At 44.2% G+C, this 288,358-nt stretch overlaps 3 protein-coding genes across 3 annotated transcripts in view; all 3 read right to left on the bottom strand.

Annotated features, from left to right (window-relative positions):
• Positions 1 to 43,106: 43,106 nt before the first annotated feature.
• Positions 43,107 to 44,348, bottom strand: LOC147613902 (protein transport protein SEC13 homolog A-like). Its single transcript, XM_086781907.1, has one exon. It carries the CDS (start codon positions 44,220 to 44,222, stop codon positions 43,305 to 43,307), a length of 918 nt encoding a protein of 305 aa, XP_086638033.1. The 5' UTR covers positions 44,223 to 44,348; the 3' UTR covers positions 43,107 to 43,304.
• Positions 44,349 to 74,497: 30,149 nt separating this feature from the next.
• Positions 74,498 to 203,262, bottom strand: LOC147613901 (sterol 3-beta-glucosyltransferase UGT80A2-like). Its single transcript, XM_086781906.1, has 15 exons — positions 202,987 to 203,262; positions 201,162 to 202,461; positions 186,849 to 187,024; positions 185,732 to 185,962; positions 185,458 to 185,569; positions 185,191 to 185,358; positions 185,043 to 185,106; positions 152,233 to 152,290; positions 151,922 to 152,099; positions 151,600 to 151,730; positions 151,152 to 151,254; positions 150,639 to 150,715; positions 139,373 to 139,420; positions 78,613 to 78,762; positions 74,498 to 75,122 (listed from the first exon to the last, which is right to left on the bottom strand). The coding sequence occupies exons 2-15, from the start codon at positions 202,336 to 202,338 to the stop codon at positions 74,943 to 74,945; spliced, it is 2,853 nt and encodes a 950-aa protein (XP_086638032.1). The 5' UTR covers positions 202,339 to 202,461; positions 202,987 to 203,262; the 3' UTR covers positions 74,498 to 74,942.
• A 74,184-nt stretch (positions 203,263 to 277,446) lies between these two features.
• The window catches only part of LOC147613900 (uncharacterized), a 25,935-nt gene continuing 15,023 nt past the window's right edge, over positions 277,447 to 288,358 (bottom strand). The window contains exons 3-11 of the mRNA XM_086781905.1: positions 281,808 to 281,899; positions 281,558 to 281,676; positions 281,310 to 281,425; positions 279,551 to 279,675; positions 279,370 to 279,456; positions 278,929 to 278,989; positions 278,777 to 278,817; positions 278,450 to 278,570; positions 277,447 to 277,835 (exon numbers count right to left, since the gene is read on the bottom strand). Of these exons, the coding sequence (XP_086638031.1) occupies positions 277,776 to 277,835; positions 278,450 to 278,570; positions 278,777 to 278,817; positions 278,929 to 278,989; positions 279,370 to 279,456; positions 279,551 to 279,675; positions 281,310 to 281,425; positions 281,558 to 281,676; positions 281,808 to 281,899 (822 nt within the window). The 3' untranslated portion in view covers positions 277,447 to 277,775. The remainder of the gene's footprint in view (positions 277,836 to 278,449; positions 278,571 to 278,776; positions 278,818 to 278,928; positions 278,990 to 279,369; positions 279,457 to 279,550; positions 279,676 to 281,309; positions 281,426 to 281,557; positions 281,677 to 281,807; positions 281,900 to 288,358) is intronic.

Here is a 288,358-nt window from a genome sequence, read left to right as displayed (position 1 = left end):
GGAAAAAAAGTGAATTTAGATTTGAAAAGAAGAGAGAGAAACCCAATATAATAGTATTATTTTGGCACTTTTTCGGGATTCCAAGAGGAGAGAGAAAGCCCTTAAAGGGCCCATTTGGAGCCCGAATTTCCCCTAATGATTGAGTTGGAGATAGAAGCACATTTCTTTGATGGTGGAATAAATAGTAGATTTTTTAGAGTCTGAGGGCTATTAGAGAAAGCTTGTCTCTAAGCAAAGGAGCTTCCTAGGAAGCTAGTAACCTTTTGTGTTGAGCATCATAGAGATCATTCATTGTTTGATCTTCGTTATCACAAAATGATACCACCAACTCTGTGTTGTCGACCTTTGAGATGAATGTATTGCTTGTGAAGCATAGCTTGGGTGGCAACAATCCATTCACATCCCTGAATTTATTCAACTTCCAACACATACTCAAGAACAAAGAACTTGCAATCCTTAGGGGGTTAGTTTGTATATAGATTATTTGTTCAAAGCACCCCAAATATGGCATGTTCATGTCTGTTGTGAAGAGAATCCACTCACGATGAGCTTGTAGTGGCCTAACAATTCCCATGAATCAAAGTCATGAGATTACGTTCATGCCATGGGTAAAGTTAAGCTTGTATCATTTTGATTGACATTAACACTTCAATCCCAACCTCTACTTCAAGAAGATTTAGATCAAGGACAAGTTCAAGCAGTGGAGATTACTCCATGGGTTCAAGTTATGAATGTCACATTTCTATCAATAGTTCCTCTTTGGTAAGAGCAATGCCAAGATGGTTTTCTTAAAGTCATCAAGAACTTGGAATTCACATTCCATTGTTCATCTCCTCAATGAGAATAATGAAATTGCCCCAAATTTTAATGTATTTTCCACTAGCATCTATCACACTAATGTTTATAGAGTTGATTATACGACGTTATCCCAAAGGTATCCAAGTTTCATTGGGTACAATGTTGTGACCAACTTTAGGATTAATTACTCCTTTTTTTCATTCAACATTTTTTTCCTAGCAGGAAATCTAGCCAAACTTTGATAGACTCATCAAATGGTATCATAGATGTTAGCTTCGACTTAAATTTCAGTTGTAATTTTAGTTTCCCATTCGCTTTCAGACATAAGCATTGAATCTTCATTTCCTACTCATAAAGCGTTGGTCTAAAGCATAATTATCCTCACTTTGGCTCTTAATAATGTCAAGAGAGTGCTTAATGTGGAGGTTCACATATAGCCCTCAATGTAGCCTTTTTGGGTCGAGGGACAAGACACGATTAGATTTTAGGTGTACAAAGATGGAAGCTCCATCATCATCTTTAGGATAAGAGTGTATCTCCCAATATGTATTTGTAATAAGGTGTTTTAGCTTTTCTCTTGGTTGAATACTATATTACAACATCCTCCATATATTCTTCCTTTGACCTTGATCATACTTTAAATGGTTACTTTTGGTAAATAGTACCTCTTCCTCTTGAAAGGGAAATCGATAGTGCTCTTCTTTTTGTATTTAGGTTGCTTTAATAGATTGAAATTATGTGGTTCAATTACATAGGTGATCTAGTAAGATATTCATCAATCTTAATCATGCTCTCTTGAGCTTGCTTATTATGTTCAATCCTAATCATAATCTCCTAAGATTGCTTATTGTGTTACTCATGTGTTGTAAGAATGTGGTTCTCAACTTGGGGTGATGGGTTGGGTTTTAGTGCTTGGATTAGACTGTTAGGGGCTTTAAGTGAGGTTCCTTACTACAAGCACACACACACGAGAGAGAGACACGAGAGACATGGATGGATAAATTTTCTTCTATCTTCTTCTCTTCAGTACGAACATTAATATAAAGAGATAAGAGTATATATACTAGAAGGAAAAGTGCTCTTCTATTATAATATACAGTGGTCGGTCCATAGTGTGAACCCAACTATATGAGCTAGCACTATAACTATGCCATACTCTAGTAATATAAATATGTCTATCACATAGCTTGTCATCCACACTAGCAGCATATCAACCATAATCTCACCAACCATGCCAGTGACATAAGTGTGGAGGCTATCACCTAGGCAACCCATAGCAATGCCAGCTCTCACGGTTGTTTTGCCATTCTCACAACCGAGATAAATATCTACTCATGGTCAATGCCGTATATCTATGCATAGCCATTGGCAACCAACCTTGCCTTATACCTGCTCACTAATCCATTTGAGTTATGCTTGATCTTATACACCAACTTACATCCAATTGTCTCCTTTTCCTTAAGCAAAGGTACTAACTCCCATGTTACATTTGCATCCAATGCTGCCATCTCCTCATCCATGGCATCTTCCCATTTTTAAATTTCTAATTACATGCTGCTCACAAGTGGGCTCTCCAATTGATTTAACCATGTAAGCATAATGATAAGTTATATATCCATCTTATCTCAACCTGTCGACATGGTATCTAACCCTTGTAGACTTGCATACACGTGGATCACTGCCAAGTGTCCTCAAAACAGCCCTAGTTCTCTATACACTAGGAGTAACCACCACTGACAAGATGCCAAGCTTCTCATAAGGCTCTACTCAAAGCCCCAAGAATCACCTTCCTTATATGAGTGACCTACTGACAGATCAGGTCCAAAAAGTTGATCTACCTTTTCCTTCCCTTTACATGATATGCGTGTACCTACATTTATCCTCAACCTGCTTGACCATGGACTAACATTGGATCCACTACTAAAGGACTCTTTAGGTCCATTAAGAACTCGTTGATTGCTCTACATGTGAGACAACATCATTACTTCTTACATCTACATCTTATGTTGCCTTCAGTGGTGCATACCAACTAATCTTATCAAAGACAACATCTCTACTTACTCGCATCTCACAAGTGGTAGAATTATAACGTCTATAACCTTTCTACTCCAAAGCATGCATTTCTCTGTCTTTGGATCCACCTTTATTCTCACTTCATTGAGAATATGCACATATGCAATATATCCAAACACTTTCAAGTGAGACACATTTGGTTTTATACCCATAAACTTCTGTTCAGGTATCATATTATGAACAGCTACAGTGGGCATCCTGTTCATAATGTAAACTACAGTTGCTACTACTTTAGTCCACAAATAATCTGGCATATACTTTTCAGACATCAAGGCATGTGCCACATCTACAATGTGCCTATTTTTCCTTTCTGCAATACCATTTTGTTACGGAGTGTACATGTAAATTTGTCTCTTGATTCCCTCCTTTCTCAAGAAATCACTAAACTCATTGGAAAAATACTCTCCCCCACCATATCCGATCTTAGACATTTGATCTACATACCTTTTTCCTTCTCAACCAAGGCTTTAAATCTTTGAAAGTGAGAAAACACCTCACTTTTCTCCTTCATATGAAGTAAACCTACACTTTCCTAATGTGATCATGAACGAATGTAACATAATACCTGCAACCTGCAATTGTTGTAGTCTTAGTCGGTTCCCATACATTTGAATGTATAATATCCAATGGCCTTGCACTGACATGCTTTTCATTTGAGAAAGTTCCTGCTTTACCAAGCTAGCATACTTGAAGTTCACATACTTTATGCATATCATCAACCACCTTAAAGTTTTGCAAACATACAACAATATTTTGGGTCTACATAGACTTCAACCCACTGTATATTCACATGACCAATACACTTGTGCATATGTCAATATCTACAATGACACTTGTCTTATGCACAAATATGGTTGCCTTCACCTCAAGCATGTTGACATCTAAAGTAAAATTCGTGTCATTTCTGTTACCCTTTGTAAATAAGAGACATTGATTTTTGAAGTCTTTCACAAAACACCTTTGTTGAGGATTAAACCTCACTTGCAAACCCTATTCAACCATCTGTCCCCACAATAGAAACTAGATTATTTGTAATATTTGGAACATAAAGAGCATCTGCCAAGTACTTCACTTTTTCATCCTACATAGACCATGGCACTTTACCAACATGCATAATGGGGTGTGCAATATCATCACCTACACAACCTGGTTTTTCCATTTTCTACATATCTCTAAACCACTCACCATGACTAGTCATGTGGATAGAGGCACCAAAATCCACATACCAAATATCTCTTAATCCTAACACATCTCTTGTTGTGGAATTGAGCATGCGCTACATCACAAACAGCTACTTAATTAGATGATGAACATGTGCCTTGTTGCAACTTTCCACTTTTGGTATCATTCTACTTTTTATATCACGGTTCTGTGCCATGTGCCTTAGTTTTCCACAGTATTAGTAATCTATGCTATTTGCTACAATATCAGCACTCTATGCTATTTGTATTTTGATTTGTTTGCTAACCACCTCGACCTCATTAGCTCCCCCTGCCTCTAGAGTGGCCTTTTCCACCTATATGAGATTGATTTTTTTCTTGTTATTCCTCTAAACCAACTGCCACCTCATTCCCTAGCTCCCCCAAGATTCATCTCTTCATGGATGAGGAGAGCAATCAATTCCTAAAAATCAAGAAAGTTCTCTCCAACGCCAATGGAGATCTAAAACTAATTGTATTCTTTTCTAAGACCATTTTAAAGTCATGGGAGACACCATATCATCATCATTTATTGGTGATCCAAAAGAAGAAAGGGCATCTGCAAGCTCTTTACCCTCATTAAGTAATCATTTATCCTCAGTTTTTCTCTTCTAACATTGTGCATCTCTTGCTTTGGCTACATCTTTGGTGTTTATACTGTACATCTTCACCAAGGTGTCCCAAGCCTCCTTAGGCATTTGTGCATCTTGTATATACATAATCATAGAGTCTATCACACTAACAGACATACCTACACTTGTTGAGGGGTGGGATGTTCTTCACCAATCTCTGGCTCCTTTTCATCACCTATTTAATGAACTCCTAATATCCTTTTCTCATAAGGAAATTAGTTATCCTAAACAAACACGCTTGGAAGTTATTCTTGTCCAGCTTCTTGCTCACAATCTATGGCAAGTTATTAGATATCTTTACTTGCAATAACTTACCAAACAATGCTTAAAGCAAATTTATAATCTCCACTAGTAGTATTGTAAAGCTATTATAATGCCACTATAATCGATCACATTAACGTACATCCACCCACACTTGTAAACCTTAGATTCTCTACAAAGCTATAACTAAATTTTTTGCTACAACTTTGTATCGAGCATAAATTGGGTATGCAGTGATACAACTGACTTTTTCCACTAAGCATAGATTCAATGCATGTACCTTAACAAGGTAATTCAAATTTCTAAAGCTTCACATCATTGCTCAAATGATTGTATGAATTGAGCATGATTGGTAGAGATACATCATATTTTCCAATAAACTTGGAGATCTCTATGGCTAGGATTCTCAATGAGTTGCTTGGGACATGTGTAGCTCCTCTTGAGTTTACAGCATTGTGTTAGTGGTGGTCGATAATATACCCTTATAATTTTAGGAAGATTCACATTAATGAACCACACAGATATGTAATAAGGCATACTTGCCATTCAGATCTTCAATTTAGACACTACATACATGCACAAGGTGCTTATTATTGCAAGAGAGGATATGAATACAGTTCTAAAGTAATATAAATTATCAACCAACTATGTCTTGGTGTTATTCTATATATTGTGATTTATATTTGTTTTATGTGCAAGGTCAGTAAGTGTTGGCTCACAACCAACACTTTTAACAATCTTGACGTTACTTTTATTCTTTGTTGAGCAATGGCATGGTAGGCCTCTTTATAATACGATTTGTTTCTTTTCAACTAATGGTGATTGTTGTGTTGGGGCATCTACATGATGCCCTTAACATTGCATGAACAATGTGCTCTGATGATGAGGGAGGTGATCCAATGCCAATGAGGGATGGTGAAGGACCAGTATGACAAGGCATATCAATTCTTCGAATTCATCGGCATTACAGACACCCTAGGTATGACTAGTTCATAACTAATGCGAGCAAAATCTTTTGGGAATCTTTCACTGATGGAAGTCATGATCTACAGGATGATGTCATTCCAGCCATCTTAGGTTGTCACTCTACCAACTTGTTGATAACTAGAGTTCTTTTATCAGAATCGAGCTTTGGGGTTATCGGGTGATCTATTGCCACCTCTCTGAATGACACAACATCATGAGAAAATGATCACAAGAGCATGCTTTAAAACTTGGAAGGTGACAAGGTTACACCTATAGTTCCTCAAATCTAATGTGAATCGTAACTTATAGGAATCTAAGGGAAAAGTATAATTACAAGCCACTTGAAATTTGTTTTCATCTAAGTATCTTGTCACATCACATGTTACTTCATTAAGGTAACAAGTGGAATCTGTGGATTTTCAAGGATTAAAATAAGGTGTGATTTCTTTAAGGTATTCCTAGTCCCTTATGCCTCCTTCTACACTTGCACCATTGAGAAGTTCCTACCAAATTAGAAAAGCAATGTTTTTTACCTTAAAGCTTGCACTTGCCTCTTTCACGTGCCACCATGCACTACATGGCTATCCATTGTAGCCAATAATTGCTTCCTTTACTCAAGTCTCAGTGGAGTGCATTTGAGTCTTTTAATCTTTGTATTCAAGAAATCAATGCTTCTTTCTTTCTTGTTATTCACAATAAGAGTTGGCTTACCAATATGTCATCAATACTCCTAGATAGCACTTGCTCCTTCCTAGTAAGATGCTTCACTTTGTTTGACAAATCCAAACACTTTTGTTGCTCCACTTGTAGCGTTAATGAGTTGTTATTATCCTTCCTTGCATGAGATGCATATATAATGTTGTGCACAAAAAATTGTGTATGCATATTTTACATCCTACAGCACCCAAATCGCAAGTGCATAATCTTTTAAGTGGTAGCCCATCTTTTAAGTGGTAGCCCATGTTCACCATCACCAATATACCATGCAAAGATTTAAGAAAATTTAAAAATATAAATTCACATAATATAAGAAATTTTGAGGACATATTGAATCACATAACAAAGATCAACATTTCCCTTTGTAAGGTAACAATTATTAATGCATTAATATCCTTCTTGTTGTATGCACTTCTGCATACACATACTCTTCAACTCAGGTATGTAACAATTATTAATGCATTAATATCCTTCTTGTTGTATGCACTTCTACATACACATACTCTTCAACTCAGGTATGTAGATGAGCCTTTTGCTTTTGATAGGTGCAAGCCCCTTATGCACCTAGGTGCAAGATCGTAGGCCATCACCATGATCCCAATAGCTATCATTTGATCCCAATAGCTATCATTTGATCATATAGATTCTTCATCCTTTTGATGATGAATTGCTCTAATGTTTCTCCATCAAAAAGATTCTTCAAAGGCAAGCCAAATCTCAAGGTTCTTAAAACTTGTCTAATTAGTGTACTTATGGTGATTCCTTTACTAGCAAGGTAGACATGCATTGAATCAATCTCATAAGAGAATCATTACTGCTCCTAACATAGAGTGTCTCATCCTTTCTTCTCCATGCTAGAACAAGAGGATGATCTCATGGAAACATTTGGACTAAATTAACCATCTTTGATGTTGTCAGTGGCATCCTATCAATCCCATTAGTTGTCTCCTCTGCAAGTCACACAAAGACAAGATTACCTTTATTGTGAACTTCCAAAGGGTATCGGTGATTTGGTTCTAGCTTTCCTTCATTACTAAACAATGGTTTTCAAGACCTTGGACTTGCATTAACTATACATTGAGCCACTAACACAAAGTAACTTACCAAAGATCATTATCTAAAGCTTCAGCCTTGATAACATGTCATGAATTATAACTCATGCATTAAAAACACAAGCAATAGGTTATTCACAGAGAGAAAGAGGCAGAATAAAGGGAATTGATGTTGGAAATCAAAATTAGAACTGATGACAATCACTTTCTACTTGGGTGGAAGCATGGAAGGGTGTCTCAAATAGTATTGCTTTTGGCAATACTTCCAATAGTGCTAAGAGTAGTTTTTTGACCTTAATAAGCGCTTGTATTTAGGAGGGAAGATAAGAAAATTTATATTTTTATTCAAAAATTTCAAGAACCCACCTTGAGGAAGTTTCGGCACCTTTCCTCCCTCACCTATCTTTCTCCCTCCAATCTCTCTCTCTCTCTCTCTCTCTCTCTCTCTCTCTCTCTCTCTCTCTCTCTCTCTCTCTCTCTCTCTCATTGCACCACTTACTCCTTGGGAAGCAGGTTCTATGGCGGCCTTCTAGTTTACCTTCCACACTAGCAAAAACCTAGCTGAATTAAGGTACCATGCATATCTATTTTCTTCTTGCTTTTTTCTTTTTTTTAAACTTTGCAGCTCTTCTTCCAAATGTGGCTCCCTCTGCATATATGATTCATGTATTCAAGTCTTTTTGCTTTAGGTGACAAACAAGCTTGGGCAAGTAGTGCCCAAGAGTATGCCATGGCTTCCTCCTTCTAAGAGGATAATTTGAATTCCTACCATATTGCAATTGTTGCATGCACCATCAAGGTTGTTGTGGTCTCCATCGTTGTTGCCCACTTCTCTCTCTCTCTCTCTCTCTCTCTCTCTCTCTCTCTCTCTCTCTCTCTCTCTCTCATCATGTGGCTCTAGAGATTTTAATTTTAGCCATGAAAATTACCTATGTTGTTCAATAAATCAGCCACATTAATCATTTATTTATTCACATATTTTTAGCATAGGTAAATTAATTATGTGATTTTATTTTGCAATAAAAAGATTTTTTAATTGTGTACATTGCACATTCAATGCAAGTTTGAATTTGGTTGGTATCACCTTCTTCGTCTGCCTATAGCACAGCTATGAAAGCCAATAGTATGTTCTTTATTAACTTTCAATTTTTTGAGGTTTGGCTCTTTATTCCATTTAGTAATTATTTTTATGTATGTCCATGCTTTCATTTTTTGAGGTTTGGCTCTTTATTCCATTGAGTAATTGTTTTATGTATGCCCATGCTGTGTAGCACAATTGTTAAGCACAAAGGATATCGAATACCAAACATGTTCAAGCTTAGATGAATTGGTAGACGGCATGCTCGAAGAGAAATCAAAGATATTTATCTTTGTCAATTGTACAATGTTTCAACCAGATGACATGCAACCTTGACTTACCCTAAAGAGGGTTGTTTTGGGTAAATTTTGGCTCATCTCGTGACATGAAACTTGTTTTGGAAGTCACTACAATTCCCAAGAAAAGATATCCTCATCAAGAGTTGAGAATCTAGACACGTCTCTTAATGCAGTAAAAGGAGTGCACACTACCGAGGTCTATGACACATTATTTGTGCATCACTATTTTCTACTTCATGTTAAATGGACAGGGGGAAAATATGGAAGTGAAAAGACATTGGGTTTGGTCCGATGGTGCCACTTCCCAATTCAAAGCATCTTGACCTTTCTACTTTGTTGCCAAGTAAATCTTTCTATCCTTTCATTCTTCAATGATTCCTCTCATGCATTTAAGGGATCTCTTTTACATTGCTGCCATGTATATTTTACTACAAAACATGTGTATAGTTCATAGTATAATATAATATAAAATAGTATAGTGTATTATTATACAAATTAGTGCCGTCAGTGTACTGAAAGTGCATATGCTATGACACATACCAACAAAGGATGAGGTTTTCAAGTTAGTGTACTGAAAGTGCATATGCTATGACACAAATTAGTGCCGTCAGTGTACTGAAAGTGCATATGCTATGACACATATGACCAACAAAGGATGAGGTTTTCAAGTCTTACTTCCCTTTCTTTCTTCACTGATATCTCTCATGAATTTAAATGCTAGCACTCTCTCATACACTGCTGCCATGGATAGTATAGTATAGTACATGTATTCAGTTCCTAGTACAGTATAGTACTGTCAATACAGATAGCACATTTGCTATGGCACACTACAACACTGGTCTACTATTATGGCATGCTCTAATATGTTAATCCATCAGTAATAATAAGTGTAGTATAATGATTATTATTGTTAGTGTATACAGTACATTTCACAAAGTAGTTAGTAAAATGGAGTGTGCCATTTTACGGTATCTATTTCTCACAAGGATATTTGTGGGGTTTTTTTAATTGTCTATTGAACATGTATTTCTCATTGACTAACACATGTATGACATGACACTTCTTTGGGGTCGGCCACAGAAAGGGTGAGCACGATGGTGTAAGGGCCTTGGTGAAGTGTATGCTCACTGCGAAGCAGCTTAAACCTAATGAAGCGAAGCTTCAAAATGCGAATGACATGGTTGAATACAGAAATGGGAGATGATGATGCCATCCTCCATTCATTTGTGGAGGTTAAGGTTAGCGATGTGGATCGAAACACAAAATGGGGTTACAACATAGTGATTGGAACACACGACACACTGCATTCTTGGTTTTAGTAAGAAAGACAACACACAACTCCTCTTTTGAAGATTGTGCTTTTGCTCCTATATGGATGAAACTTGGGACAAGTGCACCAACTTACAACACAGTGGGCCATGGTCCTTTAAAAATCTAGAGCCAATCAATGCGAGCGATGAAGCTCGCATTGTAGATGAAGACACTACATACTTTGAAGACAATGATAGTTTGGCTGATATGTTAGAGGTCGGAGATAATTTTTTCGGGTCTACACAACGTCGGATGATGAACAAGGGGAGGAGTACTACATTGTCTTGTGTTTAGAACCAAAATCTGTCTTAACAAAACATATAAGATGGAGTCTTCAATGTTGGTGAGAAGACGAGGTAAAATGTGGCACATATTATGAGAAGGTGCAATCCACTCGAAGTAGTTACGTTCTTCTCAAGAAGGCCCCAACCGTATGCAGTCATAGCAATAAAGGTTTGTATGCTAAGAGTATAACATAAGGTGAAAGGGTACAAGGTGCTCTATAGTGTAACACATGAGGTGCATTCTAGAATACTACAAAACATCAATTTGTATTGATTTTCAAGGCACTTTTTACTCTCAATAGGAGTATTTTTTTCCTTTTGGCTTCCATCATGTTGATTTTTCACTAATGAGCTCTTGTCTCTCTATTATTGCAGCATGGCCTCCATTGTATTGTCAGTGTGTTTTTGTCTCGCTTTTATATCATACAAGTTATATTGTAGTGGATTTCTCCTACTTAGAACATCGAATGTCATTGCCTTGTTTCTTACGACTTGGGTTTGACTATCATGGTCGTGGACACCTTTTTGCAGGACAAATTCACCTTCTTATGATTGTTGCTACTTTGTCGATTATGCTTCTATTATGTTCTTATGACATGGCTGTTATGAAGCTCCCCTACCTATATGCATGGTTTCTCCTTTTGTCTCTACCCTGCTTGCATGTTGTCTCTCTCTTTAGATAGGTAAGTCACACACTTCTAGATCTTCTAGGTGAGTCCAAATAGAGCTTGTGGGAGAAATAAAGAAATCCTTTTCAAAATTTTGACATCATTAAGTACATTAATTAGTGATATTCTCTTTAGTCCAGGTATCGCTCTATGCAGCCATTTACAATAAAACATGTCTCATAAAGTTCAACCCTCATCTATATATGCAATTATGTTATGCATGGAGTATGTTAGGCTTCCCAACCAACAATCAATGAATTATCAATTTCATCATCATTGCACATTATGTTTCACCATGCTTGACCATATGGAAACGTGGAACTTTGGAAGAAACATTGTTGCGGAACTCTTTTAGGCCAGGCCACAACTACACAAATTGTTTTCCCACACTGTGCACTCTTTCGAAAGTGGAAGGGGGTTTCTTTTTGAACCACCTCTTTAACAGAATTCCATTAGGATCAAAGATTATCAGTTTCTTTCCATAATTAGCCAAGTCACCTGTGGCAATACACACGCGCATTAGCACAAAAACAGAAAGAATGTGATCAAAAGAATAACATAATATTATTAGAGGATTTGATGGATTACAAAAATCAATTACCTACTATGACAATTGGAAAAAAAACAAGGATACAATGGTGATAAAAAGATGTGAAAAAAGTGGATGCAATACTATGACTTAGACTATGGCTTCCATTTGCTTCTAGTGCATACAAGAAGAGTTTTCTTCTTGGAGAACCTACAGTGTAGCCAATTGTCTAGGGCGATATTGTCATTAGTCCCACTGATGGACCCTCTACCAACAACCAGAACATCTTTTGCATTTTGCTGAGTTTTGTGAGTACTATCCACAGTTTGGTCTAACACTTGCTTGGCTTTAACCCCCTCATTTGTAGCTCTCTCCAACTCTTTATGCACTTCACCAAATCTTGCATCTTTCTCAATACCCACAATGGAGTCTGAAACATCCCTAGCAATGGTAATTGCCAGCAGGCTGCAGCTCTCTCCAACTCTTTCTGCACTTCACTAAACCCTATATCTTTCTCAATACCCACAATGGAGTCTGCAACATCCCTAGCAATGGCAATTGCAGCATCTTCTTTCTTGACCATAGCGCCTTCTTGAGTGGACCCATCCACACATCCTACAATTGTTGAAATACAAAGTAGAAATATTTTCTTTTCAACATATAGAAAGCACAGTAATTGTAGATGGCAAAAAAAAACACCTGTGCAAGGTTTCATAGCAAACTTGACTCCTTTGACGTAATCCCATCTCCTTTGTTCTATCCATTTTGAGTGCCTGATTCTTTGTCACCACTAATTATGGCATTCTTGTTTTACAAATCATCTCTATTTCAGCCTGCAACACACTAGCATCCAAACACTCACCTTCCAAACCACAAAATTTTCATGAGACCTTTAAGGTACCTTTTATATAAAAGATGGTTTAGAATAGGGTGTCAAACATATGCTACTCACTATTAGGAGGATCTATTGTCAAGGTGTCTAATGAACCCATCTCTACATCTACCTTCGGAGAGGAACCCATATCTGCATCAGAATTTTATAATTTGACACATCAAAACTCCACTAAAAATATTAGTTAAGTATATTCAGTTTAAGAGGATAAGGATTTGTTATTTTAATTCCAGACCGCCTTTATGCTTCAAGTCAAAGGAGCACCAGCTCCTAGGAGTTCAAATCGCTATATCGGCAGAGATCCAAACACATGAGCATACTACCAGATTTGTTTACGGGACCAAGGTACATGGAGAATATTAATCCACAAATTAATAAATAACAAAAATAAACCATAAATACCATAGCACAACTCAAAAGAATAAAATCAAAGAACATAAGATTGGGTGCAATCTCCCCCCTCACGCATGTAGCTCCACTTCCATGACATGAGTATTTTAAGAAATTGTATTCAATAAATAGCCCAAGGAGCTATTAATAGTTATGCATACAAAATTGGGCATGCTTTTTCATTTTTTCAAAAATAGGGAAAGCACTAGATCTTGTTCACACACTAAGTATAAATAATCAAAACTCTTATAACATATGTGCTAGGAATATAGTAATGCCATGCACAAGTGTGCATAAGTAGTTTGTACAAACATTTGGCACGTGGCCAACAAAAATAACTCATAAATTAACCTTGTGCACATTTGCACATATAATAAACTTGTGCACAACAAACATTTGGCACGTGGCCAACAAAATAACTCATAAATTAACCTTGTGCACATTCGCATATAATAAACTTATGCACATTCACACATTCCATTAAGCTGATTTGTGTACACATTAAATCAAACGTATTTTTCTACGATCATTATGCGTCAAAATAATGATAAAATATATATCTGTAAACAATCCTCCCATTTAAGGAAGTAATTGTCCTCAGTTGTTGTGTAGAATAAAATGCTACAACAATAAAACTCGTGCGACACCTAAATTGGTGACCCCCTCGCACTCATCAAATAAAAATACAAAATAATATGATATAGACAAGATCCCTTAAGCATCCTCCAAGAATTGCTGAATGTTGATATTTCTTTGATGCTCTTGGATATTCGAAAACTTTATTACAAGAGGTTCTCAAATTTCTTTCTCTTTTTTTTTGCAAGAAAAGGTGAAATCTTTTTGTAAAATTTTTCTGCAGATCTGAGAGTCTGAATTTTTACTTTGTTGAGTTGCCTTTCAACTCTTAGAATCGAACTCCTTTGGAACTCTTTTAAAGATAAGCTTTATAATATAAAGTTTACTATAAAGCTCATAACTATAAGCTTTTCTTAGGAAAGCTTATTAAGCTTTTGAAAAAGGCTTTTCACGATTTCCACCCGTCACCCTTAATTGGAAAAGGAGCAGCCTAAGGCTTTATTATTAAGCCTTGAGTAAAGCTTTATTAAGAGCTTATTAAGCTTTTATTTAAAAAAAAGAAACTCTTCTTTTTGGTAAGCAGCCGGCCGCGTGCAAAAGAAGAAGAAAAAGAAGAATTCTGCAATTTTCTGCGCTACCCGCCCCACTGCCGATTAAAGAGAAGAGAAAATCAAAATATAATTGCTCCAATAAACTTGATTTCTTTTCTCTCCTTTTATTAATCTTGTTAATCAAAACAAATTCAGCTATAATCGGCAATTAAAGCTTCTCTCTCCAAAATTGATTTATGGGAGATTATGCACCATCCATTATAGATTTTCTTTTGCAAAACAACAATGGTTTAGCAATGTGATTGTGGGACTCAGACCTCCTTCAGAAGCTCATTCAATCCATATGGTTGGATCATTGAGAGTTTATGAATTGGGGAAGGTGGTTTTCCGAGAAGAAGGGTGGTTTTTGGGAATCCATTGATGGTTTTCTTCAAAAGGTAGCTTTCTTCCTAGCTCTTGATCTTAAGTCACATCCAATGGTGCACAAAATTCACATAACCTTACCTTCTTTTGCCGAAAGGTCTTCTCCCTTTTGCCTTCTCAAACCAAAGCGTAATAGATCCCTCAAGTACATGTACTCCTTATGCTACAGGCTTCTTTTTTCTCGTGCAGAAATTTAATAATAGAAGAAAAGCCTTTAAAAATTTACTCCGAGCCAATAACCTTTGATAAAAAAAATCAATTTCTTGATTTTTCTTCTTCAAACCTCCATGACCCAAATTCACTACATGAATTTGCCGTGCCCTGATACCACAGCTACAGGACCAAAAAGTACATGGAGAATTAATTAATCCATAAATTAATAAATAACAAAAATAAACCATAGATACCATAGCATAACTCAAAAGCTTAAAATCAAAGAACACAAGATTGGGTGCAATCTCCCCCCTCATGCGTGTAACTCCACTTCCACACATGAGTATTTTAAGAAATTGTATTCAATAAATAGCCCAAGGAGCTATTAATAGTTGTGCATACAAAATTGGGCTTGCTTTTTCACTCTTACAAAAATAGGTCAAGCACTAGAGCTTATTCACACACTAAGTGTAAATAATCAAAACTCTTCTAGCATATGTGCTAGGAATATAGCAACGCCATGCACAAGCATGCATAAATAATTTGTACAAATATTTGGCACGTGTTCAACAAAAATAACTCATAAAATAACATTGTGCACATTCACACATTTCATTAAGCTGATTTCTGCACACATTAAATGAAGCATATTTTTCCACGATCATTATGAATCAAAAATATGATAAAATATATACCTGTAACAAGATTCTAATATAAGAACTTCCCACTAGTAATAATAAGGTGATTGATTAGTATCAAACTTTTCACTAGTAACCATGTGATTAATTAGTGTCAAACTAATCCTCAAGCAATAATAATAAGCTAGAGAATCAACAAAACAACCACATATAAGGAATGAGATATGTAGACATGAGCACTTCAACATGATTGTCTTATATTGCTTTAAAATGTGTCAAAGAAGATACAAAATGCGACATCACATATATGAACCTTGCAAACTGTCTGTCAACTCTGTTGTGTTGGATGTGCACTCTTCTGTTATCGCTCAACTAAACCTTGTTGGATGTGCACTCTTCTATTATCGCTCAACTAAACCTTGTTGGATGTGTACTCTTCTCTTTTCCCTTAAGTAGACCTTTCTTGTCTACTTTCTTCTCTCATTTCTTCTTGTAAAGTGATCATATAGCCAACTTCTTCATAGGTTTACCACTCAATGGGGAATTCGTATATGCACCATCTTCGATGCTACCACCATAATAAACATAGTCACATAAATTTTACACTTGATGCATATGGTGACAAGGAAAAATCTTACTAGTGTAATTCCATACCATCATCAATTCTGAACTCAGGTTGTTTTCCATCCAATCTCGGCAACTTGTGCATTGGAGGGACCTTCTCCAATTTAGTTATACTTGCCTTTTGTTGCTTATCCACAACCACAAGACAAGCATCCTCATCATAAACTATTCATCTCGTTGTCTATTGCATCGGTTCTTTTCTTCAGTTGTCCCTCATTAGGTTCTTCTTCCCAACCAATAATCTACTTTTTCTTTGGAGTCTCCATATCAGCACTTGAAATGGAGACATCTCTGGTAGTGTAGCAACACTTTAAAAAAATGTTAAACAACTCAAACATGCTCTTATATGATGAGGATATGGGATAACCTAGTTCAACAACATATACTATATAGCTAGCTCACAATCTATACTATAGGTAATCTAGCTCCACATGAAAAATATGTTGAGCACCTAAAAATTATGGTCATGTATTATGAGGAGATATAAGTATCCAGTTCAAGAACACATACTATGGCTAGTTCATTTGGTGCTTAGGTAATGTCAATAGTATTGTACAATACTATACTAAGTGTTTAGGTAATGTCAATAGTATTGTACAAAACTATACTAAGTGTTTAGGCAATGACAATATTATTGGACAATACTATACTAAGTTCTCCTTGTTTGGTGTAGAACTATAAGGAGTACTTCATCAACTTGTACTATACTAAAAAATACTACAACATATACTATAGCTAGTTCAGTTGTTGGTGCTTAGGCAATGAATATAGTACTATACTATGCTTCCTTTGGTAGGTTTATGAGCAATACTGTACTATACTAACATTACTATTCCTAGTAAGTACTATAGTAATTCATGTGCAGTACTATACTATATTAACAGTACTTTACCTTGTACTCTAGTAATTCGTGTGTAGTTTTGTCCTATACTACTAACAGTACTTTGGCTTGCACAGTAGCAATTCATGTGTAGTCCTATACTATTCTAATAGTACTTTTCCTTCACACAATAATACTTATTTATAAAACTATTTAGTGCTAGTAGTGAATAATTTCTTGAGATTTCTGAAAGGTGTACCTAAATTATGTCATGTTTATAGCCAATATTATACTATTTATGTGAAAAGTAAAAGCCAGTACTATACTAATTATTTGGACAGTGCATGGGACCTCAATTTCAGGACTAGGGCACTCTACTATACAATAGCTTGTACCTACAAAAGTACTGGTGATGGGTATTAGTACAACTATGATAGGTATTAGTACAACTATGATATTAGTGCATCCCTATGACACCAATGTACTTTGCAATTACAATAAAAGTAAAAACCATGCTAAAAGAGTATGGTACCTTTTAGTAGTTGTGGTACAATCCTTTGTCGAGTGAAGCCCGAGCTATTTTCCCATGCCTCGAGCACTTCCTTTGCAACACAACTAGCACCTTTACATTCCAAGCCATTTGTGAATACAATGGACACACAAAATATGTGGTACACATGTAAGTAGGGTGTCACAATGACATCCAACATGGATGGGTAAAAACCCATATGTGGTACACATGTAAGTAGGGTGTCACAATGACATCCAACATGGATGGGTAAAAACCCATACCACAAAAAGCATACCTGTCATTGAAATCAATCGATAAATGCATTGATCAATGTTTTTAGACAATGAATATAGGAAGAAAATACTGAGGATCGAGATTAACTTTCAATAGTGACCCTAATCTCCTCATCAGTTTTAGTCGGGTGTGCAATTGGAATTGGCTACCTACTAGCAGAGGTCGTTCTTTGTAACATGATCAATCATGGTTGAGGGGGCAAAAGACCCCTCATTTGCAAACTCATCCTTAACCAACTGACAGACCAATGCAGATAATTGCAGCTTTGCCATAGCCTTTTTTAAGGCCTGTTCTTGCCTGATTAGCTGCTTTTTATAGTCTTCTAGCAAAAAGGAGAACTTTTGCAAAGCCGAATTGCCACCTTCATGATCTCCCAAATCTTCCATTTGTGCAGACAACTCCTTCACTCTATCCACCACACTCTGTCCACCATAAGGAATATCACCTTTCCATTTGCCACATCAACAACACTTTGCAATGATTTCTCTTTACTTATGGCTTTGAGTGATGTAATGAGTCATGCTTTCCTACCCTCCTGGTCAGTCTGATAACATGTGCAAGTGGTTTGTCTTCATAGGCATTCTTGGCACTAATCGTTGTGTCTTCTACATGCTAAAAGAATGGGACATGATTGGTTTCACATCCCCATCTTTGTCACTATCAACCGAAATATGAGACCTTGACTTCCTGTGTTCTCTGAAAGAAGGCCAATCCACATCTACCCCATGCATGAAGGCAACAAAACCTCGTGCTAGAACCGTAGGAACTTCATTGTCGATGACCTTGTGTAGTCCTCTGACTTCACTATAGACCGGCATATGAAGTCTTTTGCCCATGTACTATTCAATTTGTTGATGTGGTAGCCTCTCCGAGTGTCCTTCTCGTGCTTACCCCATGTTGATTTCATCCATTACTTGAGATCCCAATAATTAGTAGGCTTCACATTATAGAAGAAGTTCCAATCCTTTGCCTTTTACATCTTAGAAATGCTCTTCTTCCCTTTAGCAGCTTTCCGCTTATGTGAATCCACTGAAGCCAAGTGTAGATGCTACTTATGTACAAATACTACACCCATCAAAACCCAACATAAGCATACCATAGCCATTTTATGTATAAGCTAAATTTTGAATTATGAAGAAAATGTTCAATCTTGAAAGATCTGATGCAATTTGTTGAATATTACCACAGTTTATATGAAATTACAAAAAATGCTAGAACTAATTGATATGCACGCAACCTCTCTCTCCCTTCCTCTCTTACACACACTCTCTTCCTCTCTTGCACACATACTCTTTAACAGACACTCTCACTCTCTCTCTCTCTCTCTCTCTCTCTCTCTCTCTCTCTCTCTCTCTCTCTCTCTCTTTCATACACACACACACCTCCTTTTTCACACACATGCAACATTAGTTATTTCTACAATTTGAATGTCAAGTGTCTTGGCATGAGGAAGGAGAGCATACTTTCATGGATACTCTCAAATTCCATGATTCTTCCTCTGTCAATCTTACTCTCTCAACTTGTGTGTGTGTGTGTGTGTGTGTGTGTGTGTGTGTGTGTGTGGCTAACAAAAAGTGTATATAATGAAATCAAACAAAAACAAAGACATGATGCAAAATTATTATGAAATTAAGTTGCTTCTGTGAACTTAAAATTGTAATTAATACATTAATTAATAACAATAATTTATTAGTTAGTTTAAGTTCACAAAAACCAACATTAAGTTGCTTTTGTGTTTGGACTGCTGTGAAATGTGTGTAAGACTGCTATGAAATGTGTACAAGAAGATAGTGTGTGTGTGTGTGTGTGTGTGTGTGTGTGTGTGTGTGTGTGTGTGTGTGTGTGTGTGTGTGTGTGTGGACTGCTGTGAAAACATTAAAATTATAATTAATACATTTTTTAGAGATGCATTTAACAATAATGTTGTGTGTGTGTGTGTGTGTGTGTGTGTGTGTGTGTGTGTGTGTGTGTGTGAGAGAGAGAGAGTGGACTGCTGTGAAATGTGTGTAAGAAGATAGTGTGTGTGTGTGTGTGTGTGTGTGTGTGTGTGTGTGTGGACTGAGCAATATGAAAACATACATTTAACCATACTTTAACAAGAAAAAAATCAAGAACTTAAATGTAATTCTAGAGTTTAAGAAGAATACCAGGGTAGTTAAGGAAATAGTCGCAGAAGTTGAAGTCGATGCAAAGGAGTAAAGAGTTCTACAACAGGTGCTCTCTCTCTCTCTCTCTCTCTCTCTCTCTCTCTCTCTCTCTCTCTCTCTCTCTCTCTCTCTCTCTCTCTCTCTCTCTCTCTCTCTCTCTCAAAATGAGTAGGGAGCAGCTTGCATGAGGGAGAGTAGTACTTGGCGATAGATTCGAGCATCATGAAGAAGTCAAGTTAACTTCACTCACACAGTTACGTGTACATATTGGAATTTGCATATTGGGGGCAACTCACCTAACCATTACCCAAATTGGACCAACCTTTTTATTCACCTAAACTTTACCCCAACACCAAAAATAAACATTGATTTATAAAAATCACATTACTCCTGTAGTTTTTCCTATAGCATTCAACTGTTTGATTGTAGTAAATGGTGTTCACACCACCCAAATTTATCCCAATTCAACCCAAATAGCACAGTACTCTTTTTTTGCCCAAAAGTATGTACACCCTTCCATGCACCCATATTCTTTAATTAGGGAGCCTTGATGTGGCGATCTAGAAAGACACTTGGATGGAGGTCAGTAAGTAAACTGTGAAAATAAGATTGCACATGCATTGAAGGTAGATCTCAATTTAATGATCTAATTATAATTTAAAGCCATTGTACATCTATATAGATCTAGTGCCTAGAGAGGGTTGTAAGATAGGTTTTTTGGGGTTAAGTAGACCCAATAAATCGTATCATTCAATTGGAAAAATATTTAATTAAAGACAAGATTGTAGTTCTTAGTGTAGCTTTTAGACCCATTTGAAATTGTCTTCCACCCATTTGGGCCCCAAAACCCAAGAACAATCTATCCCTTCAATGTCTCCCTCTACTTGACTAATTTGGGCCCCACAAGGTGAGAAAAATCTATCCCAAGAAGGTTTCCCTCTACTCGGTGTAGTCCAATATGGGAGCATCTACTTGCATGTAGCCTATTTGGTGTGATGCCAAACAAATGTAAGCAATCTGTTAACCATCTAGTTGCATATGCTTCATCAATCTAGTCTAAAATCTAGTTGCATATGCTTCATCAATCTAGTCTAAAATGGTCTCTCTCTCTCTCTCTCTCTCTCTCTCTCTCTCTCTCTCTCTCTCAACCTCTGTCGACCTCTATTCTCTGTTGGCTGTGAAATTCAATGCAAGCTAGCTACGGATTTTTTCACAAGAAAGTTGTGGATTAAACCCTCACATGCCATAAATATCCTACTTTCTTGCATAATCCCCCTTGTTCATCGCCATGGCTCTACAGACAAACTTCATCCTTAATCAAGACTACTCCCATTTGATGTGCTTTTAGCTTCGTTCTTTCCTTCCAAGCATAGGAGCTCCAATCCATCATAACGACATCACATAGTATTTTTTTGCCCACATGGATCTTCTTCTTCTTGCCTCACTAATCTGCCCCCTCTCTTTTAAGGGCAATATATATAGGAGTGTTATTGCAAACAAGCCCCTCCCTCATCCTTTTCCATCTGGCCAACCAAACATTGAGCACGAAATAGGAGAGGCCTCTAAAGTTGTATACATGCACCTACACATTACGGTTTTGAGAAAAACTAGGCTCTCATTCGTCCACAAGTTACAACCTAAGGGGGTGATAATGGCCTACCTCATGAACAAGCTTGATTTTCAACAAGTGTCATGCACTAATTTTTTTTGTACTTTGAACATAAAATAACTTGCAAAAATAATTCTAAGCCATCAAAAAATACATGTAAAGTGTGAAAAACTTCTTGTTTCCCATCCTTCCTGCCCGTTAAATTTGATGGACAAGGGTGCCCATCACAAAAGGTTGTGTAGTCCCCTTAAACTTTGATAGTGAACCTACAAAGCACAACCCTGCTCATGTGTAGTCCCCTTACTTTGACAGTGAACTTACAAGCACAACCTTGCTCATGTGTAGTCCCATTACTTTGACAGTGAACTTACAAGCATGGCTGAAATTTGAAGGCCTATCCTAACCTTCAATTTGAAGACCATAACCCTACCTTCAGAAATAACTACATATATATGTTTGTCTAAAATTTAGGAAAAAATAGTGGCCTTCTTTTGCAACCCCATTTTCTAAGAGGCCTTTTCTAGAAGATTTGAAGGGCTTTGATGCCCTCTTAAGGCTTCAAATTTCAATACTACCTACAAGGCAAAGTGTTCTTTGGCATATTAATGACATTGATTTTGGTGGTTTAAAAGCGAAACATGGAAGACAAGTTTGATTTATGATCAATAAATCAAACTGGTCAATATGGATTTTCACGAATAAATAAAATAGCAACTTTAACCCTCTATTTATTGTTTCTCTTTGCCACTCCAAAGTGAGAAAGCTCAAATGTGCCAAGGACACTGAAGCAAAAATATATGACACAAAAACTATGTGAAAAGGACTAGTTCACCTAGATGAACTTTATGGCTATGACCAACTTCAAGTTCAACATATACAACTTGTCATAGTGTTTGTCAATAGTCAAATTGTAAGAATCAAGGATGCTATGCAAGTCAAACCTTTCAAACCACATTATGCAACACAGAAGCCAAGAAATATCTTGACACAATGAATGAATTGGGAGGACCCATGCTTTACTAATGCCAACCTCTTTATTCAAGCCAATGTATACTTGCTATCTACATGATGTAAACTTTTAAATTGGCTACTTTCCTCACAGTATGTTGAATAGTTTGAGTTTTCAAAAGTTCTTATATTAGAAATGCTTGTTCTTGTAGCTTCAATTTTTGTTTCCATGGTTTGACTAAGTAATTAATGCAATTGCAAAGATGTAATATGTTATTCCATTTTAATATATTTTCTTTTTAAGTCCGAAATCTTTCCTTATATACCAATTATATTAACTTCACAAAAAAACAAAAAAAAAACAAAATTAATTCTTATTTCTCAGTTTGCGAGCGACGGATGACACCAACGCGCTGCTCATCAATGACCAGAACTCTCTCTTGACTTTCTGGAAGGTGTTGGACACCTTTTGTTTAGCATCTGGCTCCAGGGTTAATCACACAAAAATGGGAATATTCTCTGCTGAAGGTAATCTCCCCATCTGGCTGGTACAGCAGCAGGGTTGTCAGAGTATTCGGGCTGGTGAAATATTTCGGCAGCTAGGCATACCTATGGGATTCGGTGCCACCCTGAAACAAAGGTGGAACTGGGTAGTTGATAAGTTCAGGGGCAAGCTGAATAGGTGGCTGGTATCGCTAGCTGGCAGAGTGTTGGTAATCAATCACTTTCTAGTTGCTTACGTCCTCTTCTTCCTCACCTGTTGGAGACCCCCAGACACTCATTTAAAGGAAATTGAAAAATTATGTAGAAACTTCCTGTGGATAGGAGACCCTTTCAGGAGAGGAGCTGCCAAAGTTAGATGGGAATTCTGCTGCCTTCCCAGGAACAAAGGGGGGTTGGGGGTTGTAGATATACACGCTTGGGCTGACCGTCTTGCTGTTAAAACCATTATTAGAGCTGTTTCTCACCCTGAGGAATTTTCTTCCCTGCTGCTATTCAGAAACTTTGACCAATTCTCCCTTGAGAAATTTTTAGGTTGGAAGGATCTGCCTTGGATTACTATTTTGATAGGTCATGAAGCTGTCAAGCCTAAAGGGTCGGAGCTTCTTCGCTCGTTATGGAAAGCTTGGAACAAATTTCGTGACAAGGTAGGGGTTATGTGGGAAAGCAAACACAGCTACTCTATCGGAGCTTCTGACTCTCTCTGGTTTCCTCTTAGTCCATTACCTTCAGTGTCCAGCAATACAATGCGTACGGCTCTACGTATTCACAAGAAGGGCATCAGATTGTGGGCAGATGTGTGGCAATCTCCCTCCCATAGGTGGATGACCAATGATGAACTGATGATAAGATTCTCGCTTCTTCCTTGGGAAGTTCAGATGGTGCGGGATCGTCCTGAGTGTGAGGCATGGCAGCTAACAGTCTCTGAGCCCTTATCCCTCAAAGCTCTATGCTGGAGAGGAGGTACAGCTTTCGATCACCCCCTCGTGTGCACTCAGTGCCGTCGTCCCCTGTGCATGTGGTTCTCAACAAGAGATGGTCAGGTCATTTGTTCAGAAACTGTCAGAGATCTGTTGATATCTTGTCACTGGTTTGGTCTGTTTTGGGTTGCCTGCCCTCTGCAAAACAACTACTACTAGGGGATACTGTTGGGGTGCTCCCCCGGTGTTGGGCCAGAGTCAGAGCTGAATTCCTTTGGATGATTTGGAAAGATAGATGTGCGACTGCATTTGAGGTTGCTTACCAGATTCCAAATCTGAAAAGTCTTTTTGCTGATTTTCATGTGCAGATTTATGACTTCCACATGGTGCAGACGAGACTGTACACCACGCAAGCTGGATTACTTCGAGAACCTCCAATTCAACCAAGTAATCTGGCCCTCCACACCCAAAAACAGCAGTATGAGTTTCAAAGGAAGGCTGATGAGTCCAACCGTTTTGTGGCTTTGCTGCAAACCAGAATTGAAGCTCTACGCTAATGAATTTTGAGATATGTAATTGCTATATTTGTGATCTTTGGATCCCGATGCTGTATCCCAACCAGATATTGTAATTTTTGTCTCTCTTAATTAATTCTTGCGCTTGTTGGTAAAAATAATAATAATAATTCCTATGCACGAATTATAAAAGTGCTCCTGTAGTAAGCATGAGTAGAATAGCCATAAAGCTTTAGCCAAACTAGTAACACCTTGGTTTTTCATGACATGTGACTGCTTTCCTTAAAAGCTCACCACCCACAAATCATCGCATTGAAACTCCCACAATAGCATAATTTAAATGCAATTCTAAGCAATGAAATCTTGATGAAGCAATGAGATTGAAAGAAAAATAAATAAATATCCATTTGCAAATTAAAACATTAGATTCAATGCCATGGAAAGTGTTGGTCAATACGCATGGGTATAGTCAAAGTACAAAATTAGATACAATGCAAACTGTTGATTGATATGTATGGGCATGAAACTAGACATCAACTTATGTAATCATGGTACTCTTATTCACAAATAAATTTGAATAAATGAATAAGTATTGATCCAATCATAGTGCTCTCTGGATAAATTAATTAGTATCGGTCCAATCACATGGTTTGTGAATAGCTTGTTCACACATTTTTGAAGAATGTAAAAGAAGAATGCAATAATAATCCAATAAACATTATCCTTGGGAATTAAAGGGGTTGAACAATATAGTAACAATAATAAATAAACACATGTACATGATTTGTTTTGTATGTTTTGCTAGTATGAATGCTTTGCACTATCATGAAACATAATGGATCTCTTCATAAAAACCAATACTTCTTTTTACATAAACTACTAAATATATTTTGTTCGGAGATCCCTGGGTGGATCCTCCTCTTATTTTTGCTCTTCCATTATAGTTTTCCATGTCATCTGGTACACGTGTGCACATAACATAACAGAAAGCAAAAGCAACATTTGCTAAATTACATGGAATAAGATAGGTGCCAAGATCACATCAAGTGTTTTTTTTTTGTATTTCAGAATATGTAGTGGTATAGAGTTTGAACATTTCCTCTCTAACCTTGAATAGGCCCTTCCATCTAAAGCCCAAGCATTGATTTTTCCATCTAAAGCCCAAGCATTGATTTTTTTAAGTAACATGATTTTTAACCAACAATTTGTGATACAGCCATGGTTTTCAACACGTTAAATACTCGAGCATTGACCTAATGAGAATAAAATGCAAGCAGGCTATCCATTTTGAGCTGATAAATTTTGTTTACTTATTTTGTATTCAAGTACAAAGTACTACAATACATTACTTCTCTTTCTTCTTTTGCTATTTTGACTTGAACTTCTTCGTAGAGAAATTTCACAAGAAGTACCTTGCAGTTTGCTAGTGAGTGTAAATGCTTAAGCCTTCCATCCTACTCATTAACTACATAGCACCCAAATCCCATTTTCACAAAAGAAGAGGGGTATAGAGACAAAAACATTCTGCAAAAAATAATGGCATGCAAAATCTTAGGACAATCTCAACCAGGTCAATATAGTTATTAGAGCTCAAGGAAGATAAAGGTATTCCCACTACCTAGAAAGGTACAACTCAGAAAACGCCCAACAATTTCTCAATCCTCGGACTTAGCATATACTTCCCATCGACAGGTCGGGACCTCGGTGTTGTGACAACCAAGCTGAGAGCTCCAATATTAATGAAAGAACCACCCAATCGAAAGAGTGGCATCACTTCTCACTTACAAAACCTGTCAATCAAGGAAGAGCTGCTCGGGGAGGGACCTCATAAGAGCAAGAAGTAATCTCAACCCTCAACGTGAAGTGGAAGGGATACTGGCATGTCAAATTGTAAACAGTATTGTAACACTCATCAAGGAATGGGATCTGAATGGGGAGGTGACAGTGATGGCAAAAGAAATCAAGATCATGTACCACCGAAATACTTAGGCAATGAGGTGACAGTGATGGCAAAAGTGATCAAGATCATGTGCCACCTATTAAGCCAGGTAACTGAGCTTCACAAGGGATAATCCAGAATGTGCACATCACAGTTGATGGCTCAAAATTCAGAGTATCATTCACAAGCCATCAAAGTGAATGTCAAGACCTTGGCTAGAGTCCTACATTACTAGTCTAGAAGCATGAACAGTAGACAACTTCTGCATAAGAGCAGCAGGTCAACATCTAAAAAAGGAATGAACCTTGACAAAGCATCAAGCCTGTTTCAGCCACAGCAATAGTATCCGCCATCACCCAAAAATCTAAAGCACTAGTATCCGCCATCACCCAAAAATCTTAAGCACTAGTATTCGTCATCGAGGAAGGAGGCATCTACAATGTTCTGGGTGTTTTTCTTTACTCCAAATTCTCACGTGAACATGACCTGTCAGATCCAAACATTTGTTGAGGTGTAAAGTTACCAATTATGTTCTCCTTGGCTCAGTGTGTTGGACCAAAAACCTTGGAGTAATACATTCTTGCTCTTGCTCATATTGCCTACTTGCTATATGACCATATGTGCATATAACCATCTTGTGTGCTCCCCTACTCCCTTTTCCTTGACTCAATGTTGCATAGCTTCAAAGCAACTAGGATCAAAACATTGATGATATCAGGAAAGACAATGCACAGCGTTCCTAAAGTGAACCCATTCAAATTCCTATAAATCATCAGTCCAATTAGACTGGCCCTCATAACATTATGATTTTCTCCTTTGTCAGGAATTATATCAGTCTACCCATTGCATCTCCTTCCAAATGAACACATTTAACACACATATTTGCTAAAGCATTCCTTTTGCTGGGTCGAATGACATTGTAATTGACTGATTCTTCATCTCCTCAGTAAAAAGCATGGTAGCTTTTCCTCGTATATGATACTACAATGTGAGAAAATGCTGAGGCATGTGGTAGTCAAGCACACATCCTTATTGGCTATGATGAAACGAACTTTCCATATACTTGATACCCCTAAAAGCTAAACACCTCAAACGCGTGTTTTAACGAACTAAAAAAAACTTGCAAACCCTAATACAAGGATGGTGAGGTTAATCCTAAGGCAGTGCAGTATAAACTAAATACCCATCAAACACATCGGCACAGACATGCCCACTGTAATACTCCACGGGCACCTAAGCATCCACCAAGATCACAAAACAAGAAACCTAAGCATCGGCACAGACATGCCATGCCCACTGTAATACTCCACGGCCACCTAAGCATCCACCAAGATCCCAAAACAAGAAACCTGAATCCAGTAGTCCCGCATGTACTGCTAACCTAGCATGGTCAAACAGAGCAAACTTGTAAGCCTAAGAAAGGAGGTAGATAGAGCGCTCATACAATGAATGGTATGCTCACTGTTTTAGGCAAGACGCAAACATGAAGACACATGGTGATCGATGGAAAAGCCATATATAGGAAGGTTTCTTTCGCCATATAGGAAGGTTTCTTTCGCCTGCACACAAAACACAGCATGGAGAAGTTTCCATGCGGAAGAGAACTCCAGATTACTGCAGAGCAGCCCACTTTCACAACCAAGGCATCAAAGCTGATCAGCTTGCTTGCCCTGTACAATATATACTCAGATCTAACTACAAAATTATGTCCACGTATGTTCTTGATGAGATTCTAAACTTCCAAGCAACCAGATCTAACCTCCAAGCATCGCGCAGCATTGCATGCATAATATTCTAGAGTTTTTACTGCAGTAGATTTCAGCGATTGGCAAAGGGCTACACAAGGTTTCCCTAAGTTCGCAGAGATTTTACAAGCCTGCAATTGTATCTCCTGTTGAAGCACCTCCTGAGACCTGCAACTGTTCCTCCCAACAAAGCACCTTATTCCATGATGGACTGTTTGCAAATAATGGAATCCTCCTGTGCCAGCGAGTTATGAAACCTCTTGCTTGAGAGCTCCTCCAATAGACTCCATCACTGATCTGCTAGTACACACCCTTTCTGACTGTCCCACACCCCCGCCCACCCCACCCAAAATAAAAAAGAAGATATCCTTCTAGCTCCATTACTCATCTACTAATACACTCAGTCGCATTGTGCCCCCCACTTTCCCCCATATCCTTCTATTAGTCAAAAAAAGTTGTGTGCTCAATGCACATTACAATCCTCAATAAAGGCGCAACAAGATACAAGTGGCCCCTCATGCAAGTTCTGAACTAACGAAAAGTGAAGAGAGCGAGCCCCCCCCGCGCGGGGCGCACGGGCCGGGGGGGCGGGGGGGGGGGGGGGGGGGGGGGGGCCTGCTCCATCCAATCCAAGTTGCTTGTGAGGCGCTCCCATCGCCCCCCAAGGAGTGGATGATTGTTATGTACTCGAGGCTAACCAAGGGACCCAAAAGGTTAGTAAAAGCAAGCTGATGAAAAGGGCTGAGGCTTATTAAGTCAATAAAGTGACTTATAAACATGTGTGGATTCTTTGATCGTATTTACAAGATGAAGAAATTAGGGAATTGTAGCATGAATGTGGATGGATCCACTTTGCTAAAATCTTGCCTGAGACTATTACTTGAATGATTGTCTCGAAGATCTCCCTCCAAACACCACAACCCAAGAATAAATCTCAGTTTAATCCTGAAACAAGGTGGTTGCATACTTTATGTATAATGTATGGTACGGTTCGGCACACGTACAGTACGAGTACACAAAGTACCCAATGGAATAAGTACTTTAGGTATGTTCTCCTTTTTTAAAAGAGATTTAAAAAAATTAAAACATGATTAAATAACACAATAAAATTGTCATCATCCATGTACATGATACAACACTAAAATAATGCTCACAAAATAATACAAAAGCCAAGTCATCAATAAATGTGACAAAGTACATGTGTCCTCCCAAAGATGGTAGGATCACAAACATCAAAATGTATGAGCTGTAATTTCCAAACAGCCCAGACAGCCCTGACTGAACCATCTTTGGGGAATGGTTTCCATGTATTTTGTTTAAAATGCACCCTCCACATACATGTTTAGGCGGTGTCTCTAATGGTGACATCTCTGAAACCATCTGTTGCCTCTGTGAAAGCATCAAATTCCCAAAGTTGACATGCCCAAAACGTGCATGCCAAAGCTCTGCATCAGCCATAGCACATGTGGTGGAAGTCATTGCATGTGCAGCATTAGCAACTCTATCATATTTGTCTATCCTGTATAACCCATGGTGAAACCGGCCTTCAATAAAACCGACAGGCAGTAGACAAAAACTTCACCACACACAAGGGCTTAAAGATAGTTTAAATCACTTAAACTTGAAGAGAGAGAAAACAGGGCTTCAATAAAACTGACGGGCGGTAAACAAAAACTTCACCACACACAAGCGCTTAAAGACATTTTAAATCACTTAAACCTGAAGAGAGAAAATCGAGAGAGAATTTAGACAGGGGGAGATAGATTGCTCCTACACGAGAAGTGGTGGCCCAAACCACTCAAGCAAACCACGCAAGTATTTCTTTACTCTTCACGAAGTTGGTTACAACTTCACCGGTCTCACTTTCACCGGTCTCACTCCAAGTATCCTCGGCTAGGAGCGCTCCCGCACACACACTAGCATCCAAGGCCCACGAGTGAAGGCTTCTTTGGCCGCCTCCTCTCAAACCCACACTGTGGTTATGACTAGGGTCCTCTCCCATGCCTCACTTATATAGAGCCGGCTTAGTCTTGCTTTAAAGAAAGTTTTGCTTTTAAAAAGTAACTTGCTTTTAGAAAGCAACCAAAAAGCAGCTTTATTGACTTTTTATGCAAAAAGTCATCCTCTTAAAAGTCTCTCGAAGTCATCCTCTTAAAAGTCTCTCGAACCACTTTGAATTTGAAGATGCTGTAAGAGACAAAGTTGCTCCTCTCAATGTGTCACGTGCACACCCTATGGGTTGTACAAGTGACATGGCATCTGTAACTTGGTAGAACACAATGCTAATCAATACACTTAAATACACTAAGATTTGCTGGACACATGCTCATTACAAGAAGTAATTTGTTGAATTGACAAGAGACACACAATGAGCTGGAACGGCCGGTCTCTCCCTCAAATAAAGTATATTGATCTTGGGAGAATCATCAAGTACATAGTGTCATGGGAATTTTCGACCAGATTTTCATACCAATGCATATGAATACAATATTGCAAACAAGTGGTTGTCGGTGTAGACTTGCAACTCACACTACTCTCTCAAGTGCCCATGTTCCCTACCATCTGCTCTCTATTGTTCCACTAACACATGGTAGCAACAATCTGCAAGAGAGCAGATAAGACAAGAGAACACTACACACGGTATGTGATCTTGTAATCCGGTTCCTCCCTCCTGCTACTTGCTTTCATATTTAAGCACAAAAGCTTACCAATTGTAAGTAGAGTCGATGACAATGGAGGTCTTCGCGATGAAAGTGCTTGGAGTGACGAAATCTTCGATTTGTCGCAATTCTTCGCGACAAAAGTCTTCAGCAAAAAGACCAAAAATTACAGCAAGAAAGAGAGCTGTTTTGCTAAATTTCAGTCATTGGGAGAGAGATTAGCATCTGGAAACACTCTTGGAAGCTTGGGAAGCACCTTAGCAAGCTTGGATATGGAGTTGGGAAATTTCAGTGTGTAGGAGAGAGATTAGCACCTGGAAACACTCTTGGAAGCTTGGGAAGCACCTTAGCAAGCTTGGATATGGAGTTGGGAAAGAGAAAGTGCAAAAACTACAGCCCAAAAGTCCTCATGAAGAAGGCGCCTTCTTCTAGAGAGAGAGGGAAGAGTGAGGTGGTGAGTTGTCCACACTCCAGGTGGCAGGCAGGCGCTTTATGGAGCAAGCTAGAAAGGACACATGGCTGATTACTCTCTTTGTACAAAGGGAATAAGGTATGGGTGATGGACATCGGGTTTTGTCCACCTCGGGACATCAGTGTGCGTGAACACCGAGCTAGTCATAATTTATAAGTGAGTTTTGATCGCCCAAGACTTAATGAAGTGTGTACACACTCACTTATAAATCAGTGTCAACTCCTAAGACTAGGTTTATGACCACTTGTCACATGCCACATAACCATGTTAGCAGACAGTTTCAGATGCACGGTTCGCGGCCGGGCATCCCCTTACCCGAAACTACACATCGGTCAAGCAAGCATGAAAATAGCATGCAATTTCAATTGCAAGCAAGCACATAAAGATGCTATGCAATGCAGCATTGGTATGGACAATCCCCGTTCATGAGACTATACCAAAATAGACGTGCTCCAGGCAAGTACATGAGGTACCAAACCCAATGGAACACCAATCCACCACGCATTTCCGGGCATGTACACAGAGGCACAAGTCCGAACGGAAAGCCAAGTCCACAGTATCACATGAGTGGCATCAATCCTCAGCATATCATGGTCACCATGAAACTCGTTTCGATGGCTTTGAAACTCGTTTCACGTTTCAATGTTGAAACGTTTCAAGTGCACATTGAAACCATATCATTTCATGTGGGCAAAAAAGGTTGCGATTTCGTGCGCTTTTTAGCTTTTGTAATTCTTTCTCTTTTCTTCTTTCATCCTATTTGCTCTTTTCTCTTCTCTTTTGTATGTCTTCTTTGTTTACTGATGATAAATATGCTAATATCATCTTATAACTATTGGCCAGCACCTTCACATTTTATGTATATGATCGTTTCAGTCCAATGTTTCATTGTCCACCTACCTGGTGTTGAAACGTTTTGTTCCAAAATAAATCGTTTCAGCATCGTTTCGTTTCGATAGTGAAACGTTTCGTGGTGTCCTTGCAGCATATACAACTGCCATGGACACGAGTCCAATGTATATACATGATGAGAAAGTATGGGCGGACCAATTGGGTGGCCAAATGGTGACAGCATCCATAAGCATTAATCCATTTATCCAAGCATTTACAGCATATAATACGACATGAGCATGTGTTTGGGACTTCTACAACAGCACCAACAGGAGGTACATAGCATTTAGAGCATTTATCACTTCAGTTTGTGCACTGTGGAGCTAGCCGATAGGACCTGGTCAACAGGCGACTGCAGTAGTTGAGCATTTATGGCAACCGACGGTAGTATTTTAGGCATTTAATGTAGTTGTGGAGTCCCTGACATCTGGAGCCACCAACAGAGACTGTTCGGGGGATTTGGCAGGAGTTGATCCACACCCTGCGAGGACAGTATGACCGCATCCGGGGCGACTCGGATGAGGCGATCTTGCGGCGCCAGGCTTTTCACACCACTTGGTGCAGCTGCCCCTTCTATACCCTACACGCGGGATCCCCCCATTGGCACTACAGGCCACCTGTTTGGCTTTTCCCCCCTCCTATTGTATGATATAGCCCCTCGGCTTCTTTGTACTGATACTTGTACCTTTCAGCACCTCGGGAGAGTCTCCCTGGCTGCCTTGTTTTGTTCTCTGCTCTGTTTTCTTGTGAGCAGGAGAGGATCTTTTGTAGCCCTACGGGTGTTTTTATCCCTCAAAGGCCCTGAAACACCGGGCCCTCCAGGTGAACCAGATGGTGACGCTACTGAGGAGCTCCCATCGTAGATCCCTCTCCTGTGTCCAGCTGGCGGACGAGAAATCCGGTGAAGGAACAAGGCGAGGCTAGCCCCTAATGAATCTGATGGCCTGGCTGTCCTGCTCCGTCTCATAGCCCATAGCAGGCCCTGACGAAGTCGACCAAGCAGCGGCACCCCACGTATACATACCCTCTGGAGAGAGGGGGGCCAGAATACGCAGCATCCGCAGCCAAATCTGCTGCGCCTGAGGGCAGTCCCATAGGCAATGTCTTTGCGTCTCCATAGGGTGGCCGCATCGGACGTAGGCCGCCGGAAGACCACTGTAGACAAGCCAGGTGCCAACTGCTGAGCCCCTGTGGGCGACCAGCCACTGGAAAGTCGAGATCCTGCGGGCCTGTCGACTAGCCCAAAGTCGGGTCCAAAAATCCTCCAGGAACTCCTGTGAGAGTCCCTGTAGCCGCCAGTGCCCCGATGCAGTTGGAGAGACCATCCTCCTCGCCGTCAAAATATGTCGCCCCAACCGAACAGTATACTGGAAAAAGGTGATCTCTATGGGGCCTCAAGGGATGCATAAGGATCATGCCACTCGTACTCACCAGGGTCCCACTGGAGCCGGGCCAAGGGGCGCGCTGCATATGCCCATATGCGCCAATCAGGGAGCACATCTGCAGGGTCTGGGTCAATATGCCACTTCCGAGAAGCGGCGGCCACTATCCGAATCCTCTGAAAGATGCACTCTGCAACCAAAGGCGACTCCACCTCCACTCTTTGAAGCAAACAACTCAAGGAGGAGAAGTTGCTTTGCTAGTCAAAGACAAGAAGGCCCTTGCTATCATAGCCTTAGGGTTAATCTAGTCCAATCTGGCATCCCAAATATCGCATTGCTGCGCCAGGAGGAATCCATCTAAACCCCGGGTCTGGGCTCCATGCCGGAGTGGGAGCGCTACTGATCCAAAAGGCCACTGTCTTGCGCCGATTGATCAATGCTCCCGAAGCTGCACTAAAAACCTGGAGCGACTGCTCTGCCCGAAGAAGATTGGCCTCCTGGCCATGCAAAAATAAGCCAGTGTCATCAGCAAACTCAGCATCGAGCAGGTCCTCCCCCCGAACTGGGAGCTGGAGTCCTCGCAAACCAACCTCCTCTGCCGTCAGATACATGCTCATAGCCTCAGCAAAGAAGAGAAAAAGAAACGGGGCCAGAGGACACGCCCGACAGACTGATCTGATTAACTCAAAACTCGACCCCCTGCCTCCTGCAATCAGCACCTGGCTACGAGCTGTGGAATATAGAGCCGCCACCCCTCGAATCCACCCTGGCTCAAAGCCCAGGGGAAGCATAGTGCCCTCTAAGAAGCCCCAATCGACTCTATCATATGCCTTCTCAAAATCGAGAAGCATCACGACCAAGTCCTCACCAAGAAATCTAGCTCGGGCCGTCGCCTCCCAGAAGGTGAAAATGTTGTCAAGGATACTACGCTCCTTGACGAATCCTGTCTGGGTAGCATGAATCAACTCCCCCAGGAAGGGCTGGATCCTCAAACTCAAGGCCTTTGCCAAGACCTTGTAGATAGTATTGAGGATCGTAAGAGGCCTCCAATGCCGAATATCATCTGATACTCCCTCCCCCTTGGGGATAAGAAAGATCAAGCCCTCTGCAAAGCTCTGTGGCATCACCCTAGTGTCCAAAACATACTGAAAGCCCCTGCGGAGGCCTGGCCCCAAAAGGTCCCAATAGCGCATAAAAAAGGCAGGCGTCAATCCATCCTCCCCTGGGCAACTATGACGCGGGAGGACCCTCAAGGCCTCAACAAGCTCAACCTCTGAGAGAGGCTCACCCAGAACTGTACGCATACGATCTGTGACCCTCCTCTGCACATGGGCCCACACAGTCTGTCTGCAAGCATCCCGAGCCTCAGTGGCGGGCTCCGCTGAAAGCAGGTCTCTATAGAACCCAGTGGCTATGGCTCTAATCTCCTCGGGCTCAGTAGCTACCGATCCGTCCGACCTCCCAAGCTGGCGGACTCCAGCTCGAGCATCGCGGGGCCCAGTAATCTCAAAAAACTCCCCAGTCACTGTATCACCAAGCTGCGTCCACTGAGAGGCTTGTCAGCGATAGTAAAACTCATGTCTCTGCTCCTCTGCCTCTCTAACCTCCTGGCGTGCCTGGCTCAGCTGGGACGCCACCCACTCACATGTAGGCTGCTGCTCCTGAAGGCGCTGAAGCGAAGCAAGGCTACGTCTCAGTCGGCGCTCCCTCTCGCGGGCCTCTCCCAGCCGTGTCAAGGCTGTAGCGTGCAAAAAGGAGCAAAGCTCGATGAGTCCCTGGGCACACTGGCCTGCTGCATCCTGGTCAGAGCTCTGACTATCATGCCATATCCTCTCAATGTCCTCAGCGAGACTAGGATCTGTAAGTACCCTCTCTGGGATCCTCAACTGCATGCTGGTCTCCCGTGTCCTCTCCTCAAGAGTCAAAATAACTGGCGCATGGTCTGAAAAAGAGGTGCCAACAAGAATGCCAACGGAGCCCCCTCGCTCCCCTAACCTGTCGCCCACATAAAAGCGATCAATCCGTGATAGATTAGTCCCTCCCTGCCGACGATCCGACCGAGACAAACTAAGACTGTCCTGAGAGCGGGAGAAGGCCTCATGCTGCCATGCATCAGTGATCCTCAATGTCATGCAAAATCGCTCCCAAGCTGCAAGCTCCGTACCGTGCACTGTAACATGACTGCCTCCCACCCTATCAGCCGGGTCCTCAAGCATGTTGAAGTCTCTCCCGACACACCAATGTGCGGCCTCTGGCAATGCATCCGTAACCTGGGTCCAGAACTCTGCTCTGACACTAGCATGGTTGGGCGCATAGACATTGAGCACGCCAAAGAGCTCATCATGCGTCCTCAGAATGACATACTGTGCTCTACCAGGCACAATGATCCCGCGATCCACAATGGCATGCCGCCATACATCCGCAATGACCATACATACGCCTCCCTGCCCACCCAAAGGGCCAAATCCTGCAGACCAAAAGGTGTCCTATCTACCAGGCATCACCGAACCATATCTCCGGATCCTGCTCTCACCCAAATGGTGCTCCTGCATCAACAGAATATCAATACTGCCCCCGACCAGGCATCTCTGAAGCTCCTGCCTCAAGCAACCACGATATCGTATATAATGTGCACCGCCAAGGCCTGTACATTCCATGAGATGATCCTCATGGTGACCTGCTGAGGTGGATGCTGTCTCAGCCGTACGGCGGGCCTTCGCAAGCGGCTTGGATGGAGAATAGTCCCCATCCGAGCGGCTGCGAATCTGCCCACCCGGTGTACTGCAAGAATCCCGGATCAGGCGCCAATGGCTGTGTCCCATGGCGACTGCCTCTCGCTCAGACAGAGCACCCTCGTGTATACATACATATCCAGGGTCGCGTGCTAAGTCTACCACAATACGAACGACCAAATGACGAATCCCTGAGGCGTCCACACTCCCGGGATCAATGAAAAAATGAGCCAACTCCCATAGTCGGCCTATCACATATGTCGCCTCCAGATCGCTCACATGATGAGAAAACTCAACTGCCTGAGTCTTCAAGGTGCTAAGAGCGAGCTTCAGGGTCCACTCCCGGTCGCAAGGGCCACAGAGAGGGAATGAGAAGGCCACCGCTGAATCAAGTGCCTCCTCCCCGCGAGCCGGAGGTATCACTACATGAACTCGGATGGGTGCTGGCTCATGGGGACCCTCTGCTCCAAAAAGCCGTGTGAAGGAGTAATCAAAAGCCTCCGAACGCTGTCTAGTGTCGAGACGGCTCAGCCGACTGCGGATAGAGGATATCCGTGAAGCCCGAATCGGCATGGTAAGTCTCCTCTGCGGTGCTCGAGCAAGGTCGGTGCTCAGAGCCCTCCGGACTGCAGGTGAACGCCAGGGGACTCCCAGGGCCTCCTGAGGAGCTGAGGCGAGCGGGGGGGGGGGGGGGAGAGAGGGGGGTGGGGAAGGAGCCGCTGCCGAAACCGGAGTGGGGACGGGAGGAGGCGAAGGAGGAAGCGAGGCGGGAGGGGGGGAGGGGGGAGGGGGGGTGGGGGTGGGGGTGGGGGCGAAGGAGGGGGTGCTGGCATCTCCTGGTCCTCAGTCGGCGCTGGGGTCTCCTCCTGGAGGGGAGCAAAGCTGTTCCTCACGGGAACCCAGTGATGCTGAGTCTGTGGCCGCTGCTACATCGGTCTCTGGGCGTGCTGCTGGGGCTGTCTCCCTCGCCAGCGCCCCTGTCCAGGCTGCCACTCCGAGGTCTCTATGGGCTGAGCAGGTGTCCCGGAGGCTGCCTGCCGAGCCGCATCTGTGGGCGGGCCCTCAGGGGCCTGCTGCTGCAGTGCTGGTCGGGGTCTCCTGCGAGGGCAGGCCTTGGCCAGGTGGCCGACCTGTCTGCAAATAAAGCACTGGTTCGGGAGCCCCGAGAACTCCACTCTCTGATCAATCCATCCCCCCCCTATCCTAGGTAGCTGAATGTCTCGAGCACCGAGCCCACCAGTGCTCCTAGCCTCGACAGGAGCGGAAGGTACTCGCGACGGAGTCCACGGAAGCAAACAGTAACATGGAAAAGACGCTCTCCCTGCTCGGCCGCTGCGGGGTCAAAGCCGTGCTGCCACGGTCTGAAGAATGCCCGAGCTCCCCTGATGTCAAGGGGACTCATGGCAAGGACCTGGGCCACGCTCTGGGCAGTCTCGAACTCGATCTGGTAGTGTCCACGGCCCAGAAGCTGTACGTCCAGGATCTTGCCCACGTCTACAAGAAGGCGGGCCTGAAGAAGATCCCGGATCTCCCCTCTGCTGGGGCGAGTGCCGACTATACGGCAGATGGTGGAATGTGCTTGAAGGCGTTCCACCTCTGCGAGGAGGCTTCTGGCGAAAGAGAAAGCCTGATGGGGGTATCCTCAGGGGCAGACGAGGGGGCTGCAGAAGAGTCCCTCTAAGGTGGGGCGGGAGGAGCCTCCATCAGAGTCTGAAGCTGTGGCGAAGGCGGAGCGAATGCGATACCTGCAAGAACCGAGCTGCAAGCGAGGGGCGAAGAGGGAAGGCGAAGGGATAAAAAAGGAAAAAACACCCAGGGGGCGGAAAAACCAGCAAGAAGGGGAGGGGGGGAGGGGGGTTTAAGGCGGCGAAGAGAAAAAAAAACCGGGGGGGGGGGGGGGGGGGCGGGGGCAGCGCGAAAGGAAGAGGCGGGGGGCGAGAGAGAGGGCTGGCGGAGGAGGGGGGACGGGGTGCTGACGAGGGGAGGGGGCGCGATGACGAGCTAAAGGGGGGCGGGCGCTTCAGCGCGAGAGAGGGCAAGAAGGCGAGGCGAAGGGGGGGGGTGGGCGCCTACGCGGGGGGGGGGGGGGGGGGACAGGGCGTGAAGGAGGGAAGGCAAGGGGCAAGCAAGCAGGGCGAGCACGGTGAAGGCGGGAGCTTCAGCGAGCGTCCAGCTTTTATGTTTTTGCTACTGCTTGAAGCGCATCATTTTAGTCATGGAGCATCTGAGCATGTTGCATTCTTCTCAGCGTTTCCCTCCTAAGGAGCAAGGGAGTCAACAGATCAACAGTTCAGCATCATCATCAAAAGTTCAGTATATTCAGCATTCAGTCATCGTCTCCTACCTCCTACATAGAGGAAAGCCACCATTCCAAGGGTGGACCTCCGCATTGGAGACGGGAACAGTCATTCATCATCAGCATTCAGCTTATCTCTCTCTTCCCGAGATAGATATTCATCTAGGGACAGCATAGATCTATTTGCAGATCTTCATTGTAACTCATCCATTTAATATAGCTGCATTGCATTGCATTGACACTGTCATGACCCTGTGAAAATGGAACAGCACAAGTGTGGGCATGGTGGTTGCTGAGCAAAAATATTAAAAGATTCACATTTGGGGTGCTCGGACAAATGAGAATGATGTGTGGACACTTCAGATGTGAAGGGGGACCAAAACATTAATGTTTTTAATGTTTTATTTATGGTTGCCCCTAGGCCTTAGTGGCCCCTAGGGAACTTTAATGTTTATTAAAGTTGGGGCCCTAGGACATTTTTGGAGAGAGGCCACTCCACTTTTGGAGTTGCATGCCTCTCTCATCTCTCTCTCTCTAGCTTTTTGGGAGGCGTGTAACCTACGTGCAAGTTCTCAAGCGTGGAGAAGAGAGGAAGCAAGGTCGACTGCTGGCTGCTGTGTTTGTTGGAGTTTTCTGTGCAAAACAGGCCGTACAGCGCTGTACGGACAGCAGGTACTGTGTACGGCTGCTGCAGGTCAGGCGGCTGTTTTCTCTGTTGCTGGCTATTGCAGGCGACTGCAGTTGCAATTTCAGCCAGTGCAGGCAGGTACAGCTACCACGTGGACTGCTGGTACAGTCGTACAGACAGGATAAGTGCAGGCGGCGCTGGACAGGACAGGTGCAGGCTGCGTTGACAGATACAGTCAGCAGGCGGCTGCTGTTGGGTACTGACCAGTACAGTACAGGCACCTCTGGAGGCTGTACGGACAGGTACAATGCTGAATTGCTGACCTGTACGGACAGGTACAGCATCTCCAGTTGCAAGCAGAGCTTTTCCAGAGCTTGGTTGGTGCAATAGTCAAGTGGTTGCAGGGGAAAGAGTACAGACAGTCGTTGTCAAGTGCAGACTGGTACGAACTGTTCCACGGGTGCAGAATCACGCACTGACTTGGTAAGCTCTGAACAAGTCCATTTATCTTTCTTTCCATTGGCTTATGTCTGCTGCAGAGTTGTGCTATCTGGCCCCTTGTGAGAGGAGAGGTATGGCAGATTGAAAGGGTGGAAACAGAGATTGGGCAGTGGATGTATGTTTGTGCTGAGTTGTGGAACCATGTACATGAGATATGCCGATGTGTGCTCAAGGTTGTCCTGCTGAATGGTCTTGGCTGCTCAGAGGGAAGCACAGAACCTTGCGACTAGTACACATATCATAGAAGTCCCACAAGCAGATGTACTAGAACAATAAAGAGATCGCCAAGCCACTCCTAGATCCCATCTGAGTGTGTCTGTGACAAAGGAGTGGAGGAACCCCCCTCTTGAGCATCAGGTAATGCTCCACACGCACACTTTGTTGCTGAACTTGTGTGAGTACTTTCCATGGTAGGCTCCAAACAAAAAGCATCAAGATAAAGTTGTAAAACCATAGGTAAATCTGCTAAGTCACCCTCCTCCATCCACTTCGAATCCATAGGTGAATAGTTCCTGAACTTCACTAAATATCGACATGAAACTTTACCTCCTACTTTTCTTTTAAAAGCTTTATAGAACCCAATCACCAGTGTCACAAACACCCCTGCTTGACCATGTTGGTGTATTGTCCACTTAGCTTTTTCACGAGTTTTTGCAATAAAAGCTAAGACCCCCACTAAAGATGAAACCTACCAAACCTTTGAAGCCTCCCTGAAGTTGCCTTCATACATGGCTTCTTCACCAGCATCAAAGTCCCTTTTGGCCTTGATCACCCCATAAAGTTCCCTCTAGAAACGCTAATAAGCACACTTATTTGGCACCTCTTGTTGTCCCTCCATCTTGCTTTTTGGCGAGTGATTTGCCCCTCCAAGAGGTCCTGACCTTGCCCTCCAACAGGCCGCCAAAAGCACTTCTCATCAAGCCCTCACAAAAAGCGACTTTTCAAACCAAGAAAGCACAGAAAGCAACTTTTGCAGACTTTCTGCTTTTCAAAACCAAGCCAAAATCAGCCCACAACATTGGTCCACCCTTGGACACCCATGTCCATCGAGTCAAATGCTGGTCAACCCCGGTCAAAGCACAATCAAACTTGGTCAACCTTGGTCAAACTTGGTCAAACATGCTTACCTTTGCATGTTCTCATGCCCCAAGTTGCTCCAAACCACATGCGCCCCATTACCTTGACATAGTCAACCTTTCCATACACTTTGATCCGCTTTTTGACTCTGTCAAACTTAGCTTTTTGGTCAAAACAACCCTGCTTTTTGACTTTTACCCACTTGAATGCTCATGGTTGTCTACACATGTCAACACAAGCCTTCACTGTGCATCTTCATGTGTCTTTGGTCCATGTGAATCCTCTTTGCTTTTTCCCAAGAGAAACCGATTCTCTTCTTTGGCTTCTTTCTCGTCTCTTCCCGTCATGCTTGCGTGCAAACAACCACGAGGTTGCCAGTCGTGGGCAAAATTAAAGACAGCCGCCTCGTTTAGAGCTGGCCGACTGCCTTTATGGAGTAATATAAATACCAAAGCCCACAATCCATTGTGTTATCTCATAATTCACCAAGAGCTTAAGCAACCAAAGGGCCAAGACAGCCCAGGGCTTGCTAACGCAAAGGGGTGAAGGATTGCAAGTCAAGGGCAGAGTTATCTCAACCAAGAAAGGTCAAGTTTCCTGTATTTTCTTTTCAGATTTACATCATTCTAATAAAGCAAATACACCATTCGTGGTGAGGGCCTTATAGAGGGTATTCGGGATGCAATACTGTGTCCTCTCTCTCTCTCTCTCTCTCTCTCTCTCTCTCTCTCTCTCTCTCTATTTTCTGCACATCTTCATTCAGTTTTGTGTGCTAATTCCGTCACGAAAAGTGTGCTGATTTCTGAGCATTGAAGTTACCGATCTTCCCCGAAGCTTCTGCATGTTACAATGGTGTCAAAGCCTACTTCAAGTGCAAAGATTCAGCAAAGAAACCAGAAATTTTTTCTCGCTCGTGTGGTTGGTTTTCAGACGCCGGTGGACTATCCCTTTCGGAGTGACTCCTGTCCCTCGAAGGACAGTTGGTTTTTCAGCCTTCGGACGTTTCCCACACACATAGTGGATGGTCAAATTGCGCTCTGGAAAGGAAGTGCGTTTTCCTGCTATGGCGAGCTTCGACGACGAGAGAGACCAAGAACCTTGGGACCAGTGTGCACTGGGCAGCCCAACTAGGGCACCAGGCTTGAGTGTTACAGATATGTTCCAGCAGATGATGTGAGCAATCGCAGACCAAACAACCAAGTTGGAAGAGCAGAAGGCGTAGATCTTGGCTTTGGAAGAGCGTACTCGTTCTCCAACGTCGCGTTTTCCATCTCCTCCTCCCTCTCCTTCTGTATCCCAAATTCCAGATCCTCGACACAAGGACCCTCTCGCAGGGTCACGACCGCAACCGAGCTCTTTGCTTGAGTTGCAAATGCATGCATTGGAGATCCAACAACGTGAAGACGAAGCCATGCGACGCGTGGAAAACGAGTGTTACCTGGCTGCGTTGGACGCTAGATTGACACCGGCAGCACCCTCAGATCATTTTCCCGAGAAAATGAACTTCAGTAAGTATAATGGTAAACTCGACCCCACAACCCTTTATTCATGGTTGCATTAGATTGAAGCTTACTTTGCCGCAGTTAGAAAGACAGATAGTGACATAAGTAAATAGTTGTTTCATTGATCTAGTTACCTCATGGAACTACTGTAAGTTGTAACTCATTTTGGTCTCACAGACCAAAATGAGTTAGGGTCTAAAGTAGACGTTTAAAATAACTCACTCTCTCTCTCTCTCTCTCTCATCCGAACGTCCATGCCCCTCGATCGCACCCTTCTTCTCATTCACTCTAGAATAGGGCATTTTGTCACATGTATCCAGAGATGCCTACTGTCATCAATGTAACTAGTTGTTAATGTTTTTCTTTGCCATGATCGGGTTATCTCATGGAACTATCGTAACTCTTCTCCCCCACCCCCCCTCCACACACACACACACAGTGCAATGTTCACTGTACCCTATTTATTTAAATCCATAAATTTGAGAAACTCCTTGAAATTTTGACACTCACTCTCCTTGTTAGGTAGGCATTTGAGTCCTTCACCATTCCCAAAAGTAATTGAACGATTGTGTCTCCTTCCTTGAACCACAAACACATTTGTCATCCACCACATGCGGGCAAGAGGACACCATGCAAACTGCGGAATTAACATGATGCAGGAAACAGAAAGGGGAATAAAGGGATCTGGATCACCAAATCGAGGGTACCATTTGGAGGCAAACACCACACATAGAAGACCCTCAGCTTGGGAGGGTATTTGTGTGTGGGTTTAATCTTCACATGAAAAGATGTCAGGTAATTCCAACTGAGTTAAATGAATGGATACATACGCCACTGACAAAAGCCATATCCGCGCTTTGAACACAAACAATATTTATGACTTCAACAAAAACAGCCACTGATAAACCAATGCCTAAAGCACAACTACTTTCAAACCATCTCTGAAAACAAAAGTTAGGCTGTCAGAAGCCTTCCTAATACAACTTGATATCTGAGGCCAGAAATTAATTAAGTCATTAAAGGTCATTATAAGCAGACCATTGGGAAAAATAAGTTCAACTGCACTAATGATCTGTTTGAAAAGAGAATACCATGTTGCATTACACTGTCGTAACAGAGGTCCATTCCCCATCCACAGCTTCCTTCCATAGAGTAACATTATTGTTTCCATCAGCCACAGCCAAGATGTTGCCTGTGAGGGACCAACTGACTCTCCAAACCGCAGTTTTGAAATCATTCAAAACTTGACCTTCCCAGTTCTCCCCTTCTTTACCCTGGGTCCAGATGATGACAGTGCCATCCTGGGAAGCACTGGCTATGGTGCTTTTAGGTAACCCTAGGTTAGGAGCCCATGCCACGTCTCTGACCCAATCTGTATGCTTGGAGAGGGGGGGGAAACAGTCCATTTTCCACTGCCCATCTGCAAATTTCCACACTTTTACAGTATTGTCGCACCCCCCGGAGACGAGCTTCTGCACAGGGCTATAGTAGGGGCCGATGAGGGATCCAGGAGCGGCAGCGGGCGCCCAGGACACGGAAGTCACTCCGACGCTGTGGGCTTGAGGGATTTTGGTCTTGTCCCAAGATCCGTCCTCACGCTGAGAGAACACAGAAATGGTGCCATCAGACGATCCACAGGCGAGGATAAACCCTAATTCGAAAGGGCCAAAACACAGGGAATTCACAGAGGCCTCATGCTCGGCGAAGACGAAGGCCTGGGACCAAACATTGTCTGGGCCCTCTTTCCAGAGGATGACCTTCCGATCGTAGGAGCAGGAGGCAAGGATGGATCCGAACTTGGGGTGCGCCCAAACAACCTGCCAAACGGGGCCTTCGTGGCCAGACAGAGTGGCCAGGAGAGTTGGTGCCGTGGCGTCGCCGCCTGCGCCTAGCCCGAACACCTTGATGGTCCTGTCTGAGGAGCAGGTAGCCATCCGCTTGCCATAATAGTCCATGGCCACATCATGCACCATGTCCTGGTGCCCTGATTCCACAGCCTGCGAAGAGATCTGCTTCATCTTCAGTTTCCTTCGTCTACTTTACGGATTTTCAATGCGGAGAAGGGCTGGACTGTGTAGCTCTAAGCTTGCGTAGAGAAGGTGTGCCTCAAGGGCCAGCTCTCCGTAAAAAAATACACAATATAGTTGCTAGGATTAAAAAATAACCGGTAGGGTTGAAAGATAACTTTAAGTAAGTTGGAAATTAGGGGTTTATTACCTTTTGTTGAGGCTAATCTCAAGTACTAGAGTGAGTGAAGTGTATATAATGTGGAACCAATCTAGACTTGATTGGAGCTCACAAGAATTTGAAAACATGAATCTCACATATGATTCATCTTGATTCTTCATGTGACTGTGTTGTGAGTAGTGCTATGTCATGCCATGTCTACTTGGGCAGCATAACAACATTTTTGGAATGCTCCATGTTGTAACTATTTACAAAAACAAGCAAAAAGTGTCAAATGCTTCCAATCACAACTGGATGTCGGCTCTGTATTCAACTTGCAATTGGTTACAAAACAGTTCGATTGCACTCCTCCTTTAGTTGGGCAAACACCTAATTTGAATGGGTGCCTTAGATGGTCTCGCAAGGTCGGCCAATGTGGACTGAACAAGACTAGACATAACACCTCCCCTTGGACACCTCACAAGGGGCTCAATCTTGTAACCTAACTGAAGTTGAGTCTAAAGCTTAATTAGTTCATTTTCTCATCATTATGAGTGCACTTAGGCATCATTCACCTTAGCTTAGGATTTTGCATCATCATCACTTTAGCTCATAGCTTGGGTACTCATGTTTTCCAACATAGTATCAGAGCCACTCCTCTCCTCATTAGCTTCTCCATGGCCCTCACATCGCCTCACTCATTACCCTATTACCTTTAATCACTTAGCATTAATACTAATTGCATCTATCCCCTTCACTCCCATTGAAGCTCAAGCTCTCCATAGCCATATCCCTCATACTTGAGCATTTTCATAGCATCATTTTTCTAGTTTGGATCACACTCTCAGCTCTCAACACACTAAGCCTTGCATTTCAACTCTACTCTCACTTATTATCACTAATTAAGTGAATATTATCTAGCCTTATCCACTACTCTTCTTTTGTGGCTGAATTTGTAGGAGCTTGTTCTCCTAAATCCTTAATGCATTGCCCATAACAGTTTGGGGGCTTGTTATACATACATAAGTGACTAGCCACACCAGAGCAATTGTTATGAATCATTAAAAATCAGATGTAGATCTATGAAATTTCACCACTGGTCTACAGTTGTATTCTCTGCGTGTAGTTACAATTAGCTAAAACCCCCTTTAGGGGTGCCTCTTACATGCTACAAGGAGGCTATAAACTAAATTTCGAGATATCACTCATTGGCCATATAACAAACAGAGCAAAAAACCAATCGACAACAAAGAACTACAAACCTTTGAGATTTCTTAGCATTTCTGGCTAGATCTTCCAATTGGGGAAGTCAATCCCATCAAGGGCTGGAAAGCTGATACAAAATCCTCTTCAAATCTCATCTTGTTAAGGCCAATTTTACCCTCCAATCGATGCCCTTGCTAATCTTTGTTTACAATCCTTATCTCTGTCATTAAGGCCTAATTAGTCAAAATCGGGGTAATTGAGTTTCAAAATTGGGAAATTTGGGTTAAGTTTTGGTTTGGGGCACCCTTGTTTGCACCTCAATCTTTCTCTAATCTCATCATTTGCATCATTTCATTGCTTGAGTATATCACTAAGATTTGTAAAGGACTGCCATTGAGATTCAAAAGAACTCATGGGTGGTAAGACACTCTCATATTGCAAACACACAGGGGGAAGCTAACTAGGAAGGGTTTAATCCTCAAGAAAGCACAAATGGATACACACATGTGCATACACATCCCAAGCAAAGAAAAGGTGCATACACATCTAGTATGAGAATGCCAAAAGCACAAGTGCATGAGATGGCCACATTGCAAACCACATAATGCATCAAAGTCACTTCAGTAAAACTCAATCACCAAGCATCAGCATCCACACATAATGTATCAAAGGCACTTAAGGAAGTAAAAATCAATCACCAAGAATCAAGCATAAGAGACAAAGAACATCAAGTCCACATCAACAAAGTGCCAGGAGTCAAGGGTTGAGCTTGGTCATGTCACTACATTTCTTACGATGTGAATGTTGCTACACTACTTATAATGTGAATGTCTTGGCATTTGCTATTGGAACTCCCACTTCATTAAAGCCCTTGCTCTATGATGCTTTGCTCTTCTTTCCAAATTAGCATCTTTGACTAACAATTGTAAACCATGTAAGTTTCCTTGGTCTTTTGTTGTGGATGCTTTTGTTTGATTGAGTTATATTACATGGCTTTATCCTATTGACATGAGTTATGGCCTTAATTCTATTTGAATCTCTCTGTAAAGCATAAGTGTTAACTTAAATTCTATGTTTTATTATGTATGGTCGTAGCCATTTATGCATCAAAAACGATTTTGAGGATTTTTAAACCTTGCTTGTATTCTTGCATGCTCTACCCAAATCATATGCCTTCTTTTACCTAGTTTGTGCTACTTCAAGATTATGCAATAAAGTGGATCTCATTATTGGATGCACTCTTTACATGTGGAAATACTAATTAGTGGCGTCCTTGTATTTTCCATCTATTTGAATACATGGCACTTCTATTTGAATACATGGCACTTCTAATCAGAGAACCAAACCAATTCGTGATCGTACAATGCCCCAAATGGGCGTACCTATGTTAATGCTTGAAGTGCACATCTATAAGGATGTAGCACATAAGGAAGATAGTGTTAAACCACTCCATCAGTTAACATGGTTTCGCTTGCTCATTTTACCATAAGGCGCTTTGCCATCTGATCCGCCATGTGGAAGTCACAGACTTTGTGTATATACTTGCTTGAAGTCTAGAAATAGTTGCCATGGGCCATTTTTAGGTTTTGTTCAACCAAAGTCTAAACAACCATTTATATATAAGTCAATTTTGACATTAAGGAAGATACATTCATTCCCTTGCAATACAATTGTTGTGAGCTTTTTTTCCTCTTCTCCCTACTCTCTTGCATGAATTCTATTGAATATGCATAGCTTGATGGATGCGCTTAGATAGGATTATTGTAGGCTATCTCTTTCATAAGCTTTCCCTCTCCTTCCACCGCTTGTGCAGGTGTGGGCCATCTTCTCCTTACCTCCATCAAGGTGATTGAAGCTCTACCTTCACTCCCATGGCCATGGAAGCTCTCCAGTTTGACAAGGGGGAGAGGATGTGGAAGATGAGCTAGTGCACTCACACAGGGGAAGTTGCTTCATGTGGCTCTACGACAAAGTACCCTAACAACATATGTTTTGGTAAAGGCAAGATAGCCTCTAGAAACATATACGAGAGTGAAGAATAAGTGTCATGCAAAGGTACTATAAAAGTTGTGACATTTATGAGAGATCTAGTCGCACCCAAACTCATTTAGTTACATTAGGAGTTTTGGGCACCCAAGTACGAATAAGGGACAGTTGTACATAATGCATTATCTTATAATGAATGGATACAATCCCCCTTTGTATATAATACGTTATCTTATAATGAATGGATATAATCCCCCTTTGTGCTAAACGTGTTCTCTATTGCTCTTTTATTTTTATTATGTGTGTGTGAGAGGGAGAGAGAGTTGAGACTGGATATTAGATTATTGAGAGGGAGAGATAGTTAAGAGTAGATATTAGATTGTTGCTTAGCACATGTTCCTATCCATTCTTTGTGTGAGAAAGTGTAGATAGTGAGAGATGTGTGAGTCCTTACAGGTGAAGCAGCTTCCACTATGTGACAGAGACCCAAGCTTAGAAGCAAGATAAGTACCCCATGACTATTAGATGGCTTTAAGAGACCCAAGCTTAGAAGCAAGATAAGTACCACATGACTATTAGATGGCTTTAAGAGACCTAAGCTTGGAAGCAAGGGAAGTACCCCATGACCATTGTTGCTTGTTTGTGTGTTTCTATGTGAATAGAGAGGGCAAAAATGGGCCATAACGTTTTTTACATTGCTAACTACTAGGAAGACATTCTTACTTCCTTCACTCTTTTTAGAGCCTCTACTCTTTTTTTGCAAGTATCTTTTGTTTTTGAGTAGTGTTATAAGTGTATGAGTACTTGGGTAACCTACAGGAAAGAAAACCAAACATTTCAACGTATTTTTACTTATTTAGATCCTTGCTTTTTTACATCTTGACATTTTTAAGTTTTATGCTTTTTGTGTCTAATTAAAATATAAAAAAAGTGTTTATTTGCAATTGATTGGTAGCAAAATTACAAAATTTATGGTAAAAAGGACTCAAATTGGAAACATTGGGGACAAGAAAAACACTCATTAACATCATCAAATTCTCTCATTACCATTAATTGTTTTCTCACACCCGTAAAATCATTTTTCACAACCATAAAAAAAACTCCCTAAAATTATGTAATTTCAAGGTTGCCTTGCTAAAATTAGAAAACCTTATTTGAAGGAATCTTGAAAGAATTTGAGATCATGTCTACGAAAACGTAAGGAAAGTGGTTTTTCACACCTATGAAAGCCTCGATATCTTGTGATTAATGAAGATTTGAGATCCAAATTATCAAAGGATATTAGTGTGCGCCATTGTAAGCATCCAAAGCGAAATTTTCACTCCATGAAAGTCTCTTTCATGCCCTTGAAAAACCATGCCATCTTTTATGTCATGAAAAACTAAAGTTTAGAACCATATTTGAATTATGGGAGTATAGTGTATACTTCTTACACTGAGAAAACACAAATTACAAGGTTGAGTTTTCATCATGAAAAACGTATAAGTTTTTCACACCCTCTGAAAAACTAGGCCATTTTTTCATGCCCGTGAAAAACTTATCGTATTGAAAACCATAGAATTAATAAAATATTAAAATAGTTTAGTGATAGAATTTCGCCTGTATAGACTAATTATCATGCACTTGAAATATGGGAGAGTGATTGGTGAAGATCTCACTCTAGGAGGATCATCTTGTTAGTTAAGTGTCAGATCTAGTCACTTGAAATATGGGAGAGTGATTGGTGAAGATCTCACTCTAGGAGGATCATCTTGTTAGTGGAGAGGAGTGAAAGCTAACTAGTAGCGAGGAGGAATCCATGGAAAACACACCAATACAAGGAGCAAGTGGATGAGAGTATTATATCTTCTCCCACAAAGTCCAATAGTCTTTTGGGCTATGGTAAAGGGCTATTTGTGTTACAACCACAAGCTGAACAAGAGGCTCAATCATCTGACTAGGGTCAAGAAAAGAGTAGGAGATTAATGGGTGTTGAGGGAAGAATGGTTACTCAAACTATTCCTCCCCCAACAGTATTGGTACAAGGATGGACACTTACGACAAGTATCTTTGAACAAACCCATGAACAAAAGCAAACAAATGCATTTCACTCATCAGATTAGGAGGGATGATGCCAGTGCTCTTAGGTATGGAGAATCATTCTTCCCTACTGCATGGACAAAATAGAATTAGAAGATGAAGTTTGAGAGGCACAACTATGAATGTGAATGTAAATGCTTATGCACAGAAAGCAAGGCTTAGATGTATGATGGTCCAATGCTAAAGGAGAAACAATGAGACCACGATCTCTATAGCCAACAAAGTTCTAGCTAAAGCTTTGAGAAGATGCAACTAGACAAGCCCAGGGATTTGCTCAAGCCTTAGAAGAGGGATTGTCGCCCTTAGAGCCAATTTTAGAAGTAAGGAGGTTTGGGAGATAGTTATGCAACCTGACATTATGGAGCATAACCCGAACGTAATGAGAGGACCTACCAGTCTATTGGCCCCAAGCCTTTTGAGGAGTAGCAAGAGAAATTGTGCTAGGTTGGGGCTTGTCACCATTCGCAAGACCCCATAAGCCCTATGTAACAAGGACATTTCTAACTATAAAACTCCATAGAGAGTAATTCAACCCATCTAATTTATCATCTTTATAAAGAATACCAAAAAAATCATTTACAGAGTTATTGGTCATACCTGGCAGTTGGTGAATTTGAGATGGTAAGATACAAAAAGAAAGCTTGAATTGAAGGCAAGAGATACTGTTAAACAATCAAAATTGCCATTGCAGTCTCGAATCATTGATGGATTAGGCAATTGAACTTGGAAATCAGATGATCAAAGAACTAGGATCGATGAACAAGTGGAATCGGTTGATCAAAGAAGTGGAATTGGCTGATAGAAGAAAGTGAAATCGGACGATCAGAGAAAGTGGAATCGGACGATCCAAAAAGTGAAATCAGCTAATATGAGAAAGTGGAATTGGTCGGTTTGAAAAAGTGGGATCGAACGGTGACATAAAGTAGAACCGCTAAAGTAGGATTGCTGAGAAAAATGATCCAACTTTTGGAATCATTGATGATTGTAAATGTTTATAAAACAAGAGTCATTGTTGTGAAAACAATTGTTGAATCGGGTGATTACACATGAAAATGATTGCATGTGAAAATGATTGGACATGAAATCATCGGGTGATTGCACACCTGAAAATGATTGCAAAATTAAGCGATTCTATTTGCCACCCATCACACCTCTCCATGAAAACGATTGCACAATCGGGCAATTCTATTTGCCACCCATCACACCTCTCCATCTCCATTGCTGGTGAAGCCATGGAGAAGTCGGATTAGATCATTTGGATAACTGTGGTGTAAAATGATATGTCTGTTGTAGATTGGGCCATCTACAACAATACCACTATTAGGCTAAATCATTTGTGAGCTACCACAGTTACACATCGATTGCAGTAGAGACCACTATTAATTGAAGAAGAAGAAGAAGCCTCCTTAGCTATTGAGATAGAAGCTACCTAGGAAGCTGTGAAACTTTTACTGGAAGATTTGAATAGGAAATCTTCAAGAAGCACCACAATGAAGAGCTACAGATTGAGGTATAGCCGTTTGCTAAAAACCAAAAAGCTAAGCTATGCAAAGCTTGAACACAGTGAAGACTAAACCAACAAACAAGCTATGGAAAGCTTTTCTCTAATACCATTTTTAGCTCACAAAATGGAGCTAGACTCGCACACACTCAATGCTCAAAGATAAGAACAAAGAGGTGTAGAGTGTAAGGGAGATTGGAAAGCTCTAGGAGAGAGACGAAGGTCTCTACAAGTACAAAGGAGAAAATACAAAATGAGCAGCAATTCGAAACTAAGGATGAGGTTTGTTTCACACCTAGATGGCCATGGGAAAAAACCAAAAGTACCCATGAAATAGGTACATGTCCTCATAGTGTAGTAGTACCATATATCTAATAGTTTGTGAGGACATGTACTACCATAAGTACATGTCCTCATAGTGTAGTACTACCATATATCTAACAGTCATATAGATGGAACAAGTGGGCAACAAGTTACATTCAGCCGCCATGTCATGTCCTTAATTGTTGCATTGTGAGAACAGACTCCCTTCCAATCTTCAAACTCGTCACATCAGAGGCTTTGGGGGTCTTGGTGCTTCCACTGGCACAGCTTGGACATTATAGAGCTGTTAGGTCCTCCATCTTCTTGAGTAAGGCCTTTTCACCCTATCTCTTTCCTACCTTTGTGCTTTTACTTTAACTCTGTGTCTAACTCCTCATCATAATCTTCTTGCTTTGAATTGTTCTCTTCATCAAATTCACTATCTCACTCTTTTATCACCTTTTTTCTCTTCTTCTTTTTATTCTTTAACATCCGGTTTCTTTTTTGCTCTTTTTGCTACATCGACCAGGGTCATTAAAGCCATCATTTTGCAGTCGAAGCAACGACTAATCAACTTTAGTATGCTATCTAGCACTTTTATGAACCATTCTCCTATCAGCTCATCTTGATGGTCTATTTGGCAGTATCTAATCTATTCATGAGAGATCAAAACTTGATAGCATAGGCATCAACACCCATGCTTTTTTGTGTCATGGAGCTCATCAAATTAATCAGTTGAACTTATGGTCTTCACTTAATCTTTTTAAAAATGTAGTCTTTTTATATCAACACCCATCAGCTCATTTGATGGTCTGTTGGACAACATCAAATTTATTATTGAGAGACCTTATCTTGATTGTATAGGCATCAATATCCATGTCTTTGTGTATCATGGAGCTCATAAGACTAGTCAGCTGGACATGTGGTCTTCACTTTTATGAATCCTTTAGAAATGTAGTCTTCATCAGCTCTCCCAATTTACAACGTTAACATCCCCAAAGTGTGAGTACCACTATGTCAAATGTGACGAAAGGTTGTGGAAAACCACTCCCTTTTCTTTTGATCAACATTGTCCTCCTCTAATGCCCATAGCTCTCAATGCATTATCCAACTTCATAACATGCACATTAAGATCTTCTTGAACTTTTTCAACATGCATTTGATTTGATTGGGTGTCCTTTAGATTGATGGCTTATAAGACACTCCCTTGACAGCATTCATGCTTACCCTTTAGTTCACAAACTTCGCTAATGACTCTTGAACAACTTGTTATTTTTATTGGGGGATGGTCACCAAGGGAGCTTTTCTTGGCTACCCTCTCTCTCTCTACTTGAACAATCTCTCTGTAACTATTGCCACCACCATCTCCACCCACCACCGCCCACCCTAGCCCAACCCAGCCTATACCACCCTCTCTCTCCTTCTCCCACCCTCTTCCTTCCCCCTCTCTCTCTTCCCTCCCTTTCCCTCTCCCACTCTCCCTCTCTCACTCTCTCTAGGAGAGAGAGTGTGGTGTGGGGTATATCCATCTCTATATCCTCCTCTATCTTCTCCCACGCTCCCTCTCTCTCTCTCTCTCTCTCTCTCCCCCTTTCACTCTCCAGCCCTCCTTCTCTCTCCTTCTCTAGCCCTCTCTCTCTCTCTCTCCCTCCCTTTCACTTTCCCACCCTCCCTCTCTCTCCTCTCCACCCTCTTCCCTCTCTCTCTCTCTCTCCTTGTCCCACCACTGCCTAGCCCACACCACCCTCTCTCTCCTTCTCCCACCACTCTCTCTCTCTCTCTCTCTCTCTCTCCCCTTGTCCCACCACTGCCTAGCCCACACCACCCTCTCTCTCCTTCTCCCACCCTCTTCCCTCCCCTTTTCTCTCTTCCCTCCCTTTCCCTTTCCCTTTCCCTTTCCCTCTCCCACCCTCCCTCTCTCATTCTCTGAATCCTTGTCTCTCTTTGCTAACACACTCTCTCTCTTCTATTACCACCATTCATTTCTCTCCCTCCCTTTCACCCTCCCTCTCTATCTTTCTCTTACCTCCTATCCTCCTTCCCTCTCTTGCTCTCTATATCCTCCTCTCCCTCTCTATCCTTCTCTTACCTCTTATTGCCCTTCTCTCTCTCTCTCTCTCTCTCTCTCTCTCTCTCTCTCTCTCTTTGCTCACTTTCTATATCCTTTTCTTTACTCTCTCTCTCTCTCTCTCTCTCTCTCTCTCTCTCTCTCTCTCTCTCTCTCTATCTTCCCCCCCTCTATCTCTATCCTTCTCTTCTCTCTCTCTCTCTCTCTCTCTCTCTCTCTCTCTCTCTCCTTCTCTTACCTCCTATCCTCCTTCCCTCTCTCGCTCTCTATATCTTCCTCTCTCTCTCTCTCTCTCTATCCATCTCGTTGCTCTCTCTCTCTCTCTCTCTCTCTCTCTCTCTCTCTCTATATATATATATATATATATATATATCCTTCTCTTTGCTAACTCTCGCTCTATCCTTCTCTCTCTCTCTCTCTCTCTCTCTCTCTCTTTACTAACTCTTCAGTCCTTCTCTTTGCTCACTCTCGCCTCCCTCTCTCCCTCTCTCTACTCTTCTCTTTGCTCTCGCTCCCTCCCTCTCTCTCTCTCTCTCTCTCTCTCTCTCTCTCTCTCGCGCTCATTCTCTCACTCTTTCAGTCCTTTTTTTTGCTCACTCTCTCTATCTTCCCTATCTCTCTCCCTCTCTACCCTTCTCTCTCACTCTTTCCGTCCCTTTCTTTGCTCACTCTCTTTATTCTCCCTCTCTCTCTTCCCTTCTCTTTGCTCTTGCTCCCTCTCTCTCTTTCTCTCTCTCTCACTCTTTCTGTCCTTCTCTTTGCTCACTCTCTTTATATGTCTTTCTCATTTCTTAACAAAGCTTACTTAACTCATGTTTTGCGTACAGATCCTCGAATCTATGAACACTTCACTACCTTATTCATCCACATAATACAGAAAATATCGATTCGTTATTAGTTTGTACAACCTGTTGTATATAAACATCATTGCAGAGGGGAATGATGTCTTATTGCAAAACCCCAACATGCGTTGCTCTCACCCTTTTTCTCTATTTTTTAATATGAAAAATAAGATCATGACACAATCATAAACAATTGCTACAAATAAGATCATGACCCAGTTACTTGAATATTCACAAATAAATATGTTTATTGCACTACAATGAAATCTTCATCAAGACACCCTCCACTACATCCTCTTTAGGATCAATACAAACAATGTTCATGCCTAATTTTTGTGCTACCATAGCACAATCTCCACGTCTAGCATAAAGCTCTACTAACACTTGCCCTTGCTTTACATGACGCAGTCATATCCATGCTGAGATCCACCTGGAAAGAAAACAACTCTCTTAATTCCACCAAAAATATGTAAGGCCCTTATTTTGGAGCACATGAAGAGTTAACTCCATACCTCGCCATGCTGTCCCATCTGGGCGTCTGCCCTAGTGCATCATGTTGAAAGGATCAATGGTATAATTAGGTGAGAAAGGTTGTGTATGGTTTTGTCCAACTATGCTCGTGAAGGTAGCAACGACGAGGGTATGTATCTGCACAACAGTATGAGATGATTTTTTGTTTCACAAAAAGTGATCCTCAATGATAACCTCTATGGTTAGTGTTGCTTACCTCTTGTCCAAAGGCCCTTCTCTAATATGCGTTGTACATCGCACATTCACAAGGGTGTCTAAGGAGAAGCCAGAGCGCTTGGCGTGAGCTATAATGGTTGCCACTTGATACACAGTACCGATAACAAAAATAGAGCTATTATCATATAAGATGGTCTCACAATTTGAAGCAATGCATGCTCCTCTCCATCTACGTGGCATCAGAATGACATACACAAAAAATGTAAGCATGACATACATGCAACATGTGCACAACAACACATAAGGTCTTAATGAAGGGAAAATCATCTCATCACTCACATGTGTAGAGATTCCATGGTGGGATAATGTCATCCGGGTAGCTATAAATAGAACCTCATGTGGGCAACCTCACCTACAATACAATCACACGCTATACTTGTATTGACACCTTTACAGTAAAGGTCCTGTCTCCCACATTGGCCTTCTACAACATATCAAAGACGTTTTCTAGCTCTCCGGTGGACACTACTAGTTCAGAAGTGCACGGCCTATCTTTAAAGAATCCCCAACACATGCCATCATCGTTGTAGAATGATGTCTTGTCACACCATGTTGAGTAGAGTTATACATCAATTGTTAGTACAGGATATAAAAGACACACCTTTATAATCTTTTCATATGTGGTCACAATTGATTATTACACCTGTTAACGCACAGGCTTTTTAACTGTAGAGGAACTTGCACTTTGATATTTGCTCGGAGCGTCGAGGACTACTGTCGTGGTACGACGAGACACTCCTACAAAGCGTACATTTTATAAGTGCATGCATCACACAAATACTTTACATTATCATTACCACAATGAGTAAAATCATACCTGGCAAATTCATTTGGATTGGAGTCACATCACCCAAGCTAGGTGGATTAATTGGTCGCAATGGTGCATTTGGCGCTTCACCTCTTGCCAAGCTTAGCTGAATCCATAACTTAATCTATGTTAGTATCCAAACAATATAACAATAATACCAATGGACCATAAATAAAAGAGTGCCTTGCCTGTGTTGTTACATGACCAACTTCTTCAACTTTTGGGTTACCTCGATCTTGCGAGTGCTATCATCAGAATCACTTCGTTATATTTTGATAGAGGTATCCGAGTCGTCTTCTTTCTGTAGTGACTTTCCTTTTCCCTTTCCCTTCATTGCATCCTTTTTTGGCACTTTTTTCCCTTCATCATTCTCCTCCTCTTTATCTTCATCATCCCCTTCATCTTTCATAAGACCTTTGCCCTTGCCCTTGAACATGTGATTTGTCACGTAGACTTCTAGGTTTCACAATAGAATTCACGATTCGAAAAGATATAAGAAATAATATTTAAAATAAAGTGAAATATCTAATTGTATAGTTCATACCATGGTTGATTGCTTTGCTTTACAAGCCCGAGTATACATCTCCTTCTCGCTCTTGGGAAATTTGCCACTTGGAAAGTCAAGAAACAATGGGCATCTCTTATATATCTCTACATCCCAAAGGTCTTGAAGTTACTACGTTGTATACATAGTGCTCTCATGTTTTAGATTGCACCATTCTTTTAAGATTGCATGCACATATGCAATAGATCTCTCCGCATGGCACTTATAAATCCATTTACACATTATTATATCCGTTCAGTTTACAAATATAAGAGTATAACCAAGTAGTAAGTACGCTTTGTAGAATGTTATGCTCCTTAACACAACATGCTTGGTAGCCTTGATATGACAGTAGGGTTTGAAGCTACCACACCTTGTTTCTTTAGGGATCCCACATTTCCTCGAATAGCTTCCCAAAATACAGTCTCTTAAGATTGGCAAGGTCCTCCAGGAATGTATCTGAAAAAATTACCTTGTACTTTTTTTTATATTTTTGCAAGGACACAGCGACACCTTGTGCTCCAATCTCATGCCATATGACTTCTCTTTGAAGCCAATCCATGAATAAACTTGCATTTGTTGCATTGCCATTGAAATTGTTATTCAAATAAAATAGAGTAATTTATAAATATCAAGAAGATAGGGAAAGTAATTATTACATGCTTTGAGGGATTTGTGAATCCTTCAGCCTCTGCAAACGTCATCAATCAAAATATCCAAAATCTGTGCTTTGTGGTTATTTGGCAACGAGCTAGCTGTTAAGCTATATAGCCTATCTCTGTTAAACAATCTGGTTTCTTGTCCCAATTAACTTGTACTAGTCGTATGTAACATAACACCAAAATTAGACCGCAACATTAAAACCATAAAATGTTGTTGCCTACAAAATAGACAGAGGAAATAGTGTAGGATTTCTTACTCAAAGAAACCTTTCCCTTATGTAGGGTTTGCAATCACCGTTAGTTGCCTTGTATCATGCCTCCACTTTCTTTCATCTTTATAAAATGCCATTCTCCATTTCTCTTCAAACTCTTGTGCATGCAAACTATCTACTAGGGGGTCAATATCTCGGGTGGCTGCGAGGTACTCATCCTATTATTCATAAATTACAATATTAGTTTATGATATGCAAATGTTAATCATATTTTGTAAGTGTCTAAAGATTGAAGGTTTACCTGGAATACTATTTGGGAAAGTTTTGAAAGCTTCCAGTTACATCAGGATGGGCGGCCCTTTTTTTTCTGTGTCGAGGCATGCTTGTCCATCCATGCCTTGTTCATCTCTCTAGTGTGCTTCATAATTGTTTCTTTGTTTGCCAGCCTAGGCACCCTAATGAGGCACACTTTTTCCACAAGGGAAGAAGAAACATAGCCCACTTTATTCATCCTATGGTAACAAAATTTAAGGTTACGAAACGAAATATTAAAACATAGTACGTCAAATATTCCTAATTCAAAGAGTTTTAAAACATATATTCTCTTACCTGCTTAAGCGAGCTATCACTGTGAGAACCTCTCCCTTGCTAGCCTTATTGAATTCAATAAGGATAGGGTCTACACAAGGATGTCTTGATGTGACATTCTTGAATGCTACAGTTAGATAGTGCAAATCTATTTAGTCCCACAACTATTTTATAAAATAAAACATCGCATTCAAAAAAGTAGGCAATTTAAGTAGACTCACATTTTCACAGAGAACATTCATTATCTTGGGCACATCGTGTCCAAGGATGGAGTTTTGTTACTCATGAATTCCCACTCTATGCCTTTGATCATATTCTCGAACTCCTCTTTTTTCAATCGCCAGATGTCATCCCATGCAATAACATCATCTTGAGTCACTTCTCTAACAGAATTATGGGATGAGGAGATGAAGCAAATGAACCTACATCTATCGGCAACATAGTCATTCGTATAAAATTCCCTTGCCAACTTCTTGTAGAAGCTAAACTACACTCTTTGTATAGAGGGGTTAGGCACAAGTTTGCACAAGGTAATAGGTGGCAAAGGAGTGGATTCACCAAACTTGCAATTTACACACACACACACACACACATGTTATGCTTGGTAATCCAAAAGATACCTTATGTAAGATTTAATAAAAAGTGGTTAACAATTACCTTCAATCTCTTAAGACTATCTTATAGGAGTTCTAATCACAAACGAGTTACATGAGTCACCATAAAACCCTCTTTATTCTCGCCTTCTTTTTCAATTTCCTTGTCCACCTCTCCTTCCTATGGTTTTTGAAGAAGCACCTTTCTTCGAAGACTTAGCAACTTGACTTGGATTCCTTCGAGGAGGACTCCAATCATCATCTTCCTCTTGTACTTTCTTTGTCTTCTTGGTACTTTTGTCACTTCTTGGCTTGCTTGCTTGGCAGGTGTGCTCTTTACATGTTTTGCATGTGGGGCTTCCTTTGATGTGTTTGTAACAATCTAAACACATCGATATATACAAGACATATTGCTCTCAAAAAATTTACTAAAGAAGAGCATAATTGGAAAGGTGGAGAGAGATAAAATAAGACTTACATAGTTGGCCACACAATGATATATCCCTTGGTCTGATTTAACTTGTTGATATCACCATTTTCGAGGGGAAAAGGAAGAAGAAATTCTCCCACTTCAACATCTTCTATCGACATGCCAACATGACCAAGCAGTAAACCAATTCCATGGACAGTATCCACGGTGGGGTCTACATGCAAAACGGTCCTAGTAGCTACCTTGGTATCATTGAACATCAATGACACTTGTGTCCCTCTTTGGAATCTCGCCTTGTGTGTTCTCTTCTATGGTTTGTGTGAGTGTGTGTGTGCAAGAGATCAAGCTCTCCTCCCCTACATCTTTTCATGTCAACCCATACAAGTTGGATGAATTCCTCTGCAAATACAAACCAGAGGAGAGGTCCACATACCAGGCCCCAGGATCTTCAACAGTAGTAGATCCTAAATGATGGTGCGCATCTGCTATAGTGCAAGAAGAAGAAGAACCATATATATGTGATGAGGACAGAGAGGCCCTGCAATATCTGGACTCCAACCCACAGATACAAATATTTACTAAACTATTCTTTCATTCTTTAAATTACCATAGTACATGCTGATGTAGAAAGAATTTTGATATTATTCAACCCCAAGATAATAGGGGAGGTTTAGGATGTGATCCACAGGAAGCAGACAGCAGGTACTTGCATCATCCCACAATCAACCTAACATCAACCACCTCCACCCATTCATCAAACCTTTCGATCAATCTCTCAGGCGATTGTTGGCATAGTACCACCGGGTGTGGCAAATGTTGAGTGTCCGATAAGAGCTGCTTAGTGGGACATGAGGAACTGGCTGGAGGACACATGCTGATAGTAAAAGACCAATACACTAATAGTTGTGCATAGATGGCAGCGCACATGCATGCATGTTATAATCATATGTACTTTATTGTAACAGTTACACATTATAACATAATGTGTCTTGTAGGACAATGGTTGAAAGGGACAAGAAGAAGGTCCTTCCAAAATAGAAAAGAAGGAAGTAGTTAGCAGTTTTAGGAAATAAATATATAGAGGGACATAAGAGAACAATAGACAGAGTTAGTCTGGAGCAAAATAGCATTGTACAAGTTTAGCAGTAATACAAAGCCTTGATCATTGTTTCATTGTGTACTGTCTAAGTTAGTGAGTGAGCTTTGTAGTTCTGTGTGCATTCTCTATTTAGGCTGATGACTCATGAGTTTTGAACTCATTGGGGTTAGGCATTGACATAATTACTTCTAACCAATGGTATTGTCTTGCCCATCAGATTGACCATCGACATGCACCATACCCTCACCATTAACATATGTCCAAGTATATCTCTAGATGTGGTGACCATGGTAGGTGAAAACCTGGTCCACGGTATGACCCATTGCCTAGATTCTCTTGAATGGTGCATGCACAAGTGTTTTTTCTACTATCCTTTTTTTTATATCTCACTTTTCTAAGTAGCCAACCCCTCAAATGACACACTTGAGCATGCAAAATCACAACTTTTTTTTCTTAACCAAAGTGAAAAAATATTAAAGAAAGCAAAAATAAGAGTCGAAGAAAGCACCACCGTCATGCTATCCCTAGTCTTCTACTTTCCTTTTGTTTATGGTGCAAAGCTAGTGTAAAACCCTTATTAGACTCAAAAAGAGGTGCTACAAAATCTTAATGACCTTGATTCTCCAAAATTAAGATGACAGGTAAATGTTTAAGAAAGCAACATTAAGAGTCAAAAAGGAAACTGGAGTTTTCAATTGGAGCAATTGGATGAGAACACATGGGCACAACCACACAACAACTACATTATTCATAATGTATGTGCACTTTACAAGCATATCTTGCATACATAGGAACTCACAATAATAGCTAGCACTTACACTAAGCCACATCATTAACAACCATTCAGATACATTTGTTGGATGGGAGGACCATGGTGGGTAAAAGCTTAGTCCATAGTATAACACATCACCTGGATTCTTTTTGAATGTGCATAAAATCCAATGGTCTCAACCAAATAAGTCTTTCCATTTGCCTCTTCTTTGACTACCTACACCATCATAATAAGAACCTCACCACCAACAAAGAGCAACAAGCAATCACAACAACAAGAACCTCACCACCACAGAGCAACAAGCAATGAACCCTAATCTCTACTTCCACCAACAAAGAGCAACAAGCAATGAACCCCAATCTCTACTTCCACCATGAGATCTAGGAATCATACCTTGACACTCTAGAAGAATTCTAAACCACCATCAGTCATCACTACCAATTAAATGAAAGTGGCCTTGTGGCATGAATCAAAAAAAGCAAGCAAGCCACATGCCCTCTTTCCTTTTACTAGTTAGCAAATGAATCAACAAGCAAACCATGGGTCCTCTATCCTTCTATAGGCCCAACCCCCTCACAAATTCAGAGATGAGACCTCGCATTAAGCATTTTTTGGCCCACATTAGATCGCATTTACCTTTGTGGGATCAAAGAAGGTGCAATGCTCAGGGACACAACAAAACATAGATGCATCTTAGTTGGTATCTAGCACACGATAGTTTTAAGGAGACCAAACATGGTTCTTTATAATGAGCATTGTGTGCATGTGTGCACATGCTCATACACTATGATCATCTTTATGTTCATGACCATCATTGTAGGTGCTCCCTGTTACCTTGAACTGGTTTTTGTAATATTATTGTTCTTTAGTTTCAATTTCAATTATTACAGGAGGTAGGTCTTACCTTCAATGTTATTGGAAATGACACATCCACTTATTTTTGTGCATCGTCATCATCCATTGTCGCATGCTAATTTTTAACTGGTTTTTACAACCTTATATCTGCAAAGTAGTGTTTTTTTATTTATTGGTAAAAAATCTAGTGAGACAACCACTTTGAAGGCCATTCTCTTCTTGCCTCCATCACCCCTATAGCCCTAGAGCATATTCATGTGTGAATAGGAGCGAGGATACAACAGACATGATAGCACACCCACATTGAGAAGTTACATTTATAGCTCATAGGTAAGACCAAATGACACTTAGGCTAAGGTAAGCTCTTGACTTTAGATCCCATTGCTCTATTTTGGCATAATATCTAACTTGAACACACAAACATTTAGGAAATTATCATCAATACCCATGGCTGACTCCTCATTTGGAATATTTGACATATAGTATGCAAGAACATGTTGGGTTCTCTCATTGTGATCATAAAGTCAAATTCCAGTAGTAGTAGCAACAACTATCTCCTGATGTCACCTGTAGTATAAGGTTTGTTAACAAGGTAAAGTAAAGCTTGATGATCCATAATGAATATCAATTTGTTGGATATAAGGTAATGCTGATATATCTTTACCATATAAACCGTGGTCAATCCTTTTATCTTGGTAGTGGTATAGTTCATCTTAGCTTGGTTGAGTTATCAGCTTTTAAAAAAAGGGTAGTTGAATTTTATATCCCTTGGATGTGCTAGCCAACATTCAATTGCAAAATTGGATGTATCTATATATACATGAAAAATCAAGCTAGGTGGCCCAAGATTAGTGCCCTAGCAAGTGTTATTTTAAGTTCATCATATACTTTTTGACACTCCTTAGTCCACAAGCACTTTTATGAGCAATCATTAAAAGGTTGTTAGAGCATTAAAGTATCCCACATTGTAGTTAAATCAATTTTGTATTGATCTTCTAGGAAATTTGAAAACTCGCAAACTTTCAAAACACACTTTTGGTTCCTTGAGTTATAACTTAGCCATATCTAACTTGATCCTTGGAAACATCTTAAAGTTGCTTGATTGCATTCTTTACCTCTTTATAAAGGTCAGTGATATATAATCCAAAGATTAGCCCTGAAGCATGCCCACTTGAAATATAAACAAAGTTATATCAAAGCACCCAATTGACACAAGCCTTGTTATCAATAATAATTGTTAACTTGGCCTTAATTCTAGTCACTATATGGTCATCCATCTTAGCTAGTATATTCTCTTGATGTTGGGTTCCTACCCTTAAGAAAATTAAGTTCTCAAACTACTCAGACTAGCCTTGTCCCATTTTTCCATTGGTGATAGAAAGATTCTAAACCTTATTATAGTTTTGAACTTTTGGACCTTTTTGGCTACCCAAAAAGGTTGTCAGTTGCAACTTTGGGGCCCTAACAAAGAGACAAACCCCCTGCTCCAGAGCGACATGTGGGGGGGGGGTAATTATTTATCCACAGCCATTGGGCATGGAGGAGACTTGAGTGTACCCGCCCTTGTGGTGTTTCCATATTTACTACACCTAAATTTTTGAACGGGTGGACGTGTTGGTGCCACAAGGAGGCAAGCTGATAGAGGTAGGTGGTGCTATGAAGGTCTCAAGGTAATGCGGGCAGCATCATCAGGCTAGATTCCAAACCCATATAGTAGGCCTCCATCTCTAGTACATCCATCCCATGTTGCAAAACAAGCAAAGTAGCCACCCACAAGAGCCATGAGAGTTGGTTGAATCATCCTCGTGTTGCTATGGCCACTACCACACCTCTTTTTCTCCATGTGGCAAATGGTTGTTGTGTTTGATCTTGCTATGGTTATACTAGTTGTGGTATGATCAACAACCATACCAACCACTAGTATCTCTAATGTTTCTACGGTTATACGAGAGACATTTGCCCCCCTTGCTATAATAATGTTTCTATGGTTATACGAGAGACATTGCCCCCTTGCTATAATAATGTTTCTATGGTTACTGGGCCCACTATTATCTCTAATGTTTCTATATGGACTCGCCAAATTTCAATGAAGCCCACCACTTTGTTCTTAACTTGAGAAATAGCATCATCATTTCCAGGAAGTGGAAATGATGTGAGACCTTTCTATACTTGTGCACAACTATGGTCTTCTACTTGATCTTCACATTGGTGGCCTCCCTCTGGATACGTGTAGCAACAACTTCAATGCTAACATTTGATGAGGCCATCACAAACAAAAAGAAGGAGGGTTTAGGTTGTTTTACTCTACTAATAACAAGGCTTGGTGGCAATGGTGTATAACAAATTGCTTTGGAGCTTGCCTTTATATTTATAGAAGTGGGAAAGTTGCACTCTTCCTTTTTCAACACTCAAAATAAAAAATTATATTTATCTTCTTTAATGTTATTAATAAAGGTATCTTTCCTTGAATTTTGGCACCACAATTCAAAATGCATCTTTTGAACTTGTTTGGGAGATAGACATTGCACAATAGAACCCTCTACAATGAGGTGACATCCACAAAGGTTATCCCAAAATATCGAAGGTCAATTGATTATCCTTGCATTCAAATGTATAAATTAGGGTATGTTTTCCTATGAGACAAGGCATTGTAAAGCTCAAGGTCATATAAGATAGGTTGGTGGATGAACATATTCTCGCTCTGGCTCAAGCCTAGCACACGTAAATAAATGAAGTATAAGTGCTTGCATGGCAAGGTACGACTTCTTCTTAGTGTCTCTATTTGCAAAATCTGGACATGTACAAGACGGTTTGTCTTTCACATGCACATCATATTTTCCCACGTGTGCATCATCCTCCCGGTACGATTCGATCTTGAAAACTTCATACTTGTGCTCCACTCCCTGCACTTCTTCTACCACCATAGCTTTCATTTCAAAGCGGCCTTTATTTTCTTGGTAGCTTCCTCTGATATTGATGTGCGGTACTTGACCCTTATGCCATTTTGCATGCCTGACCCACTAGTCTCTATGTTAGTAGTGGGCCTATATGGTAGATCTTTTGAAGCTGTAGTTGTAAAGAACCTTAAAGCCCCATTGCTACGCGATGGGGTGGGCACAACACCTTTTGCATTCTTGCTCTCCACCTAGTATCCACCTTCCCACAATGAATATACAAGTTTGTTCCTATAGAGCAATTGGCCATATCTTGGGTCGTGGATTGGGCTTTGGGTCTACGTTGTTGTCCACAATGAAGCACGTGGTCTCAGGGAAGAACCACATCCATTGTCTAATGAGACCATTAGGGTGCTTGCGATAGCCTTTCAAGGAAGATGCAGGCACACCCTTAGCAGATCCGACTATGTGTTGCCCACACCTCTTACCCCCACGAGGCATTCCACTGCATGTGACCTTGCTGCTAATGCATGTCCTTCGGTTTGCCCACATTACTTCATTCACCTTGCGCTCAATGAGATTGCCCTCTGTGGCTTTTGCAGTTCTTTCTAGAGTATTGTAAAGAGAATGTGGGGGAGAGGGAGAGCTTCAAACCTTAGCAAGCAAACACACACACACAAGAGAGAGCAAGACACAAGAGAGATGGATAGCTAAATTTTCTTCTATCTTCTTCTTCTCTACTCAACCAACAGAACATAAAGATAAGAGTACACACTATATGGGCTAGTACTCAACTACTACAACATACAAGGGTCGGTCCATAATGTGAACCCAACTAAATGAGCTGGCGCTATAACTATGCCAGTCTTTAGTAATCCAAAATGGCTATCACATAGCCTATCATCCCACTGGCCACATATCACCCATAATCTCACCAACCATGCCACTGGTGTAGATGCGGAAGCTATCACCCAAGCGGGTCATCAATGTCTGTCATCGTAGTACTAGTTGAGCTCGATATCTCAACACTCCCCCTCGAGCTCAACTCCACACACTGCACTCCAAGGAAGCTTCTAAACCTGTGGAGCTTCTCTGTGCCCAATGCCTTCGTGTGAAGATCTCAGCCACTTGATCCTCTGTGTGCTGACATATATTAGATTTACATCTCCTGCTAGAGCTTTCTTCCTCGTGATAATATACCTCAATGTGCTTTGTTCTAACATGATATACTGGGTTATTGGCCAACTGTATGCTACTCATGTTGTCACAATATATGACAACTGCCCTATCCATGGTCTCTCCCATGCCACCAAGTAGCTTCTAAAACCAAGCTACCTCACAAAGCTGCCATAGCAGCACCCCTGTACTCTGTCTCTGTACTCGACAAGGCAACTGTTGGCTGCTTCTTAGTGCTCCAACTCACAACAGCACTCCCAAATGAGAACATATAATCATTGGTAGATCTCCTGTCTCCAATACTACCAGCCCAATCAGCATCTGTGTACCCATGCAACTGTATCTTTGTACCAGCCTCATAGAAAAATCCACAATCAACTGTGGACTTTATGTACCTGAGGATCCATCTAGCCACATCCAAGTGTGGCTTCCTAGGGGCCTGCATAAACTAGCTCACAAGTCCAACAGCATAGCTCAAGTCTGGCCTTGTAATGGTCATGTAGATCAAACTACCCACTATGTACCTGTATGTAGTGGGGTCCTCCAAAAGCTCACATGTATCTGCCAAAAGCTTTGTGTTCTGCTCCAATGGCACTGAAATAGGCTTACAGCCTGTCATACCATACTTGGACAACATGTCCAAGACATACTGCCTCAGCAATAGCAAAATGCCATGAGGTGATCTCACCACCTCTATGCCCAAGAAATACCGCGGCTCACCCGAATCCTTCATCTCAAACTTATGCTTCAAAAGCATCCTGATATCATGATGTATGTCTACATTACTATCACTAGTGATAATCAAGTCATCCACATAGATGACTAATAGCATGATCCCTCTATCTATCTTTTTCACATATAGTGAAAAATATGCGTTGGATATTTGAAATCTAATGGTAACAAGATACTCCCCGATCTTGTTTGACCATGCTCTGGGTGCCTGCTTCAAGCCATATAAGGCCATAGCAATGACAGTTCTCATGGTTGCCATTCTTGCAACCGGGTTGAATGTCTCCTCATAGTCTATGCCATAAGTTTGCGCATAGCCCTTGGCAACCAATCTTGCCTTGTACCTGCTCATTGAACCATCAGCATTGTGCTTGACTTTATACACCCACTTACATCCAATTGCCTTCTTTTCTCCTTAGGCAAAGGCACTTACTCCCATGTTGCATTTGAATCCAATGCTGCCATCTCCTCATCCATGGCATCTTCCCACTTCTTATTTCCAATTGCCTGCTCAAAGCAAGTGGGCTCAACCTCCTATATTGCTTTTACCATGTAAGCATAATGATGGGTTGTATATCCATCATATCTCAACCTATCAATAGGAGGGTATCTAACCCTCAGAGACCTGCGTACACCTGGAAAATTGCTAGGTGTCCTCAAAATAGTCCTAGTTCTCCTTACACCAGGAGTAACCATAGACAGAATGCCAAGCTCCTTATCAAGGCTCTGGTCATCAGAGCCACTAGAGTCACCATCCACATATGAGTGACCTGCTGACAGATCAGGCACAAAAGGTTGATCTACCTTTTCCTTCCCTTTCCGTGATACATGTGTACCTGCATCATTCCTCAACTTGTACGACCATGGGCTAACATTGGATCCACTGCTCGAGGACTCCCTAGGTCCACTCAGCACCTGTGTGATTGTTGCTCTACATGTGGTGCAACATTAGCACTTCTTACATCTGCATCTTTTGTTGCCTTCACTACTGGTGCATACCTGCTACTCATCTCATCAAAGACAATATCTTAGCTTACTCGTATCTCATGAGTGGTAGGATTATAGCATCTATAACCTTTTTGCTCCATAGCATAACCAATGAAGATGCATTTCTCTACCTTTGGATCCAACTTTGTTCTCACTTCATTAAGAACAATATGCAATACACCACCCAAACACTTTCAAGTGAGACACATCCGGTCTTATGTCTGTAAACTTCTGTTCAATTGTCATACTATGAACAGCTGCAGTGAGTGTCTTGTTCATAATGTAAACAACAGTTGCCTACTGATTTTGCCCAAAAGTAATGTGGTATATTCTTTTCAGCCCCATCAAGGCACGTGTCACTGCTACAATGTGCCTGTTTTTCCTTTCTGGCAACACTATTCTGTGCGGAGTGTACCTGCACGTAAACTGCCTCTTGATTCCCTGCTTTTTTAGGAAATCGTTGAACTCATTGGAGAAATATTACCCCCCACTATCTGATCTTAGGCATTTTATTTGCATGCCTTGTGCCATATGTCAATATCTACAATGACACCTATTTCATGCGCAAACACGGCTGCCTTTATCTCAGGCATGCTCATATCCAAAGTAAACATCTTGCCATTTCTGTTACCCTTTGCAACCAAGCGACACTTATTTTTAAAGTCTTCCACAAAACATCCTTGAGGATTAAATCTCACTTACAGACCCTCCTTAACCATCTGTCCAATAGAAACTAGGTTCTTTGTAATATTCGAAACATGAAGTACATCAGCCAAGTACTTCATTTTGCCATCCTGCATAAACAATGGCACTTTACCAACATGTGCAATGGGATGCGCAGTATCATCCTGTTTCTACATAACCTGGTTTTTCCATTTTTTACATATCTCTAAATCACTCAGCATGACTGGTCATGTGGTTAGAGGCACTAGAATCCACATACCATATATCTTGAGATCCTGACACATCCCTTGTTATGGAACTAAGCATGTGCTGCATCACAAATAATTGCTCACTTTTGTCATCACCTCCATGTTTTCTAGATGATGCATAGTTGCCTCTCTCTGCAACTTCCCACTTTTAATGTCATTCCGCTTTTTGTAGCAGTCCTTTGCCATGTGTCCTAGTTTGCCACAGTAATAGCACTCTATGCTATATGTATTTTCATTTCTTTGCCAACCACCTCGGCCTCTTTGGCTTCCCCTACCTCTAGATTGGCCTCTTCCACCTGTGTATGATTGTTGCTTTGAATCATTGGACTATTGTTGTCCATAATTCTAATTTCCTTATCGGCCACCACCTTGGCCTCGTCGACCACAGCCTCTACCTGAATTAGAGTAGAAGGTCTGTTCCGATGTGTTCTTGCTTTGTGAAGTAGAATGAGCTATATTACATATTCCATAGTGAACTCCCTCGAATTAAATAGAGAAGAAGGAAATAAAACACCTTTTATTGAGTGATGCATGAGCTATCTTACATATTTCATAGTGAACTCCCTCAGACTAAATAGAGCATAATTTCTGATCCAAGAAAAGATATAATAATCCATTTTTGGTACTGTACTATTTAATTACTTTTTCTTATAGAGTGAGAAGACACACTAATATAATGGGTTTGGTAAGAGCCTAAAAAGTCTATCCAACTTGTCACACAAGCAAGCATTAATCCTACTTCACGAAATTATATATAAATATCATAATTTTGAACTAAATGCTAATACTTTATGACAACCAATCTCTCCATGGATAAGGAAAAAGAAGAAGAGAGAAAAGAGAGAGCAAGTTGGGCAAGCACAACACAAGGTGATATGATTATGAAATGAGAATGAGATATGAATGAACCACCAAGTACAATACCCTTTTATAGGTATTAAACCCTATCGTTTGACTCTAACTAAGAGGTTATTCACACCTAGAGTGTTCACACCAAGTTGGCTATAAACCTAATGACCAAATGCCCCTATCCCCAATGTCACCTGATATTTTAGTGTATTTCTAACACCCTCCCTCAACAAAATATCCATGGCTACTATGACACGAATACTAGCTCTAGTTACTACTTACAAAGATGTTTATGATGACCATCCAAGTGTTCGTAGGTCTCACTCCTCGTAGTTTAGAATGCCAGTCAATGATGACAGATGCTAGACATCTAGTTATAATTACATCTCACTTAGGATAGAGGGGTGACCATCGGTGGCCTGGCCTTGGCTGGTGGTTTAGGAAGCCACCCATGACTTTTATAACATCAAGGCTAAATAACAAACCCAAAAAGTCTAAAAGATTCAGATTTTGGGGAACGACCCGGGCAGACCCCTTGACTCAACATAAAATAGGAATTTAGAAATAACGTAATGTCGATGTAGCTCTTGATCTTCTTTATGTTGATGTTGATGTAGTCCTTGGTCTTCTTCATCCTTGATTTTATTGTGTTATGAAATCCATGTAGGCAAAGATGGATCATATTCTCAATGTGTTCATAAAGCCTAACATGATGATGATGCATGTCTCTTTCAGATGATAATGTGTTGAATCTTCTTTAAGGGGATCTTAGCCTTATTGATGGAAAGTTTCTTGTCCTTGTACAAATGATCTATGAGCATGATAGATGAGGTATATGAAGCATGTAAGCTCAGAAATCCCATTGGTCCAAACAATGCTGATACAGATTTATATCGATCTTGGATTAAGAAATTGATCACTCAAATCAAGGGACAAATTTGATTTGATCTTTAGAGAGGTTTAAAAACACTTTAATGTGAGATATGAACCATTAATGGCCCTAAAAACGTCATATGGTTAGCACTAATCACGGTATTAGTGAAAGCAATTTTTTGTATTTGAGTAGAAAATACCCTGATTTGGAGAGCTCCTCAGAGGGTAAAATCAAGGGGCTTTCTCAATATGAAGCTTTGGCAAGCAATAGAAAGTACCCAACGGTATGATTGAACCCTTAATGGTCCAAAAACACAAGAATTAGTGCCGATTAATCACTAATTAGAAGAGGCAATTAACTGTTTGTAGTGTAGAACAAGGGGCGAATCAGAGCTTTCAATTGAAGGGGCGAATCAGAGCTTTCAATTGAAGCACCAAATGATGGAGCTTTTGCAAACTAAGCACAAAATAAGTAATAGCAACTCCCAATTATGAGCTTTCAAGTCATAAACACAAGATTAACCACTCGTAATCAAGGTTAATCATATCTTTACCAAAAACACTTTTCTTTGAGTATCCCAGGCTTGAGCTGACTATTGTGGATTGTAAAGATTTGACACTTCAAGCGGTTCCGCTGTCCTTGAAAACCCCACGGGAAAAGTGGATTCGTGCCAATTTGGATTAATTAAGCTGCCATTTACATTTTTGCCCAAAAACTGTGTTTTTTTTCAACCGTCTTCTCCCGGCGATTTGGCGCACAATTGTGCTTGATCGAGATGGCTGGAAGGTACACCTAAGAGCTGGGGAGAGTCTTGAAGTTGTAGTTTGGGCTTTGGTTATAAGTGGGGAGAGAAATCAGTCCTCCACTAACTATGCATAGTGAGGGAGATGACCTAAATGGCAAAAATGGTGGAAAAGAGATTAACTACTAATCAAAATTAGGATTTGTGATAAGATGAAGCTAATCATACTTGGAGTAGATGATAAGCAAAGATTAAGCACTGAGCATCATAGAGAAGCATGGCTCTGATATCATATTGGCAAAATTGCAAGTTCAACCATGCAACTATGGAGTATGAAATCTCTCCATGGTCGAGGAGGAAGAAGAAGAGAGAAAAGAGAGAGCAAGTTGGGCACAACACAAGGTGATTGTATTATGAATGAGAATGAGATATGAATGAAGAGAGAAAAGAGAGAGCAAGTTGGGCACAACACAAGGTGATTGTATTATGAATGAGAATGAGATATGAATGAACCACCAAGTACAATACCCTTTTATAGGCATTAAACCCTATCTTTTGACTCTAACTATGAGGTTGTTCACACCTAGAGTGTTCACACCAAGTTGGCTATCAACCTAATGACTGGATGCCCATATCCCCAAAGTCATATGATATTTTAGTGTATTTCTAACAAAACCCAACGACACATGCTTTGTCAAGGCTAAGGTAAGCTCTTGATTTGAACACTAGAGATCAAACTTCCTTACTTCTTTGATGTCACATGGAGCAACCACCATAGGAGGTAAATATCATGGCTTTACGAGGACACATGAGATTTTTTTTTTCTACATTGTATACATAGGGACCTATATGTCGACCTTGGTCTTTTTCTTTTCATTTTTTTTGGACATTCAATTAACCCATGGATTATGTGTAGCATCTTTTTGGTCGTATAGACCTTTTTTTTCTACATTGTATACGCAGGAACCTACTTTTTTTCTTTTTATGTTTTTTGGACATCCTATTAACCCATGGATTATGTGTAGCATCTTTTTGGTCTCATAGACCTTTTGGGTCTCTAGTAAATGTTAATATATATTCTCTCTCTCTCTCTCTCTCTCTCTCTCTCTCTCTCCATCCATCCAAAAACTCACCTTACTCATGTATGAAATATGTGTATGCAACAATTAATGTTAGTGTTCATGTAAATCTTGAGAGGTGTAGATGTATTAAAGGATTAGCTTCATAAGATGAGTGTCACTTCAAATATTGATGGTGAATGTAATCAAGAGGGGAGCCCTCATTTAAATATCACATTTTTTTTAGCATAAAAGGGAGAAATTTTCATACTAGCCAAAACATGGTTGTTGAGAACCTTAAAATAGAAGCCCTTCAATTATTCCAAACCTAGTTGAAAACCTAGGACTTAATCCCCAACATCTACATTTAATAGATGGAGGGATTCACAAAGGAGATAAGTGGATGATGACTATAAGACCTTCCCATCAAGAGATGTAAAAGCTTGTGCAACAATGAAAAATGCATCCAGGGAACCAAATAATCATGGAGAAAAAGGAGAAGATGAATTTTTTATTCTTCTTCTTAACAGTAGTCTTGTAATTGAACCACAAAAGTGACTCAAGGTTGATTTACAAATTTGATAAAATTCAACTTCAAAGTTTTATGAATCTTTATTTGATAATGCTTCATTAGTATGCATCTACCTATGGTAAAAGTTTTGAAAAAGAATAATCAACCTATTTTATTTTTGATTTTCAAATCACTAAAAATAACATAAAAATAATGTAATAGCCTTCTCTAAAAATAACATAAAAATGATGTGATAAACTTATCTTTAAAGAGACATGTATAAAAAAGTATTTGTTGAATTGATAGAGAGTACATGCCAATGGTCTAAATATATTCAGAAGAATTTTTTTAATTGCAAAATTTTTAAAAATTATAACTTTTTTCCCCTAAAAAGTGTCTATATGATGACCATGTAAGACTATTTCTAGATATTTATTGGCACCTAATTTTTTTGGTTGAGTATTTTCCTAGTAGGAATTTTTACGACCCAATATACTCAAAGGGAAAGTGTAAAAGCATCTTCCTCTTTTTCTACTTTTTCAACTCTTATAAATTCTATGGTTGAGTAAGAATAAGTTGACAAACTACATAAATGGAAAAACTTGCTGATGGCTTAGATAATCACCAATGTGTTTTCTTTTATTATGATGTGTGGAGTCTATGAGAAACGATCAATTCTAAACCCAAACAATATCACCTATTGATAAATATAAGAAACATGAAACATGCTATAATATATTGTATGAAGAAAGAGAAGAAGAACTACAATGAAAATTAAGTGAGATAGAAAGTAAGAGAGGATAAATATAATCTCTTCTTGTAGAGGAGAGGAGAGTCTGCATATGAGATGCAATTAAACTTGGGTGTGATGAATGAGGTTGACCTGGCCTAGATGTACAACTTGCAAGAATCTCAATTATGTCCTTATGGATTGAATTTATTTTAATATAAACAAACATGATCCAATGACAATTGTTTTTTTTAATGATTTTAGTGTGTAAGTGTTGCATTGTAGGAGGATATTGAAAAGAAATGCCATTTTTAGCCATGCACCTCACGGGTGTGGGGGGGTAGGGATTGAACTCATGAGTTCTGCATCCTTACATTCTCCCCTAACCAAACCCACCACCATGCCCTGCATCTAGTCATGCAACTATTTTTTTTAAATGTTTTTAGTGTGTAAGTGTTGCATTGCAACAGAGGGTACTGAAAAAAATGTCATTTTTAGGCATGGAACTCGCGAGGGTGGGCGGTAGGGATTGAACTCATGAGCTCTACATCCTTACATTCTCCCCCTAACCAAACCCACCACAATGCCCGTGGGTGAAATGAAAATGTTGTCTACAACGTTTGAACGATATTTATTGGCACCACTATCATGACCCCCACATTGCTTTTTGCTATGAGTGAGATTATATGCATCCTCCTATGCTCTTGAGAAGTGATCATCTGCCCTTGTCCATGTAAGGGAGCTAAGTTGGCCTCATCACCTTTCGCAAGAAAAATGATTGCTTTGTTTGTCAAAGCCATGGCAACGAAAAGCCTTAGGAGTAGCCAAGTTATTGAACAACCATTCTCAAACTTAATACTCGTTGGGAACTTGAGAAATGATATTGATAGGCATGTTGACACATTATCGATCCATAAAAGGGTGATAGAGAGTTTGGAGAACATAAGCTTTACAAAATTGGGGTAGAAGATTTAATATAGATTTTGATAATAAATAAAGGTGCAAGTGCATGGTCAGAGAGTTAAGGTTTTCAGTGAACAAGGGAAAGAAGATATGTAAGGTTTCATTAGTAAAGTTGATGAACATAGCCTACCAAAGCGCATGCTGAAAATGGGTTGATAACAAAAACGTTTGTAAAGTATTAGGGACTGATTTTTTTGTTTAGAGGAGGAAGTGTAAGATAATGAATAAGGGTTGAGTTAGAGGGAAGGAGTGTAAGATAATGAAAAAGGGTTGAGTTAGAGTGATGTATTATGTTTATGGAAAAAAAACAAAAGCCCAAAAAAAAAAAACAAATTGGGTGGTGGTGGTGGGGGGGGGGGGGGGTGTTGGAGCCTGAACCTTTCAACATTTTATAATGTCCTTTACAACATTTTATAATGACCTTTACAATTGATCCCCAGTTCATGAAGATGTGCACATTCTAGTTCATTGGTGTTCCCTGATGGAGTAAAACTCTGCAAAAAAAATGATATATTCCCATGTTGTTGTATATGTATACTCTCAATATATTTACAATGGCTTCTGTCAGCAAAATTTTGTTCTAAAAGAATTTAGATGGGAGCCTGGATTAAAATGTCCCTTGCCATCTCTTTAAAAGCGCATTCCAAGGTGGTAAATATAATGAGACGGACCTAATCCTTCGCTAGAACTACCTTGGGGCCGAAAGGGGGGTGTGGGCTATTGAGCTAAAACATCACAGCTTTTAATGTCATCCATCTCCACACTATTATACTCACTATTCTTGCCCTTGCCACAACATTCACCCACATGTCACTCTATGTGGCCATCTTATTTAGTCGAAGCATGATAACACTGGAGAAGCCAATAAGCCAAAAAAGTTTGATTTTGAGGGCTTAGGTGGTGTGTCTTGTGGCATCTTACTCGGTAAATGCTTATGAAAAGCTTTGACAGCACCTTCTACCCCATCTTCCTCTGCCATAGCTTCAGCTAATTTACGTGCTCTTTCCTTCACCTGTACACCATGCACACAATCGATTTGCCCTCTCTCTCTCTCTCTCTCTCTCTCTCTCACACACACACACACACACACACACACACACAACACAACAATATATAATTAATTGCTTTTGTTTGATAATATTAGCTTGAGGTATTTTTAAAGACATTAATACATTTATCTTAGCTGAGCTTTTCAACGAGTCCATTTTCCAGGGCTTTCCCCAAATTGAATCGAAGAACGCCATTCATAGTTACATGGAATGGAACTGGAAACCGAAACAGAAGTGGCTGATGTCTACACAATGGATACGCCTGAAACTAGGATACAGCAGGTCTTTTAACATTATACAATAGATATTAAAAAATAGATCAGAAAATAAAAGAAATGAGGGTAAAATATGAGAGAAAGAAAGAAAGATATATTAAGCGTCTACTAAAGATCCAATGGGCCTATGAGACCAAAGTGATACAAAAATGTCCATGGCATATCTCATCATGGAATGGAGAATAAAATAAAACAAATCAAAACTATCTCACTAGGGAGAGGAGAAACTTGTGGTAGAACATAATTTCGAGGAGAGAGAGGGGTATATCTTGAGAGAAAATGGAGTGGTATTCTCAGGCCCAAAAATTCCTCGTGGAATTAACGGCAGAGGAAAAATTAATCAAGGGGTACACATCGCTAGCTACTAGGTCCAAACAAACTCCCTTCTCTTTAATTCACTAAGTTAAACCAGCAGCCATGTATAAAGCACCATTTCGGGAGCCACCTACTGTAGCTCCTCTCCTGCTCCTTGCAGCTACAGCTGCCTTTGCTCACTTCCATGCATGCCTTCTCCTCCACAGACTCACCTGCGCTTTGCCTCGCTCCTCCTGATTGTCGCCTTCTAGCTGCCATCACCTTTCGTGGCCATCTCTTTCTCCATGCACCCGTTTGCTCCTCTGCTCACACCGGCACCTGAGATTACTGAGGCCACTACAGGTCTTTCATACATGTTTCTTATGCTCCTACACTACCTGGAAACCTTCTAGCTTATCAACTTGTTGCTCAGTATATCTCGCATTCAGAGCTGTCATTAGCCTCAACATATACCATGGATCCTAACAGAAGCAGTGCTGTTTTCAAGAAGTTCTCTGGACCTAACTGCCCTACTTGGCAGAAAAAGATTCGTCTACTTCTCATGTGTGATGGTGTTTAGAACATGGTCAAAGACACCGAGTAAAACCTAAAAACCTGAAGGCATTCAAGGTGCAGTTTGGCAAGACAAAATGACAAGGCACTGGCACACATTGGCCTTGGTCTTACACATAGTCTGATTCATCATGTAGACTTCAACAAACTTCATCTGCAGCAGAACTACAGGTTATCTTGTCAAAGCCAAATATTCTGCCATGCAAAGCTGAATTTCTCTCATAGCTAGTCGTCTTTCACGAGCAAGAAGCCATATAGAAGCTTCCCCAAATTGTCATCAAAATATCCCAAAATCTGTAGATGCTCAGCTAGTGGACTGGTAGGCCTTTTGGCTTAACCACACTAATAGCCTTCTGAATTCCCCAATGAGGACCGAATTTTTCCTAGCCTATTCAATTTGACTAACACCAAATCATCATCAATCGGTCCTCTAATAGAGCCGAGGGCATCAACAAGCCCTTTGACCTTCAATGAATAATGTCAATTTCTTGATGCACATGAAACATAGATTCTTTCAGAGGACATTAGAGCACATGAAACATAGATTCTTTCAGAGGACATTAGAGTACTCTATGGTATCCATGGTCTTATCTATGGCAAGTTGGCCTTGTGGCTTTATGCCTTTTTAATGGTTCCCTTGGACAAGATGTATTGGATTACTTGATGCCTAGTAGTCTTACACAAGGCGGAAGTGGTATTTTGACTAATCCTACAGGCATGCATCTAGACTCTGGGTACAATACAAGATGATTGTATTATGAACGAATGATCAAACCACCAAGTACAATACCCTTTTATAGGCACCAAGGCCCTATCTTTTGACTCTTACTAAGGGGTGGTTCACACCTAGAGTGTTCACACCAAGTTGTCTATAGACCTAATGAACCATATGCCCATATCCCAAATGTCACATGATATTTTGGTGTATTATTTCAGCACATGTACATATGGTGGCCGTGAGGAGACAATTATTGGAGACACATTTGTGTCTAGATTTATATGTTTTTCTCATTCATATCCAATATAAGCTTATGATAAAGCTTTGGCAATAATATGGTTGGCTCTTGTGCCCGTATCTGATTTATGGTTTATTGATATCAATGAGTATATGGCAAGGCCAATTGGAAATATGGATGAGTTCTATGGACTTTCTTTGTGGAAGAAAGAATTCTTACTTCTTATGAATCTCCTTAAGAAGCGATTCTGCATTGGTCAGTTTCAGCCTGACCATTGCGCTATCTATTATGGATTGGTTACATTGCTATCTATTATGGATTGGGCTTTTAGACTCCTAGATTTGTTTTCTAGGAATATGGATCTATTTTGTGGAAGTTGAAGACTTTTGAAATATGCAAGACTTGACAGTTATGGATTGTATGACTCCACATACAGTCGAGGACAATTGTTTTGAAGAGAGGGATGATGTCACCATTTCTGAAAATTACAAGATTTACAAGCATTTATCATAATTTTACGTAGTTCTCAGAATTTATAACTTTTCAAAAGTGTGGGCTCTTGAGAAGTGATGGCCAGCCCATGTATTAAAGAGGGAAAATTTATTTATTGAAGCCTTCACAGGAAAGCAAACATTAAAAACTTATAAGGGCTTTCAAAGGAAAAAGCAAGGAAAGTAGGTTTGGCACCATATAAATAGACATGCTTGGTGGCTCTCATGCACACATAGGACCTTCCTTCACCATTCTGAGTCCTTTCTTTGCACCCCCACCAGGTCCTCCCATTCCCACTTACACCCTTGTCCACTTCCACCATGACTTGGGCTCCATTTACATCAATCACCTGAACAAAAACTTCACCAATCTTCACTTCTCAACCTCTTTATCCACACTCACCTCTTAAGTCACTTTCATTATTCATGAATCTCATCGTGTTAGCTTCCCACACACTAGACACTACTATTCTTCACGAACCTCATCATGTTAGCTTCCCACACAATAGACACTCTACCATTACACCTCCAAGTGGATCTCAGGCCCAAAAAAGCTGGTTGGATGATGCATACAAAGCTACAAGGCACCTTTTGTGGACATGGGCATTGGGACGGTGCAATTGGGACGATGCAGAGGTCTTTTGATGCCTCACCACTCAAGAGAAGAGAGCTTTTCTAGTCAAGCATGCGATTTTATACCAGATTTGCATGAGTGAAAATAGCATAGATGCTTGGAGAGCTATATATGAAGCACAATTGTCATTGCACACACAAATGTATCCCAGAGTCGTTGCCATAAAAACACTAGCCATAAAACAGGTAGAAAAATAATGACAAGAGAAGTAAAGATGAAGCAAACTTTACCTCAGGGTCCATCATATAGTTTATTGCATGGACTAGCTTATCTAGAGAAAACTGGTTTACAGGAATTGGAGGTGGCCCCACACCCTTTGCATGCACACAATCACCCCAGAAAAACTGGTCTCCAAAGAAGGGCACAATAGTTGTCGGACACTGCATTATTACATGTGCTTTGGAAGTCAATAATTGATACTAGTGAATAATCCACTTTTAACATTCAAATAATGGAAGACCTCTAATAACTTTATTATTTCAAGGTGTCAGCCTCACATAATAACCAAAACTCCATTGGTATAAATTTTCTTATATACAATACACAGGATAAGCTTAGGAAAACCTTGCACCTAGTTCTTCACTTAATAACCTCTGTAGTTTAACCCATCTACATATTCTACTAATGTCTAAACAACTAAAACCTCATTCACAGTGGTCTAAGCACACTTTTTTGTTGGACATGGCTCAAGCACAACTGCGAGAGTTGTGGAAGAGTTGCATACAGCATTCCTTCAGCAAAATGGACAAAAACGCAGTCCTTAGGCTCTTGTAAAAATGAAAAGAATCTATATTTCTTGGGGTCTCATGCACCTTGCCTATTTTGGTCATTGAGTGTCACATGCATAAGTCCTTTGATGCATGTGCCAAGAAAATTAAGAACATGTCCAGGGTAGCATAAAAGTTTTAGGGTTTAGCAGACCTTTGTGAGCCCTCACAAAGGGACGTGGTGGATTGAGTGACGTTGGTTGTAGGTTAGAGTTTGCACATGCTAGGTAGATGTGCATGCATGCCAATGATGGTCGTTTAGCCACCCGGAGGCAGATGGCCTATGAGAATGATCAAGCCAGAAACCAAAGAGCAACAAAGATCCATGTTAGCCATTGTTGGAAATTCAGGAAATCAGTAGCAAATCAGCATGCAGGTGAAATGGACATGTTTGGGGCAGTTTTAGAGTAGTTTTGGGCAGCCTAAGCATGTAGAAACCAACCTGGCCAAGGGACCTAGTGTTGGGCACCTTTTCAGTCTGGTATAATCGTACTAAGTGACTTTTCATGCACACCTTTAGGGCTTGCAAAGGGCTGGACGACTTGTGTTAGTTGGAGGGGAATTTTCCTATAATAGGCCTCAAATCCCCTCATTTATCATCATCAGCTTTCAAAATTCAGTCCTGTCTTGAGTAAAATGCAGCCCACATGTGGATTGACAGACAAATCGGGACAGAAAGTGATGGAAAGAACCAGGCAGAAAGTGACTGAAAGAATTGGATGGAAAGCGATTGACGGAACTGGTCACAGACAAATGTAGGTAGCGGGATGAAACTGGATGGAACCAGACAGAATTAGATCGAAATCTTCGAAGAGTTTCCAGTTTGGTAAGCGTTGAGGGCATGACGAGGTAAAGAGTGAGCATTCAGCCATTGTACTTCATTCTCATATCAGTAAACCAAAAGCAAAGGGGAGGGGAGGTCCTGGCCATTGGGACACAGTGTCAGTGTCTCTGTGCATAATTGCTTGATTTTCTGTTGTCTATGCAATCCAAACTTTCACTCAATTGTGTTAATTCAGTCACTTCCGCAAGGCTTACCTATTGGCATCACAGCAAGGCTTAGACAACAGATTCAAGTTAAAAATTTATCTCTTGTGAGAAGAAATTTTCATTTGGTTGATAAATGTATATGGTAGAATTGTGGTCCGGTCGGGGTACATCCATGGATTGCATGGAAACTAGAGCTCCGTCCATAGTTCTGAGGATACAGTTGATGTGCACAGCCCGCACCCACGTGCCACTCTCCGATCACTACACCCCATGACTCAACTTTTGATAGGATTGATACAGCCAAACGAAAGAGGACCGATAGGCATGGGAGGCAAAGGACGCTTGGGATGCCGAGTGGTGTGCCAAGGAGTGCTGCACCGGGAGGTAAGGGCCGAGGCACAAGAGCACTACAAATGAGAGGACTGGCGCAAGGCTTACAAGGACCGAAATGAGCTTGAAAGCTGTTACCCTGACCAAGAACATTGTAAGTAAACGATTCCTACTCCAAGCTTTCACATGTAAAAGTGGTATCGAAGTTATGGTGCTCAAGGGAACACCTGTAAGAGCAGCCCACACACCCACTAATTTCTTTCATGTGGATGGTTTACTATTGCTCCATGGCAACATGTAAGAGCAGCCCACACCCCTAGTGGATGGTTGGTTTGCGCTCAGGTAAAATCCTAACCACTCCCACTATGGAGACCCCAGAAGAGAGGAGAGAGCAAGAGTCACAAGACAAACCTTTGGCATACAGATACAATCACTCGGAGTCTCGTGCCCACTTCAACATCCACCCCGATCGATATAATGCTCAACGAACTATACAAGTTCATCCACGATGCAGTGGCAAGTGCCATTGTTGCCACATCACTACTCGTGGTTTCCCAACCACCACCTGTACCCCAACCAAATTACCAATGCCCCGACTCCGGAGAAAATCTTTGATTTGGAACATGACTGCCTCCAGGACGCTCATGAGCTATCCATGCTCCAGATGCGGCTATACTTTAATGCCACAATTGAGAAGATTTGCCGAGAAGAAGAAACCCATCAAGACTGAACCTAGATCATCAAAGGTGGACGAAGATCTTCCGAGAGCAACAAACTGCAGAAGAGGCACAACGACATGAAGAGCACAAAAGGTTCCTCATAGCCATGGACAGCAAGACGACCAGGGCTTCTTCGAGTCTAGGGAACCCTTTTCCAGAAAGGATCACCTTTAGTAAGTACGATGGTAAACTCGACCCCTCTTCTTTATATTCATGGTTACATCAGCTTGAAAGCATACTTTTCAACAGTAAAAAGGTTGGATAAGAAATTTTGTGTTGGCAAACTATCACCTGACTGGCAATTCCATTGTTTGGTGGCAGGACTGGTCCAAAGCCCACATCAGGCACATTGTCATGGATTATGAGTGGGACCAGTTCGTAACCAACTCCAAGCAGCAGTTTTGTCACCACATTACCTTGACAGATTTGAACATGAGATCCAATGTGTGCACCAGAGTTTGCAACACCCATCCTTTAGTTTGCCAACAAGGTCACTCACCTGGCCTTACAGTTGGGATAGTGACAAGAGGACAAGAGAGGGCAATTCCTGTTTGGGCTTGACTTGCAAATCCAGTTGGATATGCGTATCTTTAAACTTTAAGCCCAAGACGTTCCAAGATGCAGTCTCACTTGCACAAAGTGCGAAGATGAAGTATAACAATGGGAAGCCCAAGACCAATCAGCCCGAGACACCCAAGAAGACACCAAATGCACATACAAAGGGCCAAAATCAATACCAAACGTGGACAATGCGAAGACAAAACTCTGGAGCATCACACTCCAAGAAGTTGGACAACTTACTCTACATCAGAAGGCTAAGGATCCCCAACCGAGGCTGTCGTTCCCTGCCTCTCCTTTTTGGAAGTAGACCTCCAGCTCCTCGCTTCGACAATCGCATCCTTAGGGGCCTCCACCTTGGTATGCAAGATTGTGGGAAGCTGCCGCCAGCGTGTAGACAACTTAGGGATCTGTTAACAAGCTAGTCTCCTTGGCACGCCTAGAGAGATCATTGATATTCATCCTTTGGGGCATGGCTACTACCAGGTTGAGTTCGACTTGCTAGCGTCGTCGGACAGAGGCTGAGTCCCGTCGCACTGCGTACGGCCTAGGACTTCTTTGCGAGGTGGCAGTACGGCTTCAACCTAGCATCCGACCCTCTCATTGGCGTTTCAAGCTTTTCCATGACAGTCTGCTTCCCAGGCCTTAGGAAAGAGTACCTTCTCTCCTCCCGGTGATAGGTGGTGCTATCAAGAGAGTGATGAAACCCCCCTCTACCACTACTTCCATTCTTGCTCGGCAGCCGGGATTCCATCCCTTCGTATCTACGTAGCCTCTCCGGAGATAGTGTTGCATGCTATATCTCTTCCTTGCCTCCAAGGAGGCCCTATTCTGCAAAGAGTGGAGTACTCTGGCCTCCCAGGACAATGTTTCATATGCAAGCAGATGGGACACCTCGCTAGAGCTTGTCCTTGCCGTCACTCCAGGACCCACCCCACCCCCCCCCCCCCCCCCCCCCCCGCTCCCCCCGCGTGGTAGTCCCAACTCAAATCCTCTTTAGGGGGGTGGGAGGGAAGTTGGCCCCCATGCAGCAGAGCACCACCAGGATCTGGCCACGGCCGCCACTGATGCAAGAGTGTGGCAGACCGTTGGCCCGAGACGGAGCTACCAGTCGACTTCCAGAGCTGAGCAGCGCCATTAAGTGCACCAGGCTGCTGGCAGGGCACAAGAGGGTATGCTTTTGTCAGAGAACCGTTTTGAGCATTTATCTTAGCAGCCCCTGAGGGTGAGCACCACCCCCCCCTCCAACACCCCCCCCCCCCCCCCCCCGCCCCCAAGTTACCTCAAGGCACCCACCTCCGGCCCCTTCTGTTTAGAGCTTGTTTGGAGACCGTTACCTCACCGAGATTCCTCTCCAGGTCCCCAGATCCAAGTGAGGCCCTCTGGCCCTTCCGAACCTTCGCTGGACCCTTTCTTGCATCCCTTACCTCCTCCCTCCAAGGAGGATTCCTCCCCTCCTCTTCCTTCTCCCACCCCTCCCCTGTCGTCCCCCCACCCCTCTCCACCCCCCGCCCCGCCCAAAACCCACCTTCGTCTTCAACTCTCCCCTCGGTAACTTCCTTTGATATGACTCTGTCAGAGCCCCCTCCTTCCGCCTCTCCCGAGCATTCTCGCTGCCCTTCGGCCGCGCCAGACCCAGAGCGCAGAGGCGGCCGGCGAGTTCAGTTCGCCGCTTGACGCATCGTTCCTTAGAGCCGGTTGAGATGGCCATCGCAGCCTCTCCGGTGAGGGCTCTCCTACCAGAGTCACCAGGAGCACCCCCCAACCACACCCACCCCCCCCCCCCCCCCCCGCCCGGGTTTTGGGGCAGCCATTGGATTACAGTTTCTTCCGATGTCTCCCCATTGAAGGAACTGGTATTTTCGAGGAGACAGTAGCTCCCATTCGGATTTGTGTGGTGTTTCATCGCTCTAGGCCCTCCACGCCAGAGAGTGGCGCGATGATCTTCTCCTTCCTCTTGAGTGCAGCATTGGGGATGAAATGGGATATGGAGTCCGTGTCTGCCACCATCTAGGGGCAGGCAATCGAGCTCTCTCATCATTTGCATCACCTGTGCATCACAAACATCCTTACCCATCTTTGGCCCTTGGCTCGGATGGAGTTGGGAGACTCAGGCCACAAAGATCAGGATGGGGAGGTGGTGTCCTACAGCTTAGAGGTGCTGCTTTTTGTGTTCCTTCATATCTCAGTAGCAGCACCCCTTCCCCCCCCTACAAATACCTGCATTGCGATAGGTGGCGCCCAGATTATGCTTATTCTTGGGCTTAGACAGAGTGGCGTCGAGATAACTGACGATCTGCGCCTGCGAGCTTCGCCTCTCCCCCTCCCGCTGCTTCTCGCCGTCGCGCCCCCCTCTCCCCCCCGCCTGTCCCTCGTCTTCTCCTCCGTCCTCTCCCCCGCCTCCTTCCTTGCACCCTTCCTCGCCTTCTCCCCCCCGCCTTCTCCTCCGTCCTCTCCCCCGCCTCCTTCCTTGCACCCTTCCTCGCCTTCTCCCCCCCGCCATCGCTCCCCCGCCTCCTTCCTCGTTTCCTCCCCCGCCTTCTTTCCCCCCCGCCTTCTCCTCCTCCGCCTCCTTCCACTTTTCCTCCCCCGCCATCCCCCCCCCCCCCCCCCCCCCCCCCCCCCCCCCCCCGCTTTCTTCCTCGCTTCCTTCCCCCGACATCTCTTCCCCCGCCTCTCCACCCCCCTCGCCTCCTCCTCCTCCGCCTCGCTTCTCTCCCCCGCCACCTCTACCCCCTCCGCCTTCTCCTCAGCTGCGCGACTCTTCCCCTCCGCCTTCTCCCTCTCCTCCCCTTCCGTCTCGCCCCTCCCCCCACCGCTAGCTCCCCTGCCTCAGCTCCCCCCCCCCCCCCCCCCCCCCCCCCCCCCCCCCCCGGCCCGCCCCCGCTATCCTGTAACCCTCCGCCTCTCCTTTTTCCTCGCAGGGCTGTGTCCCTCCCGTTGGTGACCCCGGTTTCTGGCCTTTTCCCTCTGGAGGACTCCATGGAAGCCGCTCCGACTACCCCTGCCGATTCCGGTCTCCGTCTGGAGTTCACAGCTGAAGATCATCAGTTGTTTGTTTCCACAGTATCCGCTCTTGAGGCCTCCTCCTTGGTCTGCAAGATAGTGGGTAGCCGTCCGATGCCGAGAGAGCTTCGCGACCTTCTGCAAGGCAGCCTTGTTGGCGTGCCCACCAAGATCGTCAGCGTAGATTTTTTGGGACGTGGCTACTACCAGGTGGATTTCGAGTCCCCCCCAGGCAGCTCAGATGGTGCTGGCTCGGAGCCCCATTGCCCTCCGCTCATCCCGGGCGTTCCTGGCGCGATGGACTCATGGTTTCGACCCCGCTTCTGACCCGCTAGCAGGCGCGACAGGTTTTCCCGTCACTATCTGCTTTCCTGGACTCCGTAGGGAGTACTTGCCCCTCTTGTCATCCATTGGCAAGGCGTTCGGGCAGGTGGTGGAGACGCCTCAGACAGCGGCTTCAGTGATAGCTCGGGCAGCAGGACTCCCGGCCATTCGTGTTGTGGTTCCGTCACCGGAGTCCCTCCCGAAGACGATCCTCCTCCCTTGTCTTTCTGGAGGACATCTGATACAGCGCGTGGAGTATTCGGGCCTCCCCGGCCAGTGTTACACATGTCGGGAGATGGGCCATCTCGCACGCGCCTGTCCCCGCAAGGGGGTTCATCCTTCACGCTATGCCGCCTCTGGACCCCCTGCAGGAGACCCGAGGGGTGGCCATCCACCTCAGAGACCGGACATCCCTGGCTCGCCACAGCAGGCGCCATCATCTGACGAGCAGGCCCCGGCGGAGGATGCCGCGCAGACCCAGGAGGCTGGCGGATGGCAGGAGGTTCGCCGGCGGAAACGCCCGACCCGCAGGGACCGTCGCAGACGCCAGCAGGCAGCACAGGCTGGCGGACAGGCGACTCCGGCTGGCGTACAAGCACCTACCCGCACTTATGCTTCAGTCAGGGATAGGCGGCCAGCAGGTCCCACCCCGATGGACGAGGATTCAGACTCAGTGCCCGTTGAGGCCGCTGGTGGAGCCTCCCACGTGGAGACCCCACTCCCGCCTCCCCCCGCGGGGGACCCCGCCCCCTCCTTGGAGCAGATTCCTGAGGACCCTGGGCCGCACTCTGCGACCCCCGGCTCCTCTTCCCCTCACCCGGAGAGCACCCCTTCCACCCCCCCCTCTCCCCCCCCAGCCCCCCCCCCTCCCGCCTCCCCCGGCGGCCCCCCCTGACACCTATCCTCTGGCAGATGCCTCTCCATCCTCTCCATCCTCTCCCCCCTCCTCTCCGCGAGCCCCCATCCCTCCCTCGGCCTCTCCAGGATACTTCGCCAGACCACCCACTGCCCCGGGGCAGCGCAGCTGGGTAGGCCAGAGTTCAGTCCAGCGGCTGTTCCACCGCCACTCCGGGCCGGTGGAGATGGCGATCCTAGCTTCGCCCGCCACAGAGTTCTCTCCAGCCTCCCCTGGGGGGGCCCCCGCGAGTGATGGGGCTACCAGTGGATTACGGTTTTTTCAGGTGCCTCCAGCTGGATGCTGGCCCGTTCGAGACACTGGTCGCGCCCTTACGAGTTTGCGTGGTGTGCCATCCCTCTCGTTCTCCTTCAGTGGTGAGCAGCATGGTGGCCTTCTCCTTTCCTCTCAGTGTTGCCCCAGACACAGCATGGGATTGCAACTCTGTAGAGGAAGTTTGCGTGATCAGATACTGGAGTTTTCTCACCACTTCAGTGACTTGGGGCTCACGGACCTATTGCAGACCCGATTACACTCAGCCCGCATGAGCTTGTTTGGTATAGGAGATTGGCGGGTGGATCCGGTCCACACCTCAGTTGAGGCGGTGCTACTGATTCTCCTCCATGCCGCCCCGAGGGTGCAGCCTACCTTTAGATACATATATGCAGAGGATTGGTCTCACGCCTATGCCCTGGACAGGGCGAAGGCGGAGTGGGGCTGGACACAGAGACAGGTCACCCTCTTTTTGGAGAGACTCCGCACCCGGACAGACAGTGACTATTCCCCCTCCAAGCCGGCGCCCAAGACTCATAGAGTGGAGGGCAGATCATCCGGGCCGGCTGAGAGGGGTGAGCCAGTGGCGGCTGCTTCACTTGCCATAGCTCATCCATGAGGATCCTCTCATGGAACATCCAGGGTCTCGGTGGACATCGCTGCTACATTGGTCGGGGCAGACTTCGCCAGGAGATCCAGAGGGCTCTCGTTGGAGGACCCATAGATATCCTTTTCATCCAGGAGCACCACCTTTCTGCCGGGCGTACCCGCACCTGCGTGAAGATCTTGCCAGGCAGGAGTCACACTTTTTGGTCACCGGCATATGGCTCCCAGGGGAACCAGGGTGGAGTATGCATCTCAGTCAGCGAGCAGCTTCTATCCGAGGTTGTGGACTCTGGCACTCTGGTCCAGGGTCGAGCGCAGTGGATCATCCTTCGGGTTGGGGAAGACCGCATTGGCTTCCTCAACTTCTACGCCCCTAATGGGGCGACCGGGAGAGCCGAGTTCTGGAGCACCATTAGGCAGTCCCTCCCCTTGGCAGACCACTGGTGCCTAGGGGGGGATTGCAACATGCTGGAGGATGCAGAGGACAGGATGGGGGGCAACCAGGAGACCACTCATGGGCCGGAGCTCGCTGCCTGGGAGGAACTAGTGCTGCAGGTGAGAGGCCAGGATCCGTGGACGCTCCCGGAGTTTGGCAGGTTGCAGGGGAGTTTATCTTTCTCGCGCTCGGATAGACGGGCCACAGGAGTTAACCTTTCCCGCATCGACAGGTTTTACATTGATGAGTGGGCTTGTGATAGAGGTGGCACTGTGGGCATACTTGCAGGCTCCTCGTTTTCAGACCACTTTCCAGTGCTTCTCCAGATCGAGGACCCTACGAGAGGAGAGCGGGGCCAGAGCGTCCGGATTCCAGATTGTCTCATAGAGGAGCCCGAGATTGCGACCAGAGTTGAGCAGGTCTGGCAGGAGCTGCAGTTCAGGAGAGGATCGGCAGCCAGCGATCTTGCCAGGGGCTTGCAGGAGATCAGTCGGATGCTCAGACAGGCTGCCCTGGACCGTCTGGACGCCTTCAGAGAGCAGGAGAGGAGCCTGCGGAGGAGTCTAGCGTCCCTTCAGAGACTCCAGGAGAGGGATCCTACGAGCCCTTGGATCTCAGAGCAGATGGAGTCAGCTCGCACTTAGATCAGATCCATCGAGGAGAGGAGGGTGGAGTTCCGATTCCATGCTCAGGCTTCTTTTTGGACACAGGCTGGAGACAGAGTGACTCGAGATTTCTTTGAGGCGACAGGGCCTCGCTTCAGACGAGAGGGTCTCAGGCGTCTTCGGCAGGCTGATGGCCAGGTTGTGGTGGATCCCCCCAGGGTTCGGGCGATAGCCACAGATTTTTACAGGGATCTTCTCTCTGCTGAGCCAGCAGATGACAGGGTGAGAGAGGCTCGGGAGGCAGTCTGGAGCTTCACGAGACCGGTTGTGCCGGCCCATTTGCAGCACTCCCTTCTCTCCCCCTTCTCGGATACGGAACTGGAGGAGGCTCTTCAGGCACTACCTCGGGGCAAATGCCCAGGAGAGGACGGTCTCTCAGTGGCTTTCTTCCAGAGGTACGGGGGTCTCTTACATAGGGGTTTCAGATTGGCATTCCAGGAGATTATGGAGTCGGGAGTCATGCCGGACAGCATGGCAGAGGGGTTGATTCACTTGATCCCCAAAGAGGGAGGAGACAGACTGGAGATTAGACAGTGGAGACCGATCACCTTGCTAGGCACGGCCTACAAGGTCCTAGCTAAGGCGATCAGCAGGCGGCTTCAGCCTCACCTTCCGGACATCATCCACTCCACGCAGACAGGCTTCATCCAGGATAGGAGCATTCTGGATAACATCTTCTCTTTCTGGGAGGCTACGGCTTTGGCTAGATTTCGGCAGGAGGATCTGGCAGTGCTCCTTCTCGACTTCGAGAAGGCATATGATCGGGTGGATTGGGCCTTCTTGGAAGGCACTATGGAGAGGATGGGCTTCCCCCCTCTCAGTGGATCCGTGGGGTCTCTGCACTCTACACATCGGCTCATAGCCAGGTGCTGATACAGGGCGTGCGCGGAGAGAGGTTCCAGCTCTCGCGCTTGGTGCGGCAGGGGTGCCCCTTGGCACCCTTTCTTTTTCTTTTTGTGGCGGAGGCCATGAGCACTTTTTTGACGGCACAGGATACAGGTTTGCGGGGCCTCCAGCTTCCCATCCGCACCTCGGAGGAGCTCCTAGACTCGAAGTTTGCGGATGACACTGCTGTCTATCTTCAGGGAGGAGAGGAGAACCTCCGCCGCTTCGCCTCAGCCATGGACAGGTTTTGCAGAGCTTCGGGCGCTTTGATCAACTGGCACAAGTCGTGTGGGTTGTGGGTCAGTTCTATGCCCCCCCCCCCCCCGACTTGGAGGCCAGTTGATGGTTTTCAGTGGCTGCCCCCCGGCACTACAGTGCGTTATTTGGGATGCTATGTGGGCATTGACATATCTCCGGAGCAGCAGATAGCCCCCCTTCTTCTGAGCATTCGGAAGAAGCTTCTGTATTGGAGTACCGCTCGTTTATCTCTGGCTGGCCGAGTAGTTGTGGCCAACCAGGTTCTGCTTGCTACCATGTGGTACATCACTTCTTGCTGGGCCTTCTCTCGGGCGTGCATTGGCCAGGTGCAGAGGCTCATCAGGAACTTTCTTTGGTCCGGTGGCGACGGGCGGCCCGCCAGGGCCAAGGTGGCATGGGCTGTGATCACTCAGCCGAGGGAGAGAGGCGGCCTGGGCATTGTTGATCCTATTTGCCAAAGCCGAGCTTTGCTTGGCAAGTTGGTAGTTCGTGGCCTCCTACCAGGCGCTGAGCCGTGGAAGGAGTTTCTTGTTTCCAGGATGCTCAGCCGCACTCCTTCTCTTAGCGGCCCCTGGACCCCCAGCATCAGGTGGATCTTTACAGAGCAGCGATCCAGAGGAGTGGGTCTTGGCTTCGAGGAGCGTTTTGCAGCTAGCCTTCTGAGGGCCTGGGCGCATCTGAGGCCGTCACTCTTCCAGTCTCCCCCGGGCACCGATGAGGAGCGCCTGAGGCAGCCATTGATCTGGAACCCCTTGATTCGACTTCCCAGTGGCCATATGGTTGGATCGCGGTCTCACGTGTCGTGGGGCCCGTTGAGCTCCGGCCCAGCCCAGTCCCTAGATGACTGGATATGTTTTTAGCAGCTGCCTCTAGAGGCTCAGGAGAGGAGACTCAGTGGGATGAGGGGCAGAGAGTTGATGAGACAGGACATTGAGGCGGCCATCCCCCGGGAGTGGCGGACCCCAGTACAGGACCCTCCACCTCCACAGTGGATGGGCGTCTTTACTCGGCATGAGATCCTTCTAGCGGTCTGCGGCACAGCGGAGAGAGTCGCCCCACTCACTTTCGAGGTGGGAGAGGGTGGCCAGCTTCAGAGGACACGACTAGATTTGGATGAGCTCCAGGGTTGTACTTTTCAGAGGGTGCGGGTGGTCGGCTTTCATCAGAGACAGTGGCATGTAGACCCCTCTCCGGCCTCGATAGGGGAGGACTGTTCTTGGAGATTATGGGCTTGGGACAGCAGGCCTCTTATTCGCCTTCAGTGGGATCCAGGTGAGTGGTTTTGGCGAGATCCCTACTCGGCCCCTACCAGCCCAGGCATCCCCTTTTTTCAGTACACAGCGAGGCTGGGGCGGCGGATTCAGAGGCACAGGATAGCGAGCACCCCGGCGGCGGCCGAGCATTGGCGGCGACAGGGGCTCTCCCTGCCTTTCTTAGGGACTTCTGGCAGCGCCTTTGGGCCAGCTTCCGGCCCCGGAAGGTGACGCTTTTTCTCTGGCTCACAGCACATAGAGGACTGGCTGTGGGGGCCTGGCTAGCTTTTGGCAGACACCCAGCGTCCTGCCCTTGGTGCGGCCATGCACAGGAGTCGCAGCGGCACTGCTTATGGGATTGCCCACAGGCACAGCAGGTCTGGCAGCGCGCTCTCAGGATGGTTTTTGCAGGCTCGCCAGGTGAGATACTGGTGACGTGGGGTGCGGTGGCTTGGGCCACGGACAGCGGCCCGGCCCTTGGATATGAGGACGTCCCTGGCAGCGCGACCATCCAGGTCTCTGACAGGGCGATGGCGGTGGTTCCGACGCCAGACTTCTCTTCGGCAGTCCCTCAGGAGGGGGTCGGGCACAGATGGGAGATGATCAGCAGCATGACGGCTTGGCACATATGGAGAGCCCGATGCACGGAGGCCATTGACCGCCAGGCGACTCCACCGGTGGAGGTCATACAGGCCCTCTGGGTGGACATCATTCACACCTTGAGAGGACACTGGGGGAAACTTCAGGGCGACTCGGATCGCATGAGAGGTCGCCGCAAGGCTTTCCTCCGCACTTGGCAGCCTGGCCCTTTCCTCATTGCGAGGGGCGAGGATGTCACTTGGCACTATAGGCCTCCAGTTTGGCTTTTCTCACCTCCCACATGTACTACTAGGTAGCCCCCCCCAGAGAGCGGCCAGCCACGGGGGTGGAGCTCAGGTGTTCACTGTGTGTTTTTTATCCCTCCTTGCGAGGTGAGCTTTGTAGCCTTATGGCGTTTTCTCATTAACTAATAGAAGGATCGTTTTTCCAAAAAAAAAAAAAAAAGACAGAGTGGTGTCACATGGAGGGCAGGATCCGTGCCCACCTGGTGCGTATGTCCCGATTACTCCCCGCTGAAACCCATGTCCAAGACTCTTCAAGTGGAGGGCAGTTCCAATAGTTCCGCTTCCCATAGAGATTAGATATGTGGATTGCCTCATTGAACATCCAGGGTTTGGGGGGACCTCAGTGATTTCAAAGGCATGGAGTCCTTAGAGGAAAGCTTCATAGACCAACAGTTGGGGGACCCATTGATATCCTTTTCCTTCGGGAGCATCATCTTTTAGAGTGGCGTACCCGCTGCTCCGGGAAGATTCTACTCGGTAGGAGTCACACTTTCAGGTCTCCCTCTTTTGGCCCCTCTGGACGCAGGCCCTTGATTTGGAATCCTCTAATCTATTTACCTAGTGGTCACATGGTAGGGACTCACCCTCGTGTGTAAACGGAAGGGCAACTATAACATGGAAATCTTATCAACCATGAAAACTGTAAGCATACCAGATAAAAGAAGATGACAACTCTGCACAGTACACCACGCTAGGGGCCAGAAGATGGGTGGTTAGATTACCAAAAAGGAGTCTACTTCCAAGTACAACTTCACAGGTGCCCAGGGATTCTCCACTGGCTAGCACCTATCTCTTCTAGTACAGTATGAAAGCAAAACAAAAACATATGCAGAATTTGTTGACGATCCTCAGCACAAGAGGGCACGGCACTTCCGGCATCAAGCACATCCAGAACAACTATGGACAGCCCATAGCACTCCCACATCAACCCGGAACAACCCTGCATCTTCACCTTCCTCCTGCATGGCTCACAGAACAAGTCGACCAGCCTTGATGGGCTGTTTACAGCAGTCAACCAACCCTCAGTAGCCACAAAAGGAAATGACCAGCAGTAGTACACAAGCCTGTAAGTACACGACAGCTAGTCCCATGGAATCAATCACATCATGTCAGGCTCCATGAGCCATACATGTACTCTCATGTTAGGCTCTATATGCCACACAGACACACCATGTCAGGATCCACCAACCATACATGTATGTCATGTCAGGCTCCATATGTCACGCATGGGCAGTAGAAAAACAAAAGCTCTAAGGAATTTTGTGACATTCCCCCGGGCTTTTAAGCAGTTGACTCCAACTGAAAAGCTTCCAAATAGGCCTTCAGAAGCTCCAGATAATGTCCTCGCAGGGTGTGGATCAACTCCTGCCAAATCCCCCGTACAGTCTCTGCTGGTGGCTCCAGTCTCCCCTCAAAGGCCGTGAAACACCGGGCCCTCCAGGTGAACCAGATGGTGAGGCTGCTGAGGAGCTCCCATCGTAAATCCCTCTCCTGTGTCTAGCTGGCGGATGAGAAATCCGGTGCCGGAACCAGGCGAGGCTGGCCCCTAATGAATCTGATGGCCTGACTGTCCTGCTCCATCTCATAGCCCATAGCAGGCCCTGACGAAGTCGACCAAGCAGCGGCACCCCACGTAAACATACCCTCTGGAGAGAGGGGGGCCAGAATACGCAACATCCGCAGCCAAATCTGCTGCGCCTGAGAACAATCCCACAGGCAATGTCTCTGTGTCTCCATAGGGTGGCCGCATCGGACGCAGGCCGCCGGAAGACCGCTGTAAACAAGCCAGGTGCCAACTGCTAAGCCCTGTGGGCGACCAGCCACTGGAAAGTCGAGATCGTGCGGGCCTGTCGACTAGCCCAGAGCCGAGCCCAGAAATCCTCCATGAACTCCTGTGAGAGTCCCTGTAGCCGCCAATGCCCCGCTGCAGCTGGAGAGACCATCCTCCTCGCCGTCAAAATATGCCTCCCCAGCCGAACAGTATACTGGAAAAAGGTGATCTCTGTGGCCTCAAGGGATGCATAAGGATCATGCCACTCGTACTCCCCAGGGTCCCACTGTAACCGGGCCAAGGGGCGCACTGCATATGCCCATATGCGCCAATCCGGGAGCACATGAGCAGGGTCGGGGTCAATATGCCACTTCCGAGAAGCGGTGGCCACTACCCGTATCCTCTGAAAGGTGCACTCTGAACCCAAAGGCGACTCCACCTCCACTCTCTGAAGTCTGCCCTCATCCTGAATCTCATAGTAGAGGCATCTGCCATCCTCAGTGCAAGCTCTGACAGCAATCAGGATCTCCAACTGAGTAAAGGCTCCCATCCACCGTGGGGCCACTGGCTCGAAAGGCACGAACCACTCCTCTGTGAGTGCCTCCTGAATATCATCCCTCATAATCAACCCCCCTCTGAAGTGACTCAGCCTCTCCACCTGGATCTCCTCTGGGAGACTGCAGAAGGCCTGCCAGTCTCCAAAACTGTGTGCTGGGCCTGCCGCTAAAGGTCCTTAGGCTAGACGAGGCCGAGAACCCAGCATATGACCCTGCTCTGTGCGAACCGCTGGGCTCCAGATGAGCGGCTGTTTGGCCCGCTCCTCAACACAAGAAGGAGGTCGCTAAGAGAGCCCCGATCTCAGCAGCTCCCAAGCTCTCAGGATACTCAAAGCAAATCTGTCCTCCCATCCTCTACTGAGGCCTGTCCTCCTCATCTCTATGAAGATCCAGCGAATCTCTGGTGCCCAAGTGCCCCCTGCTGGGGGAGCCCGAGCCTGCAGCAGCTGCAAGAGAAGCTCTTTCCAAGGCTCAGCGCCGCCTGGAAGCAGCCCCCGAACAATAAGCTTCCCCAATAAGGCTCTACTGTGATCGACTGGATCTATAATGCCCAAGCCTCCCTAAGCCAGCGGAAGTGTAATAACTGCCCATGCAACCTTTGCCCGGGCTGGCTGACCGTCCCCCCCAGACCAAAGAAAGTTCCTGATCAGCCTCTGTACCTGGCTGATGCAAGAGCTTGAGAAGATCCAGCAAGACGTAATGTACCACATGGTCGCTAACAGCACCTGATTTGCCACCACCACCCTCCCAGCCAAGGATAGTCGAGCTGTACTCCAATACAAAAGCTTCTTCCGAATGCTCAGAAGAAGCGGGGCAATCTGCTGCTCAGGTGACAAATCTAGTCCAATCTGGCATCCCAAATACCGCATTGCTGTGCCAGGAGGAATCCATCTAAAACCGAGGTCCGGGCTCTATGCCGGAGTGGGAGCAGTACTGATCCAAAAGTCCACTGTCTTGCGCCAATTGATCAATGCTCCCGAAGCTGCACTAAAAACCTGGAGCGACTGCTCTGCCCGAAGAAGATTGGCCTCTTGGCCATGCAAAAATAAGCCCGTGTCGTCTGCAAACTCAGCATCGAGCAGGTCCTCCCCCTGGACTGGGAGCTGGAGTCCTCTCAAACCAACCTCCTCTGCCGTCAAATACATGCTCATAGCCTCCGCAAAGAAGAGAAAAAGAAAAGGGGCGAGGGGACACCCCTGTCGGAGTGATCTAGTCAGCTCAAAACTCGGCCCCCGTCCTCCTGCAATCAACACCTTGCTACGAGCTGTGGAGTACAGAGCCGCCACCCCTCTGATCCATCCTGGCTCAAAGCCCAGGCAAAGCATAGTGCCCTCTAAGAAACCCCAATCAACTCTATCGTATGCCTTCTCAAAATCGAGAAGCATCACGACCAAGTCCTCGCCAAGAAATCTAGCTCGGGCCGTCGCCTCCCAGAAAGTAAAGATGTTGTCAAGGATACTGCGCTCCTTGACGAATCCTGTCTGGGTAGCATGAATCAACTCCCCCAAAAAGGGCTGGATCCTCAAACTCAAGGCCTTTGCTAAGACCTTGTAGATAGTGTTGAGAATCGTAATAGGCCTCCAATGCCGAATATCATCTGATACTCCCTCCCCCTTGGGGATAAGAAAGATCAAGCCCTCTGAAAAGCTCTGTGGCATCACCCCAGTGTCCAAAACATACTGAAAGCCCCTGCGGAGGCCTGGCCCCAAAAGGTCCCAATAGCGCATAAAAAAGGCCGGCGTCAGTCCGTCCTCCCCTGGGCAACTATGTCGCGGCAGGACCCTCAAGGCCTCGGCAAGCTCAATCTCTGAAAGAGGCGCACCAAGAACTGTACGCATACGATCTGTGACCCTCCTCTGCACATGGGCCCACACAGTCTGTCTGCAAGCATCTCTATCCTCAGTGGCTGGCTCCGCTGAAAGCAGGTCTCTATAAAATGCAGTGGCAATGGCTCTGATCTCCCCGGGCTCAGTAGCTACCGATCCATCCGGTCTACCAAGCTGACGGACTCCTTCCCGAGCATGGCGGGGTCCAGTGATCTCAAAAAACTCCCTAGTCACTCTATCACCAAGCTGCGTCCACTGAGAGTCCTGACGACGATAGTAAAACTCATGTCTCTGCTCCTCTGCCTCTCTAACCTCCTGGCGTGCCTGGCTCAGCTGTGACGCCACCACTCACATGCAGGCTGCTGCTCCTGAAGGCGCTGTAGCGAAGCAAGGCTGCGTCTCAGCCGATGCTCCCGCTCGCGAATCTCTCCCAGCCGTGTCAAAGCTGCAGCGTGCAGAAAAGAGCTAAGCTCGATGAGTCCCTGGGCACACTGGCCTGCTGCATCCTGCAAGCTGGGCTTCCGTGTCCTCTCCTCCAATGTCAGGATAACTGGCGCATGATCTGAAAATGAGGTGCCAGCGAGAATGCCGACGGAGCCCCCTCGCTCCCCTAACCAGTCGCCCACATAAAAGCGATCAATCCGTGATAGATTAGTCCCTCCCTGTCGGCGATCCGACCGAGAGAAACTAAGACTGTCCTGAGAGCGGGAGAAGGCCCCATGCTGCCATGCATCAGTGATCCTCAGTGACATGCAAAACCGGTCCCAAGCTGCAAGCTCCGTGCTGTGCACTGTAACATGACTGCCTCCCACCCTATCGGCCGGGTCCTCAAGCATGTTGAAGTCTCCCCCGACACACCAATGTGCGGCCTCTGGCAATGCATCCGTAACTTGGGTCCAGAACTCTGCTCTGGCACTAGCATGATTAGGCGCATAGACGTTGAGCACGCCCAATAGCTCATCATGCATCCTCAGAATGACATACTGTGCTCTACCAGGCACAATGATCTCTCGATCCACAATGGCCTGCTGCCATACATCTGCAATGACCATGCATACTCCTCCCTGTCCACCCAAAGGACCAAACCCTGCAGACCAAAAGGTATCCCATCTACCAGGCATCACCGAACCATATCTCTGGATCCTGCTCTCACCCAAGTGGTGCTCCTGCATCATCAAAATATCAATGCTGCCACCAACCAGGCATCTCTGAAGCTCCTGCCTCAAGCAACCACGATAGCGTATAAAATGTGCTCCGCCCAGGCCCTGTACATTCCATGAGATGATCCTCATGGATGACCTGCTGAGGTGGATGTTGTCTCAGCCGTACGGCGGGCCTTCGCAAGCGGCTTGGATGGAGAGTAGTCCCCATCCGAGCGGTTGCGAATCTGCCCACCCGGTGTACTGCAAGAATCATGGATCAGGCGCCAGTGGCTGTGGCCCATGGCGACTGCCTCCCGCTCTAACAGAGCAACCTCGTGTATACATACATATCCAGGGTCGCGTGCTAAGTCTGCCACTATACGCACGACCAAATGACGAATCCCTGAGGCATCCACACTCCCGAGATCCAAGAAAAAATGAGCCAACTCCCATAGCCGGCCTATCACATCTGTCACCTCCAGATCGCTCACATGATGAGAAAACTCAACTGCCTGAGTCTTCAAAGTGCTAAGAGCGAGCTCCAGAGTCCACTCCCGGTCGCAAGGGCCACATAGAGGGAACGAGAAGGCCACCGCTGAATCAAGTGCCTCCTCCCCGCGGGCCGGAGGTATCACTACATGAACTCGGATGGGTGCTGGCTCATGGGGACCCTCTGCTCCAAAAAGCCGAGTGAAGGCGTAATCAAAAGCCTCCGATCGTTGTCTAACACCGAGGCGACTCAGCCGACTGCGGATAGATGATATCCGTGAAGCCCGAATCGGCATGGTAGGTCTCCTCTGTGGCGCTCGAGCGAGGTCGGTGCTCAGGGCCCTCCGGACTGCGGGCGAACGCCAGGGGACTGCCAGTGCCTCCCGGGAAGGTGAGGCGGGTGGGGGGGGGAGGAGGGGGGGGCGAGGGGGGTGGAGAGGGAGCCGCTGCCGAAACCGGAGCGGGGACGGGAGGAGGCGAAGGTGGAAGCGAGGCGGTGGGAGGGGACGAGGGTGGGGGGGTGAAGGAGGGGGTGTTGGCATCTCCTGGTCCTCAGTCGTCGCCGCAGGGGTCTCCTCCTGGAGGGGAGCAAAGCTGTTCCTCACGGGAACCCAGTGAGGCTGAGACTGTGGCTGCTGCTGCAGCGGTCTCTGGGCGTGCTGCTGTGGCTGTCTCCCTCGGCGGCGCCCCTGTCCAGGCTGCCACTCCGAGGTCTCTGTGGCCTGAGTAGGTGTCCCGGAGGCAGCCTGCCGTGCCGCATCTGTGGGCGGGCCATCAGGGGCCTGCTGCTGTGGTGAGGGTCGAGGTCTCTTGCGAGGGCAGGCCTTGGCCAGATGACCGACCTGCCTGCAAATGAAGCACTGGTTGGGGAGCCCCGAGAACTCCACTCTCTGATCAATCCATCCCCCCCCTATCCTAGGTAGCTGAATGACCTTAGGAAGGGAGGAGATGTCAGACACCAAAACTCTGACCGAAGGTAGCCCAGCTGCTCTGGCCACCACTGAAGCTGCTGTGGGGCCAGTCTCTAGTACCGAGCCCACCAATGCTCCTAGCCGAGGGAGGAGCGGAAGATACTCCCGGTGGAGTCCAGGGAAGCAAACTGTAACATGAAAAAGGCGCTCTCCCTGCTCAGCCGCTGCTGGGTCAAAGCCATGCTGCCAAGGTCTGAAGAAAGCCCGAGCACCCCTGATGTCAAGGGGACTCATGGCAAGGACCTTGGCCACGCTCTGGGCGGTCTCGAACTCGATCTGATAATGTCCACGGCCCAGTAGCTGTACGTCCAGGATCTTGCCCACATCTGCAAGAAGGCGGGCCTGGAGAAGATCCCGGATCTCCCCTCTGTTGGGGCGAGTGCCGACTATACGGCAGATGGTGGAATGAGCTTGGAGGCGTTCCACCTCTGCAGTGAGGCTCGCTTCCTCTTTCGGCGAAAGAGAAAGCCTGATGGGGGTGTCCTCAGGGGCGGGCGAGGGGGCTGCGGATGAGTCCCTCTGAGGCGGGGCGGGAGGAGCCTCCATCAGAGTCTGAAGCTAAGGCGAAGGCGAGGCGAAAGCGGAGATCCTGCAAGAAACGAGCTGCACACAGAGAGGTGGAAGACGAAGGCCGGAGAAAAAGGAAAAAAACCCCCTGGGGGCGGAAGTCAGCAAGAAAGGGGAGGGGGGGGTGAAGTGGCGAAGGAGAAGCCCTGGGGGGGGGGGGGGGGGGAAGCTGCGCGCAAGAGGGGCGGGGAGGAGAAATGCTGGCAGAGGGGGGGGTCGGGGCGCTGCAGAGGGGAGGTGGGCGCGAAGAAGGGGGGGGGGGCCGAAGGCGAGGAGGGGCGGCGGGCAGTGTAGCGAGGGAGGGGGGCGCAGCAGCGAAAGCAGGCGGAGGGGGCAATAGGAGGGGCGGCGGGCAGAGCAGCGTGGGAGGGGGCCGTAGAAGCGAAAGTAGGCGGGGGGGGCAAGAGAAGGTGCGAGGAACAAGGGGGGCGCGAGGGGACAAGCAGGCAGGTAGGCGGGGGGCGCAGGTGTGCAGGAAGCGCAAGCAGGGATGGGCGGGAGCTTCAGCGAGCAGTATGTGAATACCCTTGAAATCTATTTAGTATCATACTTGGGAAGCTGGTAGAGAGCGATTCCGTGGCACGGAAATTCTTTTCTTTCTGAAATCTGGTAGATACATTATGACAATAAGACGAGGGCTACCTCAGAATCCCAACCTTCTCTCACGGATAATGACTCCTTACAGCCATATGCAGCATCATATAAGCCACAAACTTTGTACAAAGCCAAGCTCTGATACCAATGTAAACGGAAGGGAAACTGTAACACGGAAATCTTATCAACCATGAAAACTAAAAATACACATAAGCATGCTAGATAAAAGAAGATCACAACTCTGCACAGTACACCACACTAAGGGCTAGAAGATGGGCTGAACCCTAGCACCCCCCCCATGGTTAGATTACCAAAAAGGAGTCTGCTTCCAAATACAACTTCACGGGTGCCCACGGATTCTCCACTGGCTAGCACCTATCTCTTCCAGTACAATATGAAAGAAAAACAAAAACATATGCAGAATTTGTAGACGATCCTCAACACAAGAGGGCACTTCCGGCATCAAGCACCTGCGAGACAACTGCGGACAGCCCATGGCACTCCCACATCAGCCCGGAACAACCCTACATCTTCACCTTCCTCGTGTATGGCTCACACAACAAGTCGACCAGCCTTGATGGGCTGTTAACAGCAGTCGACCAGCCCTCAGTAGCCACAAAAGGAAGCGACCAGCAGCAATATACAAGCCTGTAAGTCTCCGATTAGTAAAGAACCTATCCAGATGAATCGTCTAGCTCTTCTCTCCTGTTTTATGACCTCACCAGCCGCTTTTCAGGGCTGTAAACCAGTCAGCCAGGAGTAGGAAAGCCTCCAATACGAGCCGACGAGCATCTCCCATACACCTGGTGGGTGTTTGTCACAGTAGATGGCTGTAAGCAGCCTGTAGAACCAGTCGACCAACTCTCATGCACCCAGAAAAGCAGGCGCCTACCCCTCAATAATAGAGCTCCTCCGCCAATAATAGCTCTAAAGTGTGCTTTTTAGGTCCAGAAGGGGGTGCCTACTTGAAGATGGCCCAAATATTGTCTAGAACCCGTCTTTTGGCCGTCAGGTGTATTAAATAAGTCCTGCCTAGTGTGTACAACTTATAAGTTGTCCGGTCACTTATAAGTGTGTGTGAACCTGCACCCATAATTATTAGTGTGTGAAATCATAAGGCTGTAAATTGGGTTTTTGCGGACACTTACCACCTGCAAAACACATGTAGACCACCTCTCAGTCCAAAACAGGTGTGCACATACACGTCCAAACTCCACAGGGTACCTAGGTGTCCCCGGCCCCATGGCCAACATAGGTAGAAATCTCAAGCATTGTCCAGGCAAACAAGACAAGTCATCCAAAGGTAAAATCAAAGTCATGCACACACATGAGTGCAGCTAGACTGGAAGAAACACCCATCTGCTCAGTTGTACCAGCTAAAATGTCTAGGGCTCATGATCTTTCCGGAACCTTCCCGGAACATAAATACAGAAAACCTCCAAGATAGCTAGTCTTAGGGAATCACATTATGTCAGGCTCCATGAGCCATAGATGTACACCATGTCAGACCCCACAAGCCACACATGTACTATCATGTACATCTATGGCTCCATGAGCCATAGATGTACACCATGTCAGACCCCACAAGCCACACATGTACTATCATGTCAGGCTCCATGAGCCATACATGTACTGGCATGTCAAGCTCCATATGCCACACACACACCATGTCACGCTCCACCAGCCATACGTGTATGTCATGTCAGGCTCCATATGCCACACGAGCAGTAGAAAAACACAAGCTATGAGGAATTTTGTAACATCATGTATCCTGGGGAGCTTTGAGCATGGGCCCTACTAGGTCCCTTAGAGATTGGCTTACATTCAGACAGCTCCCCCCAGTGGCTCAGGAGGGGCCTGACTGGGATCCGGGGCAAGGACAGACTCAAACTCGACATCGACTCTACCATTCCTCCGGAGTGGCTGACCCCAATCCTTGACCCTATTCCCCCGCAGTGGTTGGCAGTGTTTGATATTTTCCTGGCAGTTCATGGCACGGATGAGAGCTCCGCCTTGCTCACAAGACTTCCAAGTCAGAGCTACACAACTAGAGAATGCTCGCCTCATGGCGGAGCACAGTACCTCTTGGTCCCCACTTATCCTTGGCATGTCTTCGGTTCCTCCAATGGTTCCTCTAGCCCTAGCGGTAGCTTCTACATCCGCTTCCATGCACGAGCTTACCAAGCTCAAGAAGAAGCTTGAAGATTTCAAAACGTCACAGCAAGAGGACGCGGTCGTGGCAATGCTAAGGAAGGAGATCGAGCAGCTCAAGGCCAAAGATCCCAAGACGAGTCCATGGTGCCCGGTATGTAGTTCCCAAGGCCATCTTCCTAGTGATTGTCCCACCAAGAAATATTTCTCATTTTGCTCAAAGACGAGCCAAGAGAACAAGGAGTGTTACTACCTCAAGGAACTTGGACCTCATGGCAGATTAGTGAGATCAGAGCCCCCTTGGAGGACTTCAGGGGATGCACGTTACAGAGGGTGAGAGTGATCGGATTCCATGCACATGAGTGGCACATTGACCCACCATTGGGCAAGGTGGCCAGGGAGAGAGCCTAGCGTTTATGGATTTGGGAGAGCCAGCCCATCACACTGGTGTGATCCTACAGACAAGGAGGAGACTCTAGATACCCCATTTTTTGCATACACCACACGGCTTGGCCGTAGGATCCAGATTCCTGATGTCGAGGGCACTCCGGCAGCAACAGGACCTTGGTAGTCTCACGACCTCTCACTACACTTTCTCTCAAATTTCTAGAAGAGGCTCTGGGACACTCTTCGACCTCAGAAGATCACTCCCTTTTTGTGGCTGCTAGCACATAGGAGTTTGGCGGTTGGCACATGGTTGGCCATTGGAGGTAGATTAGCATCATGTCCGAGATGCGGCCATCCCCAGGAGTCTTAGCAACATTGTCTTTCGGATTGCCCGAAGGCTCATCAAGTTTGGCAATGGATCTCCGCATCTTCACTATGGACATGGCCTCTTCCTATACTATTACATGGGGCACTGTCGCTGTTTGGAGGTACTGCAAACACAAACGTGGGGAAGCACAAAGAGAACACGACTCTTGTTGTGTATTCAGTTCATAATGTGAAGTACAATAGCCAGATAATAAAGTGTTCACATGTCCGGCCATAAAATGTGCCGGGTGGACCAAAACACTTATAAACTGTTTATAAGTGAAACTAAGCTAAACTGGGGGAAAAAACCTCCACTAACTGAAGTAAAAAGTGCCCCAGTAATCTACTGATGATCACTAGCACTCCTCTGGGTGCATACACAGCATAAAACCCAACAAGAGCTGTGTGGCATGTATGCATCCATGTACCGCGGTCGATGTATAAACCCATCCCCTGAGATGCTCATAAAGTGGTCTCTGTAATACAGCATCTTCGGTGGTAGTGGGCCCTCTGGTGCTGTCCATGTCTCCTGTATGTAGTGCTGCCATATGTCCTGTCTCATCACTCTGTTCCTCTCATTGAGAGAGAGGTAACCCCGTGGAGCAGACTGATCATACTGAAAAGGTGGCAACCGCTCAATGTCTATCCCATGATGTGAGAACCACTGTAGCATCTGTGCATACCAAGATCCAATGTGTCCAGCCTCGGCCAGCTGTCTGGATGCCTCAAAAGCTCGGCGGGATAATCTCTCCGTGGGCATCTCCCTCATCCTGTATATAAAGGAGATCGTCTGGAACAATGCCTCCACTGCCATAGGTGGTGCAGCAAACTCAGCTCGAACAATGTCGTGCGGGACGGATGGTTTGCTGCGTATTATCCTCGAGAGCATCAAGATCTGTGGTCTCTCCAGCTGTACCCATGTGGAGGCTGCAAGCCCTAGTCCGTGAGAGTATGCATCCTCCTGCCTGCCTGCCTCTGGGTGATCTCCCCGCGAGCCCTCCGCACTCGGAGACTGCGGTAAAGGTTTCTGCACTCATCATCATACCATTGGTTCTGGGACATGCTCCCAGATGTAGGTGGCCGTCCTGTCTGTATGTGGTATGGGAAACTCCTCGCGGTTGCGGAGTGCAGTACATGTGAGAGCTGGGAGGTGAGCATGGCCATGGGTGCCGATGGATCTAAGGCAAATAGCTGATCATGAACATGATAGTCGTACACCTCGGCTAGGTCCTGAGTGAAGTGAAAAATAGTGCGTGGTGGCTGTATGATGGGTGGGTGGGTCTCCAGTAAGCTCCTGAAAGTGAGGGATAGGTATGTATGATCCGCCCCAATGGGGCATGGTGGTACGGTGAAGTGAGACACCATATCTGCTGCCTCCCGGGATCCCATCACATAATCCACTGTACTACTGCCGCCTCCCACTGGAAAGCAAGTCAACCCACCTGAATCTGGCCACTGAGTCATCCCGTTATAAATAACGAGATGGTGTCGGGCCCCAAGCTCCAGCAAATGTTGCCCATATCCAGTGCTGTCAGCTCCTCCATCAGCGGAGATCCGAGTGGTCCCTGTATCCTCTGTAGCTAGCGGCTCTAGTCTCAAGGGATCCTCAAAGTCATAGATCTCGCACTATCTGCTCTGAGTCCGTGCATTGAAGTCCCCCATCAAGAAGACTTCTCCCAGTGTCGAATAGTGTAAGATCTCCTCAGATAAGAGAGAGTATGGAGACTCACTAACCTCTCCTCCACCCGGCTCCTCGGTGGTGGCAAACCGCGACCCCTTCGGAGGAAAGTAGCAAAGGGCGATGTAAATCCATCTTGTCTCCGAGAGGCGTAAGCTAATCCACATGTATCTCGCCTCCGAGTCTCGTGCTACGACTCGAACATGCTCATGTAACCCAGGTTTGAAAAGCACTGCAATACCTCCTGAACCTCAGGAGGTGGCCTGTCTCATCCCCTGTCGGTGAGCTGACTCCCACTGATAACCCTCAACCAGTGGTAAGCCCCTCTCCGGGCTCTCGTGTGTCTCTGTATTCAAGATGATATCCCGGCCCTCCATCACCTCCTCAAGTCTCCCTGGATGTGTCCATAGGACTCCATTACAGTTCCAGGTTGCTATGTGTATCTCTTTGTCTTCATGTTGTTTCCTCCGTGTCTCATAGGCCAGATGGCGCTATTCGACCCTCTTCCTATCAGTGTAGATGTGACCATCCCTATAATGTGCCTTCTTCCCTTCTTTGTGTGCCACCTTGATCTTCGGCATGCATAATCTTCTGTGCTCCAGTTGCATCCATGTGAGGTCATCATCGAAGTAGATGGGGTCCCCTGGCAAGCTCCTCAAGATAGCCCGTCTTCTCATAAAGCTCATCCTACTCTCCTCGTCCGGGAACTGTAGCACTAAGGCCTTGCCTTTGGTGGAGTCCTTTGGGGTTGTCCTCCATACTCTAGTGAATGGGAGCGGCTCATCCTCCTTTAGTCCTAGCTTGGTACGGGATATAAGATATCATGCACTAGATTGGGTCCCAATTAACTCTCTGAAGGACCCCCACGGTGAAGGTGTATTTGCTGTATTTGCTGAATTAAAAATGGACTGACCTGTGGGGTTAATCTTGCCTGAAAACTGAATGAAACTGTTTGTGCTGGCGCCACGCGGCTGCCTCACAGCATTTCTGATGCTTGCCTTGATCTGTGTAGACAACAGGCTGCTTTTTGCTACACAGTAGGTCGCCTAGATTTTCCCACCTTTCACCTTATGTTTTCTGGCCTGTAGGCAGTCCTGGGCTTGCCTACAAACAAGGGGTTAGAATGAATATTAGGTCTCCATAGCTTTACAGGGGTGCCAGTGTGCTGGCCGACTTGCACACCCAACTACCCAAAAATTCTTCCATGCATGCGTTTTACACCATTCCCCCTTCTAGGCTTGGGTGCCTTGGGCATGGGCCCCCTATGGGTTCATTGTCCCCAAAATTGCCTATCCAAAGCCTCATAACTGTTCCTACCATGTGCTTCTGGATCCTAGAGTCACTAGTACCATTATCCATGGGTTCATACACACCTAGGCATGACTTTTGACAATGACCTAACTTTGGTAGGTGCCTGTCTATCCGGCCAAGTAGCCTAACAAATGTATTGGGCCTCCTAACGCCATTACATCATTCAAGAAGATTGCACCATTGTGTCGGATTGGCCAGTCTGATTTGTGCAGGGCTGACTCTGACACACCTACAATGACTTACTGGCTGACCATCCTTGGAAAAGGGCTCACAATGGGCTAGGTGTCCGATTATAAGTCTTGCACTTATTTTGCAGAGCCATCTCCTGGCATCCAGGATGCACGTGACATCCCCTCCTGAATAGCTTGACAAAAGCTGCAATCCCTTGACAAAGCTTGATAATCGTGGAAGAACTCTGCATACGCTTCCTATGTGCCTCGGTTCTTGAACTTTGTGAGCTATTGACGCTTCTTATGGCTGGAGCCATGTTTGAAATGGTGGAGTGTACAATTGGTCAGGGAATCATCAGCTTTGCTGAACTTTAGTTGGAAGTGGACTTGCTTATTGCTTCAAACAACTAACGTGGAAGACTCCATGCGTGGTCCAACTAGGCAGAAGTGGAAGCATTATGGAGACCTTGTTGATTTTCTGGATGGTAGGGAATGATCCGAAACTCTTGAAAGCTAGCTTGGTGTATTTTCTTTTTTCTGGAAACAAGATCCCTCTATTAGTTAACAGAAAACAGCCTTAAAAGTCTAGGTACAAACTTGCCTCCATGTATGGAGCGAGGATCAAACAACAAAAAAGGGGGGGGAGGATACACTTCTCCTTCGGCTGGCCACTCTACGAGACGAAGTCTATCTCAAACAAGGGGTGGGGGAGGGAATAACCACACGGCTCACCACCACTATCTGTGAGAAAAGGACCAGGTCGCTAGAGCCTCACAACGCTTCCGCATATGGTTAGAACCACCCTGAAGCTTCTCCCAGTGGCCGCGGAGGTTATGAATGATGTCGGGCCAGATGCTCTTGATGGGCTCCGTAGGCGGGGTCTGGGTGCCTTCGATGGCTTCGCTGCATCGAGCTTTCTAGATGTGCCACGCGGCAATGTTGCTACAAAACTCCCATCTCTGGCTTGAACCAGGATTCCAGTGACCAGTAGATGGGGCTGGGACTAGCACTATTGAGATGTGAAGGTGAGAGACGTGAAGGGCTAGCTTCCCACCTTCCTCCTCACAAGTAACTAACCCTAACAGCTGAAAGCCTTCATTTGGTATCAGAGCTACCAGGTTGGCCTGCCCTTGCCCTGCCCGTACTGTTCAACACCACCATCCGTACTGTTCATTAGCTTCGCCTGCAACTGCCCGTACAGCTTCATTAGCTTCGCCTGCAACAGTCTGTACACTGCAGCTGTCCGTACGAGTTCGCTGACAGCTACTATCCTGCTCCGTACACCTGTGCCAGCCCATACTGTTCCACACCTACGCACACAGTGCCTCCGTACACACCTGCGCAGACAGCACTGCTATCTTGCGTAGACAGTCGTACAGCTGTCAGTACAGGCGACCTGCGTCATTCAGTGCTGCGTGCCTGTTCAGTACCAGTCGACTGTACCTGTTGTGCATTCGGCTGCAGCTTCCGTACCTGCTTCCGTACAGTACCACGACTGTAGCTGCTGTGTACCTGCACAGTACAGTCAACTGTACTTGTTCATTACAAATACAGTTTTGGTAAGCATTACAAGTTTTGAATTTTGGGTATTTTTCTCTGTGAAAATCTTCTGGCAGATACAGGCAGACTTTCTTGCAAAGAAATCTCTACAGGTTTCTTGCAAGGTTTTGGGTGCAGTAACTTTGGGCAATTTTTGGGCATTTTGGCACTGTGTATGCCATTTTTGCTGCTCTACTCAGTCAGTGGTGCATTGTGTTGTACATTCAGAGGATTGAGAGTGCAGGCATATTTGGGTTAACTGTATTCAGTGGAGTATAGTTGCTTTCAGGGTTCTTGCTATTGGGTTTTTTGATACACACGTACAACATTGTGCATTGGCATAATGGCAAATCAACAGCAGAGTGATGTATTCAGGTATTTGTCTAAGGAAGACAAATTGGACGGCACGAACTACTCCTTGTGGAGTTTTATGCTGAAAAATGTGCTCTAGCAAAAGGTCTTTGGGATTTTGTTAGTGGTGATGAACCACGTCCAGGTCCATTGGCTCCAAAGACTCCTCCCCAAGGGGGTGCTCGTGGACGAGGACAACAGGCTCCAGGTCAGCCATTGCCTGTTCAAAGAACAAATGCTCAGAAGACATGGGATGCTAGAGATGCACAAGCCTTGTCACTCATTGCATTGTCAGTACAGAGGTCTATTATACCTCATATTCGTTCAGCTGGCTCTTCACAGAATGCATGGGTGACTTTGGAGCAGATGTATGCTGCTCGTAATGAGGCTTGGATCTCGTTTTTGAAAAGAGAGCTGGAAAATCAGAAAATGCATGAAGGAGATGATATGTCTAGCCACTTAAACAAGCTGCAGGATTTGAGAGAGCAACTCATCAATGTGGATGAGATTATTCTTGAGACACAGCTTGTGTCCACCATCTTGCACTCTTTGCCAAGATCTTACTTGGCTTTTCATACCTCTTTGAACCTCAGCATGAGGAATGCTGTTGAACCCCTCAAGTATCAGGAACTCGTTGCTCTCTTGCTACAAGAAGAGCAAATGAGGAAGAATATGAATATGAACACAAGTGCTGAACAAGCATTTACTACACGTCAAAAGGGGAAAGGCAAATCTCAGCCAAAGAGTTCAAATCAGAATTCAGGTGATGGTGGTTCATCTCAGGATACCAAGAAAGGTGATGGACAGCCCAAGAAGAAGGGCAAATGCCATTATTGTAAGAAGCCAGGTCACTACATCACAGAGTGTAGAAAGAGGATTGCCAAAGAGAAGGCAAAGGAATCTGGGATGTCTGTAAATGATGCCTCTAAAGCTCCTCCAGAGACTGCTTCTTTTGTTGAGGACAGGGATTATTGTTTCTATACATGCAACTATGATGCCTCTTGGTCTTCACAGGCACTCAGTATGACAGAGCATGCATGTACTTGGTATTTTGATAGTGGTGCTTCAAAGCATATCACATCTCGCAGGGATTTGTTTTGTCATGTAGGCCCTGCCCCTGTTGGCAAAACTGTTCAGTGTGCCAACAATGCTTCATATCCAGTTCGTGGCATTGGGGAGATTCAGCTCACAGCCATTGATGGCTCTATTCTTCGTCTTACAGATGCCTTATATGTACCAGGGATAAAGAAGAACTTGTTGTCCATTTCTTCTTTAGCACATTGTGGTATGCAAGTCCACTTTGATGATGACAAATGCATGGTCAGAGACAAAGCTAATGCTTTGAACTCGATGCTTACTGGTACATTATGTCATGGACTTTATCAGTTGGATGCATTTCAACCAGTGGATCAGTCTGCTTATAATGCATTCACTCTTACTCCAGCTATGGTTGATGCGGAGTTATGGCATGCTCGCATGGGGCATGTAAATTTTGGTAGTCTTATGCTTATGCAGCGACATAACATGTTTACAGACCTACCTCTTATGGAGAAGCCTCCAGATCACATTTGTGAAGGATGTATTTTGGGAAAAATGCATCGGTTTTCCTTCCCACGTGATCAGGCTCTACGAGCAACTGCAAAGTTTTGCAGCTTATACACAGTGATCTTTGTGGTCCCATGCAGACGAAGTCATTAGGCGGTTGCTTCTATTTTGCTACATTTATTGATGACTTCTCTCGTATATGCTGGGTCTATCCTTTGACACAGAAATCACAGGTATATGATGCATTTTTGGCCTTTGTAGCACTTGCTGAAACAGAGTCAGGATGCAAGGTTAAGACTCTCCGTTCTGACCGAGGGGGGGAATATATGTCACACATGTTGAATTCCTTTCTTGAGAGTAGAGGTATAAAACATCAGTATACTACTCCTTATACTCCACAGCAGAATGGGGTTGCAGAAAGGAAGAATCGGTCACTCATGGAGATGGCCAGATGTATGCTAAAGGCAAAGAAGCTACCACATATCTTTTGGGTGGAAGCTGTCATGTGTGCTTGTCATATGTTGAATCGATGTCCCACAAAGGCATTGGTTTCCATTACTCCTTTTGAGGCTTGGCATGGCCGCAAGCCTTCGGTATCACATTTCGTACTTTTGGGTGTCTTGCATATGCACACATACCCAAAGAGTTGAGGAGGAAGTTGGATGATAAAGCCACAAAATGCATTTTTGTTGGGTATAGCCGTGAGAGCAAGGGCTACCGGTTATATGACCCACTATCTAGGAAGATATTCACTAGTCGGGATGTGATTTTTGATGAAAAATCAGAAATATCCATGGCTGGTTATGATGATGTGTTTGAAGGTCTACTACCTATGGAGTTTCATTCCACAGTTGGTGATCCAACTCATGAGGGTACAGAACAGCCAGCAAATCATGAAGGTGGTGCAGAAATTCAGCAGCAAATTGAGCCAGAAGCTGAACCAAATATGGGGCAGCAGGCACCACAGGTCAGACACATACCTAGATGGTATTTGAGGACATTACAGGACAGCCATCTAGAGGGTCCTCTTGATGGTCGTACTCGTAGGGAGACACGGACCAATGAGCATGCACACATCATGGATTTGAATATGGTTATGGCAGCCAGTTTACAGGATGATGATGAGCCTGGTTCATTTGTGGATGCACGAGACAATGTGCATTGGAACAAAGCCATGCAAGATGAGCTTGATTCTATTAAAAGGAATCAAACATGGCAAGAAAGCAATTGGTACTAAGTGGGTCTATAAGTTGAAAAGACATGCAGATGGATCCATTGACAGGTACAAAGCCCGTCAGAGTTGCAAAGGGCTATGCACAGAAGAAGGGCATTGATTATGAGGAGACATTTGCTCCTACATCCCGTATGTCAACACTTAGGTGTGTCATTGCATTGGCTGCACATCGTGGTTGGGTTGTTCACCAGTTGGACATTAAGACTGCTTTCCTACATGGGGACCTCGAGGAGGAAGTTTATGTATATCAGCCCATAGGTTTTGCAGAACATGGTCATGAAGGGAAAGTATGCAGGCTGAAAAAGGCCTTGTATGGTTTGAAACAAGCTCCACGAACTTGGTATGCAAAGATAGATGCTTTCCTACTCACTCAAGGATTTGTGAACAGTCCATCAGAAGCCACCTTGTATGTAAAGAAAGAAGAGAAAGATCTGCTGGTCATCAGTCTTTATGTAGATAATCTCTTGCTCATGGGATCAAATGATGACAAAATTGCAGCTTTTAAAGAGATACTCCAACAAACATTTGACATGTCTGATTTGGGGCTCGTACACTACTGTTTGGGCATACAGTTTGTGCAGGATAATAGAGGTATTGGGTTGTTGCAATCTCGGTATGTTGCTAAACTTCTGGAGAAGTTTAAATTTCAGGATTGCAAGCCTATTAGCACTCCTATGGAGCCTAGGATGAAACTGTCACTACAAGATGACAGTATTTCCTTTGATGCCACTACATATGCTTAGGCTGTTGGGTGCCTTATTTACTTGTGTACTACACGGCCAGATATTCAGTATGCAGTCTCTCAATTGAGCAGATTCATGCACAGCCCGCGACTGTCACATTGGCAAGCTGTGAAGCGTGTATTCCGATATTTGCAGGGTACCTTGTCTCTTGGATTGCTTTATCCTGAGGGGGGTGACATGCAGTTATACGCTTACAGTGATTCAGATTGGGCTGGTGATTTTGATACCAGACATTCCACTAGTGAAAATTGTTTATTTCTTGGCTCTTCATGCATTTCTTGGCTAAGCAAGAAACAGACCACAGTCGCCACTTCGTCTTGTGAGGCAGAGTACAAAGCAGCCTACACTACTACTGTTGAGTGTGTTTGGCTGCGTCGTCTCATGACTGATATGGATATTTCAGTGGAGGAGCCTACACCTATCTATACTGATAGTCAGAGTGCCATTGCTGTGGCCAGGAATCCTATGTTTCATGCTCGCACGAAACACATTGAGATTCACTATCATTTTGTTCGGGAGAGACTCCAGGCAGGAGATATCAGTCTGATCTACTGTCCTACAGATCAGAATGTGGCCGACATCTTCACCAAGGCATTACCACGTCCGAAATTCGAAGCATTCCACACTGCTTTGAATTTGTTTCCTTTTGGTGGATGATGTACAGTGATCACATATCACTCCAGGGGGGTTTGTTGGGTTTTATGCTGTGTATGCACCCAGAGGAGTGCTAGTGATTATCAGTAGATTACTGGGGCACTTTTTACTTCAGTTAGTGGAGGTTTTTTCCCCCAGTTTAGCTTAGTTGCACTTATAAACAGTTTATAAGTGTTTTGGTCCACCCGGCACATTTTATGGCCGGACATGTGAACACATCTTTTAGGTCACTTTATTATGTGGCTATTGTACTTCACATTATGAACTGAATACACAACAAGAGTCGTCTTCTCTCTCTGCTTCCCCATGTTTGTGTTTGCAGTACCTCCAAACCCTAACCCTAACAGCTGAAAGCCTTCAGCTCTCGCGTTGCTATTGGACAGCTACAAGTCTCATCACATCAGCTAGAGATAGAGGCTAGGAGAGCGGCACGGGTTCCCAGAGCTGAGCGGATATGCAGATTGTGCCGCGAGGAGGTGGAGACTGAGGATCACTTTGTATGTAGATGTAGAGCCCACCATGGGGTCAGAGATAGATATGCAGGGTTGTTTGAGGAGCACTCTTTACTACATCAGTTGATGGAGGCCTCCGACTAGCAAAACAGCTTGGCAGACTACTACTAGAGCTTCATAGTTCTCGAGAGAGACTCCTCCAGACACCCGCTCCCACTAGGGGTGGGAGACAGTCCCAGCTCACATATTTCTTCCAGAGAGCTATGCCAGTGCCAGCTGATGTACCACGTGGGGTGACCGCACAGAGAGCAGAGGAATTGAGAGCCAGGAGGAGACCTAGACAGACTGGACATAGAGCACCCCGACTCCGTCACCGAGAGATAGCAACTATCCGAATGAGACAACAGATGGAGACACAGGAGAGGCTAGCTCGCTTTCATTCAGACTCAGGGTACATGTTCACGCCATTCACAGCCTCAGCATCGGCGATGTATGATATCTTATATCCCTCTTATGGCACTGGATGGAGTTAAGACATAGATCTGCATAGCATGCTTGTACTACCCCTTCAGCATATAGAGATGCATCTTGCCTTAGCACTCCATCCACATCCCCACCCCCCCTTATATTGTTTGTATATGGGCTCCACCGATCCATGATGATTCACAGTTGTATCCAGACACATGCACACTTTTTCTTTTCTTTCTTTTCTTCCGATGACCGGAAGAACACAGTTGTATTATTTTTTGTCTCATAGGCCGACTTTGGCCTCTCGTAGACGTTAATATCTCTCTCTCTCTCTCTCTCTCTCTCTCTCTCTCTCTCTCACATTGAAAGTGGAACTAGTAGCCGTCAAGAACACCGAGAAGGAAGAGGGGGAGATCAATGAGAACACTCTCACGGCCATCAAAGAAGAGATCTCCAAGGAGATCACAAAGGACATGGAGGGAAAACTCGAAGCCAAGCAGTCAGGATGGGTTGAGGTGGTGAAGAAGAACATCCGCAAAGAAGTGAGGGAGGAGACTCAAAGGGAAGAACATCAAATCATTCACACCACCATTGAGGAGGAGAAGATGAGGCATGCCCGCCTCAACATTCGAGTCATAGGTATAGCCGAGACACCCAACTCCACTCCCGAGAAAGATGGACAGCTTCTATGCATGAAACTAGGCTACAGGGAAGAGGACCCTCTCCCCTTCACCAAAGCATGGAGAGCCGGGAAAGACTCAACACGCAAGCAAGCCCTCATCCTACAGTTTGCAAGAGGGTCACCTTCATGAGGAAGAGGGTCATACTACGAGGCTTAGAGGGAGCTCCTATTTTCTAAGATGATGATCTCACGAGGATGCAGCTAGAGCATAGGAGAGCTTGCATGCCACGAGTCTTACACGCGAGGAGAGAAGGCAAGAAGGCCTTCTATCAAGATGGTCGGGTCATCATTGATGGCCGGCCCATGGATTAGCGGTTTGGGGCCTATGGGACACAGACCAGGCCACTGACAGAGATACACATGGCAGTATGGAACTGTAATGATTCACTATGGGTGCAGCCTGGACGACTGGAGCATGTTATGGTGGGGAGAGACATCATACTTCTGACAGAGACACATCAGAGCCCAGAGAGAGGGCTACCTCGAGTAGAGGGATTCCAGTGGGAGTCAGCATACAAGAGGACCACACGCCAGGGTACCTCCAGAGGGTTGGGGGGAGTAGCAGTTCTATTCAGACGGGAGCTACAGGGGAGACTGAGAGTGGTAGCACAGGATCCAGAGGCCAGATACATGTGGATCATCTTGCAGCTCTCACAGGACAAGGTTATATACATATCCCTATGTTACTTTCCTCCATCAGGATCCTCCTATGTCATTACAGAGAACATGCCACAGGAGGAGGAGACAGGAGCCTCGCCATACACTTGTCTGTTAGAGGAGATTATGCATTATTCTACACTAGGGGAAGTATTTCTTATGGGTGACTTCAATGCCCACACACAAAGCAGACAGTGTGAGGCGTATGACTATGATGACATGGAGATCCTCCACCCTGTGGATCCAGAGGAGATAGGGGCTAGTCGGGCATCAGAGGACATTGGACCAAACAGAGGACATTATGGGGACCACTTACTAGAGTTGGGAGCCAGGCATCGTCTCGTTATTTATAACGGAATGCTACAGTGGCCGGGATCAGGAGGGCTGACATGCTTCCCACATGGGGGTCATACACGGACCCGAGGCACGGTGGTGGACTACATTATGGGGTCTTTGGAGGCATCACTGCTTGTCACCTCATTCTCCATCCCACCTCGTCCTATTGGGGCAAATCATACATACTTGGCATTTTCACTAGCCGGATCACCAGTATCACCAACCCCCCACATACCGACGCCACACACTACCATCTACTTCACACATGACATGGCAGACATATACACTGGCAGAGTAGAGGATGGGCTCCTACTCATGGATCCCCTCGCACCTATGGATACCATTACAGCCCAGCTGGCATCACTCCTACACACGGCTGCATTACAGAGCTTTCCACATCGTGTCCACTCAGGAGAGCCTACAAGATCTGGGACTATGCCCCAGAACAGATGGTATGATGACGAGTGCAGAGCCCTATACTCGCGGCTCCTCATGCTGATGATATTGTATTAGTGTCTGAGTCTCCAGGAGGTCTACAGCAGCATCTACATGCACTCGATGATTTCTGCACACACAGGGGTCTTACTGTGAACCTTGGGAAAACCAAGGTTATGGTCTTTCATACATCGAGACAGGGCAGGAGTCAGCAAACATTCACTCTCGCAGGACGCCAGGTGGAGGTGGTGACATCATACGTGTACCTAGGGGTTACCTTCTCTGCAGCAGCCACGCGCTTCACCATGGGTTCAGCAGCCAGAGCCAGATTGACACGGGGATATGCAGCATTGGCTAGGCTAGAGAGACAGTGCCACCAGGCGCATTTTCAGGAGCCCCGGACGAAGGGGTGGCTATTTGACACATTAGTCACACCGGCACTGATGTATGGAGCAGCGGTATGGACGCCAAGACTTGCTACCCATTGGTGGACACAGATAGAGAGACCATAGGCCCTCATGATGGCACGCATGATACGCAGCAAACCGTCAGTACCTCATGACATTATCCGAGCAGAGTTTGCTGCGCCTCCTATGATGGTAGAGGCCATATTCCAGACTATATGCCTGCTAGACAGATTCAGAGAGATGCCACAGGACAGATTGTCATACAGAGCTTTTGAGGCATCTAGACAGCTGGCTGAGGCAGGAGACAGAGGATCATGGTATGCACAGGTCACACATTGGTTCTCACAGCATGGCCTAGACATGGATCATCTACCACCATTCCAGTATGACAGGGATGCACCACATATCTGTCTCTCTCATAGTGAGAGGAACAGAGTATTGAGACAGGACCTATGGCAGCTCTATACACGAGAGACATGGATATCACCTACACAGCCTCTTCCACCGAAGATGCTATACTACGGAGATCACTTCATGAGTATCACTGATGATGGATTTATAGAGAGGCCTAGATACATGGAGGGCTTTTTACCACACGGCTTCCGAGTAGCTATTGGTCAGCTTAGAGTCTCATCACATCGATTGGAGATCGAGACTGGCAGAGTAGCACGGATCCCCCGAGAGGAGAGGGTATGCAGATTGTGCAGAGAGGAGGTAGAGAGTGACGAGCATTATGTATGCAGATGCAGAGCATATACAGCCATCAAAGAGAGATATCCCATTTTATTCAGGGAGCCACATTCCCTACGCCAGATCTTTGAGGCAGCAGACCAGCGCATACTGGGGAGATTCATTCTAGACATACAGCGTCACAGAGAGACATCATTACAGGCTTAGACAGCTCCAGAGGGGGGACGACAGACACAGATTACTACATTTTTTCAGAGATCCACCCCACTCCTAGCCCCTACATAGCAAGGAATTACTCTCCAGAGAGCAGAGACACTCAGAGCCCGCAGGAGACAGAGGACACTTGGCTTTCGGACACCACGCCTATACCAGAGAGATGACAGAGATCATAGCTCAGTTTCACGATATGGGCAACATTTGCTGGAGCTTGGGGCCCGACACCATCTCGTTATTTATAATGGGATGACTCAGTGGCCAGATTCAAGTGGGTTGACTTGCTTTCCAGTCGGAGGAGGCAGTAGTACAGTGGATTATGTGATGGGATCCCGGGAGGCAGCAGATATGGTGTCTCACTTCACCGTACCACCATGCACCATTGGGGCGGATCACACATACCTATCCCTCACTTTCAGGAGCTTATTGGAGACCCACCCACCCATCATACAGCCACCACGCACTATTTTTCACTTCACTCAGGACCTAGCCGAGGTGTACGACTATCATGTTCATGATCAGCTATTTGCCTTAGATCCATCGGCACCCATGGCCATGCTCACCTCCCAGCTCTCACATGTACTGCACTCCGCAGCCGCCAGGAGTTTCCCATACCACATACAGACAGGACGGCCACCTACATCTGGGAGCATGCCCCAGAACCGATGGTATGATGATGAGTGCAAAAACCTTTACCGCAGTCTCCGAGTGCAGAGAGCTCGCGGGGAGATCACCCAGAGGCAGGCAGGCAGGAGGATGCATACCCTCACCCGCCGTAAGCGGCGAGCTTATGAGGAGGCTCAGTACTGGGACACACATCACATGCTCATGAGCAGAGATGCTGCTGCTGCTTGGAGGAGACTCAGAGAGCCCCGTCCTCCCACACCTATTGCCGATCCTCAGACTTGGCAGACATATGCAGAGAGACTTTATGATGTGCCTGCACAGCCCCCTATACCACAGCCCACAGAGCCATGCTCCACAGTCTCCACCTTCTTCACCCCACCTATGGTTAGGAGGGCCATATGCCGACTCCAACATGGACGGGCGATAGATCATACAGGATTACAGGGAGAGCATCTCATCTATGCTATTGATACATTGGCACCATTTCTTGCTCATCTCTTCAACAGAGCTCTGTCAGAGGGGTTTCCGGCTGAGTGGACGATGCACACTATTGTGCCGATCAAAAGCGGGAGATGTACTAGACCCCGGGAACTACAGGACCATCATGATTGGCCATATATTGGCCAAACTATACGGGGCAGTTTTGGAGGCAGAGCTGAGCACTCATGCAGCGGTTGGGGGATTGAGAGCAGCAGGCCAGGCAGGCTTCCGTCGAGCCTTCTCGACCATCGACCACATTTTTACATTGAGCTGCCTGATTGATCAGGCCAAGGCACGGAGGCAACGGCTCTATTGTTGCTTTGTGGATTTCCACAAGGCATTTGATACTGTGCCCAAAGAGCGCCTCTTTCGGCGACTACAGACACTAGGCATACCTTCAGACATGATGTGGGGCATATACAGGCTATATGAGCAGGTCTTTGGGAGAGTCCGATGCCCAGGAGGCTTGTCCGACACAGTTGCTAGCACCATTGGTGTGAAGCAGGGGTGCCCGCTGTCACGTGCATCCCGCACTTGGATGCCACGTAGACATTTCTGTACAGAAGGTGCAGGACCTGGGATGGTGAACTGGTCCCATGTGAGCCCAGTCCGGGACGAGTCAGCCAGGGATCCATCTCAGTCGTCCGAGGTCAGGTGTGCATTGTCCTGCACATGAGTCCAAGGTCAGGTGTGCAATGTCCTGCACAAGAAGCAGTGCCAGTCCGCGCTGTGAGTCTCCCTCTGGAATGATGTCAGATGTTCTGTGTATTTGGTTTGCAACTGGATGCCAGGCCTCTGTAGGCATGTAGGTTTGCATGTAGAGAAGGGGCCAGCCCATAGGGCTACCCCAGTGAGAAGGTTTTGCACTCGCACTTGTAGTATGGGCATGGGGGAGGTGTAGAACCACCCCCAAGGGGCCAGGAGGGCCCAAGCCTTGCCCACCAGCCAAGGCAAGGGCTTGGAGGGGCTGTGGGCCAGCTGTACTACTGCTGGACAGGCAGCCGTCTGGGTCCAAAGCCCTAAACAGCAGGCGGCCAGATGTAGGGGCAGTCCCCACACCCATGCGTAGCATGCCCAGCAGCCAGGGTGCTGCCCAGAAGCATGCGCAGAATGGCCAGATTATTGCCTAAGTGTGAAAGCAGCAGTTATTAAAGTGTGAAAGTATTTTATTAAAATACTCAGTCGTGGAGCTTCCTGAAGCCAGCTGACTGGATGAAGGGAGGGGTATAAAAGCCCAGCCAAGAATTCATTGTAGTCATCTCATAATTCACCAAGTGCTTCAAGCAACCAAGGGCCACGACAGCCAAGAACATTGCTAAAGCAAAGGGGTGAAGGACTGAAGGTCAAGGGCAGGTTTTCCAGCCAAGAAAAGGTCAAGTACTTTGTATTTGTTTCAGATTTACATCATTCTAATAAAGCAAATACACCATCCGTGGTGGGGGCCCTACAGAGGGTAATTGGGACCCAATACTGTGTCCTTCTCCATCTCCCCCTTCTCTCTCTATTTTTCTGCACATCGTCTTTCAGTTTGTGCGTTAATTCCGTCGCGAAAAGAGTGCTGATTTCTGAGTTTTGAAGTACCGATCCTTCTCCGAAGCTTCCGCATATTACAGTGGTATCAGAGCTCACTTCAAGGACAAAGATTCAGCAAAGAAAACCAGAAATTTTTTTTCGCTCGTGTGGTTGGTTTTTAGACGCCGGTGGACTACCCCTTTCGGAGTGACTCCTGTCCCTCGAAGGACGGTTGGTTTTTAGCCTCCGGAAGCCTCCGGAAGTCTCCCACACAGATAGTGGATGGTCAAATTGCGTTCCGGAAAGGAATTGCATATTCCCGCTATGGCGAGCTTTGGCGACGAGAGAGAACCAGAACCATGGGACCAGAGTGCACCAGGCAGCCCAGCGAGGGCACCCGGCTTGAGTGTACAAGACATGTTCCAGCAGATGATGCGAGCAATCGCAGACCAGACAACCAAGTTGGATGAGCAGAAGGCGCGGATTTTGGCTCTGGAGGAGCGTTCTCGCTCTCCAGCGTCGCGTATTCCATCTCCTCCTCCCTCTCCTTCCGTACCCCAGATACCAGATCCTCGTCACAGGGACCCCCTCGAGGGGTCACAGCCGCAGCCAAGCTCCTTGCTTGAGATGCAGATGCGGGCATTGGAGATTCGACAACGAGAAGACGAAGCCATGCGACGAGTGGAACACGAGCGTTACCTCCGAGCTTTGGACGCCAGATTGACACCGGCGGCGCCCTCGAATCATTTTCCCGAGAAAATGAACTTCAGTAAGTATAATGGTAAACTCGATCCCACTACTCTGTATTCATGGTTACATCAATTTGAAGCTTACTTTGCCGCAGTTAGGAAATCAGATATTGACAAAGTGATCTTAGCCAATTGGTACTTGGAAGGTGAGGCCATTCCTTGGTGGACTCAGTGGGCTCATGCCCACACCAGATCAGGTATGGCAGCTTATGTGTGGGACGAGTTCGTCCGAGACCTTAAGCAGCGGTTTCTACTGCCCCACTACCTTGAGCGACTCGAAGACGAGTTCAGGGGAGCGCGTCAGAACGCGCAACCAGTCCTTCAGTTTGCCAATAGAATTTCGACCTTGTGTCTGCAATTAGGCTTATCTGATACGGGCAAGAAAGGGCAGTTTTTGTATGGCTTGGACACGCAAATCCAATGGGAGGTGCGTATGTTTAGGCCAGCCACCTTTGAGGACGCACTCTCGCTTGCGCAGAGTGCAGAAATGAAACACAATGGTGGCAAGCCCAAGACTTCCCAGCCGGCTTCTCCTAAGGCTAATGCCTCGGGGGGCAAAAGCCAGAACCAGACGGGGTCTTCCCCAGGACAGAGCCCAGGAGCCTCTGGCTCCAAGAACTCGAACAATGCGTCTAAGCTTACTCCAGACCAGAAAGCGGAGGCAGGCAAGACAGGTGGCAAGTTGAGTGCTGAGGAGCTTGCTCAGTACAGGAAGGAGGGTAGATGTTACTTTTGTCACACAAAAGGACATACTTCTCGGGATTGTCCGAAGAAGCCTCCAAAGGCCGCCGCCGCCTCCACAGCTTCCGTGGTGAGCACAGCTCCCACACAGACCCCAGTGGCTACCCCTAGTTCTTCAACCCCCGGTGCTTCAGTTGGAGCAATTATTAGCCGGGAGCTCGAAGATAAGCAGAAGGGCACCCATGACCAGGAGTATGAGCGCAACGAATTGCTCAAGTCCTTTGGCTACATAGGTGGCCAGAGAGTCGTTGTCTTGTTTGACAGCGGCAGCACGGAGGATGTGATCACGGAAGAGGCCGCTAGGCGTGCCCGTTTCGAGCTAACTCCGGTGGACAAACAAGTTGAGGGTTTTAGCACAGGTATGACAATGAGCGTCAAGTATGAAGCTCTAGGTGCTAAATTAGTGATTCAGGGCATAGAGTTTGTGCGTGACTTTATGGTTGCCCCTCTTGTAGGAGCAGACATAATTTTGGGTATCCAGTGGTTTCACAAGTTCCTTCCTGATGTCAAGTGGGACAAGCACACGTTCCAGATTGATCGGAATGTGTCAAACACCCCGGTGACCATTAAGTGTGAGCCAGGTATTCCAAACTTTCCGCTCATAAGCCACTTGCAGGCTAAGCGAGCAGTCAGGAAAGGCGCACAGTGTGCGATGATTTACGTCCAGACAGCCCAGACGGTGGCCAGTGCTTCCGAGAAGTACTCGGTTCTCCATGAAAAGTTCCAGAAGATTTTTCTTCGGGACAGTCTCCCTCCCCAGCTTCCCCCGTCTAGACCGGAGGATCACAAGATTGACCTCCTCCCAGGCTTGGAACCCCCGAGCAAGTTTCCGTATCGCCTTTCTAAGGCAATGGAATCGGAGTTGGACCGCCAACTCCAAGAATTGTTGCAAGCTGGCTTCATCCGCCCCAGCGTGTCGCCATTTGCAGCACCGATCTTATTTGTCAAGAAGAAAGATGGGTCTTCTCGGTTGTGTGTCGATTATCGTGCACTCAACAAGCTGACTATCAAGAGCAGATTCCCGATGCCTCGAATTGACTATATTCTCGAGAGGCTGAATGGAGCTAAGGTGTTCTCTAAATTGGATTTAAAGAGTGGGTACCACCAGGTTCGGATTGTTGAGGGGAACATCCCCAAGACAGCTTTCCGTACAGAACGGGTCCACTATGAATTTGTGGTTATGCCATTTGGGTTGACGAACGCCCCAGCTACATTTAACCGCATGATGATGCGTATTTTCCGGGAGTTGATAGGAGTGTGTGTGTTCATATTTTTGGACGACATACTCATATTTTCAGCTACAGTTGAGCAGCATGACATTGATGTGGAGAAAGTCCTTAAGTTGCTGGAAAGCAACGAGCTCTATGTCAATGAAAAGAAGTCAGAATTTTATCTGTTCCAGGTACATTACTTGGGATATATAATCAGTGCCGAAGGCATTCGACTTGATCCGGCTAAAGTAGCCGAGATTGTTAACTGGGAAGTACCTCAGACCGCTTATGACATTAGATCATTTGTGGGTATATGCCAGGCATATTCCACCCACATTGACAAGTTTTCTGATCTCTCGGCAGACCTCACCGATCTGCTAAAGGGAGTGAAAACCCGGAGGCAAAAGATTCGAATGACTCCACGAGCGTTGGAGGCATTCCAGAACCTCAAGGTGGCTTTGTCTGAAGCGCCTTGTTTAGCCCTTGTCTCGTGGGACGAACCATTTCAGGTGATCACCGATGCGAGTAACATCGCAATCGGAGGTGTATTGCAACAGAATGGTCATCCAGTAGCTTACATGTCTCGTAAGTTACTGCCCGCCGAAAAGAACTACTCAGTCTATGATCGTGAACTCCTAGCAGTTATACAGGCCTTGAAACATTGGAAACATTTCCTGTATGGCCGTGACTTCGAGGTTCGCACTGACCATCAGGCATTGCGCTGGATTTAGACGATGCCAAGTGCACAGTGGAGTGATCGACAACACCGCTGGAGTCAGATATTCCAGCAGTTCGGTGGCATGATTGAGTACCTTCCAGGAAAGGCCAATCCAGTGGCCGATGCTTTGAGCAGGAAGAGACAAGTATCTGCGATTCAGACCACTAGACTTGACCTTGTTGGTACTGGACTAGAAGACATGAAGCACACGTACGCGGATTCCGAGGAATTCGGTACACAGTGGGAACAGGCATTGGATGCCACAGGACCATGCCATTTTCTGATACGCGATGGTTGGCTTTACTACAAAGGCCGACTGTGTGTCATGAAATCATTCCGGGCAGCTCTTCTCCATGATGCCCATGACGCCATTACAGGTGGTCATAGGGGCATGAATTCGACTCTGGAGAAATTAGAACGGCGATACTATTGGCCAAAGATGAGGCGTGATGTGTTTACATATGTACAACGCTGTGACATTTGTCAAAAGGTGAAAGCTCCTCGTGGAAAGAAGATAGGGCTGTTACAGCCTTTGCCAATTCCTGAGGGTCCTTTCCAAGACATTTCGATGGACTTTGTCACAAATCTGCCTCCCAGTCCGAGTAAGCGTAATACACAGTGTTTGACTATTGTTGACAGGTTCAGCAAATTTGTGATGCTTATTCCTTGCAGGGCCAATGTGACCGCCGAGGATGTTGCCCAGCTATTCATTCGGCATTGGTACCCGATTGGTGGGATTCCTAGGACCATAGTGTCAGACCGAGATGCCAAGTTTACCAGTCATTTTTGGAGGGCATTGTTTGATAATTTTGGTACTAAGTTGAATTTTTCCAGTGCATTCCACCCACAGACAGATGGCCAGACAGAGATATACAACCAGTTGGCCTTTGATGTGCTGAAGTGTTATGTCCACGATCAGCAAGGTAAGTGGGAATCGTTTTTGCCTTTAGTTCAAGCTGTTTTGAATGACTCTTTTTCTTCAGCTATTGGCAGGACTCCATATGAGGCAGCGTTTGGAAGGCCTTTCCAGTCGTTGTTAACCAGGACTTCGTCTTCAGTACCGGAGGCGAACAGAGTGACGGAGTCTTACCAGGAGATTCTAGAGTCCGTTAAAGACAGATTGGCTAAAGCGCAAGAGGCCTACACTCGACAGGCCAATAAAGACCGAAGGGACATGAAGTTTTCGGAAGGAGATTGGGTATATCTTCGGATTATGAAGCAAAGATTGAAGCAGGTGGGCAAGCGATGCCCAAAGTTGTCTTTCAGGAGCTTCGGACCATTCCCCATCCGGAAAAAGATTAATGAGGTGTCTCTGCAGTTAAAGCTACCTCCGAGTTGGACTATGCACGATGTATTTCATGTCAGTTGGTTAAAGCCATATGCAGGTCCACCCCCTTCAGAGGTCAAAGACGAGGCGGAACCAGACATCATTGATGAAGCAGAAGTAATGGTTCCAGAATAGATCCTTCTGCACCGTTTCAAGCATGGCTCAGGCCGAAGACTACGACAGTTCCTCACGAAGTTTCACGACCGAGGAACTCATGAAGCGGTATGGCTCGACAAAAATTTTTTCGAAGACTATCCGGCTTTATTGACGGATTATTTGGAGGCTATGCAGCTTCCGTCAAGTTAAGCAGAAGGGGATGTCACGTGCATCCCGCACTTGGATGCCACGTAGACATTTCTGTACAGAAGGTGCAGGACCTGGGATGGTGAACTGGTCCCATGTGAGCCCAGTCCGGGACGAGTCAGCCAGGGATCCATCTCAGTCGTCCGAGGTCAGGTGTGCATTGTCCTGCACATGAGTCCAAGGTCAGGTGTGCAATGTCCTGCACAAGAAGCAGTGCCAGTCCGCGCTGTGAGTCTCCCTCTGGAATGATGTCAGATGTTCTGTGTATCTGGTTTGCAACTGGATGCCAGGCCTCTGTAGGCATGTAGGTTTGCATGTAGAGAAGGGGCCAGCCCATAGGGCTACCCCAGTGAGAAGGTTTTGCACTCGCACTTGTAGTATGGGCATGGGGGAGGTGTAGAACCACCCCCAAGGGGCCAGGAGGGCCCAAGCCTTGCCCACCAGCCAAGGCAAGGGCTTGGAGGGGCTGTGGGCCAGCTGTACTACTGCTGGACAGGCAGCCGTCTGGGTCCAAAGCCCTAAACAGCAGGCGGCCAGATGTAGGGGCAGTCCCCACACCCATGCGTAGCATGCCCAGCAGCCAGGGTGCTGCCCAGAAGCATGCGCAGAATGGCCAGATTATTGCCCAAGTGTGAAAGCAGCAGTTATTAAAGTGTGAAAGTATTTTATTAAAATACTCAGTCGTGGAGCTTCCTGAAGCCAGCCGACTGGATGAAGGGAGGGGTATAAAAGCCCAGCCAAGAATTCATTGTAGTCATCTCATAATTCACCAAGTGCTTCGAGCAACCAAGGGCCAGGACAGCCAAGAACATTGCTAAAGCAAAGGGGTGAAGGACTGAAGGTCAAGGGCAGGTTTTCCAGCCAAGAAAAGGTCAAGTACTTTGTATTTGTTTCAGATTTACATCATTCTAATAAAGCAAATACACCATCCGTGGTGGGGGCCCTACAGAGGGTAATTGGGACCCAATACTGTGTCCTTCTCCATCTCCCCCTTCTCTCTCTATTTTTCTGCACATCGTCTTTCAGTTTGTGCGTTAATTCCGTCGCGAAAAGAGTGCTGATTTCTGAGTTTTGAAGTACCGATCCTTCTCCGAAGCTTCCGCATATTACAGCCGCTCTCCCCCACGCTCTTTGGGCTCTATATTGATGAGGTGGTCGATTACATCACACAGGGAGGAGGCTCTGGGGTTGAGCTATCAGGTATTACTGTCCATGTTATGCTTTATGCTGATGACATCGTCTTGGTATCCGACACGCAGGTTGGGCTTCAAAGACACCTTGTGGCTCTTGATGACTTCTGCGCACAGCAGGGGCTCACAGTGAACCTTGGGAAAACCAAGGTTATGATCTTCCACACTTCACCCGCAGTCAGGAGCCACACTACTCTCAGGAGGGCGGGTCGAGGTGGCGAGCTCTTATGTTTACCTTGGCATCACATTTACTAGCTCAGCTGGACGCTTCTCCATGGCTCAGGCAGTCCGAGACAGAGTGACCCGGGGGTATGCAGCTCTTGCTGGCCTTGAGCGTCACTGTCATCAGGCACATTTTCAGGAACCCCGCACGAAGGGGTGGCTCTTTGATACATTAGTGACACCAGCCTTGATGTATGCAGCAGCGGTTTGGGCACCAGGGCTTGCAGCCTCCACATGGGTATAGCTGGAGAGACCACAGATCTTGATGCTCTCGAGGATGATACACAGCAAACCATCCGTCCCGCACGACATTGTTCGAGCTGAGTTTGCTGCACCACCTATGGCAGTGGAGGCATTGTTCCAGACGATCTCCTTTATATACAGGATGAGGGAGATGCCCATGGAGAGATTATCCCGCCGAGCTTTTGAGGCATCCAGACAGCTGGCCGAGGCTGGACACACTGGATCTTGGTATGCACAAATGCTACAGTGGTTCTCACATCATGGTATAGACATTGAGCGGTTGCCACCTTTTCAGTATGATCAGTCTGCTCCACGGGGTTACCTCTCTCTCAATGAGAGGAACAGAGTGATGAGACAGGACATATGGTAGCACTACATACAGGAGACATGGACAGCACCAGAGCGCCCACTACCACCGAAGATGCTGTACTACAGAGACCACTTTATGAGCATCTCAGGGGATGGGTTTATACATCGACCGCGGTACATGGATGTATACATGCCACACAGCTCTCGCGTTGCTATTGGACAGCTACGAGTCTCATCACATCAGCTAGAGATAGAGGCTGGGAGAGCGGCACGGATTCCTAGAGCTGAGCGGATATGCAGATTGTGCCACGAGGAGGTGGAGACTGAGGATCACTTTGTATGTAGATGTAGAGCCCACCAGGGGGTCAGAGATAGATATGCAGGATTGTTTGAGGAGCACTCTTCACTACATCAGTTGATGGAGGCCTCCGACCAGCGACAGCTTGGCAGACTACTACTAGAGCTTCATAGTTCTCGAGAGAGACTCCTCCAGACACCCGCTCCCACTAGGAGTGGGAGACAGTCCCAGCTCACAGATTTCTTCCAGAGAGCTATGCCAGTGCCAGCTGATGTACCACGTGGGGTGACCGCACAGAGAGCAGAGGAATTGAGAGCCAGGAGGAGACCTAGACAGACTGGACATAGAGCACCCCGACTCCGTCACCGAGAGATAGCAGCTATCCGAATGAGACACCAGATGGAGACACAGGAGAGGCTAGCTCGCTTTCATTCAGACTCAGGGTACATGTTCATGCCATTCACAGCCTCAGCATCGGGGATGTATGATATCTTATATCCCTCTTATGGCACTGGATGGAGTTAGACATAGATCTGCATAGCATGCTTGTACTACCCCTTCAGCATATAGAGATGCATCTTGCCTTAGCACTCCATGCACAGCCCCACCCCCCCTTATATTATTTGTATATGGGCTCCACGGATCCATGATGATTCACAGTTGTATCCAGACACATGCACACTTTTTCTTTTGTTTCTTTTCTTCCGATGACCGGAAGAACACAGTTGTATTATTTTTTGTCTCATAGGCCGACTTTGGCCTCTCGTAGACGTTAATATATCTTTCTTTCTTTCTTTCTTTCTCTCTCTCTTTGTATCAGATCCACCATGATGTAACTTTTGGTCTCATAGGTCATTATGGCCTTTTGAAGACGTTAATATAACATTTCATTTCATTTCATTTCTCTCTCTCTCTCTCTCTCTCTCTCTCTCTCTCTCTCTCTCTCTCTCTCTCTCTCTCTCTGTGTGCGCGTGGAAGGAAGCGTGGAGCTGAACAGCATGTAGGCTCTGTATACCCTGCGCTTCTTCACCTGTAGACCCTGCAGCGCCGCCTTAAGCCCTGCAGCACAGCCTTCAGCCCTACAGTACCACCTTCGGCCCTGCAACACCAACTACAGTGCCGCCTTCAATCCTGTGCAGCCCTTGCTCGGTCCAGCAGCGCCGTCCCCCACTTTTTACTGTGTCGCCTCTGCCCAGCAACTGCGCCATCTCCTTACCTACTGCCTGGCTGCGCCTCTTCACCTGTTGCTGTCCTGTGCAGAATTTCCGCCTGCTGCTGCAACAACACAGCATTGCCGGCCATTACTCCCCTTGGAGAAGCACCGTTTGGCGCTACAAGCACTGCCCTGGTCCGCCTGAAAAAGCCCTGAAGCAAACGATCTTCTCTCTCTCTTTGGCGACAGGTCTGGACTGCACGTGGTAAAACTTGTTGGTGTGAGAAGGCTGGCGGGCTTGACCTGTGCACCTGCTCTATGCGTACCCACCTGCACGCCTCTCTGCTGTACTCTGTGCGCAGTTCTCAATTCTGCTTACCTTTCCCACCCACCCTTGCTCAGCCTTTCCTAGCCACCCTTGCTCAGGCCCCCAAGGCAGCAACTAGTAGGGGAAAACATGTCTCAACCCCTAGAGGGGGAACAGGATGGTGAGACAACCTTTCACACCCCCACGAAGGCACCAAATGCCTACCGCAGAAGACTGAGGGAAGGAATCACGTCCCCTGGCTCATGAAGGATTACGAAGATGGCCCGATGAGATGAGGCCCTTTATGAGGAGCTACAGCTTCATATAAGGACAGAGATGAACACCATGCGACAGGAGCTTGAAAAGGAATGGACCGGGCAGATGCATGCCCAAAGGAAAGTGATATACGAAACGCTGAAGGAAGAGATATATGTCCAATTGAATGGAGAAATGCAAGCCCAAGTACGGGTTGAGATGGAATTAGCCCAAGCCTTGATGCACACGGAAATGAAAAAAGAGATGCAGAAATGGAAGGATGACATGCTCCGAGAGATTGGCACAACAACTGCATCGTATGAAGGCACCTTGAAGACATGTATGGCTGACCGCGAAAAAGACATCACAGAAATGCAAAACACTTTGGAATCATGTAAGGCAAAAGTAGCTGCAGGTGAGAAGGAAATGCATTCATGGGCTGAAATTGCCAATGCCACAAAGAAACAAATTGAGGAAGTCAACCCATGGATTGAAGTAGTAAAAAACCAGAAGGATACACCAGTGAATAAAGTAGAGGTGATGAATGCTACATTGGAAGAGGAAGCCAAGAGACGGGCACGTGCCTTACATGTACGTGTAGTTGGGTGGGAAGATAAGGGAAATCCCCAAGAGGATGCAAAAGCTCTTGCAACAAAAATTGGAGCCACTGATGTACCCATTACCGGAGCATGGCGAGTAGGCAGAGATGAAACCAAGGCGAAGATATTGATCATCAGGTTTGGTGACTTGGAGAAGAAGGCGGCCTTCCTCTCCAAAAGGATGGCCCTTAAGGGGGAAAAGATTTATTTGGATGAGGACCTTACACCGGCACAGATAGCACACCGGAAGGAACAGAGGAGGCCCGCTTGACGGTGCGCGGCCTATGAGACCTTGCGATTCACAGTGTGGAATTGCAACGGAGCCCTTAGAACAGATGCAAGATACTTTGAGGATACTTTCAGACACAGTGATATTGCTATGTATACGGAGACCCATCAGTGCACAAACAAGAGGCTTCCTGACATCCGGGGTTATAGATGGGAATCAGTTTTCCGCCCTCAGCCACGCACAGTGGGCGGTACCTGTCACTAGCCTGGACATTTCCCAGTCTAAAAGGGGTCTGGTGGACTCCATGATGTTTAAATATTTGGAAAGTATAAGCTTTGGGAATGGGGGATTATCCTAGAATACAAAGAACCACACTCCTAAGATTTAGAAGAGTTGCTATTTTTGGCCCGACTCCGATGGAAATTCTGTTCGCGTCATTACATCTGGAATTGAGCAGATACCAAGAGTTGGCAAAGTGCCTATGACAGAATGTCTACCAGTTGGGATATTTTTAGAGGTAAAGATTATGGAAGGACCCATCTCTTAGATTGGGACATGTGGCAAGAAAGTGGACCAAAGTGAGACAAGTGGCCTGACACTTGTTAGAAAAAGGGATCAAAGTGAGACAAGTGGCCTCACACTTGTCACTTCAGCTATTGTGTGGCTCTCCACTTGTCATCGTAACCTTCTCTTGCCATTTTAGCTCATGGGAGGCCCAAATCTATAAATTGGAGCCCTCTCTCTTCATTAATGGAGGCTCTCTTGCTGCACACTAGCCTCTACCACCGTTATAGGCTGCCCTAATGATGGCTACTCTCTTTCTCTCTCACTTGAAGGCTGCCCATGAAGAATACCGGCTGTTGGGGACTGTTTTGGAGGCTTCCATCGCGAAGAAATACTGAAGGCAAGGGTATTTAATCATTTATTATGATTCGGCCCATTCCGGCCTCTATGCGGTGTCACACGTGCAAGCTCCATTTTTAGCATTTGTGGATGTTTTGTCCAGCTTTATGTTTTATGCAAAGTGATGATGGATATGTGTTAAGGCTGTGGCCATGTTTAAATGTTTTAATATGCATTGATGGTATCAACAAGTGTGTCAAAGGCCCTAGTCCCCCGGGCACCCGCCGCGAGTTTCAGTACCAGAGGATCTGGAGGAGTGGCAATACTTTACAGGGAGGAGCTTCGTGACAAAATACGTGTGGTACATAGAGATGCAGATGCGAGGTACATGTGGGTCCGAATATGCAGAGGGGGGGCTCCGCGAGCTATATGTGGCGGTATGCTGCTTTCCCCCAACCCACTCCACGTTTGCACCATCAAGAGTGAAACTGGCCTCTGATAGAAACCAGAGTGCGGTAGACTAGCAGTCACCCATCCACTTGTAGTCTAGATATGAAAACAAAACAGATTGGGGCTAGAGTGCCCAAATCTGAAAACAAGGCGACACCTGTTGGCCCCAAAGCTTGGCGCCCCTTGCGGTATTTCTTTATTAAATTCCAAAAATATGAATGGCTGAGTACAACAAAAATCAGCCAAGAGATTACACCTGTATGTCCAATCTGACGGCCCACAATCCTTCTTAGCACAGAGGATCTATGCACACAGATCTGTGTCTTAAAATAACACACTATGCCTCCCTCTGATCAGCCAAGACCACTAAGCAAGGCAGCCATGAGCATACATCTGGCATAACTCAAGTGCATGATTCAACATCTCAGCTCATACATACATGTACTGTCCAAACTCTGTCTCAACCCTTGTCAATCTGCCATATCCCTCCTCTCACAAGGGGCCAGATAGCTCAAATCTGCAACAGACATCAAGCAGTAGAAAGAGAGATAGATGAACAGATGCGGAGCTTACCAAAATCAGCCCGTGAATCAGCATTGGAGGAAGCAACGGTACCAATCTGTACTTGCAGGCACTTGTTTCCACAACCCTGCTTCACACGCATGCACGTACTTGTCTGTACCCCCCTCCTTGTGTTCACTTCTATGCTGTCTTTGATTGTACAGTCCTGAAAAACAGCCCCGTACCCGTCTGTACTACCTCGGGATACGTGCTAGGAGTTGTCCTTGCAAACGCCGCCTGCTGTCTTGATACTGGTCGCCTGCGCCGACTGCAACAGAGGAGGCGCCTGCACCTGTACTTGCTGTTGTACAACAGACACCACCTGTACCTGACTGTACGGCCACCTGTCAGCAGTCGTACAGGTGTCTGAACCTGCCGTACAGTCCCTGTCAGAGCCCACAGCCTCTGTACTTTCTCTGAATGACTGCGCCGCCTGCACCCAGTGAAGAATCTGCTGCAAATTACAGCAGCCCACTGTACTTGCAGTCGTACAGTGCTGTACGGACTGCACACGTGGGGAGTACGGCTGAATCTGTAGAGGAAAACAGCAGCAACATACAGTTCCAGCAGCCGACTCCTTCTTCTCAGCTTTTCCACGCTTCCCAACAATGCATGAATGCTCCACGTTTCTCTTTTTCCCAAAAAGAAGAGAGAGAGGGAGGAGAGAGAAGCACACACTCCAAAAGTGGAGTGGCCTCCTCCCCATAATAATCCTAGGGCCCCATACTTTAAAAGTCCCTAGGGGCCACTAAGGCCTAGGGGCAACTTTAATAAACATTAAAAGTTTAATGTTCTAGTTCCCCCCTTCACACCTAGGGATGTCCACACATCATTAACTCTGTCCGGGCACCCCCCATGTGAATCATTCAATATTCTGAGTCTGCAACCACCATGCCCACACTTGTGCTGTTCCATTTTCACAGGGCCATGACATACCCCCCTCTTGAAAAATGGCAAGCGTCCTCGATTGCATTCTGGTGATACAGCAAAATATCCAAAGTGAAATATACCATATGGCAAGATCAGCGTCCCAATCTCTCTAAGCCATGCACATGTATCAACATTCACTGCAAAACAATGGCATAGTAATAGTCCAAGTTGTATACCACTGTGAACCATACATATCCACAAAATTCCATGTGACTAGTACGCATATATCGTAGAAGTTCCATAAACAGATGTACTGTCAGCCTCAGTACCTTCGGGTGAGATAAAAACTGCACCAAGCGACCTCTAGATGTCATCTGAGCCTGTCTGTATCAAGGGAGTGGAGGTGCTAACCCCCTCTTGAGCATCAGGTGATGCCCCAGACCCATGCTCTGCTGAACCTGAATGAGCCACAATAAGAGTCGGCTCTCTAACTCAAAGGCATCGAGATAAAGCTGCAAAACCTGAGGTGAATCTGTTAAGTCACCTTCCTCCATCCACTTCACATCCATTGGTGAATAGTTCTTGAACTTCACAAGATAGCGACGGGAAACTTTACCTCGTACCCTCCTTTCTTTATGTGCTAGTATCTACTCTGGAATCAGAACCTCATCAAGTTCCTCAACTTCCGGCTGAGCCTCATCTGATACATCCTCAGGCACATCCCCACGGAAAGGTCTAAGGAGACTCACGTGACTGCCTTTAAACCCAGATGAACCACCAGTGAGTAACGCATTAGCTGTCATAGCATTTTCAATCCTCTGTGACATGTTCGTTACTCTTGTCTTGATACAATAATCTCGCACCTCTTTGGGCAGCCCACAACAATACTTCTCTACCTGCTCAGATAATGGCACCGCACGATAAGAAGTCACTGGGAGTAATGCTTCCCAAAACTTCTTATTATAATCCTCCAAATTATCACACTTTGAAGCATCCAACTTGTGCCATGCGGTGATAACATCCACCTCAAATGTAGATGTGAGCCATACGGAAGAGAAAACCTGTTTGAATTGGACCCATGTAGTGGGTGCTATGCCCTGCAAAAGAAGAGTAGACCACCACTGCAAAGCATTGCCCTTGAGAAAAGTGGCAGCTTTCCTCACCTTAGAGGACTCTGTGTAATTCCCACCAGAAAAAGCAGCATCAAACTGCTGTAAAAAGGTAAGTGCTTTAAGTTTATCCTTGGCCCCACTGAATGTATCAAACTTCACTGCAGCTCCCCCTTGTAATCCTTCGCCTTTCCCATAGGCGTTAGATTATCATATGGAAGTGGTTTCGCAAGATTGCTGCCCCCAACATTCATGCCCATCATTGGGTCAACATTTCCCATTCCCACACCAGGCATACCATACATTCCAGCCATGTTTCCAAACATTCCATTATGCATACCTGGCTGCATACCACCAAACATATTGCCTTGCATTCCAGGTTGCATGCCTTCAAACATATTTCCTTGCATACCGGACTGCATACCACCATACATATTCCCCTGCATACCAGGCTGAAAATTAGCTCCAAAAGGCCTTGGCATACCCATGCCTCCCGGAGGGTAACCCCCAGTCATAGATTGGAACACCGAGCCACCACCAAAATAACCTGGATGCATATTCTGCTGAGGAATAGGTGGCTGTCCATAGAAGGAACTCTGAGAGTTTGCACCATAAGCATGCTGCATGTTCGAAAACTGGCCAAAAGATGGTTCCTGTGGGATGGCACCACTATGACCCTGTGGAAGATTCTTAGAACGAACCTTCTTCTTCTTTTTCTCGGGCTCTGGATGCATATTCTGCTGAGGAATAGGTGGCTGTCCATAGAAGGAACTCTGAGAGTTTGCACCATAAGCATGCTGCATGTTCGGAAACTGGCCAAAAGATGGTTCCTGTGGGATGGCACCACTATGACCCTGTGGAAGATTCTTTGAACGAACCTCCTCCTTCTTTTTCTCGGGCTCTGTGCGGGATCTCATAAATTCAGCAAATCTCTCACTCTGTGTGAGCTGCATAAATACATCCATAACACTAGCCAAACGATCTTTGAACCGAGCATCATCATCCTCTTTACCATGTACATCTTCTGGCTGTGTTACATCCTCATAAGGCTCAACATCTGCAGCCTGTTCTCCTGCAAAAATATCCTCAGATACATCTTTCTCAGGAGAAGTCTCTTGCTCTTCTTCTTCATCATAGAAGTACTCATCCTCTGTATCAGACATGTTTGCTGAATTTTTCAGCGATGGCTTTCTTCAAAGCAACCACGAGCTCACCCCCTTCAGAAAGTTGATGATTGGTCCCGGGGACGGAACCTTGAAACCCGCCTCTGATAGAAACCAGAGTGCGGTAGACTAGCAGTCACCCGTCCACTTGTAGTCTAGATATGAAAACAAAACAGATTGGGGCTAGAGTACCCAAATCTGAAAACAAGGCGACACCTTTGGCCCAAAAGCTTGGCGCCCCTTGCGGTATTTCTTTATTCAATTCCAAAAATATGAATGGCTGAGTACAACAAAAATCAGCCAAGAGATTACACCTGTATGTCCAATCTGACGGCCCACAATCCTTCTTAGCACAGAGGATCTATGTACATAGATCTGTGTCTTAAAATAACACACTGTGCCTCCCTCTGATCAGCCAAGACCACTAAGCAGGGCAGCCATACATCTGGCATAACTCAAGTGCATGATTCAACATCTCAGCTCATACATACATGTACTGTCCAAACTCTGTCTCAACCCTTGTCAATCTGCCATACCCCTCCTCCAACAAGGGGCGAGATAGCTCAAATCTGCAACAAACATCAAGCAGTAGAAAGAGAGATAGATGAACAAATGCGGAGCTTACCAAAATCAGCCCGTGAATCAGCACTGGAGGAAGCAACGGTACCAATCTGTACTTGCAAGCACTTGTTTCCACAACCCTGCTTCACACGCATGCACGTACTTGTCTGTACCCCCCTCCTTGTGTTCACTTCTATGCTGTCTTTGATTGTACAGTCCTGAAAAACAGCCCCGTACCCGTCTGTACTACCTCGGGATACGTGCCAGGAGTTGTCCTTGCAAACGCCGCCTGCTGTCTTGATACTGGTCGCCTGCGCCGACTGCAACAGAGGAGGCGCCTGCACCTGTACTTGCTGTTGTACAGCAGACACCACCTGTACCTGACTGTACGGCCACCTGTCAGCAGCCGTACAGGTGTCTGAACCTGCCATACAGTCCCTGTCAAAGCCCACAGCCTCTGTACTTTCTCTGAATGTCTGCGCCGCCTGCACCTAGTGAAGAATCTGCTGCAAATTACAGCAGCCCACTGTACTTGCAGTCGTACAGTGCTGTACGGACTGCACACGTGGGGAGTATGGCTGAATCTGCAGAGGAAAACAGCAGCAACATACAGTTCCAGCAGCCGACTCCTTCTTCTCAGCTTTTCCACGCTTCCCAACAACGCATGAATGCTCCACGTTTCTCTTTTTCCCAAAAAGAAGAGAGAGAGGGAGGAGAGAGAAGCACACACTCCAAAAGTGGAGTGGCCTCCTCCCCATAATAATCCTAGGACCCCAAACTTTAAAAGTCCCTAGGGGCCACTAAGGCCTAGGGGCAACTTTAATAAACATTAAAAGTTTAATGTTCTAGTTCCCCCCTTCACACCTAGGGATGTCCACACATCATTAACTCTGTCCGGGCACCCCCCATGTGAATCATTCAATATTCTGACTCTGCAACCACCATGCCCACACTTGTGCTGTTCCATTTTCACAGGGCCATGACAAAGAGAGTCGCCCTATATACCACTATATGATGATATCATGAGGTTTGCCAGCATGGGAGACATATTACTATTGGGAGACTTCAATGCACGTACAGGCACAGAGCAGACAGAGTTGTATGATACTCAAGAGGCTATGTACTGGGAGATCACGGCAGAGGATGTGGGGTTGCAGAGATCAGCACAGGATGAGGGGGAGATTACAGATTATGGCAGGCATTTTCTCACACTCGGGAGTGCACATGGGTTGGTCATATACAATGGCTTATCGAGATGGCAAGGATCAGATGCTCTCACACACTGGAACTCTAAAGGGGGAGCGAGCACAGTGGACTACTTGATGGGATCTCCTTCATTGATACCTGATGTGCGGGGTTTCACGATTTCCAGTAGGCCCATTGGCATAGCAGCCGATCATGCAGTAGGTAGATCCCCAAGAGATGGGCCAGCCACTCATCTACCTAGGTACCCGAGATATCAGTTTACACCTGAGACAGTTGGGGTTTATCGAGATGTAGTATCTGATGGCTTGTTCACTTTAGACCCACATAGCCATCTGGACGAGATCACGAGTGGATTGGCAGGTGTACTACATGCATCCGCCTCATATGCGTTTCCTTGCACTATGATCGCTTCCACCCACCCCCGCAGCACTGCCCCACAGAACAGTTGGTATGATGATGAGTGTCGTGAGACACGAGCACAGCTACAACGTGAGATTGCCATTGGGTTTCACACGCATAGACAGGCCAAGATGATCTTTCGGCGCCTTGTGCGGAGGAAGAAACGAGCCTATCCGGCTAAGCTAGAGGAGGAGATCTACCAACTCTTCCTGATGAAGGACAGCAAGAGGGCATGGAAGATGTTTCAGGAGAGACAGCCTAGTACTCCAATTACTGCACCTGAGGCATAGCATACTTATGCTAGAGAGCTATATAATGCACCAAGACAGCCCCCCACCCCCCCTCCACTGGGAGCTAGACCGGCTAGTAGCACCTTTTTTACTATGCGGATGGTTCTAGATGCGATAGACAGGTTACAGAATGGAAAGGCATAGGACCATGATGGGCTAGTTGGAGAGCAGTTCTCATATGCACGAGACACTTTGGCTCCGCTCATCGTACATGTGTTTAATCGTGCCATTTGTGAGGGTTTCTCGACAAGCTGGACAGAGCATATCATTGTACCACTCTTTAAGAGTGGGGACCCCATGGTACTAGGCAACTACAGGACGATCATGATTGGTCATTACTTGGCCAAATTATATGGCTCTATATTGGAGTTGGAGCTGAGCCGATGGGCAGAGAGGCATGGTCATCGAGCACATGGACAGGCTGGCTTCGCGAGAGGATTTACTACCTTGGATCACATACTGACACTTCGGGCACTTATTGAAGAGGGAAGGGCACAGAAGAGAAGGATGTACTGCTGCTTTGTGGACTTCCGCAAAGCCTTCGATACCGTACCACGTGCTAGGCTTATGCACAGATTGCATGACATTGAGGTACCCGAGGATATGCAGTGGGGGATATATGCTTTGTATGAGTCTGTGAAGGCAGAGTCCGAGCTCCAGGCGGACTATCTGATAGGGTGACCAGCACGATAGGGGTGAAGCAGGGATGCCCGCTATCGCCCACCCTCTTTGGACTGTACATTGATGCGGTCTCTGATTATGTAGACACATTGGTAGGCCCAGGGGCATGCCTGGCAGGGGTGTTGATACCCATCTTGTTATATGCTGATGATATTGTTCTAATCTCAGACTCTCCGGAGGGATTACAGAGACACCTGGATGCATTACAAGCTTTCTGTGCGGATAGAGATCTGACACTGAACCTTGGGAAAACCAAGGTTATGGTGTTTAACACCACACAGGCATGGGTGACGAGATCAGAGCCTTAGTTCACTTTCTGAGGGGAGCTAGTAGAGTACGTCAGGTCATATGTCTACTTGGGAGTTACTTTCACAGGACCGCGTTTCTCCCTAAAGGAGGCAGCAGCAGCTAGATTAGATCGAGGGCATGCAGCCTTGGGGGCACTTGAGAGGCAGTGTGCACACATACAGTTTCAGGAGCCACGCACCAAATTGTGGCTATTTGATACGCTTGTCACACCGACCCTCCTGTATGGAGCTCCAATTTGGGGGCCCAGTATACATCACAGATCGACAGATGAGGGATGGAGGCAAATGGAGAGACCACTGATTATGATGATTGCCCGCATGATTCGGAGCAAATCATCAGTACCACATGAGATTGTTCGGGCTGAGCTGGGTGCCCCACCAGTGGTAACCGAGGCCCTATTCCAAGCAGTTACCTTTTTACAACGGCTATGGGAGCTCCCTCAGCATAGGTACTCCCGATTGGCATTGACCTCATCCATAGAGTTGGCAGAGGATGGAGATACTCATTGTTGGTACGCTCAGATGAGATCATGGTTTGACCTACATGGTTTGCGGATAGAGGCACTACCACCCTTTCAGTACAGTCTGGATTGTCCATTTTTGGATCTCACCCGCTCTGAGCAAAACCGCATAATCAAGATGGATATCATCAGAGTGGACATAGAGAGGACATGGACTAGCCCCCTTGAGCCCTTGGGCACGAAAATGGCTCATTACAAGAGCCATTTTCTACACCTCTCACTGGATGATTTTATCACCCGCCCGGCGTACATGGATGTACACCTATCACATGGGATACGTTGTGCCATTGGACAGATCCGGACCTCATCACACCAGCTGCGGATTGAGACAGGGCGATATGTGCATCAGATCTTGGATGACCGCATTTGTCAGCTATGCTACCAGGAGGTAGAGACAGAGGAACACTACATTTGCCGATGTACAGTCTATTATGAGATCTGAGGGAGATATCACTGCCTCTTCCGAGAGGGTTTTGGGCCATTACGCAGGGTCATAGAGTTTGAGGATCAGAGATGCCTGGGATTGTTTCTACTTGAGCTCAGGAGACACAGAGAGACCCTCTTGGCAGACAGGAGGCCGAGCCATGATGGACCTAGACAGAGGACCCTGACAGATTTCTTCGGCACCAACACCAGCAACCCAACCCACACACCTCTTGATACCTCCTCCATTGGGCCATCAGGGCATCGACCACGCTCCCAGGGAGTCACCACTGATAGAGCAGTTATCTTATGTCGTGCTCGTCGGCCACGCCCACCAGGATCCCGACCACGGCATCCTCACCATCACCAGATTAGAGCCATTATTGCTCAGCATCGGAGGCACCTACCTTGCTTCTACGACCTCTCCATTCTAGACAGCCCCATGGCGGAGATACTTGATCTAAGGAGAGGGCAACACTTCAACTGATCTCAGCATACATGGATCTACCTGATATACATTTTTCAGTATTTTCCAGTATTTTCTACTCAGTATCATCTCGGAGTCTTACAGTTCTGTTCTTATAACTGTAGGACAATCAGTTTATTGTACTTTTTAGTCTCATTTAGTTGTTCTCTTTGAAGAGACACCAACTTTAGATGTACTCTTAGTTTTGGTCTCATAGGCCACTATGGCCTCTTAGAGACGTTAATATATCATTTCATTTCTCTGCACCTCTTACCAGATGGTTTTATCACCCGCCCGGCATACATGGATGTACACCTATCACATGGGATACATCGTGCCATTGGACAGATCTGGACCTCATCACACCAGCTGCGGATTGAGACAGGGCGATATGTGCATCAGATCTCAGATGACCACATTTGTCAACTATGCTACCAGGAGACGGAGTCAGAGGAGCACCACATTTGCCGATGTACAGTAAATTATGAGATACGAGGGAGATATCACTGCCTCTTCCGAGAGGGTTTGGGCCGTTACACAGGGTCATGTAGTTTGAGGATCAAAGATGCCTGGGATTGTTCCTACTTGAGCTCAGGAGACACAGAGAGACCCTCTTGGCAGACAGGAGGCCGAGCCATGATGTACCTAGACAAAGGATCCTAACAGATTTCTTCAACACCAGCAGCCCAGCCCACACGCCTCCTGATACCTTGTCCATCGGGCCATCAGGACACCAGCCACTCTCCCAGGGAGTCACCATTGATAGAGCAGTCGTCTTATGTCGTGCTTGTCGGCCACGCCCACCAAGATCCTGACCACGACATCCTCACCATCGTCAGATCAGAGCCATTATTGCTCGGCATCGGAGGCACCTACCTCGCTTCTGTGACCTCTCTAGTCTAGATAGCCCCATGGCGGAGATAATTGATCTGAGGAGAAGGAAGCACTTCAACTGATCAGCCTACACGGATCTCTTGATATACATTTTCCAGTATTTTCTACTCAGTATCATCTAGGAATCTTATTTACAGTTCTTATAACTGTAAGATGGTCAGTTTATTGTACTTTTCAGTTTCATTTGGTTGTTCTCTTTAATGAGACACCAACTTCAGATGTGCTCTCAGTATTGGTCTCATAGGCCATCATGGCCTTTTAGAGACGTATTTCATTTCTCATGTGCAAATTCTGCTTTATGGAATGCTAAATTACTGCTCTAACCAAGTAAACAAACCCTACTTCAAGCTTCCACACGTAAGAAAGGAAAGAAACATAGATATATTAACGTTTACAAAAGACCCAAAGGGTCTATGGGACCAAAAATAGTACATGTAAAACATGAGAGACTGAAAGTAGAATCGTGAAAAGAAAAAACTCCTAACTAAACAAGACACTCCAAAGCAGAACAAAATATGCAGCTGAGAGAGAGCTTACAGCAGCTTTCAAACCAGCAGCTGTTGTCCCTGCTCCACCATGATGAACCTGTTTCATGAAAAATTAGTAGTACTATGTAGCCAAGGCAACCTTCATAGCTACTCAAACACATGTGCCACATGGCTTACCAACACAAAGGGCATTGAGACATGTAAAACTATAAAAATTGATCAGATAACAATAAGCTTGAATATATTCTCAAACATTGCTTCAACCACCACCCTGCACAGTAAACAGCAATTTGAAGTCCCTTTCTTTCAGATTTGGACGTAACTGCAATGGAATTTATAACAGTCACTGAGCAGGTTACAAAACACCTACAGTTAATTAGAAAAAAGAGGCCAGGAGAAGGAGGGGAGGGGAGGGCAGTGGTGGAGAAATTGGATGGAGGTCCCATGAAAGAAGAGAGAAGGGTTGAAGAAGGGGGAAAGGCGGAAAAGGGGGGGGGGCGGGGGGGGCGGGCGGGGTGGGGGGGTGTTGTTGGCGTGGGCATATAAGAGCCAGTAACATTTGGGAGTGTCTCCAGTCACTATAGGCAGTCCTGTGTCGAAGCTTTGGTGTGTCTCAAGACAAAATAGAAGAAGATGACTGTTCCTGTTTACGTTTTAGAAAAGTTACTAGGCTCACACCACCGTGAACAAATGCAAATCCAGAATGTATTTTCAGCCTACTGTCCCTGTACCACATCATTTTTAAAACTAATAAATTTCTCTCCAAGGGATACGTGGTCATCACTCAAGACAATTACCCTTGTCTCTTCCCTCTTATACCATCTTCTGATTCCTTCACCTAACGCTTCGTGAGGTCTTCATTGATGGAATAATCGGCTTTGTGAGGCCCCAACCCAGCTGTCCTCAGGTCCTCAACCACTTAGCATACGTGGATTGCCTCCACTTGGGTCCCCGAATTCCGTTACCGACCCCAAGGGGGTAACTCATAGCATAAGAACGCACATAGACACAGTTTTAAAAACATAGACAGCATTGATTTCATTCATTCTTCATCACAGGAGAACGCAATCAAGTAGAAAATCAAACCAACAATGTAAGCATGCTATATTTTTTGTACATCATGCTCATGCAAGTCTCTAACAATAATTTTTAAACTTTATTTATGCTGGAAAAGGAATGCACCGGACTCATCTCGTCCACCTAACCATAGGCTAGTACGTTGGCCACCACGCTCCCCTTATTCTTGTTTTACTCCACGACACTTGGGCTATGGGGTTGACCCAGCCAAGGAGCCCGACACCTGGGGATCGCTTTACCCGAGGGCCTCTCACCAGCAACCCCGATGCACCTCCAGGCCGCTTCACCTGACCTCACCCAAGCCAAGCCGGAGGACTTGACTTAGCACTGGTCCAACCCTAGACTCACTTCTTTCCACGATGAGTGCAAACTTCCTCGCTACCCTCGTCAATCCCATCAACCGACTTGGCTCCATTCCTTATTGTAAGATTTAATAAAGTTTCTTTCAAATAACAATGGTCCGAAGATATCATTGCAATATTTTGAAACCATGATAACCTTTACAATATTATTCCAATCATTGAAAAAAAAGAGATTCTCATAGCGTTTTGACATTCATTTTTTCCTCTTTAGCTCACCCACACATTTATTCCTCTTCAAAAGAGACGCCTCAATGTTCCAAATGAATTTTCTCATCATCATAACTTATAAGTTTATCTCTAATAATAACTAGCTTTAAGAGAAGAAGAAACTCACGCACACCTACCCTTTCATTGAATAAGAAATAAAAAGCTCTCTTTTAATCTTCTTCACTCTCACAATCCCTTGCTTCTTTCATAATGTAATCATAGGGAAACCATAGCTTGCCCTATGCCCGATACAAGGATAAATTGACTTGACTCAATCCCAATATTTATTAATGAAAAATATCCTTTTTCTAAAACTTAACCTTAATTGATGATAATATCCTACAATCCAACGATAGAGGACATTAAATACTATATTCTTTCAAAGAAGGGGAGAACTAGATTAATCTCTAATCTTGCCAATAATAAAGACCATAAAAGAGATAATTAGAGAGATGCTTAAGATACTTATTAATTAGGAAATCGTAAAAATCTCCACAGGGAGAATTCTCACAAGCAACCTAGCATCACCAAGAGATTGATTAAGGCATAGATTTTACATACAAACCTATTCTTCATAATACCCTAATCATTATGCATAATTCTAGTCTAATTAATTAACTTCCCTTATTTCATTTTATGAAAAAGAAGCTCCCAATTCAAAATTGAGAGCAAGACAGAGAGAAGAATAAGAAAACTCTAATAATTAGCTTCCCTACGCACTCTACAATACTCCACAGCTTATTAGTGGAGCTGCTCTTTTCTTTTTTCCGGAAACAAGATCCTTCTGTTAGTTAACAAAAGACAGCCTTAAAACGCTACGTACAAACTCGCCTCCAAGTACGGAGTGAGGATCAAAGAACGAAAAACGGGAGGATGCACTTCTCCTCTGCCTGGCCGCTCTATGAGGAAAAGGCTATCTCATACAATAGGTGGGGGTGGGAAGGGGGGGGAATAACCACACAGATGGTCTATAGTGCCAAGTGGGCTCACCACCACTATTTGTGAGAAAAGGACCAGGTCGCCAGAGCCTCAGGAAGGCTTCAAGGCTTCCCGACACTTCCACATTCGATCGGAACCACCCTGAAGCTTCCTCCACGGCCGCGAAGGGTATGAATGATGTCGAGCCAAATGTTCCTAATGGACTCCGCAAGCGGAGTGTGAGTGCCTTGGATGGCTTCGCTGCATCAGATGTGCCACGCAGAAATGCTGCTACAAAGCTTGAACCAAGAATCCAGTGACCAATTGATGGGGCTAGAACTAGCACTACCGAGATGCGAAGGTGAGAGACCTGAAGGGCTAGTCGCCCACCTTCCTCCTTGTAACTTGTAAGCCATGACAACCTCGGCCTCAGTGGCCCAAGCAACAATGCCCCATGTAATAGTATGAGAAGAGGCCCTATCCATAGTGAAGATGTGAAGAATCCAACCCAAACCTGTTGAGCCTTCGAGCAATCTGTAACTATTTGTCCCTCCTAGCTCTATTTCACATGATGGATGCAACTATTTGGCCCTCCTAGCTCTATTTCACATGATGAAACCCATGCCCAGACACCTTACAAGTGGAAGAAGACATGGGGACGTCCATAAGGTTTGATTAAGAAAAAGCAACATTCTTGGTCAAAAAGCACCAAAAAGCAAAAAGTCAAACAAGGTTGTTGACCGCGAGCCAAGGACACCATTTGAAAGAGGAGATTGAGCCGGACCAAAAAGCAAAAATGCGCTTTCTCAAAAAGCAACTCTAAGGCCAAAAAGCAAGGCCTTAAAGCCAGAAAAGCAAAGCACCAAAAGTTGAGTAATATTTTATTAATAAAAGTAAAAAGAGCAAAAGCAAAGGCAAAAAGGGAAAAGCAAAGCATAAAAAGGCAAAGCAAAAGCATGAAGGCTTTTTGGCAAAAAGCAAGGTCTTTTACATGTATAAAAAGGATTGGACTTCTCTCGTGGTACTATGAACAAGATCATCGAAGTAAGAGTTCCTCTTGAAGGGGCATCATCAAGGACAAGACGTGAAGATCTTTAAACAAGGCTAGGGTTTTCCTTCATCGTCAACATCAAGGGCGTGGCCTCTATCGTAATAAGAAGGGAGAAGCTCATCGCCATCTCCATCATCAAGTAACATGGAGTCTCTTCATCGCCACCTTACTGGTCATCATCTGCCAGCGCTACTCCTTGCATGGCTGTCACCACCTTTGCGCCACCTCTGATGTCGGCAGAACTACTGTCTACACCTCCATCACCGTCACCTGCCAGCTGTTGCTCAGCCGCCTGCACTGGTTGCGCCACCCGCCATCACCGACCTGTTTCGCAGCCTGTGCCGCCAGTACCATCACCACCCGTTGCACCTGGCTATGCAGCCATCTGCCATCTGAACCATCATCTGTGTGCTGCCCCATTGCCGCCAGCCAGCGTTGCCATCTCCAGTTTTTGGCTGTGGCTGCCTGTGCACTATGGTACCCTCACTGCCATACTGCCTTACCTATGCGCCACCTTCAGAACAGCGCCAAACTACTGCAGCGCTGCAGCCACCTGCATCAGTTGTTGCTGCCAGTGCTGTACAATCTCTTGCGCCACCTGCTGCATACTGTTGTGTGCCGCCAGCACTCCCAAGTTGCTGTTCAGCACCTTTTGTGCTGCCGACTGAACCTCTGTTGCCACCTACTTGGCTGCCACCACCAGTTAACTATACCATACAATCACATAGACCTACTTTGGTTCATACAAGCCTACTCAAGGCTGTTTCTATTCCAGATTTGGGCAACAATTCTACTGCTGGTCAACATATACTTCGTCTGCTACACGTCACCTGTGTACCTCGTGTAATTGAGGTTCCTTGGACTTGGAACTAGAGCTTGGACATGAAGCATAGACATGGAGAGCTTGCGCATGGAACTCGGACATCAACATGGAGAACTTGACATATAGCTTGGACTTGGATTGGAACTAAAACATAGAACTTGGGCATAGAGCTTGGATATGAAACATAGAGCTTGGACATGAACATGGAACTTGGAACTTGGACATATAGCTTGGGCATGAAGCTTGGACATAAACATGGAACTTGGACATATAGCTTGGACATGAACATGGAAACTTGGTGATCTAGACTTGGATTTGGATTGTTCCTGAATAAATTCAGGAAAGGGGGCGGGACCTGTTCCCCGCTTAGTGTGGTGTACTATGCAAGATCCCCATTCCCTTTTCTCTCTCCTCTCTCTCTCTTTATATCTTCATCTCTCGGACACATGGTTGAGTCTGTCACTACATGCCTCGCTAGGCTTACAATGGAACCCTTGCCCGGACACCAGACAGGTGGAAGAAGGCATGAGGACAAGGACCATAAGGTTTGTTCAAGAAAAAGCATCAGTCTTGATCAAAAAGCAAGAAAAAGTAGAAAGTCAAACAAGGTTGACCGCGAGCCAAGGGCACCACTGGCAAGAGCTGAGCCAGACCAAAAAGCTAAAAGCCGCTTTTTCAAAAAGCAGCTCCAAGGCCGAAAAGCAAGGCCCTGAAGTTTAGAAAAGCAAAGTTAAAGAACTTTGATAAAAGTGAGTAATATTTTATTATAAAGTGGAAAGCAAAGCAAAAAAGGCAAAAGCTTGGTTAAGCTTTTGGCAAAAAGCAAAGCCCTCTTCAAGTATAAAAAGGCTTGAACCTCTCTTGTAGCATCATGAAGAAGGAGATCGTGGAGTGTGTGAAGACCATCTGCATCGTTATCATCACCATCATCAATCTTTTGAAAAGCACTCTCTTTCTATGCAGCCTGCTCTTATGTGCACTGCCTGCCTCTGCCAGAACCTTCACCTTCTCCTAGCGGGTCTTCAGGGCTGATCGCTTGCAAGGATAGCACACATGTGCTGATCATCGATATCTGAGGCTCCCGGGCTGAAAAGCATCCTTCTTACATGCTGTGTTTTACTGAAGCACTGACTCACAGGGCTGGACAGAGCTGTAAACAGCCACCTATGGCAGCGTGCACCCCTACATAGGTTGGTCGCATGTTTGTACAAGTTTTCAGACATCATCGTTGATTCTATGGGCTGTCCAGGTGCTGAAAACTGGGAATACAGGGTTGGACAGGAGGTATATAAGAAAAGCAACGAGGTTTATCGTGTGCTTTTATGGTGCTTTCCATCCCAGAACTTATAATATAGGGGTTGCCTGCTATTGGACAAGTGGATTCAGAGATGTTTTGGACAGTTTGGTCGTGAAAAGCAAATTGCTTTTATGGCTCAGGGTTGCTTTCCACCCATTCAGGCTATATTTTGGAGAGTTCTATCGCGAAAAGCAGATTGCTTTTATGGCTCAAGGTTGCTTTTCAACCATTCAAACTATTTCAGAGAGTTCTATCGCAAAAAGTAGGACTGCTTTTGTGGTCTTGAGTTGCTTTTCAAACATACAGGCTAATTCGGAGAGATCTGTCGTGGAAAGAAGGTTGATGTAACTTGGATTTGGATTTGGATTTGGATTTGGACTTGGAACTGGATTTGGATTGGACTTGGATCTGGTACTAGTGTGGTGAGAGATTCTTGTGGGTCATCCCTGTGGTGTGCTCGGCATCAGAGATCTCGTGCCTCAACATCGACATCGACTTGGATATTCTACATCGGCATATTTGTTTGCTTTTGTATTCATCCTGGACAGCATGCCCGTGGATTGTTCCTGAATAAATTCCTGAAAGGGGGCGGGGCCTATTCCCCGCTCAATGTGGTGTACTGTGCAAAGTTCCCTAATTCCTTCTCTCTCCCCTCTCTCTCTATATATATCTCTATCTCTTGGATACGTGGTTGAGTCTGTCACGGCACGCCCCGCTAGGCTTACACAATCCCAAAGACAATGTCGCTGAGACTCCTGGGGATGGCCACATCTAGGACATGATGCTGGTCTACCTCCAATGGCCAACCACATGCCTACCGCCAAACTCCTATGTGCCAGCAGCCACAAAAAGAGAGTGATCTTCCGAGGTCAAAAATTGTCACATAGCCTCTTCCATAAATCTAAGTGTGCGCGCGGTGAGAGGCCCTAGGAGTGCCAATGTCTTGCTGCTACCAGAGTGCCCTCAACCTCGGGCATTTGGATCCTACGGCCAAACCGTGCAATGTATGAAAAAAATGGGGTACCCGGAGTCTCCTTGTCTGCTGGATCACACCAAGTCCATTCCCTTAGGTCCCATTGGAGGCGTGTGATGGGCCGGATCTCCCAAATCTATAAACATCAGTCTCTTTCTGGCCACCTTGGCCAGTGGTGGGTCAATGTGCCACTCATGTGCATGGAATCCAATCACCCTCACCCTCTGTAACGTGCATCCCCTAAAGTCCTCCAAGAGGGGCTCTGCTCTCACTAATCTTCCATGAGGTCCAATAGAAAAGGTGAGCAAGGCAAAGCTCTCATCTACGTCGTGAACTGCCAAGAGAATATCATGCCTCTTGAATACTCCCAGCCACCATTGCGGGGGAGATAGGGTCGGGGATCGAGGTCAGCCACTCCGGAGGAATGGCAGAGTTGATGATGTGGCTAAGTCTGTCCTGCCCTACCCTGGATCCCAGTCAAGCCCCTCTCCTGGGTCGCTAGGGGCAGCTGTCTAAATGTAAGCCAATCTCCAAGGGACCTAAAAGGGCCCGTGCTCAAAGCTCCCCGGGATATGTGTGGGCGAGCCCCTAACATGTGACCACTAGGTAGATGGATCGGGGGTTCCAGATCAAGGCTTGTTGGAGACGCTCCTCAGAGGCTACTGGAACAGACTGCTCAAGGGCCGGCCTAAGATGATCCCAAGCTCGTAACAAACTGGCTGCAAATCTGTCCTCAAATGCTAGGCTAAAGCCATGAGCCCACATCTTCGTGAAGATCCATCTAGTGCTCTGTGGCCAAGGGCCCCCAGACTTAGTGTACGGGCTGAAATCCTAGCCAGGAGGAAGTTTTTCCAAGGCTCACCGCCTGGAAGAAGGCCTCTAACAGTCAGCTTGCGCAGAAGGGCACAGCTCTGTATGGTGGGGTCGATGATGCCCAGGTCCCCTCTGTGGCATGGCTGTATGAACACTCTCGAGGTCACCTTGGCCCGGGCAGGCCTCCCGTCGCTACCAGCCCACAAAAAGTTGCGGATCAACCGTTGAACCTGACCAATGCAGGCCTATGAGAAGTATCTTAAGCATCTCTCTAAGATACTTATTAATTACGAAGGGATTCTCTTATTCCAGTAATGGCTCCAAAAGTACCCACGAATGGAGGAGATAGCACCATGAGGAGGCAATAGGCACTAAGAGGCTTAGTAATGATCAACCTTTGGTAACAGGAAAAAGGAATGTAGACACATTTTTCAGCCATGAAAAGCAAAGAGAAGCATCTAGATAAGCATAATCAAGCAGGGGAGGTGTGGTGGCTTCCCATAGAATGAGGAGGGCAAGAGGTGAGGTGGGGAACATCCCTCCCATACTAGAATGAGGTATGGGGGACACGTGGCTAAGAATGGGTAAGCACACCCCTTAAGCAAGAAAAAGGAATGTAGACACATTTTTCAGCCATGAAAAGCAAAGAGAAGCATCTAGATAAGCATAATCAAGCAGGGGAGGTGTGGTGGCTTCCCACAGAATGAGGAGGGCAAGAGGTGAGGTGGGGAGCATCCCTCCCATACTAGAATGAGGTATGGGGGACACGTGGCTCATAATGGGTAAGCACACCCCTTAAGCAGACCCCTTTTTAATAAGGTCTAAATAGCTAAGGTTACAATCTTTGCACACTTAGGTGCCCAAATGGCCACCTACACTGGGCCAAATTTCAACCTTCACAAAAAAAACCCGAAAGTTATTTTTTTCTAATTTCCAAAGGTAATTTATTATTTTTCTCTGATAAATTCCTAATGCATCCAACTCAAAATCAAGATTTATCACCATGACCCCCTATAATGCTCTGCTTAAAAATTTTGTTTGTCTTGGTTCCTGGTGGAATGGGCAAGAGCACGACTAAGAGCAAAGACCAACTTAGGTTGATAACCAACAAGATAATCAGCACATTAAACAGGGATTATCAAGGAGATTAAGGGAAGCACACAAGGGAGTCATGGGAGGCATATTTGCACTATGATAATTTGTCCTTTTTATATGAGAGGCCCCCTTTACAAGGTGTATGCATATGAGAGGCTCAAAAGCACCAGGAAATGGAGGAGATAGCACCATAAGACAATAGGCACTAAAAGAGAGGCTTGGTAATGATCAAAAGATCACACCATAAGGGAGGGAAGTAGGCGAATTTTTCAGCCACGAAAAGGGAAGAGAAGCATCCAGATAAGCCTAATCAGGTAGGTGAGGGATGTGGTGGCTTCCCATAGAATGAGACGGGCAAGAGGTGAGGTGGGAAGCATCCCTCCCATACTAGAATGAGGTATGGGGGACATAGTAAGCAGGTCCCTTAAGCTAGCCCCTTAAGCAGGTCCCTTATTAAAAAGGTCTAAATAGTTAAGCAGGTCCCTTATTCGTAAGGTGTAAATAGCTAAGGTCACAACCTGCACACACCTAGGTGCCCAAACGGCCAACTACACTAGGTCAAATTTCACTCCACCAAAAAATCCATAAGAGTAATTTTTTTCTAATTTCCAAAGATAATTGACTATTTTTCTCTGATAAATTCCTAATGCACCTTACCTAGCTCAAAATCAGGAGTTATCACCATGACCCCCTATATTACTCTGCTCGTGAATTTTTCTAGCTCATTACCCAGCACAAAAATCCTTGTTCAATATTTACTCTATGATTGCCCTGTAAAATTTAGAAAATAACTATTATTATCTATTTCTGAGTCTCAGAATCAAGAATTGTTGTCATGTCTCCTTATAATGCTCAGCTTATGAATTTTTCCAGCTTGTTTCCCAGTAAAAATTCTTAAGTCCAATTTTTACAACATAAGTGTCCTGCAAAAAAAAAAAAATAACTGATATAATCTCTCTCTTGGTTGTAACTTTGGTCTCATAGGTCACTTGGGCCTTTTGAAGACGTTAATATAACATTTCATTTCTTGGAGGGAGGGACATTCCAAGCTTCTTCTTTAGTGTGAGCCTTTTCTTGATTTTCTCTTAGATGTGCCTCAGTTTCGAGACTTTCCCCCAAGAATGAACATGTAAGTAAACACCGTTGTAATGTAACAAGCTTTACATTCACATGCAAGATCTCTCTACATACAAAAAACATGTAAGAAAACACCATTGTAATGTAACAAGCTTCACATTCACATGCAAGATCTCTCCACATACAAAAATTGTAATCAAGGTTACATGACAGAGGACATCAGCAACAATACAACAGATGGCTTGCAGATCCGACTATGTGCTCAAGGCTACACAACAGAGGACATCAGCGACAAAATAACAGATGGCTTGCAGATCCAACTATGTGCTTCTGGGCTGAAGCTTTAATGATCATCTAACTATTTTGAACGAGGCTGCAATGCTGAAGCACAAAAAGGGATTAGGCTATGCAATAATGTACAATACAGGAGAAGAATGCACTGGACCTCAAATGACTCAAGTTGGGGCCTACAAATAGCCCACATTGGGCCAATCTATGGGCATCAACTAGACACACCATCCCCCAGTCAATTGGCCCAAACAAGCTGCAATAAAACTGCTGATTAGCTCCCACAATGCCTACCCTTTTGCAAAAACCCCACCATGATGAGCCCAGTGTGTTTACACTGCATTATGAATACAGTTTGTCTCACTTAAAAGACCTTATGAAAGCTGTTATACTGCCCCAGATTAAGAAGGTCTCATCCAGTGTCCGAATATGCATGCTGAGCATCCCAGCAGGTTTCTCCTCCTGAAGAGAACCTTACAAGCACAAGCTAGCTGGACTGCAAGCACAAAATGCAGCCGGTGGAGCATTGACTACTACCACCCCTATCGTCTCTTCGATCGCTCTATCTTCATTTCTTCATCACTTCTATCAACATAACTCAGAACATTTAACATGACATTTAACACTAAAATAAATACTTTTGCATCCCCTCATTCATTAACACTTCACTCATGATAATCATAACGAAGCCATATATCCATACTAGCATGCTAAAAAGAATAGCACTAAAACTATAATCCTACTCAAAAAGTAATACTAGCCCACTCTTAAACTGAAGTACTAGTCCAAAATGTCTAAAGTTATGACCTAACCCTCTAGCACAGTATCTCTTCATAGAAGAAATCACAAAACCAAATATTCTAACCCCGTAACCAAGAATGTTAAGCAATTAGACTTCCCTAGAAAATATTTATTTCTTCAACCCTTATTTAAATTTGTGAAACTCCCCTCTGCCATCACATTTATTAAACAGTTCAAGGTATCCACTGGAAGGTGAACATCACCAATTGGCTTTGAATCCCTCCTATCCCCCACCCCCTTCTCTCTTCAATGTCCACTCAAAAAGTGAGCATTATTGTCCTCCCTTTATGAGGAGGAGAGTGCCACCTTTTGACGCTGGGAGATGCGAGCTTCTTGCATTGTTGTTGAGCCTAGCAAGAACAAAAAAACATCTACAAGAGAGTGCAGCTCTGGTGGGCAAGAAAGCAATCAAAGATGTACACTCTCACTCAAGGATCATTTCTTTGCATCAACATCCAGGTAAAAGCGCTAGTACAAAAGGCAACATTGAAACAAACTTAAACAAAATGTGTGACTAACAAGTAAGACCTTACCACAGCAGCGCATTGTGGAAATAACCAATCATGAGGGCAGTTGTCTAGCAGATACACTGAGTCAGGAAGCTCCCCCACTGGTCAAAAACAAGAAAAAGAAAAAAGTAAACTTTAATGTAGGAGTGTCTGGGCAGTCCCAAAGTTTTCCAATCCACTAATTCACCTCATTATGTGAAAGATTATTTCACACACGCACAGACGCACGCACACTCACAACATATGCACATAAATGAATTATCCAAGGACTCAATATATGCACGTAGAGCCAAGCTATATACTATGGCACAATTTTTTTGATAGCTATTGCTCATGCAATAATATATAAATGGCCTGTTAATATGCTTTTCATGAAGTCCATAACTACACCTATTAATGGCTTTAAAAATAAGATACGATGCAAAGTACAGAATAACACTTGAATGTGGCTAATTTGTAAACACCATCATTATCCCTAGCTCAAACCTTTCACTAAAATTCTAGGAAACAAACACTTTGCATGCATTTGACACTCACTACTTCCAATGCCACCCCAGCCTTTGTTTATGATTCCCCTCTGAGAAGTTTGTACTAAAGCTTCAATTATAATCTTTGTCATGCCTTCAGGATCTTCAACAGGCTGCAAAAGACGCACTCATCACTAAGGTCCAAAACGAACACACAACGAAACCCAACAAAAAGTGATATGTTGCACTCATCACTAAGGTCCAAAACGAACACACAACGAAACCCAACAAAAAGTGATATGTTGACATCAAGCATGCCAAAAGTAGATGCAGTCACTTGCATAAATGTGAGGCCAGTTGCATAATAAACACTGTTTGTGAGCCAGGCCCAATCATGGCCGCTCATGAACCATGGACTGGCAATCTTGCCCATCCAACTCCCTGTCTATGGGACAGGTGGGGAGATATCCGTAAATTATTAGCACTAAAATTTAGCCCACACAAGAGCCTCAACTTACCAAGCTCCCAAATCCCACATAAATGGGAGAGGGCCCAGCACCAAGCCATTTCACAAGTTGATCAGGGGGATTGTAATCTTGGGAGAGGTTCAAAAAGCAAAATCCCACAACATCAATCTTCAATCCCCAATCTGCAATTTCCAAACCATAAATGGCAGTTTTAAAAAGGAAACATCTGAAGCTCCCGAGGCTAGCCTCTAAGGACCTTTGATCACTAACTCATATATACGTCATATTTGTAAAACAAAGCAACTGATTTCAGCATGATAAAACACCACAGTAATCATCCCCACATAGAGCTTGAACAACCAATAAAAGACACCTTTTGGCTTTGGCACAAGGTGTGGACTCCAAATATACCCAGTAGGAAGCTTTGAGACAGACAGTTGAGAGCCACTCAGATATGAAATTGGGCGGAGCTTAAGCTTCTTCTTTCGAAAATCATTGATAATCCCTCGTATTCCCCACCAAATAAGGGAATCTACAACTTGGTAGGAGAGCTGCAATAGCAACATAATTTAGCCAAAAATGGAACTTATTAGAAAAAGTCAAGCTAACCAGGGATTTCAAAGTTCAGTCCTTCTATCTAAATATAATGTCAAGCTATGTTTAAAAACTTACAAAAGAACTTACCCTGTTTGCAGCAAAGTGATGTACACGAGAGAGTGGATGAGCAAACTCACTTGTTGGCCTGGTTGAGATCAAGAAGGGAAACTACATTAGATGGAGTGCTCCTTTGGGTTGTATTCCTCAAGGAAGCTGAACTACCAACTTAGACCATACGTGGAAATATTCAAAAGCAAACCTTCATTTATGTTGCTACAGTTGACTTCAAATTTAAGATAACCTTACATTACACTATAGGTGCATCAGGTAAGCACATGCATAACCCCCCCAGTATCTAAATCCAATACAACAGCAGCACATACACACCATGGCCAACAGCACACTAAATAACTCTTACAGCATGATACAAGTTCAAATCCTTCATTTGAATTCTACTATGCAGACGTTATGTCTATATCGAGCTCGGCAACCTCTCCTGCAGAGTGCATCCACTTACACACTCCATGGCTGTTCGGAGTGCCTCCAGGGAAGTTATAGGGCTATGCAGGAGACACGGGCAGCTTTTCTATGTATCTGGACCCCCCTGCCCCAGTCTGACTGGAGATCAGGACGGTATCACTTGGCATTACAGGCCCAGTGTGGCAATCTGCTAAGATTAGCCTACACAATCTGTATCTTCTCTACGCTCTTTTTTCCTTTTGCACAAATCTCAGACTTCCATCAATGTGATCTTCTGTGCAGTCAAAAGGTCTACTTCAAGGTAAAGAGACAATCTCCAAGATTTCATTTTCGATTCTCCAAGTTTCTTGGAAGCATCTTTGGGCCTATTCAACAAGGTTCCCAACCTTGGCAACTGAGAACTTAAAGTTATCTTGATCATCCAAACAGAGGGACTTGGATCTTCACATTTTGTGGTAGCTCATGCGAGGAAAGGCTGTAACACTAAGAAAATTTGCATATCTTGGTCATCGAGCTGAGAGACCCCGTCCCCACGCCGCGGGGTGTCTCGCCTCGCACGCCTTGGTGCTGCCCTTGCCTCTTCGCCAACACCACCTTCATCCTCGCTGCGCTCCGCGTGGCCCTCCACCCCCACTTCGCTGTATTCTGTGCTTCACTGCCCGACCCATCCTTCCTCCATCACGCAGGGCATTCAGTTATGCAGTCCTTCCTTTTCTTTGTGCAGCAGGTTGTGGGTTGTATTTTTTCGGCACAGCTAAGCCGCATCTGGTCCTTTCTGAAGACTCCATGGCAGCTGCTCGTCATCCCCGACCGATGCAGTCCACAGGTGCTTATTATCTGAGATGGACTTTCAGCTCCTCACCTCCTCAATCACAGCCCGTACAGTTATCTGCAAGCTTGTCAACAGTCATCTGGCGAGAGGGCAGTTTTGTGATCTCCGTGTTGAACTCTAGCCTTGTGTACCCTTTGCCCAGGAACTGGATGTCGGTTATTCAGCCTCGGTCGCCTGCCAGGAGTGTCCTTCTGTGAAGCCCAATTCTTGTTCGGGAGGTGCAGGTTTTCTTGGCAAATTGGCACCACGGCTTCTCTCCTGAGAGGCTGATTCGGACCCCTTGGCGGGGGTGGCAGGTTTCATGGTTACAGTTTGCTACCCGGGGCTCCCTGAAGAGCACCTCTTGATTCTTCCAGGGCTAGGCAGTACCTTGGACACGTGATAGAGTCCCCACTGTGATATGCAGCGGAAGTCTTTGTATTGGAAGATCCTGTCACACAAATGCTCACACCGTCTTCTGTATCCTGAGTTTCGTGAGTTTAGCAATCCACTTTAATACTTCAAACTTTAAAGAGATGAGAGAGAGAGAGATGAGAACTGTACACCAGATTGGGTCCCGAATTACCCACTGAAGGGCCCCCTATCCCGATAACGAGATAGTATTTGCTTTATTTCGTTAGAGAGAATGACTGTGGACTGTAGATAAGCCAAACGCAAGATCTCGGAGGATCGGAAGCCTGGCTGAACTTTACACGGCTGTAGAAACACCTCGATGAACTGATCTTGAGCCTATGCACTCTTCCCAAGGGCATGAGGAAGGACTGCACACCTAAGGCTGAGAAAAGAAGGCGGTGGACTGTTCTAAGCTATGTTAGAATGCTGTAAATGCTTATGAATGCTGTGTTACCTTCACCAGAGGGCTGTAGCATGTATGGATGATGCATATAGGCGGAGGAACTGCTGTAGAACTGCTGTAGGACTGAAAACGCAGGCTGCAGGACTGAAACGCAATACAAAACTGCTGTAGAACTGCAAACGCAGACTGTATGACTGAACTGAACTGTAAACGCAGACTGTATGACCGAACTGAACTGTAAACGCAGGACTGTATGCTGTTTGGGGGACTGAACTGCAGGCGGCTGTGTACTATGCAGAAAACGCAGAGGTGCCTGCTGAATTAGGGCCTGAAAGGTGCTCAAAACAGGCGCCTATGTCCTGAATGGTTGCTGAATTGCTGCGCTTATGGCTGTAGGGACTGCTGAACTGCATGCGTTGGAAAACCAGGGCTGGTTGAAGCAAACTCAAGCACTCCAAGGGCTGGGTGAGACTAGTCTAGTGCTGAAGGCAAGGGAACTCCTAGGGCTGAGGAGGAAAGCTCTTAGCACACTGAAGACTGAATGAGAAACTAAGCCCTATGCAAGCCTATTTATACTAACTAGAGGCTGGTCAAGTTGGCTGGTCATTTATTTAATAAAGTTTATATTTATAAATGAAAATAAATGCTAAATAAATACCAAAAAATATGGAAAAAATACCAGATAAATCCTAGTAAATTCCCTAAGGCTTCTGGGATGTTCTAAATGATGCACAGGCATATATATGCATATTATGCAGGATGTAGAGTGCTTTCTGATGCAAACCCTAAGGCTTCTATTGACTCTGCATGAATGAATGATTCTCTCCAAGAGGGTTAAGGGACTTGACTGACTGACTGACCGACCGACCCGCTAAGGCTGAGGAATGACCTACGTAGCTCGTGCCTGACTTATCCTGGACTGAGGATGTACAATGGGGTCACGACGTACGACAATTATCATCCTACTGGGTTCTAATAATGTACAAATGTTGCACTGCTGATGATGAGCCAGTTTGTCACCATGCACTGAGTGCAGAGTGCATGTGACACCCACCCTCTTTGAGGGCAAAAGGGCGGAAGGACCAGATGTGCAAGAGATCAGAGCAAATCAACACAACATGAAATGGATGAATGAGGATATGTATAATGGTGAATGTAATCCAATACAATAGGGCCTCTGTATGAGGCACTGATGAAGTGACTCCAAGTAGTAGACCGGCAATGAAGCAAGGACGAAGTCGGAGGAAGAGCACGGTCAAAGACAAAGGTTCGCCTAGAAGATAGGGGTGGCACTCCGAGTGATGTAGATGTCAAAGGCTGCAAACGCAGGACTGAGAAAATTCAGATGTGCTGCTGAATGCAGTGGGAGCACGCCGGCTGCAGTGTGGTGTGGAGCACTAATGCTCAATGATGAAGCAGGGGCAGGGACGCCGCGCTTGATTGCTGGATGCTCAGGGAGCAGGGTGCCGAACTGCTGCTGGTGGATGATGAAGAAGATTGTGTTGGAGCAGAGCACCGGCTGCTGCTGAACACAGGTTGATGTAGATCAAATGATGAGGCAAGAGTGGCTGCAGTCAATGGTGATACAGGCAGCATTGCCGGATGGTGTGTTGATGAAGCAGCACCGCACAGAGCAGGTACAGCAGGGGCAGCGCCGATGTTGATTGCGTTGATGATCAATGTGATGATGGCAAAGGGAGGCGCAGCATGGGGTTTATATAGGGCTGGCCCCTCCAAAGGACCAGGTCGGCTGGCCCTGTCAAGAGACTGGCCGGCCTGGTCAAGAGCCTTTTTAGGCCTTTTGTAAGGCCAATAATGAGGGCCTTCGTGGGCCCTTATGGAGGACCTTTTTGGGCCCCCCCTTGGCAGCCCTTTTGGGCATGATAGTCACACACCCCCTCTTAGGCCAAAAAGGGGACCATGAGTGAAGATGACGAAGATGGTAAGTGGGTGAAGAGGAACATGATGAACTATTTGGCATGTTGCGGGTGTAGATCATTCGTTCGTCTCTTCGTCTTTGTAGAGTCTTTTGAGTTTAGGCTGTAATGGATCAATGCCACAATGCAAGGGGTTTTCAAATGCATGAATGCCCATATGGGTTTTCATTCACACATGCGCCCCAAACACAAAAACAGTATATGATGCAAAGCGTATGCAAGATGGCAAATGCTATGCATAGGGTTTTCACATGAGTAGTGCCTCACGGGGTTTTCACTTACTCATGCGCCCTTTACAACAATGATGGATAATACAAATGGTGAGGATGGTCCCCCTCTCAAGATGCTGAGGGTGATGATGGAGGACCGATGCCTATCCACTCGCGAAGACGCTCGAGGATAGGCCAATTGACGGACTTTGTAAGAATGTCGGCATGGTTGTCCGCCGTAGGTATGTACTGGAGCCTAATGGTACCAAGCTCAACTTGTTCCCTGGTAAAGTGAAAATGAACACCAACATGCTTGGTACGGTTAGAAAAAATAAGACTGCTGGCGAGGGCAATCGCACTCTGACTGTCCACGTAGATGGTAGTAGTGGTGTCCATGGGAACGTGCATCTCCTCAAGAAGCTGACGGAGATACATAGCCTCAATGGTGGCATCATAGAGGGCCCGGTACTCAGCCTCAGCTGAAGAACCTGCAACGGTGTCCTGCTTCTTGCTAGACCAAGAGAAAGGGCCAGATCCAAGTGAGTACAAATAACCACCATGTGAACGCCCAAAATCGATATCACCGGCCTAGTTGGAGTCCATGTAACCACGCAAAGTGAACCCACGACTAAAGTGAAATCTAAACATATACGTACCCACTAGATAACGAGCAACCCTCATCGCTGAACTCCAATGTGGCTCCTTCAGAGCATTGAAATACTGACTTAAGATGGATGTGCAATAGGAAATGTCAGGTCTAGAGTAGTGAGCCATAGAAGTTTCCCAACCATTTGGCAGTAGGCTCGCTCTTTATGTGGCAGCGAATCCACTTCCTTTGTAAGTTTGATGGTTGGATCCAGTGGGGTGGCCACACGGATAGTACCAATGAGTTCAAGACAATACTTTTGTTGTGACACAAAGATACCATCAAGATGCTCGACCACCTCCATGCCAAGGAAATACCAGAGAAGACCGAGATCAGTCATCTCAAATGTTTGTCTCAACCCTGCCATGATATCAGCCACTTTGGCTTGAGTTGCAATAGAGATGATAAGATCAACATACAACACTAGGTAGCACATCATCCCATGATCTGCATGGATATAGATATTGGGATCACAGTTGGATGGTTGAAAACCTTGGTTGCGTAGAAATTTGTCGATGCGATGATACCATGCTTAGGGGGCTTGCTTAAGATTGTAAAGAGCTTTATGCAGGCGTAAGACTTTGTCCTCATGCCCGCAGAGCGGGAAGCGTGGAGGTTGGTCAACATAGACTTCCTCCTCGAGAATGCCATTTAGGAAGGCACTCTTGACATCCATTGTTGGGGTAAAGGCGTTATGCCCACCCTTATAGTGTGTACAAGCCCATAAGTTATAGTACATAGTACACTTAGTACTTTTAATGTACTAAGTGCACTATGTGTACTAGTGCAATATACATGTGTGATAGGGGAGTCACATACTCATGTTTTTCATGAGTTGACTTATCCCCACAACTCTCTCTCTCTCTCCCTTGCTTCTCTGTGTATGTCTCCCATGAATGAACTCTAAACCCTAATTGACAGGTTTCTCCCCATCAACTGGTATCAGAGCTTTGGTCTCCAGATTTTTCTCCAGGTTCTCCTCCCTCTTCTACTCTGCTGGTCGCCTGCTCTTGGGCCTTTTGATTCCTTGGTCGCAGGGGCTGGCCAGATAGTGCCTGTGTGTTAAGAGGCGTAGCCATCCAGTCATCGCAGCAAACAGGGAACCCAGGCATATAGCGTGGAACTGGTGAGCGTGGAAGGTCGCAGGCAGGCGTTGGCTCTCAGCAGCAAGCCAACCAGGCGAAGGCAGCAGCCGTAGGCGAATTAAGTCCACATGGCGGAGGTCGAGCGTGAGCGTGGACTGGCGACGGTGTAACACACCTAGGCGTCGGTTGACAGCTAAGATAGCTGGCAACGTAAGTACACCTCGTGGCTTTACGCCTGCAGCAACCAGCTGGAAAGGGCGAAGGCGTTGGCGAACAAGTGCTGGCTACTAAAGCGCTATCCAGCAGCGGAGGCGGCACTGGTGGCGATGGGGAGTCTGTGTAACTTCTGGCGGACTGGAACAGCTACGCGGCTGCCCGCACGCAGAAGGCTCCCGTGTCCTCCCAGCTCAGCTTGGATCTCGAGGCGCGCCTCTCCTCAAGTCGGCTAACAGCACTTTGCTCGGTGCTTTCAACATCCCAAGCCCCACTACATAATCAGCATCAACACCAGCAAACGCTTCATCTTGATTGGAGCAGCCATCAAATCTGCAGCACAAGTGCCCCCCCTTCTCACCTGCACAAAACAGAAGCTGATTCCTGCAACAAAAATTCAGCCTGCAAATTGGATTAAATCAAAGGTATTTTGCTTCAATTTTGGATTTTCCTTGTCAAATCAAACAATTGAGCAGGTACAGGTGCCCTAATTGCTCAATTTTTGAGCAAAATTGGCAAAATTGGGTGACATTGGTCACAATCAGGCTAAATTTGCAGGAAATTGGTCAAATCAGGATCAATTTGCAGGAAATTGGTCAAATCAGGATCAATTTGCAGGAAATTGGATGTCGAAATTTGGGGCTTTTGATGTAAATGTGCAATTAAGCACTCATACATGCTGTATGATGTGAAAAATCGCACATTTGGGCAAAATTGCAGCAAATTGCAGCAAATTGCAGTGCAAATCAAGGGGCTTTTGTGCCGATTTGGTTGATTTGCATGCAGGCAATCGCATTTGATGCTGTGGATAATGTGCTGATGCCTTACAAGCACTCAATGTGCCTGTAAATCAAGGGGCTTTCATGTATTTGATGTATATGTGGCCAGGGGGAAGCATCGTGAACACTCTGGATGCCTTCATGTGCGCCAATGTACCATGCATGATAAGAAATTGATCTCAAATCAAGGGGCTTTTCAAGTTTGTATGCTTGTTGAGCTTGGCAAAGCAGCAGGCAAGACATTTATGCCTTGAATCCTCAAAAATCAGCTTGCAGTCAAGGGGCTTTTGCCCAATTTCTGTTCGGGACTGTTGTATGCAGTTTACAGGACTGTAAAAGTCTGATTTTTACTCATTTGGACAGCCAGGAGAGCATTTATTGCTATTGTACCTGCTGGTACAGATTTGGCACAGCTTTGTGCATGTTTTGGCATGGCTGTACACTATTTTGAGTGATCAAAAGGTTCAAATTCAGCTGCTGAAATTGCCGATACAGGTTTGGTACATCATTGGTGAGCACTTGGTACTGCTGTACAGTATTTTGGAGATGCAAAAGAGCACATTTAAGGTGCTGTCCAAAATCTGCAGCAACCAGATTTTGGTGTTTTCATCACAAAAAGTGGGAGAAAAGTTGCATTCTTGCTTCCGCAGTGGGAGATAAAGCTTGGGAGAACATTTGTTAGCACTTTGTGTGCTTTGGGTGCAGTGTTTGCACATCTTTTGGGTGCAGTGTTTGCACATTTGCAGGGAGTCAGGCATTACAGGTTGCATTTTGCTATGGCAACCACAGGTGAGAGCTCTTCATTGCTTCACATCAAGAAGCTTGAAGGCTCGCATAACTATGATATTTGGCAAACCCAGTGCTACAATGTGTTGCTTCAGAAAAAGCAGCACAAACCTATCAAAGAAAGGGATGTGATGCCCGCTTCTCTTACAGCTGAAGAGTGGGAAGATATGGATGAGCTGGCAAGATCTACTATCATGTTGTCTGTGTCAGACTCATTACTTTTCAGCATTCGTGAAGAGAAGACAGCTTGGGGAATGTGGCAGAGATTGCAGGACTTGTATGCCCAACAAAGTGCCTCAAGCAAAGTGTATTGGTTGAAGAAACTCATAGGCCTTCAGATGAAGGAAGGGGCTTCTATGACAGCCCATCTCAATGAGTTTAATGGTATTGTCAGCCAGGTCATTAATCAAAAGTTGGCAATGGACGATGAGTTCAAAGCCACTTTTTTGTTATGCACTTTGCCAGAGAGTTGGGACACATTCAGGACAGCCACTAGTAATTCGCATGCTATGCTGTCATATGCAGATGTTGAGGGTGCTCTTCTTCAAGAAGAGATGAACAGGAAAAACAACTCTGTGGGAAAGTCCAATGCAATGAATGCACGTGGGAGATCCCAGCAAAGGGGGAAAAGCCAAGAAAGGGGAAGGAGCAAGTCTCGCTCCAAAAAGGATTTGGAATGCCATTATTGTGGCAAGAAGGGACACATTAAAAAACAATGCTACAAATGGAAAAATGATCAAAAAGAAAAGGGAAAAGGCAAAGACAAAGAGAAAGATGAAGCCAAAGATGTAAAGCCAAAGGGCAAAAGTGGAGTCAAGATCGAAGAAATCAATGTGTCACATGCAGGTGGCAGTGAGGATGAGGTCCTATTTACTTCTTCACTTGATGCCCATTCACTTCTTACAGGTGGTCATGGTATGCACTCATGGATCATTGATTCAGGTGCCTCCTTTCATGTCACAGGTTGCAGAGACTTGTTTGTCAGGTACACTGCTGGCAATGAAGGAGTGGTTTATTTGGGTGATAACCATGCATGCAAAATTCTTGGCAGAGGTGATGTGAGGCTTGTATTTTCAGATGGCTCACAGCTTATGCTCCATGATGTCAGGCATGTGCCTGAGATCAAGAAGAATCTGCTTTCTACTGGACAGCTTGATGATGCTAATTATGTTACCACATTTGGTAGTGGAAAGTGGAAGATTAGTAAGGGCTCACTGGTTGTTGCCAGAGGCTCTAAGGTGGACACTCTTTATTTCATGCATGCAGGTGTTTGTCACCATGCTAATGTAAATGCAACCGAGCTGCCGGAAATTTCTATGTGGCATAGCCGGTTGGGACACATGAGTGTCAAGGGAATGGAGCAATTGTCTCGTTTGGGTTACTTGCCTTCTCTAAAGTTTTCAAGTTTTCAGTTTTGTGAGCATTGTATATATGGTAGGCAACTACAGTGCCCCCACAAGAAAGCTCTTGGACAGAAAGATGCTCAGTTAGAGCTTGTGCATACAGATGTATGTGAGATGCCTCAGCTTTCTTTGGGAGGGGCAAAATACTTTGTGTCTTTTATAGATGATGCCACACGCAAGGTGTGGGTTTATCCTCTTCGTTTGAAGAGCGATACATTCTCAGTGTTTCAGAAGTTTGTTGCTCATGTTGAGAATCAAACTGGCAAAACACTGAAGGCTTTGCGTTCCGATAATGGTGGAGAGTATACGTCCAAACAGTTTCAGGACTTTTGTGATGCTAAAGGCATCAAGAGGGAGCTCTCTACTCCTTATGATCCTCCACAAAACGGGACAGCAGAGAGGATGAACAGGACCATACAGGAGAAGGTCCGTTCTATGTTGTCACATACTGCATTACCTCATGGTTTTTGGGCTGAAGCTGTTATGACAGCCGTTCACCTTATAAACAGGTCACCTAACACGAGGCTTGGTGGGAAAGTGCCAGAAGAAGTATGGACAGGGAAGCCTCCGTCATACAAGCACTTGAGAGTGTTTGGTTGCGTTGCGTACGTGCACATACGCAGGGAAATGCGCACCAAACTTGATCCTAAGTCTCATAAATGCATATTCCTAGGATATGGTGACAGAGGTGAAATGGGGTATAGACTTTGGGATCCCATGAATAGAAAGATCATACGCAGCAATGATGTCATTTTTGATGAAACATGCATGTATAAGGAGCCTGCAAGGCAACAGGAGCCTGGCAGAGTCATCTTTGATGATGATGGACATCATGGACAACAACAAAGGGCTGTAAATCAGCCATTACAGCAGGAAAACCAGCCCTTAAATGGTGCTGAAAATGGTCCAAATGGACAGCCAGAGATGGCAGAAGATATCCCTATGGATATACCACAGTTGGAGGAGATACCGGGCATGATATTTCAGCCTTATGGCATGGAACAGGAGCCACCAATGGGTGATATGCAGGCTGGACAGCAACCTGCAAATGATGGTCATTGGGTACGGAGGTCCACTAGACCCTCCAGAGCCCCTGACAGGTTTGTTCCAGGGGTTGACTATTTGATGCTTACTGACTGTGGGGAGCCCTCATGTTACAAAGAGGCTTTACAGAGGGCAGACAAAGCTCTATGGGAGCGTGCCATGAAGTCAGAGATGGATTCTCTGCATAAAAATGGAACATGGAAGTTGGTGCCTTTGCCTGCAGGCAAGAAGGTTTTGCCATGCAAGTGGGTATACAGGCTCAAAGTTGCATCAGATGCAAAGCCAAGATACAAAGCCAGGTTAGTGGCTAAGGGCTTCAAGCAGGAATATGGTGTGGACTTTGATGAGATCTTCTCTCCAGTGGTCAAAATGACCACACTTAGAGCTGTGTTGGCTTTGGTTGCGCATGATGATCTGGACTTGATTCAGATGGATGTGAAGACTGCTTTTCTTCACGGTGATCTCCATGAGGAGATATATATGCAGCAGCCAGAGGGTTATGCAGAGAGTGGAAAGGAGAAGCTTGTATGCAAGCTGAAAAAGAGTCTTTATGGGCTCAAACAGGCACCAAGAGAATGGTATCATAAATTTGATACATTCATGAAATCACAGAAATTCAGGAGAAGTGACATAGATCACTGCTTGTACACCAAGAAAGCTTTGGATGGCAGTCTATTGATTCTCATTTTGTATGTTGATGATATGTTGATTGCCGGGAAATCTCGTAAAGAGATTGATGCTTTGAAGAAGAGGCTGCATGAAACCTTTGATATGAAGGATTTGGGTGATGCAAATCACATCTTGGGTATGCGGATACTTCGGGACAGAAATCAGCATGTGTTGTATTTGTCTCAGAAGGAATACATTGGCAAAGTCTTGCAGAGGTTCAATATGGACGGGGGGAAGAAAGCTAGTACTCCTTTGCCTCCATATGTGAAACTCAGTGCTATGGACAGCCCACAGTCGGATAGTGACAGGGCTGATATGGCCAAGATTCCGTATGCTTCAGCTTGTGGCAGTCTCATGTATGCCATGGTTGCTACTAGGCCAGACATTGCATTTGCAGTGGGAGTGGTTTCTAGATACATGGCCAACCCTGGCAAGAAGCATTGGGAAGCAGTGAAAGGTGTCATGAGATACCTGAAGGGCACACAGGATTTGTGCATTTGCTTTGGCAAACAGGATGCATTAGTGCATGGTTACACGGATTCGGATTATGCCGGTCATCCAGATAACCGGAAGTCTACTACCGGTTATGTATTTACATTCACAGGAGGTGCTGTGTCATGGATATCCAGGATGCAGAAGTGCACTGCCTTATCTACTACAGAGGCCGAGTATATTGCAGCCACAGAGGCTTGCAAGGAGGCATTATGGCTATCTCGGTTAGTAGTTGATTTGGGTTATACAGGGGATATTCCATTGTTGCATTGTGACAGTCAGAGTGCTATTCAGTTGGCAAAGAACCCTGTTTTTCATGCAAAGACGAAGCATGTGGATGTGAAGTATCACTTCATCAGAGAGGTGATAGAGAACAAGCAAATTCAGCTTGTTAAGATTCACACGGATGACAACCCGGCTGATCTGTTGACGAAGAGTTTGCCTCCGGAGCGGTTTGCTCATTGCAGACACTTGATGGGCATTGGATGAGGCCATTTTCAGCCTTGATATGGCCTTGTATATTATCATGTACATGCTGATTTTTTCTTTTCCTTTACTTAAGGGCACTTTGCCTTTAAGTGGGAGGTTGTTGGGGTAAAGGCGTTATGCCCACCCTTATAGTGTGTACAAGCCCATAAGTTATAGTACATAGTACACTTAGTACTTTTAATGTACTAAGTGCACTATGTGTACTAGTGCAATATACATGTGTGATAGGGGAGTCACATACTCATGTTTTTCATGAGTTGACTTATCCCCACAACTCTCTCTCTCTCTCCCTTGCTTCTCTGTGTATGTCTCCCATGAATGAACTCTAAACCCTAATTGACAGGTTTCTCCCCATCATCCATCTGGTAGACTGGCCAGTTGTGGTGTGCGGCCAGATTGAGTAAGAGACAGATAGTTGTCATTCGAGGGTTAGGTGCGAAGGTCTCGTCGAAGTCAATGCCTTCTTTTTGGTGAAAGCCTTGCACTACAAGCCAATCTTTGTACTTGTCCAAGGTACCATCGGCCTTAAATTTGGTGCGGAATATCCATTTGGTTCCAATGACCTTCTTAAGACGAGGGTGATCCACGTGCCATTTCAGTCAATGCTTTCAAATTCTTGTTCCATAGCCTGTTTCCAGGCGGGCTGTTTGATTGCCTCTTTCCACGATGTTGGCTCATCATGCGCCGCCAAATAGTCTGTTGAAAACACAGAGGCAAATGAGACACGAGGATTGAGGCGAGTGGACCGACGAGGACCATCCAAGGGGGTATCGCTGGAAAGCATGCCTGAATCCCGCATGGTCTATTGGTACCAACGAGATAAAGGGTCCTTGAGTGGCTATCAGGAGGAGGAAGGCTCCTCAAGTGGCGGAATAATAGTCAACTCATTAGGTTCATGTGGCTCAGTTAGAGATTCTTGTTCGGATCGTATGGGCAACGGAAGGCGAAGTAAGTCCCGCTCATCAAAGACAATGTCTGAACGAACGAAGACTTTGTTTGATCTTGGATCAAAGACTTTGTAGGCCTTTGATTCAGAAGAGTAGCCCACAAAAATGAGCAACTCACTCCTTGGCTCAAGCTTACCTCTCGCGTCATTCGGAGCGTGTATAAGCACACCCAAAGACATGAAGATGGGAAACAGTGGGTTTCTCGCCATAAAATGCCTCAAACGGAGTCCTATGAGAGAGCGATTGTAGGGCACCAGTTCAGAAGGTACACCGCAGTGCATAGTTCATATCATACGTTTCATACTGCCATACGTCGGGGAGAATGATAGGTATGATAAAGTATGACTCAGCTCCTGGTGGAGTTTCATATGTGGCCTTAAATTTGGGGCATGGGAGTTGGGACTTAAAAATATTGACAATTTGACACTTGAAAGTTGAAAGTTGAAAATTGAAGGTTGAAAACTTGAATGTACATAGTACATACTATGTACTATATGTACTAGTAAGTATGTGCAGTTCATTAGTATAGTGTAGGGCTTTTTCTTAGTATAGTGCCCGTTGCCCAACCTGAGGCCCAGATTCGTTACAGCCTGAGCCTAGTACCTACAGGGTGCAAACTAGCCACACTGTCACTTTCAGCCAAAAAAAAAAAAAAGAGAACAAGAATGATAGGCCAGTTTCATACGCCATTTAACCAACATTAGTAAACGTTTGCTTCGCCAATCATACAAGTATGATATGAACTATGCCGCAGTGTTGACCGATTCTGGCCAAAGGCGTTCAAGCAGCTCTACTGCAAAGAGCATGGAGTGTGCCATATCCATAACAGTATGGTTCCTATGCTCGACCACTCCATTTTGTGAGGGGGAGTTGGTGGAAGTGAGCTAGCGTTGAATGCCTTGCTCTTGCAAGAACTCGATGAATTGATGGGAGATAAACTCACCACCATTGTCACTACGAGCAATCCCAATCGAGACGCCCGTTGTCTAGAGACCAATTGGTTGAAGGCATACCCCACCTCAAACTAACCAAGGATGTCTGCTAGCCATGTCAAATGGGTAAGCAGCATCGTACACCGTTCCCACAACATGCTACTTATCATGCTCAGGGTATCCTCAAGTTGATTCACTTCGACTTGAGTGGGCAATGCCCAACCCCCTCCTTGAACGGGTCACTCTACTACATGCTGATTGTAGATGACTATTCGAGGTACATGTGGGTGTATTTCCTGAAGCATAAATCAAATGCTTTCCAATACTTTACCATGTGGGTTTGGTTAGTCACTAATCAAATGCGATGAAGCTCAGAATCCTTGGAAGATGGCTCAGATAGAAAAGTAGACATCCGGTATAAGCCATCCTTCTGTGCTTGACCTCGGGCAACAACGAGACTCAGAAGGCCTAGGCCAATTTGTACCAATGCCTTTTGTTGCCAGTTCCCTGGTGGGGACCCTGCAGAGTAGGTGTTGGAGTATTACCCCCTCTTGACCGCCAATTTGAGACATTGCTGCCACCTTGGTTGTTTTGGCGATTCGAGTTGTTGGCATTGGGGTTGGTATCTCTGTTTTCCTTGGCTTTGATGCCACACTCATCATCAACATGTCCAAACATCTGGCAATGAGTGCAGTATCTATTCTTTTTAGGAAGATTCTACCAATAGGGAGTGGGTGTCGAGGCAGTGTTTTTGGGATCATTGTTGTTGCCTTGTGGTTTGCCTTGATTACCTGGGTTGCTGTTCCCCTTCCCTTGCTGTCCTTTGTGGGTAGAGGTGGTATTGGAAACAAGGGTCCCCTCTTGGGTAGAGGAGGAAGAAGATGACTTCTTGGGGTGAAACTGGTCATGCAACCGAGCGAAGCGCAGGAATTGGCACTCACACTCATACAGGTTAGGCATAGGTTCTAAACTAATGGTCTGTGTGACAAAAGTAAAGAAACTAGGTGGCAACTTGTTTAATAATGTGATGACCTGGTCTTCCTGAGACTTGGCAGAGCCAGTGGTGGCATGCTCCACGTTGAGGCGCCGGTACTCAGCGACCTTGACTTTCAAGTCATCCCCCTCTTTAATAGTGAATTTTTGGATTTGATGCTCAAGATCAATGCGACACGTGCAATCACGCATTGCATCTCTCTTTGCAAGGTGTGCCCATCTGTCAAAGACATAGGGGAACTGCTGGAGTTGTGAATGAAACCTTCGGCAGAAGACCTTGCATGAGCTCCACTATAGCAGTGGCATTCCTAGCTTCCCAATGGCAGATGACTTCAGGAGGTGCTAGTGAGGGATAGGGTTTCGGTTCAAGTCCCTTCACCAAGTTCCAAGAACCTTGGGAAGTGAAGACCTATTCCATAAGGTTAGCCCAGGTGATGTAATTAGCTAAAACAAGTCTTTTCTGTGAAAGCATTTCTGGACATAGATACATGGAGGGAAGGAGATGGTGGAGTCCAGGATGGCTAGTACCCATATCCGGAGTGTAAAGTGTTAGGTGGTACTCCGGAATAACCACTAATACCCATCAAGGTGTAGGACCTGGTGAGGATAATCCATAAGATGGGATATAAGGCTGGCACTCGACACAGATGGAATGCTTGGCTGAGACACAAAACCTTGAGTAGGCACATAAGCTGGTACTGGTGTAGTGCCTGTGATGGGTTGGTAAACTACTTGATACCCCGGAATGCTGGGTGGTGACATGGTGCTGGTAGGCATAGTGCCAAGAGATCCTTGTGTTGGGTAAAACCCATACGCAGGTCCCTGTGGAGGTGCGGCCGATAATGGCTGCATGCCAATGCCAGCAGGAACATGGATTGAGTGGGAGGGTTTTGTGCTTGAGGTAGTGCAGTATTCCAAAACACATTAGGAGCATAAATAGAAGGTGAACCAGAAGAGAAAACAATGTAGCCTCCTTGTACACCAGTGGTCTGAGAGCGTACTCAGCTCCTAGACCCTCCTCTATTTGGGTTCACATTACTCCAAAGATCGAGGGTAGTAGTTGGTACTGTATGCTGAACCTGTGCTGCAGAAGTGGACACCCAAGTACTATTAGGCACATATGCACTCAATGGTACATACGAACCTGACACGGTCTCCGGCTGAGTTGATGATGATGGATCTCCAAACGACCATGGTGGTACCTGTCCTCCCTAAGAGAATGACCCAAACCGAAGTCCAAGCTATTGGCTAGACTGCGCAGCAGAGATCTCCGGAGAAGGCTGGATACCGGGGTCCAATACTGGCAAACTGGCTGTAGGCATGTATCCCCCTCTGGAAGCGAAGTCTAATAAGGTCGGAGAGGAAGGTCGTGATGCTAAAGGTGTAGAGAGTGAGTAGGTGTAGACAGGCTGGTCGTCTACAATGTAAGACCTCGAACGGGGCACTCCAATGAGTCAGAAGTCCCATCCTCCGTGTGGTCTCGATCTAAGCAAGGAGAATCAACATCCGGTGACAAAGGCTTATCCTCCGGAATTGCAGGTAGTCGATCCATGCTGATACCATGTGAGGGCAGAAGGATGGAAGGACCAGATGTGCGAGAGATCAGAGCAAATCAACACAGCATGAAATGGATGAATGAGTATATGTATAATGGTAAATGTAATCCAGTACAAGAGGGCCTCTGTACGAGGCACTGATGAAGTGACTCTAAGTAGTAGACCGGCGATGAAGCAAGGATGAAGGAAGACGAAGGCGTGCGTCGAAGACAGCGGTGGCACTCTGAGTGATGTAGATGTCGAAGGCTGCACACGCAGACTGAGAAAACGCAGATGTGCTGCTGAATACAGTGAGAGCACGCCAGCTGCAGTGTGGGACGCTGTGCTGGACTGCTGGATGCTCAGGGAGCAGGGCGCCGAACTGCTGTTGGTGGATGATGAAGAAGATTGTGTTGGAGCAGAGCGCCAGCTGCTGCTGAACGCAGGTTGATGTAGATCAAATGATGAGGTAAGAGTGGCCGCAGTCGATGGTGATGCAGGCAGCGTTGCCGGATGGTGTGTTGATGAAGAAGCGCCGCGCAGAGCAGGTACAGAAGGGGCAGCACCGATGTTGATTGTGTTGATATGGCCAAAGGAGGGGCAGCATGGGGTTTATATAAGGCTGGCCCCCCCACAGGACTAGGTCGGCTGGCCCTGTTGGCCAGCCTGGCCGACCTGGTCAAGAGCCTTTTTAGGCCTTTTGTGAGGCCAATAATGAGGGCCTTCTTGGGCCCTTATGGAGGACCTTTTTGGGGCTCCCCTTGGCAGCCCTTTTGGGCCTGATAGTCACACACCCTCAACGGCTTCTTTTCCGTTGTTGCCCGAGCTGCAGGCCTTCCGACGCTTCACATTCTCATGAGCTCACCGGATTCTCCTCCCCCCCAGCCCTCCCAAGGATCCCTGGCTTGGATCGCTCCTCTCAGCAGGTGGAGTATTCTGGCCTTCCCGATCAATGCTTCATATGCCGGCAGATGGGCCACATTGCCAAAGCCTGTCCCCAGACCCGCCTCCCCGAGGCCCCTGGTGCAGAAGCCCCACCTGATCCTTGCCAGCAACAGCCACCCCGCTATTGTGCAGCTCCCCCAGCCGATGTCTGTCAGCAGGACTCCAGTGACCCACGGCCAAAGGATACGGTTCCTACTGAGAACCACTATGAGCCTGTACTCTCAAATTGTCCCGATGATCTTCCTCGGACCGTTTTCCCCCCCCCCCCCCCCCCCCCCCCCCCCCCCCCCCCCCTTCCTCAGCAGCAGTTTCCCGCCAAGGCTCCCCTTGCTTCTTCTCCATCTTCATCTCTGCCCCCTCCACCCCTCTCGCCCGCTCGGAGCCTCAGCCCCATCTAAACCTCCATCCTACCCAAACCCAGGGCCTCCTCCCTAGCCCCAGCCACAGCCCCCTCATGCTTCCCAGAAGTCTGTCACCCGTTCACATTCCTTCCAGAGCTTCTCCAACCCTGTGGAGACCCAAATCTACTCTGCACCAGGTGACAGTTTGTTTCCTCTCCCTCATGATGGCTATCCAGTGGACGATGACTTCTTGAGGTGGCTCCCCGTCAAGAGTGCATCCACCTACGAGGAGCATTGCTCTGCATCTGTGTGATAGATACTATACCTCTCACCGCCGATGTCATCAAATGTGGGAGCAGCTGTCTTCTCATTCCCATGAGTGATGAGTGGGCGACGTACGAAAGTCTCGACCGTGGACTCCACCCTCAGGGAGAAGGCTGTCTAATATCTATCACTCAGGTGTTGCACAATCAGCAAGTCTCCACGGCCATCAAGAAGGCTTGGCCGATAGCAAGGATGGAGTTTTTTCTCGCCTCACCCTGAAAATGAACGGGCTCCATCTCTTCTACTTCCACCTCAGCTTCATCGTGCAGAAGGGCATCTACAGGCACCTTCATTGGCCTGAGGGCGCGAGCACCATTCAGGCTTACTTGGAGTAGCTCTGGCAGCGAGGGGACAGCCACTACTCCCCATCGAAACCCATCGCGAAGATGCTCCGACACATGGAGACCCATGCCATAGCCCGCCACCTCAGCTTTAAACCATGAAGCTAGCTTCATGGAACATTTGCAGATTGGGAGGAGCTCACTTCAGGGGCACCTAACCGATTCGTGAGGAGCTTCAGTGAGCCCTGGTAGGGGGCGCCATTGATGTTCTTATGATCCAGTTGGGTGGCCGCATTCAATGTTGTAGAAGGATTCTCCCGGGCAGGAGTCATACCTATTGGTCCCCAGCTTTTGGCCCCCTAGGGAACCACGGGGGAGTTGTGCATTTCGGTGAGTGAGGCTGTAGCCTCCCAGATCGATGATTCTGACACAATCATACCTGATTGCGCTCAGTGGATGATTCTTCGCATTGGGGAGACCCGCCTCGGGGTCCTCAATATCCACACCCCCAATGGGACTTCTGAGCACACGTCCTTTTGGCTTCAGATGTGTCAGGGTCTTCCCATCGCCGATGCTTGGTGCATGGGAGGAGACTTTAACATGCTTGAAGACCCGGAGGATCGCAGCCAGGGATGACCAGACCTGACAGTTTCAGGCCCCGAGAGCCCCACATGGGAGGAGCTTCTCTTCCACGTCAGAGGTCTGGACACTTGGAACCTTCCAATTTGCTCCTTTTCTCATTCTGACCATGGATCAGTGAGCCCCATCCTCTCCCGCCTCAACCACTGCTGACCCTGACTCTCCACAGAGGGAGGAGGTACACCAGAGAGTGGCAGCATGTACAGCTGTGTATTTCAATCCCCTTACAGACGTACCAGGACTCCCCTTTTTTAGCAGAGTTGTTAGCAGATGCACTTCAGGCACTACCTCGCCAGAAGTGCCCTGGAGAGGATAGCCTCTCGATTTCCCTATTCCTTCGTCATAGGGATCTCATGGAAGTGGGCTTTCAGGCCGCTTTCAACAAGGTCATCAGACCAGCTTGCTTCCCAAGCGCTTGGCAGAGGGTCTCATTTGCCTGATCCCAAAGGAGGGTGGCGATCACTAGAGAGGCAATCAGTCTCTGCCTCGAGCCTCACCTATCCTCTCCACTCCGACATGTTTCATCCGGGATCAGAGCACTATGGATAACTTCTTCACTTTTTGGAAGGCTACTACGGTGGCCAGGCTCCGAGGAGAGGACATTGCAGTACTGCTGCTAGACTTCGAGAAGGCCTACATGTTAGACATCATCTCCTTGTTGCTGGCTTCCTGTTTGGTGTCCTATTTTAGCCTCTAGGGCTGACCATGTTAGCTATAGGGGTTGGTCACCCCTCACATATGTTTTCCCATATTATTCCCCATTTTATGAAGTCCTGGGCTTTTTTCCCTAGTCGTGGAGGATCTTTTCCCTAGTCGGCTGCCTTCTATTGGGCATATATATAGCTGGCTTGCCTCCCTCATTATTCACTGCTTGCTTAGCATTGTTTGCTGCAGTCCCTCACATACGAGGTTTTCTCCCCTCTTGCTCGGGACATGTATTCCTTTTGATGATGATATTGAGAGCAAGTTCGCACGATGATATTGAGAGCAGGTTCGCACCTGCGTTTTCTCTCCATCTCTCTCTCTCACTCTCTCTCCTATGTTTCCACTTTCCCTTCTTCCGCTGCACATTCTATCATGGTATCAGAGCGCCGGTGATCTACAGTGTTAGGGTGTTTTGTGTGGATTGTGGCTTTGGAGGCAATTTGGTACTTGAGGATACTGAATTTCTTATTTCAGTCAGCGTTTTGCTGATTTCGGAGCATCTATACCTATGTTTTGTTCTTGGCCTTCACAGTTACCCGGTTTCTTCATGTTCCTTGCCTTCTATTGGTGGTGGAGTGCTGTTTTTTTGCTGGACAGCAGTGTTTTGTCTGCGTTTTGCTTCCCAAAGGAGTTTTCTACACTCAGAGGGGGCCTATCTCCAGCTACTTCACTTGAGGATCAGTTTCAGGAGCTGTTTTGTATCCGTGGAGACTTTCTTCTGTGAGTGACAGGAGTTTACAGATTTTGGAGGAGAGTAGTGATCTTTTCAAAGATCCTGAGTAAAGTTTATTTTGTCCAAGTCTGTGTTCTTTGCAGTGTTTGCAGAACAAGGAGGGTGTTTTGCCAGTGAGGTGTGATCCTTACACATGGATCACTTGTTTGTTGCTGATTCTTGGGATCTTGTTACCATTGCAGTTTGTATTCCTACTTCCCTTCCTCATTGTGAGGAGTCTACCTCTGCCTCTCTTTGTGATGCTTCTAAGGATGCCCCTCCCCCTACCACTTTGATGTGGTGTGTAGGTCTGTTGTTTTGGAGGATGGTTTTTGGACTCACTCAGATGCTTTGGATCTGTGGTTGCTAACCGTGCCTAGGGCACAGTGGTACTTCCAGAGTTTTTTGGATTTGGATTAGAACCAGGTTGGGCTTCTACCAATCCGACATCTTTTTCAGAGGGGGATGTGGAGTCCTTTCATCTGGCGATGCCTACCTTAGTGAAGTGTGCTTATGTACAACATTGGGCTTTTGATGATGATATTGAGAGCAGGTTCTCACCTGTGTTTTCTCGGAGGGAGATCACAGACTCCCCAACTACATCAGAGGGAGATCACAGAGATACGGGCTCGACATCAACACCATATCCAGAAGCGGCTAGCTCACTTACACTCACACCCGGAGATCATGCTCGGAGGTATTTTTGCCTCGCCATCGCCTATGTATCACATATTACACCCGCATTATGGTACTGGTTGGAGCTAGACAGATCTGCATTGCATTCTTGTATACCCTGCGTATATAGGTTGCATCCTGAGCCTCTAGCAGTAGTGCTCCATCCATCACACCCCCCCACTAGCTCAGTACTTTCATAGTTTATTTCATGTTCATTTTGTCCTTTTTTTTCTGGACATCCAGAAGACATTGACAGTTGTACATTGATTTGTCTCATAGGTCGAGTTCGGCCTCTAGTAGACATTAATACAGCTTTCTTTCTTTCTTTCTTTCTCACTCTCTCTCTCCTGTGTTTCCACTTTCCCTTCTTCCACTGCACATTCTATCACTACACAAGGAGGATTGTGCCTTCTCGGAGGGGACTATGCTTCCCCTGGGCTTCTCCACCTCTTATATTTGAGGGGTATCCGCCCTCTGCTTTGGAGCTCACAACCAGGTTCTTACTCAAGGGGCATGCGGCGCAAGCGCTTTGCCATCTCCCACTTGGTGCACAAGGACGCCCGTTGGTCCCCCCTTCCTGTTTCTTTTCATGGCGGAGGCCATGAGCTCCTTCCTCTAGGCCCAGGATACTGGCTTTCAGGGGCTGCACCTCCCCATTCACACCATGGAGCAGCTTCTAATGCAAAGTTTTCCAATGACACCACTGCATACTTGACAGGTTCAGAGGGTAACCTCCATTGTTTTGTGGCAGTAGTAGAGGAGTTTTCCCTGGCCAAGGCAAGGATCAACAAGCACAAGTTGTGTGGTTTCTGATGGTTTTTGAGTCAGCAGCACACCCAGCCGACTTGGCATCCAGTAGGCGAGTTCTGATGGAGTCCACAAGGTGCAGCAGTACGTTATTTGGGCTGCCAGGCGGGCCTTGATATTTCCTCATAGCATTCACCCTCTTCTTCTAAGCATCTGGAGAAAGCTCCTTTATAGAGCACAGCTAGACTATCATTGGCAGGGAGGGTGGTGGTGCCAACTAGGTTCTGTTGGCCACCATGTGGTTCATTACCTCTTTTTGGGCTTTGCACCGATCATGCACCGAACAGATTCAGAGATTGATCCAATACTCTCTACGGTTAGGCCGTGACGGGACACCCTGCATGGGAAAAGGTGGCTTGGCGCTGCCAGAATGCGCAACGGAAGACTAACGCACGTGGGAGACGCATCACCATCAAGCACCCTCAAGCTCGAGGGGGAGCTTGATTTGGTTGATCCAGCAGTACAGAGTAGAGCACTCTTGGGCAAGTCGATTGGGCGCAGTCTCCACCGAGGCAACAAGCCTTGTAGGATTTCTTGATCAGCCGTATCTCTTCATGGCTTCCAACCTGCAAGGGGGGGGGGGGGGGGCTGGTGAAACCGGCCTCTAGTAGAAACCAAAGTGCGGTAGACTAGCAGTCACCCAATCCAATTGTAGTCCAGCTAATAAACAAATAAACAAGAGCTAGAGTGCTCCAAAACAAGAAAGAGAACGACACCTGTTGCCCCAAAGCTTGGCGCCCCCTTTCGGTATTTCTTTATTCAATTTCAATGGAAAAGATTTAGATGATTACAACATGGCCATTCATGGCTCGTATGTCTGCAAGTCCAATCTGCCAAACCTCAGGACCTCTTAGCATAGAGGTTATACAACCTTGTGTCCCAAGAGCACCACACTGATATCTCCTCTAATCTGCTAAGTCTGTACATCCATGAGGCCTTAGATATGCATCTGACTGAACCATGAGGCCTTAGATATGCATCGGACTGAACCATGCACATAGCCATAAACTCAGCCATGAAAAACAATCCACAAACTCATCCAAATCAGCCCACAATTTTGTCCTATTTCCACCCTCTGAACTGCCAAACCCTTCCTCTTACAAAGGGCCAGAGAGAACCACTCTAGAACAGTCTTGAGCCAGTGAAAAGAAAGACTCCATAAGACATCACCTGCAGTCCCACTTGCTCACAAAGAGAGAGAAACTTACAGTCTTTATGTCGCTTTCCACAAGAGAGAAAAGACACGAGGAAGAGCCCCGCACTGTCCTGTCCTCTTGTCTTGCAGCCAAGAGAGAGAAAAATCAGTGAGAGAACCTACTGTCTAGCCTTGTGTTCTCCTCTTATAATCCACACTTCTCAGCTAACAAACAGTTCTTACCCAAAAGCATTGGAGGGAGAAAAAGGAGAACCTGTAGGTGCCTGTTTGCTCTGCAGCCAGCAGCCAACCAGCTCTTCAAGAGCTAAAGAGAGAGAGAGAGAGAGAGAGAGAAAAGAGACCTGCATCTCTGTTCTGTGGCACAGCCAGCAACCAATCTGTATAATCTCCCTCATGAAACCAGCCCAGTCTGCACCTGAACCCTCTGTACAGTAACCAGCCAGAGATACGCAGCTCGCCCACAGCCTTCTTCCAAAAACAGGAGTGTAGCTTAGTGCGCAGACGCCTGTAACTGTTCTCCCAGCCCTGAAATCTGTGCTGCCCGCCTACAGTCCCTCCAAAAGCCAGCATAAGAGAGGCGCAACCCATTCCCCCTCTAACTTGCACTGCTCACCAACCCCACTTTTTCCAAAAAAAAGTAGAGATAGAAAGAGAGAGAGGGAGGCGTGTACTCCAAAAGTGGAGTAGCCCCCTTCCATAAATATCCTAGGGACCACTTATGGTTTTTTATAACCTTCCTAGGGGCCACCCAAGGTTATAAACCTTATGAACTTTAATCCCTTGGTCCCCCTTCACACTTGGGGTTGTCCACACATGTTACCTTTTTGTCCAGCCACCCAAGTATGAATCTTAAAATATTTATCTTGCTCACCGACCACCATGCTCACACTTATGCTGTATCAATTTCACAAGGTCATGACATACCCCCCTCTTGAAAAATGGCAAGCGTCCTCAATGCAATCTGGTGATACACCAAGACATCCAAAGCGGAACCACACTGATAACAAAGGCTCCCCAATGCAGTAAGATATCAGCCAGGTGATCCAACTAAAAGTGAAATGTACAATATGGCAAGATCAGCGTCCCAATCTCTCTAAGCCATGCATATGTAACAACATTCACTGCAAACCAATGGTGTAGTAATAGTCCAAGTTGTATACCACTGTGAACCATACACAACCACAACATCCAATGTGACTAGTACACATATATCATATAAGTCCCATAAGCAGATATACTGTCAGCTGTCAGTACCTTCAGGTGAGACAAAAGCTGCACCAAGCGACCTCTAGATGTCATCTGAGCCTGTCTGTATCAAGGGAGCGGAGGTGCTACCCCCCTCTTGAGCATCAGGCAATGCTCCAAACCCATGCTCTATTGAACCTCAATGAGCCGTAGCAAGAGTCGGCTCCAACTCAAAGGCATTGAGATAAAGCTGCAATACCTGAGGTGAATCTGCTAAGTCACCCTCCTCCATCCATCCACTTCACATCCATCGGTGAATAGTTCTTGAACTTCACAAGATAGTGACGGGAAACTTACCTCGTACCTTTCTTTCCTTATGTGCCAGTATCTGCTCTGGAATAAGAATCTCATCAAGTTCCTCAACTTCCGGCTAAGCCTCATTTGATACATCCTCAGGCACATCTCCACGGAAAGGTCTAAGTAGAGTCACATGAAATGCATTGTGAATCCTCCAATGATCTGGTAGCTTCAAACAATAGGCCACCTCACCAATCTTTTCCAATACCTGAAAAGGTCCATAATAGCGCATGCTCAACTTAGGGAATAAGCGCTCTTTATCCTTCATCTTTTTGAGCCTAGCTTTCTCAAATCGCAAAAGAACCCAATCACCCAATGCAAACTCTAATGCACGTCTGTGACGGTCTACTGCCTTCTTTTGCTTTTGCTGAGTTTTCTGGAGTGCCAACTTAACTCTCGTATAAGCTTCATCCATGTTCTCCACATACTGGTCAGCCTCAAATATCCTATCCTTTGTGTGCAAAATGGGTGGTACCTTCTTCCCTCCTTCCACAGTCTCAAAAGGCGCCTTGCCTGTCGAGGTATGGATGGTGTTGTTATAAGCGAACTCCACCAAAGGAAGATACTTTTCCCATTGTTGCTTGTGCTCTGACATATAACACTTGAGAAGATCTAACACTGTGGAATTAGCCTCTTCCAACTGTCCATCTGTCTGTGGATGAAACGATGATAAAAACTTGAGAGTTGTACCCATGTTGTCAAACAACCCTCTCCAAAATAAACTCGTCATCCATGGATCATGGTCACTAATGGTAGACGAAGGCATGCCATGATATTTGAAGATGTTCGCCATGAACAACTTCACCATGTGATCAACTTTGATCTTCTTACGCACGGGAATGAAATGAGCCTGCTTACTGAACTTGCATATGATAGTCCAAATGTCATCATTCCCCGTTTGTGTCCTCGGAAGATCAAATATAAAATCCATGGCAATGCTCTCCCATGGTCTATCTGGAATCGGTAAAGGTTGAAGTAACCTTGGTGTCTTCTAACGGTCATACTTCACCTTCTGACATATGATGCATTGCCTAACAAAAGCATCAACATCTCTTCTCAAGGTCGGCCAATAAAAGAAAGCCTCAACTGCCTTTACCGTGGCGTCAATACCTCTATGACCTGCATACGGCGGAGCATGACTTTCAATCATAACCTTGAGTCGTAACTGCCAGGTAACACACAATCTACCATGCATCAACAAAAAGCCATCCCTGAGAGTATAATGATCATGCCGTTGACCCTCGGACATCTGATCATAGACCCTTCCAAAATCCTCATCCTGGGCATACTGCTCTTTCATCTCATCAAGCTCATGATGATAGGCAAGTGAAATTGCTGAGACCTATGGCTTGCGTGACAAAGCATCTACCACAACATTCTTTTTGCCTTCCACATGTACTATCTGAAAGTGGAACATAGACCAAAAGTTGGCCCATCTCATATGCTTCTCAAAAGGTTTAGTTTGTGTGGGGAAATAACGTTAAGGTCTAATGATCTGTTTGCACAGTGAAATCAGCCCCAAGCAAATAGTGTTTCCATGTAGAAAGAGCATGAATTACAACCAACATCTCTTTCTCATAAACCTGTAAATGCTTCTTGGCATTCTATAATATACGACTCTCATAGGCTATCACATGTCCTTCCTGCATGAGAACTGCCCCAATGCTGTTCCCACATGCATCACACTGGACAATAAAAGCCTTTCGGAGATCTGGTAATACCAATACGGGATCCAAAGTAAGCTTTTTAAAGGCTGCAATTTCCCGATCAGCCCATCGAAACGGAGTTCCCTTCTTTGTTAAAGCATGAAGGGGCGAAGCAATCTCAGCAAAATACGTATGTACCGCCCGTAATAGGAACACAATCCCAAAAAGCTGCGTACATCATGCACGGTCCTCAAATCTGGCCAATTGAGAATTGCTTCCACTTTCGAAGAATCCATACGGACTCCATCCTTAGAGACACGATATGCCCCAAGAAGTATATCTCTTCCAAGAAGAACTCACTCCTTCTTGCTATTAATGACCAACCTATGCTTCTGGAGTTCTTCAAACACAGTGGCTAAATGCTTCCTATGCTCCTCCTCTGAGCGTGAATACACAATCATATCATAAAAGAATGTGCCCACAAACGCTCTATGAGGCCGAAAAATCCTATCCATCATCCTATTAAAGGTGGCAGGAGCATTTGTCAAGCCAAAGGGCATGACCAAGAACTCATATAGCCCAAAAGTGGTCCGAAATGCTATCTTATGCACATCCTTGGGCCTAATGCGTATTTGATGATACCCGCTTTTCAAGTCTATCCGACTAAAGACTGTGGAGCCCTGTAATCAGTCCAATATGTCATCGATCCTCGGAATAGGGAATCGATTCTTGATGGTGTTCTTGTTTAGCGCCCCCTGTAGTCAATACACATGCGCCAAGAACCATCTTTCTTTTGCACTAAGAGCACAGGTGAGCAAAAGGGTGATGAGCTAGGCTGAATCAACCCCTTTTTCAACAACTCCTGTACCTGGCTCATAATTTTCTCTTGTTGGGCTGCACTAACACGGTACGGCGGTCTATTTGGTGGGGTACTCCCCGGAATAAGATCAATAGCATAATCTTCTAGCCTTTCCGGAGGAATTTCTCCTGGCAATGACTCGGAAAAACAATCCTGGTACTCATGTAGAAAATCAGTCCTGTCTTTATCTAACATAGACAAATTAGATTTAGACTCATCATCTTATGCATCCTTTACAAAAACCAAGTACACGGAAAGATGCTTTTCATTACTGATGAAATGGCCGAAGCCGATACAATAGGAACAAATTCTCCTTTAAGCTTTACATCCAAAATATGCTCTTTCCCTCTATGAGTCAAAGTAATCTTCCTGCTATACATATCCACCACCGCATGTACTCTATGACACCATGGCATACCCAACAAAACATCACACCCATCAAGTGGCATGATATAGAACTCCTCACTGTCCACATAACCCTGCACATGAAGCCTCAACTTCCCAATAATAGGGGTAATGGTTCTGCATACCCAAGACAAGCCATATTAGCCTCATACAAAGGCCCCATCTCATCTGCGCGGATCCCCAATCTGCCAGCCAAATCTGGTGAGATAAAGTCGGCTCTAGCACCTGTGTCAAAGAAAATCAAGGCATTCTGATCTCTTACTTTGCCCCATGCCCTGCACAACTCAGCCTCTTCACCACCTGGCTGTTCCCCAACACGATCAAGAACTAACCCTGCAGAAGGCTTTGCTTTCTTAGACTTGGGCTCCCCTTTAGTGTCAGAGTCTTTTTGGGACTTACGCTTGGGACAATTGAAAGAAATATGTCCCTCCTCAGTAGAGAAAAGAACTTCTTAGCATCCATCAAAGCATGTCTCTCCTCAGGAGTTCTCTTGGGCATTGGTAACTTCTTATACCGCTTCTCTGCTGGCACTGTTGCATCACGCAAACCATGCCCTGACTTTTCAGTTTTCTTACGTGTGCTTTTGCTGCCCTTAAATCCAGATGAGACTCCAGTGAGTAACGCATTTGCCGTCATGGCATTCTCTATCATCTATTTGTTACTCGAATCTTTATGCAATAGTCACGCACTTCCTTGGGCAACCAACAACAATACTTCTCAACCTGCTTAGACAATGGCACTGCACGATAAGAAGTAACTGGGAGTAAAGCTTCCCAAAACTTCTTATTGTAATCCTCAAGATTCTCACACTTCAATGCATCCAACTTGTGACATGCTGTCATTACATCCACCTCAAATGTAGATGTGAGCCACACGGAAGAGAAAACCTGTTTAAACTGTACCCAAGTAGATGGTGCTATGCCCTTCAAAAGAAGAGTGGACCACCACTACAATGCATTGCCCTTGAGAAAAGTCGCGGCTTTTCTCACTTTCGAGGATTCCGTGTAATTTCCACCAAAAAAAGCAGCATCAAACTGCTGTAAAAAGGTAAGTGCCTTGAGCTTGTCTTTAACCCCACTGAATGTGTCAAATTTCACTGTAGCTCCCCCTTCCTTATAATCCTTCGCCTTACCCATAGGCGTTAGATTATCGTAAGGAAGTGGCCTCACAAGATTCCTACCCCCTGCATTATCATGGAGTCAACATTGCCAGTTCCCACACCTGACATACCATGCATTCCTGCTGATCCCTCCATGTTTCCAAACATACCACTATGCATACCGGGCTACATGCCCCCATACATGTTTCCTTGCATTCCGGGCTGCATGCTCCCATACATATTCCCTTGCATTCCAGAGTGCATACCACCATACATATTACCTTGCATACTAGGCTGAAAATTAGCTCCAATATTCCCTTGCATTCCCATGCCTCCCTGAGGGTAACCCCCAGTCATAGATTGGAACACGGAACCACCGCCAAAATAGCCTGGATGCATAGACTGTTGCGAAATAGGTGGCTGTCCGAAAAAGGAACTCTGTGGGTTAATGTTCTGCATGTTAGGAAACAGTCCAAAAGCAAGATCCTATGGGAAGGCACCACTATTGCCCTGAGGTGGGTTCCTAAAACGCTCTTTCTTCTTCTTCTTCTTCTTAGGCTCAAAAGGGGCTCTCATAAATTCAACAAAGTTCTCACTTTGTGTGAGCTGCATAAACACATCCACTACCCCTGCCAAACGAGCTTTAAACTGGGCATCATCTTCCTCTTGACTTGGCATGTCTTCTCGCTGCGTTACATCCTCATAACGTGCATCTTCTGCAGCCTGTATTCCTGCAAGTACATCCTCGAATTCAGTCCTCTCAGGAGTGGTCTCCTGCTCTTCCTCATCATCATAAAAATAGTCATCTTCTGTGTCTGACATCTTGCTGAAGTTTTCAGCAATGGCTTTCCTCGAGACAACCACGAGCTCACTCCCTTAAGAAAGTTGATGATTGTCCCAGCAACGGAATCTTAAAACCGGCCTCTGGTAGAAACCAAAGTGCGGTAGACTAGCAATCACCCAATCCAATTGTAGTCCAGCTAATAAACAAATAAACAGGAGCTAGAGTGCTCCAAAACAAGAAAGAGAATGACACCTGTTGGACCCAAAGCTTGGCACCCCTTTCGGTATTTCTTTATTCAATTTCAATGGAAAAGATTTAGATGATTACAACATGGCCATTCATGGCTCGTATGTTTACAAGTCCAATCTGCCAAACCTCAGGACCTCTTAGCATAGAGGTTATACAGCCTTGTGTCCCAAGAACACCACACTGATATCTCCTCTAATCTACTAAGTCTGTACATCCATGAGGCCTTAGATATGCATCTGACTGAACCATGCACATAGCCATAAACTCAGTCATGAAAAACAGTCCACAAACTCATCCAAATCAGCCCACAATTTTGTCCTATTTCCACCCTCTGAACTGCCAAACCCTTCCTCTCACAAAGGGCTCGAGAGAACCACTCTAGAACAGTCTTGAGCCAGTGAAAAGAAAGACTCCATAAGGCATCACCTGCAGTCCCACTTGCTCACAAAGAGAGAGAAACTTACAGTCTTTATGTCGCTTTCCACAAGAGAGAAAAGACACGAGGAAGAGCCCCGTACTGTCCTGTCCTCTTGTCTTGCAGCCGAGAGAGAAAAAACAGTGAGAGAACCTGCTGTCCAGCCTTGTGTTCTCCTCTTATAGTCCACACTTCTCAGCTAACAAACAGTTCTTACCCAAAAGCATTGGAGGGAGAAAAAGGAGAACCTGTAGGTGCCTGTTTGCTCTGCAGCCAGCAGCCAACCAGCTCTTCAAGAGCTAAAGAAAAGAGACCTGCATCTCTGTTCTGTAGCACAGCCAGCAACCAATCTGTATAATCTCCCTCATGAAACCAGCCCAGTCTGCGCCTGAACCCTCTGTACAGTAACCAGCCACAGATACGCAGCTCGCCCACAGCCTTCTTCCAAAAACAGGAGTGGCGCAGACACCTGTAACTGTTCTCACAGCCCTTAAATCTGTGCTGCCCACCTACAGTCCCTCCAAAAGCCAGCATAAGAGAGGCGCAACCCTGCAGCCTGCTGTGTATGCGATTCTTTTTCAGAAAATTCCCCCTCTAACTCCGCTGCTCGCCAACCCCACTTTTTCCAAAAAAAAGTAGAGATAGAAAGAGAGAAAGGGAGGCATGTACTCCAAAAGTGGAGTAGCCCCCTCCCATAAATATCCTAGGGACCACTTATGGTTTTTTATAACCTGGGCCACCCAAGGTTATAAACCTTATGAACTTTAATCCCTTGGTTCCCCGTCACACTTGGGGTTGTCCACACATGTTACCTTTTTGTCCGGCCACCCAAGTATGAATCTTAAAATATTTATCTTGCTCACCAACCACCATGCTCACACTTATGCTGTACCAATTTCACAGGGTCATGACAGCTGGGATGCCCATCATCCAATGAATCTTCTCGGAGGCTCCTCTCCATGGCTTAGAACCCTGTTTTGAGCATCATTTTTCTACACATGGCAGCTCCTCCTTCCAGCCGTAATTCACGTTCCTCCAACCGCCCAGGAGGAGCAGGACTGACAGCCCCCTCACTTCGAATCCCTACTCACATCCCTTCTGGCCACTTGGTGGTCACTTGGTGGGTGCCTAGTCTTCTTCTTTTTGATGGTATCGCCTCTGCGAGGGGCCAGCCCAGACTTTGGACAATTGGCGAGGTTTCCGTTGCCGCCCGCCAGGGCAGTCTCTGGAGGCTCACCTTCTCGGCATAAGAGGGATCCCCACCATGACCCTCAACATTGACGGAGCCCTCCCCACCACCCCCCCCCCACCCCACCCCCCCCCCCCCCCGACTGGCCCAAGGATCCCCCCAATGCCCCTTGGACGGCATCCTGCACTCACACAGGTGTGCCACTCATGTTTTTTGTTTCTCCAATGGTAGCATTATCTGCACCTTTCAGGGGGGCCAACAGTTTCCCTCCCTCTGGCAAACCTAGCGATGATCCCCGCCCCCCCCCGCCCCCCCCCCAAAAAATAGAGGGTCCAAGTTGTGGGGCGCCAGGGACAGAAATGGTCCATAGCCCTCCCCTCAAGGTCAGAGGCGCCATATCCTGGCGTCTATGGCTTTGGGAGAACCGCCCTTTGGCTCATGTGCAGTGTGACCCAGAAGAGTGCGAGGGCAACAATTGGCAAGGTTTCTGTTGCCGCCCACCAGAGCAGTCTCTGGAGGCTCACCTTCTCAGCTTGAGAGGGATCCCCACCATGACTCTCAACACAGACACAGCCATTCACCCCCCTGGACTGGCTCCTGCATCCTGAGGATCCCCCCAATGCCCCGTGGATGGCATCTTTCACTCATACAGGTGTGCCACTCATGGTTTTTGTTTCTCCAATGGTAGCGTTATCTGCACCTTTCAAGTTGGCCCCTGGGGCCAACAGTTGCCCTCCCTCTGGAAAACCTAGCGACGATGACCTTCCTCCCCCCCCCCCCCCCCCCCCCCCCCCCCCCCTAAAATAGAGGGTCCGAGTTGTGGGGCACCAGGGACGGAAATGGTCCATCGACCCTCCTCTCGAGGTCAGAGGCACCATATCCTGGCGTCTATGGCGTGCTTGCTGCAGCGAGACCATTGATGGAGTGCCTACCCCACCTGTTGAGACCATCCAAGCCATATGGGTAGATCTCATTCACAACCTGAGAGGGACCTTCGAGCGCTTGACCGGTGAGTCCGATCCCATGCAGAAAAGGTGAGAGGTGTTCCTTCGCACTTGGACCCCTGGACTCTTACGGAGGAGTTTCCTGGCATTGTAGGCCCCCAGTGTGGCTTTACCCCCCTCCCCCTCTGATGTAACTGTAACCTCCCTCCGAGAGCGGCCAACCATGGAGCGAGCTCCCCCTTTGTCTTTGTATATACTGACTGCATTATTGCAGTGTGTTTGTACTCTGCCAGAGTGGCAGAGTACAAACAGCGTGTTTGTATATATTGACTGCATTTTTGCAGTGTGTTTGTACTCTGCCACTCTGGCAGACTATTTCTTCAACTAATGAAAGGATCTTCTTTTGGGCTGTATGAATTCTACTGACCTGGATCTGCCCTGAATCCATCCAACTAGAGGGGTTTCTCATTCAGTGATTACATAACCCGCATGTTTCAAATACCTACCCATAGTATATGCACTCCACCCATGAATACCAGGGCACATAGACTTTCCACTCCATGAGTACAAGCAATTGTCTACCCATGCCACTTTATACGGAATTGTATTTGACTTTCAAAAACATGCCGTCATATCAATCAACAGAAGTCATATCAATCAACAGAATTAACTGGTATGCTTTGGCTCTTTATCATTACTTAGCTTCAACCAGAGTTTACCAAGAGCCAAATCTACCCACAGAATTGGAAAGCATAGAATTAACTGGTATGCTTTAGCTCGTTATCATTACTTAGCTTCAACCAGAGTTTACCAAGAACCAAATCTACCCACAGAATTGGAAAACAGCACATGACATGTACATGTAAGAAACTTAAAGCTCTCATCTCAAGACCTTCTAAGGTAGGACACTTACGTCCAAGGCATGGTAAAAAAGATATGCAATGGCACCTTCAAAGCCTCGGCCACATGAACATGACCTACAATCCAACCAAGCATAATCCCATTTGATTCCTCCTGAAATTTACTACAAAAATGTAAAACCAGAACAAATCAAGCCTTACCATATGCTGGAGGATTGGCAATGATTGCCTGAGCTCTGAAGGGCATGTCGCTCCTGTAAGGATTTACACATGCAGGTAAAAGTGAGTTGATGATGGATTTGAGCTGCTTTCGCTGTGTCCTGATTTCTGATGGTCCTGATGGTAGAAATCCTTTGTTCTTTACCATATCTGTTAAGAAGATGGAATCCAACTTTGCAAGTGTTAGTAGACAAGCCTATACCCTAAACGTGTGAAAACTCAAGAGCATCCTCCTTTAGACACACGTACATCCAGCGAGAACTTTCGGGTCACCTCCCAGAGGATAGAATTCAAGGCCTGCAGTCAAAACAAACTCTTGGAAGTTCTCGTGAGTTGCCAGCCTCACACGGTGCCCATGTTCCTGACAAATTATGGAAAAGGTGGGGCGGCCGTTAGATCATCTGAAGGGAAAAACGGTCATGCATTTCATCACCTTTTGCCCTTTCAAACTGGCTATCATGGCATTTGCAAAGACCACCGGTGATATGGATAAATTATAACTTCTATCACAGCATTAACAAACCTGCAAGCGCTTCCCGATGGCCACAAAAGGCTGCACGTCTCCCCGAGTTCCAACAATAAGCATGGCAATTTGCAAAGGTGGGATAACCCTCCTTTCATCTCCATCTCCATCATAAGAATAATCTTCCCATGGATCCAGACCATATAAATCGGGTGCAAGATGAGCGCTTCTGTCAACATCAAATTCCACGGTACCATCTTTTTGCACGGTGCACATCTTCACAAGCTCCTTCTGATGCCACAAAGAAAACACGTTAGATTGAGAAATCTAGTGCTTAAAAGAAATTAAGACATCTTCTTGAAGTATAAAGTCCTTTTGTGATTACAATAAAATGTCGGGTCATCTTCCCACATAAGTCAATTGTATTCCAGATCCATTGACTTCCTAAGAGGCTGAGTGGTAATTGGCCAGTTTAAGCACACTTCCAGAAGGCAGTCATCCTGCTCCTTCCCAATCTGCCCCACCAGATGCCACGCCTCCCTGCAATGTTTCACACTGCATGTTGCAGGTTCCATGCTGTTTAAGACCTTCTAGAAAACATCTCTACCATCAAATATCTTACCTAATCTCTGCCGGTGGACAAACTCTGACCTGGGTATCCAGTCCAAACCTTCTACCATCAAAAATCTCACAAACAGGGGCTCATTCACACAATTCCACAAGTCCACACTGCATGTTGCATGTCCACCTTCCACCTTCTATATCCCATCTTCTACCATCAATGTCTGACGAAATCCCTTGTCCAGTGCACAAACTCAGAGCTAGAGATCCAGGCTAAACATTAGAAACAAAGTGCGCTGAAATCTTGGGCATAAACGAAGCCTAGATTTCTAACATTCCCTGACAGACAATCACATCTCTGTGTTCTGTAGCACTGCACACTTAGATATTTGTAGGATGAGTCGTGAAAAAATTATGGTGGATTAGGAAGGGTAAGCCCCATCTGGGCCCACGAGTGAATAGCGAGGCTGGTACACCCAGATGTTGCCCTGCCTCCAGACAAGCCCTCTTCCCTACAATCTGGTAATTTTTGGCAGAGAAGGGTAGTTGGACGGACAATGACCTTCGGACAGAAACGGAAACATTAAATTCAAGAGTCAAGTTTACGAAGTGTTACCTGCTTTTTTTTTGACATTTTTGAGCCCTGGGTGCGAGCAGAATTGTCTTTGTCTGCTAACGACTTATCTGTACTTGATCTCTTGAATGTTGATTGTCTACTTGATCGCACCATCCCGTCAACAAGCGCAAAAGATCCCATAGGCATGGTTTGTGCACGTTGTAGGCCACTAATATCTAAACAAATGTTTGGAAAAATTAATCATCTTAAAATGCTCCACGAAATTGACCTAGAAACAAGTACTAAGAAACTAAAAGAATCAAAACCTTGCATAACTATGTAAGAAAGAATACATGTTCATGTGGAACGTCTGGGCTTAGAGATGGGGCCCTCAGAGCTCAACAAAGTCTTTGTATCAGTAATGATACACAAAAAAGCCTCAGCTCAGCTGATCAACAATTGAGTGCACTTACCCGTTAATTCCAACTTATAATAAAGGCCTCTCTGCTTATTTTGCAAGTGAAGACCCAGATATTTCAACAAAGAGCACAAAGTTCACTTTCAGGACAGCCAGCCAACAGATCTAGTAGCCTAACAGCCTTGCAAAGCTTTCATGCTTCAAATTCAAAGTGCAGCCCACAGAAATGCTGTATTTCTTAGCCCCATTTGAGTGCACAATAAGAAATTCAGTAACAACCATAATTTAAAACCTTTTCAATGTTTGCTCCTATCAATAAAGAAATTCTCCACCAAAGCAGGGAGGGCAGGGAAAGAAACATGTACACAAAGGAAAAGAGAGAGGGAAAAAAGGGGCCAAGAGGTGGCCGGGTGAAACACCCCAAGCAAGAGTTCCACTTACATGCGTGTCCACCCAAGACCGATACTCACAATTGATAGCCCAAGAAGCACATCCAAGCAATTGCAATCCACATACGAAAGCACCATAAATGTACACGTGTCTACGAGAACATAGGTGGGTTCGGCCAGCACTCGCCACTTAACCATAGGCTCCAAACCAAGTATATGGTAAGCCACCCCCGAGCTAGAGACCAAAGCAACCCCAGCGTAGCCCGCACCCTCAAGGCCAACGCATCCCATACCATGCAACCCCCGTCCTCGCGATTTCTCACTGGTGCGGCTAGCCAGAAGTTGGGTTCCTTCGGAGGCCCCTCTCCCAAGGTATAGTTCCACCAATGAACTCTCCCACAAATGAGCCACAAAAAACTATATCGCCCTATAACCAGTTCACACTAAGTAAACCAAGCAGTCGGCCTCTGTACTAGCCTCATTATGTCCAAACATGGGACATAATACCGGGTGTGTTTTGTGATGGGCGGCCTTTGAGACCTTGTGAGGGTGTGTTTGCAATCTTTCATCTGTATGATGTTCAAACTGACTTGAGTGATCAGGTTAGCATCGGTCTAATGCCAAGTAGGGGATGGGAGGTTGTGATGGGCCTTTGAGACCTAGTGAGGGTGGGTTTACAATCTCTCATCTTTTTTTTTTTTCCGAGAAAAGATCCTTTCATTAGTTATAAAAATAACGCCCACTGGGCTACAAAACCCCTCTCTTGCTCATAAGAAGGCAGAGCAGAGATGCAATCAAGTCAGCTAGGGAGACTCTCCCTAGGTGCAAAAAAGTGCAAATACAAGTACAAATAACTGAGAGGCTATATCATACAATAGGAGGGGGGAAAATCCAAACAGGTGGCTTGTAGTGCCATCGGAGGGTACCCGCGTGTAGAGTATAGAAGGGGCCGCTGCGCCAAGTGGTGTGGAAGGCCTAGCGCCGCAAGATCGCTCGATCCGAGTCGCCCCGGATGCGGTCATACTGTCCTTGCAGGGTGTGAATCAACTCCTGCCAGATACTCCGAGCAGTCTCTGCTGGTGGCTCCAGTCTCCCCTCAAAGGCCCTGAAACAACAGGCTCTCCAGGTGAACCATATGGTGAGGCTACTGAGGAGCTCCCATCATAGATCCCTCTCCTGTGTCCAGCCGGCGGACGAGAAATTGTTGCCATATATATATAGGCAGTGATGTGTGTGAACACACTTAGGACCGCCGGGGCACTTTTTCCCTCTTTAGGAGGTTTTTTCCCCCGGCTTGTATATACGCCCATCCTTCTAGGGCTAACTTATCTTTTGTACATTGACACAATCTAATACACTTTGTGTTGTGTGCATTCTTGCTTCTTCTTCTCCAAGCTTTGTGTGCTTTCCTGCAACCCTAATTCCAACAATTGGTATCTTCCAGGGCTACACCACCACCACCCTCCGACTCACGTTCTCCGTTTGAGGTGAGCTTTCACGAGCGCTTGCAGGTCCCTATACTCTGTAGGTAAGCCCGTGGAGCTTTGCGTTCTCAGAAATTGCATCTGAGATCGTTTCGGGCTCCGTTTTTGCATTTCAAGTTCTGCACAAGTGTTTTCGTCATTTTCTGCAGAAATTTCGACAGTGCAGTTTTTTGCAAAACAGGCATACGTATTCTATTGTGGACCGTGCTACATAGCACGAGTTGTTCTCTGTTCAGTCTTTGCTTCATTACAGGTAGCTTTTGCATCAGTTTCAGTCAGTGGCCATGGCTGATAACAGTAATGATGTATTTCGCATGTTGTCTGCTGAAGACAAACTGGATGGAGACAACAACTACCCACTTTGGGCATACATGATGCAGCATGTTTTGGTTGCAAAAGGAGTGTGGAACATTGTGCAGGGTATGGATGTACGTCCAGGTTCTGTGGATGTAGGATCTGTTGAGGATGTTGCAGGTTCTAGCAGCTCTACTGTTGCTACTGTTTTACCCACTGCTGAACAAGCTCGTTGGGATGGTAAAGATGCGCAGGCTCATGCCTTGATTGCACTTTCTGTCAAACGTAACATCACCCCACATATTCGTTCAACTAAAACAACAAAACAGGCTTGGAATATTCTAGCTGGTTTGTATGCAGGTCGTAACGAGGCAAAAATCTCTTACCTGCGTAAAGAGCTGGAATTGAAGATTATGCAGGAAGATGATGACATGAATGTTTTTCTTGTTGCGATTAAAGATCTCAAAGAACAGTTGATTTCTGCAGGTGAGATTATTCCTGATCATTCTCTTGTGCAGACTGTTCTTGATGCTTTACCTGAGACATATCAGACTTTTGCTTCCACGTGGAGACTTCTTACTGAGGACAGACCTGATGCTGTCAAGTATGATACTTTAGTCAACAAGCTCTTGCAAGAAGCGCAGTCCAGGCAAAACAGGGCCAGGCAGCGTGCAGTTGATCAAGCATTTATTGCTGCCCAACAGCAGAAAAGAAGTGGTAAGGCAGCCCCTTCCACTGTTTCTTCTCCTATTAGTAGGTCTGTAACTTCTTCTCCTTCCACAGGTAGCAACAATAAGTCTGAGAAGGCTCTTGATAAAGGCAAGAAAAAGACCAGGTGCAACTATTGTAAGGCAAATGATCATGTCATTAAGAATTGCCCTAAGCTAAAGGCTAAAGAGGCAAAGAAGAAAGAGTCAAATGCAGCCACAATAGCGGATGCTTCTACAAATGCAGATTCTGCAAATGTTGTGCAGGATACAGAATGGGTGTTTAGCATGTATTGCCAGTATGACCCATCTGTACATGATGCATGTTTGGCAGTTTCTGTTGACTCTCATGTTTGGTATTTTGACAGTGGTGCTACAAAGCACATTACCTCGCATCGTGATATGTTCACTTCTCTTGAGGCTGTCCCTAATGGGAATACTGTCACATGTGCCAATAATGCTTCTTACCCAGTGAAGGGCATTGGTAAAATTATGCTTACTGCTACAAATGGCAGCGCTTTCACACTTTCAGATGCTCTGTATGTGCCAGGGATAAAGAAGAATCTATTGTCTGTCTCTACGCTTGCTAGACTTGGACTTGTAGTCAAATTTGTGGATGACAGATGTACTGTACATGATTTGACTTCTGGTGATACGATTATTGTATCTGGCACCTTGTTTCGTGGGTTGTATAGGCTCAATTCTTATGACAAGTGTGTGGAAGATTCAGCAAATGCAGTTTCTGATGAAAAGGCAGTTTCAGATGCAAAACTATGGCATGCTCGTTTTGGTCATCTGAACTTTGCTAGTTTGCTGCGTTTGCAGAAATTTGATATGGTTGCTTCATTGCCCCCTCTTGAGACACCATTGAAACATATTTGTGAAGGCTATATTTTGGGCAAAATGCAGCGTTCTGCGTTTCCAAAGGATGGTTCTGTGCGGGCCAATCGCAAATTGCAACTTGTACATAGTGATGTATGTGGGCCTATGCAAACTCCGTCATTTGGTAAACACTTGTACTTCGTGACTTTCATTGATGATTACTCAAGGCATGCATGGGTATATCCACTGAAGGCAAAGTCCGAAGTGTTTTTGTGCTTCAAACAGTTTTTGCTTATGGTTGAAAATGTATCCAATTGTAATGTGGGCACCCTCCGTTCTGATCGAGGGGGGGAGTACATGTCTAAAGAGTTTGATGCATTTCTGGCTAGTCGTGGGATAAAAAACCAATGTACAGTGCCGTATACCCCTCAGCAAAATGGTGTTGCTGAGAGAAAAAACAGGTCACTTATGGAGATGGCACGATGTATGGTCAAGAGCCAAGCTTTGCCACATGCGTTTTGGCTTGAGGCTGTCATGTGTGTTGCATATGTACTCAACAGGTGTCCCACTAAGGCCTTGCAGTCTATTACTCCATATGAAGCTTGGCATGGCAGGAAGCCTTCTATTGGTCACTTGCGTGTCTTTGGTTGCTTGGCCTATGCTTTAGTGCCTGTGCAACAACGCAGAAAATTGGATGATAAGGCTGTCAAATGCATTTTTGTTGGCTACAGTGCTGAGAGCAAGGGTTACAGATTGTATCATCCACAATCAAAGCGTATCTTGATTAGTCGAGATGTTGTTTTTGTGGAAGATGCTGTGCAGCCTTTATTATCATGTACCAAAGAGACAGGTGTGAGCTCACGGGATGTATTTGATACATTGTTGCCTCTATTTACAGGTGGGAATTCAAATGTAAAACCTAATGAGGCAAATATTCAGCCTATACAGATTTCAAACGACATCATAGATCAGCCTATTTCTGATGCAGATTTACAGGATATAATTCATGAGGATAGGGCTGAAAATGAGCAGGCTAGAGGTATGCCTAAATGGCTGGTACAAACCTTGCGTGATAGTAAAATTGATGCACCTATGTCTAGTCGTACTCGTTCAGGTTTTCAGCATGCCTCTTATGCATCAGATTGTTATGCTTTGGCTGTGTCTAGTATGTGTGAAGAGGAAGAACCTCTTTCATTTGATGAGGCACAAAAATCAGAAAATTGGTTGGCGGCAATGCAAAGTGAATATGATGCTATAATGAAGAATGGTACATGGTCTTTGTGTGATTTGCCTATTGGTAAAAAGGCCATTGGATGTAAGTGGGTTTTTAAGTTGAAACGAAAGCTAGATGGCAGTGTTGATCGCTATAAAGCTAGACTTGTTGCAAAGGGTTATGCTCAAGAAAAGGGCATTGATTTTGATGAGACCTTTGCTCCCACTTGTCGTATGACTACCATTCGTAGCATTTGTGCATTGGCAGCTCATAATGGTTGGAATGTACATCAGCTGGACATAAAGACTGCGTTCTTGAATGGAGATTTGCATGAGGAGGTGTATGCATCGCAGCCTCGTGGTTTTGTTCAAAGAGGGCAGGAAAACAAAGTGTGCAGGTTGAAAAAGGCTTTATATGGTTTAAAGCAAGCTCCACGAGCTTGGTATGAAAAGATACATGCATATTTGACTGCACATGGTTTTCAGAATAGTTCAACAGAAAGCACTTTGTATGTTAAACGTGTGGATGATGTACATCTAATCATTGCTCTCTATGTCGATGACATGCTGCTCACAGAACCAAATGAGAGTCATATTGCTGATTTTAAGGCTGATTTGAATGCCTCTTTTGAAATGTCACATTTGGGGCATTTGCATCATTATTTGGGGGTACAATTTAAGCAGTGTGATGGAGGTATTACTTTGTGTCAGACAAAGTATATTGAGACATTGTTGCGGAGATTTGGCCTTGAAGACTGCAAGCGTATTACTACTCCAATGGAGACAGGTTTGAAGTTGAGCCTTCATGATGCTGGAGATCACTTTGATGTCACACTCTATCAGACAGCTGTTGGTTGCCTCATTTATGTATGCATTACGAGGCCGGACATTCAGTTTGCAATCTCACAGGGGAGCAGGTTTATGCATAGCCCAGGGTCTCAGCATTGGAAGGCAGTTAAACGCATCCTTCGCTACTTGAGTGGCACCATACATCTTGGGTTGTTTTATCCCAAGGGGGGATCGTTGCCGCCAGATTTACATGCTTTTTCAGACTCAGATTGGGCTGGTTGCTATGACACAAGAGTGTCCACAAGTGGTTTTTGTTTCATGCTCGGTAGCTCATGCATATCTTGGTTGAGCAAGAAGCAACCTACTGTGGCCACTTCTAGTTGTGAAGCTGAGTACAGGGCAGCTTTCACAGCTACGGTTGAGTGTGTGTGGCTCAGACGGCTTATGGCTGACTTGGGTGTTGGACAGGAGTCTGCCACCTCTATCTTCACTGACAGTCAGAGCGCATTGGCAGTTGCGAGAAACCCAGTTTTTCATGCTCGCACAAAGCACATTGAGGTGCATTATCACTATGTCAGGGAGAGACTCTCAGCAGGAGAGATCAGCTTGGCCTATGTGCCAACACAGGACAACCTCACCGATCTTTTCTCACAAAGGCGCTTCCTCATGAGAAGTTCGAAGCTTTCCGCAAAGCTTTGGGATTGCTCCCCTTTGTGGACTGATCTACTTCGGGCATGGCACTCCCCTATACATGAGTGCCAGCTCTCGTTCACACCATCACTCCTAGGGGGGATTTGTTGCCATATATATATAGGCAGTGATGTGTGTGAACACACTTAGGACCGCCGGGACACTTTTTCCCTCTTTAGGAGGTGTTTTCCCCCGGCTTGTATATACGCCCATCCTTCTAGGGCTAACTTATCTTTTGTACATTGACACAATCTAATACACTTTGTGTTGTGTGCATTCTTGCTTCTTCTTCTCCAAGCTTTGTGTGCTTTCCTGCAACCCTAATTCCAACAGAAATCCAGTGAAAGAACAAGGCGAGGCTGGCCCCGAATGAATCTGATGGCCTAGCTGTCCTGCTCCGACTCGTATCCCAGAGCAGGCCCTGACGAAGTCGACCACGCAATGGCTCCCCACGTATACATGCCCTCTGGAGAGAGGGGGCCAAAATGCGCAAAATCCTCAGCCAAATCTACTGCGCCTGTGGACAGTCCCATAGGCAATGTCGCTGTGTCTCCAATGGGTGGCCGCATCTGACGCAGGCCGACGGAAGACCACTGTAGACGAGCCAGGTGCCAACTGCAGAGCCCATGTGGGCAACCAGCCACTGGAAAGTCGAGATCCTGCGTGCCTGTTGGCTAGCCCAGAGCCTGGTCCAAAAATCCTCCAGGAACTCCTGTGAGAGTCCTTGTAGCCGCCAATGCTTCGATGCAGCTACAGAGACCATCCTCCTCGCAGTCAAAATATGCCTCCCCAGCCGAACAGTGTACTGGAAAAAGGTGATCTCTGTGGCCTCGGGGGACGCATAAGGATCATGCCACTCATACTCGCCAGGGTCCCACTGGAGCCAGGCCAAGGGACGCGCAGCATATGCCCATATGCGCCAATAAGAGTCCACATCTGCAGGGTCTGGATCAATATGCCACTTCCAAGAAGCGGCGGCCACTACCCGTATCCTCTGAAAGATGCACTCTGCAACCAAAGGCGACTCCGCCTCCACTCTCTGAAGTCTGCCCTCATCCTGTATCTCATAGTAGAGGCATCTACCATCCTCAGTGCAAGCTCTGACAGCAATCAGGATCTCCAACTGTGTAAAGGCTCCCATCCACCGCCGTGGGGCTGCTGGCTCGAAAGGCATGAACCACTCCTCAGTGAGTGCCTCCTGAATGTTATCCCTCATAATCAGCCCCCCTCTGAAGTGACTCAGCCTCTCCGCCTGGATCTCCTCCGGGAGGCTACAAAAGGCCTGCCAATCTCCAAAACTACGTGATGGGCCTGCCGCCAATGGTCCCCAGGCTAGACGAGGCCGAGAACCCAGCATATGACCATGATCTGTGCGTATCGCGGGGCTCCAGATGAGCGGCTGTCTGGCCCGCTCCTCATCACAAGTGGGAGGTCTCTAAGAAAGCCCCAATCTCAGCAGCTCCCAAGCTTGCAGGATGCTCAAGGCAAATCTGTCCTCCCATCCTCTACTGAGGCCTGTCCTCCTCATCTCTATGAAGATCCACCGTATCTCTGGTGCCCAAGTGTCCCCTGTTGGAGGAGCTCTAGCCTGCAGCCGCTGAAAAAGAAGCTCCTTCCAAGGCTCAGTGCTTGGAAGCAACCCCCGAACAATAAGCTTCCCCAACAAGGCTCTACTCTGATCAGCTGGATCTATAATGCCCAAGCTCCCCTAGGCCAGCGGAAGAGTGATAACTGCCCAAACAACCTTAGCCCGGGCCGGCTGACCATCCCGCCCAGACCAAAGAAAGTTCCTGATCAGCATCTGTACTACCTGGCTGATGCAACAGCTCGAGAAGATCCAGCAAGACGTGGTGTACCACATAGTCGCTAAAAGCACCTGATTTGTCACCACCACTCTCCCAGCCAAGGATAGCCGAGCTGTACTCCAATATAAAAGCTTCTCATGAATGCTCAGAAGAAGCGGGGCGATCTGTTGCTCAGGTGACAAATCAAGTCCAATCTGGCATCCCAAATACCGCACTGCTGTGCCAGGAGGAATCCATCTAAAACCCGGGTCTGGGCTTCATGACGGAGCGCGAGCGCTACTGATCCAAAAAGCCACTGTCTTGCACCAATTGATCAATGCTCCTGAAGCCACACCAAAAACCTGTAGCGACTGCTCTGTCCTCTGCAGATTGGCCACCTGGCCATGCAGAAACAATCCCGTGTCATTAGCAAACTCAGAATCGAGCAGGTCCTCACCCCGGACTGGAAGCTAGAGTCCTCTCAAACCAACCTCCTCTGCTGTCAGATACATGCTCATAGCCTCTGCAAAGAAGAGAAAAAGGAACGAGGCGAGAGGGCATCCCTGACGAACTGATCTGGTCAACTCAAAACTCGGCCCCCGTCCTCCTGCCATCAACACCTGGCTACGAGCTGTGGAGTATAGAGCCGCCACTCCTCGAATCCAGTCTGGCTCAAAACCCACGCGAAGCATAGTGCCCTCTAGGAAGCCCCAATCGACTCTATCGTATGCCTTCTCAAAATCGAGAAGCATCACGACCAAGTCCTCACCGAGAAATCTAGCTCGGGCCGTCGCCTCCCAAAAGGTGAAAATGTTGTCAAGGATACTGCGCTCCTTGACGAATCCTGTCTAGGTAGCATGAATCAACTCCCATAGGAAGGGCTGGATCCTCAAACTCAAGGCCCTTGCTAGGACCTTGTAGACAGTATTGAGGATCGTAATAGGCCTCCAATGCCGAATATCATCTTACACTCCCTCCCCCTTGGGGATAAGAAAGATCAAGCCCTCTGAAAAGCTCTGTGGCATCACCCCAGTGTCCAAAACATACTGAAAGCCCCTGCGGAGGCCTGCTGGCCCCAAAACATATCTCCGAATCCTGCTCTCACTCAAATGGTGCTCTTGCATCATCAGAATATCAATACTGCCCCCAACCAGGCATCTCTGAAGCTCCTGCCTCAAGCAACCACGATAACGTACATAGTGTGCGCCGCCAAGGCCCTGTACTGATCCTCATGGATGACCTGCTGAGGTGGAGGCTGTCTCAGCCATACGGCGGGCCTTCGCAAGCGGCTTGGATGGAGAGTAATCCCCATCCGAGCGGCTACGAATCTACCCACCCGGTGTGCTGCAAGAGTCTTGGACCAGGCGCCAATGGCTGTGTCCCATAGCGACTACCTCCCGCTCGGAGAGAGAAACCTCATGTATGCATACATAGCCAGGGTCTCGTGCTAGGTCTGCCACTATGCGAACCACCAAATGTCGAATCCCGGAGGCATCCGCACTCCCGGTATCAAAGAAATGTGCCAACTCCCAGAGTCGGCCTATCACATCTGTCATCTCCAAATCGCTCACATGGTGAGAAAACTCAACTGCCTGAGTCTTCAACATACTAAGAGCGAGATCCAGAGTCCACTCCCGGTCGCTAGTGCCGCAAAGAGGGAAGGAGAAGGCCACCGCTGAATCAAGTGCCTCCTCCCCTCGGGCCGGAGATATCACCACATGAACTCTGATGGGTGCTGGCTCATGGGGGCCCTCCGCTCCAAAAAGGCGTGTGAAGGAGTAGTCGAAAGCCTCCGAGCGCTGTCTAGTGTCGAGACTACTCAGCCGACTGTGGATAGAGGATATCCGTGAAGCACGAATCGGCATGGTAGGTCTCCTCTGTGGTGCTCGAGCAAGCGGTGCTCAGTGCCCGCCGGACTGCAGGTGAGCGCCAGGGAACTGCTAGTGCCTCCCGGGGAGCTGCGGCGAGCGGAGGGGGAGGAGGCGAAGGTAGAAGCGAGGCGGGAGGGGGGACAGGGGGAGGGGGAGGGGGAGGGCGAAGGGAGGGGGGTGCTGGCATCTCCTGATCCTCAGCCTGTGCTGGGGTCTCATCCTGGAGGGAAGCAAAGCTGTTCCTCACTGGAACCCAGTGATGCTGAGGCTGTGACTGCTGCTGCGTCAGTCTCTAGGCATGCTGCTGTGGCTGTCTCCCTCTACGGCGCCACTGTCCAAGCTGCCAATCCGAGGTCTCTGTGGGCTGAGCAGGTGTCCCAGAGGCTGCCTGCCGAGCCGCATCTGTGGGCGGGCCATCGGGGGTCTGCTGCTGCGGTGAAGGTCGGGGTCTCCTGCGAGGGCATCGATCCATCCCCCCCCCTATCCTAGGTACCTGAATGACCTTCAGAAGGGAGGAGATGTCAGGAACCAAAACTCTGACCGAAGGCAGGCCAGCTGCTCTAGCCACCACTGAAGCTGCTGAGGGCCAGTCTCAAGCACCGAGCCCACCAATGATCCTATCCTAGAAAGGAGCGGAGGTACTCACGACGAAGTCCAGGAAAGCAAACTGTAACATGGAATAGGCGCTCTCCCTGCTCGGCCGCTGCTGGGTCGAAACCATGCTGCCAAGGTCTGAAGAAGGCCCAAGCGCCCCTGATGTCAAGGGGACTCATGGCTAGGACCGGGGCCACGCTCTGGGCTGTCTCGAACTCAATCTGGTAGTGTCCGCGGGAACGTCCAGGATCTTGCCCACATCTGCAAAAAGGCGGGCCTGAAGAAGATCCCGGATCTCCCCTCTGCTGGGGCGGGTGCCAACTATACGGCAGATGGTGGAATGTGCCTGGAGGCGTTCCACCTCCGCGGCGAGGCTCGCTTCCTCTTCTGGCGAAAGAGAAAGCCTGATGGGGGTATCCTCAAGAGAGGGCGAGGGGGCTGCGGAAGAGTCCCTCTGAGGTGGGGCGGGAGGAGCCTCCATCAGAGTCTGAAGCTGAGTCGAGGGCGAAGCGATAAACGGGGGGTCCTGCAAGAGCCAAGCTGCACGAGAAAACGGAGCGGGGAGGGGAGGAGAGGGAAGGGCGGAAAAAAACAGAGGGGAAGGGGCGGAAGACAGAGGGGGGCGAAAAAAAAAAAGGAAGGGGGGGGGGAGCGGGGAACGAAAGGGGGGGCGGGGAAAGCGCGCAAGGGGGGGGGGGGAGGGCGGGGGAACGAAAGGCAGAGGCGGAGAAGGGGGGGGGGGCAGCGGGGAACGAAAAGGGGGGGCGGGGAAAGCGTGCAAGGGGGGGGAGGGCAGGGGTAGGCAGGGGGGGCGGGATGCGGAGGAAGAGGGGGAGCGCAGGGTGCGAAAGAGACGGGGGCAGGCGGGCAGGGGGCGACGGGCGAGACAAGGGAGGGCGGAGGGCACGAGACACACAGGGGCGCGGAGGGGGGGGTGCGAGCAGGCGGGGAGAGGCTAAATCACGAGGGCAGGGAGAAGGGGTGCGAGCAGGTGGCAGCTCGAGCAGGGTGAGGGGGCGAAGGCTTCAGCGAGCAGCTCTATTACAATCTCTCATCTTTATGATGTTCAAACTGTCTTGAGTGATCAGGTTAATGTCAATCTGATAAAATCATCAATTACTCGCATGCTGTTGCGTGCTGGCATCACAACGAAGTTACCCTGATCACTTAAAACATCAACTATAAGTGTAGGGATGTAGAAGGTGTACACATGTTAGGCTGCACTAAAGCATGGTTTTATAAAATTCTTTGAAGCACAAAACTGAGACTACACATTGATGAGGTAGAGAGGAAAGAGAAATGGTGGCAGATGACTTGATTTGTCCCTACTTTATCTACTGTATATTGCTGAAAGTTGACAATTCTACAACAAATCTTGCTAGATCCGCCAAGAACTAAATTGCTTACTGAACTCAAAAAGCATGGTTGTGATCAGAGCAAGAAAACCTTATGTGGTCATCTTCCAATTGCTAAAATTTGATGCAATAGGCAGCCTTGAATGATCTGTGTTGATTTCTATTGTCCAGGCTGAATCATTTGCTTGTCGTGACTGGTGTTCTCTTCCTTGGCTGCTCCAAAAGATGTATAGAAAGGGGAGAGAGCTGTTCTATTTAAAGATTTACAAATGTAGGCCAACTTGCATTCTTGCATTGATTGCAATCATAGTTGCATTAGTTGTTAGGAAGCCTACAGTTGCTCATTCCAAGCCCCTTACCTCACACTAACAGCCACTTTTGCATTCATTGCATTTACACCTGGGTTAGCTGGGTAAACAGTCAACAGTTTCTCATTTCAGGCAGCCTACCTCACACTAACAGCCTTTTTTGTCCCTTTATAGATCAGGGCTCATGTGCTAAGACGTTGTCTTGCATGACACAAGCATCAAATGAATGGAAATGATGAATAAGGCATCCACTCCTGCTTATCTTGAGGCAATGAGAAGGGCAATCACCCCTTTATAGATTATGGCTCATGTGCTAAAACACCACCTTGACTTGCAGCCTAGCATGACACATGAATCAAATGAATGGAAATGATGCATAAGGCGTCCACTCCTGCTTATCTTGAGGCAATGGGAAGGGCAATCATCCCCAATGCTCTGGCTGGCTCTGGATCTAAATCAGGGCCTGGACCAAATTTTAGTTCTCTCTATGACAAATTTGTTGCTGTTAATGCCAAAATCTGCTCCTTTCCTTGCTCCATGAATAAAATTAGCCCTGATTAAAGCCGAGGCCAGAAAACATTGCAGAGAATTGTATGAATTGAAATGAGAAGATATAGATGGAATGGGTTGAGGAAGATTTGAAAGCTTGATCGTCCGCTTAACAAGCCACTGTCTAATGTGGATCTGGACATTTCAGCTGCTGAAGGCTCTTCCTCAAGCATCATTAAATGGTGTTAATCATCTGCTTCATCATGTCTAACAATGCAAGTGGGGGGTTTTGTGGTGCTGGAATATCTCTGTCTGTGCTGCATTGGGAAGACGACATGATCCTAAACCACTAACAAGAACTGTAGAATCTAGATAACTTTATCGTGATAAAATAATCAAATTGATCACACTTTGGCCACATACATCATATGTCACAGATGATCATAAGTTAACTTGCTTTAGCATAAAATTTTAAACACCTTAAAAGGCACTGTCCAAGCACATCGGAAATGTGTCTTTGAAGGGTGTACATGCACACAAGCACAAGTTTACATGAACAAACAACTAGGTTGGTTCCAAAAAAAAATCTCTTAGCAGCTACTTGGAGCCAATGATGCAAAAGGAAAGGACCAATCCAATGAGCCAAAGCACAAGGACGCAAGGGTCTGTAGAGGTTGATGAGCTTTAGCAGCATATGAAGCAGGTTCATTGTTCCAGATGTCATGAGCAAAAGAATATCAAGTGGTTGTTCATGCTTCTCATAGATGCAGAACATGTGGACCAGATGAGCCAAAAAAATATCAAGTGGACTCCATGCTTCTCGTGGAAGCAGAATATGTGAACCAGTGGAAGTCCATGCTTCTCATAGATGCAGAACATGGAACATGTGAACCAGATGAGCCAAAAAATATCAAGTGGACTCCATGCTTCTTGTGGAAGCAGAACATGTGAACCAGATTAGTCTCATGGTGAAATCACTTCCGTTAAACACAAGCTACGCAAGACCAGGGGCACAAGGTACCCAGACAACACAAGGGGCACACAGTATCAGGCATATCATAATGGTTCTGTAAGAAACCAGAACTTAAAAATAGTTTTTATCTTGCCACAAAAAGAAATCAAGTAATAGTTTAATAAAGCAAAAATCACATGAGCAAGGAGGAATACCTGGTGAAACCTCTGTATAACTCTTTTGCAATTTCTCAAGCTCACTGGATACAATGGGGGATAATGGCTCAGCTTCTTCACACATTTCTTCTTCTAAAGGTGTCTCCATAGGCATCACTGCAGACACTGAAGTTAAAGTTCTCAACTCTACTGTTTCTGGACAGCGACTGCCCTCGCTCACAGGGGCATTGTCAACCTGTAAATTGGGATCTGATTTGCAAGTATGAACCGGACTAGGCATCAAGGTATTCATAGCAAGATCTCCTTCGTTTTCCAAAACAGTTATAGCTTGTTGAGAAGATGTTGAATGCATGCTATTTTCTCCTTCCGAATGAAATAGGAAGCCATTCATCTCATGGTCGCGTTTCTCTCGCAAACTACTTTGGTTCATTAGGGTTGTGCATTGTCTGTTTTCTCCATTTGCATTACCATTCATTTCCGTTGCCTCTTGATCCACTGCAAGCCCATTCTTTTCATCACCAGCATCAGCATCAGGTGAGTGTGTAGCCAATCCTACATCTCCACCTTGTTTGCTGGCCTGAGCCACCTGTACTGCAGGACCCTGAGCTAAACTTTCTGTTTCTTGCTCAGTGAGAGGTGTAACACTGTCCTTGTCATTACGATCTTCTGAAGCACTATTAAGCACGCTTTGACCACTCACTTCATTCCCAACCAAAGTAGCTGGTTCCACTCTAACAGCTGCCTGTTGGCTACAGCTGCTGATGTCATTACCCTCTTCAGTTCCGTATGATTCACCACCTGAGTCCCCCCTTACAGAAGTGCCCATCATGGCATCATCAGCATTTGCTTTGCCTGGAGAGTCCTCTCGTGCAGAAGAGCTCGGAAATGCATCAAGTCCATTGGGATGGTATGCTGCAGCATCAACTGATGCTTGCTGAGAAGAATCCGCGATTGAACTGGTGGAGGCTTGATCAATGGTTGCATGTGCCGGTGAAGATGGCTCAGAGAATGGTGATGAGGATGATGAGGATGACCCCGACGAAGATGGTGGGCCAGAAAGCTCCTTCTGGGAAGAAGGGGATGAGGCAAATGACTGGGGATGCGAGGGAGACGATGAGGTCGATGATGATGATGAAGGTGAAGATGGTGACGATGATGATGATGATAAAGAGCTTTGAGGACGTATTTCAGTTTCATGATCTTCCTGGTTTTCCATGTCGACAACAATGTGGAGAAGCTGTGATGGTTTTTTGCAAATCAGCTAGTGGCAAAAAATTGGTGGGAAATTGCAGACTGGCACGTGCAGATCAGCTCACTGCCTTTGATGCAAGGCTCTCAACTGGTGTGTTAAAAGATGGGTTAATTTACAAAAAAAGATAAATGATTCAAATACCATTTTTTAAATAATATAAATTATTTCACAAACCTGTTGTGTTTTTTATGGGTTTAATCACAAACTAAAAGATATTAGGGTTAAACCAAAATTTGTGTTTCCCTGATAATTTGCAATTACCCAAAAAAACGTATGGTAATTTGTGATAACTCCCAAAAAAAAGTAATTTTAGATCATTTTTAGGCAATTTTTGGGTAATTTGTAATTAATACGCAATTATATTTAGAATTACCCCCCAAAAAATGGGTAATTTGTGATTCCCCATTTTTGGGTAATTACCTTTAAAAACAAGATTTCCCTGGCAAGTTGTAATTACCTTTTTTTGTTAAAGCATAGCAGTAAGTCAAACCCTCCTCCCCTCCCCAAACACCACACACACAGACAAAACACCATTTCCCCCAAATCAAACAAGCAAGTGTGCCCGCATTTGACATTTAATCTTCCAAATTGTAAATTTAGATTAAATTTTACCTGGTTAAAGCCATTCAAGTCAGATGCTGCTGCAGAAATGGAGGTCCACAGATCGCCCAAGAAAATCGAGTGGAGAGAAAGAGAGCCGTGAAAACAACAGGAAAACTAGGGTTTCCACCCAGAGACGGCAAAGAGAGCTCCTCTCAACCATGAGTGCAGATTCGGAGAAGTGAGTGCTACCACTTACCTGGATTCCACGTGGGCTTGCCACATAGCACTACACACACACACACACACACACACACACACACACTATAGCCAATGAGATTATCAATATCAATATTGAATATTGATTACCATATTATGAAGTTTGATCCATTACACACAAACCCAAAGGCACTTTGGCAATTCTTAAGTTCCATGTATAAAATTTTCCAACTCCTATGAGGCACAAAAGCTAAAGCCATTTGCACTAAATCTTATTGTTTTTCCTAACTAGGATGAGGCAGCATGTGGGCCTGCTCACCACCCCATTAGGGTGCAGGCTGCCCACAATATGAAACCCCCTCGCACAGATTTGTGGACACTCCCAATGCTACCCTCTGCTCTGCCAACTCCTTGAATGTTCAACATGTCAAAAATCTTTGACACGAGAGGCTCGCATATGATTCATTCAAACTTGACCTAGTAAGAAGTATAAACTTGTAATCACAAGGCTTGATCTTAAATCTCAACTCTTAAATTAATGCTCTCCAGCTATAAATGCTTAATTGGCAAGGGTACACTCCCCTTTCATAGGTGTAATAATGAAGATGATGGAAATGGAAAGGGAACAAGGGGTGACTCCTATAATTATGTGGAGTTAGGTTCTACGAGATGCAAAACATACACTGCCAAGAAGAAACAGACAAATATTTTGTTTGAAGGAGTAATACGAGAGTTGCTTATATCACACGTAACAACTTTGCTAATATGTTTTTCTTCCATGTTAACAAAATTATGGTCCCATTCACATGATGTAAGCAAGGCCTTCTTTGTTTAAAGTGCCGATGATCTACAAGAGTCACTTCGCATGTCTAACAATATATCCCGTATAAGGGCAACTTGAAAAAGACACTCTTATTTACTAAAGATCCTCTTTTGTTGCCTACGTAAATACTTTCTCAACATCTAGTCAAAGCCTAGAAGCACTTCAAGCAAGCAAGAAATATTTTCTTACCTCTCTTTGGTTCAACCGCGCCTCATTTTTTCTCTAAGTATTCACCTTTCAACTCTCTATATAATAATTAAAAAAGAATGGTCCCTTCTTTCATTTTTTCTCTAAGTATTCACCTTTCAACTCTCTATATTAAAAAAGAATGGTCCCTTCTTTCATATTTAATATGCAAAAATGTGATCCCTTCTTTCATTAATTGATCTTTCATTAATTGAAAAAGAGTTGTCCCTTCTTTCATAAGATTAAAACACATATTTTTCTCTTAAGTATTCATCTTTCAACTCTCTATATAGTAATTAAAATAGAATGGTCCCTTCTTTCATATTTAATATGCAAAAATGTGATCCCTTCTTTCATTAATTGAAAAAGAGTTGTCCCTTCTTTCATAAGATTAAAACACATATTTTTCTAGGTTTTTTATTGAGACCTCACCAGACTAGTAAGCATAATTTCTCTACATGAAAACATGGTGGGCAGAGAGTACATCTAGAGTTGTTATACATGAAAACATGGTGGGTAGAGAGTACATTGGAGTTGTTATACTAGGTCTTTTACATAGAGAATTATATTTTAGTTCATTTCTTAGTTTCAATCTCTGCATGCATCTTTTATATTCATGTGCACTTTCTAAAACTTTTAATGAGTCCTCTCTCTCTCTCTCTCTCTCTCTCTCTCTCTCTCTCTCTCAAACGGGTGTGTGGGTAAATAAACAAAATGGGCTAACCTTTCTAAAACTTTCAATGAGTCCTCTCTCTCTCTCTCTCTCTCTCTCTCTCTCTCTCTCTCTCTCTCTCTTCAAACGGGTGTGTGGGTAAATAAACAAAATGGTCTAACCTTTCTAAAACTTTTAATGAGTCCTCTCTCTCTCTCTCTCTCTCTCTCTCTCTCTCTCTCTCTCTCTCTCTCTCTCTCTCTCTCTCTCTCTCTCTTCAAACGGGTGTGTGGGTAAATAAACAAAATGGGCTAACCTTTCTATCACCCAATGTGTGGTAGATTGATTAGCTCATGGAGTTGTTATTCAACACGTCTTGTGTTCGAATCTCACTCCCATCGGATAGATCATATTTGGTCTCTTAGGATTGTTCCTATGACGTTAAAAGAGCTTCTTCTTCTTCTTCTTCTTCTTCTTCTTCCTCTCTCTCTCTCTCTCTCTCTCTCTCTCTCTCTCTCTCTCTCTCTCTCTCTCTCTCTCTCTTTGGTCTTCATTCTCATCCTCATGGTAAGGGGGTAGTTGTGCTTAGTAGATTAGAAGAACACCTACCTTTTGCCTGCCTTTCAGTCGAGATAATGGTAGGATATTCAATATGCTTAATAGAAAAGTCATATACCAACAAAGAGGATAATAGCTTTTGCAAATGAGTATTAATATTATGGTATAAGACAAGAATACCCAAAGGATGATATAGTGAGATTTTATGTAGGATTAATTATTTTTGGGTGCTATAAGCTTCTAGCCACCCTTGGGTTTTAAGTCAAAACTTTGTTTTGCAATTTCTAAAGGGAGGCAGGTGTGGAAGGCAATGGATATGGCAAAAGAAGTCCAAGAATCTCCCCCCCTATTATAAAAAATTATGGAATTTTGTAATACCCTACATCAAGAATGAAAGTTAAGGACCATTGGGTGTAGGGGATAAGAGTATGTAGTTGTGTTATCTGAGAGATATTTGGCACAAAATGAGGAGGAAGAAAATCTAGAAGCATAAAGATGTCTAGAGGCCGCTAGCAGGACCACGAGTTAAAGCTTAAATCTAACTCTATAAGGGATGCATTTTAAAACATGTTTTGCATATTTATTTCTGCATATGTACATTTTGATATATGTTGATTGTTTCTAGCATTCACTATATGGTGGTGTTGTATATAGTCACACGTGACTATTGTATGGACATTCTTACGAGTAATAGAAACTCTCTTGGCTAACTTATGTGAGAGAGAGGGAGAGAAAAAGAGAGAGTGAGAGCTTGAGAAAAATGTTTACATGAACGTATGGTGGTGTTGTATACAGTCACTTGTGACTATTGTATGGACACTCCTACAAGTAATAGAAACTCTCTTCGCTAACTTGTGTGAGAGAAGGGAGAGAAAGAGAGAGTGTGAGAGCTTGAGAGAAATGCTTACATTGTGCATTATACCTCTTTATTTCTTGCTCTATGTATGTGTGTGTGTGTGTGTGTGTGTGTGTGTGTGTAAGAGAGAGAGAGAGAGAGAGAGAGAGAGAGAGAGAGAGAGAGAGAAGGAGAGGGGGAGAGGGAGAGAAATGCTAACATTGTCCATTTTGCTTATTGATTTCTTGCTTCATGTGTGTGTGTGTGTGTGTGTGTGTGTGTGTGTGTGTGAGAGAGAGAGAGAGAGAGAGAGAGAGAGAGAGAGAGAGAGAGAGAGAGAGTTGTTTAGTGTTAAATGAATCACCATGGTAGTGTGGTTGAAATTATCACAATGTGAATCTATATACTTTCTATGTATATGAAATATAAACTTCTTATTTATATATCAAATATTGAAGAAAAAGAGAAAAAAATAACAACTAAGGTTGATTTTTAAAGTTACTACTACAATAGTACTAGAAACAACAATTCAAGTGAAACTTAACATCATAAAGTAAAAAATAAACTAAATATTGATATCAAGATAGGAGAAACGTACCTTGAGTTGATGAGTTGTTTGCTATTAAAGAAAAATAAAATTGGGAATGAATAAAAACGTTAACTATAACAAGTTCAATAATAAGTTTTACAATCCTCTAATAATATGGATCTGATCAAGAATTTTTTACTTGTCATCACTACCTTAAATCTAAGTTACCACCCAAGAAAGTAAGGGGATGCCTAATTACCACTATGTTTATAGCATGGCACTTGGGTGATTCCGAATATTCCATATGTAAGACATATGAATTTAGGGATGGTTGGAACTAAGTGTTAGATTTAATACTTATGTGTTGTTGTGTAATTTTAGCATGTGTTGCGAATGTGTAATGTGTTTGAATGGACAACTTGTAGGTTGGTGAGATTGACAAATTTTGTGCTCGTAAGCCGGTATGGATGGGACATGATGGTGGTGATTTGGCATGATCAATTACCGGGAAGGTTTTCCTTTTAGTATTTTGGGCATTGGCGGGATAGCCAATGATTTTGGTATTCTAGCCGTGGTATTTACTACGAGATATTTTTGTATTTTGTTAGCCGCCCACTTTTGTTATTAATAGGTGTGGACCTATTAATTTGGTTGCACGTGAACTAGCCCTTGGCAGTTTATATGAATTTTTCCTTGGTGATTTGGATAGGAAGGATTTATTTAAGCTTTTGGTAAAAGCAACTCCTATTTTTTGTAAAGGGCAAGCCCATGCAAGAGCGTGCAACTATTTTTGGCATTGGGCTATTTTTGTTAATAAAGACATAAATGCCCAAGGAGTGGGAGGATGTTGACACTTCTTGGGGGGGGGGTAGATTACACCCAATACTTGTCTTTTGTGTGGTGAAGTATATTTTTCAAGTGTTTTACATTCATCTTCTCATATTGATTTAATTTCTCTCTATTAAATTTATTTATTATTTGTGAGAATTTGGTTTAAGCTTGTACATGGAAATGACTACTGTTTCAGATAGTGCTAAGTTATCTGCTATACTATATCCCCGACGAATGATATTTATGTGTTCCATGATCTGACAAAAATGGATGTTCGGAGCGAAAACTCCAGTGTTTCTGATGGGAATCATAATGAAACATTCATCATGCTCACGTGTCCAAATCTTTGACCATTCGTCATCTTGTTGATTATTGATGATCCACAGTAATTGCTGAAATAGAGCGCCATTCCGTTTGGATAAAAAGGCTAGTCGACTACACTCTGACATGACTTGTAAGAGTTCCGAAGGTGGATAAGGGTCATGCGAAGATGTTCGGGTCATAATGCACAGACAAAAGAAATTTGGCAGTCAGAACTCCCCAATTTTGAGAATAGAGAATCCATGATAAACATCACTTTTTGTTGATATAGTCTTAAAACTACTTTTGTTCTCATTTAGGAGCTCTTTGATTGAATGTTAGATTGTAAATAAACAATAGACTGGTTGACTTTCAACATATCCAAAATTTAAATATAATATAAACATGAATAGTATCAATTCTAACAACCTTGATTGATAAAATGAGAACATGAATTTAATATTTCACTCTGTAACTCTCTCTTTAAGAATCAAAATAAAAAGTTTAAGTCTTAGGTGAGCTAATGTAAAATGACATTACTCGAAAAAGGTCATATGTGATGTCTTAAGGCCATAAAGAAGGTCTCTACACTAGGTAGGATTTTGGGTGTGTACAACCTTTCAAAGGAGGAGTTATGATCATGCACTTGTGTTAGTGGAGTTCCATGGGAACTCACATGTACACAAAGAGGACATGATAATAATTTCTAGTTGATCACTAGTTCAGAAGACTTTGAAACATCACTAGTTGATCCTTGAATGGTTATCATGAGGATTGTCCCCCTATAATTAAACTTGCCTAAAACTAGACTACTATCAAATTAAGTATTATTCTTTCTAGTAATGGACAAAATCTATGGGATAATTCCTCTAAATCTTATAAAAGTAACTTCAGAAGGTATATTTGGGGCTTGTGTCCCTCAAACTTGAAGAAGACAACCTTATGGTCATAATTTTCCAATTAACATACAAGTCTAAAGGAAAGTCTCTAATAGGTTTGCTCTTAGTGTCACATGATGGAAAATTCTATTAATTGTTCCACCATCTCTTGGTTTTAGTAGGTCTTAACTTATGCTTTCATAAGTGAAACTTAAAGTATATATCTATATAAGCTATTCAACACCCTCGCATGAGAATTATGCTTGAGGTTTTCGGCCACTTAAATTTTGACTCCATAACCTTTAAATTAGAACATGATTAAAAGTTGTAATTCTTAAATAACTAGGCTTTTAAAATCTCTTTTTTTTAATAACTATAAAAAACTAAAACTTTTGGCTTTGATTTGGTCAAAAACTAAATGTGCATGGAAGCACCCAGAGAAGACAAAAGTAAAGAAAAGATCCAGGAGGTAGCCCCAACGCAAGACAAAAGACAAGGCTGGCTTACTTTTTTTTAATAACTTAATAAATTTAAAGCTTTAACCAAAGCTTTAATAACTTAATAAATTTAAAGCTTTAACCAAAGCTTCTATTTATAATATAACACGGCATCCTCTCCTCCACCACGTGGCGGTTTTTTGAAAGGATGCCATGTCCTCTCTCCATGCATTATGCCGCTGCAAACCCATCAGTCTAGCGTTGTCTTGCAGTCTATCCAAAAAGCTCTGGATTTTATGCCACTGCCCTCTGCAGAGAGCAGAGGTTGCACAGAATTTACATGCGACAAAGTGTTGCCATATATATAGGCAGTGATGTGTGTGAACACACTTAGGACCGCCGGGGCACTTTTTCCCTCTTTAGGAGGTTTTTCCCCCCGGCTTGTATATACGCCCATGATTCTAGGGCTAACTAATCTTTTGTACATTGACACAATCTAATACACTGTGTGTTGTGTGCATTCTTGCTTCTTCTTCTCCAAGCTTTGTGTGCTTTCCTGCAACCCTAATTCCAACAATTGGTATCAGAGCAAGCATCGGCTCCCAGGGCTACACCGCCAGCACCCTCCGACTCACGTTCTCCGATTGAGGTGAGCTTTCACAAGCGCTTGCAGGTCTCTATACTCTGCAAATAAGCCCGTAGGGCTTAGCGTTCTCAGAAATCGCATCTGAGGTTGTTTCGGGCTCCGTTTTTGCATTGCAAGTTCTGCACAAGTGTTTTCGTCATTTTCTGTAGAAATTTCGACAGTGTAGTTTTTTGCAAAACAGGCATACGTATTCTATTGTGGACCGTGCTACATAGCACGAGTTGTTTTCTGTTCAGTCTTTGCTTCATTACAGGCAGCTTTTGCATCAGTTTCAGTCAGTGGCCATGGCTGATAACAGCAATGATGTATTTCGCATGTCTGCTGAAGACAAACTGGATGGAGACGGCAACTACCCACTTTGGGTATACATGATGCAGCATGTTTTGGTTGCAAAAGGAGTGTGGAACATTGTGCAGGGTATGGATGTACGTCCAGGTTCTGTGGATGTAGGATCTGTTGAGGATGTTGCAAGTTCTAGCAGCTCTACTGTTGTTGCTGTTTTACCCACTGCTGAACAAGCTCGTTGGGATGGTAAAGATGCGCAAGCTCATGCCTTGATTGCACTTTCTGTCAAACGTAACATCACCCCACATATTCGTTCAGCTAAAACAGCAAAACAGGCTTGGGATATTCTAGCTGGTTTGTATGCAGGTCGTAACGAGGCAAAAATCTCTTACCTGCATAAAGAGCTAGAATTGAAGATTATGCAAGAAGATGATGACATGAATGTTTTTCTTACTGAGATTAAAGATCTCAAAGAACAGTTGATTTCTACACGTGAGATTATCCTTGATCATTCTCTTGTGTAGACTGTTCTTGATGCTTTACCTGAGACATATCAGACTTTTGCTTCCATGTGGAGACTTCTTACTGAGGACAGACCTGATGCTGTCAAGTATGATACTTTAGTCAACAAGCTCTTGCAAGAAGCGCAGTCCAAGCAAAACAGGGCCAGGCAGCATGCAGTTGATCAAGCATTTATTGTTGCCCAGCAGTAGAGAAGAAGTGGTAAGGCAGCTCCTTCCACTGTTTCTTCTCCTATTAGTAGGTCTGTAACTTCTTCTCCTTCCACAGGTAGCAACAATAAGTCTGAGAAGGCTCTTGATAAAGGCAAGAAAAAGACCAGGTGCAACTATTGTAAGGCAAATGATCATGTCATTAAGAATTGCCCTAAGCTAAAGGCTAAAGAGGCAAAGAAGAAAGAGTCAAATGCAGCCACAATAGCGGATGCTTCTACAAATGCAAATTCTGCAAATGTTGTGCAGGATACAGAATGGGCGTTTAGCGTGTATTGCCAGTACGACCCATCTATACATGATGCATGTTTGGCAGTTTCTGTTGACTCTCATGTATGGTATTTTGACAGTGGTGCTACAAAGCACATTACCTCGCATCGTGATATGTTCACTTCTCTTGAGGCTGTCCCTAATGGGAATACTGTCACATGTGCCAATAATGCTTCTTACCCAGTGAAGGGCATTGGTAAAATTATGCTTACTGCTGCAAATGGCAGCGCTTTCACACTTTCAGATGCTTTGTATGTGCCAGGGATAAAGAAGAATCTATTGTCTGTCTCTGTGCTTGCTAGACTTGGACTTGTAGTCAAATTTGTGGATGACAGATGTACTGTTCATGATTTGACTTCTGGTGATACGATTATTGTATCTGGCACCTTGTTTCGTGGGCTATATAGGCTCAATTCTTATGACAAAGTGTGTGGAAGATTCAGCAAATGCAGTTTCTGATGAAAAGGCAGTTTCAGATGCAAAACTATGGCATGCTCGTTTTGGTCATCTAAACTTTGCTAGTTTGCTGCGTTTGCAGAAATTTGATATGGTTGCTTCATTGCCCCCTCTTGAGGCACCATTGAAACATGTTTGTGAAGGCTGCATTTTTGGGCAAAATGCAGCATTTTGCGTTTCCAAAGGATGGTTCTGTGCGGGCCAATCGCAAATTGCAACTTGTACATAGTGATGTATGTGGGCCTATGCAAACTCCGACACTTGTACTTCATGACTTTCATTGATGATTACTCAAGGCATGCATGGGTATATCCGCTGAAGGCAAAGTCCGAAGTGTTTTTGTGCTTCAAACAGTTTTTGCTTATGGTTGAAAATGTATCCAATTGTAATGTGGGCACCCTCCGTTCTGATCGAGGGGGGGAGTACATGTCTAAAGAGTTTGATGCATTTCTGGCTAGTCGTGGGATAAAACACCAATGTACAGTGCCATATACCCCTCAGCAAAATGGTGTTGCTGAGAGGAAAAACAGGTCACTTATGGAGATGGCACGATGTATGGTCAAGAGCCAAGCTTTGCCACATGCGTTTTGGCTTGAGGCTATCATGTGTGCTGCATATGTACTCAACAGGTGTCCCACTAAGGCCTTGCAGTCTATTACTCCATATGAAGCTTGGCATGGCAGGAAACCTTCTATTGGTCACTTGTGTGTCTTTGGTTGCTTGGCCTATGCTTTAGTGCCTATGCAACAACGCAGAAAATTGGATGATAAGGCTATCAAATGCATTTTTGTTGGCTACAGTGCTGAGAGCAAGGGTTACAAATTGTATCATCCACAATCAAAGCGTATCTTGATTAGTCGAGATGTTGTTTTTGTGGAAGATGTTGTGCAGCCTTTGTTATCATGTACCAAAGAGACATGTGTGAGCTCACGGGATGTATTTGATACATTGTTGCCTCTATTTACAGGTGGGAATTCAAATGTAAGTCCTAATGAGGCAAATATTCAGCCTATGCAGATTTCAAACGACATCATAGATCAGCCTATTTCTGATGCAGATTTACAGGATATAATTCATAAGGATAAGGCTAAAAATGAGCAGGCTAGAGGTATGCCTAAATGGCTGGTGCAAACCTTGCGTGATAGTAAAATTGATGCACCTATGTCTAGTCGTACTCGTTCAAGTTTTCAGCATGCCTCTTATGCATCAGATTGTTATGCTTTGGCTGTGTCTAGTATGTGTGAAGAGGAAGAACCTCTTTCATTTGATGAGGCACAAAATTCAGAAAATTGGTTGGCTGCAATGCAAAGTGAATATGATGCTATAATGAAGAATGGTACATGGTCTTTGTGTGATTTGTCTATTGGTGAAAAGGCCATTGGATGTAAGTGGGTTTTTAAATTGAAACGAAAGCCAGATGGCAGTGTTGATCGCTATAAAGCTAGACTTGTTGCAAAGGGTTATGCTCAAGAAAAGGGCATTGATTTCGATGAGACCTTTGCTCCCACTTGTCGTATGACTACCATTCGTAGCATTTGTGCATTGGCAGCTCATAATGGTTGGAATGTACATCAGCTGGACATAAAGACTGCGTTTTTGAATGGAGATTTGCATGAGGAGGTGTATGTATCGCAGCCTCGTGGTTTTGTTCAAAGAGAGCACGAAAACAAAGTATGCAGGTTGAAAAAGGCTTTATATGGTTTAAAGCAAGCTCCACGAGCTTGGTATGAAAAGATACATGCATATTTGACTACACATGGTTTTCAGAATAGTCCAACAGAAAGCACTTTGTATGTTAAACGTGTGGATGTACATCTAATCATTGCTCTCTATGTCGATGACATGCTGCTCACAAGACCAAATGAGAGTCATATTGCTGATTTTAAGGCTGATTTGAATGCCTCTTTTGAGATGTCAGATTTGGGGCATTTGCATCATTATTTGGGGATACAATTTAAGCAGTGTGATGGAGGTATTGCTATGTGTCAGACAAAGTATATTGAGACATTGTTGCGGAGATTTGGCCTTGAAGACTGCAAGCCTATTGCTACTCCAATGGAGACAGGTTTGAAGTTGAGTCTTCATGATGCTGGAGATCACTTTGATGTCACACTCTATCAGACAGCTGTTGGTTGCCTCATTTATGTATGCATTACGAGGCCGGACATTCAGTTTGTAGTCTCACAGGTGAGCAGGTTTATGCATAGCCCAGGGTCTTAGCATTGGAAGGCAGTTAAACGCATCTTTCGCTACTTGAGTGGCACCATACATCTTGGGTTGTTTTATCCCAAGGGGGGATCGTTGCCGCCAGATTTACATGCTTTTTCGGACTCAGATTGGGCTGGTTGCTATGACACAAGAGTGTCCACAAGTGGTTTTTGTTTCATGCTCGGTAGCTCATGCATATCTTGGTTGAGCAAGAAGCAACCTACTGTGGCCACTTCTAGTTGTGAAGCTGAGTACAGGGCAGCTTTCACAGCTACGGTTGAGTGTGTGTGGCTCAGACGGCTTATGGGCTGACTTGGGTGTTGGACAGGAGTCTGCCACCTCTATCTTCACTGACAGTCAGAGCGCATTGGCAGTTGCGAGAAACCCAGTTTTTCATGCTCGCACAAAGCACATTGAGGTGCATTATCACTATGTCAGGGAGAGACTCTCAGCATGAGAGATCAGCTTGGCCTATGTGCCAACACAGGACAACCTCGCCAATCTTTTCACAAAGGCGCTTCCTCGTGAGAAGTTCGAAGCTTTCCGCAAAGCTTTGGGCTTGCTCCCCTTTGTGGATTGATCTACTTTGGGCATGGCACTCCCCTATACACATGAGTGCCAGCTCTCGTTCACACCATCACTCCCACGGGGGATTTGTTGCCATATATATCGGCAGTGATGTGTGTGAACACACTTAGGACCGCCGGGGCACTTTTTCCCTCTTTAGGAGGTTTTTTCCCCCGGCTTGTATATACGCCCATGATTCTAGGGCTAACTAATCTTTTGTACATTGACACAATCTAATACACTGTGTGTTGTGTGCATTCTTGCTTCTTCTTCTCCAAGCTTTGTGTGCTTTCCTGCAACCCTAATTCCAAGACAAAGTACGCCCAAGCGCGGCTTAAAATTCATCTCTCCTTCATGTTCCACGTACCTGGAAGGTGACCAAGCAGCTGTTGAGATCTCTCTCCCTCTCTCCCTATGTTGCATGCTCTCTTGAAAGGTCTGGTGCTAGCAACTATGGTCCACACATGTTTTGCATGCTCAATTGAATATTTTGCTACGTGTTTTAAGTAATAAAAGCATCGATTCTCTCTCTCGCTGCTCTGTGTGTGTGTGTGTGTGTGTGTGTGTGTTGTTAGACTAATAGATTTGTTTTTGTGTTGCTGTGCGAGTTTCAAACATCTGACCTCTCCTTCATGTTCCACGTACCTACAAGGTGACCAAGCAGCTAGTGAGATTTCTCTCCCTCTCTCTCTCTATTGCATGCTCTCTTAAAAGGTCTGGTGTTTGCATCCAATTTAAGCAATTATGGTCCACACGTGTGTCTCTCTTTTACCAAATAGACTCGTTGGTCTGTCTCTCTTTCTCTCTGTTCTCGCTATTGTGTGTGTGTGTGTGTGTGTGTGTGTGTGTGTTGCATGGGTTTTACAGCCTACATTTACAACAGAGGACTAATTTGTGTGTTTTTTATACAGGTTTTTTCTTCGACACCCGCTCCCCTCCCTCTCTTTGTGTTGTTGCAGGTTGAGTTCCCTCTCTCTTTGCGTTGTGTTGCATGTGTGTTCTCGTTTTTGTTCCATGGTGACAGAAAAAATGAAGCCAAAGACTCAGAATGACAAAAGATGCTTAAAATTTACGGTGATAACCCTCTCTCTGTGTTTTGTGTTGCATTTGTGTTGCTTTAATATTTAATAAAACCTGTGATGAGTTGTTCCCTCGCCTAGGGCGTGCATGCCAGCACCGTTCAACCTTAGAATTTACAACTACCGATTCAATCCATGTAATTAATTCAGCATTAAAGCTGTAAACAGCTAGATTAGTGTGTAAACACTACATTAAAATCATTAAGTGATGAGGCTTGTTGTTCCCTTGCCTAGCACGCGCATGCCACTAATACGGAAGCATGCAGGCGCCTATTAATGTTTGCATGTTTGTTTTCTTTGAACTTACTATTAGTGTTTGCATGTTTTGTATTTGCCAGGGATAAAGAAGAATCTATTGTCTGTCTCTGCGCTTGCTAGACTTGGACTTGTAGTCAAATTTGTGGATGACAGATGTACTGTTCATGATTTGACTTCTGGTGATACGATTATTACATCTGGCACCTTGTTTCATTGGCTGTATAGGCTCAATTCTTACGACAAGTGTGTGGAAGATTCAGCAAATGCAGTTTCTGATGAAAAGGCAGTTTCAGATGCAAAACTATGGCATGCTCATTTTGGTCATCTGAACTTTGCTAGTTTGCTTGATATGATTGCTTCATTGCCGCCTCTTGAGGCACCATTAAAACATGTTTGTGAAGGCTGTATTTTGGGCAAAATGCAGCGTTCTGCGTTTTCAAAGGATGGTTCTGTGTGGGCCACTCGCAAATTGCAACTTGTACATAGTGATGTATGTGGGCCTATGCAAACTCCGTCATTTGGTAAACACTTGTACTTCGTGACTTTCATTGATGATTACTCAAGGCATGCATGGGTATATCCACTGAAGGCAAAGTCCGAAGTGTTTTTGTGCTTCAAACAATTTTTGCTTATGGTTGAAAATGTATCCAATTGTACAGTGGGCACCCTCCATTCTGATCGAGCCTCTGTTTACAGGTGGGAATTCAAATGTAAGTCCTAATGAGGCAAATATTCAGCCTATGCAGATTTCAAATGACATCATAGATCAGCCTATTTCTGATGCAGATTTACAGGATGTAATTTATGAGGATAGGGCTGAAAATGAGCAGGCTAGAGGTATGCCTAAATGGCTGGTGCAAACCTTGCGTGATAGTAAAATTGATGCACCTATTTCTAGTCGTACTCATTCAGGTTTTCAGCATGCCTCTTATGCATCAGATTGTTATGCTTTGGCTGTGTCTAGTATGTGTGAAGAAGAGGAAGAACCTCTTTCAGCCTATGCCTATTTCAAATGACATCATAGATCAGCCTATTTCTGATGCAAATTTACAGGATGTAATTTATGAGGATAGGGCTGAAAATGAGCAGGCTAGAGGTATGCCTAAATGGCTGGTGCAAAACTTGCGTGATAGTAAAATTGATGCACCTATTTCTAGTCGTACTCGTTCAAGTTTTCAGCATGCCTCTTATGCATCAGATTGTTATGCTTTGGCTGTGTCTAGTATGTGTGAAGAAGAGGAAGAACCTCTTTCATTTGATGAGGCACAAAAATCAAAAAATTGGTTGGCTGCAATGCAAAGTGAATATGATGCTATAATGAAGAATGGTACATGGTCTTTGTGTGATTTGCCTATTGGTAAAAAGGTCATTGGATGTAAGTGGGTTTTTAAGTTGAAACGAAAGCCAGATGGTAGTGTTGATCGCCATAAGGCTTGACTTGGGTTATGCTCAAGAAAAGGGCATTGATTTTGATGAGACCTTTGCTCCCACTTATCGTATGACTACCATTCATAGCATTTGTGCATTAGCAGCTCATAATGGTTGGAATGTACATCAGTTGGACATAAAGACTACGTTCTTGAATGGAGATTTGCATGAGGAGGTGTATGTATCGCAGCCTCATGGTTTTTTTAAAGAGAGCAGGAAAACAAAGTGTGCAAGTTGAAAACGGCTTTGTATGGTTTAAAGCAAGCTCCCCGAGCTTGGTATGAAAAGATACATGCATATTTGACTGCACATGGTTTTCAGAATAGTCCAACAGAAAGCACTTTGTATGTTAAACATGTGGATGATGTACATCTAATCATTGCTCTCTATGTCGATGACATGCTGCTCATAGGACCAAATGAGAGTCATATTGCTGATTTTAAGGCTGGTTTGAATGCCTCTTTTGAGATATCAGATTTGGGGCATTTGCATCATTATTTGGGGATACAATTTAAGAAGTGTGATGGAGGTATTGCTTTGTGTCAGACAAAGTATATTAAGACATTGTTACGGAGATTTGGCCTTGAAGACTTCAAGCCTATTGCTACTCCAATGGAGACAAGTTTGAAGTTGAGCCTTCATGATGCTGGAGATCACTTTGATGTCACACTCTATCAGACAGCTATTGGTTGCCTCATTTATGTATGCATTACGAGGCCGGACATTCAGTTTGCAGTCTCACAAGTGAGCAGGTTTATGCATAGCCTAGGGTCTCAGCATTGGAAGGCAGTTAAATGCATCTTTCGCTACTTGAGTGGCACCATACATCTTGGGCTATTTTATCCCAAGGGGGGATCGTTGCTGCCAGATTTACATGCTTTTTCGGACTCAGATTGGGCTGGTTGCTATGACACAAGAGTGTCCACAAGTGGTTTTTGTTTCATGCTCGATAGCTCATGCATATCTTGGTTGAGCAAGAAGCAACCTACTATGGCCACTTCTAGTTGTGAAGCTGAGTACAGGGAGGGCAACTTTCACAGCTATGGTTGAGTGTGTGTGGCTCAGACGGCTTATGGCTAACTTGGGTGTTGGACAGGAGTCTGCCACCTCTATCTACACTGATAGTCAGAGCGCATTAGCAGTTGTTGCGAGAAACCTAGTTTTTCATGCTCACACAAAGCACATTGAGGTGCATTATCACTATGTCAGGGAGAGACTCATCAGCTTGGCATATGTGCCAACACAGGACAACCTCGCCGATCTTTTCACAAAGGTGCTTCCTCGTGAGAAGTTTGAAGCTTTCCGCAAAACTTTGGGCTTGCTCCCCTTTGTGGACTAATCTACTTTGGGCATGGCACTTCCCTATACATGAGTGCCAGCTCTCGTTCACACCATCACTCCTAGGGGGGATTTGTTGTCATATATATAGGCAGTGATGTGTGTGAACACACTTAGGACCACCGGGGCACTTTTTACCTCTTTAGGAGGTTTTTTTCCCCGGCTTGTATATACGCCCATTACACTAGGGCTAACTTATCTTTGTACATTGACACAATCTAATACACTGTGTGTTGTGTGCATTCTTGCTTCTTCTTCTCCAAGCTTTGTGTGCTTTCCTGCAACCCTAATTCCAACACATAGAGCTACTATAGAGTTGCAAGATACACATGGGGTTAGTCAATATTTGGATGCATGGTATGTGTCTACGTTAGAGGAAAGTTGGCGGTTGTACCAGTATGATTTATATGATAAAAAGCCAGATATACAAAGGTTGCATGTTCATCTTCCCTTGAAAAATCATGTTATATTCAACGAGCATGATGATTTGCGCAATGTAATTAGTTGTGATAGAAACCAAAGAACTACTCTCACTGAATGGTTCAGGACTAATCAATTGCATGCAGATGCAAATAGCTTGCTATATGTTGATTTCCCTTTGCAAGTGGGTGAGGAATACAACTCTTTGATCATGGACCAAAAGAAAAAAGGGAAATATGATTGGATGTCTGTATAATGTTAGTCTGAATGTAGGTGAGCAATACTATCTACACATACTACTCACAGTGTGCAAAGGCTGCAAATCTTTTGAGGAAGTACAAACAGTGAATGGACAGTTGTATCCATGTTTTAATGTGGTATGTAAAGCATGAGGAATGCTGGAGAGTGATGATGAGTGGTATATGTATCTTCAAGAAGCTGCATTTTAGAAAATAGGATTCCAACTACGCCAACTCTTTGTTATCATTCTAGTTTTTTGTGAGCCTATGTCTCCCGGATAGCTTTGGGTTAAATTTCATGCCGAACTTTCATATGATTTTTTCCATGGCTTGCAGAGAAGGTGTGCTGATGTTGGTGTTTGTCAATATATAGCTAAGAATCAGGCTGTGTTACAAATAGAAGACCTCTTACAACAATATGGAAAACGTTTATATGATTTTGAAGGATTGCCTTTTCCTAATAGATCAATTGTTGCTACTGTCTCAACAATGGTTTGTTGATAGGGAAGATGATGTTTGATGTTGTTCAACAAGCTGATTTGGCTCTTCGCGCATGGAAAGGAGTCTTAATAGTTGTCAATCAAGAGCATTTCATACCATCCTTGAGGCTGTTAATTTGAACAATGGTGGAGATTTTTCCTCGATGGACCAGGTGGATTAGGTAAAACATATCTTTATAATGCCTTGCTATCTCGACTACATGGAGAGAACCAAGTTGTTTGGCATGTGCATCTTCTGGAATAGCTCCATTATTAATTTCAAATGGACGTATTGCACACTTACGTTTCAAAATCCCATTGGTTCTAAATGCTTCCAGCACATGTAGTATTAAATCTAAAAGCCCATTGGCCGAGATGTTGAATCTTGCAAGATTGATCGTTTGGGATGAGGCTCCAATGATGCATAGGTATGCATATGAAGCATTGGATAGGACATTAAAAGATACAATGCAAAGTATCATGGTGTTTGGCACGGCAAAATTATGCTCTTTGGTGGTGACTTTAGGCAAATCTGACATGTTGTTTTGCAAAGGGTTCACGTGAGGATATTGTTAATGCAACATTGTGTCAGTCATATATTTGAAGATATGTGAATATTTTAAAGCTCACCCAAAACATGCGTCATTCAAAGTGGTTGTTGTACAGAAGTAGAATTTGTCAATTGGACTTTACAAATTAGGGATGGCTCTATAGACCATCCAAATAATCAAGGTAGAGTGGAAATTCCACCGGGAAAGTTGACCTGTGGTGGAAACTCCCCTAAGTTTGCTAGAATGGGTGTAAAGTTTGCTAGAATGGGCGTATAGAGATCTTCAAAGAGTGGAGGATTATGCATGCTTCTTCAAAGACCACGCTATTCTTGCACCACGAAATCAAGAGGTGGACGAGATTAATAAACTAGCCTTGACTACATTACCTAGACTTGAAAGAGAATACTTCAGTGCAGATTCAGTGGTTTCTTCTGAGAGTGACAGAATATTGTATGCAATTGAGTACTTGAATAGTTTGAACCTGGGTGGTGGTTACCCTCCTCACTGCTTGCTTTTAAAGTTGAATGCTCCTATCATGTTACTCTGCAATTTGGATCCTTGGTGGGGGCTTTATATGGTACTAGACTAATATGTAAGCAATTTCACTCAAAGGTGATAGAAGTAGAAATTATTACAAGTACAAACATAAGGGGATGGTCACTGAGCGAGCTTGGTGGAGGGAGCTTTTCTTGGCTGCCCTCTCTCTCTACTTAAACAATCTCTCTCTAACTATTGCCACCACCACCACCGCCCAGCCCACACCACCCTCTCTCTCCTTCTCCCACAGCCTAGCCCACACCACCCTCTCTCTCCTTCTCCCACGCTCTTCCCTGCCTGTCTCTCTCTTCCCTTCCTTTCTCTCTCTCAGTCTCTCTAGGAGATTGAGTGGGGGTGGGCTATATCCATCTCTATATCCTCCTCTCTCCTTCGCCCACCCTCCCTCTCTCTCTCTCTCTCCCACCTTCCCTCTCTCTGTATCTCTCTCCCTTTCACTCTCCCACCCTCCCTCTCTCTCTTTCTCCCACCCTCCATCCCTCTCCCTCCCTTTCACTCTCCCACCCCCTCCCTCTCTCTCCTCACCACCCTCTTCCCTCTCTTTCTCTCCTTGTCCCACCACCACCACCTAGCCCACACCACCCTCTCTCTCCTCCTCCCACCCTCTCTTCCCTCCCCCTCTCTCTTCCCTCCCTTTCACCCCTCTCTCTCTCCTTCTCTTACCCTCCCTCTCTCTCCTCTCTCTCCCTCCCTTTCACTCTCCCACCCTTCCTCTTTATCCTCCTCTTAGCTCCTATCCTCCTTCCCTCTCTTTCTCTTTATAACCTCGTCTCCCTCTCTATCCTTCTCTTACCTCTTATGCCCCTTCCCTCTCTCGCTCTCTATATCCTCCTCTCTCTCTCTATCCATCTCTTTGATCACTCTCTTTATCCTTCTCTTTACTCTCTCTCTCTATCCTCCCCCCCCTCTCTCTCTATCTTTCTCTTGGCTCTCTCTCTCTCTCTCTCTCTCTCTCTCTCTCTCTCTCTCTCTCTTCCCTTCTCTTTCCTAACTCTCTCTATCCTTTTCTCTTTTGTATCTTCTTCTTCTTCTTCTTCTTCTCTCTCTCTCTCTCTCTCTCTCTCTCTCTCTCTCTCTCTATATATATATATATATATATATATATATATATATATATATATATATATAGGGAGTGAGAGAGTGAGAGAGAGAGAGAGAGAAGGGTAGAGAGGAAAGATAGTGAGAGTTAGGAAAGAGAAGGGTAGAGAGAGAGAGAGGGAGAGAGAAGGGTAGAGAGGAAAGATAGAGAGAGAGAGAGAAAAAAAAGGACTGAAAGAGTGAGAGAGAGAGAGAGAAAGAGAGAGAGAGCAAAGAGAAGGGTAGAGAGAGAGAGGGAGATGAGAGTGAGCAAAGAGATGGACTGAAGAGTTAGCAAAAAGAAGGATATATATATATATAGAGAGAGTGAGAGAGTGAGAGAGAAGGGTCTCTCTCTCTCTCTCTCTCTCACTCCCTATATATATATATAGGGAGTGAGAGAGTGAGAGAGAAGGGTAGAGAGGAAAGATAGAGAGAGTGAGAAAAAAAAAGGACTAAAAGAGTGAGAGAGAGAGAGAGAGAGAGAGAGAGAGAGAGAGAGAGAGCAAAGAGAAGGGTAGAGAGAGAGAGGGAGATGAGAGTGAGCAAAGAGATGGACTGAAGAGTTAGCAAAGAGAAGGATATATATATATATATATAGAGTGAGCAAAGAGATGGACTGAAGAGTTAGGAAAGAGAAGGATATATATATATATATATATATATATATATATATATATATATATATATATATATATAGAGAGAGAGAGAGAGAGAGAGAGAGAGAGAGAGAGAGAGAGTGAGCAAAGAGATGGACTAAAGAGTTAGCAAAGAGAAGGAGATATATATATATATATATAGGGTGAGCATGTTAAGTTGTCCAATTCTCTTTGTAGATTCAGGAGGAGGATGGTGCATGCTTCTAGGATCAACAGTTCAATGCAAGGAGCAGAGTCAAGTATCCTAGAATTGAAGAGATAATGTGCTTTTGAGTACTTCCATGATGGTAGTCATTTTCTTGGGCAAGCTTTGGATGATTTAGACCAGTGTTATGTGTTTAAAATGTCAACCACAGGGCCTGCATCCGCCGATTTAGATCTAGTGAAGCATATGCGCTAAATAAGAGACGGGTATTTGAGAAAGGCTTGGGTTTGTTTTGATCACTTCAGGTGTGTGCAAGATGGACAACATGGCTGCATGTGTATATGATCCAAGGTAGAGTTTGGTCTTGTTAAGTTCTTGAAAAATTTTGATCTTTTTTTTAGTACTTTTCCAATTGTCATATGATGGCATGCAGCTGGCAAGAGCTCATACAATTGCAACTTGTGAAATGAAAAAGGAGGACACAGCGGCACAAGTGCTTTTTTGGGAGATGATTAACAATGTTGTGGTCCAAAAAGACTTCTCCAAGAGAGATTTTTTTAAGCTTCATGGATGATGAGGTTGAAGCCAACTGGAGGGCAGTTAGGATTGTCTATAATAATGGACCAAAGAATATATTGGAAGGTCGTAAGAGTTTGTGTCTTTTTAATTGGAAAAAAAGCTTGAACATCCATATAGTACAATATTTAATTAGGAATATTTAGGAAGAGCACAAGCAACTATGTCGTCAGTGGCATTATGCCTTGAGTGAGGAAGAGACACTTTTAAAATACAGACATATTAGATCATGGTGGATGAACAGTAAAGTCGCTGATGATGCAAACTTACCAGCCATGGATTGTTGGCTTAGTTGGTGGAATACTAGATATCCCCATTGGAGGAAACATCTTGTAGGGGTAAGTATTGTTTTCTTGGTTCTTGAAAAGAATAGCTTGTATAAACATCTTGTAGGGGTAAGTATTGTTTTCTTGGTTCTTAAAAATAATAGCTTGTATTTTGAATCTAAATTGTCAACTTAACTATTTAGTTGTAGAATATGGTTGGAGGATGCAATTAACTTAATTTCATGTTGTAGAATGTCGACGATGCTTGTGTGCCGCACATGCTGACCACCAATCCAGCAGAAACGAAGCATGCAAGTTGGTTAGCAGGAGAGGGTTTTAGGGGAACCATCTCTTTACATGATGTAGCTCTTTCAGACCACCTCGCTAATGCCCTCTTTTAATCCATAAAGAACCATCTCTTTACATAATGTAGCTCTTTCAGACCTCGCTAATGCCCTCTTGCAATCCATAAAGAAGCATGCATTCATGCAAGGCAATTATCATGGACCAAGCCCTACAATAATAAAGTTAATGGAGAAGGCCAAAACATCAAAAGCTCCAAGTCCGTTAAGCACTAGCAGATTGGTGGGGGAAGTAATGAGTGGCACACCAATGCACATGCAACCAAACTTTTTTGGTGATAACATTACTGTTAGCTGGCGTCAAAAACCCACAGTTATAAATGAGGAAGATAACTCATCACGTCGTCTAGAGTATGTCATAGAAAACCAGCCACACAAGAAACAAGGTAGGAGATTAAGCTTTCCACCCACTATTCCTTTAACTACAGGTGGTCAGAAAAATGCAGAGGGAGAGACAATTGAAGCAGAGGTGCAAGAAATTATGGAGAGTGACATACAAGATTCAATGTGGGCTATACGTTGAACATCTATATACACAACAAGGTAACTTGCCATGGTTGGGTGGCCAAGATGGCAAGTGCAAAAAGAGCATCAAGAACTACGGGCAAGGTGTTCCAACTCCTTCTTTCTATGCTATGAGAGAATGATCTAGGGGGCAAAGGCATCAATTCATGTGGTTTTGTAACAGTAGTGTGGATCGTACTTGGAGAGTCGTACTTGGAGAGTATGTTACACCATCTGTCAATTACCTGCTAGACCCCCAGTTGTTTGGCCGATGGGACGAGGTACAAACTTGACTGTGGATGAGATTCGAGAATTAGAGGCTAGTGGGTTTGTGTTGCAAAAGGAACAATGTCAGGAAGCAAATGATGTAGGCCAATAGTCAACAAGGTACAGGAGTGGCATATCAGATATGGGAGCCAAGAGGATAGATTCGGTAATTTCAAGTACAGCTACGGTCTTTGAGCATTTGGTCATTAAAGTCGGGTAGATGGAAGTGTTTGTGATTGAGACTAAGGAATCACTAGTGTGCAATAAAAAATACCGGGTGACTATGGGAAAGATTCCATCATGTACATGTCCCGATTTTCAAATCAAGGTAGGTGCTGTACGACCATATTGTGCATGCAAGCATCTTTACTTTATATATTTGCATATCTTTGGGTTAGATGCAAACCATAATATGTTTATACATTAATCCACTCTAAAAAAGGAGGCCCTAATGAGAATGTTCAACAACAAGAGAACAATGTGAAAAGAACCTTGTACTGTTGATGACATTGTACTGTAGTTTTGAAAAGATCTTCCATGTTGTAATAATAAAATGTCTGATGTGTCAATTCTCTTGTATGTACTATTTACTTTTCATTTTTTTAAATATTTTAGTAGGACAATTAATATGGTTATATGTCAATGCCTTGAATATGTTCATTCCATTCATCTACTTTTTATTTTAAAAAAAGTGGATAGACATGCATCTACTTTTCTAAATTTAGGGAAAAGACATGCATGTACTTTTCTAAATTTAGGGAAAAGCCATGTATCTACTTTTCTAAATTTAGTGGGTAACCATGCAAAGTAGCTTTTTTCTTTTTGCTTTGTGTATCTATAAATTTTAACCATTTCTCTTACTCTAATCCTCATTTCCGTAGACCTTGTGTGTATAGACAACGAAGTTGTGGTACAAGAACGAGAATCAAGGAAGACAACAAAGTTATGTGTACAGACAATGAAGTTGTGTGTGCAGACAACAAAGTTGTGCTGCAAGAATGAGATTCAAGGAAGAAGACCAAATAAGTCAATTGGACTGGAAGCAAGCATGCAAAGTGTGAGCATGTACATGCAAGAATAGGATCCGATGTCGAAGTGCCTTGATAAGGTGTGGTTTAGACCATTGGGTGCAATCGACAGAAGGCATGGATGTGTGGACACACACACACACACACACACACACACACACACACACATTCATTTTTTGTTTATACTATATTCTTCTTGTGTTCAATGCTTAATATCAAATTGTAGAACATGCAATCAACACTAAATGTTGGCCTCTCTTGTTCTCTCTCTAAATGGTTCCTAATATCCACTTTGTGATGGAAAAACTCTCATGAGAGTTTTGTGTTTGCAATGACAAGATTAAGAGAGAGAGAGAGAGAGAGAGAGAGAGAGAGAGAGAGAGAGAGAGAGAGGAGATATAAAGGAAGAGAGGGGGGAGAGAGATTGAGAGAGAACATAAGATGAAAGAGAGGAGAGAGGAGAGGGGGGAGAGAGAAAGAGAGAGAGAGAGGAGAGAGAAGAGATATAAAGGAAGAGAGGGGGGAGAGATATTGAGAGAACACATAAGGGGAGAGAGAGAGAGAGAGAGAGAGAGAGAGAGGATTGAGGGCTGGGCAAGCAAGGCCTGGCCAGGTCAGGCTGGGAGAGGAAGCGAGAGGAAAGAAGAGTGAGAAGAAGTATGGAGGTATGGATATAAAGAGAGTCAAGAAAAGCTCACTCCATACTCGCTCTTTGATTATGCTGACACTAGCACCACCATCCAAGATTGTGGAGACCGTCATTCCTTCATAAACGACACGTAACAACACATCATTCATTTCATCGCTTTTCAAAGTAGTGCCTAAGCTTGTTCATGGGAACTTTTGAGTATCCTTTCATCTTGGGTATAGAAGGAGAGCATTCAGTATGGCACAACTCATCCTTCTCCTCTTCCGATTGAAGTTCAATAGTGTGGGATCTTAAATTCCCATTCATCTAGTTAGATAAGTCTCTCCAAAGTTGAGAATTTCCTTGTAAAAGAGAACTTATCCTCAGACTTTTGAGGATAAGAAGGTCGTGAGGCCTACTATGTCCCTCATGTGATATTCACGCTCACTTACCTCATACTCACTTGGAGGCGGGCTTAATGTGTAGGGGATGTGCCCATAGGAGGTGGTGCATGAGATGATGAGGTCGAAATGAAGTCATCACATCGAAGAAAATACTGTGGTGACTATGGCAATCCATGGAAGGCTAACTTTAATCTTCCACTAAGTCCTACTTCTCACTACATCAAGTAATATGAATTTTGGTCGAATTGGTTCTAGAGGTAGAGACTTCAGAACTGGCTCTCTTCAGGGCCTCTTTAGAACGGTTAAGGCATCGATCAAGGCCTTTGAATAGGCACTAATGTTCCTTAATCGGTTGTATGATTGATTTTGGGATGGGATTAGGGATCGACTTAGGCAGGAATATTTTCTTTTACGAAGAGCTGGTTTGAATGGGAGATCGCTTGTTTTAGGAGGCAACTTCAGAGCTATCATTTGAACCACTTTCAATGGTCACGACGTCGTTGCCCTTGTGACAACTAATCATGCATTGCTTTTTCACGTGCTCTTTGAGGTCTTCTTCTTTTGGACCTTTGGGTTTGGTTCATTAGCCTTTTTGGGGGCTACTATAGCCTTTGCGGCTTACACCTCTAGCACTAGGGATGTTGGCTTTGAGGACAAAGCTTGAGCTTTGTTCTTCTTTGTTACCTTGGATGTTTCCTTGGCAACTGTCCCCAGCTTGGTTTGGAGCCTAGTGATAGCATTAAGGGGGATTGTATGAATAATTTCTCCTTGTACACTTAACAAATTAAGGATCATCGGAGTGGTTAATGCCCCTTCCCCCGTTGAGGTGATTTGTTAAGAAATCGGAGCTTCATGTGTGTGTGTGTGTATACACTCTCTTATAGAGAGGTAAGTGTATGTGTGCGTTTGCATGTGAATTGCCTCTTAGGGTGGATAAGCATGCATTATTGGGAAAGGCCTTTATATACATGGCCTTTTCCTTCATTTTATATCAAGCCACTTCATTTTATATCAAGCCTACTGCCACTCTCATATTTCTCCCTCGCCTGAGGTTTTTCTCCCTCGCCTCATATTTCTTCACCGTTTTTGGGTCGTCTTGTTGTCATTCTACTTGACGTTGTCTTGCTATTGTCTGCGTCTGCGAGCCGCTGACTACTTGGAGCTGCCTAGCTGCTCTCTCCAAACACAACAAGCATAAAGCTGTCGTCTTCTCCCACCATCATCGAGCTTCTTCACTACTTCAGACATCCTCAGCTCACTCACACTTAATGGTCAGTTCTGTGCCACTTACTTCATATCTTGCTTCCTTTCCCTCTGTTCACTCATCCAAAATGCCAAGTTCTCTTTGCAGTAGCTCTTTGACTTACATTTAAAGAACTACCACTAGTTCACTCATCATGGATTTGCCTAGACCAGTTATCACTTTCCAGACATGGCAAACAAAAGTAAGTCATCCTCATGAGAGATGGCCTGTGGATGAGGAATCTTATGTGTGGTCAAGCTCCATTTGTAGGCGTGATTGTGATATGTTGTATCACGTTAGGTATGGCCACTGTGATTTTTTGCATTGCTGGTGCTAGTGCGTCCAAATTACCATAAGTATAAAGACCACTACATAAGATATCACCTTCGCTCTGAAGGGGGGTTTGTTGGGAAATTAGAGCTTCATGTGTGTGTGTACTCTCTCTTATAGAGAGTTAAGTGTATGCATGTGTTTGCATGTCAATCCCCTCTTAGGTTGGACAAGCATGCATTAAATAAGGTCAAATCGTTTGGTATTGGGAAAGGCCTTTGTATACATGGACTTGTACTTCATTTTATATCAAGCAATCGAATCTATATTCAGTCTTGCATACACTTGAGCATCATTTTCTCTTCGATTCTGTCTCTTTGCACACTACGCCATGGAGCACTAACAGCCACAAAACTACAATTGTCACTCTATAGGGTAGGCATGTTCAAAACCATACATGTAACATTACCTATGTATGGAATGACATGGGGTTTGGCATTGGATTTGATGATGGATTTGGGGCATAGGTGTGATGGTGGCTCTATGAGGACACCTAGCAACATGGTTCAAGCCTTCATAATGGAAGTATTGCATCAATGGCCTAAATGACATATTGTTAAGGTCTCATGCTCTTTGTTACACCATGGCATCAAATAGAGAGATATAGTCTATGGATTGAGGTTACTCTAAATATTCATATGAGTTATGTTGCTGCTCATATGACTCATAGCTCTCCTGTTCATCAAGACTCTTTGGACACGCTAGAAAATTCATTGAGTACTATTGTACTGGTGCAGTTCTAAGAGAAATTGGTTGGGGTAGTAATACAAGAGGTTGCTATGGCATTGGTGGCATTCTTTACATACCTTACAATACAAGGCTTTGATATATAGGCCCTAAAGCTTATGCCTGTTGAGAAGCATTTGGTGTGCTTAGTAGGCTTTCTTTAGCACACCGGGAGCATAGGTTGTGGTGCTAGGTTTCCTCGGTACAAACAATGAGTTATGTCATGGTTCTCATCCATGGTGTTGGCAATGAGCACAATAGTGTTGTTATCTAGGTCTTAGCATTGAACATTGTCTTGTACGATTTTGGCACAGAAAATTACACACCAAACCATATCTCTTCATGGGAATAGATGTGGGTGTCATTCTTTGAGGTGCTGGGAATATTTTTTGCCAACTGTTCCATACTCATGTTCTTGACTAGGACTCTAGCTGGTGGTTGGGCACCTTTCGATGATGATGAGGCTTTGGATGATGTGTCCCCTATCTCTTGGTTTAAGTGGATGTCTTCTATATCCTTGTCTTGGAGATTGTCAACTACTAAGTCTATTGCCTCATGCAGCACTCATTAAAGATGTAGTGTCTACTCATTAAAGATGTAGCGTCTAGACATATAGAGATGGACATGCAACCTCTTGCTCTTAATTATGATCATAAATCAATCCGTGAGCGATAAATTTAGTCTTTCACGGGGTACCGCATCTCATGTGATGGAGATACTTAGTTCTAGCAAGATAGTTTCATATTGTTTTTCCCTTCTCTTACTTAAGGTTATAGATATATGTGATAGGGCTTCATCTGTCTCCCGCTAGGTGAGAATCCCACTATCAAAGTTTGTCTCAAGATCTTGTCAACTCACCTTTTCTAGTGGGTTTAGAGACCTAAACCACTCATTTGGCAAAGTATGAAGTTGGTGGGATCATCAATCTGTCCCGTGGCATCATAAATTTGATCAAACTTCTGTAGGTGTAGTGAATGTGATCTTTAGTTCCATTAAATTTGGTCATCATCCTTGAGATGTGGATTGGCCCGGTTTTTCCTAACTCTAAGATTCTAGGTGCTATGTTGGCAACAACCCCCTTCTCATTTCAAACACCATCCTAAGCATGTATTTTGTGTATTCACATGGCAGTGGAACGTAAGAAGGGGTTGCATGAGACCCGGGTACAAGATCTCTTGCCTTATGGGGTTAGGCTATGTGGTTACTAATGGCACTTGTCCTTCGTCTTTATACTGGCCACCATGAGGCTGTAAGCTCGTGCAAGCTTGCTATGGCTGAGGAAACGTTCTGTGAATGCTTGCATGGATCCCTTTGGTTTGAGGTAGTCCTAGTCTTCCTCGGTTTCCTGTTCCTTGAGAAGCACTAGAACTTGGTTCCGTGGAGAGCGAGACTCTTGCTTCCATTGTGTGTGCTTGCTATTGGTTGTATTTTGGAACACTTATCCTTGGTGGTGTGTCAAAAGAGACATGTCGTGCCATAACTACAAATGTTGGGTTGCTAGTCATGGTTACCTTAGGATACACCCAGCTCAGAATCAACACCAAATGTTTAAAACATTGTGGTGTAATAGACATGGTTTGATTGCTTCCTTTGGGAGTGAACCTTGAGGTTTATGGTCTTACTCCCGCTCCTTTACACTGGATCTATGCCCAAAGATAGAGTAGTTGAACACCTGTTTCATAAAATTTTTGGCATTGTTTATAAAGCTAGTTAGTGATACTAGAGCTTGGAGGACCTTATAGCGGCTCCTATTTCCAAGTGTTTCACTATTCCTCCACTCACGTCTATGTTTCATTGGCTCATTTCTTCCCAAAGCTCATGTCTTGAGCTGGATCCGAAGGACTAGGGAGCACTTTGCTGAGTATTGGTCATTTGTGGGGGGGGACCGAAGTCTTGGTGGGTTTCAAGAGGTTTGGTTTGATACTCTGCAATTGTATTATCATTTCCAATAATTAGTCCAGATTGGGTTTACATCAAAGGTCCTTGGTGTTTCTAAGTCGGGTCTAAGAATGGTTTTAAAAAAGTTAATTTTTTTTATGAGTTTGATTTTTTTCTTTTTTTGTTGGTAGGCTCCCACGTGTCCAAGTTCACGCCTCTACACTATCACACGTCTCCAAGCTAGCCAATAGGCTCACGTCTAACAGGCTCATGTGTCCACATTCACGTATCCAAGCCCATGCCTCTAGGCTCATGTATGCATGTTTACGTGTCTAGAATCACATTTCTAGGTTCATGTGTCTAGGTTCACGTATGCAGGTTCATGCCTTTTTTATATGAACACGGTTTATATACTTCCTCGGCATGAGATGATAGGCCTACTTGGGACACAAAAATCTAGGAGCTACGCCTAGGTTGGTGTGCACTTATTGGTGTAATAAGTGTACTTAATTCGCTACTAATAATTACCAATAAACTTTTTCATTAGAATTTGTAGTTGGTACAAATTGTATGACAAGAAAATCCTCCAAGGACATGGGTAAGTGTGTCCATACGAGTCATTATGGCTATAATAATTGGTATGTACTACATTAGGTATACCTACCTCTAGGCTTACATCTACAAGCTCACATCCACAAGTTCACATGTCCAGGCTCATAGCTCACGTTCATGGCTCACACCTCTGGGATTACGTTTATAGACTCATATGTCCAGATTCACAACGTTTTACATGAGACTATGGGCTCACGTCACCTACCCCAAGCGCTAGTTTTAGCCCTTTTGGGTATTTGTGTTTTAGCCCTTTTGCTAGTTTTAGCCCTTTTAGCCCTTTTGGTAGTTTTTGTGTTTTTTAGATTTAATGGAGTGTGTTTATTATTCTTAATCCTAATTAATGGTTATGATGTAACTAATTAATTTTTTAATGATTTTGCATGCTTCTACTTTACCAATTCACAACAATGCATAAATAATTTATGAAAAAATATGAACTGCATGAACAAAATTTGATAATTTCACTCTAATTTAACCTAATGAATCTCAATGGCCATGTTTTCAAAGTGGATTCCAATCCTAATCACAATTGCTAAGCTATTCTTGGATCAAAGCAATGAAATCTAAGCCTCTTGGGCACTCCGATTTCATGCACCAAAAAACTAGGGTTTTGTCTGATCAATAGTTTTAAAAAAAGAATTTCTTAATGCAAAGTAAACTCCAAATCAAAATAAAATCAACAAACAAACACATCCAATGCTCGAAAACTATATGTTTTTCAGAGAGTGACTCCTCCTAATCAACACCAGGTGATATTGGGTCATCCGAATAGCTTGGAATGGACAAAAAATAGAGGTAAGCCCTAGGCTAGTCCTCGACAATAGTGCCAAACATGTGTTGAGAAAAGCAATGTGTGAGGGTGCAACATGAATAGAGCAAGGGGAGGTGCATGCACATTAGAAAGAAGAATAGACTAAGAGTACATTGGCAAAGGTTGATTTGTATAGTCATTTGTAAAAGGTGAAGTCAAAGGTCAAAACGATAGCACATGGAAAGTGCAAGGGAGCACATGTAGTGTGAGCATTTATGGACATATGGTTGGCACTAGGGTGCACACATCTTGTGAGTTGGGAGCTCCATGAGATCTGTATAAGCATGTAATTGGATCACTCTAATGCAATGAGATTATTGAGTTTATGTTCTTATTATTGTGAGCTTTCTTAATCTTTAGCATAATCTTGTATTAGTATTTTTCTTATGCTCCACCATGGATTTGATTACTTGCTATGAGCCACCCTAGATCAATGTTCTTTTAACAACAAATTCAATTTAAGAGAGCTGGTCCTTCATGATGGTTCTCTCTCACAAATGCGGGGAAGAAGAAGAAGAAGAAGATATTAAAAGAAAAAAACCTATAGTCAAACCTATCTAGCATACATCCATCAAGCAAGATTCAAATGCATACAAGCAAGCAAAAAAGAGAGAAGAAGGAGAGCATAAATCCATCAAGCAAGAAAGATTCAAATGCATATAAGAAAGCAAGAAGAAAGAAGAAGAGCTCACAAGTAAACTCTTATAAGGGAATGATTTTATATTTCTTATTGTAAAAAATGCCTTATATACTAGTAACTAGTTTTCACACTAGGCCTACCAAACTTAAAAAAGGTCCAATCTCTAATGCTAATCTTAAGCAACTATGTACAATAAGTTCGTAGGATTTCCTTGTTTGACATTAAGCTCATGGGGTAAGGCTGCTTTATATGCTCTAGCACCATCTTACAAAAATTAAGTTCCCGTTCATGTGGGTAAGATGGAAAAGTGCCTTACGGTAGTTCGGGTGGGTGAAACCATGTTAACCTACGAATGTAGAGCAGTTAACATCTAGAAACTCCACCGATATGCAAGAATCTAGCACCTATTGGGATTAGTCATGGGGGGCGTTCTGTTGTTATGTGTGTCTCCACATGTGTGGCTCATTAAGGGTTGGGTGGGAGAAATCAGTGATAGCGGCTTAAGTGGGGTCATGTTGTCCTCTCCTATATGTATGTGGTGCATTAGGGCCTCTCGATGCTGCCACATATCTAATGAGTATCCAAGCATCTCTAATCATTATAGTACAAGATCACTCAAAATTCATCTTTGAAGAGGCAATGAAACCTCTCCCATATCTTATAGTACATTGGGCCTTAGAAAAAGTAGTGTTTCCTAACTCAATCTCTCTAATCCAAGCCTCCTCCCATGAAATACTCTCTACTCATCATGTCCCTATTCTCAGCTGTTATGAAGATACGTGCATCTTGCCAATAGAATTCCTCATGGCATGTGACATGTGTTTATGTCACATACAAAGCTAACTTCATAGGAAACTCTTGAGGTGTCATGTATATGTGGGTCTAGTGTGAAGCCATGTAAGATCCAAACAGATGTGATGTAGTTAATCTCCTCTCTTGAGATATCCAAGTAAGCGGAGTCACTCAAAGGGTGGCAAACAGTCCATTTATAGCCATGTGCATCATGAGGGAGTACCAAGACTTACTATGTCATTAATTGTGTGCTAGTTGCATGGAGGACTCCCTCTTGTGCTAAAAGCATGGAGGACTATAATGCCAATCTTGGGTTCTTATCTATCAAAATTATGAAGGTGTGAGATGTAAGATGACATCAAGAACTAGGGGCAGTGCTCCAAACTCTACAAGGAGAGTCCCATGGGGCATTGAGGGCTTACTACCGATCATGTGTGAGAACATCATAACATGCATCCTCTCTATGCTTCACTAATCCTCCTCTCCCAAACTTGGCCCCTACATACATCACAGTAGATCTAACCAATGTGTTAAAACACTAGATCTTCATGCTCAATTCATAGAAGTCGGGGGCCCGAAAACACTACCTCTCTAGTCGGGCCAAGGCTGTATATATCCTCTAGCCATCCGTGCCTCTGCCCACCACATGCAGTGTGAAAGTAAGCCTTGTGAAGGTGACTCCCAAGTATACATAAGAGATGATAATTGTTACTACCTTGCCTCTCAATGAATATACATGTTTGTTGATGCAAAGTGTTAAAGAGCATGATGTTGTTCTTGGCAAGATTTATTATGAGATCCCTTTCTTGATAAAATGCCTCAAGTGGCCCCAACTTCCTTTATAATAACCTCTTGGATGACTCTGATATGAACACAATATCATCTCTATATAAGAGGAGAATTATTTCTCAGGAAATCCATGACCCTAAGTCTCCTAATTGGTTCATAAAATATGGAATATCATCAAGATACATCCCAACGAGAGGGTGAAATTAAGCAACCTTGTTTGACCCAATAATATTGCATCTCTCACTACATCCCAAAGTACTTGTACCATATATAATTTTTATGGAAACTACAACTCAGGTAAATAAGCAAATAGCCGTAACCTTGAAACCAAGTCAAAGGCTTGCATGAGAAGTCTACAAAATAATAATAGATTCATTGCCTCTATGCTCTCACCTCCTCAATGAAGTCAATAAGGTGAACATGTCATCTTATGTGGGGTAGTTTAGAGAGAGAGAGAGAGAGAGAGATGTATTATATATATATATATATATGTATGTATGTATGTATGTATATATATAAGCTCTCTAATGCATCTAATCCTTTCTTGGTTTCCATGAACACTACCATCAATTACTATATAAAATCATTCAATGAATGAATGGGGTGGGAGTTTTAGGCAGAGGAAGAAAAGGGAGGAAGAAAGAAAGAAAGATAAATTAGCATCATCAAAAGGCCCAATGGGTCTATGAGTATAGTATCTCCATGAAAATGGTTTGTATATCATGGGAAAAATAAAAATTGAAAAAGAAACTACGCACCTAAACTATGAACATGTGTCGACAATAAGGGTAGTACAAGTAACCATGGGAGATAAAAGAACAAAAGAAATACTATTGTCTATTAAGGGCCAAAATGAGCCGATGAAACCAATACATAACGAAAAGACTATGTCGGTCTCGAAATATATTCATGGTCCAAAAAAGAGAACATACATGAAAACATCCTACTCATCAACTAGTAAATATGTAATGTCAAGCATCAAGTATAATTACCTTTGCTAAAAATCTATTGGTTTTTTGATGGGATAGTGCCCCTTCTCTTGGCATTCATAACATGTCACACTACTTTTATCCACATGTTTATCCTCAAGTTGTGGGTTGTTAGGTGACCTTACAGCTACTCTAAATTAGAAAGTTTGGTTGTAATTTTTTCAATATTATGATCCAATAATGAAGATAATGGTACATAAGAGGCTCAATGTGCTTCTACTCAAGAAAATGGTACATGAGATGTTGAATGTGAGTGGTTCTACTCAAGATGATGATGGAGGTGCCACACTTTAAGAAGCTTGAAGTATGGAAACAACTGGTAGTTCTCATGTATTAAGGTATTAAAGGTAATGTAAAGATCCTCTCTATACTGCATGGGATATTTGCAAGGGAGCCTTCCCATGGGTCTTTGCAAGGGAGCCTTCCCATGGGTCTTTGCTAAGAACCTTCTCATGCAAGTAAGCCTCCAAATCCATGAGAGACGGTCATTTTAAGGTGCTCTTTTAATAAAGAAATTTTGAATCCCTACAAAAGAAAATCGGTTTAAAAGGCATGGCGAGAGGGTGGTGGATTTTGTGACAGAATACACCTAGCCTACTATGAGCACATGGGACACATGGCAATGGCCAGCAAGGGTGGCGATGCTGGAGAGAGAGAAGGGGGTGGTAGATGGAAATTGAGATGGATGGCGGGACTAGGCATGAACCTTACTTGCATCAAAGGAGTGTCAATGGTCAATTCAACGAGCAAGACATTTACCACCACTGGTTAGAAGCAAATTTCTCAATGCCTAAGCCTAATGGGTTGAGAACTCATAAGCCCTCAGCCTAATCAAAGAATGCACACAAAAACAAAGAAGCTCACTCTCTCACTCACTCACTTAGATAGTACACAATGAATAATGCGCTCAAGCACTCTGTATTACTGTACTTCTTAAACTTGTGCAATGTTATCCTACTTTAGACTAACTCTGTTTTACTATTTTCTCTATTCCTCTATATATCTATCTCCAAACTGCTAAGTTCTTCCTTCTTTGCTATCTTGGAAGGACCTTCTTCTTGTCCCATCCAAACATTTCCCTTACTATTACAAGGTCATTATGTTATTAAACTATTATAATAAAGTACATATGATTACAATAAGCACACGTGCGCTGTCGTCTCTGTGCATGGCTCTATCAATGTACTGGCTTTTTATTGGTGACTTGTGTTCTTTGGCCAGTTCCTCAAGTCCCACCAATTTACAGCTTTGGTTGGACGCTCAAAAACCTGGCAAGCTAGGTGGCTATGTGCCAGCATTTGCCTTAGAGGTTGATCCGAAGGTTTGATGGATGGGTGGGGGTGGTTGATGTTGGTTTGATTGGGACGAACCTTTATTTTTATGCCAGTGCTATCTTCTTCCTGTGGATCATATCCTAAGCCTCCCCTCAGTATCATGGGGTTGAATCATATAAAAAACTTTATCTACATCAGCATGTACTACTTGGTAGTGCATGTTGATGCAGATATGTGTATCTGCAAGTTGGATTCCAACTTGCAGATATGTGTATCTGCAAGTTGGATTCCAACTGCTCAAGGCCTCTCGATCTTCTCCTCAAATATCTGGTTTTGCCTCATCTTGCCCTGTAGAGCAACTATGCACCATCATTTGGGATCTACTGATAAAGATCTTGGAGTCTAGGATGTGGACCTTTCCTTTGGTTTTTATTTTTAGAGAAATTCATTGAGCTTGTATGAGTTTATAGGCAGGTCCCATTCTTCTTCTTCATACTGCTATTTGATTTTAGAGAGTGAGTAGGCAACATACTCCAACTTCTGTGCTTTGGCCTTAGTTGTTCTATTGCCTTTGCTTGTTGTCGTTAATGTGCCTCCTGAAGATTTACAACCCAAACTGATGGAAAATGTTCACTTGATTGGTTGTGGTAGCTAGTAGAGTTGATGATCTCAACTACTGCTTAACTATCAATAGCTCTTTGTGCAGTTTTCTTTGTTTTCTTTGCTCTTGCATAAGCTACGTTTAGACCCATTGCAACTCCTGTTTCTCTTGATTTGATTTGGCTAGCCTTGTGTCCCTTATTTGTATTTCTTTATGTAGATGTATCAGTTTTTTCTTGACTGCCTTTGTCAGCTGCTCTGGTTTTTCTTGTGGCTTGCTGGCTTCTTCCTTGATAGCTTTCAACTCCTATTAATTTTTTTACAACTAGGAGGTGAACTTGGAGTTTTCTTCTTTCAGATTGCTTAGTTGCTGTAACTTTTTGGCGCGTTGATGGCTTCCTGTTGCTCAACTATTGCATCTGTCTTCCATCAAGACCTTATTTTAGGGAAAGTTTTCTTCTCTGCGGCTTGTTCCTCTAGGTAAATGAGTTTTTCCTTTTGCCGATCAAGATTTGCATAAGCATGTGTGAGTGCCTTGTCTATTTTCTTGAACTCTTCTTCTAGCTCTAGTAGGGCAATCTGTCTGGTTGTGTTCTCATCTTGTTGCACATACATCCGTTTCTCTAAGATGATGATTTCTTCTTTCAATTGAGTTGGTGTCATCTGATCGATGGCATGCATGCTTGAAATTTTTATTTTATTTATAGGCTCCAGCTGCTGCTGTATATTGGTTCCTTCCCCTTGGCCAACGTTAGCTTTGTTTTTTGTTGTTCATTCTCCAGCTACATTTTGAGTGTTTCTATTTTCTTTTGTTGGTCCAACATTAGTTGTTGATTCATCGAGCTAGTGTTATTTGATCGATGGCATGCATGCTTCAAATTGTTATTTTATGGCCAGTGCTAGCTTTTTTTTTGTTGTTCATTCTCCAGCTACCTTTTGAGTGTTTCTATTTGCTTTTGCTGATCCAACAATAGCGGTTGATCCATTGAGCCTTCTCCTGTGGTGCCTTTGTGGCTGACATTTGTATTTGAAGTAGCTCGAGCGCCTGATCTTCAGTTCCTTTTTCCCCTTCGGATGCTCTATATCTTGTGTATTTTATTTCGTAGCTCCTTCACCTATTGATCTAACTATGTATTTCCTCTAGAGCTGGTGACTGTGGAGGTGGTTGCTCTACAGCTGAGATTCCTCGTGGTTGTGTGAAAGTTGACCCTCCAGTTGCACCTCCTGCTTAGCATGTCACTTAATGTGGATGATAGTGGTAATTGTTGGATTTCCCACTACCTTGTTTCGTCTACTATTTTTTTCTGCTAGGGAACAATCCACTTTTCACCAGATTTTTTCCTATGCCTTCAAGTTGATGCTCCTTGGTTGCTTGGGCCTCATTTTGCTTCTTCAGCTTAAGAGTGGTAATGTGGTGAGATCACTCAAAATTCCTTTTGTGAGATTTTGTTTTGCTGGTGATCTCTTTCTGAGTTTTCTTTTCAAGTTCTTTTGAGGCTATGTTTGCTATATTCTTGTTTGCTTCTTCATGTTTGACACTTTCACTTGCAAGTCATTTTTGCTCTACCTCTGCTGCTAGCTTTTGCCTTTCGGATTCCTCCACTTGTCTCTTCCTATACTGCTTCCTCTTCCTGATTTTACCTTTGAGACTCCTCTTGTCTCTTCCTAGCTACTTCATCTTCCAACTTTTGCCTCTAAGACTCCTCCTCTTGTCTCTTCCTGGCCGCTTCTTCTTCCTGTTGCTTCTTTACTCTCTCTTGTTTTGCGATGGAGTCATCCATCTCTAACTCATTGAGCTATGCCAAGGCTTTTAAGTGAGCTGCCATCTTTGTGTGACCCCCCCAATAGCCAAAGCTTTTGAGCTTGTTGTGCTGCATGTTTTTGATCTCACCACTATTGCCCAATTCACCTTCTATCCATATTCTATTGCTGCCAACATCCTGTAGTTGGTTCTACTTATGTTGGTGTTCTTGGAAAGCAAACAGATCATATTTGGGTAAAATATAAATTGCTTTTGCATGTCTAGATAAGAATACGTGGTGACAAAGTATTCCTTTTACTAACTTTGGAGAGCTCCTCCTCGATGTCCACATCATAGGAGTCAACGTTGTGTGATGCCTTAAGAAGATGGAATGCTTTGGCTATGTTTTTTGGCGTGACCGGCACGGCCTTGTGCCCTTCCATGTAAAGTGTTGCTCATTGTTGATAGCTCTGCTAAGTGCACCTCAGCTTCTATGTTTTCTTTGCAGAGGCTCGCATCCAGTTCTTTGCTACTCTACAAAGCCATACCTTTACTCTGGTGAAGCATAGGATCCAACATGGGAGATTAAACTCCACTTGCTTCTGCTGCTAGCCATGGCAGATTTTGGTTTGCTAAGGTTTGCTAAAGCTTCGTAATTTCCTCGATTACCCTATTTTGTGTCAGGGGGTAGTCTAGAAGGCTGAGGAGTCTTATGTGTGGTCAAGCTCCATTTGTAGGCTTGACTGTGATTTGTTGTATCACGTCAGGTATGGCAAGTGTGATCTTTTGCATCACTAGTGCTAGTGAGCCCAAATCACCATAAGTATGAAGGCGACTTCATAAGATATCACCCTCGCTCCGAAGGGGGGTTTGTTGTTGTGGGAAATTAGAGAGCTTCATGTGTGTGTGTGTGTACTCTCTCTCATAGAGAGTTAAGTGTATGTGTGTGTTTGCAAGTCAATCCCCTCTTAGGTTGGACAAGCATGCATTAAATAAGGTCAAATGGTTTGGTATTGGGAAAGGCCTTTGTATACATGGGCTTGTACTTCATTTTATATCAATCAATGAATCTACATTTAGTCCTGCATACACTTGAACATCATTTTCTCTCTCATTTTGTCTCTCTGCACACTACGCCATCATGGAGCACTAGCAGCCACAAGCCTACAATTGTCACTCTATTAGGGTAATCCTTGAAGGCATGTTCAAACCCACACTTGTAACATTACCTTTGTAAGGAATGACTTGGGGTTTGGCACTGGATTTGATGATGGAGTTGGGGCCTAGGTGTGATGGTGGCTCTATGAGAACACTTAGTAACACAATTTAGGCCTTTACAATGGAAGCATTGCATTGGTGGCCTGTATGCCATATTGTTAGGGTCTCTTGCTCTTTCTTACACCATGGCATCAAATAGAGAGATATAGTCTATGGATTGAGGTTACTTTAGATATCCATATGAGTTATTTTTCTACTCATTGTTGCCATATATATAGGCAGTGATGTGTGTGAACACACTTAGGACCGTCGGGGCACTTTTTCCCTCTTTAGGAGGTTTTTTCCCCCGGCTTATATATACGCCCATCCTTCTAGGGCTAACTTATCTTTGTACATTGACACAATCTAAAACACTTTGTGTTGTGTGCATTCTTGCTTCTTCTTCTCCAAGCTTTGTGTGCTTTCCTGCAACCCTAATTCCAACAATTGGTATCAGAGCAGGCATCGGCTCCCAGGGCTACGCCGCCAGCACCCTCCGACTCACGTTCTCTGATTGAGGTGAGTTTTCTCGACAGCTTCCAGGTCCCTATACTTTGCAAATATGCCCGTAAGGCTTTGCGTTCTCAGAATTCGCATCTGAGGTCGTTTCGGGCTCCGTTTTTGCATTTCAAGTTCTGCACAGGTGTTTTCGTCATTTTCTGCAGAAATTTCGACAGTGCAGTTTTCTGCAAAACAAGCATACGTATTCTATTGTGGACCGTGCTACATAGCACGAGTTGTTTTTTGTTCAGTCTTTGCTTCATTACAGGCAGCTTTTGCATCAGTTTCAGTCAGTGGCCATGGCTGATAACAGCAATGATGTATTTCGCATGTTGTCTGCTGAAGACAAACTGGATGGAGATAGCAACTACCCACTTTGGGCATACATGATGCAACATGTTTTGGTTGCAAAAGGAGTGTGGAACATTGTGCAGGGTACGGATGTACGTCCAGGTTCTGTGGATGTAGGATCTGTTGAGGATGTTGAAGGTTCTAGCAGCTCTACTGTTGCTGCTGTTTTACCCACTGCTGAACAAGCTCGTTGGGATGGTAAAGATACGCAGGCTCATGCCTTGATTGCACTTTCTGTCAAACGTAACATCACCCCACATATTCGTTCAGCTAAAACAGTAAAACAGGCTTGGGATATTCTAGCTGGTTTGTATGCAGGTCGTAACGAGGCAAAAATCGCTTACCTGCGTAAAGAGCTGGAATTGAAGATTATGCAGGAAGATGATGACATGAATGTTTTTCTTGCTGAGATTAAAGATCTCAAAGAACAGTTGATTTCTGCAGGTGAGATTATTCCTGATCATTCTCTTGTGCAGACTGTTCTTGATGCTTTACCTGAGACATATCAGACTTTTGCTTCCACGTGGAGACTTCTTAATGAGGACAGACCTGATGCTGTCAAGTATGATACTTTAGTCAACAAGCTCTTGCAAGAAGCGCAGTCCAGGCAAAACAGGGCCAGGCAACGTGCAGTTGATCAAGCATTTATTGCTGCCCAGCAGCAGAGAAGAAGTGGTAAGGCAGTCCCTTCCACTGTTTCTTCTCCTATTAGTAGGTCTGCAACTTCTTCTCCTTCCACATGTAGCAACAATAAGTCTGAGAAGGCTCTTGATAAAGGCAAGAAAAAGACCAGGTGCAACTATTGAAAGGCAAATGATCATGTCATTAAGAATTGCCCTAAGCTAAAGGCTAAAGAGGCAAAGAAGAAAGAGTCAAATGCAGCCACAATAGCGGATGCTTCTACAAATGCAGATTCTGCAAATGTTGTGCAGGATACAGAATGGGCGTTTAGCGTGTATTGCCAGTATGACCCATCTGTACATGATGCATGTTTGGCAGTTTCTGTTGACTCTCATGTTTGGTATTTTGACAGTGGTGCTACAAAGCACATTACCTCGCATCGTGATATGTTCACTTCTCTTGAGGCTGTCCCTAATGGGAATACTGTCACATGTGCCAATAATGCTTCTTACCCAGTGAAGGGCATTGGTAAAATTATGCTTACTGCTGCAAATGGTAGCGCTTTCACACTTTCAGATGCTTTGTATGTGCCAGGGATAAAGAAGAATCTATTGTCTGTCTCTGCACTTGCTAGACTTGGACTTGTAGTCAAATTTGTGGATGACAGATGTACTGTTCATGATTTGACTTCTGGTGATACGATTATTGTATCTGGCACCTTGTTTCGTGGGCTGTATAGGCTCAATTCTTATGACAAGTGTGTGGAAGATTCAGCAAATGCAGTTTCTGATGAAAAGGCAGTTTCAGATGCAAAACTATGGCATGCTCGTTTTGGTCATCTGAACTTTGCTAGTTTGCTGCGTTTGCAGAAATTTGATATGGTTGCTTCATTGCCCCCTCTTGAGGCACCATTGAAACATGTTTGTGAAGGCTGTATTTTGGGCAAAATGCAGCGTTCTGCGTTTCCAAAGGATGGTTCTGTGCGGGCCACTCGCAAATTGCAGCTTGTACATAGTGATGTATGTGGGCCTATGCAAACTCCATCATTTGGTAAACACTTGTACTTCGTGACTTTCATTGATGATTACTCAAGGCATGCATGGGTATATCCACTGAAGGCAAAGTCCGAAGTGTTTTTGTGCTTCAAACAGTTTTTCCTTATGGTTGAAAATGTATCCAATTGTACTGTGGGCACCCTCCGTTCTGATCGAGGGGGGGAGTACATGTCTAAAGAGTTTGATGCATTTCTGGCTAGTCGTGGGATAAAACACCAATGTACAGTGCCGTATACCCCTCAGCAAAATGGTGTTGCTGAGAGGAAGAACAGGTCACTTATGGAGATGGCACGATGTATGGTCAAGAGCCAAGCTTTGCCACATGCGTTTTGGCTTGAGGCTGTCATGTGTGCTGCATATGTACTCAACAGGTGTCCCACTAAGGCCTTGCAGTCTATTACTCCATACGAAGCTTGGCATGGCAGGAAGCCTTCTATTGGTCACTTGCGTGTCTTTGGTTGCTTGGCCTATGCTTTAGTGCCTATGCAACAACGCAGAAAATTGGATGATAAGGCTGTCAAATGCATTTTTGTTGGTTACAGTGCTGAGAGCAAGGGTTACAGATTGTATCATCCGCAGTCAAAGCGTATCTTGATTAGTCGAGATGTTGTTTTTGTGGAAGATGCTGTGCAGCCCTTGTTATCATGTACCAAAGAGACAGGTGTGAGCTCACGGGATGTATTTGATACGTTGTTGCCTCTCTTTACAGGTGGGAATTCAAATGTAAGTCCTAATGAGGCAAATATTCAGCCTATGCAGATTTCAAACGACATCATAGATCAGCCTATTTCTGATGCAGATTTACAGGATGTAATTCATGAGGATAGGGCTGAAAATGAGCAGGCTAGAGGTATGCCTAAATGGCTGGTGCAAACCTTGCGTGATAGTAAGATTGATGCACCTATGACTAGTCGTACTCGTTCAGGTTTTCAGCATGCCTCTTATGCATCAGATTGTTATGCTTTGGCTGTGTCTAGTATGTGTGAAGAGGAAGAACCTCTTTCATTTGATGAGGCACAAAATTCAGAAAATTGGTTGGCTGCAATGCAAAGTGAATATGATGCTATAATGAAGAATGGTACATGGTCTTTGTGTGATTTGCCTATTGGTAAAAAGGCCATTGGATGTAAGTGGGTTTTTAAATTGAAACGAAAGCCAGATGGTAGTGTTGATCGCTATAAGGCTAGACTTGTTGCAAAGGGTTATGCTCAAGAAAAGGGCATTGATTTTGATGAGACCTTTGCTCCCACTTGTCGTATGACTACCATTCGTAGCATTTGTGCATTGGCAGCTCATAATGGTTGGAATGTACATCAGTTGGACATAAAGACTGCGTTCTTGAATGGAGATTTGCATGAGGAGGTGTATGTATCGCAGCCTCGTGGTTTTGTTCAAAGAGGGCAGGAAAACAAAGTGTGCAGGTTGAAAAAGGCTTTATATGGTTTAAAGCAAGCTCCACGAGCTTGGTATGAAAAGATACATGCATATTTGACTGCACATGGGTTTCAAAATAGTCCAACAGAAAGCACTTTGTATGTTAAACGTGTGGATGGTGTACATCTAATCATTGCTCTCTATGTTGATGACATGCTACTCACAGGACCAAATGAAAGTCATATTGCTGATTTTAAGGCTGATTTGAATGCCTCTTTTGAGATGTCAGATTTGGGGCATTTGCATCATTATTTGGGGATACAATTTAAGCAGTGCGATGGAGGTATTGCTTTGTGTCAGACAAAGTATATTGAGACATTGTTGCGGAGATTTGGCCTTGAAGACTGCAAGCCTATTGCTACTCCAATGGAGACAGGTTTGAAGTTGAGTCTTCATGATGCTGGAGATCACTTTGATGTCACACTCTATCAGACAGCTGTTGGTTGCCTCATTTATGTATGCATTACGAGGCCGGACATTCAGTTTGCAGTCTCACAGGTGAGCAGGTTTATGCATAGCCCAGGGTCTCAGCATTGGAAGGCAGTTAAACGCATCTTTCGCTACTTGAGTGGCACCATACATCTTGGGTTGTTTTATCCCAAGGGGGGATCGTTGCCGCTAGATTTACATGCTTTTTCGGACTCAGATTGGGCTGGTTGCTATGACACAAGAGTGTCCACAAGTGGTTTTTGTTTCATGCTCGGTAGCTCATGCATATCTTGGTTGAGCAAAAAGCAACCTACTGTGGCCACTTCTAGTTGTGAAGCTGAGTACAGGGCAGCTTTCACAGCTACGGTTGAGTGTGTGTGGCTCAGACGGCTTATGGCTGACTTGGGTGTTGGACAGGAGTCTGCCACCTCTATCTTCACTGACAGTCAGAGCGCATTGGCAGTTGCGAGAAACCCAGTTTTTCATGCTCGCACAAAGCACATTGAGGTGCATTATCACTATGTCAGGGAGAGACTCTCAGCAGGAGAGATCAGCTTGGCCTATGTGCCAACACAGGACAACCTCGCCGATCTTTTCACAAAGGCACTTCCTCGTGAGAAGTTCGAAGCTTTCCGCAAAGCTTTGGGCTTGCTCCCCTTTGTGGATTGATCTACTTCGGGCATGGCACTCCCCTATACATGAGTGCCAGCTCTCGTTCACACCATCACTCCCAGGGGGGATTTGTTGCCATATATATAGGCAGTGATGTGTGTGAACACACTTAGGACCGCCGGGGCACTTTTTCCCTCTTTAGGAGGTTTTTTCCCCCGGCTTGTATATACGCCCATCCTTCTAGGGCTAACTTATCTTTGTACATTGACACAATCTAAAACACTTTGTGTTGTGTGCATTCTTGCTTCTTCTTCTCCAAGCTTTGTGTGCTTTCCTGCAACCCTAATTCCAACACTCATATGACTCGTAGCTCTCCTATTCATCAAGACTCTTTAGATGTGCTAGAAAATTCACTAAGTACTTCTACTACTGGTGAAGTTCTAAGAGAAACTAGTTGGTGTGGTAATACAAGAGGTGGGTATGGCATTGGTGGCGTTCTGTACATACCTTATAGCGCAGGGTTTTGATATATATGCCCTAGAGCTTGTGCCTATTGAGAATCATTTGGTGTGAGCAGTAGGCTTTCTTTAGCACTGGGAGCATAGGTTGTGGTTTCAGGTTTCTCCGATATACCAACAATGAATTATGACATGGTTCTCACCATGGCATTGGAAATGAACACAATAGTATCATGAGGGAGTACCATGACTTGCTATGTCCTTGATTGTGTCCTAGTTGCATGGAGGACTACCTTTTGTACTAGGTGGATGGAGGACTATAATGCCAATCTTGGGTTCCTATCTATCCAAAGTATAAAGGTATGAGATGTAAGACAACATCAAGAACCAGGGGTAGTGCTCCAAAATATACAAGGATAGTCCCATGGGGCATTCATGAGGACTTGCTACCAATCATGTGTGAGAACATCATAACATGCATCCTCTCTACCCTTCACCGATCCTCTTCTCCCAAACCTGGCCCCTACATACATCACGGTAGATCTAACCAATGTGTTAAAAAGCCAGATCTTCATGCTCAATTCATAGAAGTGGGCCTAGAAACACTACCTCTCTAGTTGGTCCAAGGCTTTATCTATCCTCTAGCCATCCGTGCCTCTGCCACCACATGCAGGCTGAAAGTAAGCCTTGTAATGGTGACTCCCAAGTATACATAAGAGATGATAATTTTAAATACCTCACCTCTCAACGAAAATACATGTTTGTTGATGTAAGGTGTTAAAGAGCATGATGTTGTTCTTGACAAGATTTACTATGAGATCCCTTTCTTGATAAAATGTCAAGGGCCCCCAACTTCCTTTATAATAACCTCTTGGATGAATCTAATATGAACACAATATCATCTCCATATAAGAGGAGAATTATTTCTTGGATAATCCATGACCCTATGCCTCCTAATCTGAAATATCATAAAATCTGAAATATCATCAAGATACATCCCAAAGAAAGTGGGTGAAATTAAGCAACCTTATTTGACCCCAATATTATTACATCTCTCACCAGGCACACCCCCAAGTGCTTGTACCATATATCATGTTTTATGGAAACTACAACTCAAGTAGGCAAGCAAATAGTCGTGACCTTGAAATCAAGTAAAAGGCTATTATGAGAAGTCTACAAAATAATAATAGATTCATTGCATTTATGCTCTCACCTCCTCAATGAAGCCAAGAAGGTGAACATGTGATTTGATGTGGAGTAGTTTCGAGAGAGAGAGAAGGATATATATATATATATATATATATATATATATATATATATATATTCTCTCTAATGCATCTACTCCTTTCTTGGTTTTTCCATGAACACTACCATGAATTACTGTATAAAATCATTCCATGAATGAATGGGGTGGGAGCTTTAGTAGAGGAAGAAAAGGGAGAAATAAGGAAAGAGAGAAAGATAAATTAGCATCATCAAAAGGCCCAATGGGTCTATGAGACCAAACAAGGTTACAGTATCTCCATGAAAATAGTTATATGTCATGGGAAAGCAAAAAATTAGAAAAGAAACTACGATGAACACGTGTCGTTGATGATAAGGGTAGTACAAGTAACCATGAGAGAGAAAAGAACAAAAAGTAATACTATTGTCTATCAAAGACCAAAATGAGCCGATGAAACCAATACATAACGAAAAGACTATGTCGGTCTCGAAATATATTCATGGTCCAAAAAAGAGAACATACATGAAAACATCCTACTCATCAACTAGTAAATATGTAATGTCAAGCATACCTTTGCTAAAAATCTATTGGTTTTTTTATGGGTTCATTTAGTGTGATAGTTCCCCTTATCTTAGCATTCATAACATGTTACACTACTTTTATCCATATGTTTATCCTCAACTTGTGGGACCTTAGGTGGCCTTACATTTACTTTAAATAGAAAGTTTGGTTGCAAGTTTTGCAATATTATGATCGAATAATGAAGATGATGGTACATAAGAGGTTCAATGTGCTTCTACTCAAGGCAATGGTACATGAGAATCTGATGTTGAATGTTGGTGGTTCTACTCAAGATGATGATGGAGGTGAGACACTTTAAGAAGCTTGAAGTCTGGAAACAACTGGTAGTGCAATCTCCTTTTTTAAGGTATTTAAGGTAATGTAAAGATCCTCTCTATAATTCATGGGATCTTTGCAAGGGAGACTTCCCATGGGGTCTTTGCTAAGAACCTTCTCATGCAAGTGAGCCTCCAAATCCATGAGAGAGTTGCTCATTTTAAGGTGCTCTTTTACACTAAAGAATTTTCGAATACCCAAAAAAGAAAATCGGTTTAGAAGGCCTGGGTGGATATCGTGACGAGTCTACTACTGTGAGCCTGGTAGCGGCCAGCAAGGGTGGCGACGCTGGAGAGAGAGAAGCGGGCGGTGCGTTGGGGGGCGCTTGGTGGCGTCGCAGCTCTTCAGCGTGTAGAGATGGAGGCGAAGACAGGGGTGGATGGCAATTGAGATGGATGGCGGGCGGGGACTAGATACGGAGGCTGCCGAGAGCATAAGGACGTCTCGAGGAGAGAGAGAGAGAGAGGAGGCGTGTTGGCGATCAGGAGGGTGGAAAGCACGGCGATGTGTCGGAGACTGCAGCGGCGGAAGGAGTGTTGGCGATAGAGAAAACAGTGATCATGGCTACAAGGCCCCTCACAATATCAGAGAGATCTCTGTAGCTCAGAGAATGCAGAGCTCCAAGCCTTTTATGTGGAGGTGCTAGGGTACTCGGAAGGAGAAGGGTTGGCGATGGAGAGCAGAAGAGTAAATGGTGATGTGGAAGGAGTGGGGCAGCAGACAGAGGTCGACTACTACAACTTGCACCTGTTGTAGCTACCCATTTTATTATTATATTTGAAGTGTTACAATGGAAATATTGCATGTACAATAGTCATAAATGTTGACAAGGAGAAGAAGAGAGAGGCTCTAAACATAGCTCCCAAAGTGTGTGGAAAACACACTGAGGTTAGGTATATATAGGTAAGACCTAAGGTTAGGTTGAGCAAGCTATATATAGCTCAAACAAAGGTCTCTAACTGTTAATGAAAAAACCCATGAGAAGTAACAAGGGAAAAACCCACAGCCTCCTCGATATATGCCTACCATTTTATTATTATATTTGAAGTGTTACAATCTAAATATTGCAAGTACAATAGTCATAAAGACCCTTCACATCCTGTAGAGATACGAAAATATAGAAATATTACAAGTAGAATGGTCATAAAGACCCTTCACAGCCATAGAGCTACAGAAATATGAAAATATTACAAGTACAATAGTCGTAAAGACTCTTCACAGCTTATAGAGTTGCGAAAATATGGAAACATTACCAGTACAATGGTCATAAAGACCCTTCACAACTTGTAGAGCTACGAAAATATGAAAATATTACAAGTACAATGGTCATAAAGACCCTTCACAGCCTCTATGGAAATATTATAATGAGCTGGAGATGTATGGTTGAATGGCATGGGAGAATAATCCAATTTTCACCAAGAAGGAACCACCAAGGTCTATGTTTAAAGACCCCCAATATTGATAAAGCTCCAAGGAGTCTTGAAAAAATAATGTAAAATGTGGAACTGTATGATCTTTGGATAAAATGAACACTTACAAAATGATTTATGCATAGTATAATATATATAATGAAGTAGATTTGGTGTCACATGCACATGGGGGATGGGACCTAGGCACTTGAGCTTAGGGTCATTTACATGTGTCTTTGTGCCAATGAAGATTGATTGTTGATGAAGAGCTTTGTTTGTTGATGGAGAGCTTTGCTTGCTAATCTCCTAGCTAAGCCTTCCAACCCTCTTATTACCAAAGTTTAGAATCCAATCGCAGTTGGGATCATGTCTTCACTCTGTGTTCCTAATCCTCTTCCTTACTGCTTTACCATGGTACTCATAGCAAGGAAGATTCAAGCCATACTCCCCTTGGCCTCTCCAACCAAATACCAAGGAACCCTCACACATATTCAAGATTCTAGAAATAGAAATGTAAATATAATGTATGGGATTTGTATAGAATGCTTGAAGAAATTAGTAACTTCACTTACAAGAATGTTTGCATGAGTTCATATTGTATCCATTTACATTTCTTAGGATGTACTCATGCTGTTCTCATCTCCAAGGCGGCATAGTACCATAGCTTCCAAGTGATCTCAACACATTAAGTGTCCATAGTATGCCCTTACCATGCCATAAGAGAAGCATAAGCAATCCAACAAAGCATCAATTAAGCATAGATTGCATCAAAGCATTTGTATGATGAAGGCTCTCCTAAATCCCCTTGATTGGATATACCAATTGATTCAATATTGCTTGATATGTGTGAATCATGCAAGAGAATCTCTAATCAAAGTATTAGCCATTCCATTACACATCAATTGTGTCAATTTTACTAGCTATGGTGTGGATTCCCAACATTTTGAAGCATGCTTACCCTAATGGTAAATCCCCCAAGATCATTCATGGAAAGACACAAGAAATAGCACATAAATCGTAACAAGACTTACGATTTTGCCATAGCAATAATTTTTGGCAAGAAGGGATTCAAATCGTAGTAATGAAGCTCTCAATTTGATCAAACAAGTTGTAGCTCTTGTGTAGGACTCATGGTAGAAATTTGTTGAAGAAACTCCTCCATACCCAAGAAATCACCATGGCAAAGACTCCTAAGCCTTGCTAAGACTTAAGGCTTGCAATGGATAACTCTAGAGAAGTGAAGTGCTCCACGTTTAGGCTTGAATCGCAAAATAGGAGGCGGCGTAGATCTGCACCAGCTAACTGAAATGTAAAGCTCCCTAGTGACTGCAACTCGTGTCATTGCCAAGATTTACAAACTTGTAATGTTGCCTAAGCCTTAGTTAAGCTTAGCAGTAACTCTAAGCGTCGATTAAGGTGATTTTTAGGCTGTTAAGAAACGTGAAGGCGGCCAAATAAGCGATGGAAAATGGAGGTTTCTTTTGATCAAATTGAAGAGAATGCTCATGGCCATCAAAACCCTAAGGTAATGCTTGATAATCATTGAGACTGAAGCTCTAATTTCTGTTGGAGATGCAATCCACACTTCTAGAGAGAACTAGCTCACATGATGAGATTGGGTTTGAATCTTGGCAAGTTGAGGTTTCTACAAATTGGATTACTAGAGGTCACCTAACACATTAGGTTTTGGGGTCTCAGTTAAGCGTGCTTGTGCAGGAACACTACTGGGATGGGTGACCTCCTGGGAAATGGGAGCATCCATGTTTCTAACAATTTCAACCAAGATCAAGGAATAAGAAGAGAAAAAAAACTTAAATGTTTTGGATTAGCAGTTTTTCTCCAATTTTGGTCCCAACATTCAAATTTGATGAAGCCATCCCCAAGATTTTGGTCCACCATAACCCATAGCCCCCAAAATCTTATGAAAAAGTGAGTTCAAAAGATCAAATCAACTCAAGCAAGATCACCATATCCCCATGTTCTTGATCAAGAAAATCAAGAAAATCAAAAAACTCAAGAGAACTCAGAAATTTTTTTAAAAAAAAAAATCAAGAAAATGGATCAATCCCCAAAGCTCTGATACCAATGCAAGAAAGAAAATGATCCACTCAAGACATGGAGTAGATAACATGGATGTAGGTCACCATCCTAGCATCTCATAAGGTAGAAGTCCACCATGGAAGCTTGGACATAAGAGCTCAATGCCCATGAGCCCTATGTATCATATAGCCCAAGGCCCCCAAAGGAACACATGTAAATGACTCTAAGCCCAAGTGCCTAGGCCCCATCCCCCATGTGCATATGACACCAAATCTACTTCATTACAATATACAAGAACATGTGTGCACGCATAAATACAAAGTTAACATAAATAAGGGGCCCAAGAGCTAATAAAATATGGGGAGCAAAACTGCCCAATATCTAGAGTAAACTGCCCAAGTATATGGAGCAAAACTGCCCAAAAGTATGTTGAGCAAAATTTCCCAGTATGTGAAAAATATGTGGAGCAAAACTGCCCAGATTGCCTCAAATCATAACCATAGATATAATCGAAATGCCACAAGTGATATAATCGAAGTCCCACAATTAATAATGAGAGCCACGCTTGTGTTATGAGACAAGGCATACATGCTGTGATTATCTGCAAAACCATGCATGATTACCAAAGTCACCATAGCTTTTTGGTAACATAAATTAGCCAGGAGTTACCCCAAAGAGCATATAAAAATGACTCAAATAAAAAGTCAATCATGATGACTCAAAATATCATTCCTTTTGTAATTTGTAATTTTGACTTCTTAGCAACAATAAGAAAAGTTGAATTTGTCAATTTAAATTGCTATAATAGATTTAAATCATAACCAAAATTTATAAAGACAGGGTTAGAATGCGTCCCTGGAATGTCCAGCTCAAAATAAGTATGTCGATAATAATAGGAAAGATGTAACAACATCCATGCTAGTCCCAAGGGTGCCGCTACTAAAATTCCATAAGAGTTGAGGTGGGGATGACCGCCACTAAAAAATAATTGTCTCCAAAACTAGAATAACACGTAGATAGTCATGCTTTCCATGTTGAAGTTGGAAATCAAGAGAAGCTCCTTGTGTGAGAATACCCACTAGCCAAGATGAACATTATTTGCTGATAGTGAAAAAGTCCACAATATTACTTATTGTCCACATAGTACATCAATATCGACAAATAATATAAAGTATATCATGATCTGATGATAAAGAAGACAAGAAACTTCTGTAATATATAGCCATAGATCAACTCAACATGGATGATTGTAGTAGAAATCTTCGTTGCCTTAGAAAAGAGAAAACACAAATCTCTTTGATGATTCCTACATAATCACCTGAAACTAAAACTAAAAGAACATATCTCTAAAGATAAAGTTTCTCCAAATATCCTGCTATGCCTACTTTAAGAAGGATATTTATGCGTCAAGATGATGAGAAATAAAAAACTGAATAATTAATTGTAAAGACTAAGAATCAAATAAATATTATGCACATGAATACTTATGTGGGTTGGAGCTGGGGTCTTCACATGCATGGTTCATGCAACCAAAGCCATGAAAGTAATAAAAAAAAAGAAAGGAAAGAAAATCTTTGCACCTAATTAGAAAGACAGAACAAAGCCAAAAAGGAAGTAGATTGAAATTGTGCACCTGATTAGAAAGTTGTCTGATTGCTACAGAAAATTTGTGGTGTAGAATTTGATAAATTTGAGATGATATGCGGTTTTAGAACACCTTTAAACCCCAAAAATGACTTTTAGATCATCGAATTTCGATATCGTATGAGAAAGTTATGATGTTAAGTTTTTGATGAAGAGTGTAGAATTTTCTGTGCACGCAAATTTTTCGCGTGCACAAGGCACAAGATTGCGCTCTGATACCATGTTGACGTGGAGAAGAAGAGAGAGGGAGAGAGACTCTAAACATAGCTCCCAAAGTGTGTGGAAAGCACACTGAAGTTAGGTGTATATAGGTGAGACCTAGGGTTAGGTTGGGCAAGCTATATATAGCTCCAACAGCAGCAACGTGGGGTTAATGTGTGGATGGCGACAGTAGCCCCGACCAAAGGGATGTTCGCGGGCAACAGACGGAGCATTGCACGCAAATCATAGGAACAATCCCACGTGATGGAAATGATGTATCCTAAGAGAAGTGAGATTAGAACACACAGGACCTTCTTAAAAATCAACTTTGGCACATTTGAGCGGCACAAGGGTTAGCCCATTTTTGCTTATTTACCCACATACACAATGAGAGAAGTTTTTAAACATTGTAGGAACAATCCCCAAGAGACCAAAATGATCTATCCGACGAGAAGTATGTGATATATATATATATATATATATATATATTCATTACTTTTTTCCCCCTTTTTTGGTTTCTCATCGGTAATGTGTGTGTGTGTGTGTGTGTGTGTGTGTGTGTGAGAGAGAGAGAGAGAGAGAGAGAGAGAGAGAGAGAGAGAGAGAGAGAGAGAGAGAGAGAGAAGAAGAAGAAGAAGAAGAAGAAGAAGAAGAAGAAATAATGGAAAAAATACAAATAGCTAAAAAAAAGGGAGAGAGAGAGAGAGAGAGAGAGAGAGAGAGAGAGAGAGAGAGAGAGAGAGATTTATTTTTAGATTAAATTAGAGAGAGTTGGTCTTAGACGTGCTTCTCGTGCATAAATTATGAGTAAGCGGTTCTGGATAGACACACACATAAGTGGACTCTTAGAGAGAGTTGGTTACAATGACTTAGATGTGCTTCTCGTGCATAAATTATGAGTATTTGTTCTTATTGCAGGACACACGTACTTTAAGTATACTCTTACTTGGGGTGTTTCATTTGGTATCAAAGTGTAAATTATGAGTATTTTTTCTTGCAAGACACACGTACTTTAAGTAACTCTTACTTGGAGTGTTTCATTTGGTATCAAAGTGTAAATTGTTTTGAGTTATGCCTTAATATTGGTTTAGTTAGTTGGTGACTTGAGAGCACTTTGGTGTATGATTTCTAAGTGTATAATTAATTTAATATAAGCTTTGGAAAACCATTTGAATCAAACATTTTATGGACATTTGAATGATAGAAAAGAAAGAATATAAATGGTGGTTTTATGGTTGCTAGCCTTAGTGAAAGATGAGGCTTAAGGTGAGTTTAAGGTTCTTTGCATAGTCTACAAGAAACTTTCATTATTTGGTAGTGGGGATAATGTGAGAAAATTTGGTTTACGTCATTGATTTATAATGGCTTGTAAAGTATATTGCGCCTTTGGTTTGAAAAACCAAGGGTTTAATGTGGTATACACCCTACTATGTGAGAGAAAACACTTTTTGTTGTCCATTTGAGTGTGGAGCTTCAAAGACGTCATGAGATTCTACATGCCTGTTTAGATTGGGAGAGGAAATTAGTTGTCACCTTAATTGGAAAATACAAGTAAATGAGGTACAATACCTTTTGCTTTGTCAAGTGGTCTATGGGTTCAACCCCTATTATCCACCAATGGACAAAATTGTTATTGGCATTTTTAAAAGTGGTACCTTCCTGCATAGAGGCTCTTTCTTCATGCCTCCTATTAGAAGGGGATAAGGGTTAATGAATATTCAACCCTTAACCTTTGCTAAAAGGTTTATTATTTAAAATATAATTTTCCAAAAAGTCTTTTACTCAATTTCTCTTGGATCCCACATGGACATGGGGTAGCTCCATGTGTCCCTTGGGACACATGGGAGTACTTTTGCTCGGGAATGGTGTACTTCCTAATCTCTCCTCTTAGACTCTTTCTTCATGCCTCCTATTAGAAGGGGATAATAGTTGAGAAAATTGAACCCTTAACCTTTGCTAAACTTCCTAATCTCTCCTCTTAGACTCTTTCTTCATGCCTCCTATTGCTCGGGAATGGTGTACTTCCTAATCTCTCCTCTTAGACTCTTTCTTCATGCCTCCTATTAGAAGGGGATAATAGTTGATGAATATTGAACCCTTAACCTTTGCTAAAATGTTTATTATTTAAAATGTAATTTTCCAAAAAGTCTTTGCTCAATTTCTCTTAGATCCCATGAGGAATCAACCCCCATCGATGACAGAGCTAAGGAATTAGCCACCAAGACAAAGCTAAGGTTTTCTTTTCCTCATCCATACTCACCACTCTCACAAAATAAAATGTAGGTGAGATATAGGTTCATACCTACATCTTACCTACATAGAGAGAAACATATGAACCATTTTTACCATCCAAAGCTAGTGGATTTAATGTTTTGTGCATAAGTAATGTGTGTGCACAAATGTGCAAGAGCATAAATTGTATGGTTTTGCACTATGGAATTAGCACATAGGATTTATTTAAAATCTCATATTTTAGAGCATGGTAGAGGGGAGAATTCCATGCATTATTTTTTGGAAATTAAAGGAAGATTTGAAGCTTAATTTCTTTTAAAACTTTGGATTTAACAAGGTGCTTTATATATAAAGCATTACCAAATTTTATTAATTTAAATAGATAGAAATGGTGGTTTGGATACAAACCATTACTAAATTTTGTTAATTAACACGTTTGCAAGTAAATAGTTAATATTTCCTCAAAAAAGAAACATTTGGCATCTTTAAAAAATTCCTTCCAAAAAGGATATTTTTAAGGGTTTTTTTTACATTTTACTCATGAGTAAAGCGTGTCAAAAAAATGACAAAATTTTAGGCACTGTGTACAAATTTGACATGATAAAAAATGATAAATAAACTCAAAATTTTGAGATTTTTTTGACAAAATGTTACTTGAAAAGTAGACAACTTCTCGAATAAAAGTACAAATTCATGCCATAAATTGGAGTCTTACATTAACGATTGGAATGTCAATAGAAAACCATACTCTGCTCAGTGCAGCTCCTCCCACACTACTTATTCTTCACCACTACTAAGTCCTCCATTATCATTAGTGGCATTCTCATCCCCTAAGGAAGTTAATGATGCGTACTCCTCCTCATTATCCACCACAAGTACATTACCCTCCTCTAAGTAAACTCCTGGAGGAAGAACTCCACTACTTCCTTGGCGTGTTTGTGGCACATTTGGTGATGAAGTGTTTACATGCTCCCTACTAACATTCAAAGCATGAATTTTTTGCTTGAGAATTGATACTGTAGACTTTCGTAATAAGTAATCGGCTTTTGTGAGAGAGTAAAGTCATAAACTAAAATATCCACATCTGCAAGTACCAATAGACTAGTGCTTGGAGTGTTTTTATTTCTCTTTCGTTTTCCCCTGCCATGAGCCTCACTTACCATCTCTGGGCTGTACTTCCCTTCAAGTCCATTTTTGTGTGTTGTCTTGAACCAATGCACAGTTAGAGAATTTTTTTCCTAAGATTCTTCATCTGCATCCATGGATACTTATAACTTTAGCAATCCAAAATAGATTACCTAAAGCATCCCCATGTGCTAAGTAGCTACTAAAGTGCCTTCCTTTATGTCTTGTGCATCACCATTCCACATCTCTTAAAGTCGTAACCGCCTTTCTATGGAGCGTCGAGATCCTAAATACATCTCGTGATTCACCATGTAGCAGTTAATCTCCATAGATATGTGTGTCTCTTGAACTAGGGTAGTTGTTATCGATAGCCATACAAATGAAGTGTTTAAATCCCAATTGTTATGAAGACACCTCTCAAAAGTATGTATTCTTGTTCTATGAAGAAGTCATCCCACCATTCTTTTGCTTGATCACCTACATATTTCTTTGCCTTCTCAATCAACTCCTTCCTCTCCTCAATACAATTCGTAAAATCCACACCACGACGAGTCTTTGCTACCTCCTTCACTTCTTTGGAGCTCTCTAAAGGTGTCATCTTAACTGGCTTCATTGTCATGTTTGGAATAAACTTGAGGAATGCTAAGCCATCTATAGGAAACCACTCTGCATTTGTTGAAAATTTCTTACCATAAAGCAAAATTCTCATTATTCTTTGATCTCTTTATCAAAAAGACACACTGGTAGCTTAAATCGTTAAGCTGCTCCAAGCACCTTGTTTTTTCAGCTCTCCATACATTGACAAAATGTTTGAAATCTAATGTTTCTTTGAGATGAAGTATGACAGGCTTTGGTGTGTAGGCTTTTGTAGCAAGTTCCATCATGTAGCAGGCAAACTAAAAGCATTAAAACATGATAATTTTTTGGAGAATGTGCTGAACATTTGATCAATGTGATCATGAGTATGGCCAACTAGTAGAAAATTAACTTTCACCTTTTGAAAAATCCCTTTGGAGATAAGCATGCTTAGGTAGCCAAGAACTATTGTATTTTTGTTCTCCCTTGCTGTGTTGTTGAGTTGCAAAGTATAGAATGTTTGACAATGGTCCTTCCCATGTAGAAATGACATGATGTATAATAGTGACAGTCAAGTTTGGATTGTTTATAAATATTTGGTGAAGAAAACTTTTGGGTGGACTTGACCATTGTACACTAAGCACCCAACCAAATGCATTTGTAATAATGTATCATCGGTGATGTCCTTGGGTAGCCTTGAGAAGTGAGGCAAACATGATTTTTTTTATCCATTCCATTAATAACTAACCGTAGGTATTTCTATGGACTTTTAAAAAACATTCTCCTATGATCCATAACTTTCTTTCTTTCATTAGCTTGCTCTTCTTGTCTATGAGTTTTTAGAGCAGCTTTGATCATATTCTCCTCTTCAGGACTTGCTGTTGCCTTTCTTCTTGTCTTCAACTTTGCACATATAGCACACACACCCATTCTGACCTTGCATGGGATAGTGACATTAGAGAAGAAGCCTTTCCAAAGCCTTGTAAAATAAGAGTAGCTTGTGAACCTCTCATTCTTTTGAATCATATCATCTCTACACAATGTGAAGACCTCTTTTTGTGTGAATTATCAGATAAATGAAATCTACATGTAGTTGGCATGCACTCGGCTGGTATCTGAAATAACATTACATCCAAGTCAAAGAATTCTGACCTATTGGATCGATTAATAAAGATGGATCCAATGGTGTTAACCTACTCCACTTTTCAAATCTGCACTTCACTCTTTCTAGTCACATATTTTCCAAGCTTAAGGCAAGTTTGAAAGCAGCCCTACAAACCAGATCACCGTCGAAACTATATTCAAACTTTCCCTTAAAGCAAGGTACTAATAAACCATGAAGAAAGACATCTTGATCTTTATTGCTCGTATCAAAGTAGCACATACGTATTACCGTAAGCCTCTGCAATCCAATCTTTTCTGAACACTTTTTTTACAGCACTCCTCTTTGATTGGTGCTCTCAACTGCTTGTCTACACATAAGTAATCTCTATGTTTCTTTCCATGGTAATTCATGCCATGATACAATGGTGACAATGTTAGTTTCTCCATCAAATTTACATCATCACTCATGGTACTATCATTGCCATTTGAATGAGGTGGAGTGACTAGATTATTTGAAGTTCCAACTTTAAATGATGAAAAAGATAGACCTGTAGAGTGTTGTCTGCTTGTGCCTGCATTTTAGACAAAAAAATTTCCATTTCTCTTTGCCCCTTCTAGCAGAGAATAAGGGGAGAACGATAGGCCATGTGAATGGGATGGTGAAGAACTTGTGAAACCACCGAATTGGCTAGCAAATGGAGCAACCAGCGGAAATTGTCTACTTATGGTGCTCCTCAACACATGGACTTAGACTTGAGAAATGATAGATGGGCACTTCCAGTAAACAAGAAGTGGGACAATATTATGTAATAAAAATCTAGCAAATTTTAAGAAAATATTATTTATGGATAATGTTAGAGATAATATTACCTGCTACTCTATTTTTAATAGAGTAGGCCTCTTTAAGAGGTAGTAGAGGCTCATTTCCATTTTATAAGGAGAGAATAGGAGACTAGCAAGAGGATCAGCATAACCAAAACTTGCAATTCAATCCACCCATCGATTTTTATGAAGATGGCCAGGTAGCTCAAAACACTCTCACAAAAATGATTCCATAAAGATTCTATTTGTAAAATTTTAGTATACAATTTGTTTTTGAGAGCTTATTTTCACACAAACAAAATAATTAAAGTAAAAAATCATAATTAATAAAAATGTATCTTGATTCATTCATAATTAGAACTTAGGAAAAAGGCTTAGACCTTTCGTTAGATGAAAAGTCTCTTGTAAGACCAAGTTTGGATATTTGACAACCAAACATTACTACTACATTACCCCAAGTTTGGATGTTCAGCATCCAAATTAAACAAATTTGGATGTCCAACACCCATTATGTTTCAATTTGGATGTCCAACATCCATTATATTTCAATTTAGATGTTGAACATCCATTATGTTTCAACTTGAATATTCAACATCCGTTATGTTTCAACTTGAATATTCAACATCCATTTTGTTCCCATTTGGATGTCCAAAATCCGTTATGTTTCAATTTGGATGTCCAACATCTATTTTGTTTCCCTTTGGATATCCAACATCCATTATGTTTCAATTTGGATGTCTAACATCCATTTTTTTCCATTTGGATGTCCAACATCCATTATGTTTCATTTGGATGTTCCACATCCATTATGTTTCAACTTGGATATCCAACATCCATTTTGTTTCCATTTGGATGTCCAACATCCATTATGTTTCAACTTGGATATCCAACATCCATTTTGTTTCCATTTGGATGTCCAACATCCATAATGTTTCAATTTGGATGTCCAACATCCATTATGCTTCCATTTGGATTTCCAACATCCATTATGTTTCATTTGGATACCCCACATCCATTATGTTTCAACTTGGATATCCAACATCTATTTTGATTCCATTTGGATATCCGACATCCATTACATTTCAATTTGGATGTCCAACATCCATTTTGTTTCCCTTTGGATGTTTGACATCCATTATGTTCCAATTTAGATGTCCAACATCCATTTTATTTCCCTTTGGATGTCTGACATCCATTTTGTTTCCCTTTGGATGTCCGACATCCATTTTGTTTCCCTTTGGATGTCCGACATCCATTTTGTTTCAATTTGGATGTCCAACATCCATTTTGTTTGCATTTGGATGTCCAACATCCATTATGTTTCATTTGGATATCCCACATCTATTATGTTTCAATTTGGATGTTCAACATCCAAATTTGGATGTTCAACATCCATTCATCCATTATGTTTCATTTGGATATCCCACATCCATTATATTTCAATTTGGATCTCCAACATCCATTTTGCTTCCATTCGGATGTCCAACATCCATTATGTTTCATTCGGATGACCCACATCCATTATGTTTCAACTTGAATGTCCAATATCCATTTTGTTTCCATTTGGATGTCCCACATCCATTATGTTTCAATTTGGATATCCAACATCAATTTTGTTTCCATTTGGATGTCCGACATCCATTTTGTTTCCATTTGGATATACAACATCCATTTTGTTTCCATTTGGATGTCCAACATCCATTATGTAGTTGCCCTATATAAAATAAAGCCTCACTTATATCACTCTAGGTTGACATGAATAATAGTAGATGTTTTAGGTGTTTTTTTTCCAATAATAGCAGCATGTGCTTTCTTTTCTCTCCATAGCCATATATTGATTCAACATTGAAAGCTGAGTTGTTGTCTACCGCCATCGTTGATGTTACTGCCACGTGTTCACCAACGGCACATACGTTTGCCAACTGCACATACATCCGACAACGCTTTCATCAGTGCCATCTACTGCCACACTTTCAACTGCACATACGTCCGACAACTGCACATATGTCTGGAAACGCTTTAATAAATCAACTACACATACGTCTGACAACGCTTTCAACTTCACCTCAACCCCTCCATCACCTTCTATACCCAAGCTAGACAAGCAGCAGCTTCGACGTTCTCATCTTAAAGCGGCAACACCCTCCCCTTGGTGGTCTGCCGTGTTTTCAAGAGAAAAAAATCAAGTGTGTGACCAAAAAACCAGGGAGTGAATTGCTGCCATCTTGATGCAACGTTACTGCATCGACTACATTACTACATCTTGCATCGACTACATTACTACATCCTGATGGACGGCCAGCAACGCCGAGAGCTGCTACATCCCACTCCGATATCATGTCAAAAATCCATTGGGCTCCCGCAAGGTGATGTCATCCATCCTCTTTCCTTTAACGGGCTTGTAGTTCCACCTCTCCCCTCTTTGCCCTTTCACCCACCTTTGGCCTCAATGCATCTTTGATACTCTCACACTTCCCGAGCACTTCCCATGCATGGTGACAAGGGCAGTCCCATTCAGTGCACCTTATTAGAGCATGCATGCACCTGGCTTGTGCTAAAGTGGAGGTTTTTGCACTTGCCAAGAGAAGGCTAACTAGGAGTATCTTGTCTTTAAATTTTCTCCTATATTTGTGTACCTAAGATTTCTTTTGATATGTTTTTGGCTGATTTATATGCCTTTTGTAACCTAACTCTTAATGTATGGTTTCTTGGAATGCAATTATTCTTTTTATTTAGGGGAAGCGAAAGCAAGAACTCAACAAAAAGAGAGACCGAAGAGGTGAAAGGGTTTGATTCTCCACTGCAAGCAGAGATCATCAAGAAGGCCACAAAGCAGGCTTTGAACCAACATAAACTATTACTTTGGCCTTAACCTTACCAAAGAAAAGGTCCTTATTTTCTTCATCAACAAAAACATCTGTAACTTGGGATAAGAAAGACTCAAGTGTTTGAGCTCCACAAGAGCCATAAAAGGTTCTAGGTTCAACTACCACCTTTGGAACTATATACAACTTTCCAAAGGGTTCTTCCCATGATAAGGCAACTAAAGAACCAGTTCCAGCTTCTCATATGTTTTCTAGTGGTAGAGAAGAAAAATCTCCTTCTCAAGAGAATTCTAATTCTGATGATGGAGAGGCGATTGCTGCTCAGATAGATCCAAGAGCATCCCAAAGGAGTAATATCAATACAACAAGCTACTATGTGGCTCCCTCATAGGGGTACCAAGGTTTTATTAATGGTCCACCTCAAATACCCTCCCTTGCTATTGGTTCTAATGTGTCAAGGCATTCATATCCAAATCATGAGTGACTTACTTTTTAAGATAACTCATTGTTTTTGTGATTGCAAAACTTAGTGGTGCAGAGAAGCTTAAAGAAGGTCAAAGGAAAATTCTTAAATGTTGACTATACATGAGAAGATGAAGGAGAACACATTCTTCCTACAGTTTCTGGAAAGGATCATATAATTGATTTTCTTATGCAGCAAGGAAACCTTTAGATCAATCAATGTGGGCCTTCAAGTCTCTTTATTGCTTTTAGGAACTCAAGTAATCTACTTGTTGCTTCGGCACCTTTTCTACAAGCATAACCACCACATGGTCTAGCAAAAGCTCAAGCTTTCACCCCCAAACAACGAATAATTGTTTCCTGGGATCACAACAAAACGACAATGACTATTAGGCCAAGATGTATTTTATTGAGTGAATAAAGTTCTTTCACCACCATGAGTACATGGACTACATTGAGAAGCATGGCAAATGACACTCTATCCTTAGAAGTAAGTGCCTTCAAGAAGTTGGAATTATTGTGGAGAAGGAGAAGCAATCATATGGGCTATGAAAGTATGATCCACTTTTCCAACTAGCATTCCATACTGGTGATATTTAGGATGCTCAAGAAAGAATCTTTACCATGTGGGAAAGAAAACAATTGAAAGGCCAAAAAACATCAAAGAAAATTGATATTTCAAGTGTTGTTTCAAAAGCATTCAACAAAAAGGTAAGCTTCACTATAGAAGAGCTTCCAAAAGATATGAAGTTAATGCCTTGGTGATCCCTTCAAGGTATCAAGGATGAGAAATTAATTCTTTATGTCTTGATGCAGGTAATTGGGAAGGATCTTACACTTGATGAGATGGGTGCCGAGGTTAATAAGGAAGTTATGTAATTTTATTTGTGCATTCTTTTAACATAAGGTTTTTTTGCATCTATATTTATTTGATTTGTGTTTTCCAGTCACAAAGTTTTTATGAAAATCCAAGCAATGTGTACATAAGTTGAAATACTGCAACTCATGGGAGGAAGTACACAAACAATATCCACACTTAGGCTCACAAGCTTCTCTTCAAGAGTTCTAATTTGCTTTTTGAGATTGGGTATGTTTTATATTTTTTAGATAATAGTAATTTTATTCCATGTTTCTTAAAATTTTCTAAGTTTTTTTAAAATTTATTTGCTATAGATAGTAATTTTTAATTTTTAACCTCCAATATTTGATTAAATTTAAGTAAAAATGAAAATTATGATGTGTTGGTGAGTGGAGATGCATTATTAATATTTACATATGCATGAAGGTGGATATTGAACATCCATTTGGCACTATCTAGATGTTTAACATCCATTTTGGCTCTAACTAGATGTTCAACATCCATTTTGTGTTAAAATGAATGTTCAAAACGGATGGTCAACATCCATTTTGTGTTAAAATGGATGTTCAACATCCAAATTGGCACAAAATGGATATTTGACATCCATTTCATTTCATAATATATGTTGAACGTCTAGTTTCTTTCGAAATGCATGTATAGCATCCTTTCTATTTCAAAATGGATGTTTTATATCCATCCACTACAAAGGAATTATTATGAGTAAAGTTTTTCTTTGTTGGTTTTCTTAATGCATGTTTTAGCCTGTGCTAGGTTCTTTTGTCTTATAAGTTCTAAATGTTATTTGCATTAAAGTTGTCTATTACAATTTGAAACATTTGTTTATTTTCTTTAATAATAGAAACCCACCTCAAGCAATACCAAACAAAAAGAGATCAAACGCTACTTGGTGAGGATAGTGATTGTACTCAACAAATCATTTTACATTTGAATCGTGCTAGACGACGTGAGAAAGAATGCTTACTGCTTAGAAATATTGCTCCACAAGTTGAAGAAGAGCTATAAGAGTTTTTTCATCCTACTGAGCCTTCAAATGCTTATTTTTACAAGGTTGTTTACTGGTGATGTCGCAAATCTTGTTGATATTGTTCCTAGAAAAGAATACACCTTCATTGTGGTCAATATTCCTCATGGATTCAATATGACTAGATCTACTAATGATGAGAAAGCCTTTACATATAAGTAAGCCTTTACATATGAGAAAGCCTTTACATATAAGTAAGTCTTAAAAATGTTGAAGGATATCAAGCTTATTTTTACAATAGCTTCTCTTTGGTGAGTGGTTATTTTTCATAGTACATTATAAGCAGCATTTGTTAATGCTACTTTGGGGAGTTAGACTCATGCTCATGAGTCTTTAGTGCGGTATGTCTCATTGTTTTTTATTTTGTAGTTGTGGAACTTGATGAGGTTCAAGCATGCTTTACACCCATGCAAATAAAGGGCTTTGCAAAGCTACTTGATCAAGACCAAGAGGTTGGATTAACCTCTATTGAGAACAATGAAAAGTTCAAGTTTGCTTCTAAAGAACTATTACCTCCTCTATCTGATGAGCCAGGAGAATTAGCAGACTTAGCTGATATGGAGGGCGAAGGTGATGCCTTAATGCTTTCAAACACAGAAGAAGCTATAGTGGAGGGAGATCAAAATAATAATAAGAAGAAGCTATAGTGAATAAAGGGCTTTGCAGAGCTACCTGATCAAGACCAAGAAGTTGGCGCAACCTCTATTGAAAGCAATGAAAATTTTCAGTTTACTTCTAAAGAACCATTACCTCCTCTATCTGATGAGCCAGGAGAATTAGCAGACTTAGCTGAGATGGAGGGCTAAGGCGGTCTTAATTCTTTCAAACACAAAAGAATCTATAGTGGAGGGAGATCAAAATAATGATAGGTGAGAAAGATCCCCAACCCTGGATCAAGTACTTCATGCAACTAGTTATATATATGTGTGTGTGTGTGTGTGTGTGTGTGTGTGTGTGTGTGTGTGTGTGTGTGTGTGTGTGTGTGTGTGTGTGTGTGTATATATATATATATATATATATATATATATATATATATATATATATATATATATATATATATGTATATATATATATGTATATATATGTATATATATATACATATATATACATCTATATACATCTATATATACATATATATATATATATATATATACACATGGCATATATACATGTGTGTGTAATGTGTGTAGAATATGTGTGTGTATTGCTCGCTCTCGGACAATACACATGCCATGTGTGTGTGTGTGTGTGTGTGTGTGTGTGTGTGTGTGTGTGTGTGTGTGTGTGTGTGTGTGTGTGTGTGTGTGTGTGTGGCACATATATATATAAATGTATATGTGTGTGGATGTTAATACACACACACACATATATATACATGTATACATGTGTGTGTGTGTGTGTGTGCGTGTTTGTGTGTGTGTGTGTGTGGTCTAAATACACACATATATATACATGTATATGTGTGTGGATGTTAATATACACAAACACACACACATATACATGTATATGTATGTGGATGTTAATACACACACACACACACACACACATGTATATATGTATACACATATATATACATGTGTGTGTGTGTGTGTGTATTAACATCCACACACATATAAATATATATGTATATATATATAAAACATCCACACACACAGACACGTGTGTGTGTGTGTATTAATATCCAATATACATGGCGCTTTTGCCACATGGCTCTACGCAACACCTACCCTCTCGCAATGGCTCTCTCTCTCTCTCTCTCTCTCTCTCTCTCTCTCTCTCTCTCTCTCTCTCTCTCTCTCTCTCTCTCTCTCTCTCTCTCTCTCCCCACCCTCTTACATATCTCTCCCTCCCCACCCTCTCGTAATCTCTCTCTCTCTCTCTCTCTCTCTCTCTCTCACACACACACACACACACACACCCTCTCCCTCCCACTCACATCTATCCACCCCGTACATCTATCCCCTCTCTCCCTCTGGCACACCTCTCCATCTAGCAATATGCCTATTCTCACTCGGTTAGAATCTAAGGGCTTCACTCACATGCAAGATGAGATACCACTATCTCAAGATGTGGTCATGTCGTAAGTGGCCACATCAAGTAACATGACCAATGTATCAGCATTACTTCCAATCAGACCTGCTCCAAGAATGTCTTACGATAATAATCATGTCGCAAGCAGTGCCATGATTGTAGAAGAAGAGGAGTCCATACAAGAGAATTTAAACCATGTGGTTGATCAACACGTCTCCACTAGGTGGGTGGAGGATCACTTGATCAATGATCAACACTGCCTTCGCAGAGTACCACTATGTCACCTTCTCGTAAACCCCACAATCCGTACGAATGAGGATTGCATCGAAGGGTTGATAAAAAGCATTGAAGAGAGCACTTGCCAAATGAAAATGGCAGTGTTCATTGTCTCGGAGAGTACCCGAACTATCACTCTCCATGGAGTTTGATATGCTACTAGAGTAGATGGAGGAATGGAAACACATGGTCGAGATGATGTTTGTTGTCTGAGGTAGCAACCATCATCTTAGAGCTTGGCAAAAATGGGAAAGAACCACACTAGCTGACAAAGACATGATTCTAAAAGTGAATTATAGGGTGGTTCAATTCTTGTAGGAGGAGGAGGCAGAGTTCCTAATGGTTGTTCACATGATAAACAAGTAAGTAGACTTTAATTTTGTTATTCGTGTCTTTAAAATGAACAAAGAACATATATGTGATCATTCTACTAAAATAAAATTCTTATGCATGCAAGGGTGACTAGCATACTCATGTGCTATGTGATCATTCTACTAAAATAAAATTCTTATGCATGCAAGGGTGACTAGCATACTCATGTGCTAAACACAATGGCACATAACAAAATTCGTCGTTGTCAAAGTTTAGTGACAAGGATCATGCATGGGCGTAGAAATCTCTAATACTTAGGAAGCCTAACATATCTAAATGGCTAAAGCTTGCCATGGCACTCCTCTCTCAATTGGTTTTCTAGATATATCCTCGCTGTTGGAATTAGGGTTGCAGGAAAGCACACAAAGCTTGGAGAAGAAGAAGCAAGAATGCACACAACACACAATGTATTAAATTGTGTCAATGTACAAAAGATTAGTTAGCCCTAGAAGGTTGGGCGTATATACAAGCCAGGGGAAAAAACCTCCTAAAGAGGGAAAAAGTGCCCCGACGGTCCTAAGTGTGTTCACACACATCACTGCCTATATATATGGCAACAAATCCCCCCTGGGAGTGATGGTGTGAACGAGAGCTGGCACTCATGTATAGGGAAGTGCCATGCCCGAAGTAGATCAATCCACAAAGGGGAGCAAGCCCAAAGCTTTGCGGAAAGCTTCGAACTTCTCACGAGGAAGCGCCTTTGTGAAAAGATCGACGAGGTTGTCCTGTGTTGGCACATAGGCCAAGCTGATCTCTCCTGCCTGAGAGTCTCTCCCTGACATAGTGATAATGCACCTCAATGTGCTTTGTGCGAGCATGAAAAACTGGGTTTCTCAAATGCGCTCTGACTGTCAGTGTAGATAGAGGTGGCAGACTCCTGTCCAACACCCAAGTCAGCTACCATAAGCCGTCTGAGCCACACACACTCAACCGTAGCTGTGAAAGCTGCCCTGTACTCAGCTTCAGAACTAGAAGTGGCCACAGTAGGTTGCTTCTTGCTCAACCAAGATATGCATGAGCTACCGAACATGAAACAAAAACCACTTGTGGACACTCTTGTGTCATAGCAACCAGCCCAATCTAAGTCCGAAAAAGCATGTAAATCTGGCGGCAATGATCCCCCCTTGGGATAAAACAACCCAAGATGTATGGTGCCACTCAAGTAGCAAAAGATGCGTTTAACTGCCTTCCAATGCTGAGACCCTGGGCTATGCATAATCCTGCTCACCTGTGAGACTGTAAACTGAATGTCCGGCCTCGTAATGCATACATAAATGAGGCAACCAACAGCTGTCTGATAGAGTGTGACATCAAAGTGATCTCCAGCATCATGAAGACTCAACTTCAAACCTATCTCCATTGGAGTAGCAATAGGCTTGTAGTCTTCAAGGCCAAATCTCCGCAACAATGTCTCAATATACTTTGTCTGACACAAAGCAATACCTCCATCACACTGCTTAAATTGAATCCCCAAATAATGATGCAAATTCCCCAAATCTGACATCTCAAAAGAGGCATTCAAATCAGCCTTAAAATCAGCAATATGACTCTCATTTGGTCCTGTGAGCAGCATGTCATCGATATAGAGAGCAATGATTAGATGTACATCATCCACATGTTTAACATACAAAGTGCTTTCTGTTAGACTATTCTGGAAACCATGTGTAATCAAATATGCATGTATCTTTTCATACCAAGCTTGTGGAGCTTGCTTTAAACCATACAAAGCCTTTTTCAACCTGCACACTTTGTTTTCCTGCCCTCTTTGAACAAAACCACGAGGCGGCGATACATACACCTCCTCATGCAAATCTCCATTCAAGAACACAATCTTTATGTCCAACTGATGTACATTCCAACCATTATGAGCTGCCAATGCACAAATACTACGAATGGTAGTCATACGACAAGTGGGAGCAAAGGTCTCATCAAAATCAATGCCCTTTTCTTGAGCATAACCCTTTGCAAAGTCTAGCCTTATAGCGATCAACACTACCATCTGGCTTTCGTTTCAACTTAAAAACCCACTTACATCCAATGGCCTTTTTACCAATAGGCAAATCACACAAAGACCATGTACCATTCTTCATTATAGCATCATATTCACTTTGCATTGCAGCCAACCAATTTTCTGATTTTTGTGCCTCATCAAATGAAAGAGGTTCTTCCTCTTCACACATACTAGACACAGCCAAAGCATAACAATCTGATGCATAAGAGGCATGCTGAAAACCTAAACGAGTACGACTAGACATAGATGCATCAATTTTACTATCACGCGAGGTTTGCACCAACCATTTAGGCATACCTCTAGCCTGCTCATTTTCAGCCCTATCCTCATGAATTACATCCTGTAAATCTACATCAGAAATAGGCTGATCTATGATGTCGTTTGAAATCTGCATAGGCTGAATATTTGCCTCATTAGGACTTACATTTGAATTCCCACCTGTAAATAGAGGCAACAACGTATCAAATACATCCCGTGAGCTTACATCTGTGCCTTTGGTACATGATAACAAAGGCTGCACAGCATCTTCCACAAAAACAACATCTCGACTAATCAAGATACGCTTTGATTGCGGATGATACAATCTGTAACCCTTGCTCTCAACACTGTAACCAACAAAAATGCATTTGACAGCCTTATCATCCAATTTTCTACATTGTTGCACAGGCACTAAAGCATAGGCCAAGCAACCAAAGACACGCATGTGACAACCAATAGAAGGCTTCCTGCCATGCCAAGCTTCATATGGAGTAAGAGACTGCAAGGCCTTAGTGGGACACCTGTTGAGTACATATGCAGCACACATGACAGCCTCAAGCCAAAACGCGTGTGGCAAAGTTTGGCTCTTGACCATACATCGTGCCATCTCCATAAGTGACCTATTTTTTCTCTCAGCAACAGCATTTTGCTGAGGGGTATACGGCACTATACATTGGTGTTTTATCCCACGACTAGCCAGAAATGCATCAAACTCTATAGACATGTACTCCCCCCCTCGATCAGAACGGAGGGTGCCCACAGTACAATTGGATACATTTTCAACCATAAGTAAAAACTGTTTGAAGCACAAAAACACTTCGGAGTTTGCCTTCAGTGGATATACCCATGCATGCCTTGAGTAATCATCAATGAAAGTCACGAAGTACAAGTGTTTACCAAATGACGGAGTTTGCATAGGCCCACATACATCACTATGTACAAGTTGCAATTTGTGAGTGGCCCGCACAAAACCATCCTTTGGAAACGCAGAACACTGCATTTTGCCCAAAATACAGCCTTCACAAACATGTTTCAATGGTGCCTCAAGAGGGGGCAATGAAGCAACCATATCAAATTTCTGCAAACGCAACAAACTAGCAAAGTTCAGATGACCAAAATGAGCATGCCATAGTTCAGATGACCAAAACGAGCATGCCATAGTTTTGCATCTGAAACTGCCTTTTCATCAGAAATTGCATTTGCTGAATCTTCCACACACTTGTCATAAGAATTGAGCCTATACAGCCAACAAAACAAGGTGCCAGATACAATAATCGTATCACCAGAAGTCAAATCATGAACAGTACATCTGTCATCCACAAATTTGACTACAAGTCCAAGTCTAGCAAGCGCAGAGACAGACAATAGATTCTTCTTTATCCCTGGCACATACAAAGCATCTGAAAGTGTGAAAGCACTGCCATTTGCAGCAGTAAGCATAATTTTACCAATGTCCTTCACTGGGTAAGAAGCATTGTGATAGTATTTCCATTAGGGACAGCCTCAAGACAAGTGTACATATCATGATGCGAGGTAATGTGCTTTGTAGCACCACTGTCAAAATACCATACAGAGAGTCAACAGAAACTGCCAAACATGCATCATGTACAGATGGATCATACTGGCAATACACGCTAAACTCCCATTCTGTATCCTGCACAACATTTGCAGAATCTGCATTTATAGAAGCATCCGCTATTGTGGCTGCATTTGACTCTTTCTTCTTTGCCTCTTTAGCCTTTAACTTAGGGCAATTCTTAATGACATGATCAGTTTTGCCTTACAATAGTTGCACCTCATTTTTTTCTTGCCTTTATCAAGAGCCTTCTCAGACCTATTGTTGCTACCTGTGGAAGGAAAGGAAGTTGCAGACCTACTAATAGGAGAAGAAACAGTTGAAGGGGCTACCTCACCACTTCTTCTCTGCTGGTGGGCAGCAACAAATGCTTGATCAACTGCACGCTGCCTAGCCCTATTTTGCGTGGACTGCGCTTCTTGCAAGAGCTTGTTGACTAAAGTATCATACTTGACAACATCAAGTCTGTCCTCAGTAACAAGTCTCCACATGGAAGCAAAAGTTTGATATGACTCAGGTAAAGCATCAAGAACAGTCTGCACAAGAGAATGATCAGGAATAATTTCACGTGCAGAAATCAACTATTCTTTGAGATCTTTAATCTCAGCAAGAAAAACATTCATGTCATCTTCCTGCATAATCTTCGATTCTAGCTCTTTACGCAAGTAAGAGATTTTTGCCTCGTTATTACGACCTGCATACAAACCAGCTAGAATGTCCCAAGCCTATTTTGTTGTTTTAGCTGAACGAATATGTGGGGTGATGTTACGTTTAACAGAAAGTGCAATCAAGGCATGAGCCTGCGCATCTTTACCATCCCAACGAGTTAGTTCATCAGCAGCAGTGGGTAAAACAACAGCAACAAAAGAGCTGCTAGAACCTACAACATCCTCAACAGATCCTACATCCACAGAACCTGGACGTACATCTATACCCTGCACAATGTTCCACACTCCTTTTGCAACTAAAACATGCTGCATCATGTATGCCCAAAGTGGGTAGTTGCTGTCTCCATCCAATTTGTCATCAGAGCAGACAACATGCGAAATACATCATTGCTATTATCAGCCATGGCCACTGACTGAAACTGATGCAAAAGCTATCTGTAATGAAGCAAAGACTGAACAGAAAATAACTCGTGCTATGTAGCACGGTCCACAATAGAATACGTATGCCTGTTTTGCAGAAAACTGCACTATTGAAATTTCTGCACAAAATGACCTGTGCAGAACTTGAAATGCAAAAACGAAGCCCGAAACGACCTCAGATGCAATTTCTAAGAACGCATAGCCCTAAGGGCATATCTGTAGAGTATAGGGACTTGCAAGCGCTCGTGAAAGCTCACCTCAATCGGAGAACGTGAGTCAGAGGGTGCTAGCGACGTAGCCCTAGGAGCCGATGCCTGCTCTGATACCAATTGTTGGAATTAGGGTTGCAGGAAAGCACACAAAGCTTGGAGAAGAAGAAGCAAGAATGCACACAACACACAATGTATTAGATTGTGTCAATGTACAAAAGATTAGTTAGCCCTAGAAGGATGGGCGTATATACAAGCCGGGGAAAAAAACCTCCTAAAGAGGGAAAAAGTGCCCCGACGGTCCTAAGTGTGTTCACACACATCACTGCCTATATATATGGCAACACTCGCCTCAAAAACACCCTATAACACAGTATTTTGATTTACATAAATGTTGTTTATAAATTGAAAATGTATTGCAGTCTGAATTTGATACCATATACCAAAAGAAGATTAGTGGCTTGCCTGAGCGAGGTAGTATAGAGTACAACCAAAATCACGACATGTTCAAAAATAATTATAGAGATGACCTCAAGGAGATGGAGGTGCGGTTTACGAAAAGAGGACATGAGCTGGCGTAGATAGCCAACCCTAAGTGCAAAAAAAATTTCTTCAAGAAGATAGTCTTATACCAGGGTTGGGGTGACAAGGCTAGTCGATTCACTACTCCAAATCTGGTAAAGATCGCTTGTGTTGTGCATGTTCCAAAGAGTAAGACCAATGCACATTTTCTCTCCATGCATTAAATTTTTTTTTGTGTAGCAAGCCACATAAAGTTTGTTCACAATGTAGGAGATGTAGTCTCATGGATATATTGGCGAGTGGAGAGTTTCCAATGAGAGCCACCCTAATTCCGTCTTCTAGTAGAGCATTCTTCACATGGATACATTGCCATGTGTAGTGGCTCCAATTGTCGAAGTACATGCTACAACTATATGCCAAGTTAGAGGAGAACTCACCCGCCACACAGTTGGCATGCATGAGAGAGCGACACCTGACTCTAGGGTGGGTATCGTGGATGCAATGGAGGCTTTTAGGAAGATGCACTTTGAGAAGGTGTTCCTTAGGTGGAAAGGGCAAATGCAAGCCATCCTTGATCTCGTGAACACCAACACACTTGTCATGCATGGCATGGCGACAGCATAATCGATTATGTGTCTCATTTTATTTTTAGTGTCTCTTAACAAAAGAGTAAAGATTATTCAAATATGTTCGTGTTAGGTGGTGGAGAAATGGTGTATGTTATCGAGTATGTATTCTTGAGCATCCGTCTTGCAGACACATGGGTGCAGTCCGAAAGAGAGGAGACGAGATTGTACCCTGAAGATTGGATTGACGAGTTACGAGGCAAGGAGACATAGACATCTTGCTCATGATGGCTAGACTACCCCCAGGGAGAGTTACCTCAAAGTGAAGGTGAGGAGTTTCAGAGTAAGTTACACTATATGTGGTAGCATTTCTATATGATTTTTGAAGTTCATATTTGGAGTTTGTATAGTTACCATATGGGTTGGATGCAAGAGCAAATAAGGGAAAGAAGTTGACCACTATGCAACAACCCAAGGAGAAGGGCAAGAAGGCTCTCCCACAAACAGATGCATCTCCATCATCCACAGCCACCATAACAGCAGAGCAAAAGAGACGATTAAGGCAAGATGATAGAAAGGCCCAAAAAGAGGACACGGCCAGAGTGGGAGGGGGAAGATGATGATGAGGAGAGTGCCCCTGATGATGCTGAGAAGCACGATGATAATGCCTATGAGATGAGAGTGTTGATGATCAACGGGAGTCCCATGCAGGGGGTGATGAAGAGATGATTACACAGGGTGAAAGTGAAGAGCAAGGGCTGAGAGTCCAAAAGAAGATGAAATATATCTATTGGGATTCAGCAACAAGTGTACTTAACATCTTTTTGTTTTCACACAAGTTTATCAATTACACATTGGGAATAATATTTTGTGCTTCTCCTTGTCATACACATACTTCAATTTAGAAGTGGTGGACCCTCTCCACTTGGGACTGAACTCCAACATTGATCACCTTCGTCTCATGCTATTGGCAATAACATTTTGTACTTTTCTCCTTATCATGTATGCAGACTTCAATTTAGAAGTGGTGGACCCTCTCCACTTGGGATTGAACTCCAACATTGATCACCTTCATCTCACACTATTGGGAAAGAGAAAACATAGGTATGATCTCTCTCTCTCGTGCCAGTTACAATGCCCACTCGTACCTTTTACAACTCTTAATCACTTTTTGATATTACTAATCAAGCCTTGCTTAGCAAGCTTCCATTTCCCATGTCATAGACATCCATATAAACGAGGTCTGCGTGTCCCTAGACTCCACGTTAACAAGTCTCCCTCTTCCTCCCTTCCTTTCAATCTACTCTCTATAAACTACCATCTATTGTTGCCATCTGAAATAAAAATCATATATTGTTATATAAATACATATGCTTATAAACTTATATCAAACTCTCTCTCTCTCTCTCTCTCTCTCTCTCTCTCTCTCTTATACAAACACACACACACACAAATACCTCTCTATATGCTTGTAAACTTATATCAATCTCTCTCTCTCCATATATAACCACTTATATATGCTTGAAATGAATACATATGCTTGTAAACTTGTATCTCTCTCTCTCTCTTATAAACTTATATCAAACTCTCTCTCTCTCTCTCTCTCTCTCTCTCTCTCTTATACAAACACACACACACACACAAACACCTCTCTATATACTTGTAAACTTATATCAAACTCTCTCTCTCTCTCTCTCTCTCTCTCTCTCTCTCTCTCTCACACACACACACACACACCTCTCTATATGCTTGTAAACTTATATCAATCTCTCTCTCTCCATATATACACACTTATATGTGCTTGAAATGAATACATATGCTTGTAAACTTGTATCTCTCTCTCTCTCTCTCTTATAGATATATAAATATATAAACACCTATATATGCATGTGTAAGTGTGTGTATATATACACACATATATACATGTATAAGTGTATGTGTATACAAACACACACACACACATATATATATATATATGTCAAAGAAGGAGATGCTACTAAAGCTTTACTTTTAATTAAAAGTGCCTCTCTCTCTCTCTCTCTCTCTCTCTCTCTCTCTCTCTATATATATATATATATATATATAGATACATGTATGTATGTGTGTGTGTGTACACACACACACATATAGAAGTGTAAATGAGTATATATCTGCTATATAAGTTATCATATAATTAAATGAATATAAATATAAATATAAATATAGTACACACACACACATATAGAAGTGTAAATGAGTATATATCTGCTATATAAGTTATCATATAATTAAATGAATATAAATATAAATATAAATATAAATATATATATATATATATATATATATATATAGAGAGAGAGAGAGAGAGAGAGAGAGAGAGACACACACACACACACACACACACACACACACACATATATATATATATGTATATATGTGTATATATATGTATATATGTCAAAGAAGGACATGTTGCTAAAGCTTTATTTTTAATTAAACGTACTTTTTAAAAGCATGCGTATATATTTAATTAAACGTACTTTTTAAAAGCATGCGTGTATATATATATATATATATATAACACACACACACACACACACACTTATGTTTATATATATTCAATGTAACTATGCATGTGTCACTATGTGGGTGTGTAATCACCTGCGCATGTGTGTGTGTGTGTGTGTGTTAATCATGGTAAACATTCCACACACCAAAAAAAAAAAAAAAAAAAAAAAAAAAAGTTAATCATGGTAAACGAAAAATCTTCATAATCCTACGTGCAATCAAATTGGGCATTCACAAAATACTATTTATAACCATTAAATTGAAAAACAAAAGAGTTGTTGGTGTGGAGCACGTGAGAGTAACACAAAAACATGGCGCATGCATGTGAAACAATCAATGGACATGCATAGAGTACACCTCCTCAGAGTTTGGAGGCTATGAGATGGTCGAAGTGGGTCACCTGAAGATGGTGGCCGCATGAGTAGAACCAGAGTTGCTTTCTTGCCATGCCTACCTCAGTCCACAAACAATTGCCATTATCTTGAACTTTGAATGTGAGCTCTCAATTGTATGAAAATACTGCCCAACAAAATCAAACACATGTAGATATGTAGAGAGTAAAATGGTATTATTATAGAAACAAATGATAGTATTTCATGTCATTCAAGTACAACCTAGGATGCCAATTGGATCGATTGAGGGGGTTACCATAATATTCTACACCTTCTAAGAGGCAATTGGATGAATTGAAAAGGTCTCCATGATATCTTGCAACTTTGAGGCAAGAAAATTTCAAATGAACAGTGTCTGAACTCATTTAAAATTTTGGCTACAACCACATAAGTAGTGCAAGATAATATACCTATATTGATCTATAGCTGCTCTGCACCCTAATCACTACTCTGTACTTTGACTGCCTGGCTACATTTCTCTTTGCTGCATGTGACAGCCCAACGCCCAAATGTGATCTACTAACAGAATCAACATGCCAATTATGTCGGTGTGGGAAAAGTGATCTACTAGGAAGTGAACACAATTGTGTTCTTTATTTAGATCCACGGTATGGCTCTTCATTCATTTGCTTATAACCTTTCAATAAATTAATCACCCATGATGCTTTGTTTACCGTCTTATTTCTTCAAGAGTTGAAAGGTTCTTGCAACCACACATGTACAAAACATCACTAATGAGAAAATGTGTTCCTTTTCTTGTTTGTTAAAGGGTGCTACTTATTCGTCGACTCCCATAGGTTGACTCATGGTTATGAGATAAAGAAGCATTGCGTGATACGATGCACGAAACAATCCTGTTACCTTTTGTAGATGCAAGCGATCAATTCAATACAATTCTTCGGACATATGTAGATATGAAAGGGTAAATAACAACATGGGAAGAACCTCTACCTCCATTGATTCCTCCATATGATAATCCAGGTGATGGCATTTAAGTGCACAGAACGGAACAATCTTGATTGAGAGCCCAAGGGATGACAGAAAAAGGGAGGGGGCCCGCTCCTTGAAAGCTCAAACCAATATTGCCCAAGGTCACAATACCATGAGATATAATATTAATAACATGGCTCACAGCCTCACTCAGCAGAGCCTACAGAATCACATTCTTACCAAGCACATTTTGAAAGTAATCAGCCCTAGAGTACTTATCTATAATGCACTATAGCATAGTATATATCATGGCAAAACAAACTTCTTTAATGACTCTATTTGGGGCCCTATCCTGTATGTGAAGGAAATGGGATTCAACTTAATACCATTACTCCACGATGAGGCCTAATCATCAGAATCAACTAAAGATTCTACTAAATGTCATCAATGTTTCCATACGGATATCCATACTAAGGAAATGGGAACTTTTTTTTTTTTTATTTTGTTTTTTTAGAAAAGAGGTGCTCTCATTTAAAGGAGAAATTGGTTAACAGTTGTTCTGTTGCTAAACAACCTGTAAAGCTTCCATGTCAAATGAAAGTGTCTAATCCTCATCACCTACATACAAAATTTATATAGTTTCATTTCAAGCCTGATCCTTAGTTCTCACCTCCACTAACAAGGTCGCTTGTGTAATGTTACAACAGCCTGGTTAAGGCAAGTGCTCGTGACAGTAGCCCTCCAAAGAAACGAATCAAAATTTTAGTGCGCTTTGCCCCGCCCACGGTTCTTAGAAGAAGTGCTTACTTGTACCAACCTGCCATTATATACCTCACACCAAAGCAAAGTGCACAAGAAAGTGCCTGCAAAGAAAAACACGAGCATACCACCTCCATTTAGCACGTGCCCACAAAACATAGTGATTAAGGACATTACGGCTGTTAACAAGCAAAAGCCCACCCGCTCCTTGGAGTCCAAGTACAATAAGTACACTACTCCTCTCTGATAGATTAGAGGTGATGCACTACATCCTGACAAGGCACTAGCTTTGCACCTAGTGATGCTGCCATTTGGTGGACCATGATGTCACCAAAGAGAAGGCCCACCCTCAGAGATCCTGACCCTCATCCCATCATCTCCAAATCAGCCGATCCAGTGACACAGATGCACCAACTGGGGAGGTGGCTAAGGACTCTTACTTATGATGAAGATGACACATCCCTCATCTTTGGAAACACTACTGTCATTTGAACTTGTCAGACTTGCGTACTACACACCCTTTTTTTTCAGGGTGTTCTCTCCCTCTCCATGTTCCGACTTTTAGCCTATTCATGGAACACTAGTACTATTGCTTTGGTCGCACAGACTCTCTGCGTCTTTTGTAGGCATCAATAAAATCTCTCTCTCTCTCAACACGCACGCGTGCACGCGCACAACTATATGATAAAACAAAGACGTGAAAACAAAAGTCAATCACCTGAAAAAGCAACAATCTGATCAAAAGTTGCTGTTCAGAGCACCGTCCAAAGAGCCTGAGGAACAAGTTTACGAGGTTCATGTCGTTGGTGCCTGTGAGAAGCCCAGTTTTCACATCGAAACTGTAAAAATGGAGATTTAACACTCGTCACTAAACCTCCATGAAGAACCTATACCCAAAAGAATCTTTTGAACACAGTACTGATCTACATGATTGTGATACATTAATCTATATTTTTATGATATATTAATCTATGTTTTTATGATACACCAATCTACATGATTCTGATTGCTCAAATCAAGGCTATAAAGTAGTGCTAATACATACACGGGCAACCGATGTCGTGGACATGGAACTATCTTGAAAAGCTGTTTAAAAGCCAAAACCACCAGTCAGTAACCAGCCACTAAGATCAGCCTATCCCTTAGTGAAAAACCTTTAATTTTCTATACAAAATGTGATTTTTTTTGGGGAAAAACCTGTGGCACAGAATACAGGAAGTTCAATATCTGAGGTAGAAAAAAGAGCAGCAGAGTTTCACTGCAAAAAGATCAGCTCAAATTACATTAAAAAATCTTGTACACTCACCTCGAAAAAACAGAGTCTTTCATGTCCCCAAAAGACAAAACTAGACTGGCAATACTCGTGGAATTAGGCTTAATAATAATTAGTGGATGCAGTACTTATTGAATATTACTGAGTTTTGATCAGTGCTCACACTACACTCTCCAACCTCTTGTGAACACCCGCTAATGAGTCTGATCCTCACTTATATATAAAAAAAGGTCAAGTGTCCTTAACTTTAAGATCAATTTCACACTGGCTCAACATAATAATATGGCCACCATTAGCCTGACCTCATCACTATTGCCAGTCTAGTTATGTCTTTTGGGGGCATCACAGTGCTATATAAATAGTACCTGAAATGCCCGAGAATCCCGACCACAGCCAACGTCATGCCTGCAAAGTAAGTATATGTGTCCCCCACAAAAACCGACGAGGGATACCTACAAGTAATGACACAGTAAGAAAGAGACAATGCTAGCTACATATTACTAGATGATGTGCATGGCCTGAAAAGTATTGTCAAGAGTTTCGCACCAATTGTATGCAAGTAAACCAAGAGACACCCCAACCATAGGCTGCATGAGATAAATTGAAAAAGAGTGCGCTTGTTGACGGTCAGTTCCTGCCGATCCAATCTGCATTAAATTATGGACAAGCACCTGCAGATGCACATTAATCTTATAAATTAGACGTTCTTATGTAAACATCCCAAAAACAACAACAAAGAAAGGTAGCACATAAAAATTACCAGGCAGAATGAATTTTACAATCTGAAAAGAGTTAAGAGGTATCGAATTTTGATACATGATGAATTTAAATTAAAACGATCGAATTTTGATACATGATGAATTTAAATTAAAACGATAAATGGCAGCTTCAAAATGTCTGGTCTACAAAGGTGGAAGAAGAGGGAGGCTAGGATGTCAGCATAAAAATACGCAGCATATTTGCATTGAGCCTGCAATATAACTAGAGTAGCTCCCATGGTGAACAGTGTTGATTTGGGACTGCTAGTGCTTTTAAGTCCAACTACAATGCGAAGGAAGAAGGCAGGCTCTACTTTGGGAGGAGGACGGCACAGGCTTCGCCTTGCAGCTCACCCATTTTCAGATCTCTACTATTCCAGCCTCCTCCATCCCAGTCATAGTGGAGCCGTCCAGAGTGAGCTAGAGATGGGAGCTCATCAGCAGCTTGCCACTTGGCATATCTGGCAGGTTAGATGCAGAGAGGTCATTTATGGCATGCTACTCCACCCACAGTCCATTTGCACAAGTATCATCCACGCCCCCAGTGGGGACAATGCGAGCGCCTCATAGGCTATTCAGAGCAGATGCAGCAACGTCGTGCAGCCCTCCTACGCACATGGAGCCTGGGCCCCTCCCTCACCTAAGGGGGTGATGGGCCGATCTGGCACTACAGGCCCCAGCATGGCTGTTCCCGGTGAGGGAGGCCCCCCCTTCATCCACTTGTTCTGCTATATGCCTTTCATGGAGTTTTTTTGCACTGCTTTTGCCTCAGCAGAGGTTTGTAGTCTGCTTCATGGAGACATTTTCTTTTGACTACTATAAGGATTTTTTCTTCCCAAAAAAAAACCCCAAATACTACAATAATTCAAGCAATTAAGAGCTGTCCTATTGTAGCAACAATAAGGATACACCGTCCATAACAACAAGAACCAAGATTTCGGCCTTCCCTACAAAGTCAGTGCAGACCTAGTATTGCATTCTCTTGAAGAGACCCTGATGAAAGAGGCTAAGGGGCATGGTATCCCTCTTAACGTTGAGAAGCCTAATCCATGGTTGCCCAAGCTTCTGGATCACAGGAAGCTCTTTAGAGACAGCAGCCAACTGATGATCCATCTATTTAGCCAATTATGGTTTATTTGCAGGTTTTAGCTGCAAGAGACTCTTTTGGCTCAAGGTACTGTTGGTATCAGAACTAGCCAGGAAACCTTAATGCCAAGTTTATCTGGTGTCCTGCCAGTTGGCTGGCTGACTGGACAGCACCTCCCCTCCCCCGAAGAGGCCACTGCTTAGTCCCACATTTCTCCTCCTATCACTTTGTTTCAGTTTGACAGCTCCACTTTGTCTGTTTGTGCATGATGGTGCTTTTCATGAAATGATTTCCAGGTATGCCGTCTGCCTTACGATGTAAATGTGGCTATGTCATCATTTCATCCATGTCCAGAAAATAAAAACCGTGACTAACAATGCAACAAATTAAATGGCTCCATCCACTAAGTAACCAGCTTCAAGTCTGCTTGCATGCAAATCAATAAGCAGTGCAGGCATACCGCACAGCAAATAACAACTGTCTGCCCAACTTCTAAGCCATTTATTCCAGCAAGTATGTTGACAGAATTGGTGCAGAACACAGCCAAAAGACCCATGTAAAGCTTGTATATCCATCCTGCTCAAAAACTTTAAGAACCATTAGACTCAACCAAGTCTTAAAAAACAATCCAGCAGCCAACAATCCTTAGCCCTTAGAATAAATCTTGATATGGTGGGCTCCCTGACAAAATTTAGTATCTATTGTCACCTAGGTTTAGAATTTCAAGTCCAAGGTAGCCTTGAAGTGGCTTCGGAATGGCTATTGTTGTGCCGCCAGCATATGCCATCAGCAAGGGAAGAGCCGCAAATGAGGGCAGTAATAGTTTTCTGGGCGGGGGGCAAAAGAAGAAGAAATAAGTAGCATTTATATGATTTCTGACATGGTATTCCAAAACAGTAAACAGTGATATTCTTGCATGTAACAGCTATAACATAAAGAATACCGCCTCAGAACTTACACTCGCCATGGTATGTCGAGAACATCATCCATGAAGCCCAAGAAAAGCATGAAGCATATGGATGCGAGGGCAGCGTTATATTGCACAAGCCACTGCATTTCAAAGCAAAATATTATCACGCCATAGATGTCATATGCGGAAGCATTTTACCTAATTTACTGAGTTAACGGTGCAATTATTGTGGTGCATTGACTTGAGAGAAGAGAGGAGAGAGCAAATATACACACTCCCGATTGGGTCCCAAAAACCCATTGAAGGATGAGAAGCAACTTCGAAACAGATGACAAATGTCATAGAATACAATATTTAGGTTAAATGGCATTGAAACAAAACACCATTATATACACTTTAATTGCGTTGGTGCAGTAGGAAAGGGTTTGCCTCAGTGCCTTTTCTTGTATTATAGAACTGAGATATGTAGCAATACAAATCCTTGAACTTGACCTTATGTCGTCTCCTTCCTTTCCTTGATGACTATGGCACATGGTATCCAGATTCCAGACTAACCAAAAGACCATCTTGTTGCTCCAAATAGTTTCTTGCAAGAAAAACCTGTCCAATCTCCAGAACACCCTTTGTCTTGAAATTGTATATACCAAGACTTTTGTCTTTGCCCTCTACTGAAACCGAAACCAAGTCCTGTTATGTCGATCTTTGATGCTCCTAGATGCTCTTGCTAATGCTTGGTGACCTGCCCCTTGAGTTCAGAAGGGAGGTCATTGTCATGGCCCTGTGAAAATGGAACAGCACAAGTGTGGGCATGGTGGTTGCTGAGTCAAAATATTGAATGATTCACATGGGGGGTGCCCGGACAGAGTTAATGATGTGTGGACATCCCTAGGCGTGAAGGGGGGAACTAGAACATTAAACTTTTAATGTTTTATGAATGGTTGCCCCTATGCCTTAGTGGCCCCTAGGGAACTTTAATAACTATTAAAGTTGGGGCCCTAGGATTAATATGGGGAGGGGGCAACTCCACTTTTGGAGTGTATGCCTCTCTCTCTTCTCTCTCTCTCTTCTTTTTGGAAAAGCGTGGAGCATACGTGCTGTTGGGAAGCGTGGAAAAGCAGGAGGGAACTAGTCGGCTGCTGCAGATTTTTGGGCTGCTGATTTTCTGTGCAAACCAGCCGTACAGCTCTATACGGACAGGCTGCTGCAAGTACACCTTCTGGTACAGGCTGCGCACAGGTGTTGCTGCGAGTACATCTGCTGGTACAGGCTGCGCACAAGTACAGAACTGCTGCTGCAGGTTCTGTTTCAGTTACAAATGTATGGACAGCTGTACAGACAGAACAGAAGCTGACGGCGCTAGAAAGTACAGGTACTGGCGGCGCTGGACAGATCTGATACAGGCGACGCTGAACTGTCTGAGCAGGTACAGTCGGGTACAGGGACTGGCTGCAGGCGGCCCATACAAGTACAGTGACACGTGGCAAGTATGGACTGGTACAGTGCAGTTTTCAGGTCTGTACAGTCAGGTACAGCACTGAGGTGGATGCAAAGAGGAAGGTACAGACACGTACATCCACACGTGTGAAGCAGAGTTGTTGAAACAAGTGTGCAAGTATAGACTGGTACAACCGCTTCCTCCGGTGCAGATCCACGAGCTGATTTTGGTAAGCTCTGAATTTGTTCATCTATCTCTCTTTCTATTGCCTTATGTCTGTTGCAGATTTGAGCTATCTGGCCCCTTGTGAGAGAAGGGGTATGGCAGATTGAAAAGGGTGGAGACACAGATTGAACAGTTAATGTATGTTTGAGCTGAGATGTTGAATCATGTGCATGAGATATGCCAGATGTATGCTCATGGCTGCCCTGCTAAGTGGTCTTGGCTGATCAGAGGGAGGCACAGTGTGTTGCTTTGAGACACAGATCTGTGTGTGTGAATCCTCTGTGCTAAGAGGTATTGTGGGCTGTCAGATTGGACATACAGGTGTATTCTCTTGGCTGATTTTGGTGTACTCAGCCTTACATACTTTTGAAATTGAATAAAGAAATACCGCAAGGGGCGTCAAGCTTTGGGGCCAACAGGTGTCGCTTTGTTTTCAGATTTGGGCACTCTAGCTCCAATCTATTTTGTTTTCATATCTAGACTACAAGTGGAAGGGTGACTGCTGCTAGTCCACCGCACTTTGGTTTCTACTAGAGGCCGGTTTCAAGGTTCCGTCCCCGGGACCAATCATCAACTTTCTAAAGGGGGTGAGCTCGTGGTTGCCTCGAAGAAAGCCATTGCTAAAAAAACTCAGCAACATGTCTGATACAGAGGATGAGTACTTCTATCATGAAGAGGAAGAGCAAGAGACCTCTCCTGAGAGAGATGTATCTGAGGATATTCATGCAGGAGAACAGGCTGCAGATGTTGAGCATTATGAGGATGTAACACAGCCAGAAGATGTACTTGGTAAAGAGGATGATGATGCTCGGTTTAAAGATCGTTTGGCTGGTGTTATGGATGTATTTATGCAGCTTACACAAAGTGAGAAGTTTGCTGAATTTATGAGATCCCGTACAGAGCCCGAAAAGAAGAAGAAGAAGGTTTGTTCTAAGAATCTTCCTCAGGGTCATAGTGGTGCCATCCCACAGGATCCATCTTTTGGCCAGTTTCCGAACATGCAGCATGCTTATGGAGCAAACTCACAGAGTTCCTTCTTTGGACAGCCATCAATTCCTCAGCAGAATATGCATCAAGGTTATTTTGGGGTGGCTCGGTGTTCCAATCTATGACTGGGGGTTATCCTCAGGGAAGCATGGGTATGCACGGGCCTTTTGGAGCTAATTTTCAGCCTGGTATGCAGGGGAATATGTATGGTGGTATGCAGTCCGGTATGCAAGGAAATATGTTTGGAGGCATCATAGTTACCACGGAACGGGAACGTTCCGGGAACGTCGGATGCTGGAACAGGAGCGGGAACGGGAACGGGAGCGGATCGGGAACGTCGCGGAACGCCACGTCATATGACATGTCGGCATTTAGGACTAAAATGACAAAACATTTAAAATATCCAAGATTAAACTTTAAAGTCTTAAACATTAAAAATTTGAAGAGTCCAGACTCCAAATAGAAACTGAAAAGAAAGTACATCGCATGTGGAATCTGGATATATAGAAACTGAAAAAGAAAGTACATCGCATGACAAGTACAAAACTAGCCTCAAGGGCCAAGGTAACTGGTGAGTCAAAGACTAGTCATCAGCAAGTGGGATCTCATCCTCCTGTCCAGGCTGTCCCTCAGTCTGCTCATCCTCATGCTGCTCCACATCATCCTCTCCCTCTGGCTGATCCTCACCATCATTGTCATCAAGATCAAGGCAAAATCCAATAAATGGCTCTAGAGTACACTCAGTCCTGAACTTGTTAAGCAAACGCAAGTTTGCATTAACAAATACAAGGTCATTTGCCTTCTGGACACCAAGCCTGTTCCTCTTCTTGTTTCCAAAACTGCTCCATAAGCGCTCACATGGCGAGGAGCTAGCACCCTGGCTAAGCACTCGAATGGCCAATCTTTGCAGCAATGGTGTATCTGCCCCATAATCCTCCCACCACCGTGCACTGGATATCTTGAACCTATCATTCTGTGCATCCTGCAAAGCGAAGAGGCCTCTCTTTTGTCGATAGAAGGAAAGGTCTTCACGAACCCTCCTCCTATCATCTGCACTGGGTACAAGCTTCCTCAAGATATCCTCCCAACCCTGCACAACCTCTGCATCTGTCTCTTGTCCTTTGCCTTGAAATTCTGGATCCACCACAAATGCAGCAGCCTCTAATGCAGAGTGATACTCTGTCCACCTGCTTGTCGCAAGACGAGATAGCTCCTGTCTCCTACCCCCATCCAAAGTCTGTAGAGATAGGATTCTCTCAATCATCCTGTCCATCCCCTCATACACCTTGCCAATGCAAGGCTCATCTCCATCAAGAAGCCTCAACATAAGAATGATTGGCCGCACAACCTGCAACAATACCTCAACAGTGTCCCAAAAAGTGTCATCAAGCACAATGGACCTGCATCGAATACCTGCCACTGAGGTACGCTCTCGCCATGCATCCCACTCCTCACAAACTACAAGCTGCCTCAAATGATTCTTCACTTCAAAAAGACGCTTTAGCATAAGGAAATTATATGCAAAGCGTGTATCTGAATACTTTAAGAGATCCTTTGGGGATCTCTGTCGATATACAGCCAAAATGTAGTGGTGGCGAGTGATAAATGAAACAATGTGATTGCCCATTTCAATAGAAGGCTCCACCCACTGCATCTTACCAATATCTTTGAGGAGATTATTGAGCCCATGTGACATGCAAGGAGTGAAGCAAATATGTGGGTACCTATCCTCAATGATCCTCCCTGCTGCCCTGTTTGAGTTCTCTCCATCAGAAACAAACTGGATGACATTATTGGGACCCACGTACTCAATGGCTTCACTCCAAATATTTACCAATCTCTCTGCAGTTTTGCCCGCCTCTGAATTGTCAATAGCTTTAATAAAAAAGCTACATCCTCTGGAGGAGGCAAGGATACCCTGAATGGAGCGGCTCCTGGTGTCACTCCAACCATCACCCATGATAGTGACGCCACATCTACGCCATACATCCTGAATGGGTCCCAAGGCATCCTCTATGGCCGTCCTCTCTGTGGCTAGAAGTGTAGTGCGCAATGCCTCGGATGAAGGTGGAGCATAGCCAAGTCCGAAAGAAGCAATCTCCTTCACCATATCTGCAAAGTATGGGTTGCGGGCCTTTACCAAAGGAACATCTGCAGCATAAAAAAACCGTGCCACTGATGCATCTACCTGTGCCCTCCTCCCAGGGTGCCATGATGCCACAAGACTAGCCTGCACTGGACCTCGTGAAGCCTGGGTCTGGGAAGCATTTGTTCCATGTGCGGATGGCTGTGGAGCAGCCCCAAATAATGGAGTAGATGCACTCGCTGAAGATGCCACGCCTGCAAGTGTAGCTGATGATGATGTACCTCGAGGATCAAGAACAGAGGGCCGACTCCCTGCTGCATCAAGTCTATCTGCAAGTGCCTGCAATCGTATGATATCTGCTCCTGACACTGTAGGGCAAACAGAAATGCCTTTGCCTCTAACCCCCAACAAATGGGCTCGCACACGATCCGTGCCTCCAGTCTTAATGGATCCACAAAAGTGGCACTTCCACTTGCGTGACCCTCCTCCTCTTGCACTATCATATCTGGACACAAGATCCACCTCATTCCACCAAGGGGATCTGTTTTCTGCATCTATGCCACGAGGAGGTGCCATTGAAATTGATAAATGGCTGAAAATTAAAAAAACATGCAAAATGCCCTTGCATGAGACATAAGTAAAGTGTCCACAAAGTGGAAAAAAACACAGCAAACTAGAATCTCCAAAATCCAATGTTCATTGCGTAAATTTTAAATCTTACCTGCTGAGTGCTCAAGACTCGAGTCACGACTCACGAGTGCCACCCGAGCAAAAGAAGGGGCCAAGAGGAGGTAGGGAGCCTGGGAGAGTGACAAGTGTGCACTGTGCAGTCTGGGGCAGCCAACTTGCCAAGGCTCGGTAGGGAGAGTGTGGGGCAGCCTGCAGGCCCGGGCAGCCAAGAGGAAGGTAGAATGGAGAGTGTGCCCACTGCCTGTAGGCTGTGGGGCAGCCAAGGGGAGCCGGGGCAGCCAAGGTAAAAGGGGGCAGCGTGGAGTAAAGAAAGCAGCCAATGTTGCAGGCGCAGCCAACGAAGCAGGCGCAACCAACGAAGCAAGCGAAAAAAACGAAAAACCGCCGTACGCTGCGAAAAAAAGGCCGCCGGCGACTAGCGATAAGGCACTTTTTCCAAAACGCCCGGAACGTGCGTTCCGCCCTGGCGTTCCGACTCGCGTTCCGCCATGCTCCCCGGCAACTGGCCCGTTCCGGCTCCCATTTCCACGTTCCGGGCACGCCATGCGATTCGGAGCGGCGTTCCGGCGTTCCAGGAAGGCGGAACGCCGTTCCGCGGTAACTATGGGAGGCATGCAACCTCGAATGCAAGGCAATATGTATGGTGGCATGCAGCCAGGTATGCATAATGGAATGTTTGGAAACATGGCTGGAATGTATGGTATGCCAGGTGTGGGAATGGGTAATGTTGACCCAATGATGGGCATGAACGTTGGGGGCAGCAATCTTGCAAAGCCACTTCCATATGATAATCTAACGCCTGTGGGAAAGACGAAGGATTACAAGGAAGGGGAGCTGCAGTGAAGTTTGATACATTCAGTGGGGCCAAAGATAAACTTAAAGCACTCACCTTTTTACAGCAGTTTGATGCTGCTTTTTCTGGTGGGAATTACACAGAGTCCTCTAAGGTGAGGAAAGCTGCCACTTTTCTCAAGGACAATGCTTTGCAGTGGTGGTCTACTCTTCTTTTGCAGGGCATAGCACCCACTACTTGGGTACAATTTACACAGGTTTTCTCTTCTGTATGGCTCACATCTACATTTGAGGTGGATGTTATGACCGCATGGCACAAGTTGGATGCTTCAAAATGTGAAAATTTGGAAGATTATAACAAGAAGTTTTGGGAAGCTTTACTCC

The sequence above is a fragment of the Cibotium barometz genome, chromosome 43 (assembly GCF_041138505.1).
Source record: "Cibotium barometz isolate CiBa-2024 chromosome 43, ASM4113850v1, whole genome shotgun sequence".
NCBI classification, from domain to species: Eukaryota; Viridiplantae; Streptophyta; class Polypodiopsida; order Cyatheales; family Cibotiaceae; genus Cibotium; species Cibotium barometz.
The sequence above is the reverse complement of the archived record's forward strand: the minus strand, read 5'-3'. Positions and strand labels throughout refer to the sequence as shown.

Coding starts and splice junctions, on each gene's coding strand:
- LOC147613901 (XM_086781906.1), bottom strand. CDS start 202,338: ATGGAAAACCAGGAAGATCATGAAACTGAAATACGTCCTCAAAGCTCT. Junction 185,107..185,190: donor TGCCAATCCTCCAGCATATG/GTAAGGCTTGAT, acceptor GTTGGATTGTAG/GTCATGTTCATGTGGCCGAG. Junction 151,255..151,599: donor ATGTGGGATTTGGGAGCTTG/GTAAGTTGAGGC, acceptor CGTCTTTTGCAG/CCTGTTGAAGATCCTGAAGG.
- LOC147613902 (XM_086781907.1), bottom strand. CDS start 44,222: ATGAAGCAGATCTCTTCGCAGGCTGTGGAATCAGGGCACCAGGACATG.